Genomic DNA, 287,721 nt, shown 5'->3' on the forward strand with positions numbered 1-287,721 from the left:
GCCCCATTGCCTCCGTACCCCCTACCACCACCACCACCACCACCATGAAAATTAGGCTGAGTAAAACCCTCCCTCAAAGGCTCTTCTTTCAGACATTCCCATTAAAACTAAGATGTAAAAGTCCTAGGCGGAAGTGCTGCCATTTACAGCCATGGAGAGTGCACAAGCCAACAGTAACAACCTTTGCTGCTTATGAAAATCAGTTCTCTAATCCCTTATGAGCCCCTATAAGTGGGATGCCCATGTTTCACAGCCTTTCTGATATTAGGAATTAGAAGTCCTTATAAAAGCCAAACAGAGCAAATCTTTTTTTCTGGCAAGGGAGAAATACACCTGGGTCCAGGTGTATCTCGGGGGCACATCTCACTAATGCAGGGCTCCTTCTGGCTCCCCAGTCACGGGGGAGCTCATGGAACTCTGCTCTCTAGCTCACTTCTCTCACTGGCAATGACTCCGTACGCTCTCATTCCTGCCACAGGATCTGGCTCTGAAGGGGCCAGGTGGATTTAGGGAGAGGGCCTGGGCCTTCTTGGCCTCTTAAATAGCAAATCAAAGGTGTTGGTCTAGTGGTCTCTGTGGCACTGTCCCGCCCCTGTGTGTAGACTGAGTCTCCAATGCACAGACTTCTGCAGAGCAGAAGGGCCACAACTTCTGTCCTCTTAAGTGGGCCCTCCAGGAGGGCTCAGACCCCAGTCCTAGATCTTCAGGTCTATCTTCTTTTCTCAGCACTTTAGTACAAAGGATCTTACAATAGAGATGTTACATGAAGTGGCAAATGTCTCAAGATTATGTGGTGGGTACCTGGGTGTTTTCTAACTCCTCTCCATATATATGTGTGTTTGATGAATAAAAGCAGAGTTCAAACCTGTTGGAGATAGGCATAATATCTGCAGATTCACTAACAAAGCAGACTAGATATGCCCACAACATAAAATGTCCTCAGGGAGGCTTGAGAGGTCCAAGAAGCTTGGTACTTATAGCTCTGCAGAGGCCACCGAAAGGTCCCCAAGGCTGGCAAGGTTCACACTGAGCTCCAATAAGAATTGAGTCTATGGGTTGAGTGGGTCTCCAGAACCTGCTGCCTCTGGGAGTGAAGCTTGTGGTTTCCAGCACATTTCTCAGGCCATGAGGATTGGAGGGAAATGAATAGCAGTGGTTTGGCAGGTGGGTAGGAGCCTGCCCTATGGGGAGGGGACGCTCTTAAGGTCCTATCCAGTGTTTACACAGGTGCTTGCAGGTGTGGCCATGGGAGGCTTTCCTGGTAAGGTCCAGTGGCCCCTAGGGCTTTTAGCAGGAGCTAGAAGTTGGGCTTGTTTGGAGACTGCAAGACCAATGTTTGGCCCATTCCAAAGCCAGCCACTATCCCTGGCACCCTTTCCAGTCCACATAGGCAAAATGATGCCAGCACCCAGGGATGCTTCCTCCAACTCACACCCTTTTCTTGTAGCTTGGGTTCTACAGCCCATCACATCAGTTACTCTCAAGCCCCTCTGTATGTTATTCAGTCTCCAAATGAATCCTTACTCTACTTTTTCCCTATTTTTCTCTTAAGGCTGCTGTAGGAAAGAGGGTTCTACTCTGAATTAATGGTCATCAAATTGAAATAGATCCTTGGCTCTATCTGGAAATTCTGCCACATTTCTCCAGTTCACTCACCTTTCTGCTTTTGGACCTTTCTATTCTCCTCAATTCTTTTTTTTTTTTTTTTTTTTTTTTTAAAGATTTATTTATTTATTTAATTCCCCCCCCCCCCCCCGGTTGTCTGTTCTTGGTGTCTATTTGCTGCGTCTTGTTTCTTTGTCCACTTCTGTTGTCGTCAGCGGCACGGGAAGTGTGGGCAGTACCATTTCTGGGCAGGCTGCTCTTTCTTTTCACGCTGGGCGGCTTTCCTCACGGGCGCACTCCTTGCGCGTGGGGCTCCCCCACGCGGGGGACACCCCTGCGTGGCAGGGCACTCCTTGCGCGCATCAGCACTGCGCATGGCCAGCTCCACACGGATCAAGGAGGTCCGGGGTTTGAACCGCGGACCTCCCATATGGTAGACGGACGCCCTAACCACTGGGCCAAAGTCCGTTTCCCTCTCCTCAATTCTTTGTCCCCAAGTTCTCCTCACTTTTTGCTACAGTCTGACTGACATAAACCCAAACATTTAGGTCCCCCTGCCTCTGGACCTTTTAGAACCTCACAATATGAACCAGATCATCATCTCTCCTCTGTTTACTCAGTCACTTTCTCTCAACTAGGTTATCCTTGTTGACACTGAAATATGTTTGTCTCTTCCACCTTAAAATATCAACTACAAAAACAATAACAATCTTCTCTCAATCTACCTTCACCTCCAGCTACTGCCTGCAACTTCAGTTACCACCTAAGCCCAGGGAGACACATAACTGCATCTTCTGCACAAACCTCTTCTCTAAGCTCCAGACCCACATTCCCAACTGCCTAGTTGGTGCTTTCTTCTTGATGTCATGTTCACAATGGAACTCATGGCCTTCTTCCTATGCTCCACTCTCCTAGATTTGGTCCTCTTCAGGGATTTCCCACCATTGTATCACAACCACAAGGGCTCATCCTAGTCTCAGGAGAGACATGGTCATCACTGTCCCTAAATCCTCAAGACTGAGGAATGAACAAACATAAGGGGGGAATACAACTATGGACTAAAGTAGACATTATTATTGCAGCAATGGAAGAACTTGTCCCATTGATATAAAGGCAGTGATCACCAGAGGTTCTGAAGGGAGGGAGAGAGAAGAATAGGTGTAACATGGGGCATTTTGGGGACACCTGCATGACATTACGATGATGGATACAGGCTATTATACATTTTGTCAAAACCTATAAAATTGTGCAGTGCAAAGTGTAAACTGTAAAGTAAACCACAGGGAAGCGGATATAGCTCAACTGACAGAGTGTCTGTCTATCATATGGAGGGTCCCAGTTTCGGTCCCCAGGGCCTCCTGACCCGTGCGGTAAGCTGGTCCACATGCAGTGCTCTGCGCACAAAGAGTGCCTTGCCATGCAGGGGTGCTCCCGCGTAGGGATGCCCCACGTACAAGGAATGCACCCCATAAGGAGAGCTGCCCCGTGTGAGAAAAGCGCAGCCCACCCAGGAGTGGTGCCACACACATGGAGAGCTGACACAGCAAGATGACACAACAAAAAAGAGATGCAGTTTCCCAGTGCTACCAGATAATGCAAGCGGACGCAGAACACACAGGGAATGGACACAGAGAGCAGACAACGGGGCGAGGGGGGGGGCGGAACAGGGAGAGAAATAAATAAAATAAATCTTAAAACAAACAAATAAAATAAATAAACCACAGACCACAGTTAGTAACAAAGCTTCAAAATATGTCATCAATTGTAACAAATGGGGAAGCAGACGTGGTTCAACTGATAGAGTGTCTGCCTACCATATGGAGGGTCCAGGGTTTGATATCCAGGGCCTCCTGACCCATGTGGTGAGCTGACCCACGTGCAGTGCAGCCGCATGTAGGAGTGCTGTGCCACGCAGGGATCCCCCTGCATAGGGGAGCCCCACGCACAAGGAGTGTGCCCTGCAAGGAGAGTTGCCCCGCATAACAAAAAAGTGCAAGCCTGCCCAGGAGTGCTGCCACACACATGGAGTGCTGATGCATCAAGATGACACAACAACAACCACAAAAGAGATGCAGTTTCCCAGTGCCGCCTGACAATGCAAATGGATGCAGAAGAATGCACAGTGAATGGACACAGAGAACAGACAATGGGGAGGGGGTCGGGAAGGGGAGAGAAATAAAATAATCTTTAAAAAAAAATTGTAACAAATATGCCACATTAATGAAAGATATTAATGGGGAAAATGTGGGAGGGGGAGAGGTTGGGGTATATGGGAATCTATATATATTTGTTTTGTTTTGTTTTTTGGTCCTTATATATTTTTTTAAAGATTTATTTACGCCCCCACCTCATTGTTTGCTTGTCTTTTTTAAGAGGCACCAGGAGCTGAACCCAGAACCTCCCATGTGGGAGGGAGCACCCAATTGCTGCTCCCTGTTTGCTGTATCTCTCATTGCCTCCTTGTTGTGTGTCCTCATTGCACTATCTCATTGAGTCATCTTGTGTCAGATCGCCATGCCAGCCCATCCCTGTCTTCTTTAGGCGGCACCAGGAACCAAACCTGGGACTTCCCATGTGGTAGGTGGGTGCTCAACTGCTTGAGCAGTATCCGCTTCCCTGGCCCCTATATATTTATATTTTCCCAGTCATGTTTTTCTTTCCCCTCCCCCTCCCCCTCTCCCTCCTCCCTTCCCCCTTCCCCCTCCCCCCTACTGTTTTTGCTGTCTGTGTCATTCACTGTATGATCTTCTGCATCTATTTCTTTTTTTTAATTAATTAATTAATTTCTCTCCCCTTCCCCCCCACCCCAGTTGTCTGTTCTCTGTGCTGAGTCTTCTCTGTCCACTTCTGTTGTTGTGAGAGGCACGGGAATCTGTGTTTCTTTTTGTTGCGTCATCTTGTGTCAGTTCTCCGTGTGTGCGGGCGGCACCATTCCTCGGCAGGCTGCACTTTCTTTCGCACTGGGCGGCTCTGCTTACAGGGCACACCCCTTGCGTGTGGGGAGGGACACCCCTGCGTGGCAGGGCACTCCTTGCGCGCCTCAGCACTATACATGGGCCAGCTCCACACGGGTCAAGGAGGCCCGGGGTCTGAACCGCGGACCTCCCATGTGGTAGACGGACACCCTAACCACTAGGCCAAGTCTGCTGCCTATTTCTTTTTTTGTTCTCCTCTTTCTCCTCTAGGATTCACTGGGATTTGATCCTGGGGAACTCTGATGTGGAGAGAGGTTCCCTGTCAACTGCCCCACCTCAGTTCCTGGTCTCTGCTGCACTTCACCTTGACTCTCCCCTTCATCTCTCTTTTTGTTGCATTATCATCTTGCTATGTGACTCACTCGCGTGGAAACTGGCTCGTGTGGACACTCGACTTGCTGCAGGGCACTTGGCTTGCCATATGGACACTGGCTTGCCGCGCGGGCACTCACGCATACACTCGGCTCCCACATGGGCACCTACATAGGAGCTCAGCTCACTGTGCAGGCACTCGGCTCACCACACAGGCACTTGGCTCATTGCACAGGCACAGGCACAGGCATGTTTCTCCGCTTTTTCAGCAGGAGGCCCCAGGAATTGAACCCAGGTGCTTATCACTTGAGTCGTATCTGCTTCCCCGGTCCCTATATTTTTGATGTAACATTTGTGTAATCTAAAACTCATTAAAAAAATTTTTTTTAATTAAGAAGGAAGAATCTCTCCTCTTCCTGACTTGCATCCATTTTATTCCAATATTTTCTTCAAATTTGACCAATTTTCTCCATCCCCAATTGCCACTATTGTAGTCTGTCAGTTGGTTACAAAGTGGGGTTCACACACACAATAAGTAGTGTGAGAAGGCAATCCATTGGAATATGGGAAGAAAACATTAGAACTCCTATATATGACTATTTTTTTTAACTTTTAAAATTATTTTTTGCCTGTGTTTTATATTGTAAATATATTAGTATAATACATGTACATAATTTATAAGTAAAATGTGGTTGCTGTTTGCTCAAACTTTTTTTCTTATCGATGTTCATGAACAAAATATTTGGTGGTCCTCCAGGGTCCCCTTTTGCCTGGGCTATGACAGTAGCCTCCCAATTGATCTCAGCATTCACTCTTGCTTCCTCTTCCCAGTTCTTCTCCACACTGCAGCCCAAGTAATCCTTTAAGTTACCCTTTGCTGAAAACTCCTTAGTGTCCCAGTGCTCTCAAGGGACAGACACCAGACTTTTCACTACTCCGGTTGCTTGAACATAAAGCGTTTTAAAACAACTGCTCTTTCTTCTGCTACAATGTCCTTCCCTCCCTTCTTCTCCAAGTGTTGTTTTTCTTCCCTTTAGGATCTCAGCTTCTGATCACTTTCCTTCTGCAAGGTTAGGGGATTCTCTCCCTCCCTCTTCCACTTTCCTTTCCCACTACCACTTGTCACAATTGGCACTATATTATTACAGGGAGTTGTGACTTAATTTTGTCTCCATCACCAGAGAATACACCGTTCCTACAGTGCCTGTCAAAGTCTAGCATCTCGTAGGCGCTCAGTATTTCAGTATTCGATTTCCATGATAAATTCATAAAGAGGCAGCAGCCCCCTCCAGCTCAGAGGCCAAGTGGTAATGGAGAATCAGGGTAGCCCTGCGGGCTCTGGCCGCCTGTCCTACACTCCTGCCCTAGTTGTCCCACGTGGACGTTCCTCAGTATTCGGCGAAGGCGGCTCAGAGCCGACCCCCGCGGGGCTCGCTGGAGAGGAGGGTCTGCTGGGAGCCACAGATCCGCGGCCGCCCCGGCGTCCGCCTAGGGCGGGGGCGGGTCCGGCCCATGGACGTCACATCCGGTGTACACAGCCGGTCGGGGCGGTACGCAGGAGGCCGGGGCGCGACGCAGGTGAGGAGTGGGCGCGGGTCGGCGCGAGCCGGGTAGGTGGTGAGCAGTGGGCTGCGGCCAGAGCTGGCAACAGGACGAGCCCGTGGGGTGTGGTTTCCTTCGCGGCCTCGAGGCTGTGGGTTCTCGCCCCTTGCCCGGCCGCTGTGGAGGACGCCGGGCTCTGGGGGCGCTGGCCGGGCGGACGGAAGCCCAGAGGGACCTTCTGATGCGTACCCAAGACGAGGGTCGCTGTCGGGACCCTGCGGACGCCAGGCAGGCGGAGGGAGTTGGCACCCGTCAGCCGCTGGAGGGGGAAGCGCTCCCTCGGGCTGCCGCCGCCAGGGCCGCGGAGGTCGGGCAACCACCACGACCCACTCCCGGAAGCCCGCGGTGCAGCCCGCCGAGGGGCGGCGGCCTGTGGGCAGTGGGAGACTGAGGTGCACGGGCGCTGGCAGAGGACGCGGCCCTCACGCCGCCCCGCGGCTGACCGGCTGGCTGTGCGTACCTTCTGCCCCCCCCACACGCCGTGCCGGCTGCGGAGCAACGCGGTTTTTCTGGCCCTGCTGAGCCCGTGGGCGCAGTCCGGTGGGTTAGGGTCCGTGGGGGCTCAGGAGGCGGGACTGAGGATGGAGGACCCACGTCCGTGGGGCGAGCGCAAGTGTAGGGGTGTGTTTTCCTGCTCCGCGCCGTGCGAGTAAAGAAGCATGCCTGGTTGGCATGATAAGAATTTTGTTTATATCCCTTACAAAATTTGCCAGATAAAACTCAGCCTTTGGGGTGGGTGAGTGGCCTAATTTGAAAATAGTTTGCTTTTTTCTCCTCTGATTATAAAAGTAATTCATTCTGCTTGAAAACATCAGGCAACACAAATAATTTAAGGGGGAAATAAGAATCACTCTCCAACTACTGCTAATGTTTTCATGATATCAGTAAATGTAGAAATGTATATCACTTTTACTGATTTCATAATATACCATCATATACCATAATTTAACGAAGCCCAATTGATGAACATTTAAGGTTGTTTCCAGTTTATTACAATTATAAACAAATCTGTCAAAATGATTTGTCTGATTATTGTCTTAAGATAAATTTACAAATGGGGTCCAAGGTAAACTTTTTACATTTTTTAAAGTGTGTGTTTTTGTCTTTTTTTTTCCTGGACATGTTTGAAAAATTCTTCACCCAGTGTTACAAAAAAACAACTATATTTGCTTCTCATTATTTCATGGTTTTATTTTTTTACTTTTAGCTGTTTAATTGACTTACATTTTATTTTTCATTTAAGATATGAAATATTTTCTTAAAGGCTAGTCATTTGTCCCAATTTTATTGAATAACTATAACTGCCATTTAAACATATTTTAAACCTAAAGTTCTAAATATGTGTTTGTAAAGGGCTACTTAAAATTTTTATGTCTAGATTTTGCCTATATTAAAACGTTTTCAAGTTCCATTCATAGTATGGTATTTTTTTTAATGACTTTCCAAGTTCAGCAAATGTTTTTATGTTTGAGATTTATTTCCTTTTTCTCTCTAAAGGAAAAAGTTTAGATAGCTCTTTGCTCTTTCATTTGTTTTCTTGCTGACAAGATATACTCCATATGGAGAGTTCAGATTTGTTGTGGCAACTTTTCAGTTTGGTATTTGAGATTCTAATCTTCCTCTATTTTTGCACATGAATACGTAGGTTAGCATTGGAGACCAAGATAGAATAGTTCTCAGATTCCCTTGGCAAGCCTAGATTTTTCAATCTAAAATTATCTCTGGATTTTTGGAAGACTGCATGTTTTAAGCATCCTTTTTTTTTTTCCTCTTAAGCTAGTTGCACATGATTCCACAGAAAATATTACTAAAAGTTTATTCTGTTGAAAACCTGAAGCCTAATACACCTTGAACTTTATATCAAGCACATCTTCCAAATTTATAGGAAAATAATTGTATCTGAGAGCTGACAGGCTGTGATATTACCTGGGTTGTGTGTCCATTCTTTACTTTTCCTTCCTGTGACTTTGTCGAAAATGATGACCTTCCCAGGTGGAGAAAGAATATTGGTTTAAAAAACGAATTGATTTATCTTAGAGTTACAGAAAAAGCTGGATGCCATTTTCTCTTAGCGTAAGTTCACAGAGAGCCTGTTTTTCCCTTATTCAATCTGAAAGCTGAGTGTGTCGGGTAGTCCCTCAAATGTTTCTGTCTACTGAAACTATCCTCTTGAGTTGAGGGTTCTCTAATTGGTGGATGCAGTGGCCGTTGCTTATTCATTTCCCTTGATCTTGGCCATAAACATTTGTCATGATTAGCCATTCTTTCTTTTTTTAAAATTTTATTTAAAATTTTAAAAAATTTATTACCATCCCCCCTTGCCACCTGAGCTTGCTGTCTGCTCTCTGTGTCCATTCGCTCTGCGCTCTTCTGTGTCTGCTTGTCTACTCTTCAGGAGGCACCAGGAACTGGTCCTGGGAGAGAGGCAACCAATTGCCTGAGCCACCTCAGCTCCCTGGTTTTGTTGTGTCTCTCATTGTCTTTCCTCTGTGTCTCTTTGTTGTTGTTGTTGTTGTTACTGCGTCCTCTTGTGTCAACTTGTGGCACAGGCCAGCTCTCCATGGTGTGGGCTAGCTCACCTTCACCAGGAGGCCCCGGGAACCACACCAGGGACCTCCTCTGTGGTAGATGGAAGCCCAGGCACTTGAGTCACATCTGCTTCCCAGCCATTCTTTCTTGCTGTTGTGAATCTTCTCTCCCTCTGCCTTCTTGACATGGAGCTATTTTTGGCCATTTTCTTAACTTCGTAACTGTTTTTTTTCACTTGTTTTTGCTGACTTTTCATCTCACATCTGCCTGGGACCATTTTCTAAGGTCTAGTTGCATGTCCCTCCTCTTCCCCGGTATACCCTCCTTTTCGCTGATCTCATATGTGACTTTTAGGTAGAGTACCACTTCACCCGCCAGCCTTCACTCAGTGACCCCAATTCAGACTTTTCTGCAAGTCAGGTCTTTATATGATCCCTGGACATATACCTGAGGCAGTACTTTTTTCCTGGTGATGGAGCCTTCATCCTTTCCCAAACTGGCCTGTTCTTCTTGGCCCCATGTTTCTTGCCAGCTATTTCATTCGAATTCTTCCTCTGTTCAAGTTGTAATTGCCCTTTCTTTCTACCCGTGCACCTTGATTTAAACTTTGTACTGTGTACCTTTATTCTAAGAGATTTGAGACATAACCCAGTCTTACTCTGGATGAGAAAGATGAGACCCAGTGACTTTGGTCATGAATTTCATCAGTACACATTTATGTAGCACTTACAGTAAGTTACTGTACTAAATGCTAGAGATACAGAGCTGAAAGGCACAGCCTGTGGGGAAGAAAGCTAAATAAGCAATTGCCGTAAAGTCTTTTAAGTGCCTAGAAGGGGGAGACTCTAGATATACTCTGCCAGGTTTCAGAGATCTTGCTCATCTTCTTCACTGCTGTATCTCCAAGGCCAAGAACAAGTGTTCAATAAACAATTAAATATTTGTTGAATTAATGAGCAATCATCTGAGAATGAACTCAGAATAAAAGTTACACAAATTAGCAATCTGTAGAAAAGATAGAAGCTAAGAGACATTTTATAAATATGTTTTGAAGGATTTCAGGGAAAACTTTATATTCAACCAAATTGACCCAGCTTTAACCCCAGGAAGGCATGATTGGAATGTGTTTGTAGTCAGAAAGCTTAACCTAAATTTTATAACCTAAGAAGAAAGAACTGACTTTCTAAAAGGAAAGGAGTAGAATAGTTGGGGTGGATATTGTGGTAGGGAGTCCAAGAGAAGAATTGGTTGATATGTCTGTAGGACTGCTTGGGAGCTCCTGACTAGAGGAGCTGTGTGTGCAGCATGCTCTACCAAACAACTGGGTGTGTTTTTGTTGGTCCCTTTGATGTGAGGATCTTTCCCTTACACTTTGCTTCCCTGGTACACCTGATACTCTCTGTTGGGAATACGGATTCACATGCAGATTTCTTGTTAAGGAGAGAATGTGAGTGATTGAGGATCTACCTAGGTCAGATCCTGGTTTTGAGATGCTGGTTTAACCTCTCACTTTTTCCGTCTGTAGAATGGGGATAATAATAGCACCTTCCTCCTGGTGTTCCTGGGAGCGCATTTAGCACCTGCTTGCCATCTAGTAGTACTCAGCGTGTGTTAGCTCATCTTGTAATTTGTCAGTCCATCTTTGAGTTTAGATAGCCCAAATTAATCCCCCTGAACTTTCTTGCTCCCGGGTGCACTGCCAAAGCTGAGAACCAGATAGTGAGAAGTGATAGACAGGCTCTTCCCATACTGCTTCTTTAAGGACTACAGTTGGCAGGAAAGACTTCCTGGAGAAGTACTGTGAGAAAAAGTGAATGAGTCCAGCACCACAGTAAAGGGAGAGGACTTTTCAGGTATGGGTGTCACATGTACCAAGGTATACATGTCCAGTGTCCAGTTCTCTGCCTCTTCATTTAGCCTGCACACTGCTGCAAGGCTAACCATTGATGTCTTTCATATGTTCAAAGGCCTTTTATGACTGTTGTGTCCTGAAGTCCAAACTCTCTAAGATCCTTTGATTCCATGAAACTATCTTGGGTTAAAATGTTTAAAAAAAAAAAGTGCATCTTAGAATTGAATAAAAACAATATAGGTGCAGATATGGATCAAACTCCAAGAAATAGTTTTTGTTTTTTTAAAGATTTATTTTATTTCTCTCCACTTCCCCCCATTGTCTGCTCTCTGTGTCCATTTGCTATGTGTTCTTCTGCGTCTGCTTGCATTATCTGGTGGTGCTGGGAAACTCTCTCTTTTTCGTTGCGTCATCTTGCTACGTCAGCGGTACCACTCCTGGGCGGGCTGTGCTTTTTTCACACGGGGTGACTCTCCTTGCGGGACAACCCTGCATGGCACGGCACTCCTTGCGCACAGCAGCACTGCATGTGGGCCAGCTTACCACATGGGTCAAGAGGCCATGGGGATCAAACCCTGGGCCTTCCTTATGGTAGACAGATGCTCTATCAGTTGAGCCATGTCCGCTTCCCAAGAAATACTGTTCAATGAAAAAAACAAGTTGCAGAACAAGGTATATAATATGTGCCCATTTATGTTTTTAAAAAGAATGTAGATAAATATTACATAGGTTTATAAGTGTGGGGCAAAACTTGAAATGATAGAAAAGAAGCTGGTAGCTGTGGTTGCTTTATTTTCCTGCTAGATACATAACAATTTTTATTAAAGTATGTTAAGTTAAAAGGCATAGGGTATCTATAGCATATAATAAAATAAAAATACATATAAATATGATACATAGAAAGTTGTAGGAATGCTGGATTCAAACAAATCACTCTGAATATTTAGCAAATATTCAACATAATTTAACTATTAGTCATATGATATTAAACAATTATTATTGAACTTAATGTAATAAACTGTAAGTAAGTTTAAAAAAAAAAAAAAAAGGCAAAGAACAAAACAAAAAAATGCCCATGTTTAGCAGTGGTTGCTTTTGGAATGAAGCCCCAGAAATCCAGGCTGCTAGTCTTAGTTTTCTCTTGCATACTCTTTTTGTATGGTGTGATTATTTTTACCGTATATGAATATTATATTTTCAATAAAAATTTAATGAAACTAAGTTTTTAAATGATAAATGTTTGTTGTGTACATGGCATCATTGAGAGAGAGAATGTAGCATGGATATCAATAACAAGGGCTCTGGGGAGCGGACTTGGCCCAGTGGATAGAGTGTCCATCTACCACATGGGAGGTCCACGGTTCAAACCCCGGGCTTCCTTGACCCGTGTGGAGCTGGGCCATACGCAGTGCTGATGCACGCAAGGAGTGCCCTGCCACGCAGGGGTGCCCCCTGCGTAGGGGAGCCCCACGCACAAGGAGTGTGCCCGTAAGGAGAGCCGCCCAGTGCGAAAGAAAGTTCAGCCTGCCCAGGAATGGCACCGCACACAGGGAGAGTTGATGCAGCAAGATGATGCAACAAAAAGAAACATAGATTCGCGTGCCGCTGACAACAACAGAAGTGGACAAAAAGAAGAACACACACCAAATGGACACAGAGAACAGACAACTGGGGCAGTGGGGAGGGGAGAGAAATAAATAAAAAATAAATCTTAAAAGGAAAAAAATAACAAGGAAGGGTTCAATCCAAGTCTGCTTGGATTCAAATCCTGCCTCTACCGCTTATTAGCTCTGTGATCTTGGGTAAGTCATATAACCTCTCTTTATCTCAGCTAACCCTATCTGAATATAGGGAAGGTCATAGTTTCTACCTCATGGGGTCATAGTGAGGTTTAAATGAGTTAATATTTGTAAAGTGCATAGAACAGTTCCTGGCAAGTATGGTTTTTTTTTTAATTGTCAGTGTTATAACCTGTACTGTACACTTCAATAAGTGTCTGTCATGCTTCCAATTTACCTGGTAATGGAAGGTATACAAAGCTAGTGGCCAGCAGAGGCAGCCAAGGCTGCAGGAGCTCAGGAAAGGCTCCATGGGAACTAAAGAAGTCCCAGATGGTTTCATCAGAACAGTGGATCTTATATATGAGGAACTGAGAAAAAGTGAAAGGGGAGAAAAGAGCATAAAGGGACTTGTTCCAAGGACAGTGTTTGTTCCAGACAGATGAATGCAGAAGAATTAGAGACAGGAAAGAACCTTGAGGGGACCTGAAATTGGGATATGTTATGTTATGGCATGTTATCATTTACTTGGCAGTTTTTCTTAGCATGTATAAACTAATGATGTGGTTTATAAATCACGGCATCTTCGGAGATGTACTCACCAGATGCAGTGGATGTGACATGATGATGGGGGAGCGTGTTGCTGTGGGGGGGGGGGCGAATGGGGACCTCATATTTTTTTAATGTAATATCTTTTTAAAAAATGAATAAATTTTTAAAAAATGAAAAAATAAAATAAATCACGGCATCTTAGACTCAACAAAATGCGCTAGCAACTCTACCTAGATCTTTGAAATGTCTGTAAGGTGCTCCAGGGTAATTTATTTAATGAACCCCTTTTTGTAGGACATGTGGGTTACTTCCTGGTTGATGTTTGTAGACAGTGCTGTCAGTGAGTGTCTTTGATACAGACCCTACATTTACTGTGCGATTCTAGGATTCTTTTCTGATGTAGTATCTCTTTCTCTCTAACCATTTGACTATGGTCTTTGTGTCTGGGCCACTGTCAAGATATGTGCTTTTTAAAATTGGCAGTTGGAAAGAATCAATGTGAATTATTTGAGTGTGGAATTGAAAAAACCCAATTTTCTTATTGAAAATGATGCTGGGATTAGGTGCTATTAATATGGTAATTATGACCAGGGAACCCCTGGGAGAGAGACCCCTGTGGGTAAGTAATCTTGTAATGCACTTTGAAATGTGTAGTGTGCCCTTCCTCAGCAGTGCCCATTTCTATTCTTTCTTCCAACTTGGGGCTGAGAGAAGAGGGGGTGGTGGGCAGGGAAATGGGTAGGAGGCCTGACCTTCCCTTCTGGAAGATGCAGAATAGCACTCCTTTTAGTTTGTTACCTGGACTTTGGAAGTCGGGGCCAGAGCTGCAGGAAGGTAAGTTATGTTTTTGAAAGTTGGTGTACTATGGAGTAAATTGAAAAAAAAAAAATACCAAACACATTTGTTTTGACTAGTAATAGGCGACAATGAAGAATTTCAGTAGAAGATATTCTCTTGCCTCTTTCAGAGCAGCAGCTTCCATTCACTGAGATTCAGTGTTTGTCAAGCGCTGCATTTTATGGATTTAATCCTTACCACGGTATTGAATAAACAGGCACAAGAGATGCAGTAACTTGCCTGACGTCCTAGACTGTGTAAGTGCCATTTTTTTCCTGCTAACATTTACTGAGAGTAGGAATTCAAATCTAGGTTAGTCCAACTCCCAAACCCATGTCAGCTCCTGCTCTCTTTATATTGAAGGATCTTACCTGAAAGGTAAAGACATGAGCGTTTTCTCCTATTTCTCCCATATCTCCCATTAGACTGTAAAGCTCCTTGAGAGCAGGTGCTATGTCTGTCTCATTCACTTTTGTATCCTCAGCTCTTATAGCAATGCTTGGCACATAGTAGGTACTCAATAAATGTTTGAATATGTGGTGGCGTGGCTTAGGTAAGTAGCAGAACTCAGAAGCCAGCCTGGTGGTGAACCCCTGCAGGCCTGCTCTTAGGGGCCACCTCCCTGCCTACAGTGCAGACAGGAGACTCCTGTAATTTCCTCCTTTCTAAATGTCTGACATGCTGTAATGTTTCTGGGGAGAGAGTGGTTGCTCTGGCTGTGACTTTGACTTGATGGTCTTAAGGGATGGGAAGGCTTGCTGGATGTGCAAAATCCAGTGTCACTGTTCTTTCCCAGCTTGGAAAGGGAGAGCTGCTAAAATTATCCACTGATAAAAATTTTCATGGATGATTTAAATGTTCAGAAATGGTCCTGAATCTGAAATATATTTATCTAATATTTGTATAATTCTTCTCTAGCAAAAGAATAATTTCCCAATTACAGTTTGATTAACCCATTTGTATATATATAAGCTTGATAAATGCTTTTCCCCTTTTGAGGTTAATTTTAGATAGGTTCACCAAGTGTAAAGCTGTTTAGAATGAGTAGCAGTATAGAATTTTACGTTCACTTACATAACTTTCTAATGGATTCCTTAGTTTTCACTAGTCTGACTTGGTTTTACAAACCTCGAAACTTATTTTGGATAACTGAACTCAAGCTAGACTTCAACAGAGATGAATGGATCAGGCCTTTTCACACATTAACAAAAATAAAATGCAGGTTTTCAGTACGTGTAGAATATCAGAATTTTTTTTAAGAAATTGGGTTTAGAAAAATGATATCAATGATTTTTTAGTTTTAAAAAATAGTTTACTTAAAAGAAGTTATTCTCATTCCCTGATTTACCCTTGAATTCGTATCAACAGCACATTTTGTTGTTGCAATATTTTCATGGTGCTTGGGTGCAACTGATGTGAAAATTTTTAATGATACAAGACCATTTTAGTCTACCATAAAATTTTGCTTTACTTGAGCAAACTTTTTCAAAAGTCTGAGAGCTCACCCTTTGGTGATATGTAGTTAGGGTGTTTGTTGACAAAACCTTTCTTGGCAGGGCTTGCTTTTTTCCCCCTTCTTTTCAAAGTCTATTTAACAAGGAATTTTTTTGGAGGGGGCAAGGATGGGGGATGCTCTTTCAAAAGTTCTAACACAAGTTTTTTTTTCTCACTTTTTTTTATTGGAGCAATTGTAGGTTTACAGAAAAATCATGCATGAAGTAGAGTTCACATATAAAGTTTTCCATCTTACCAACATTTTGCTTTAGTGTGGTACGTTTGTTAGAATTGATGAAACATTACTTTTGTAAGTACATTATTGAATTTAGTCCATTGTTTACCTTAGGGTTAACTCTTGTGTTGTATAGTTCTATTATGGTAGCATATATATAGCCTAAAAATAATCATTTTTTCCACTTTCAGGTGTACAGCTCAGCTAACATTAATTTTTATTTGTGGTGGGTTTTTTTTTAACGTCAGTATGTTTTGAGAGTTAGTCTTTTGGCTTCATGAGAAGACTAAGTACCAGTCTTACAATACGTTAAATTAATTTATTATCAGAAAATCAGATAGTTAGCTAGATCTGTCCTCAGCAGGACCAAGTAATAGTGGATTTTTTTTCATAAACTATTCACTATATTCCTTTGTATGAAACTGAGTATGTGGTGATTACCATCCATTTATTTTTTCTACTTATTTATATACTGACTTTAAAAAAAAAAACAAAAAAACAAAAACCTTCAATTTAAGTAAATGTAAATCTGTGCTTCCAAGATTATTTGACATATTTATAAATTGTTTGATCTGTTTTTTTAAAAGTTGTGTTGTTTTGAAAGTAAATTTCAGCTCTTTTGACTTCCTGATTAGAAAATTTTTCATTAGCTTAAACAAAATTATCAGTTGTTTTCTAGATCCACTGATGATAACTTGCTTTGTTTGTATAGAGGAACCTCATATTTTGTGGTGATAAATTGTTAAAAGTATCATTGTGGGATGGCAATTTCTTCCCCATTAGACTGAAAACTCCTTGTGAGCAGATGTAGCTGCCTTGTTCACTGCTGTATCTCTTGAGCATGCGGGCATAGCTCACAGGGTTCACCTGTGTCAGTGAGGGAGATGCATCTTTATTTTAACTGTGAAAGAGTCTAGCATTGAGAAGAATTTTTAAATCTTTTTTTTTTTTTTTTTTGTCTAGTCAGTGTTGGATAACACAGGCTTCAGATTTTGTCAATCAGTTATTTAGTGATTTTTTTTTTTTTTAGGTACTGGGGCCAAGGATTGAACCCTGGACCTTGTATGTGGGAAGCCAATGCTCAACCAGGGATTGTTGTTTGTTTTTTTATTTTTGGAATGCACCAGGGACCGAACCCAGGACCTCCCATGTGGGAAGCAGGCTCTCAACCACTTGAGCCATATCTGCTCCCAGTAATGTTTTAACATTAGTTAACAGTAGTTTTCATTGCCACTTCGTGACTAGAGAAAAGTAGTTTAATCTTGACTTCCTTAAAACTCTTTGACCATTTTAATTCTGATAGGACTTTAATATTTTAGGAGTTTTTGCAGGAGTCTTCAAATTAACATTTGTTAGTGTTAATTCTTTGGGAGCATTTCTGTGTAACAGGCTATTGTTCAGTTTTGCACACGTATTTCTTTTGGGGCATTCTCCCAGACACAGAAATAATCTGGGTTTGCTGGACTCAGAATTGTCACTTCCTTTCCTCAGGCCTTGGCTCTACATGCGTGCCTTTCCATGTTGATGTTTTAAAGATATCCTGCTCAGTGATTTGTGTTCAGGAAACTAGGCTGTGATTACTTTTGTTTCTGCTTTGTGAACTTCCTCCCCCACTTCCTTTTTTTATGGAGCCACTACAGGAAATGAGGCGGTTCCTGGCTGGCTGCTGTTAGGCACTGATTTTGGGTGGCAGAGAGCAAGGTGTTAGGGCCTGAGCCATTTAAAGCATTTTCCCTTTTTGTCTTTTCACTACATTTTTCTTCTGTGAATCAGAGGAACATGATTTTCTGATTGGGTTGAGATGATGTCATACCTTTCTCAGCCTTGGGGTGGTGGGGTTGCTGCTCAACAAGATGGCTGCACTTTTGTGAAGGTGGTGAGGAGTTTTCTGGTGATAACAATAGAGGTGAAACATGGTGGCCCAGTGGCTCAGATGTGGTCAAAGATGAACAGCTTGGTATGAGCAAAGAGTGGATGAGGAGACCTGTCACAGGTAAGTCTGGAAAGGTAGATTCTGGTTACCTTCTAGAGAACCTTAATGAGCTTTGATGTGGACCTCAGCCTCTGGCTCTCTCCTTCTCTGAACTCAAGGCATTTGTTCTCTAAACCATTACCATCTCTTACCATCTCCTTTCCAGTGGTATCTCTTAATGTCTGTGGACCTGTTATGACTTAATTTGTGGGGCAATGTCTATATCATCTTCCCAGGAAGAAGTAACTTTTTACACATAGTAACTTGAATATGGAAAGTGCTTAAAGCTTTTTTTTGTCTGGGTTTCTCAACAGCAACCCTATTTACAATTTGTACTAGGTAATTATTTGTTGTTGGGAGCTGTCCTGTGCATTGTAGGATGTCTAGCAGCATCCTTGGACTCTACCTACTAGATATAACTAGCTTCCCCAGTTTTTTGTTTTTAAGATTTATTTATTTATTTCTCACCCCTTCTCTCCCCTCCCCCACCCCAGGTGTCTGTTCTCTGTGTCTGTTTGCTGCGTGTTCTTTGTCCGCTTCTGTTGTTGTCAGCGACATGGGAATCTGTTTCTTTTTGTTGTGTCATCTTGTTGTGTCAGCTCTCCGTGTGTGGTGCCATTCCTGGGCAGGCTGAACTTTTCTTTTGTGCTGGGCGGCTCTCCTTACGGGGCACACTCCTTGCGTGTGGGGCTCCCCTGCACGGGGACACCCCTGCGTGGCACGGCACTCCTTGGGCGCATCAGCACTGCCCGCGGGCCAGCTCCTCACAGGTCAAGGAGGCCCGGGGTTTGAACCGCTGACCTCCCATGTGGTAGACGGACGCCCTAACCACTGGGCCAAGTCTGCTTCCCAGCTTCCCCAGTTTTGACAAACAAAAATGTGTCCAGACCTTGACCTTGCTGGATATCGGAGGGAGTAGTGGGGGAAGAAGAGGCAAAATCCTTCCTGTCCCCACTTGTTGAAAACCATTGTGCTAAAGGATGAAATGAAGTGGATTGTTTAGTTCCTTGGGATTGGAGCCATTATTTAGTTTCAATTCCATTGTCTGATATTCTCATACATTCTTAGTTTTCCACTTAGATTTTGCTTTTCCCTATCAACCAGATTTGAGGTATATGTTTTGTATGCTCTCATGGAAAGATCTGGGACCCAAGTATCTGGCATTTGGGTTTCTGGTCCTCATGCTTGGTTTCAGAAGACTCTCTAGTTCCTCAGAGGCTGAATAGTGTTAGGATAGGGGTTGGAATGAAGAACATTTGGGATGTTACATAATGATAGCAAACAATTCTGGAAAGTTGCTTTAGTCCAGGCACTGTGGTAAACGAGATTGTTGGGATTGAATGTATAGGGTAAAAAGGTGAGGTAACAAGACAGGGACCATTTGGGATGCCACCTTAGGTTTAGGCTCAGTGCCTTTAACCAAGGCAGTAAATGCAGCAGGAGGAGCAGGGAATGGAAGGGTGACCATGTAAAATTTGAAGGGCCTGAGGAGATTTGCAGGGTCTGAACTGGAGAGTTGATCTTGGGGGTCATTACCAGTAAATATGGGTATGATCTCCTAAAGAGAGGTCTGTTCACGTTTCTTTTCATTGCTCTAGCTTAATTTCCTGTCCATTGAAAGCCTTCAGCTTTATCTTAAGAATGATAAACAGAATGTCATGATCTAGAGGTATTTGACAGAGGTTATATAGTGCAGTACTGGAAAGCTAGCCTCTGAAGGCAGACTACCAAACTACTTAGCTTTGTTGGTGGCTACACCTTAAGCACGTGACCTCAGAGAACTCACTTAACTTCCACTTTAGGTGGCTCACCTACCTCACAGGGTCATTGTGAGAATTCAGAGATGACACATGAATCGAGTGTAGCACAGTGTCTGCCACTTTGTGTTCAGTTAATGTCAGCTGTTTTTATTTTAGGACTGTAGTGAGGATTAAGTGAGATTATGTACGTACAGCTCCAGGGTTAATGCTTGGCATGTTGTATGCATTTAATGAATGGTCTTCTTTGTTGAGTATTTGTGTGAACATGGCATCTCATAAGCAGTCTTTTTTTTTAAACAGACCCTTGTTTTTAAGCACTTTGTCTCTGTGGATGGTAGGATTTGACTGGATGCTGTACAGAAAGAACTATTAAATAAGTACCAAGCATGAGCTAATCATTCAGCAAATAATTACTGAGTGAATACAATATGTTTAGTACTCTGGGAATATATTGAATGAGTTTAGTGATCTTGGGGTTTGGAGGTGGCAAGGAAGAGCAGACAAAACTGGTAGGCATTATATAGTATGTTACAATATTAAGGTTAATGCTAAGATAAGGCTAAAACCAGTATTTTCGTAGCACACGGAAACCCGTCTAGCTCACTCTTTATTGAGATGGCTTCCCAGAGGAGGTGATGTCTGGGTTAGACATCCAGGATGAGTACAAGGAAGCCAGGAGAGCTTTCCAGGCAGAGGGAACCAAATGTGTATTGGCATTGAGAAGGAAAATGGCACACCCAGGAATTGGGCAGTGTTGGGCAAAGGTGGAGGGTGGAAGAAAGTTGGGAGAGAATGGTGGCAAGTCATTAACACATTTTAAGCAAAAGAGTAGCATGATTACTTTGACCTTAAAACAAACACACAGCAGCCAGGAGGGGAGCAGCTCTGGTATCTGGAAGATCACTTACGAGCTCCTCTGTAATTCAGACAAAACATAAAGATGGTAAAAGCTTTGTATTGATAGAAGACTAAATGACTTATTGAATGGGTAGGAGAGTGAGGGGTAGAGGATTGTTCAAATAGGTGGCATTCACTAGTTCTGGGAAGGAACACTGAGACAATTGGGAGAGCTGGTGTTGTACATTTGATTTGGGGACTTGTCCAGTGGACAGTTGGACATTCGGGGTCTGGAGCAAATGAGAACGATCTGGGTGAGAGAGATGGATTTGGAAATCCTCCCAGGGAGAATATGTAGATCTATCTTATAAACAGAGAGGGCCCAGCATAGAGCTCTGAGGAACCACAGCACTTGTCAGAGAAGAAGTATCTCAAATAAGGCAGCAACAAATGGCCAAAGAGCTAGGATAACTAGCCTTTTTTTTCCCTCCCATTTCAGCACCTACAGAGTTGCTTCAGTCTTTTTTTTTTTTTTTTTTACTTTTTATTGTGGTAGCATATATACAACACAAGAATTTCCTATTGTAACCACTTTCATGTGTGTGTTTCAGTGATAACCAGTCACATTCACAGTTTTGTGTACCACTTTTCACCATCCAGTACCAAAACGTTTTCTTCATCTCAAACAGAAACTCTTGTGTTAAGCAATAATTCTCCATTCCTGCCCCCCCCCCATGCTTTTAAAAATATGTTACCATGTAAGGGATCCAAAAAAGTAGAGTTCTAGGGAGAGAACAAAGGACTGAATCTTTCAAGCATTTTCTCTTGCATGATAGGAATTTTAAATTCATGAATGTTGAGAATAAAATTCTTCAAAGCATTTTTGTGGACTGCATCTCTAAATATGGCTTGTGTCATTCTGAACTGACTAAAACCACAGAAATAGATGAGTTTTGAACTTCATAGACAATAACTTCACTAATCTGCCAAAAGAATTTCCTGTAACGTCTCTGCATGATCAAGGGTAGATTTACATTTTTATAGACTGGAGAGGAGAGAAAATTTTTGGTATTTTTTTTTTCTCCGAAGAGAGACTTGTTTGTGGACTGTTTCTTTCTCTATATTTTTAAAATTTTTATTGTGGTAACATGCATAACAAAATTTTAACTTTTTAACTACTTTCATGTACCATTCAGTGATACTAATTACTGTGATAAATATGATGCGCTGTCATCACCACCATCCATTACCAAAACATTTTTATCATCCCAAACAAACTCTGTACCCATTAAACAATAACTCTCCATCTCCCTTTATCCCATGCCTGCCCAGTCCCTGATAACATGTAATCTACTTTCTGTCTCTGTATTTATTTATTCTACGTATGTCATAGTGAAATTATACAATATTTGTCCTTTTGAGTCTGGCTTATTTCATTCAACATGATGTCTTTAATGTTCATTCATGCTGTTTCATTTTCAGAACTTCATTCCTTTTTAAGGCTGAATAATTTTCCATTCTGTGTATATACATTTTTTTAATCCGTTCATCTGCTTCCACTTTTTTGGCTATTGTAAATAATGCTGCTATAAACATCGGTGTAAATATACCTATTTGAGCCCCCATTTTCTACTCCTAGAATTGCTGGGTCATATGGTACTTCCCTGTGTAACTTTCTGAGAAATTGCCAAACTGTTCTACAACAGTTAGACTTAGTTTACATTCCCACCAGCAGTGTATGAGGATTTCATCTACATATTCTTTTATTGAAATATAATTTTCATACCACACAATTAACACATAAAATGTGCAATTCGGTGGTGTTTAGTATATTCTTAGAGTTGTGCGACCATCATTGCAATCAATTTTAGAGCATTTTCATCACCCTATAAAGAAACTTTGTACCCATTGGTAGTCATTCCTCATTCCCGCCATCGCTACCAGACCTAAGAAACTACTAGTCTACTTTCTGTTTCTATGGATTTTCCTCCTTTGGACATTTCATATCAATGGAATCATATACTATGTGGCCTTTTGTGTCTGACTTCTTTCATAATGTTTTCAAGCTTCTCCATGTTGTAGCATGTTTCAGTACTTTCCTTTTTATGACTGAATAATATTCTGTTATGTGGAAATACCATATTTTGTTTATATATTAGTCAGTTGATAGACATTTGGTTGCTTCAACTTTTTGGCTATTTTGATAATGTTTCTCTGAACATTTTTCACAGATGTTTTTTCTGTATAGGTTTTTGTGTGGACATATGCTTTCATTTCTCCTGGATATGTACCTAGGAATAGAATGTCTTAGTCAAATGGTAACTATATTTAACCTTTTGAGGAACTGCCAGACTGCTTTCCTAAGTGTTTGCTTCATTACATTTTACCACTAGTAGTATATTAGGGTTCCAGTTTCTCCTTATTATCACCAACACTTGGCTACATTTTGATTATAGCCTTCCTCGTGGTTGTGAAGTAATATCTTACTTGGTTTGGATCTGTATTTCTCTGATGGCTTATGATGTCATCATCTGTTCAAATGCTTACTGGCAATTTGTATATCTTCCTTGGAGAGTTCATCTATATTTGATCATTACTTGGACAAAGCCAAGTAGGTTGCAAAACCTGAGCCCATAAAGGCAAAGAGGAACATATTTGGCTACAGAAAAAAGGGAAAAAAAAGTCTGTGTCTATAGTGAAAGATTCCATAAACAGATGTAAAAGATAAAGGACTGGCTCCCCAGAGAAATAGCCAGCATTCTCTGCCCAGAGCAAGCCTGAGCTCATGAGGAAGGTGTTGATGGTCTTGTTACCTGGTTGTGACTTTGGAAGCAGATTCCAGTATTTCTACCTTCTCCCTCATAGCTCATTGTGACCACTTAAGGTCACAGACATTGCAACCACTGCCGGGTCATAGCAGATCAGTGGCCAGATGGGTGGAGGGATAGCTTGCCACAGGAGTCAGTTTCCTGGATTTGCAAATAGAGTAAAATAATCAATGGTTCTTGTATTTTGGATTTATGGAGGGTCTGCCGACACACTTGGCACCATTGTGCTGAAGCCAAGTGTGCTTGTTCAGTGCTATGAACAGGCAGTGAACAAGCCACTGCTGTTCTTAACAGTTTACATGCCAGTTGGTGTGATTTATACAAGCAAATAGAGGAAAATAATTGCTAGCTGTCATTCAGACAACACAACATTATAGGAGTGGAGTGACCCTAGTTTAGGCAGGCTAGTCAGGGAAGGCCTTTCTGAGGAGGTGACATTTATTCTGAGAGCTAAATGATAATAAGGAGCATTATACCTATGAGGAAGGGAAGAGCTTTCCAGATAGGAGGGAATAGCTGTGCAAAGAACTTGATGTGTTGGAAGAACTGAAGGATGTGCAGTATGGATGTCTAGTGCCACTTTTAATGATGTTAAAATTAATCAGTGGGTTCAGGTTTTTTCCAGCCTTTAGTATAAACTTCCCCATCAAGTTTTCCCCTAACTGTTTAACAACTTTTCACCTAATTGATAATCATTGGCTAGATCCATTATTTCATTAGGGTTGCAAAATGGTGGGTTGGTTTTTTAAAAGCATTTTTTCTGTATTTATTAGCTGGTATTCTTTAATAAAGAACTTTCTCAAATAAGGTATTCTAAAAAACAGTTTTTTAATCAGAAAAGGCAGGATAAAAGGCTTGATTTTTCCCCCTTATCAGTTTTCAGAATAATAGCTCAGTCCCTTAACATCTCTACTATAAACCCACAACTTCTCTAATGAAAAACAAAACAAAATAAAACAGAAAAAACATTGTTTTCAAGTTGACTCCTGGGTCCTTTTGATGTGAGCTTGGTAGTCTTATATTGGTTCCCTACTTTCTGCCATGCCAAGAAATCCTGGGCATATCCTATTCATTTCCTATTTCAGATTTGGAATCAAGCATGTCTTTAAGGAGCTTTGTTATTTTTGGTGGGAAATGATTTTAGGGATATTCATTATAACTGGTATGAGAAAAAAGATAAATCATGGTTTCATACTGATATTTACAATCAAATGAAGGATTAAAGGACTTTTTTTTTTTTTTTTTTTAATGTACCAGGGCTAGGAATTGAACCTGGGATCTCATATGTGGGAATCTAGTGCTCAACCCCTGAGCTACACCGCTCCCCTGAGTTGGTATTTTCATTTGTTTGTTTTTTTTGTTCATTTTAGTTTTTAGGAGGTACCAGAGACCTTGTATATGGGGTGTAGGTGCTTAATTACTTGAGCTACATCCATTTTCCTTGATTAAAGGACTTTTATTTGATGTATTTTATATTTGTGTCCCTTGTATGATGACAGTCTTGGTTCCTAATGATATTACCACAATTGCTTGTTTGCTTACTCTATAATACATAATAGTTTCAAAATAGTACCAGTATCACCACAAATATTAAGATTGTTGAATAAGTTTAAATTTTCCTCATCTTTCCTTTTCTCCTTGGGATTATATATACACCAGAGGGAGGTACATAGCATTGTTTTAAAAACACTTGAATTAATCCTTTCTGAGGGTTACGCACCAACTTGATAAATATTTAGGTTCCTTCTTTTGTTTTTTTTTTAGGACTTTTTTTAACATTTCATTTTGGTTTTTTAAATTATATAAAATACTTACGGTTCTAATGATAAAACCATAAAGCACAGTAGATCAAGTGAAGTTGAAGTCTGGCTTCCCTCCTTTCCTTTGTTCTTCCCCATATCTTAGAGGTAAACTTTTTGTTGTTGTTGATTTTTGGTTTATTCTTCCATTTTTTAAAAAATATAAGCAAATATATATGTTTGTCCCCCTACACCTTACACCATCCTTGTTTTATTTCTCCTCTTGTTTTTTATCTTGGAAATCATATTTCTTATTTCTAAGAATTTTTTCTTGATTCTGCTTTCATAATTGTTTCTTGCTTTTGTTTTAAGGATGCGTTGTCTGCTCTGCTTCTCACATCTCCCTGAGGATACCAGTTAGAATTTATTTTTAGTTGTTTTTCTGGGACTTATAATACAGTTTTCTTTGGGGTCTGATTGCTTTTTCACCTTAGTTCTTTTTGTCTTCTTGGTTTTCCTCCACTATCTGATGATCCTTAATGATTGGGGGCTGAGTTAGTTATATAGGTAATTGGCAGGAGGTTCTGCTGTTTTTCCAGCAGTCCTCTTACCTCAGTGGGAGTTGACTGATTCAGAGATCATGAGGGGGAAGTGTGGATGAGATCCAGTTGATTATCCTTTTTCCCCACTCCTCATCTCTGTACCAGCTGACTACCAGCTGTACATTTATCCAGCTCCTCCAGGCAAAAGGGCTCTGCCTCTGTGCCCTCCTTTGGTTCTGCCTGCTCTGGAAGTGGCTAACTCTGCTCTGATCTGTCTTGTAATACAGTTTCCTCTGTTATCTTTCCATCTTCTAGAAAGTGGCTGGCATTTAAATAAACTATGGCTATTCAGACCTTCTCTTACTATTTTGCTATAATTTCCTTGTGAATATCTTTATGTCATTGCGAAGGTGGAAAGGTTAGTGACTGTGGCTATTTAGTTAGCGTGGCATCTTGAAATGAAGCTCCTTTGTGTCATGTCATTGCTGATGAGGACTGCTTGCCATTCCGTTTTCTCCATTGGCTTAAAGATTGAAATCGATTAAATTTTTTTTCTGTTCACAAATCAAAGCTGTCAATATTTAGCGAAATGGAAAAGTTTAATGAATTCAAGGATAAAATTTCTCATTGTATCCGCTTGGTCCCTTTAAGTAGGAGCTAGGCATCACTAAATCATGTGATACCTCCCTACTTAGTTCAGGAATTCGGTGACTTTGCAAGACCTTTCTTGTCAATAACTCTTCCAGGGACAAGCAGAGAAAACAAGTTCTGCTTATTTCTGCTTGTTTTGTAAGAATGATAATAACATTATCACTTTATATAGTGCTTAATATGTGTCATATTATTCTAAGTGCTTTATTTTTATAAATTCATTTAACTCAATAACAGTAGTTGCTGTTATTATCCCTATTTTACAGATGATGAAACTGAGGCACAGAGAGGTTAAAGAACTTGCCCAAGGTCACATAGCTGGTAAGTGGCAGAGCCAGGATTGCACCCAGTCACTTGGCCCCCCAAGGCTGTTTTTTATGCCCTGCACTCCTGCCTCTAAAGGGAAGCACTTTAGGAGATTTTTTCAGATGGCCCCTTTTCTTATCTTACCAATTATGGGGATAAGAAAATCTTTTATACTTAACCTTGTCTAGTTTCAAGTATGTTTTGTGTTATTGTTTGAAATAGAAATTGCTGGTGGCTTTGATTGCAGAAAGGAATGTTTTAAATGATGTAATTAGGTCTGAGTTCAATTTTAATCCTTTGGGGACTTTTGCAAATTATTGTGGTGTTGAAATGATGAGATTTCCTTGCTAAAATGTCCTTTTCTGCTACATGTTTAGAATCTTAGCAGTATTAAAACTTGGGAATACATTATTTAGTCTTAAAAGTCTTTACTATAGCTAACTGCTGAAGTCTTTCACTATGTATTTAGCTCCATGCAGGACCAATATTGGATTTTTAAATGGTGACTATTTTATCAGTGAAAATTATTTTTAAGGAAAAAAAAAAATCCTTAACCGGACTGAGCATATTTTAGCTCTTCAGGTAAATAAATAGGACGGAAAAGCATATGAAAATTATTGGCAAGCATTGGGAAGGATTTTATATTTATACAAAATATGAGGTTATATCCAGGTGCTGTGTGCTCATGTATAGAGATTTTAAACTTTATATTATAGAAATGGTCAAGCATATTCAACAGTAGAGCAAGTAGTATGGTAAATCTCTGTGTCCTCATCACCTGACTTCCAACAGAATTTTGCCAGGGGACATTATGATCTGCTACAGAGGCGGCTTCTCAAATTGGTGTCATCATTTTCTTTGCATATTATTTCTTAGTGAAATCTCATTTGAGTTTTATAGAACTTGAATGGTTAGATCCATATTTCCTGGAATTCAATGCAGTCTCTAGTCAGTTGTGGTTTTTTTTGTAAGATTTATTTTTTATTTATTTCTCTCCCCTTCTCCCCCCGCCCAGTTGTCTGCTCTCTGCCCATTTGCTGTGTGTTCTTTATTCTTGTCAGCGGCACCAGGAATCTGTTTCTTTTTGTTGCGTCATCTTGCTGCGTCAGCTCTGTGTGTGTGTGGTGCCACTCCTGCGCAGGCTGCACTTTTTTCAGGCGGGGCGGCTCTCCTTACGGGGCACACTCCTTGTGCATGGGGCTCCCCTACATGGGGGTCACCCCTGTGTGGCACACGTGCAACAGCACTGCGCATGGGTCAGCTCATCACACGGGTCAGGAGGCCCTGGGTTTGAACCCTAGACCTCCCATGTGGTAGGCGGATATTCTATCTGTTGAGCCAAATCCATTTCCCTCTAGTTTTTGATGACAGCAAAATCAACAAAGGATCAAGTAAACAAGGATTTTACTTGTTAAAAATCAGTAAAAATTAATTTTCATCTTTTTAAGGGTCTTGTTTGTTATCTCTGCCTGGAGAAGAACCACGGGCTTGACTGCGGGACTTAAGTAGTCCTCTTAGAAGCACATATGATACAAATAGTTGTCTAACCCAACTTTTCGGTTCTTAGAAATAAAGCCACTTCTCAAATGGAATAGGGTGAGGGTGCCCCTTTTCTGGATTCTTGAATGAACAGGAGTATTAATGAGAATACCTGAATTTCATTAATTAGAACTTATATAATTAGCATCTTTGGGTATCCATGATCATGTCCTCATCCTTATGGCTTTCAGCAGGCAGCAATTTTCAAACACTCACCAGTTAGGCTCTCACATTATAGCATGTATCAGAATCACCTGGGGAGCTTGTTTAAAAACACATTCGAGGGGAGCAGAGGTTGCTCAAGTGGTTAAGTGCCTGCTTCCCATGTATGAGGGCCCAGGTTTGACCCCTAGTACCTTCTTTTTTTTTTTTTTTAAGATTTATTTTATTTATTTCTCTCCTCTTCCCCGCCACCCCCCCCCCCCCCCCCCCCCCGGTTGTCTGTTCTCTGTGTCCATTTGCTGTGTGTTCTTCTTTGTCCGCTTCTATTGTTGTCAGTGGCACGGGAATCAGTGTTTCTTTTTGTTGCGTCATCTTACTGCATCAGTTCTCCGTGTGTGCGGCGCCATTCCTGGGCAGGCTGAACTTTCTTTCGTGCTGGGCGGCTCTCCTTACGGGGTGCACTCCTTGTACATGGGGCTCCCCTACACAGGGGACACCCCTGCGTGGCACGGCACTCCTTGTGTGCATCAGCACTGCACGTGGGCCAGCTCCACACAGGTCAAGGAGGCCCGGCGTTTGAACCGCAGACCTCCCATGTGGTAGACGGACGCCCTCTCCATTGGGCCAAGTCCGCTTCCCCCTAGTACCTTCTAAAAACAAACAAAAAAACCAACTCTTGGAGAAGTAGATGTGGCTCAAGCAATTGGGCTCCCAGCTACCATATAGGAGGTCCAGGGTTTGATACCCAGAGCCTCCTGGTGAAAGCAAGCTGGCCCGTGTGGCTAGCTGGCCCATGCAGATTGATGTCCCGCACATGTGTGCTGCCCCGTGCGGGAGTGCTGGCCCATGCAGAGAGCTGATGTAGCAAGGTTTCGCAAAAAAAGAGACACGGAGGAGTGCAGGAGTGCTGCCCTGTGTGGGTGTGCTGGCCCACGCGGAGAGCTGATGCAGCAAGTTGTCACAAAAAAAGAGACACAGAGAAGAGATGATGAGAGATGCAGCAGGCCAGGGAGCTGAGGTGGCACAAGAGAATGATTGCCTCTCTCCCACTCTGGAAGGTCCCACGATTGGTACCCGGAACCACCTAATGAGAATACAAGCAGATACAGAAGAACACAGTGAATAGACACAATGAGCAGACAGTGGAGGGAGAGGGGAGAAATAAATAAATCTTTAGAAGAAAACAAAATTAACTCTCATTGAGGAACAGATGTAGGCTAGTGGTTGAGCACCTGCTTCCCATGTATGAGGTCCTGGGTTCAAACCCAGTACCTCCTAAAACAAAAAGACTAGGAGAGTAATAGTAAAGAACTAATAATCTATTTATTGCTTCGGCTAGGCATACATAGAATACATACACATTAGCCAAGTTAGAGTAGAGAGGGACCTTATCCTCTTAGAAACTCTGTGATTGGAGAAGTGGCCTTCTTAGAACTCAGTGATGAGTGTCAGCCTGTTCTTTCATTGAGCCTTCTCAGACCTGTTGAGCCAGTTGTGTGGGAAGCTGCCAAAAGAGGGAGGAAATGAGCCTCTAGGATCATCCAGATTTGTCTCTTCTGTTTCCTTTACAACAGTGCTAATGTTTTCAGACTGTTGTATATGTATTGGGAATAAAGCAAATGGGCATCTTGACATTGGGACTTGGAATTTTCACTATGGAAGAAAGGAGATGGATATGTCACATAGAAAAGGTCAGATAAATCCCCATGGTCCTGAATTTGAATTGGAAGCATCATTATGAACCCATGATGTGTTTTCCTTTTTTTGTAAGTGCTTCTTTACTCTGTTCACCATCCTAGTAGCATTGAGCACCTCTAGGGTCCATTTTGGGGTTTCTATATAAATACCATTTTCCATTTAAAGGAGCTAGAACTCATTGGAGAAATGCCTAGGTCTAGGTCTAGGGCAGAAAGAATATAAAATGAGCCCGGAACATCTGGTCATACCAGAATGCAAGAAACCTACCAGAGATTCTGGGGCCTATCAAGAGGATTTAGAGGGAAGCGGATATGGCTCAAGTATTAGGGCTTCCACCTACCATATGGGACCTCCTGGTGAAAAAGAAGAAGAGAAAGCCTGCCTGCACGGCAAGCCAGGGCCCATGTGGTGAGTCAGTGCCTATGTGGCTAGCTGAGTGCCCGTGTGGTGAAAGTATCCACGTGATGAGCTACTGCCCGCACAAGTAAGTCACACAGCAAGATGATGACCCAACAAAAGAGAAATGAAGGGGAGAGTCAAAGTGAAGTGCAGCAGAAACCAAGAACTGAAGTGGCACAGCTAACAGGGAAGCTCTCTGTACATTTGAGGTCCCCAGGATCGAATCCCGGTGAATGCTAGAGGAGAAAAATGAGACAAGAAGACCAAAAAAAAAAAAAAAAAAAAAGGGAAACGGACTTGGCCCAGTGGTTAGGGCGTCCGTCTACCACATGGGAGGTCTGCGGTTCAAACCCCGGGCCTCCTTAACCCGTGTGGAGCTGGCCCAGGCGCAGTGCCGATGCGCGCAAGGAGTGCCGTGTCACGCAGAGGTGTCCCCCGCATAGGGGAGCCCCACACGCAAGGAGTGCGCCCCGTAAGGAGAGCCGCCCAGCGCTAAAGAAAGTGCAGCCTGCCCAGGAATGGCACCGCCCACACTTCCTGTGCAGCTGATGACAACAGAAGCAGACAAAAGAAACAAGACGCAGCAAATAGACACAGAGAACAGACAACTGGGGGGGGGGGGGGGGATTAAATAAAATAAAATAAATCTTTAAAAAAAAAAAAAAGAAAGATTCTGAAGATCACACTGTGAATGGATACAGACATCAAAAACAGCAGAGTGGGGGGAGGTGGAAAATAAATCTTTAAAAAAACCACAAAACAAAAAAGAATCTAATGAGGAAAAAAAAGAGGACTTTGAAGCAACTGGCCAAATAGAATCATTGGAACATCTACAAGAATAATAACTGCAATGGAGTGAAATATGCCAAATGTGTTCATGATGATTTTCCAAAAGCAGACTTTTTCATTGGTCACTTTTGGAAAGTATTAAGTACTAATTTATTTTGAAAATTAGTTTTTAAAAAAAGGTAGCAGGAGAAGAATAAGACATTTCATTCAACTAGAATTGTACCTCCAGGGTAACTAAATAGTTGATGAAAGGACATTTCTCTTTATAGAAGAAAATATTGGGTCAAAGAATGGAAGATTAGAATATCACCTCTGGGGAATTGGACTTGGCCCAATGGATAAGGCATCCGCCTACCACATGGGAGGTCCATGGTTCAAACCCCGGGGCCTCCTTGACCCATGTGGAGCTGACCCACACTCAGTGCTGATGTGCACAAGTAGTGCCCTGCCTCGCAGGGGTGTCCCCCGCATAGGGGAGCCCCACGCACAAGGAGTGCGCCCTGTAAGGAGAGCCGCCTAGTGCGAAAGAAAGTGCAACCTGCCCAAGAATGGTGCCACACACACAGAGAGCTGACACAGCAAGATAACGCAACAAAAAGAAACACAGATTCCCAGAGCCGCTGATTAGGATAGAAGTGGTCACAGAAGAACACACAGTGAATAGACACAGAAAGCAGACAACTGGGGGCGGGGGAGAGAAATAAATCCTTAAAAAAAAAAAGAATATCACCTCTGAATTAATGAATATAGGCAGTGATTCTCAATGATTGCTAACATCACAAAAGAGACAAACAGATACTACCACCTATGGTCTATTAATGATATAAAAGAAAACTTGAACTGAACCTAATCAAGACTCTAAATGTAAGTACTGTTTTGCAGGGCACAGAAGAGCATATTAAATGATCCCACAGGGATGCAATTAGCAAAATCCATTTTGCGTGTGTATCTGTCAACACGATTTATCATTATTGCTTTGTGCAATTGTCTTAAATCAGAGAAAAAAGGAGTTACAAACAACATATTCATACTATCTTTTATATTTATTTAATGTTACCTCTGTTCTTTATTTCTTCCTATGGATTGGAGTTACTGTCTAGTGTCGTCGTTTCACTTTGAAGGACTCCCTTTAGAATTTCTTTCACAGCAGACTGCTAGCAACATGCTTTCTCACTTTCTGTTTTTGTAGAAATGTCTTAATTTTTCCTTAATTGTTTTCATTAAAATATAGTTTATTGACTTAAAAGCCACATAATATAAAATCAACTATTTTTTTAAAATTTTATTTTACCTTCAAAAAATAAAATAACAGACAAAAGTCAGCTTAACAAAATGTGGAAGCATTACTTTAAAAATCCTATACAGGGAAGCAGACTTGGCCCAATGGATAGGGCGTCCGCCTACCACATGGGAGGTCCCCGGTTCAAACCCTGGGCCTCCTTGACCCGTGTGGAGCTGGCCCATGCTCAGTGCTGATGCGAACAAGGAGTGCCATGCCACGCAGGGGTGTCCCCCACGTAGGGGAGCCCCACTCGCAAAGAATGCGCCCCGTAAGGAGAGCTGCCCAGCGCAAGAGAAAGTGTAACCTGCCCAAGAATGGCACCGCACACACGGAGAACTGACACAGCAAAATGATACAACAAAAAGAAACACAGATTCCCGGTGCCGCTGATAACAATAGAAGTGGTCACAGAAGAACACACAGCGAATGGACACAGAGAGCAGACAACTGGGGAGGCAGGGGGAAGGGGATAGAAAAAAAAAATCTTAAAAAAAAAATTCTATACAGGCACATTTGTCTTATTTCATCTTGAAAACAAACTCAATTGCTTGAAAGATGATTAAATGACACAGATTGGTTAAATGAATGACCAAGGTCTCCTTATTAATGAAGAAAATGGAAAAGAAAATGATTGATCATGTTCACATCTCATAAAACTAGATCCCATATTCGTTTTTTTTTACCTTTAGTATGCATTGATATAGTACTTTCTTTGCCTTTGCTACAAAAATAATACAATATTATTGTTGCCTGTAGTCTGTGTTACATTAGTTGTATTTTTCCCATGTATCAACATATTCTTAATGCAAATACATCCTTGTATTTGTATTAACCACAATCCTCATCTACCACCAAAATAACTATATTATTTAGTCCCTAGATTATCCTGTCTTTCAGTTAACATTAACCTCCCTAGACTACCTATTTATAAATCAGCAGTATTAGTTATACTCATTATAATGTGTTACCATCAATTCTATGCATTTCTGCATAATTATAGTCAACCTTTTTAAACATTCTATGTATATTTAGCATCAGCTCCCCTTCTCAATCCACAGTCTGTCTCCTTTTTTTTTCCCGGTATATTTTTAATTTATTTTTAAAAGATACTTAGATTACATAAAATGTTACACAAAAAAATATAAGGGATTCCCATATGCTCCACATCCACACTTCCCACTTTCCCCACATTAACAACTTCTTTCATTAGTGTGGTACTTTCTTTGCAGTTGATGAACACATTTGGAGCATTGCCACTAAGCATGGATTATGGTTTACATTGTAGTTTACACTCTCTCCCACTCAGTTCTGTAGGTTATAGGAGGGTATATAACGGCCTGTATCTGTCATTGCAGTGTCATTCAGGACAATTTCAAGTCCCGAAAATTCCCCCATATTACACCTCTTTTTTTCCCTTTCCCTGACTTCAGCACCTCCTGTGGCGACTGTCTCCACATCAATATTTCTTCCATTGCTAGAATCACAATAAGTCTAAAGTAGAATACCAGTAAGTCCACTCTAGTCCATATTTTATTCCCCAATCATTCTCTCTCCTTCTAATCTATGCTATAGTTTAACTCTATAAGTTTACTCATTATATTTAGTTCATATCAGTGCGATCATACCATATTTGTCCTTTTGTATCTGGCTTGTTTCACTCAACATAATATCTTTGGGGTTCGTTCATGTTGTCATATGCATCCCAAGTTCATTTCTTCTTACAGCTGAATAGTATTCTATTGTATATATATATACCACATTTTGTTTATCCATTCAATTTTTAATTTTAAAATTAAATTTTTTTTAAAGATTTATTTATTTCTCTCCCCTTTCCCCCTACCCCCGCCCGGGTTGTCTGTTCTCTGTGTCTATGCTGTGTCTTCTTTTCCGCTTCTGTTGTTGTCAGCGGCACGGGAATCTGTGTTTCTTTTTGTTGTGTCATCTTTGTTGATGTCAGCTTTCCGTGTGGGCAGTGCCATTCTTAGGCAGGCTGTACTTTCTTCCTTGCTGGGCGGCTCTCCTTATGGGGCTCACTCCTTGTGCGTGGGGCTCCCCTACGCGGGGGACACCCCTGAGTGGCACGGCACTCCTTGCGGGCATCAGCACTGCGCATGGGCCAGCTCCACACGGGTCAAGGAGGCCCATGTGGTAGACGGATGCCCTAACCACTGGGCCAAGTCCGCTTCCCTTAAAATTTAATTTTAAAGGTTTTAAAATCAACCATTTTAAAGTTTCAGTGGCATTTTTACGGTGTTGTACAACCACTACTTCTGTCTAGTTCTAAAACATTTCTGTCACTTCAAAGTAAAATCCCTTACCCATTTAGTAGTTTTTCCCCGGCCCCTGGCAGTCACAAAATCTGCATTCTCTTTATAGATTTATCTATTCTGGATATTTCTAATAAATGGAACCATGTAATAACATGACCTTTTGTGTTTGACTTTTCACCTAGCTTAATGTTTTGGAGGTTCATCCATGTTGCAGGCATTAGTACTGTTTTATGACGAGTAATATTCCTTTGTATACATAGCACCATTTGTTTATCCATTCATCTTTTAATGAACGTTTAATCTGTTTCTGCCTATTGGCTATTGTGAGTAGTGGTGCTATGAATCTCCTTCATTTTCGAAGGGTAGTTTTGCCTGGTCTTGAATTCTTGATTGACAGTTTTTTTCTTTGTGCACTTTATTTTATGTAAAAAATTTTTAAAGATATATTTTTTATTTATTTCTCCTCCCCATTCCCCGTTTCCCCCATTATCTGTTCTCTGTGTCTGTTCACTGTGTGTTCTTCTGTATCTGCTTATCTTCTCATTAGGCGGCTCCAGGAACTGATCTTGGGACCTTCTGGAGTGGGAGAGAGGTGCTTACTCTCTTGGGCCACCTCAGCTCCCCTTTCCTGCTATGTCTTCTTATTTTCTTTCCTCAGTGTCTTTTGTTGTGTCATCTTGCTGCACCAGCTCTCTGTGTTGCTTTACGTACTTTAAATATGTTATCCCACTGCCTTCTGGTCTCCGTGGTTTCTGATGGGAAACTGTCAACTTTATTGAGAGTCCTGTATACATGATAAATTGTTTCTCTCTTGCTGTTTTCAAGATTCTCCTTTGGCTTTTGACAGTTTTATTATATTGTATCTAAGTTTGGATGTCTTTCAGTTTATCCTACTTGAAATTTATTTAGCTTCTTGTATATGTAGATTTTTTTTTTTAATTTGGGAGTTTTGGGCCATTCTTATGATTATTTGAGGTACTGGGACCAGCAATTGAACCCAGGACCTCATATGTGCGAAACTGATACTCAACCCCTAAGCCACATTGACTCCTCTGACTTGGATTTTTCATTTCTTTGCTTGTTGTTTGTTTGTTGTTGTTTTTTTAGAAGGTACCAGGAAGTGAACCTGGGACCTCCCATGTGGGAAGCGGACACTCAACTGCTTGAGTCACATCCACCCATTATTTCTCAAAATATTCTTTCTGCTCCTTTCTCTCCCTCCTGTTCTGAGCCTCCCATCATATGTATATTGATATGCTTGATGGTGTCTCACAGGTTTATTAAACTATTTATTTTCCTTCCTGTCCCTCAGGCTGGACAGTCTCAATTGACTGGTCTTCAAGTTTACTGATTTTTTATCAGATCTATTGAGTACTATAGTAATTAAAAAAAAATATTGTGTAGCACATATATAACACAGAATTTCTGTTTTAACCACTTTTTATTGTGGTAACATATATACAACATAACATTTCTCATTTTAACCATTTTCAAGTATAAAATTCAGTGTTGTTAATTACATTCACAATGTTGTGCTCCCATCACCACCATCCATTACCAACATTTTTCTATCACCACAAGCAGAAACTCTGGACCCGTTAAGCAGGGACAATTCCCACCCCCCATTTCTCCCTCCTCCCAGCTCCTGGTAACCTCTAATCTACTTTCTGTCTCCATGAATTTGTTCATTCTAGATATTTCATATGGGTAGACTCATACAATATTTATTCTTTTGTGTGTAGCTTCTTAAACCTAGAATAATGTTTTAAAGGTTTATCCATTTTGTAGCATGCATCAGAACTTCATTCCTTTATATGGCTAAAAAGTATTCTGTTGCATGGATATAACACATTTTGTATATCCATTCGTCTGTCAATGGATACTTGGTTTGTTTCTACTTTTTGGCTATTGTGAATGATACTGATCTATGAACATTGGTGTACAAGCATCTGTTTGAGTCCCTGTTTTCAGTTATTTGAGAGTATATACTTAGAAGCCCTGAGTCATTTTTTTTTTAATGGAGTTTTTTTTTTCCCCTCTCCCCTTCCCCGCCCTCCCCCTCCCCAGTTGTCTGCTCTGTGTGTCCATTCGCTGTGTGTTCTTCTGTGTCCGCTTGTATTCTTGTCAGCGGCACCGGGAATCTGTGTCTCGTTTTGTTGCATCATCTTGCTGTGTCGGCTCTCTGTGTGTGCAGTGCCATTCCTGGGTAGGCTGCACTTTTTTTGCACTGGGCAGCTCTCCTTCCGTGGTTCACTCCTTGAGGTGGGACTCCCCTACTCAGGGGATACCCCCGCGTGGCACGGCGCTCCTTGCACACATCAGCACTGTGCGTGGACCAGCTCATCACACGGGTCAGGAGGCCCTGGCTTTGAACCTTGGACCTCCCACGTGGTAGGTGAACGCCCTATCTGTTGGACCAATCCACTTCCCCTGAGTCATTTTTTATGTCAGTTATTTTTCAACTCAAGAATTTCTATTTGGTTCTTTTAAAAAAATTCTGTCTTTTGTTATATTCTTTTCTTGGTGAGATATCTTTCTCACATTACTTATTTTGGCATGATTTCCTTTAGTTCTTTGAACATATAGTTGATTTAAAATCTTTGTCTAGTAAGACAAATGCCTGGGCTTCCTCAGGGACTATTTCTATTTCTTCTGTATGGGCCATACTTTTTTGTTTCTTTGTATGTATTAATTTTTAAAAACTGGACATTTTACTAATATACTGTAGCAGCTCTGGAAATCAGATTCTCCTCCTTTCCCAGGTAAACTCCTAGTCAAGTCAAATACAGAGTCTTGAGGTGAGGTCTTCCAGGGAACCATCAGACAGGTGATATAAAGATGATTTCCTGGGAATGAGGCTTTGAAAGAGCTTGAACCCAGTTTTGAACCCTTCAGTGGCTGCCAGACTGCTGATTTTCCTATGACTGCAGCTATTAATTTTCAAACCTACCATGGAGCTAGAGAAGGTGGAATGGGACTAGGTTAAGTTAAAACACTACCTAGTGAGGGGTTCTTTTTTAAAGATTTATTTTTTATTTATTTCTCTCATCCCCTCCGCCTGGTTGTCTGCTCTCTGTCCATTCACTGTGTTCTTCTGTGACCGTTTCTGTCCTTATCAGTGGCACCGGGAATCTGTGTTTCTTTTTGTTGCATCATCTTGTTGTGTCAGCTCTCCATGTGTGTGGTGCCATTCCTGGGCAGGCTGCACTTTCTTTTGCACTGGGCAGCTCTCCTTAGAGCGCACACTCCTTGTGCCTGGGGCTCCCCTACGCGGGGGACACCCTTGCGTGACAGGGCACTCCTTGCATGCATCAGCACTGCTCATAGGCCAGCTCCACACAGGTCAAGAGGCCCAGGGTTTGAACCGGGGACCTCCCATGTGGTAGGCGGACGCCCTATCCATTGGACCAAGTCCACTTCCCAGTGAGGGGTTCTTACACCTATTAAAACCTCTGTAATCAAGGCCTACTTCAGAATAACACTGTCTTTATAAAAACCTTCCAGATTTCTCTTACTCTTTGCCCATCTTTCCCTTTTCAGATACCCCCTTAAAGTTTTGTTAGTGTTCTATTTATCAACAGCCCTCACCATAATCTGAGTGCTCCTCCAGTCATCTGTGGGTTTGTGAGCCCTTTGAGGGGGAAGCAAGGGAATACTGAACACTCTTTAATCCAGACTGCGTTCCCTTGTCACTTGTTAGCTCTAGTTGTGAAGTGTTGGGTGTGGAATTAAACTTATTTTGTTGGGTTAATTTTGTTTTACAACAGTCATCATTTCGTAGTTCAGGTCTCTCTGTTGAAACTGCTTTTATAAAGTGATAATATAATTTCTTACTTCACTCAGTGTGGATAATAACTATTTGCTGTGTGGATGTTAGCATTGCAAGAGTTAACGTTCCAGAATTACTCATCGTCCTGTAACCTTACTGATTTTATCTTATGTTTTTTTTTCCCTGACAGGAAATGACTTAGAGGCCTTAGAAATACATCTGTGCATTCTTGCTTCAGACTTTACAATTAAGGGCCAACCCATTCTGGAAGCACCTCTTATTAATATTACAAGGAAACTGCTACCTCAGCCAACAAAAGGAAAAGAGGAGAAGACTTACAATAACAAACGCGAGTTTTTAAAAAGAGTTGTTTTCAGAAAATATTAGAGGAAATCTGGAAACTTTCAGCATTAAGAAGAAGCTTTACAGGGATATTTGGGTTTGGCAGGCAGGCTCTGTCAAAATTCTGCAGAGGTTTCATCTTCTTAAAGGGCTCAGTGTGAAGTAATTCTGTACTGCTTTTTAAATTGCTGTTGATCAGCATGTGGATTTTTGGGTTCTAACTTTTCTGGTATATTGAAGACACATGATATTACATATAATACCTTATATTACATTTTTAAAACTTAAGTTATTTTTCTGTCATTGTAAATAGAAGTATCAAGATATTCTTGCAAGCAATTATATGTAAACATTTTTCTCAGCAAGCATATCTTTTTATTAAGAGAGTGGAATGCTAAACAGTTCTTACACAGCATTTTGGATACACTTTTATTTTACGTCAAAGACCTTGCCAATACTGAAAAATTAACTATGTAAACCTGTTGTCTTTCTCAAACCTATGTTGAATCTCATGGTCACCTGCCTCATGGAAATGCCTTTTTTAAAATGTAGGTTTGTAGCACTCCACTATTTTTATAGCTAACCACAGTTTTTTGGGGAAAACAAAAAGCATCAGAACCCTGATCCACTCACGGCCTCTGTGACAACTTCCCTCCCGCATGCATTGCTGCAGTGCCCAGGACAATAAAATGGACTACAAGCGGCGCTTCCTGCTTGGCGGGTCCAAGCAGAAGGTGCAACAGCACCAGCAGTATCCAATGCCTGAGCTGGGCCGAGCATTGAGCACTCCCCTGGCATCTACAAGCACCACCGCCCCCCTGGGTAGTCTGACTGCTGCAGGCAGCTGCCACCATGCCATGTCCCACTCCACCCCCATTGCCGACATCCAGCAGGGCATCTCCAAGTACCTGGATGCCCTTAACGTCTTCTGCCGTGCCAGTACTTTCCTCACAGACCTCTTCAGCACTGTGTTCAGGAACTCTCATTACTCCAAGGCAGCCATGCAGCTCAAAGATGTGCAGGAGCATGTCATGGAAGCAGCCAGCCGCCTGACCTCGGCCATAAAGCCCGAGATCGCCAAGATGCTGATGGAACTTAGTGCTGGGGCTGCAAACTTTACTGATCAGAAGGAATTCAGTCTCCAGGACATTGAGGTAGAGTATCTTCTGTGTCTTACTTGGGTAGGAAAATATATTCCAGAGGTAAGTGAGAATGCTGTCTCAGTTTTCCCAACTCATTGTAATGGTGATTTTTTTTTTTTTAAAGATTTATTTTATTTATTTCCGCCCCCCCCCCCCGTTGTCTGTTCTCTGTGTCCATTCATGTGTGTTCTTCTGCATCCACTTGCATTATCTGGCAAGCAGGCTATATCTGGGAAACTGCGTCTTTTTTTGTTGTTGTTACTTCATCTAGCTGTGTCAGCTCTCCATGTGTGTGGCGCCACTCCTGGGCAGGCTCTCCTTGCGGGGCGCACTCCTTGCGTGTGGCAGCACTGCGCGTGGGCCAGCTTACTGCACAGGTCAGGAGGCTCCGGGGATTGAACCCTGGACCCTCCATATGGTAGACGGATGCTCTATCAGTTGAGCCATGTCCGCTTCCCTGTATTGGTGATCTTTGTCATGTTTCTGTTGATATTTCATCCTTGTGAAAAATTTGTGTGTACCAGGTTCTGAATTGCCTTAATTTTGAATTAAGTAGGTTAAAAGGTTATTAAATAGAAACAAACAAATCAGGCTTTGTTTTACTTGCTTTTTTTCCTTTTCTTTATTTTTCGAGATGTTTTAGATTACATAAATATTGTGTCGAAAATATAGGAGATTCCCATGTAACCTACCCACTTCCCCTCCCTATTTTACATTCTTTACTTTTTAATTTTCAGATTGGAACTTAATTTCCAGATGACATACTGTTAAAAGTGCATAGTGACTGTGGTTAACAGTATAAATATAAGAACTATAACAAATGAACTGTAACAAATGTGCAGTGTTAATACATGATGTTAATAATAGTGGGGTGTATGGAAAAAATATACCAAATATAAGCTATGGACCATAGTTAGTAGTAATTTTTTTTTTTAAAGATTTATTTATTTACTTCCCCCCTCTTGCCGCTTATGCTTGCTGTCTGTTCTCTGTGTCCATTTGCTGTGCGTTCTTCTGTGTCTGTTTGTCTTCTCTTCTCATCTTCTCTTTAGGAGGCACCGGGAACTGATCCTGGGACCTTCCAACACAGGAGAGAGGCACTCAATTGCCTGAGCCACATCAGCTCCCTGGTTTGTTGTGTCTTTCATTGTCTTTCCTCTGTGTCTCTTTTTTGTTGTTGTTGGGTCATCTCACTATGCGAGCCAGCTCACCTTCACCAGGGGACCTTAGGAGCCGAACCCGGAACCTCCCATATGGTAGACTGGAGCCCAATCTCTTAAGCCACATCTGCTTCCCATTAGTAATGTATTTTTCAAAGATTTATTTTTTATTTATTTATCTACCCCCCCCCCAGTTGTCTGCTCTCTGTGTCCATTCACTGTGTGTTCTTTCTGTGACCGCTTCTATCCTTATCAGCGGCACCGGGAATCTGTGTTTCCTTTTTTTGTTGTTGTTGTTGCGTCATCTTGTTGTGTCAGCTCTCCATGTGTGCGGTGCCATTCTTGGGCAGGCTGCACTGTCTTTTGCGCTGGGCGGCTCTCCTTACAGGGTGCACTCCGTGCATGTGGGGCTCCCCTACACAGGGACACCCGTGTGGCACGGCACTCTTTGTGCGCATCAGCACTGCTCATGGGCCAGTTCCACATGGGTCAAGGAGGTCCAGGGTTTGAACCATGGACCTTCCATGTGGTAGGCGGACGCCCTATTCATTGGGCCAAAGCCGCTTCCCCATTAGTAATATTTCGATGATGTTCTTCATGGTCTGTGGCAGGTGTTATACAGCAATGCAGAGTGTTGGTGGATGGAAGTACATAGTAGGTGCTGAGTTTTCCAAATATGATTAATAGCTTATTTGCAAATTATCATTATTTAGAATCATTGGTTAAATACAGAATTCTATGAATGTTTTCAGGATAAATTATTTTTTTTCCCAGAACATTTGCACGTTTACAGAAGCATTTGATTTTTATTCTACACATGTGTTAGGGATTTTTGATAGTCAAAATGAAATATTCTCCCTTTTTCAGAGCTCCAAATTAGAATGTAAGGTTAGAATACAAGTTTCATTCAGAATGAAGACGACCTCTTTCTTTGTCTTAATTTAGGGAATGGGTTGTTACACTGGGATCTGTTATACTCATTTGACTGATAAATATCTTTTATTAGTTTTTAGCTGCTCAGAGAATTAATCTTAGACTGATTTTTCCATTTTTCCATGTGTCTTTGTACATTTTACCAGCATGTAAGAGGTTAGGTTCCTGGACATGAGGTGCTAGTCAGGAGGGAGAATGTTCCTTTCCCCACACTGGGTCTGAATTTGATTTTAGGTAATCACCAGTATTTTGAGCCAAGTCTGATGGTTGTGGTGGCTGAAGAAGTCACCTTATTTTCCTGTAGATTAAAAAAAAAGAGGTAGGCTATTAAAAAATAAGACATTTTTATTGTGTCTAAATGTGATTTCATTTTTCCAAGAGAAATTTAGAGTTAGTTTTGAACAGACCCAGCATCATTAATGTAAATCAGGGATCAACAGAATTTTCCTGTAAATTTTTAGACTTCATGGGCCACATATGATCTCTATCACATAGTATTCTTTGGATTTTTTTTCTTTCAGTTCTTTAAAAATGTGAAAACCATCTTTACCTTGTGGGCCTGTTTATTGAGCTGTGTTTGACTGATGGGCCATAGTTTGCTGAACCTTGTGGTATAAACGTATGATAACCTCCTTGAATAATTCTAATTTGGACCTATATATTCAAATATAGTTTCTGATTATTTTTATGATCATATTTTATATTCAGGAAGATTATCGTTTAAAGCGTTTACAAAACGACTTGTCAGTTTAAAATATCTATTTTTAAAAATTTCAAACATAAAATGTGCATGTACTTCTCCAAAGAAATTTAAACTCCTAACCCTTTCCCATCCCATTCCTTTGCTCAGAAGTGACCACTGTTGGTTGGTGCATGCCATGCTAGACTACATATGTAGCTACATACCTTTGCATGCACAGATGTATAGCTCTGGTCTTTGTTTTACATAAAGAACCATGATGTTGGGCTGCCATTTTGCCTGGTTGCTGCTTTACAGAGAAATGTGACAAGAGAGCAGTTGGGAACACTTTGACCTTTCTCAAAGTATTGAACAATATTAGATCTGGACTGTTACAGCTACCAGCCCATAATGGCATAAGCACTTTTAACTTTTATTTAGGATCTCAGGTAAGAGTGGTTTGAAAAATAATGCCAAAGGCTTTCATTTTAGCCTGAATATTGTTGAGCTCTTCTTCAGGCTGTGCCTACAGGTTTGAGAGGAGGCAGAGCTAGACCTGTATGACTGCTGTCCAACCCTGAAGACAAGTGCCTTCTACCAGGTCAGAACAACTAGAGAACAGTGTATCACCCATGAGGAGCAAGGGCTTAATGGAAGCCACTGGACTGCAGTAGCACCACTTTGCCCTTTCCTAGAACCAGCATTGGAGCATTTGAGCTGAAAGGGGGAAATATTTCCTGGTGTCATGGTTTGGAATTTTGACTTGGCTTTCCCTACTGAAGCGCCACTTAGGATATTAGAAATACGGCTATGTTTTTGTACATAATAGGCTAAACAGCCTTACAAAGGCTAGTCTGGAAATGAAAGTGCTGTTGATACCTTTAGAATCTATAATTCAGTTCTAAGGTACAAACAACTGATTTGCAAGTGATTGCCAAGTATAGGCCTGCAAACTTAACATGTACCTTTTCTGCAGAGAAGTATTTATTGTTTTCGGGCTTTATTTATTGCCAGGGAGTTTAGCCACAGAGGTGTCTCTTCTGGGAATATTCACCAATTGAGATGAAGTGGCTAGGCATTTGGTCTTTTTTAGGGTTTAATCAGCAAGGTCTTTAAGAGGCTCTTTAACATTTATCTCTGAGGAAAGAGGTTTGTGGCCTGCCTGAACTTGACTGGCTAGGCAAGGACCTCCTCTCAGGAGCTCAGCCCAGAACAGTGGATGAGAAAAGCCCCAAATTCATGAGTATTCAAGTGCTTGACATTTTATTTTGTTTTGTTTTATTTATTTATTTTGTTTTACTTTACATTTTATTTTTTTATATTTTTAAAGATTTCTTTTATTTATTTCTCCCCACCTCCCTCATTGTTTGCATTTGCTGGGTTTGCTTGTATTGTGCTGGTCTTCTTTTTAGGAGGCACTGGGAACCGAACCCGGGACCTCTGATGTGAGAAGTACCTAATCACTTGTGCCAATTGCTTTGTTGTGTCACCCTCATTATGTTATCCTCGTGTCTCTTGTTGTGTCATCTTGTTGCATCAGCTCACTGTGCCTGCCTGTTGTGTCAAGTTTGCTGTCTTGCTCAACTTCTTTAGGAGACACCGGGAACCAAACCCTGGACCTCCCATGTGGTAGGTAGGAGCTCAAATGCTTGAGCCACACCTGCTTCCCTGCTTGACCATTTTAAACCTAGAACAAAGTTCTGATTTCCTGGTCCCATCCCTGAAGGTGGCCAGTGCATGCTTCTAATCCTCCCCAGGTGATCCTGACTTCTAGCCGTTTGGGATATGCTCAGAGTGACACCTATGTTCAGAAACCATGACTGCTGACCGTGTGCTCTACTACCCTGCTCTGGGACAGGCAAGGTTTGGGTGAATCCCAGCCTGTCTATACTCATTGATGACTCTGCCCCTTAACCTGGGTATCTTACCCTTACAGTCTTGCTGTTAGAGAAATGAGTTGTGATTGTGGTGTTTCTTCCTGCAATAATTTGTCTGGTACATCGGCCCAGGAAGTGAGTTGTTTGTGTGGCATGAAGTTAGAAGATGCCTCTACTGCCTTTATGGCTTTGAGCAAATCTTTGAACATCTCTGAGCTTCACTTTCCTCATATGTAAATGAAATTACCACCCACCTTCCAGAGTTGATGTGAAGATCAGAAGTGATTAGTGTATGTGAGGCAGTACCCCAGTTAGTTGTCATAGTCATTGTTTATTATTATTTTCTCTTGCATGGATTAAGAAGTACTGTTAGACCTCTGAAATGCAGAGCATAATTATGTACAAAACCAACATACATCAGAGAGAAATGTGCAGCAAGTTATTCTTCTAACAGGGACCCTTTTAAGTGGAAGAGGTTGCCAGCCCCAGGACGTTTGGCCCCACTTATTTCTCTCCTGTTTCCTGAAGTGGGTGCCTTCTTTTCCCCTTTGTTTTATCTTCTCCCTTGGGTATTATAAGGCAGCACCCAAGTTGGAACTGCCAGGACCTTTTCAGCATAAAAACCCAAGGGGGTATAGCTCAGTGTTTGAGCACCTGCTTCCCAAGTACAAGGTACCAGGTACCTCCCCGGTACCTCCTAAAAAAACACACACACACACACAAACAAAGGAACCTCCTCTACCGATAATCACTGCTCCATTTGCCTTGCATCTAGACCGGGGCAGAGGGGAGGCAGGGCAGGGGGAGGATGACTACTGAATATACCAGCATTAGCTAGCAACCTTTTGACAAGTGAGTTGGCAGTTGAGGTAGGATATTTTTTCCTCTGGATTTATAGATGATTTATAATTTTAAATTGAATATGAAATAGAATTTTGTCAAAAAAGAGAAGTATGATCCCAGTCAAAGGTTTAATGGGAATTTCTTTGTGTGGCTCAACTTTTTCCAGCCAAAATGTGAATTTAGGAAAAATATGGTTCCCCCATGTTGAATTTGCTTTGTATGAAGCTTTGACATTCCCACCCAGACATTTTCTTGAGATGGACTGCATGGCACCTGCTGTCTGCATTCTTCCTCTTTGTTTTTCGGAGCTTCTCCAGTGGTGGTTTTGTTGGTTGTGTTAACTCTGGTGTTCCTGTTATATGCCAGGCTGGCTGAATTAAGCTGGCTAAATTTCTCTTTGCTTTTATCTACCAGTTTCATTTGTCTTAGAAATCTCATCCTAACTAACGATCATTTGCAGTTAAAATGTGTAGTTGATATTAGGGAAGTGTATAGACAACCGATAACTTACATATTTATTATAAAGTCACAAATCTCCACCTCTTTTTACACACTTAGTGCAAATGTATGTAAATAAAAAAGTCAAATAGACTTGTGATTCATGTATTCATTCCATAAATATTTATTGCATGCCTTGTTTGTGCCAGGTGCTGTACGAGGCACTGGGTACAGTAGTGAACAAGACAGACAAAAATCTCTTTCTTTGCATAGCTAGAAGAGGGTTGCAATTTTAGAAGGAGTTAGAAAAGGCATCGTTGAGAGGTTGATATATGAGAAAAGACTTGAAGAAGATGAGGGAGCAAGCCCTGTGGATAATCAAGAGAAGAGGATTCCAGGCATAAGGAACAGCCAGTACAAAGGCCCTGAGGCAAGAGCGAACCTAGAATGTTTGAAAAGCAATGAGGAGCCTGTTGGGGCTGGAACATAGTGAGTGAAAGAGAGAATAGTAGGTTTGTAAAGTCAGGAAAATAAAGAAACTTTGGCTTTCAGGGTGGCCAAAGAGGAGATGCAGAGTGAGGTCAGTCTGAAAGGAAGGTGAAGGGAGGGCAGTGGGACCAGAATCTGCCATCCTGTACAGCGAGCAGCTATTCCACTTCTCTCCTTGCTTTCCTTACACTTTGACAGCTCTAAGGTGCTATTCCACAGTGGGACCTCAGTCTCGGGAAGGTTCTGTCATCTGGGCAGTTGCTCTGTGTAGGTAGTCCAGGAGCACAGAGCAACTACAGAGTCCTCAGGAGTTGTATGTCTTTCAGGGGAATTTATCTTATATCTTCTAGCATGTTTAGTGGCTTTCAAATAATTACTATCTTGTAAATTGGCAGGCATATGTTAAATCAAATCTTCATATAATTGAACCTTGGCTTTCAGTTTCGTGCACTGATATCTTTTGTATATACCGTGATCACCCATGAATCTGTTTGAAATAATTGATTTGTGAGTACTGACTCACCCTTAAAGACCTTTTTACAGGTGTATTAACATTTATTTTGGTTAGATATCTTCCAGAAGTCCTGTAGAGCAGTGGTAATGGAAAATATTAGAAGTTGGTTTCAGACTGTGATTTTTATTACCCTTAATAGAATTAAATTTGCATACTATTCTTTTTCTTTTTTCTTTTTTGCCTAAAGGTAAAATTAATTCAGTTATGGCTCTTGTTCAGATTATGGAGTAATTATTTCCTAACTGTATGTGCCAAATAAAAATCCAAATTGCTAGTGTTAGTCATTTTATAAAAACTTTGTATGAATCCAGTTTTCAGACTGTTGCTAATTTCTAGTCACTCTTTTTGACTTATTAATAAATTGCATTGTGAACAACAAAGTTGTCTGCCCAGCCTGTTCTTCCTTCTGCACAGATGGAAGTCACTGAGGTGGAAGGGCATCTGCCACTCTGGAGGGGCTGGGCCTTTTGACTTTGATTTGTTAAGACAGCTATGTGCAACCAACTCATTATTCTGAAAATTGCTAATTAACACTAGAAAAGTAAGGAATCAAGCAATTTTCCTGCTTTTATAGTATAGGCCATTTTTCAGGGTAACCAAATATTTCTCCTGTACAGATGGGGTGATAAAATTAGCATCATTTTGCAAACCATAATGAATTAACCAATACATAAGCACAAATTCTTCCATGAAATGAAATCATTTTATGGTACCCTGATAAATTACTCCTTTTATGCATTCATAAGTTTTTTTCTTTCCATTTTTAAACTTGGAAAATATCCAAACATACATAAAAGTAGAGTACAATGACTCCCCATACACCCATAAAAAAGGCTTTGATAGCCATCAACATTTTGCCATATATTTTTTTTATGTCTTTTCCCCCTTCCCTGCCTTTTTTTGCTAGAGTGTTTTGAAGCAAATCTCAATCATTTTACTTTAACCCTTAAATACTTTAGTATGCATTAAAAAGAGACCTGCAGGGACAGTTACCGGACATTGTATGTCCTCCCATGGCCCACTGGGCGGACTGTGGGAGAGTGTGGGTTATGATGTGGACCATTGACCATGTGATGCAGCGGTGCTCAGAGATGTATTCACCAAATGCAATGAATATCTCATGGTGATGGAGGAGGTTGTTGTTATGGGGGGAGAAGTGGGGTGAGGGATGGGGGGGTATATGGGGACCTCATTTTTTTTAATGTAACATTAAAAAAATAAAGACAAAAAAAAGAGACCTGCTCTTAAATAGTCACAATGTCATTATCATCCCTAAAAATATCAATGTATATTAATATATGTTGATAATCCTTAATATCAACCAAGACCTGTACATGTTCAGACTTCCCAAAGTTTCTTTAAAAATGTCTTTTCTGACAAAAAGTGGAGGACTATTAGATAGTTAAAAAACCCAAGAACACAGTGATGAAGTTGCTCTCTTTGCTCTCTTTATAAAAATGAAGAGAATGAAAGTGAATCAAGGGAAGAAGCAGGGAAGCGGACTTGGCCCAGTGGTTAGGGTGTCCATCTACCACATGGGAGGTCTGCAGTTCAAACCCCGGGCCTCCTTGACCCGTGTGGAGCTGGTCCATGCGCAGTGCTGATGCGCGCAGGGAGTGCCGTGCCACGCAGGGGTGTCCCCTGTGTGGGGGAGCCCCACACTCAAGGAGTGAGCCCTATAGGGGGAGCCGCCCAGTGGGAAAGAAAGTGCAGCCTGCCCAGGAATGGTGCCGCATACACGGAGAGCTGACACACAAGATGATGCAACAAAAAGAAACACAGATTCCCGTGCCACTGACAACAACAGAAGCAGATCAAAACAAGAACACGCAGCAAAATGGACACAGAGAACAGACACCTGGCCGGGGTGGGGAGGGGGGGAAGAGGAGAGAAATAAATAAAAAAATAAATCTTTAAAAATATATATATAAAAACTTGAATTGATATCATTATAAAATTTAAAAAAAAAAAAGGGAAGAAGCAGGTGTGGCTCAAGCAGTTGGGCATCCACCTACCACGTGGGAGGTCCTAGGTTTGGTTTCCGGTGCCTACTAAAGAAGATGAGCAGGGTAACAAGCTAATGCAACAGACTGGTATGGCGAGCTGACACAACAAGATGACAATGAACAGACACAATAAGAGACACAACAAGCAGGAAGTGGAGGTGGCTCAAGTGATTGGGCACTCGCCTACCACATGAGAGTTCCCAGGTTTGGTTCCCGGTGCCTCCTAAAAAGAAGATGAGTATGCGGTGAACAGACACAGAGCAGACAGTGAGTGCAAACAACAAGGGTAAGGGAATAAATAATGAAATCTTTTTTAAAAAAGTAAATCAAGGGAGAAAATGGAAACAGAATAGACTGCCTCTGAAGGCAGGTCCCCACCAAGAGGAGGGGTCAGGAAGGAATGGCTTGTTCCTAATTTTGGTAACTAGTGATTGAATGGCAATATTTCTTTTAAATGAATACAATTTAAAATTTCAGAGTTGCTAAAAAGGCATCAGTGAATGCAAGGGAACAGTTAGGCTTGATGGGTAAAAGAGTGGGAAACAAAGAAATAGAAGATTTCATGAAGTATAATTTTAGGTAGAACTAGCAGTTCTGAATTATTTTCTGAGTTTTCATGGTTGCAGGTAAGCTTGTGAAATTTCACAGGACTGGCTTATAGCCTCTTCTGGCAGCCTCCCTCATCTCTACAAATAAGGACTCAGAGTTTGCAAAAAGGCATTTGTCTAAAATCCTCCTGGGACTAACACATGCAGGGAGGGGCTGTGTGTCCTATACCTCTCCACTGCCTCAGGCCACAGAAGTCTGTGGTGGGCATATTTTTTATCTATCTTTCCATTAGACCTGGCTTGCTGAGACTCCAGCTAATGCTAAAATATCCCAGGCCAGAAAGTGGAAATAGTGTGATGTGGAGGAATCTCTATTGAGCCCTGGCAAACACAGGACTCTTTCTGAGGCCAGACCGCTCCTGGCCTGCTTTTCTCTTCATCTGTCACCTATCCACCCTCATCCATAATACACACGGACTGGCTGCAGGGGTGGCAAAGATGAGTGAAGACAATCAAAAGTGCTCCAGACCTGATGGGGGAGACAGATAAATAAGTAGACAGTGACACAACATGATGAGTGCTGCCCAATTGATGGAAACTAGCCTCAAGCCTGACTGTTGATGCTTTTCAGTTGTTCCTCCTCCCCCACTCCAGCTCACTGACACACCTCAGGCCCCATATCAGAACCACCTACTTAATTTAGAAGAATGTTGTAGTGGGGGAACAGGAAAGGGTAGAAAGTTGTATAGGCCCTCGTAGGTTTTATACAGAATGAGATGGGAAACTTTTGGGGAGATTCTGAAAAGGAGAGTAACATGATTTGATTTGTTAAAAAAAAAAAAAAATCACTGTGACTGCAAGTAACAGAATCCAAACTCAGAACAGCTTAAATAATAACAACAATAGGAACAAAAAAGGCTACTGCTTATACATTGCTTAAGATTTACATACATTGTTTCGAAATTCTGCACGTAGTAACTCATTGAATTCTAATGACCTTATGAGGTAGTACTATTCATATACCCATTTTATTTATGAGGAGATTGAGGTATTGACTTACCAAAAGTCTCGTGGCAGATCCAGAATTCAGACCAGGCAATCTGGTACTTGCTTGACCATAGTACCATACTGCCTCTCAAAAAAAAAGTCACACAACTTATTGACCTATGAAACCAAAAGAAGTAAGCTCTTTGGTCATGGTTATAGCTAGGGGTCATTCAGCCTTTGTCTGTCTCTTCTCTTTCCCTTTATTTCTAAGCAGACTCTCCATGCAGAGTTCCCTAAGAGCAAAGCAGAAAGTATCTCTGCTTTCCTAAGGTTCTGACAGAATTTACAGAATGAGGCCTGTTGGCTTGGCTTGAGTCACCTCGCTACATTTGGACCAATCCCTGTGGCCAGAATAGTTGAACTAACATGCCAGTGGCTAGACCCCTTCCTTTTCCTGAGGCTGTGGTGCAGGTAGAATCAACCTCACCAATAAGATACAGAAACTGAGAGTAAAGGAAGAATGGTTCCCTGAGGGGGTGCTTCCAGAGCAACGGGTTTGGATGTTGGGTAAGCCAGACTACAAACATTGGCCGTAAAGGGTTAGAGGATGTGAACATAGTTATATATAATATATGATTCTGGATACATGTTGCTAAATTGTTTTTCAGGATTTTAGCAATTTATTATGTCTTTCTATGTAAGTTTTCTGTTTTTCGTTAAAGCTCTATAGTTTCCTTTTTAACAGTTGTACGTATTTCTTCTTAGAATTCTTAAGTAATTTATATTTTAGTTGCTATAATGAATGGAATGGTATTTTTAAAATTTGGCCATAATATAAAAATATCAGTGATTTTTATATTTTTATCTGAACTCAATAATACAAATTTTTTTTCCAACGTAATTTTTAATTGTGGTATGTATATATAACATAAAATTTGCCATTTTAAGCATTTTTAAGTGAGACATTCAGTGGCATTAATTACATTTACAGGGAAGCAGATTTGGCCCAACAGAGAGGGCGTCTGCCTACCACATGGGAGGTCCAAGGTTCAAGCTCAGGGCCTCCTGACCCGTGTGATGAGTTGGCCCTCACGCAGTACTGATGTGCTCAAGGAGTGCCCTGCCACGCACGGGTGTCCCCCACGTAGGGGAGCCCCATGCGCAAGGAGCATGCCCTGTAAGGAGAGCTGCGCAGTGCAAAGAAAGTGCAGCCTACCCAGGAGTGGAGCGGGACACACGGAGAGCTGACACAGCAAGATGACTCAACCAAAAGAGACAGAGATTCCCGGTGCTGCTGATAAGAATACAAGTGGGAACAGAAGAACACACAGCAAATGAACAGAGAGAGCAGACAACTGGAGTGGGGAGGGGAGCGGGGAAGGGAAGAGGAATAAAAAATAAATCCTAAAAAATAAAATTACATTTACAAAATTATGCAACAGTCACTATCATTTACTACCAAAACTTTTTCATCACCTGAAGTAGAAACTCTTTACCCATTAAGTGATAATTCCCTATTTTTACTCCCTCTAACCCTTGGAAATCTCTAATCTTTCTTTTTTAAAAAAAAAAAAAAGATTCATTTTTATTTATTTCTCTCTCCTCCCTCCCCTCCCGTTGTCAGCTCTCTGTGTCCATTCACTGTGTGTTCTTCTGTGCCCACTTGCATTCTTGTCAGCGACATTGGGAATCTGTGTCTCTTTTTGTTGCGTCATCTTGCTGTGACATCTCTCTCTGTGTGCGGCACCACTCCTGGGCAGGCTGCATTTTTTTTGCGTGGGGCAGCTCCTTATGGGGCGCACTCCTTGAGTGTGGGACTCCCCTACACAGGGAACACCCCTGCATGGCATGGTACTCCTTGTGCATATCAGCACTGCACGTGGGCCAACTCAACACATGGGTCAGGAGGCCCTGGGTTTGAACCCTGGACTCCCATATGGTGCAAAGACGCTCTATCAATTGAGCCAAATCTGCTTCCCTAATCTATTTCTGTCTCTGAATTTGCTCGTTTTAGATATTTCATATGGGTAGAATTACTCAATATTTATCCTTTTATGTCTGGCTTCTTATAACTAGTGTAATCAGTCATCCGTGTTGTAACATGTATCAGAACTTCATTAATGACTGAAGAATATTCCGTTGTATGTATGTATCATTTTGTTTATTCATCTGTCTTTGGACACTTAGATTGTTTCCACCTTTGGCTACTGTGAATAATACCACTATGAACACTGGTGTACAAGTATCTGAGTTCCTTCTTTCAATTCTTTGTGATATATATCTAGGAGTGGAATTGTTGGATCATATGGTAATTTTATGTTTAACCTTTTGAATAACCACCAAACTGATTTCTACAACACCAGCAATGCACAAGGGTTCCAATTTCTCCACATCCTTGTCACCATTTTTTATTTTCCATTTTTGTTGTTTTTTGTTTGTTTTTAAGTAATAGCCAATATAGTGGGTATGAAGTGATATTTTGTGGTTTTCCTTTGAATTTCCCCACTGGCTGATGACGTTGAGCATCTTTTCATGAGCTTATTAGCTACTTATATATCTTGTTTGAGAAATATCTATTCAAGTCGTTTCCCTGTTTAATTGGGTTGTCTTTTTTGTTGTAGGAATCTTTGCACATTCTGAATATTAACCCTTATCAGAGATATGATTTGCAATTATTCCCCCCTATTCTGTAGATTATCTTTTCACTTTTTTGATAATGTTCCTCACTGTACAAGTTTTTAATTTTGATGAAGTCCATATTATCTATTTTTCCTTTTTTGCTTGTGCTTTTAATGTCATATTAAAGAATACATTGTCAGATCTAAAGTTGTGAAAATTTTCCCTCATGTCTTCTAAGAGTTTTATGGTTGTAGCTCTTATATTTAGGTTGTGGATCCATTCTGAGTTAATTTTTGTATATGGAATGAGGTATAAGTCCAATTTCACTCTTCTGCATGTGAATATGCAGTTTTCTCAGCACCATTTATTGAAGAGACTATTCTTTCCTTATTGAGTGGACTTGACATCCTTGTTGAAAATCAATTAGCTGTAGATGTGTGCGTTTATTTCTGCACTCTTGATTCTATGCCATTGGTCTGTATGTCTATCCTTATGCCAGTAGTACACTGTTTTGATTACTGTAGTTTTATAGTTAGCTTGATTCACAAATCAAGATGTGCAAGTCCTTCAACTTTATTCTTTTTCTTCAAGATCGTTTTGGTGGTTCTGGGCCCCTTGTGATTCTATATAAATTTGAAGAGTAGCTTTTCCATTTCTGCCAAAAAAAAAGGCTGCTGGGATTTCTGTAGGGATTCTGTTGAATCTGTAGATCATTTTGTTCAATTTTGATATCTTAACAACATTGTCTTCAAATCCATGAACATGGTATGTCTTTCTGTTTATTTAGGTCTTTTTAAAATTTCTTTCAACAATGTTTTATAGTTTTCAGTGTACAAATCTTTCCCACCTTGGTTGAATTTATTCCTAGATATTTGATTATTTTACATGCTATTATAAATGGAATTGTTTTCTTAATTTCCTTTTCGGATTGTTCATTGCTGATGCATAGAAGCAGAACTGCTTTTGCGTGTTAATCTTGTACTCTGCAGCTTTGTTGAATTTGTTTATTAGCTCTAGTAGCTTTCCTGTGAATTCTTTGGAATGTTCTCTATTTACAACTAATAGTTTTTTGGTAGGTTTATTCAGATTTTTTTTTGGTATATGTGGTCATGTCATCTGCATTTGGTGATATTTTTGTCCCTTCTTTCCAGCAGGTATTAGAATATGAAACATTTAGCTCTTAGAATGAGCATCCTTGTTTTGGTCCTCGTTTTAATGGGAATGCCTTAGCTATATGACTATTGATTACTAATTTATATTAGTTTTTATTGTATATGTGATGCATGCTTATGGTAAGAAAATTCAAACATTTCTGAATTGCCAAGTCCCCTTTTTCCAAAGTAATGTTTTTCCCTCCCAATTTCATCCCATTCCCCAGATGCAACCACTATTAATTGTCTTGTCTGTCTATGCAGATAACATCAAATATGTATGTGTGTATTCATATATGTAAAATATACCTTTACACGAATGGAATCATATCTTTTTTTTTTTTTAACTTGATCGTGTACCCATTAATTATAATATTGGTTCTTGGTTTGAAAGAATAAGTGTACATTTTCAAGGCCTAGCAAATTATATAACTGGCTCTTCATTCAAGGATGGGTGAGCCACTTGCAGGAATGCCTTACATTGTTTACGGGCTTCCTCTTTCCAGAAGTGTCATGGGCCCCCATGTCTGTTAAAAGTAAACTGAAGTCATTCACCTGGTCTCTGTAGGCTGGTTTGTGTCTAGCTGGCAGATAAGCTGTCCAGGAAAAGAAAGCTCCCCTGCACTGCCTGCCTCTGGATTTATTTTACCTGGAAAAGAAAGAAACATCACTTTTATTTAAATTAAATGATGTGTTTTTTTCTTCTTCTTCTGATATATGTAGATGAATCTCATCCCAATTGAGTGGAAGCAGTCTCTAATCCTAGGTAAGAGACTGTTACAGTAATCTAAGCAGGAGATGATAGTGGCTTGGGATGGAATGGTAACGGAGGAGGTGACTAGAAGTAGTTTTATTTTGAATGTAGCACTGACAGGATTTGCTGGCAGATTGGCTCTGGAGAAAGAGAGAGAGATTGTGTATGTGTGTGTGTGTTGTCAGTGAGAGTGGTAAGAAGGGTCAAGGATAACTAAGGTTTATGACATGAGCAGCTGGGTCACTGGAAAAGCTATCTGTTAAAATGGGTAGCAGTGGGGGAGAAGTAGGCTAGAATATTAATTGTAATGCCTCAGACATGTAAGGGGTGATGTTGAATAGAAATAGTTGACTATAACTTATCTGGAGTTTAGGACTGTGGACCAGCCAGGTCCAGCCTAGAGATGTAAATTTGGGAACCATCAGAGAGTAATGGTATTTAGAGTTATAAACTGTATGAGATCATACAGGGATGAGTGAGCCTTACAGCGCACCAATATTTAAAGGTCAGGACTTGAATAGGAAGAAGCAAAGGATCTTAAAAAAGCAGCAGCTACAGAGTTAGGAAGAAAATGAAGCAAGTGCAATGTTCTGGAATCCCAGAGAAGCAAGGAGGAGAAATAGGTCCACTTTTTCAGATGGGTTTTTTTGTTGTTGTTTTTTTTAGTTTCTTATTTTTATTTTTTATAAGGGAAGTTATATGTTTACAGAAAACATGTTTTTGATACAAGTTGTGAGGCCCTCCTCTCTACCTCATCCCAAGATTTGCCACAATTATTGCTAGCTGGAATACCATGTGAATAAAACTGGCTGGAAGTTTACCATCTATCACATGTTGATGCTGATTCCTCTCAAGGAGGTGAAACAGGAGGCATCTGGTATAATGTCCCCTCACATGCAGAGGGCCCCTCTCCTAAGTGATATGTCAGTGTGATGATAATTTTGTGGAATTGAATTTCCACTTGCAAATTCCCTGTTTGCTTTTTTTTTTGAAGTACCGGGGATTGAACCCAGGACCTCATACATGGGAGACAGGTACGCAAACACTGAACTTCATCTGGTTTCATGCTTTTTTAATCAGTTTATCAATCAGGATATTTGAGTATTTTCTTTTTGATTCACGTAACAACTTGTAACAAAAAATACATTTGCACCAATGCATCAACAAGAATTTCCTGAACTCTAGTAGATCATACGGTGCCTCAGCGACTTAAGTATATCTTTGTCTCTGCCCTATGGAAACCTACAATATTAATTTGTTTCTTTAGGGAGAAAACTTGTGTTTTGGATTGGAAAAGTTTACTTTAGGAGTGGAGTCCTTTGTTTGCAGTAATCAGTAATCAAACAACCTAGTGAACCAAACAACCTAGAGTAGCCATTTATTTTTTCATGCCCTAAATAATATTTTACAATTATCCTTATTGGTTATGTTAAAACGTATGGCAATGTGACTGAAAAATAAAACTGCCTGTGTGTATTGGCATGATAATACATGTTTTTTTTAGGAGGTACTGGGGATTGAACCTAGGACCTCGTACATGGGAAGTAGGCACTCAACCACTTGAGCTACATCCATTCTCGATAATACATTTTTTATATATTTGATTTGGAAAGCAAGCAATAGGACTTAAAACATGATCTCTTTTTTTTTTTTTTCAATAAATGTCTTTAGGACAAATGTAGGCTATATGGAAAACATGCAATCAGTGATTATATCTAGTAATATGTTGGTGCTATTTATTTATTTTAACCTTTTGGGTTTTTTTTTTGTAATTTATTTGCAGTGAACATGTATGTATTGTTTGTTGGGTCTACTGCTGCCGTTACAAAGTACCACAAACTGGGTGGCTTAAAATAGCAGCAATATTCTGGAGGCTAGAAGTTCAAAATCAAGGTGTCAGTAAGGTTGGTTTCTTCAGGAGGCTCTGAGGAAAAATCTTTTCCATGCCCCTTCCTAGCTTTTGGTGGAGGCCAGCCATCCTTGCTGGTGGTCCTTGACTTGTAGACACTCGTCTTATCACCTTAACTTACATTTAATTACATCTACAAATCCCTATTTCCAAATGAGGTCCCACTCACAAGTACCAGAGGATAGGACTTCAGCATATATTGGGGGGAAGGGGCACAATTCAATTCAGAACAAAGTACTACTGATAGAAAAGCTTTTGTGTACCACAATGTTTAGCCCATGAAGTGGGCCCTCAGAAACCGTCTCTCTGATACTTTCCTCATCAGTAAAGCAGCATGTCCAGGGGCAGAATGCAATCTCCTTGGAATTATTAGCATTTCGCCTTGGCTCAGTGACTCTTGGGCATGCCTTAGCTTTCTCTCTGTTTGCCTTTTCTTCCCTAGTTCTTTATCCTATACATAGCATGGCAGCTTTTCTACCCTACGGGTTGAGTTAATGCTGACCCGACTACAAAGAGGTTTTTTTGTTATTGTTGTTGTTTTTAATATTTAGGCACTGTAATTGGTGTTTAGGTCAGGCTGTACATGTTAGCTTCAGTAAGTTTGTTTTTTACATTTTTATACTGTAATCTAATCTCCAGAAAGCACTTTCCCAGGTCCGGGCATGGTGTACTGCATTCTCTATTTCTCTGGAGCCACATTTAGGTCTTTGTATGACATTCTAGCCTACTGGCTCGATCATTATGTAACTACTCTGGAATTGTCTTAAGAACACAAGCGCCTCATTAAAAACAAGATTGAGAAGTTGGGTTCTACTCTCTCCCCTGCTATAGCAGCCCCTGAATAAAGTCATCCTTGCCTGTTTAAAAAGCGAAAAACAAGATTGAGCACACTTGGAGCCAAATGTAATGTTTAAGATATAAATAAGTATTGAAGAAAAAAATGACTGAATGACTTTGGAATTTCTAATAAAAGTAGTCCAGATCTACTTGATTTTTATTCACTCTAGACATTTAAACTGTTCAGAAATAAATACTAGAACCCTGAAAATATTTGATAACATGATATATGCGACAGTTTTACTTGTTTGTCAGTCTGCAGGTATCTAAGAAAGATGAACTGTTGAGTAAAGGTAAGCACAACAGTGAGCTTAAGAATTATTGTATCCATGTGAAAATCACAGGTGTGTCAGAAGATGGGGTTGTCTTGGGCAACTCCATAATTCCCATCACACGCAGGTGTTGAAGGCTGGCTTGCACCCGGGCTGGGTGGTAGAAGAGGAATTAACTAAAACCAATTCCAAATTGTGACATATTTCTAGGAATGTAAAGTTGAGTTGTAGGCTGATCCTCCACAATCATAATGTTGTAGGAAGGGTGGTCTTTAGGGTGCTCAAAATAAGATGGCCTTAAATTAAATAGTTTTACAATCTGTATAACATGTAAAAGTCATCCAGAGGAAAATGTATTCTGGCTATATCCATGAACACAACACCCTTAGCAGTGGATGTTGTAGGTACACGGGAATGGGAAGGTGAAAATATGCCCATTTCCTCTACCGTCAGGGATTCCCAAAAAACAGCCTTTTGTTTCAGGTCTCTGGTGGCCTAACACTCAGGCATTAGGAGGCAGAAGTCCATGGCCACTGATTGTATTCAGCAGTTGGGTCTTTAAAAGGAATGTAAACCACAGAAAGGTTTCTCTTTATGCACAAGTCTCTCCAATCTTATCTGATTATATTAGGCCTCTCATTGCCTGAAATTCCATCAAATTTGGGATGCATTTGGGACGAGTAGACTTTTTTTTCTTTTTTTGTAAATACTGAGGGAGGATTATTTCAGATTGCTCTTTTCTTAACTGTTAAATGAGATCTAATGTATTGAAGGACTAAACAGCATTGTGTTTGAGTATGGAAGTCCTCTTGAAAGGTAGAAAAGCTGCTCTTTCCCTCAAGCCCTCTGTGCCACCTCCCTGTTTAAAAGCACTGCTCCCAGCCAATTTTGGCTGTTGCTCTCTACTGTGGAGGTCACATTCTGAGATTCATGCCCCACAGGAGTGCCTCAGGCCACACTTCTCATTTCTTTCATCCCACTGCCTTCCCCTGCTGCCAGAAGGTGGAGCCCTGGCTCTCAGTCTCCATTTCCACACCAAGGCCTGATGCTGTATGGGAGGTGGGAGCGTGTAGTAGCTGAGGTCTTATTCTCATCATTTTTTATTTATAGGGAAAAAATTCAGAGCAGTTAAATGACTTGTCCAAATTCAAATGTGTGATAAATAAGGGAACTACATATTGGACATCTGCCTTTTAAAACCTTCTGGCATCCCTTCGCCCGCTTATTCCCGTAGCAGTATCCTCTCCCTTCCGCCATTCTGCTCCACAGCAAGAGATCTCCTGTGTCCAGAAGTGGACATGTGGCCCAGACAGACATTGTCAGAAGAATCCTATTCTGGACCTGGGGGACCTGTATTAGGCCTGGAATTTTCGCTTTTAGAACCAGGAAGAGCACCGCTTTCTATCCCTTCGGTCCTTTCCTCAGAGAGCCTTTTCCTTACCACCTGTCCCTTAGTGTGTATTCTCCCAGCAGCACGTGACCTTATGTAACTGTTTATTGGTTTGTTTTCTTCCCAGCCCCACCCCATTAGAATATAATTGACATGATGGCAGGGACTTGTTCATCATCTTTCTTAAGTATCCTCTAGCTTTCTTGTACTTTGTACATATTAGGCATTTATATATTACATATTTGTTGAAAGAATGACTCAGTTCTATCAGTCAGAAGCTGTGAGAATGTAACCCCAGAGCTAGTGGTATATGGCCTGTCTGCTTTAGCTCCCTTCCCTGTAGCCTGTCAGATTGCTGAGGAAGGAGAGGGGAAGGAAGAGTTTGTGTCCCTGATCCCAGCTCTAGGCTTCCTCTCTATGTTTGCATTGTGTAAAGCTTCAGGACACCCTCATTCTGGCCTCAGCCAGTTAAATTTGAGTTTCTGTGATGTGCTTGGTCTCCGTGCTGCCAGCCCAGAGCTGTTTCCAGCTATCTAGAATCTGTTGAAGGCAGTGGGGCACACTAGCTAAGGGCAAAGACGCACGAGTCAAGTGGCCACTCTGCCACTTGACTGCCACTTCCAGTTTCTGTCCTGTTGGCAAAGTTTCATAATCTTCCTCTGCCTCAGTCTTATATATAAAGTGGGGATGACTGGATAGAGTTGTTCCTAGGATTAAATGAAATAATTCATGTGAGATCCTTAGCACAGAATCAATTACATGCTGAGCGCTTAAAGCTGGCCACTGTTATGTACAATGGTAAAATAATTGCTATTTCTTCTATTCATGCCACATCTCCAACTAGGTTCCAAGGGCTGCTATCCCATTGATGGGGAGGAGCTATGAGGAAGAAGTGAGTGGAAACCCAGGAGGTTTGTGGGACGGTTCAGCTTGTGATTCTGGTTGCTCACTGTGGAGAAAGGGTACTTCTGTGGGAGATTTGTGCAAATGTTTTTGTTTTAGTTTTGTCCTGGTGATTTCCACAGAGGTTAAAACATTCAGAGGAAATAAGTGTCTCCATCAGGAACTGACCTGCCCCTATTTCTCCAGGAAGCAGGGCTCTGACCAGTAGGGATGGAAAGGGTACACAGTGAAGGACAACTTCTAGCATGTATGCTGAGAGGTGGGAGTCAGAAGTTGAGCCTGATTTGGGACTGTTCCAAGATATAGGACTGGACACTGGAGTTGGATTCTAGTTCTTTGTGGCAATCAAAAACAGTTCCCCAGCCTTCACTACTTCCCAAGGCAATGTACTGAATGCTGTCAGCAAATGGGCCTCTCAGTTGTGCACCTATCAGTTGGATATATTGCAAAGACAATAAAGTAATTTTTTGAGTAAGATACCTACTATGAAAGACAATGAAATATGAAATATTTTCCATAGAAAAAAAGAATTTGTATTTATGGAACATGAAAAAAAATGCTGAAAGTTTTTTTATTGCTTTTGTTATTGTCAAATTGGTGTGGGAAAAACGATGATAAAAGATTAGGAAAAAAGTCAATAATCTGGAAGGTCTCTGCTCAAATTGCTTTGCAAGTGACAGGGTCCTACTTCAAAGAAAGGGAAATAAGAAATCATAGAAAACACTCACTCTAGCTGTGATTAATGCAAGAAAGAAGACAGAACAAATAATGTCAGAGAAGAGCTTTAGCCAATACCAGAAGGTTGGTAGCCAGTGCCAATAAGTTGACAGCTGAATGCACATTTGTATCTTAAGTTGAAATAAAAAAGAATTGCCTAATGAAGTTCTGATGCATGCGACAATATGGATGAACCTTGAGGATATTATGTTGACTGAAATAAGTCAGACACAAAAGGACAAAGAGTGTATAATTTTACTAATACGTAGTAAATATAATGAGCAAAGTCATGGAGTTAGCATCTAGAATATAGGTTATCAGGAGATAGAGTGATGGTAGAGAATAGGGAGCCAATAATTTGTGCAGAATTTTTAGTAAGGTTCATTGAAATTGTTTGGAAATGGATGGAGGTGAGGAGAGCTCATTATCATGAGTTCAGTTAACAGTGGTGAATTGTGTATGTGGTTGTGGTTGAAAGGGGAAGTTTGGGGTTGTGTATGTCACTAGAAGGAAAGCTAGAAGATGAAACATGGGACTATGTAATATAGTGAAGCTTGTTGTGGACAGTAAATGTGGTTATTAATACAAATATAAGAATGTCCTTACATGAACTAGAACAAATGTATGTCGCTATTACAAGGTGTTAATAACAGAGTGGATTACAGGAAAAAATATACCTAATGCTAACTGTAGAATGTAGTTAACAGTAGTATTTTAATATTCTTTAATCAGTTTTTAACAAAGGTGCCTCATCAATGCTAAGCAGCAATGATGGGGGACAGAACGGGTATGGAGTTTTTCTTTTTGGAGCAATGAAAATGTTCTAAAATTGATTGGGGTGATGAATGCACAACTCTGATTTAAAAAATAATAAATTACCTACTTTAATGGACTATTCCATCAACCAACCACTAATATGTTCTGGTGAATGAGTTTCTGCTATACTGACAATTAGACTTGTCTAGTATGTTGATAATTTTAAAATGGTTCACACCTCCCTGAAAGAATTTTGACTCCTAAAAGACTGGTCTGAGGAAGTGGACTTGGCCCAATGGATAGGGCGTCCACCTACCACATGGGAGGTCCCTGGTTCAAATCCTGGGCCTCCTTGACCCGTGTGGAGCTGGCCGATGTATAGTACTGATGAGTACAAGGAGTGCTGTGCCATGCAGGGATGTCCCCCGCATAGGGGAGCCCCATACGCAAGGAGTGTACCCTGTAAGGAGAGCCTCCCAGCGTGAAAGAAAATGCAGCTGGCCCAAGAATGGCACAGCACACACGGAGAGCTAACACAACAAGATGACGCAGTGGGGAGAGACATAGATTCCCGGTGCCGCTGATAAGGATAAAAGTGGTCACAGAAGAGCACACAGTGAATGAACACACAGAGCAGACAGCTGGGGGATGGGGGGGAGAAGGAGGGAGAAATAAATAAAAAAGTAAACCTTTAAAAAAAAAAGACTGGTCTGTCAGCTCTGTTTTGTAAGACTAGAATATGACATATAAGTATATTAATAGCACTCCTTCTGAAACTTGTAAATTTGGATTCCATTTCCAATGAAATGTCTTCTTATAGTCAAACTGACCTTTCAGATTTTTGGTCACAAGGCTTTTACTGTACCCTCTGAATATTTTGTGGACATAATCAGAATTGTGGATTATTCTTTTCAACAGAAATTCAAAGACAACCGGTACAGGTGTGAGCCAGAGTTCAGAGGAGGGAAGTGGAGAACAGGAGTGGAGGGGGCTTGGTAGGAAGTTGGAAACCCATTTGAACCTTGAGGCTTGCTATTTGGTTGAAGTATTTTGACTTCTAGTCATCAGACACTCAGACCCAAACATGAGAATCAAGGCAGATCCTTCTAAACCTGGTAGCTTTTTACTTTGCATGATTTTGGATTTCCACTTAATTGCTGCTTTCTACTCAGATTGGTAGTTGAGGATTTATTTTACTAATCCAGTAGCAACCTAAAAACCCCTGGCTCTCTTGTTTTCACAGGTGTTGGGACGGTGTTTCTTGACAGTGGTGCAGGTCCATTTCCAGTTTTTGACCCAGGCATTACAGAAGGTCCAGCCGGTGGCCCACTCTTGCTTTGCTGAGGTTGTTGTGCCAGAAAAAAAGAACAGCAGCAGCAGTGGCAGTGGCTTATCTGGCATGAACCATACACCTGAACTGGAGGAAGCTGTGCGATCCTGGCGGGGGGCTGCTGAGGTAACTCTGGCTTTGGGGAAATTAGTTCCCTGTGTTCAAATAGGAGAGACTCTGGAATGCCTTTGTGTGTTCTCAAAAGAGCAGGGTATTTCAACTTTAAGTTTTAAACTATTACTGTCAGCGGGTTCATTCATTTAACAGTGATTTGGCCCTCTTTGTACCAGACGTGTCAGACACTGGAGTGATAGCTTTACCCACAAGCTACTGGGAGAAAGAAATTTTAGAAGCAGGGCTAAGGGGCCTGTGTTGGAAGGTTGCTAGAGCCCTAAGGAAGGACCCCTGTTCTAAGTGGGAATAGTACCTCAAAGCTTCCAGGAAGAGAGGGATCAGGAAGAAAAGGCTAGAGCCTAAGTCAGGAAAGACAGGGTGGTGTGGGCTGGGGTGGGTAAGGTCAGCCAGGCAGCTAGGTAGTGATAGGTGAGCAGGAGTGTGCTTGTAGACTAACGAAATGGCAGTCCTCCGAGCCACAGTCGCACAAGGGAAAAACTCAGTGAGACAATGAGTTTTGTTTGGTTTTTAATGGCCAGATCATTCTCTTTAGAAAGGCTTTCCGTTTTTGTTGCTTTTGTCTTCTTTAAGATCCTTAACCTGACTAACCCTGCCTAAATCTTCATTTGTCAGTTGCTTTGTGTGTGATTTGAGAAGTCTTTTAGTATTACTTTATTTGACTTTCATGAAACTTTTATCTTTTGAAAGATTGACTCTTCTCCCAAATAGCAGATATGTTTATAAAATCCAGCCATTAGCAACATTTCAAATGAGAGGTCTACTCCACTAGTGGATGGACTTAGTATTCATGTAGGATGATATTGCCTGGAGATCAGAGATGGGGTCGGGCATTGTACATGTTCATCAGTGAAACCTCTCCTCCCAGGGCAACATCTGCTTTCCCACACAATCTCATAACCAAGAGGACCCACCACCATGGAGGGCCACACGTACCCCTTGACACGCCCCACACCCCAAATGGAAGTCTAGCGTGCTGTGGTAGTCTCTGTTCCTTTGCTAGTCACTCCAGTGCAGGATTCCTTTCTGCAGTCAAATTCAAATTTAAATATGAGCTAATCAAAAATGCTTCTTAAGGGGAGTGTATGTGACTTAAGCAGCTGAGCTCCCACCTCCCACATGGGAGATCCTGGGTTCCGTTTCCAGTGCCTCCTAAAGAAAAAAGAGACAACAACAAAAAAAAAACAAGCAGTGAGCAAAAAAAAATGAGCAAAAGCAATTAGCAAACAGACAAGGGGGAGCCCTCATTGGGTGAGGGAAATGCTTCTTAAAAAAAAAAGTCTCTTCATGAGACTTCTCTAGAAATGACAACACATTTCTTGCAAGCACGTTAATATTCCTTTGTCTCCTCTAAGGAGGGGGGAAGCCAAGTTGAGACTAACTAGGACTTATTCTTACATCTTAGAGAATAAAAGATAATTTATAATTGAGTAGTATGTTGATTTATTATATAATGTCTACTTTGAATTCTGTAATTAAACTGGCAAACTGTTTCATTTTATGCTTTAGAAATCTCCTTTAATCAAATTTTATTAAAAATTACTTTTTGCATTTTAACATTGTACACTCTCTAATTTTCTTAATTTTTTCAATTTCGTGTGTTTGCTGCACTGTTGTCGTTTCCTCTGAATTTTCTTATCCTATTTGTTTTAGTCCCTCTTTCACTTTGGAAGCTTTCTTTGGACTTTCTCACTATTTATTAGAGAAACCCTGAGATGCTAATTGGAGGTCTTTGGTTGGGGGAGCATTTTTAGTCAGCTCATATTTAAATTTTAATTCTAACTGTAGAAAGGAATCCTACAGTCAGGGGAGGGGGTGAGATCTGTTAACTTCATTGCAGGTGACTAGGCAGTGGGATCCTGACGTTTATTCCTGTCAATTGGCTTGACAGCCTTCTGTGTCCTTCTGGGTGCAGTATTCCAACCTCCTGATATTCAGTTCATTCAGGAGATCTTACTACCTAGCTCATGGTCTTCCTCTCTGTTCCACCTGCTGTCATCATCCACCTTGGGAAACTACCAGCTAGGAGCCCTTGCAGTGGTCCCTTGACTTCTTCACCTTGATTTTTTCCTCCATCCAAATCAGACTGTTCTATCCCTTCTGTCCTCTCACTACACTGAGAAAATACAATCCACCTGACAGCAGCTCCTCCTTCTTCATATTGCTAAAGCAACAGTCCCTCTCTGTTCAGACCCATCTTCTCTTCCTTCCCCCTCTTTACAGCAGAGGAGGTACCCCCTTCACCTGTCTGGGCCATCCCCTACCCCCATCTGTGCCCATTCTCAAGGACCTGGTTCTGTTGTGTGACCTGATTAAAAACACAAAAATCCTCCCTGCTCTGCCCTCTTTTTCTGCTTTTTCACAACCAATTTCTTGGGAAAGTTGTCTACTTTTTTCTCACTTTTCATTCATTCTATAAAAATTATTATGAAAGACGTCAAAAATATAACACATACCCATTTACCTTCCCTTTAGCTTTGTCAAACGAACCTTAACGTTTTTTCATTTGTTTGGTCTTTTTTTTTCTATTTTTTTAATGATATATTAAAAAAAATATGAGGTCCTCATATACCCCCCACTCCCCTCCCCCCACTCCTCCCCTCATAACAACCTCCTCCATCATCATGAGACATTCATTGCATTTGGTGAATACATCTCTGAGCACTGCTGCACCTCATGGTCAATGGTACACACCATAGCCCACACTCTCCCACAGTCCACCCAATGGACCATGGGAGGACATACAATGTCTGGTAACTGTCCCTGCAGCACCACCCAGGACAACTCCAACTCCTGAAAATGCCCCCACATCACATCTCTTCCTCCCACTCCCTACCCCCAGCAGCCACCATGGCCACTTTCTCCACACCAATGCCACATTTTCTTTGATTACTAATCACAATAGTTCATGAATAGAATATCAGTAAGTCCACTCTAATCCATTCTCTATTCCTCCATCCTGTGGACCCTAGAATGGCCGTGTCCACTCCACATCTATATCAAGAGGGGGCTTAGATTCCACATGGATGCTGGATGCAATTCTCCTGCTTTCAGTTGTAGGCACTCTTGGCTCCCTGGTGGTGGTTGACCTTCTTCACCTCCATGTTTGCTGAGTGGGGTAAGTCCATTAAACCAGAGTGTTGGAACTGCAAGTCTGTTGAGGCCCAGGGCCTGGCTATCACATGGTCAGTCCAGAGATTCAGGTCCCCTGGGTGTACATTAAACCCCAGCACCAACTGAGACAGTTCCGGTAAAAGTAACAGAACCTTAACATTTTGCCCCATTTGCTTCGGCCTTTTATTTATTTATTTATTTTTTTAGGAAGTACTGGGAATTGAACCCAGAACCTCGTACATGGGAAACAGGTGCTCAACCACTAAGTTATATGCACTTTCCAATGAGTTGGGTTTTTTTGTTGTGTTTTGTTTGTTTTTAGGAGGTACCTCGAACATGGGAAGCAGGTTCTCAACCCCTCGAGCTACATCTCCCTCAGGCCTTTTACTTGTAAGAGAAAAAAAAAGTAATTACAAATACAGTTGGGTCTTCTTTGTATCTTTCCACTATCTTAACTGCGTCCTTTCCTCTCTAGAAATAACCTCTTCCTTGAATATGGAGTTTGTGGCTTCTGTGCATATTTTTACATATTTACTGTAGATGTACATATCCATAAATAATACAAAGTATTATTTTGCATGATTTCAAATTTTATATAAATGGCATTTACTCAGCTCATTGAAATCTGGCCTCCACTCCTACACAGAATATGACTCTTCTTGTCAAAGTCACTGGTACCTTCCATGTTGCCAAATCCAAGGAAACCCCTTCGACTCCATTCAGCAACTCACAGCAGTATGGTCTACTCTTTCCCTTGGAAATGCTCTGTTCTTGTGGCATCCATTATACCAGGCTTGCTTAATTTCCCTCTGAAGCCATCCTTTCCTCATTTACCTTGCTAGCTTCCCCTTCTCAGTTCAACGTGAGTTTCTCAAGGTTCAGTTCTAGGTACTTTTCTAGTCTTGGGGCTTTCGAAAGTTCTGTTTTTCCTTTAATTTTCCAGTGCATCTTTTTTCCTGTTCTGTGTGTGTCTGGCGTTTCAGTTTTGTTTTTAGGAGTACCAAACCATGTACATTCTTTATTTTTTTGACCTCTGGAAACCTCAAGTGCCAATATTCTAAGTTATTTGTTTTTTTAAAGCAGGGAAATTAAGAATATATGAGTAGTTATATATATACGTGTGTGTATGTGTAAATAAATAAGTCCCTTTTCAAGAGTTTCTCTTGCTTTGTCTTCAGCATGGTTAAGTTTGGCTTTCAAAATGTCTGGCTGCTCACTTAATAATACAGATAACCCAGAACCCCTGGTTTATATCTCATTTTTAGGTGGTTTTAATTTTTTTTTTTTTTAACTTTTCTAGTAACTGTAGCATCCTCTTTCACCTACCCATCACTATTTATATTGCAGGCGACTTCTAGACTTAGAGAAAGAGGCTGTGATGGCCGCCTGGCAGGAATTGAAGTTCAACAGCTTTTCTGTTCTCAAAGTGCAGCAATTCCTGAGCACCAGCTTAAAGAACTGAACATTAAGATTGATAGTGCTTTGCAAGTAAGTTATTCAGGACAGTGGTATTGATACCCAAGGGATGGAAAAGAGGGAAGGAGTTAAAGTTGTGATGTTTAACCAGTTTTCAAGAGTAATAAAATGGTAACTGCCTTGGAGTTTTTTACTAACTATTGAAACAGTAAGTTTCTATTTTCAATGAACTTTGTCATATTATAATCTGTTGTATAATCTTGATCCTTGAAAATAATTTCTTTGTAGGCATATAAGATAGCTCTGGAAAGCTTAGGCCACTGTGAATATGCAATGAAAGCTGGTTTCCACCTGAATCCAAAGGCAATTGAAGCAAGTTTGCAGGTAACTTTTTATTTCTGGAAGCCCTCTGGAGCTGTGGAATGGCATTCTCATGTGAACCAAGTGTTTTGATAGATAAGCTGGGAGTAACCTCTCCTTTCCTATTCAAACCTTTTCCAGGGCTGCTGCAGTGAGGTGGAAGCCCAGCAGACAGGGAGAAGACAGACACCTCCACAGCCCATGCAGTGCGAGCTCCCCACCGTTCCTGTGCAGATAGGATCGCACTTCTTGAAGGGTGTTTCCTTTAACGAGTCAGCTGCCGACAATCTGAAACTTAAGACGGTAGCTTTCCTTTGGGTTCCAACAACCCAAGTGAACTATGAAAATAGACTTCTTCAGGGAAATAGTGGGGTTATCTAAGAATATAGATGAAAAAACACATAACCCAGTACATAAAATGTGGTATATACACTCAGTGGAATATTACTCAGCTATAAAAAGGAAAGAGTTCTGATGGCATACTGCAACATGGCTAAATCTTGAAGACTTCATGTTGAGTGAAATAAACCAGATAGAAAGACAACTATGGTATGATCTTGCTTATATGAAATACCTAGATTAAGCAAATTCAAAGAGACAGATTGTAGATTACAGATTTCCAGGGGTGGGGGAATGGGAAGATTTTGCTTAATGGGTTCAGAGTTTCTTTTTGAGGTCAAGAAAAAGTTGAGGTTATAAATGTTGATGATGGCAGTACAATATTGTGAGTGTAATCAATTCCACTGAATTATACTTTTAAAAATGGTTAAAATGGGGAATTTTTAGTTGTGTATCTTTTACTACAGTAAAAGTTACAGAAAAAAACAAGGTCAAGGCAGGAGTCATTGAACTTTCCTATTAATTTGGTGTCTAGATGAGGAGTAATTTTTTTAAAAAATTGAGGTAAAATTCACATCACAGGAAATTAGCCACTTCAACGTGTACAATTTGGTGGCATTTAGTACATTCCAAAATGTTCCATAACAGTTACCTCTATCTAGTTCCAAAACATTTTTTAATCTGAAAAGGAAACCCCATATCCATTAAGTGACCTCTGATCACTCCCCATTCCCCCCTGCCTCCAGCCTCTGGCAACCACTAATCTGTTTTCTGTCTCTATGGATTTACCTGTTTTGGGTATTTCATGTAAATGGAATCATACCTTTTGTGTTTGGATTCTTTCACTTAGCACACTGTTTGGAAGGATCATCCATGTTGTAGCATATATCAGAACCATATTTCTTTTTGTGGCTGCATAATATTTCCTTGCATGGATATATTACATTTTGTTTATTCATTCATTTGTCTATGGATATTTGGGTTCTTTCCACCATTTGTCTATTGTAAATAGTGTTGATATGAATATTGATGTACAAGATTTGTTTCAATACTTGTTTTCCAATTCTTTTGCTTACACACCTACTAGTGAAACTATGGGCCATTTGGTAATTCTATATTTAACTTTTTGAGGAACCATCAAACTATTTTCTACAGCAGCTCTGCGATTTTACATTCCCAGCAGCAGTTTGTAGCGTTCCAGTTTCTCCACATCCTCACCAACACTTGTTATCAATCCATCTGTCTGTTAGTCTATTTTCTGAACACTTGAGTGTAGGTTATATATATCATGCTCCTTGAACATTTACTACTGCATGTACATTTCCCAAGAACAAGGATATTCATTTATATAATCACATTAAGTGCAGTTATCAAGTTCAAGAAATTTAACATTGATAGTAAGCTTACAGTTTATATAACTTTTTTCATATATCCTATACTGTCCTTTTGAGCCTTTTCTCCTCTCTTGCTACGTTACATCAAGGATCATGTATTGCACTTAGTTGTAATTGTCTCTTTAGTTCTTTTTTCATTTCTTTGTTTAGATTGGGGGAATGTATATACAATACAGACTTTTCCATTTCATTTATTCCCAGGCATGTCACTCAATGGCATTAATATTGTGGTACCTCACCACCTTCCATTACTAAAACTTACACATCTTCCCAAACAGAAATCCTACACCCATTATTCATTAACTTCTCATTCCTCCTGCCCCTCACTCTTGGCAGCCTATACTCTAATTTCTGTCTCTATGAGCTTGTGTATTCTGATACTTTTTTAATAGCTACTATGGAGCCTAAATATAACATCCTAAATCTATAACAATCTCATTTGTTTTGATACCAACTTACTTCAATAATATACGCATGCTGTGTTCCTATACTCTTATTGCCCCACCTCTATGTAGTTTTTGTCACAAAATTCATGTTTATATATTTTGTATCCAAAACCACTCATATATCATTACATTTTTTTAAAAGATTTATTTTATTTATTTCTCTCCCCTTTCCCCCCACCCCAGTTGGCTCTTCTCTGTGTCTATTTGCTGCATGTTCTTCTTTTTTTTTTGTCCGCTTCTGTTGTTGTCAGCGGCATGCGAATCTGTGTTTCTTTTTGTTGCGTCATTTTGCTGCGTCAGCTCTCCGTGTGTGCGGCGCCATTCCTGGGCAGACTGCACTTTCTTTCGCGCTGGGCGGTTCTTCTTACAGGGTGTACTCCTTGCATGTGGGGCTCCCCTATGCAGGGGCACCCCTGCATGGCACAGCACTCCTTGCACACATCAGTACTGCGTGTGGGCCAGCTCCACACGGGTCAAGGAGGCCCCAGGTTTGAACCATGGACCTCCCATGCGGTAGATGGACGCCCTATCCACTGGGCCAAGTCTGCTTCCTTATCATTACATTTTATGCATTTGCCTTTTAGATCCTGTAGGAACTAAAAAGTAGAGTTACAAACCCAAAATACAATAGTTCTGGCATGTCTATTTATTCATGTCATTGCCCTCACCTGAGATCTTTATTTCTTTATGCAGCTTCAATATATTGTCTATTGTCCTTTCTTTTCATCTTGTAGAACTCTTTTTAGCATCCTTTTAGGTCTAGTCTAGTGGTGACAAACTCCCTCAGTTTCTGTTTATCTGCAAAGTCTTAATTTCTCCCTCATTTTTGAAAGACAGTTTTCTCAGATAATAGTTGTTGGTTGGTAGTTTTTACTTTCAGCACTTATGTCATCCCACTGCCTTCTTGTTGCTGTGGTTTCCAGTGAGAAATTGGTAGTTAATCTTATTGAGGCTTCCTCATACTTAACATGTTGTTTCTCTCTTGCAGCTTTCAGAATTCTCTCTTTATCTTTGGCATTTGGCAGTTTGATTTTAATATGTCATGGTGGGTTTATTTGGGTTTATCCTCTTTGGAGTTTGTTTAGCATCTTGAATATGTGTATTTATATGTTTTTCTTTTTTCCCATTAAATTTAGGGAGCTTTCAGCCATGACTTCTTTGAATATTCTCTCACCCCTTTCCTCTCTTTTTTCTCCTTCTGGGACTCCCACAATAAGTAGTTTGGTATGTTGATGGTATTCCACAGGTTCTTCAGGCTCTTCACTTTTCTTCATTCTTTCTTCTTTCTGCTCCTCAGACTGAATGATTCCAGTTGTCTCTGCTGTTGAACCTCTCTAGAGATTTTTATTTCTGTTACCATGTTCTTCAGCTCTTTTGAGTTCCTTTTCGTAATTTCTATCTTTCCATTGTTATTCTCGTTTTGATTATTTTTTTCCTTATTTTTTTCAGAAATGTTCGCTTATTTCTATTTATTTTTTTATTTTTTAAAGATACTTAGATTATACAAATGTCACATAAAAAATATAGGGGATTCCCATATGCCCTGCTCCCCACACCTCCCACATTTTCCCACATTAATGACATCCTTCATTAGTGAGGTACATTTGTTGCAATTGATGAACACATTTTGGAACATTGCCACTAAGCGTAGATTAAAGTTTGCATTGTAGTTTACACTCTGTCCCACCCAATTCTGTAGGTTGTGACAAGATATATAATGGCCTGTATCTGTCATTGCAGTGTCATTCAGGACAATTCCCGAGTCCCAAAAATGCCTCCATATTACACCTGTTTTTCCCTCTCCTCGCCTCAGAACCTCCAGTAACCACTGCCTCCACGTCAGTGATTTAATTTCTTCCATTGCTAGAATCACAATAAGTCTATAGTACAGTACCAATAAGTCTACTTTAGTCCATAGTTCATTCCCCAATCCTGAGAATTCTGGCATGGTAATGTCCACTCCACCTCTAATTGAGAGGGGGCTGCGATCCCATAGGGCCGATGGATGGGACTCTCTTGCTTGCAATTGTCGACTTCCTCGGTTCCTTGATATGATGGTTGTCCATCATCAGCTCCTTGTTAGTTGTCCTGGCTGAGACCAATGAACTAGAGAGTAGGTGTTGCAACTCCTTTGAGATTTAGGGCCCAGCTGGCACACAGACAGCCCAAAGATATAAATCTCTTCAATGTACACCTACCAGCTCTAGTAGTAATTATAGGTTCAAATAGAAGGATAGAAGAGCCATGTGTAGGGAAACTACAACTGAGTCCAACTCTCTCACACTGGGAGCATAAATTCCAAAGTAGGGCTCGCTGGCAAGGCACCAAACTCATGAGCTATCTGCCCTGACTACAGTGTCTGGATGTCTCCAGAGCCCTCAGGAGCCCTGCTATTTGGGATAGTATCTACTTGGGCAGTCAATGAAATCCTGCTGAGATGTGCATATGTGTAACCTCTGGAATGACCTCCCATCTCTCTTTGAAGTCTCTTAGCCATATAAACCCATTTGTATTTACATTTTCCCCCTTTTGGTTGAGGTCTTTTTCCGGTTTCATTGCTGGTTTGTGCTTGGTAGTAATCCCTCAGTGCCAAGGAGGCTCATCCTTGGGAGTCATGTGCCATGCTGGGGGGAAGGTAATGTATTTATATCCTTATAGAGTTCAGCTTAGAGGCCACATTTGAGCAACAAGGAGGCTCCCAGGAGGCAACTTTTAGGCACCCTATAATACTAGGCTAAGTTTCAGTTTCAAAAGTAAAGGTTCAGGGAAGTGGATGTCACTCAAGCGATTGGGCTTCTACCTACCACCTGGGAGGTCCCGGGTTTGGTTTTGGTGGCTCCTGGAGAGGGTGAGCTGACATGGCAGGCAGGCATGGCAAACTGATGCAACAAGATGACACAACAAAAGAGACACAAAGAGGAAAGACAATGAGAGACACAACAAACAAGGGAGCTGAGGTGGCTCAGGTGACTGAGCACCTCTCTTCCATGTGGGAGGTCCTGGGTTCGGTTTCTGATACCTCCTAAGGAGAAGATGAGCAGACATAGAGGAGCACACAGTAAATGGGCACAAAGAGCAGACAGCGACCACAAACAATGAAGGGTGGATATAAATAAACAAAACAATTCTTAAAAAAAAAAGTAAAGGTTCATACGCACAGTCATCAAAATTAAGGGCCGGTCAAGGCCCATTCTCCTTCACTAGTCATTGCCCCTGTACTTGAGGGATTCTTGCTGACCCATTGGAGAATGTGGCAGAGCTCCCCAAGATGGGAATTTGATATTCCTTTGGTTATTGTGTGAATCTCCACCCACTGCGACCATGCTCCATGAACATTTGAACACATTTATATGTCTTATATGTATGCCCAGGTAAGCTTCCTCCCATGTATCCCCCATCACTGACACCCTGCACAAATGGTCTTCCCTTGCCACAGTTATAACACTTCTGTGATCCAAAATTTATTAAAACATGAAGTAAAGGAAGCGAATGTGGCTCAAGCAATTTGGCTCCCATAGAGGAAGTCCAGGATTCGATTTCCGGGGCCTCCTGGTGAAGGCAAGCTGGACCATGCAGTGAACTGGCCCACGCAAGAGTGCTGGCTTGTGCAGGAGTGTTGTCCTACACTGAGTTCTGCCCTGCACGAAGAGCTGGCACAGCAAGATAACACAACATAAAGAGACACAGAAGAGAGACAATAAGAGATGCAGCAGATTAGGGAGCTGAGGTGGCACAAGAGATAGAGCTTCTCTCTCCCACTCTGGGAGATCCCGGATCGTTTCTTGGTACTGCCAAAAGAGAAGACAAGCAGACACAGAAGAACACCACAGTGAATGGACACAGAGAGCAGATAGCAAGCACAAAACAACAGGGGTGGGGAGATAAATAAATCTTTAAAAAAGCTAATAAAATAGTCAAATATAATGAATAAGAAAATGAAATAATGATAGATTTAAAAATAGGTAAAATATAAAATGTTTTTTAAAAATTAAAAATTTGGGGTAATGAAAAATAATGAAAAAATATTTTAATTTTTTTTTGACATTTTGCCTTTTATCACTGTAAGATCTGTTGTCCTGTATATACAGTGACATTTTCTTCATTTATTCCCCAGTGACTTACTTTTTCATTTTGTCCTTTAAGAAGTTTTATAGTAGAATAACAGTAGAAAAGTCATGTACCGAATACAGGGGACTCCCATATATACCCAACATCTTCCCTGTTTTCCCCTTCCCTTATTAATAACATTTTATATGTGGATAGTACATTTGTTACCACTCGTGTGCGAATATTGAAACATTGCTACCAACCATGGTCATTGGTTTACATTATGGTTTACATTTTGGATCATACACTTTTATAAAATTTGATGCAATTTAACCTGACCTGTATCCATCATAGCAAGGTCATGTAGACCACTTCCATTGCCCCCAAAATGGCCCCTGTTCCATCTATTCTATTCCTCTCCCCCTCGCCTTGGGAACCATGGCAACCACCAGGTTTAATTCCTTGAAGGACAAGATTCCTAGTTATTTACAACACTGAGGACTTGACACACTGGTCTGTCCTCCGTTAGGCACTGCCCATTCTTTCAGGAGACTCCCGCCCCTCTATTTGAGAACATTGCAGGCCTCCCCAGGATGGGAGTCCACCACCTTGCCACTCATTATGTGGGTCTCCATCCACTGATACAGCATTGTGTCAAGAGGAACACTCACTCCCTAGAAGCTTGCCACAGGTGTGCCCTGTTCTGAACGCCCCCTGGCATCCAATATCCCTGAACCAGAAACCCTCATTTGCCATATTGCCAAAAGAGAATTCCCAGCATCGTAGTTTCAACCATGTACCTGCCAATTCCCAGTGTTCTTGCTCTCGCCCCAATCCTCCCCCCAGTTCCATGGACAGTCCAACCCACCCTCCCCACCCCACCCTCCTGACAAACCAGCACCACCTAATGCAGCAGTATCATTACACTGTCATGCCCCTCCACTGTACAACTACCACTTCTACTTTACCATAGATTTTTACCCAGATGGGTGTTGGCTCCAACAATCTTCTTCTGCCTGTCTATTTCCTGTAAACCTATCTGTGGTTATATATTGTTTCCCTGATTTCCTTTAGCTCTTTGCCCATGTTTCTCTTTAGCTTTTTGAGCATATTTAAGACCATTTTGGGAGGGGGGGGCTTTTCTGTGTGTGTACTTTATTTTTTTATATACTTTTTAATTTTTTTAAAAAGATACTTAGATTACATAAACGTTACATAAAAAATATAGGGGATTCCCATATGCTCCACTCCCTACCCCTCTCACATTTTGCCACATTAACAACATCCTTCATTAGAGAGGTACATTTGTTGCAATTGATGAATACATTTTGGAGCATTGCCACTAAGCATGGATTATAGTTTACACTGTAGTTTACACTCTCTCCCATTCATTTTGTAAGTTATGACAAGATAGTTAATGACCTGTATCTGTCATTGCACTGTCATTCAGGATAATTCCGAAGTCCCAAAAATGCCCCCGTATTACACCTATTTTTCCATCTCCCTCCCCTCAGAACCTCCAGTGGCCACTGCCTCCACGTCAGTGGTAAAAGTTCTTCCTGAGAAGTGGATATGGTTCAAGTGATAAGGCCTCTGCCTACCATATGGGAGGATCCAGGTTTGACCCCTGGGACCTCCTGGTGAAAAAGAAGAAGAAAAAGCATGCCTGCATGGTGAACCAGTGCCCACGTGGTGAGCCAAGTGCACAGAGAGTGCGTGGGGAACCAATGCCCACGTGGTGAGCCAAGTGCACAGAGAGTGCCGGCGTGGTGAACCAGGTGCCCACATGAGTGCCCACGTGGTGAGCCAGTGCCCATGCAACTGACTCATGCAGCAAGATGATGATGCAACAAATGAGAGACAAGGGGAGAGTCAAAGTGAAGCACAGCAGAGACCAGGAACTGAGGTGGAGCAATTGACAGGGAACCTCTCTCCACATCAAAGTCCCTAGGGTTGAATCCCTCCTAATCCTAGAGAGGAAAGATGAGAGGAAAAGACAAAAAGAGAAATAGATACAGAAGATCACACAGTGAATGGACACAGACAGTAAAAACAGCAGGGCGGGGGCAGGGGAAGGGAAAAAAATAAATCTTTAAAAAAGAAAAGTTCTTCCATTGCTAGAATAATAATAAGTCTATAGTAGAATAGCAGTAAGTCAACTCTAGTCCACTGTTCATTCACCAATCCTGAGGATTCTGGGATGGTGATATCCATTCCACCTCTAACTGAGAGGGGTCTTAGATCCAATGGGGCAGATGGATGGGATTATCTTGCAGTTGCAGACTCTCTCTGTTCCTTGAGATGGTCATCATCCATCATCTCCTTGTTAGTTGTAGGACCATTTTTAAAAAGTCTCTGGTATGTCCCAGGTGTGTGGTCCTCATCACTGATGGTTTCTAAATGCTTTAATCCTTGGTCTGGGCCATCACTTCCTATTTCTTTGTCTGCTTTGTAGACTTTTGTTGAAACCTGAACATTTTGATATTTTAATGTGTTACTGCTGTAACTTAGATTCTGAGAAGACTGCTCCTAGCTAGTCTTGGGACAGAGCCAGGAGCAAACAAACAAAGATGGAATAAAAGAAAACACCTTTCCTAGTCTTTGCAGATTGATCTTTGCTAACACTCTGTTTCAGGGTTTATCCATACAGTGAGTTTAGAGAGTAGCTCCAAGCCAAAGCATTGGGGCCTCCTTGATTGTTTCTGGGGTGTGTCTTTTCTTGGGAATATACTTATGGCTCTAGGAATGCCCCTGTTTACAAGTTCCTGAACTAATTTGTATGTAATGTGTGTCAGGGTGTATAATGATTTTTAAAATGAAATATTTGCCAGCGTTAGTTTTAGTCATAATTTTATTCAAATGTTTAACATAGTTTTGAAAGTACACTACAAAATATTATTTATGATGTTTCTCAGTGGACTTCTATGAATTAAGTATCTTGTCATGATACTGCAGTAATTACAAATGTTTATGGAGCATCATGTTTGCCAGGCATTGTGCCAAGTGCTTCTCAGTCATTGTCTCATTTAATGCTTATCTGTGAGGTGGGAACTGCCCTTTTCTCCATTTGACAGAGAGAACTGATACCCAAGATCATACAGCTATAGAGTAGTAAAGCTGGAGTTTACACTTGTTTCCAGAGTCCATTACCTGACCTCTCTAGATCATCCAGAATAAAGTTGAGGTTTTTATTGGCATTTACTTTTATTTTTTTAAGGAGGTACCAGGGATTGAACCTGGGACCTTATACACAGGAAGCAGATGCTCAAACCACTGAGTTACACATCTTTCTCTGGCATTTACTTTTTTTTTCCTTTTAATTTCTCTCCCCTTGCCCCCTCCCCAGTTGTCTGTTCTCTCTGTCCATTGGCTGCATGTTCTTTTTGTCCACTTCTGTTGTCAGCGGCACGGGAATCTGTGTTTCCTTCTGCCGCGTCTTTTTTTTTTTTTAAAGATTTATTTATTTCTCTCCCCTCCACCCTCCCCTCCCCAGCCGGTTGTCTGTTCTCTGTGTCTATTTGCTGTGTCTTCTTTGTCCGCTTCTGTTGTTGTCAGTGGCATGGGAATCTGTGTTTCTTTTTGTTGCATCATCTTGTGTCAGCTCTCCATGTGTGCGGCGCCATTCCTGGACAGGCTGCACTTTCTTTCATGCTGGGCCGCTATCCTTACGGGGCGCCCTCCTTGTGCGTGGGGCTCCCCTATGCGGGGGATACCCATGTGTGGCACAGCACTCCTTGCTCACATCAGCACTGCACATGGGCCAGCTCAACACAGGTCAAGGACACCCAGGGTTTGAACCGTGGACCTCCCATGTGGTAGATGGACGCTCTAACCACTGGGCCAAGTCCACTGCCCTGTTGCATCATCTTGTTGTGTCAGTTCTCCGTGTGGGTGGCGTCATTCTTAGGCAGGCTGCACTTTCTTTAACGCTGGGTGGCTCTCCTTATGGGGCGCACTCCTTGCGCGTGGGGCTCCCCTACACAGGGGACACCTGTGCGTGGCACGGCACTTCTCGTGCATATCAGCACTGCGCATGGGCCAGCTCCACACGGGTCAAGGAGGCCCGGGGTTTGAACCGTGGACCTCCCATGTGGTAGACGGACGCCCTATCCACTGGGCCAAGTCCACTTCCCCTCTAGCATTTACTTTTACCAGATGATTTTGTTTTTTTATCCAGAGGAATTAAGAATTTAAAAATTCCTCGACCACTTTGCTTTAATAAATTGTTAAGTAATGCTATATTTTATGTTAGTATAGAAACTAAATGTAAATCGTAATGCACATGTATCCATATATAACTTGTCATTCTACAGGTTTGAGAAAATACCTGAAGGCTATAGATGACAATTCCTTAAAAAATTAAAATGACATGACTTGGGTGCTTTTCCATTGGAATGATTTTGTGGCCATAGCATGGCTTTATTTTGTGCTGTGATGAATTCTGTTCTTGTCAATCTACAGCATACGATGTTACAGCTGATCAAAGAAGCAGGCTGCTATAATGGAATCACAACCAGGGACGATTTTCCCGTGACTGAAGTACTGAACCAGGTTTGCCCATCCACATGGCGAAGTGCCTGCAAGACTGCTGTGCAACTACTGTTTGGCCAGGCTGGGCTGGTGAGTAAATGTGTATGATAGATGACAGAATAGAGAGAGACTCTTCAAGCCTACAAGGATGTGCGTGCATGCACATAGGTGAAAATGTTGAATAATTAGAAAAGTTCTGTGCTACAGAATTTAGACAAGATAGAAATGATAAAGGAAAAGCAGCATTAAAAAGCCATTTTATTGCTACTATAGATTGATAACATGTTTTTGCTGGGGTTCTATTTGGAAAAAGATGTTATAGATTTTCCTTGTTTTAAGGAAAATGGTTATATTGGTGATGGCACGATGTGGCCTGTGTGACCTGGCCTCAATACTCTATGGCTCCCATGGACATCTTTCTATTCCTGACATGCCAACCTTGTTCCTGTCTCAGGTCTTTGCATTTAGTGCTCCTTCTACCTGGGAACACTCTTCTCTCTCATCTTGTGGCTCCTTCCTTCTCATTTTTCTCATACCAGTTCAGATAGCCTCTCCTCAGAGATGCCTCCTTGACCATGCTGGAATAAGCAGTGCCCATGCATAGTCACTTTGCATCTCAGCTCTCAGCCTAACTCCTTCTTAGCAATAAAATAACCTCAATACAAAAAGAATAGTTCGGGGTTTTTTTCACTGTTCACAGATAACGAAAGACTTTTTCAGAAGTCATATGGGGTCAGGAGATCAGCATATGAAACCATCATTTAGTTTTTTGTTTGCTACCTTTGACCTGTATAACCTTATGTCCTTGAGCCAACTTTTTAGAATTAAACGCCTCATTTCAGAGTGATGGCATTTAGTAAAAAGGTTAGAAAAAGCTAATTAGAGATCAAGAGAATTAAAAGACTGTTTCTTGTACTTTTTTTTTTTTAATATTTTTTTTTTAATATTTTTTTTTTCCTAATTTTTATTTATTTAATTCCCCTCCCCTCCCCCGGTTGTCTGTTTTCTGTGTCTTTTTGCTGCTTCTTGTTTCTTTGTTTGTTTCTTTGTCCTCTTCTGTTGTCGTCAGCGGCACGGGAAGTGTGGACGGCGCCATTCCGTCGGCAGGCTGCTTCCTCCTTCGCGCTGGGCGGCTCTCCTTATGGATGCACTCCTTGCGCGTGGGGCTCCCCTACGCGGGGGACACCCCTGTGTAGCACGGCACTCCTTGCGCGCATCAGCACTGTGCACGGGCCAGCTCCACACGGGTCAAGGAGGCCCGGGGCTTGAACCGCGGACCTCCCATGTGGTAGACGGACGCCCTAACCACTGGGCCAAAGTCCGTTTCCCTGTTTCTTGTACTTTTTAAAATTTCCTTTTCAAACTCTTTTGCTACAGTCCTATGGAAGAAAACATTAGATGCTCCAGCAAAATATTAACAGAACACTGTCACTCTGGCAGATATTTAGTTGTGACTGTTAACATTGCACAGATTCTACCACTTGTCTTTTTTTTTTTTTTTAACCCCCCCTCACCCCCAAGATGGCTCCCTTTTCTGTCTGCTCATTGTCTGTTTGTCTTCTTTAGGAGGCACCGGGAATCAGACCCTGGACCTCCCATGTGGGACAAAAGTGCCCAACCACTTGAACCATTTTCACTCCCTGCTGGTTTGATTGTCTGCTCATTGTGTGCTCTGCTTGTCGTCGTCTTCTTTTTTTTTTTTAAGATTTATTTTATTTATTTATCCACCCCCCTCATTGTTTGTGCTTACTTTCTACTCTCTGTGTCTCTTTGTTATGTACTCTCTGTGTCTGCTCATCTTCTTCAGGGGACACCGGGACCTCCTATGTGGAGGTGGGTATTCAATTGCTTGAGTCAGTCACATCCACTACCTCTTTTATTTTTAAAAAAAGCTATTTTGTGTTTCACTTGTAAGGAAATGCGGTCATGGTTGTAGCATCATCTTAGGAGAGCTTTCCAAAGTTTGTTTCCCCCAAACTGCTTCCTGTGGTCTTGTAGGTATTAAAACAAGGGAAGCAGGAAAAGCAAAATGAGTGTGACTATTCTAGCTGTACTGACTAGCTGTCACTGGTTTGGCCTAAACAGACCAGGCAATAAATTTCAAAAAGGATTTGGAATTTTCTCTCTTCCTGACCCTTCTCTTTAAGGGTAAAATATTAGAATGGAAAGAGGAATTAACATAATCTAATGTATGCAAGGTTAAAGGGAAAAAAAAACACCCTAATGAAAATATTGGGGAAAAGCTTGTACTGGGTTTTGTTCACTTCATCCTTCCTGTCTGTGTTATGTTGATGGAGATGGTTTTTTCATTCTTTAATTACTGTTCTGTTTTCTCCTTTGTGCCTGAAATACCTTTAATTTATTTAATATCCATTGTTCAAGCTCTGCAATTTCTGGACTACTTGTTAGTTATTAGTATTTATGTATATCAGGAGTGTGCACTCAATGTTTAGTATGTTTTATTTGCAGTAAACTGATCTCCAAAGATTTCCTTTTGAAACCCCCCCTTTATTTTTATACTCTTTACTGTTTTACTAAATATTAAGTGTTCTTTGACAATTCTGGTGCTCGTGTGTTTGAGGGGACAAAAGTAAAATGAATCTGTCATTATGTCAGAAAGTTTTTTTAGAATTCACAGATCAAATGTGCCTTAATGAATTTTTTTTTCCATTTAGAATTCAAACTGGTAGGATTAACATTTTTAATATACATCATTGGAGATCTGCTTATTTGTAAATAGCCTATTACTCGTTTGGAAAAATAAACTAGTGAATAATATTTTTCTGTTTTACTTTTCAGTCAAAAAAAATATATATATATATATATAAAGAACTGTTTCTTAATGTGATTTCTCCTTTATTCATGAAAAGAACTGTTAGGATACTGTCCTGTCATTTCATGTGGTCAGGGCTTAGGTGGTCCACCTCAGGGTAGCATTACTATGTAGAGGTCCAGTTGAGGACCTGTGTACAGTGGTGAGTTATTATGTAGGATCTGTTTCTGGTTATGGAAAACCCTAAAGAGAAGGGGTAACCAGGCACTCCCACTGAAGTATGGAAGAGCCCATTACTTTTAAATTAAACTGTATTTTAGATCAATCCACATTTCCAGAGACTGTTTAGCTGAAACTAGGAGAACCATGGTCATGAGTTCTCTAGAAAGGAATGAGCAAAATAAGTAGAAGAAAATAAAATAAGGTAGAAGGGCACAGGCTGTTTTGAGTATGCGTTGTGGGTTTTTTTGTTTTGTTAAGTTTAATGTTATTCAGGGAGCAGAAAGTCCTTCCTATTAATAGTTCCCTACCCCTCCCATTGCAGGGCACCTTTGTGTGTATCTGACGAAGCCTTTAGATTGTGAGTCTGGGGATGGGAGGAGAGAGGAAACACCTGCCTGGTCCAACAATGGTTATTCCTTGGACAGGAAGCCTTTTCTGAAGGACGTTGCAGGCTAGCTATGGAAACTCTGTGTTTATCACAGTAGAAATCTGCTCCATTAGAGGCTGAATTTGGAATCCAGTTAAACAACTCTACACAGTTCTGCCACTTCTGAAATATTACACATTTGATCTTAAGGTGTTTATGATTATATTCTTAAATTTATTTTAGTTATTTGAAAATATATTCATCACTTTGTCAAACTCTTTAGATTATATAGTATACTATACATAGTCAGGTGAAAACCATGGACCCCTTCTCAGTGTAGCAGCAGATAGTTTTTTTTTTTAAATTTATTTTAAGATTTATTTTATTTATTTATTCCCATCCCCGCCTTGCCACTTGTGTTTGCTGTCTGTTCTCTGTTGTCCATTCACTGTGCATTCTTCTGTGTCTGCTTGTCTTCTCTTCTCATCTTTTCTTTAGGAGGTACCAGGAACTGATCCTGGGACCTTCCAATGTGGGAGAGAGGCACTTAATTGCTTGAGCCACCTCAGCTCCCTGGTTCATTGTGTCTCTCATTGTCTTTTAAGGAGATAGGTGTATGACACTTATATTGAAGGTTAGAGAAAATAAAGATAATAAGTTGATCTTTTTTCAGTTTAAGTTCACAGACCCCCTGAAATCTTTCCACAGACCCCCAAGGTTAAGAACTTCTAATCTAGGTAGTATTGAAGACTCTCCTCCAAATAAGAGGAAATCATTGAAAGATTGCTTGCTTCTTCATCTATCCTGAAATAGTTCTATTTTTATTGATGGTTGAGGATGGGCTCTTCTCACAGTGTTTTAAATTTTAAAAATTTGTTTTTAGTAACATTTTTACTTTTTTCACGTAAATAAAGTAAAAATTACTAAGATAAAGGAAACAAAGTAATTCCTACTTAACATATTTATAGTTTGGGAGAAGTGCTAAGTGTTTGGAAAGTTCCATAAATCTCACATCTAGGATTTTTTAAAAAATTTATTGAAATATTATTATAGTTGGTCATCTTTCTTACTTACAGCCATTGTCTTCAGTGGGACTCATGACTGGACCCTGCATGACTGCGTTGCCAAGAGAAGAGTGTGTGTTGGTCATTCAGCATCCCCAAGTTCATGAATTGTATTTGTGATCCATTTTCCTCTCTGAAAGCTGGTTTTTGTCTTTTGTTTCTCTCTTAGGTGGTGGTTGACACAGCACAGATTGAAAATAAAGAAGCCTATGCCCCCCAAATCAGTTTAGAAGGCTCCAGAATTGTGGTTCAGGTTCCATCTACATGGTAATATGACTCTTACATTAATACGAAGCCTGAACTCTGATTGACATTTGCCTATTTTTGGAATGATTGCTTTGTTTCTAACAATCCCTGCTAACTGATGTGACAGGCCAAGCTTCATTTCTGGGTCTGTCTGTAGGAGTGGTGTCCTCATGACATGTGTTGTAGTTATTGGTACAAGATGAGGAAGGAAGCCAGGATGTCTGAAAAATAGTCTCATGGACTAATAATGTAACTAAATGTTAAATACTTTTGGATCAAAATGAACAATATTTTCTTTGCTAGTGAGTCCACAATTATTAAACATAGTATATAATTTTCTCTAATTCACTCAGTGTTTCTCTAAAGCTGAGTACAAATCATAGAATTTCTTTTCTCCTTTGTTTTTACTTCAGCCCTGATGATATTTTTTTTTTCTTTTTTTAAAGATTTATTTTATTTATTTCTCTCTCCTTCCCCCCCCCCCCCCGCCCATTGTCTGCTCTCCATGTCCATTTGCTGTGTGTTCTTCTGTGTCTGCTTGCATTGTCAGGCGGCACCAGGAAACTGTGTCTCTTTTTTGTTGCATCATCTTGCTGCATCAGCTCTCCGTTAGTGTGGTGCCACTCCTGGGTGAGCTGTGCATTTTTCACTCTGGGCAGCTCTCCTTGATGGGCGCACTCCTTGCTCATGAGGCACCCCTATGTGGGGGTGCCCCTGCGTGGCACAGCACTCCTTATGGGCAGTAGCACTGCACGTGAGCCAGCTCGTCACCTGGGTCAGGAGGCCCTGGGTATCAAACCCTGGACTCTCCATATGGTAGGCAGATGCTCTATCAGTTGAGCCATGTCCACTTCCCAGCCCTGATAATCTTGAGCTCATGACATCTCAAATCTGGGAACAGATGATCCATTTTTAATTATTTAATTTTATTTGTAATATTCATAACAGATAAAAGATTACTCTTACTTCTTTAGGAAAAAAGCTCCTACAAATTAGTAAGAAAATGGGCAAGGGACATAAAACCAGATAAGTGAGAAAAGGAGAAATATGGTAAAAAATACATGAAATTGTTTAATCTCACCTGATTAACATGTAGAGGCCAAGTAAAGAAATGATATGATGCCATTTTGCCCAGCATGTTGTTAACTTGTTTTAAAATAATAATACCAGGTTTGGACTAGACTGTACAGAAACAGTCACAGAAGTTGCTGAATGGAGAGTAAGTCACACAACCTTTCTAGAGGCCGTTTTTATACATTAGAAGTCTAAAATAAGGGATATGACCCCAGAAATCTCACAAGTCCACCTCTTAGGATTTATCCTAAGGAAATAATCTTGCAATGTGCCTATAAATTCGACTATAAGGATTGACATCATAGCTTTATTAATGAACACAAAAACTAAGCATATATTGGAAAACTATTTTGCTATTAAAAGTGTAAACTGGATAAACATTTAAATAAATATAGAAAATATTTAGTATATCATTTAGGTAGAAAGAGAGATAATACCTATGTGGACTAAAATGGTAGCTATGTAATGTATGTGAGTTGTATTTAAGCCTTTAAATGTGAGGAAACAGTGGTAAATTCTGCCAAAATTGTTGCTGGTATAGTTGGCTCACTTTGTGTCCTAAAACCTCCTGTCTCTGGTTTCTCCTCCCACAACTCCCCGAAAGTTGGAAGTTAATTGTTGAGATGATATACTGCTTCCTGAAATGGATGGTATAACATGATTCCTATCAGCCAATAAATTTAAAACTCTGTGTGTTTTTTGTGTTCCTGAATTCTTAATTTGTTTTTCCAATACAAGTTCTTTTTTAAAAAATATTGAACTTTACCAGGATTCTCATTTTGAGAAACAGTTTGAACTTGTAAATAATTGGGTGAATATAAACAGCTAATACTAAAAGGTTAAATTTCAGTTTACTATCAGTCTCTCCCTGTGTGATTGATTTCCTTTGTAATTCATTGCCCATCTCTGTAAGACTTGTAGAATGTGAGTCTTTAGAGAGGTTCCCTCTGCTGGTAGCTTTTGGTAAAGATTCAAAGTTTTAGTATTTTTGTTTGAAATTTAAAAAACAATATATACTTATTGAGAATAACTCAAACAGAAATGGTTGCTTTAATCCACCTTCAGAAAAATTAAATTGTTGGCAAAACAATTCTAAATTTATCAGCTGCCTTGCTTTTAGTAAAATTAAATTCTCAGCTGCCAAATAGTTTTTCTAAAATAATACCTTATTTGAATTAAAAAAAATTTTTTACAGAAATTTTATTATGGTAAAATATATATAACAAAATTTTAACCATTTTTACTTGACAGTTTTAAACCAGTACATTTAAACCCATCCATTCATTCTCTCTTTCAATATTTACTGGTTATCTTTTATGTACCAGACACTGTGTTGGGCTCTGGGAATTTGTTAATTGAGAACAAGAACAATCCCTCATAGAACTGATTTTGTAATGGGGAGGCAGAGGAGCCATCTAGTAAACATAAGAGAGAAGCTCAAACACTGACAGGTGCTATGAAGCAAGTAAGAGTAAGATGATATCATAGGATAGTGAGTCATCAGGGTAGAGATAGGAGAGGGGTGGCTGTTTTAGATGGGGAGGTCAGTCAGGAAGAGTCTCTTTGAGGATGTAATGTTTGATTTGAAAGAAGATAACCATGCCTAGAGCAGATGAGGGGAGCATTCCAAGCAGAAGGAAGAGCAAATGCAAAGGCCTGGGGTGACCAGCATGACCAGAGATGTGCTAGGTAGTGATGAAGAAGGGGATTCACAGGAGCCAGGACATGCAAGGCCCTAGAGGCCCTTCAGTTTAGATTAAGAACAGGTGGAGGGTTTTAAGCAATTCTTAGTGATTTGTCAATAGGATGGGTTTAGCCTCATAAGGGCATTTTGTTGATAGGCTTTCAAGACTGATGAATAAAATAAAACTGCCAGTTTATTGATTTTCAGAAAGAGAAATTATTAGCACCAGAAAGTGTAATACTCCTTTCTGTATGACTAGCAAATGCAGTCCTAGTGGGCAAGCCAAATCATAACCGGCCTGCTTGGGAGCAGAGTTATAATCAATAACTCCAGGCTAGGGGTTCTTAACCTTTTTTGTTCCATGGACCCCTTTACCAGTCAGGTGAAAACCATGGACCTTTTACTAAGTCCACCCCATACTGTGTATTATTTAATGAATTTATCACACCCACACCAACACATCCCCTCAAGATTTTATTATTATTTTTATTTCTCTTCTCTTCCCCCCCACCCCCTTCCCCCAGTTGTCTGCTCTCTATATCCATTCTCTTTGTGTTCTTCTGGGACCGCGTCTATCCTTATCAGCAGCACCAGCAATCTGTGTTTCTTTTTGTTGTGTCATCTTGTTGTGTCAGCTTTCTGTGTGTGCAACGCCATTCTTGGGCAGGCTGCACTTTCTTTCATGCTGGGCGGCTCTCCTTACAGGGTGCACTCCCTGTGCGTGGGGCTCCCCTACGCGGGGGACACCCCTGCATGGCACGTCACTCCTTGCGCACATCAGCACTGTGCATGGGCCAGCTCCACACAGGTCAAGGAGGACCGGGGTTTGAACCATGGACCTCCCATGTGGTAGGCAGATGCCCTATCCATTGAGCCAAGTCCGCTTCCCATATCCCACAAGAATAATGTTTTTTTGAATTTCAATTCAAGCTCATGGACTCCTTGTTAAGGACCACTGCTCCAAGCTGAGAGAAGAGGGTGTACAGCAGGGTGGTTAGGGCACTGAGACCAGAACAGTGCTGGGTTCAGCATCCAGGACTCTTAATTCAGGGTGTGGTTGGGCACTATCAGAACTTGCCTTCTTACTCACCTTTCCTTTTGCTGCTGAGGCTGGCCAGGTCCCACTCTCAACAGTATATTCCTCCTCAAGCCAGAGTCATGTTGGTTGTTATTTGCCTCATTGAGGTGGCTTTGTGCTGATTTCTCCATTTAACTCCAGAGGACCTAGGAACTAACAGATAGTATCTTCCTGGGAGACAATGCTGCTCAGACAGTTTTTGTTCTGGGACAAAAGGCCTGCTCTGACTCTCTATTTTCTTGGTTTTTTTCTTTCTCTTTGTCATACATTTAACCTTGGTTATTCTTACTTTCTTTTTGGACTGCTTCTTCTATCCATTTTTTCATTTCTAACTCATTATAACATAATTTAGAGAGATATTCTGTGGATTTTGTTTTTTACCGCCAGCTTTTAGGTCAGCCTCATGTTTCATGCCTATGGCTATGGCTGGTGAGAACCTACAACAGGCTCCCACAACCTGGCTCCCAGTCTCCAGGGCAGCTCAGGCCTATGGGACTATGGGCCCAGTTGATTGCCCTGTTCCTAGAACATAGTAATTTTCTGCCAGGCAGTACATCAGCCATGAATATGCAGCAGTGGGAAGAGAAAGACCTTCCTTTCTAAGAGCTAAGATAGTATAGGAGCAAGAGATTTTGGTAAGAACTAAGTTGTTTGGTAAAAGCTATTTTAGTGGAGTTAGGGAGATGAAAACCTGGTCAGAGTAGGCTAAAAGGAGAATACAAGGTAAGGAGTTGGAGTAGACAGTATGTTTTGCTAAAATGGGGAGGAGAGAAATGGGGCAGTATCTGGAGGGGAACATGGGGTTCCCCAATCAGAGTGTGATCGCTGAAATTCTTAGTTTGCCAAAGGGAATATCACAGGGAGGAAGGGTTGATTATATGAGTGAGACCCCTGGGAAGGACATGGTGGTCATTGCTTCTGGTAGAGGGTCAGCCTGTGGAAAGAGCAGAGCTCATCTTCTCTGACAGTAGGAGGGCAGGGGCAGGGTGTGTGGATGCAGATGTGGGAAACCTGGTGGGCTTAGTGGTAGAGGACATGAAGTAGATCTCCTTTGCTTCATGTTTTCTTAATTGAATGAGCGTTGAGCTAGAGAGAATGGAGGAGTGACAGATGTCAGAGCTTTGAGGAGCAAAAGCTCCTTATCTTGTGGATGAAATATGGTGGTGAAATGTTCATCTTGGAAAGTGGACAGATTAATTTATGTGAAGGCCATGTTGGTTGTTTTCTAAAGCTGGCGAATTCTTGTGGCAGACTCGTAAGGTTTTTTTGTTTTGTTTTGTTTTTAACCTCCATCAGTTTCTCAAATACAGATGTGAAACGATGTAGAAGTAAGGGTCAATAGAGTTATGGAAAGGAGTTTGCACAGGAGTAGATATTGTGCCAGATCTAGGAGTCTCAGCAAAGCAAGGAGGAAAATCAGGTCCTCAGCAGGTACCAGAGAGGAAGATAGCATTGTGGCCCCTGGAAGACAGCCCTTCCACTGAATCCTCCTCTTCCTTAAATAGACTCTCAATAGTTAGAAGTCTATGGGCACTCCAGATCGGGTTGCTTCTCTTTCTCTCCTTCCTTCTTTTGCAGAGCAGCAGGTTCCAGTGATAGTCCTGTCATTTTCTAAATTATCTTTTTTTTTTTTTTTAATTTTTATTTCTCTTCCCTCCCCCCTGCCCCTAGTTGTCTGCTCTCTGTGTCCATTTGCTGTGTGATCTTCTGTGTCCACTTGTATTCTTGTCAGTGGCACCCAGAATCTGTGTCTCATTTTGTTGCATCATCTTGCTGCATCAGCTCTCCATGTGTGCATCGCCACTCCTGGGCAGCCTGCACTTTTTTTGTGCTGGGCGGCTCTCCTTACGGGGCACACTCCATGCGCATGGGGCTCCTCTACGCGGGGGACACCCCCGCGTGGCATGGCACTCATTGCATGCATCAGCACTGCGCGTGGGCCAGCTCATCACATGGATCAGGAGGCCCTGGGTTTGAACCTTGGTCCTCCCATGTGGTAGGTGGACGCCCTATCCGTTGGGCCAAATCAGCTTCCCTAAATGATCTTATTACTACTGAATTTTTATTGGGTGCTCAAAGTACATAAAAGTTATACTCTTTTCTCTAAGGCCTGCTTGAAACACCTTTGTGGAGAAGTGCAGCCACACTTAATGTAGCCTCGTTTGTGATTAGGTGCCTTAAAGAAGACCCTGCTACCATGTCCCTGCTGCAGAGAAGCCTTGACCCCGAGAAGACCCTGGGTTTGGTGGATGTGCTGTACACAGCCGTGTTGGATGTGAACCGCTGGAGGTCAGGGAGGTTGGTGTCCACACCAGTCTGGATGAGCTGAATGAGCTGTGCAAGTGGTTTGCATTCAGGTCCACACATGGGGCAATGGAACCATATTCCATTTCATGTGTAATCAAGTCTCTAGTAGTATGTGGGTAAATAAGGCATGAAAGAGAATATTTTATATTGGAATAATTTCAAATTTAGAAAAAGTTATAAGAGTAGTACAAAGGATTGCTGTTTGTCCTTTACCTAGGTTCTTCAATTTGTTAACATTTTTGTCTTTATTTGCTTTATTGTTTGAGAGTAAATTGCAGACATGATGCCCCTTTACCTGGCAAGAATACTTTTAACCTAACTCATATTCTCCTTATAACTAAGGACAGAGAAAGGTGTAGAAAATTTATTTATTTCCTGCATTGCATAAAATTTATTTATATCTGAAAATAACTGATAGTTGCAAGTTTATCTCTTAGCAAATTGTCAATCTTTAGAACCTTAGACATCTAGCCATGCCCCTCCACCTTTCTTTACTCAAGAACATGCAGAGGCCCAGAATGGTGAACTGTTTCAGCCAGGGTCATCCCAGCCATCACCTGCCTTAGCTCGCATACCATGCCCTCTGCATGTCTTTCTATATCAGAAAAAAAATGATCAGAAAACTTTGGAATTAACAACCATCTCTTTTTGGCAGCATTTGTAAATTACTTCTATGAATGATCGTACTATGCAGAGTGTCCCTGAGTTGTCCCCACCCACCCTTCTCTGCTTTGTGGATTTATCCATCGTCCCTTTGCTGGGACGGCCTGACTCTCAGTCCCTCTTCTCCAGGCACAAAGCTGACCTCTGTCAGTTGCATTCCCCACTCTAGCCATGCTTTGCTCTCTTGTTCTGTGATAAGAGAGTTTTACTCAAACTCTTCCAGGGAGTCAGAATCCTAATGTAGTTTTCCTAGGCTTGTTTTAGATGCTGTAGATTTTTTTATACTAGAAGATATGGATAGTATTTAAAATAGGTACATTTAAAACCCCTGGGTGTTCATTTATTTATCTGTAGAACAGGACGTCTTTCTTATTTTTAAAGTCTTTCTTATATACAAAAAAGTCCATTTCATTGCCCAATTTTTGTTTTATTCTCTTTTTTTACAAAATAAATTTCTGTTTCAATAGGGAACAAGCTTTACCCTGTATTCAGATCCAGCTTCAAAGAGAGATCTGTGACTTTGGGAATCAAACTGACCTGCCATCTGGAAATGGAAATAAATCTTCAGGTGGCCTGCAGAAGACATTCTCCAAACTGACATCCCGGTTCACCAAGAAAGCTTCTTGCACCAGCTCTAGCAGCAGCACAAATTATTCCATCCCAAACACTCCTTCCAAAAGTATCTTCATAGCTGGTTGTTCAGAAGAGAAGGCCAAAGTGCCGGGTAATATTGACACAAGGTTACAAAGCATTTTGAACATTGGTAATTTCCCTAGGACTACAGACCCTTCACAGTCAGCCCAGAACTCCAGTAATCAAATAGTGAATGGTTTTCTCATGGAGAGGCGGGAGAACTGCCTGCATGGGGATGATGGCAAGGATGAGAAGGGTATGAACCTACCCACCGATCAGGAAATGCAGGAGGTGATAGATTTTCTTTCAGGCTTTAACATGGGCCAGTCCCACCAGGGCTCCCCATTGGTGACAAGGCGTAATTCTGCTGCCACAGCCATGGTGACCGAACAAAAGGGAGGAGCCATGCAGCCAACACTACCAGTGCCGCCTCCACCGCGCACCCCCCATGCTGGAGTCCAAACACCTCTGACACCCCAGCCAGGGCTGGCACCTCAGCAGCAGTCCCCAAAGCAGCAGCAACCCCAGGTCCAATACTACCAACACGTACTCCAAACCATTGGGCCTCAGCAGCCCCCGCCCCAGCCTCGAGCACCTGGGAAGTGGGCACCTGGCTCATCCCAACAGCCAGCACAGCCCATTGGAGTGGGTCTGTCACCTCTTGGCCAGTGGCCTGGCATATCTGATCTCAGTTCTGACTTGTACAGCTTGGGTCTGGTGAGCAGCTATATGGATAATGTGATGTCAGAGGTTTTGGGCCAGAAACCACAGGGACCTAGAAATAACACCTGGCCAAACCGTGACCAAAGCGATGGAGTCTTTGGGATGTTGGGAGAGATTCTGCCTTTTGATCCTGCAGGTATGTTTGACCTTCTGGAGTTTTAACATAAAATGTAATCATGGAAGGCTTCCTGGTGCCTGTCTACCACAGCCTTTACTTTTGGGGTAAAATGAATGACTAAACCCAACTTTAGAGACTCTTTCTCACTATTTGGGGACATGTGCAGGGAAGCCCTAGCAAGGTGGAAAGCAATGGTGACAGTCTGAGAGGACAGAATTGAGGCTTAGAGAGCTTGCTTCTACGGCTCGCGGTCCCAAGTGGGCTCCAGCCTAGACGCTCCCTTTCCTGAAAGCCAAGGCACCTGGCCCTGTGTGGGTAACATTTTTCCTGATTATAAAACCTATTCTTGTGATTCTTTTTTGCCTAAACTCTTAGACCCTGCAGAACTATGTAGCTTTCATAGAATACAGCTTCTGGCCCAAACAGTATTAAAATAGCACCAGAGTCATCTTAAGAAATTAGAGAAAGAACTTGGAAACAAAACAAAAATAAACCAGAAAGAGGGAAAATTAAGGATAAAAGGCTGACATTAATTAAATTAAAACTACAGTATAAATCATAAATTTCTAAAAGTAGGTCTTTGGAAGACTAACAAAATAGATAAGCCAATTTAATGTGAACCTGATTAAGAGACAACATACGAAGGTGTTAATACAGGGGTGTATATGGGAGCTTGGTATTTTCTGCATGGTTTTTCTGTAAAGCTACAACTTCTGTAATTTTAAAAAAGAGAAAACAAAACAAGATTAGGAAAGAGAAAAGAGACATAACTACAGATATAGGAAAGATAAAAAGAATTTTTAGTTTAAAAACCAAGATTATTGATACATATTAATAAAGCATACAGTTCATCCAAAATGTACAATTAATGGTATTTGGTATAATCACATTGTTGTGCATTCATCACCTCAGTCATCGTTAGAACATTTTTATTATTTAATAATAATAATGATGAAGAACAAACAAACAGGAAAATTCTTCACCCCTCAATCTCTCTATGCTTCAGCTCTATGCTTCTGCTGTTCTTATTTGTGAATATTCTGTTGGAGAATTTTTGTACCTATGTTCATTAGAGAGATTGTATTTAATTTTCTTGTAGTGTCCTTATCTGGCTTTTGTATTAGGGTGATGTTCTCTTCATATAATGTGTTGGGTAATTTTTCCTCCTCTTCAATTTTTTGGAAGTGTAAAGAGGATTGGTGTTAATTCTTCTTGAAATTTTTTAGTAGACTGTGAAGCCATCCAGTCTTGGACTTTTCTACTGTGGGAGATTTTTGATGACCGATTCAATCTCTTTAAATGTGATTGGTTTGTTAAGTCCTTGTATTTCTTATAGTGTCAATGTAGGTTGTTGGTGCATGTCTAGGAATTTGTCCATTTTATTTAGGTTGTCTAATTTGTTAGCATACAGTTTCTCCTAATCCTGTTATGATCCTTTTTATTTCTGTGGGGTCAGTCATAACTTCCCCCTCTTTAATTTCTGATTTTGTTTGCATCTTCTCTCTTTTTCTCTTTGTTAGTCTAACAAGGGGTTTGTCAATTTTATTGATCTTCTCAAAGAACCAACTTTTGGTTTTGTTGATTTTCTCTATTTTTTTTTTTTTTGTTCTCAATTTCACTTATTTCTGCTCTAATCTTTATTATTTTTTTCTTTCTGCTTGCTTTGGGAGTAGTTTGCTGTTCTTTTCCTGTTTTCTCCAGTTCATGTAGATCTTTGATTTTAGGTCTTCCTTGTTTTTTAATATAGGCATTTAGGGCTATAAATTTCCCTCTCAAAATTGCCTTTGGTGTATCCCATAAGTTCACTTACAATATTTTCTTTGACCCACTGATGATTTAGGAGTGTGTTGTTTAACCTTTCCACATTTGCGAATTTACCTCTTTCCTGTCTATTATTGATTTCTAGTTTCATTCCATTATGCTCTGAGAAGGTACTTTGTATAATTTCAGTCTTTTTTATATTTATTGAGACCTGCATTGTGGCCTAACGTGTGGTCTATCCCAGAGACATATCCATGAGCACTCAAGACGACTATATATAACCTACTGAGTTTGGGTGCAATGTTCTGTATAGGTCTTTTACGTCTAACTCATTAATCATATTGTTCAAGTTCCCTTTTTCCTTCTTTATCTTCTGCCTAGTTCTATCTAATGATGTGAGTGGTGTGTTGAAGTTGGAGACTTGTGATTGTGGAGAAGTCTATTTCTCCTTTCAGTTTTGTCGGAGTTTGCCTCATGTATTTTTGGGCACCCTGGTTAGGTACATAGATGTGACTGTTATTTCTTCCTGGTGGATTTTCCCTTTTATTAATATATAATGGCCTTCTGTATCTCTTAAAACTTCTTTTGCATTGAAACTCTGTTTTGTCCCATATTAGTACAGCTATTCCTGCTCTTTTTTGGTCACTGTTTGGTGGGGTATCTTTTCTAGTCTTTCCCTTTCAACCAGTTTATATCTCTGGGGCTCTTGTAGGCTGCATATGGGTGGCTCATATTTTTATATCCATTCAGTCTTTTTTTTTTTTTTTAAAGATTTATTTATACCCCCTCCCGCCCCCCTGTCTATTCTCCGTGTCCATTTGCTTTATGTTCTTCTGTGTCTACTTGTCTTCTCTTTAGGCAATCCTGGAATCTTCTGGAGTGGGAGAGAGGTGTTCAGTCTCTTGCACCACCTCAGCTTCCTGGTCTGAGTCTGTTATTGTCTCTTCTCTCTATCTCTTTTTGTTGCATTATCTTGATGCACCAGCTCTCTGCGTAGGTCATCTTGCCACCTGGGCCAGCACTCCTGTGCAGACAGCTCTTTGTTTGGGCTAGCTTGCTGCGTGGGCCAGTTTGCCTTCACTAGAAGGCCCCAGGAATTGAACCCTGGACCTCCTGTATAGTAGACGGGAGCCCAGTCACTTGAGTCACATCTGCTTCCCATCCTATATCTTTTGATTGGGTAATCCGTTCACATTCAATGCTATTATTGTAAATGCATTATTTACTTACACCATTTTATTCTTTGGCTTTCATTTGTCATATCTTATTTTTGTCTTTTTACTCTTTTGGTTATCCTTTCTGCTATTCTTTCTTCTATATTCTACTCCAAGCCTCTCCTGCCTTTTCCTTCAGATTCTAAGGCTTCATTTAATAGTTCCTGCAAAGGTTGATTCTTTTTTACAAACTCTCTGTTTCTGTTTGTGAATATTTTAAACTCATTTTGTATTTTAAAGACAATTTTTTATTGACAAGATAAAGAATTCTTGGCTGGCAGTTTTGCTTTCAGTATCCTAATTGTATCATACCACTGTCTTCTCACCTCCATGGTTTCTGCTGAGAAACCCACACTATGTCTTACTGGGCATCCCTTGTATGTGATGGTTTGCTCCATCCTTGCACCTCTCAGAATTTTCTCTTTATGTTTGGCATTTGACATTCTGAGTAATATGAGTCTTGGAGTAGGTCCATTCAGATTTATTCTGATGGGGGTACCCTGTGCTTCTTGGACATATAAGTTATTACTTCCATGAGAGTTGGGAAATTTTCAACCATTATTTCCTCAAATACTCTTTTTGTCCCTTTTCCCTTCTTTTCTCATTCTGGAACTCCCATGACATGTATGTTGTTTGAGTTTTGTGTTATCATTCAACTCCCTGAGCCCCTGCTCAATTTTTCCATTCTTTTCTCTCTCATCTTTTCTCTTTAATTTCATTTGTTCTGTCTTCAGTATCACATGTGCCTCTAATGTGTTCCCCTCTGCCCCTAAGATGGCTCCCTCATCTTTTTGCTTGTTGTTTGAGTTCATTGTCTGCTCATTGCTTTGTTGGTGGTGGTGCTTGTTTTCTACTCACTGTTTTGGTGTTATTGGGTTTTTGTTGTTTTTTTCATCCTTGTTTCTTTGTCGTCTTAGGAGGCACCAGGAACTGAACCCCAGGACCTTCCGTGTGGGAGGCGGGTGCTCAACTGCCTGAGCCACATCTGCTCCCCTCTAATGTGTGGTGTTTTTTTTTAAGATTTATGTATTTCTCCCCCCTCCCCCCTGTTCCTTCTGTTGTCTGCTCTCTTATGTCCACTCACTGTATGTTCTGTGTCTGATTGTATTCTCATTAGGTGGCTCTGGGAACTGAACCTGGGACCTTCCAGAGTGGGAGAGAGGTGATTACTCTCTTGCGCCACCTCAGCTCCCTGTTCTGCTACGTCTTCTTATTTTCTTTCCTCTGTGTCTCTTGTTTTGTCATCTTGCTACACCAGCTCTCTGCGTTCACCAGCACTCCTGTGTGGGATGGCTTTCCTGCACTGCGTGGCATTCCCACCCAGGGCGGCACTCCTGCACGGGGCGGCATTCCCATGTGGGCCAGCACTCTGCATGGGCCAGCTCACCGTGTGGGACACCTTGCTCTCACCAGGAGGCCCTGGACATTGAACTCTGGACCTTCTATATGGTGACAGGAACCCACTTGGTTGAGCCACATCCATTTCCTGCTAATGTGGCTTTTTTTTTTTAAAGGTAGGGAAACATCTTTTTTTTAAAGATTTATTTATTTCTCTCCCCTTTCCCCCTGTTTTCTGCTGTGTCCATTCTCTGTGTGTTCTTCTGTGTCTGCTTGCATTCTTGTCAGGCAGCACCGGGAATCTGTGTCTCTTTTTGTTGTCATCTTGCTGCATCAGCTCTCCGTGTGTATGGCGCCGCTTCTGGGCAGGCTGCGCTTTTTTTGCACGGGGCAGCTCTCCTTGCGGGGCACACTCCTTGCACGTGGGGCTCTCCTGCACAGGGTCACCCTTGCATGGCAGGCACCGCATTCCTTGCGTGCAGTAGCACTGCGTGTGGGCCAGCTCACATGTGCCAGGAGGCCCTGGGTATCGAACCCTGGACCTTCCATAGGGTAGGCAAATACTCTGTCAGTTGAGCCACATCTGCTTCCCTCTAATGTGGTTTTTTTAAAAATTTCTCTCCCCTTCTTGCCCCCCCCTCCAGTTGGCTACTCTCTGTGTTCACTGTGTGTTCTTCTGTGACCGCTTCTATCCTTATCGGTGGCACCAGGAATCTGTGTTACTTTTTGTTGCATCATCTTGTTGTGTCTGCTCTCCGTGTGTGCAGCACCATTCTTGGGCAGGCTGCACTTTCTTTCATGCTGGGCAGCTCTCCTTACGGGGCGCACTCCTTGCACATCAATGATAAAAGTTCTTCCATTGCTAGAATAACAAATGTCTATAGTAGAATAATAGTAAGTCTACTTTAGTTCATTGTTCATTCCCTGATCTTGAGGATTTGGAGATTTATTTATTTATCTTTTTTTTTTTTTTTGGCCTTTTTTAAAGATACATAGATCACAAAAAATGTTACATTAAAAAATATAAGAGGTTCCCATATACCCCACACCCCACTCCTGCCACATCAACATCCTCTTTCATCATTGTGGCACATTCATAGCATTTGGTGAATACATTTTGGAGCAGTGCTGCACCACATGGATTATAGTTTACATTGTAGTTTACACTCTCCCCAGTCCATTCAGTGGGTTATGGCAGGATATATAATGTCCAGCATCTGTCTCTGCAGCATCATTCAGGACAACTCCAAGTCCTGAAAATGCCCCCACATCACATCTCTTCTGCCCTCTTCCTGTCCTCAGCAACTGCCGTGGCCACTTTTTCTACATCAATGCTACAATTCCTTCCATTGCTAGTCACAGTAGTTCTATAGTAGAATACCAGTAAGTCTACTCTAATCCTTATTTTATTCCTCCATCCTGTGGACCCTGGGATGGTGATGTCCACTCCACCTCTATATAGAGAGGGGGTTTAGACTCCACACGGATGATGGATGCAATTCTCCTGCTTGCAGTTGTAGGCGCTCTTGGTTCTCTGGTGTGGTGGTTGACCTTCTTCACCTCCCTGTTAGCTGGCCTGGGTAAGTCCAGTGAACCAGAGGGTAGAAGGGCTCAGCTGGCACATGGACAGTCCAGAGATTCAAGTTTCCTGAGTATACACCAACCCCAGTGCCAACCACAGGTTCAGTAAAAATGACAGAAGAGGTATGTGTAGAAAGGTCACATCTGAGTCCAACTCCATCACAATCAGGAACACAAATTCCAAATAGGGCCCACTGACAAGGCACTCAACTCCAGAGCCATCTGCCATGACTATAGAACCTGTGTGTCTCTGTAGCCCTCAGGAGCACCAGTACCTGGGGTTGTATCTATTTTGACTGTCTCTGGGATCCTGCTGAGATGTGCAGGACCCTCTGATGACCTCCCAACTCTTTTTTGAAGACTCTTAGCCATATAAACTCATTTGTCTTTACCATTTCCCCCTTTTATTCAAGGTCTTTTTCTAGTTGCATCATCAGCTGGTGATTGGTAGTAATCCCTCGACACCAGGGAGGTTCATCCCCTGAAGTCATGTCCCACACTGGGGGGAAGGTAATGCATGTACATGCTGAGTTTGACTTAGAGAGTGGCCACATTTGAGCAACATGGAGGCTCTCAGGAGGTAACTCTTAGGCAACCTGTAGCTCTAGGCCTAGTTGAAATTTCAGGCACACAGGCTCATAAGCGTAGTCATCAGTATCAAGGGCTCATCATCACATGGGAGATACTTATTTAATTTTTTAAAAATTTTATTTCTCTCCCCCCACCCCCGCCATTTGTCTGCTCTCTGTGTCCATTCGCTGTGTGTTCTTTTATGTCTGCTTGCATTCTTGTCAGCGCATCTGTCAGCACAAAAAGAGAATCTGTTTCTCTTTTTGTTGCATCATATTGCTGTGTCAGCTTTCCGTGTGTGCGGCGCCACTCCTGGGCAGGCTGCACTTCTTTCTCATGGGGTGGCTCTCCTTACAAAATGCACTCCTTGCGCATGGGGCTCCCCTATGCGGGGGACACCCCTGCATGGCAGGGCACTCCTTGCTCGCATCAGCACTGAGTGTGGGCCAGCTCACCCCACGGGTCAGGAGGCTCTAAGTTTGAATGCTGGACTTCCCATGTGGTAGGTGGACGCTCTATCAGTTGAGCCAAATCCACTTCCCTAATTTACTTTTAAAGTAGAAGTTATTATTTAATTTCTTCATATGTACTTCCTAGTTCTGCCAGTAGATGGTGGTCTTTGACCACCCTCCCAGTTCAATGCCTAGTCAGAGTGTGTTTGCTGCAGCAAGGACTAGAGCAGTGTGATAGAGGCTCCTGCCTGGAGGCTAAGAAACTCATATTTCACAATTTCTCAGAGGCCGTTCTCCAGCCTCTGCTGGCAGCCCTCTCCCTTTTCTACTTCCCTTTGTATCCTCAGCAATAAATCCTGGTCTATAGAGAAGGAGAGTGAGAAAGTCAGATCTTATTAGTCCCAGATCTTTTTCGTCCAGAGCAGCCTCCAAAAGCAAATAATGGCACAGCCCCACCAAGCCTGGAAGGGGTCATGGGTCTCAGCAACTGTATTTGTCAGTCAAAAGCTGAGTCAGCAGCTGAGTCAGCTTTGGTCTGTATCCCTCTCACTCCCCTTTCCTGGGAAAGTGGATCCCTGCGGCCCCCTTGTAGTCACTGGTTCCTGAGGCCTGAGAATTCAAAAGTGTCTGTAGTGTGGGGGAGGTTGAAGGTGGTAGCAGCTGTGGCTTTCAACTCAGTTTTGCTGTCATGATTCTTTTCCTTTGTCCCTCTCTCTTTTAGTTAGTGTCCAGCCTTTGCCTAATGTCCCAAACCCTAGAAGATATTTTTCCAGCCTATTTCTGCCTGTCCTCTAGCTGTTTTTCTGGGAGAGAAGAGAGCCCCCTGCCTTTCTGGTCTGCCATCTTTAAGAATTTTAGGATATTACTATATACAACTTGATGGCAACAGATTTGAAAACTGAATGTAAAATGAATTTCCTAGTGAAATATACATTAACAAAGCTGCACCAAACAGTGGAAAGCCTTTCTAGCTCTAGTTCAGTAGAAGAGATTGGAAAGGTGATTGACAGTCTACCAGTGAAAAATGGACCAGGGCCACTTGGATTCATAGGTGTTTTAGTTTCCCAAAGGGCGATGATTAAATGTGCCAGAAATGGGTTGGCTTTTATAAAGGGGATTTATTTGTGATAAAAGTTTATAGTTCCAAGGCTGTGAAAAAGTCCAGCTCAAGGCACTTTCATAAAAGGTACTTTCTCACCAAAGTCAGCTGCCATGTAGAGAAGCAAGATGGCCACTGATCTCTGCTGAGGTCTCTGCCTTTCTGCAGCTGTAGGCAAATCTGGGAAGAGCTTGTTTTTTACCGTGCCTCTCTTCTCAGTCTTGGCGGGTCTGCTTTTTTCCAGAGTTCAGCTGTAAACTGTCAGGCTTATGGCTCATTTCTTCATGGGCCTCAGCTCTTTGAGCCCTTGGGGGGCTTCTTTCCTTGCAACTCAGCTGTGGGCAAAATTGTCCTTTCTTTCTTGTGGCAGGATCAAACATTGTGGCTTCTTTTTTCTGTGTCTGTGTCTGTGTCTTTCTGCGCCTCTGTTTATATCAGGCCCAGCCAGAGGGTAGAGATCCAAGCCGGCTCATGCCTCACTGACATAGTTCAATCCAGAGCCCTACATCAATCTTATCAAGTAACATAATCAAAGGATCCTCACCAAATTTAATGCAAAGGTATCATACTGACAGGAATAGATAACTTCAAAAATGTAATCTTTCTCTTTAAGTTATTTAAACTATTTTGGGCGTGAAAAATTATAATTCCCCAGTTCATTTTCTATGAAGCCAGAATAACTTTGCCATAAAAACATTAGAAGGATACTATTAATAAAAGCAAACTATAGGGCATCTCACTTATGAATATGTTTAGTGTATCGGTTAGCCAAAGGGGTGCTGATGCAAAATACCAGAAATTGGTTGGTTTTTATAAAGGGTATTTATTGTAGGAACTTACAGATACCAGGCCACAAAGTATAAGTTACTTCCCTCACCAAAGTCTATTTTCACATGTTGTAGCAAGATGACTGCCAACATCTGCGGGTTCAGGCTTCCTGGGTTCCTCTGGGCTCAGTTCCTCTGGTTTCTCCACAAGGTCAGCTGTAGACCATGAGCCTCTCTAGACTTTGCCTCTCTTCACAAGGCCAGCTATAGAGTATCATGTGATTAGCTCTGTCTCCCTGGAGTTTCCTCCTGTGTCTGAGGAGCTGTCTCTGTTCCTCTGTGTTCTTCTGGCTCAGGTCCTCCCTTCCTGAGGCTTGCTTCTCTTTCCTCTGTGAGCTTACTTCCTGGGGCTCCAGCTTAAGACTTCAGCATCAAACTCCAACATCAAAACTCCAGTATCAAAAAACCTTCAACTCTGTTCTTTGCCATGCCTTTTATCTGTGAGTCCCCGCCCACCAAGGGGTGGGGACTCAATGCCCTAATGATGTGGCCCAATCAAAGCCCTAATCATAATTCAGTCATGCCCAGTAATAGACCAGATTACAACATAATCCAATATCTATTTTTGGAATTCATAACTATATCAAACTGCTACATATAGCTATAAAATAACCTGGCAGGGTAGCAAGAAAATAATACACTGTTACAGTTTGTGACTCATAGATACTTATTTTCCTGCAATATTGTTTTGATTGACTTTTTCTCTAAATGCCATCTATGCTGCTTTTCCTCCCACTTTTACTGCCCTAAACATGCTTATCCAGCTCTGTTCATTGTGTTCTTTATGCAATCAGAAATTTCATCTTGTTTTAAGCTGCCAAACATTCTTTGGCACTCTTTTTATTCTCAGAATGAATGAGCCTGTCCATTATTCAATATCCAGGAAAATACTGGATTAATGTTTGGCCAAGTGAGAACAGCTTATATTCTTTACCTGGCTGACCCTGATGCTTTGATAACCCCTTTCAGGGTACCAGTTTGATTTTCTGAGTTGTTAAGTAATGAATCTAAGCACAGAGCACAAAACATTGGAAAATTTTAAAACAGCTAATATTTGTCTTTAATTTTTATCATGGATAAATCAAACCTTTTTCTTTTCTCTTTTTGTCTTTCATTCATGTTCAGCCTGTCCCTGTTCTAGGCACAACCCCTTCCACAGTCTCCACACACAACATACCCTAACCTCAGACCTATTTGCTTAAAGCCCCATTTCACCATAGCAGAATCTGGACATATCCTGGAACCAGCTCTGTGTGGCACAGGCTTGGCAGCCCCAACCATTTTTCATTGTGTGATCAGCATATCTCTGAGGGTAGGGAAGGAACCAAGAGGCCAATTTGACTCTAAACCCTGCTTATCCCTTTGTCTCAACACAGTGGGCTCCGACCCAGAGTTTGCACGCTATGTGGCAGGAGTGAGCCAGGCAATGCAGCAGAAGCGGCATGCCCACCATGGTCGCCGCCTAGGCAATCCCCGGGGTCACTGGCCACCTATGGATGATGCCCATCGGACCTGGCCTTTCCCAGAGTTCTTCACAGAAGGGTGAGTGCTGGGCACTGCAGGAAGGCTGAGTTTGGGGAATGGGTATCCTTCATAGGACCTATGGAAGGAAGCTCCTTATCCTTTGTGTGCTCTTGTCAGGCACAATTCAATTCCAAGCCCCCAGGTAAGAGAATGACACATAGTTAAACCCCAGAGATTTTTTGGCTGACCCTGTGATATGGCCCCATGAACACACCGTTGGTGTGTTGAAGACAGACTCTTCAGCCCTGGACAAGGATCTCTTTGGATGGTGTTTGTGAAGCAACTGCCTATTTAATGCAATCTTTATGTGGAATGAGTATGGCTATGAAACCCATGTGATTGATTTATTGATTGATTGAATGCTATCATTGGGACCTACGAAAAACAAAAGTGGGGGAGTGGGTGTAGCTCAGTGGTTGAGCACCACCTTCCCATGTACAAGGTCCCAAATTCAATCCTGGTACCTCCTTAAAAAAAAAAAAGAGCAAAGGTGAATGGTATAGAGTCCAGTGTGTGAAGACAATTGCCATGTTCTTCATAGAGGCAACTGGAGGTTGCTTTTTCCACATCCCTTACTGCTACCTGGGTAATAAATCTAGATAGCTAGAAGTCTCATCTTTTTGTTTTCTTATAAATCAATTTCATATACAAACCACAGGCTTCCGAGAGAAATAAAGGGAAGTGATGGATGTGTAACACTGCAATAAGGGAAAGGAAGAAAACTTCAGATTTTTAGGAGAGAGACAAGAGATCACCATTTGGTTAAGATTGCTCTTTTAAGGTTTGGGTGGAGGGAGGGGACTGGCCTCAGGGCTGTCCAGCCAGTGTTCAGTCTGGCTGCAAGATGCATGGGACCAGCTTCTGTCTTTGGCTTTCAGGGATGGCTTGCACGGCGGCTGGTCAGGTACTCAGGGAGACTCGGCCAGCTCGAGTGATGAGACATCCTCTGCCAACGGAGACAGCTTGTTCTCCATGTTCTCAGGGCCTGACCTCGTTGCTGCTGTCAAGCAGAGAAGGTATGAAGAGAAGACTTCTAAACCAAAGACAGGATTGAAGGGTGTATGAATTTTGTGGAGTTGGGGGGTGGAGGGTGGGCATTGCATATGAATTTGACCCACAGCTTATTTCTCTGGAAAGGTCAGGAGCCTAGTGTGAGAGAAGCAAAGGGGTCTTGGTCCCTGCGCTGACTGCAGGCCTCTAAAAAGCACCTTCAAGAGGTAGTTTCCACAAAGAATAGCTGGCCCTGGCTTGCTGAGGCCTCTGTGGGGTCACCATACAGACCTGTATCCCAGATGACTTACATTGGGTTGAGGTTTTGTTGGCAGAACAGTCTCATGCAGTGATAGCCAAGAATACAAATAAGATGGGCAAGAGAGAATTCGGAAGATAGTCTGATGCTGCCAGTCTGTGCCTTATAGAAGGCAGGCTTTTTTGTCAGAGGAATAAGGCTGGGACAGCCAAGTTCTAATCAGGACTCACTAGTGGTCTGTGCAACTGCAGATGAGGGACTGGCCCTCTCTGACTCTTGGTTTCTTTTTGGATAAAATGAGCTTTAAGTGACTTTTTTCATAGTAGAAAAAAGTAGTTCTAAGAAGTATTCAGGGGGAAGTGGCCATGGCTCAATCAGTTGGGCTCCTGTCTACCATTTGGAAGAACCTGGGTTCGCGTCCCAGGGCCTCCTTGTGAGGGCAGGCGCCGCAGAGTGCCACCTGGCCCACAAGTGCCACAGAGAGCCGACTCAGCAAGGTGATGCAACAAAAAGGGAGACAAGTGAAAACGCAGAAAGAGTGAGCAGTGAATGAACACGAGAGCAGACAGCAAGCAAGCTGCAAGGGAAGGGTAATTAAAAAAAAAAGGTATGCAAAAGGAGTCACAATACTTAAAATGGGCTCTGTAATAAGAGAATTTGGACAGAAAGGAGAGAGAGTGTTGTGAGTTTGAGGAAGCAGGCCCTGAGGTGGCAGGCTCAGAGAAGTTAAATTCATTCTTTCATTCATTTGCACCTGTTATGTACCAGGCAAGTGTGAAAGGACTTCCTTCACAGAACTTAGACACAAAGTCCCTTCCCTCATGGAACTTACATTCTAGTGGGTAGAAACAGATAAAAACAAACAAAGATGTCAGGTTAGGTGCTATGAAGAAAATGAAAGCTGAGTACAAAGAGAGAATGCAGGGGGTAGGTGGATTTTCTCTTTTCAGAAGGGCAGTCAGGGAAGCCTCTCTGATAAGGAGAGAGCTAAATAAAGGGGGCAGTGACTGGTGAGGGGTTGACCATGGGACATGTGTGAGGGAAGAATCGAGTATGACACATAATGTTTTGACTGGAGCATTTGTATAAAAAGGGTTGTTGTGAACCAAGAGGGGATATGGCAGGAGGGGTGGGTTTGAGCCAGGGGTTGGGACTAAGACTTCTGATCAAGACATATTCAATTCAAGAGACCATTCAGACATCTAAGAAGAAGAAATAAGTCACTTTTAGCACCACCTGCAGAGTCTGCTATCTGCATGCAGGAGCACTGACAGAGCTTGAATGCCCCTGCCTGTGATCCAGCTATTACCTGTCTTTTTCACTCAACGTTATAACACAAATTCATATTTATTATAACACAAATTTAAATTCATATTATTAGAAAAACTAATGGCTTTTTGTTTTTTAAGTCATATATCCTCAGTGCATGGTCAACACTCAATCAATGTCTACTGAATAAATTAATAAAAAGTCAAAGCTGTTGGACCTTGAGAATGCAGCTGGGAAAAGCCAGCAGCTGCTCTCACACCTGCCACATCCATCCCCGCCCCACCTGCCTGGGACGGCTCTGCAGAAATGCACCATTCAAGTGTTGGCTTCTTTATCCCCCTGAATGCAATGGACCCAAGTCCTCCCCACCATCTAGAACCAGTGCTGGGAGATGCGGAGCCCACGTGGCAAGGGTGTTCCTTGGAGGTAAGTGAGGCAAGAAGCCTGGTGATGACTGCACTGAGCTCTTGGTTCTTGCAGGAAACACAGCAGTGGAGAGCAGGAGACCAGCATGCTGCCCTCGCCACCTCTTCTTACTACAGTGGAGGATGTGAACCAGGTATTACCGACCCTTCTTTGGCCAAGAGGGGCTGGGCTCTGGAGTACAGACTGTGAGCATGGTTCCAAAGCTTAAGTTTTAAGGGGGCCTCAGAGTAAGGAATCCTTTTTTTTTTAAGTGGGCCTTCTTGATTTGTAGTGAATAACTTTTTGCTTAACTTCCCTCTCCACACACAAAGTTGTCTAACTGAGGAGCCATCTCTGCTGACCCAGAGCCACATGGAGAGGAAGCTATAGGGCAGGGGTTCTTAATCTTTTTTGTTCCATGGACCCTTTTCCAGTCAGGAGAAAACCACAGACCCCTTACAAAGTCCACACTATACTGTGTATTATTTAATAAATATATCACACCCACACCAAGAAGTCCCCCACAAGAATGTTTTTTTTGAATTTCAGTTTAAGCTTATGGACCCCTTGGTGAGAACCCCTGCTCTAGGGCCATGCTATCCAATATGATAGCCACTAGCCATGTGTGGCCAATTAAAATAAAATTAGGATGACTAAAAATGCAGTTCCTCTGTCACACTAGCAGCCACATGTGACTAATGGTGACTGTATTGAACAGTGCAGATATGGAACATTTTTATCATTGCAGAAAGTTCTGTTGGACAGCACTGTTCCAGAGGGGGCTTTCACCCTGCCTTCTAGGTGGGATAAGGGCTGGAGATTTGGGGAGGTGGGAAAACAAGAGAAATTGCTACAAATGCCACTGACTAGAACCCTCTTCTGTCTCTCAGGATAACAAAACCAAAACGTGGCCACCAAAAGCACCCTGGCAACACCCTTCCCCACTGCCCAGCACATTGCCCAGTCCAAGCGCACCCCTCTATGCAGTGGCCAGCCCCAGCAGCCAGTGGAATGACACCATGCAGATGCTGCAGTCTCCGGTGTGGGCTGCAACCAGTGACTGCAGCACCACGTCCTTCACCTATGTGCAGACCCCGCCACAGCCCCCACCCCCACCAGCACACAAGGCAGTGCCCAAGGGCTTCAAGGCCTTCCCTGGGAAGGCTGAGCGCAGGCCAGCCTACTTGCCACAGTACTGATCCTGGGCTTTGCCTGCCCACCTGCCCAGAGTTGTTGAGGCTAGTGGCCTTACCCCAGGGCTAACTAGCTGACATCAGCTCCCCCAGAGGACCAGTGCACCCCTGTTCCAGGCAGGGATCCTTGGGGACAGGGGTGGTTGGCAGCTCCAAGCCTTTAAAGCCTAGCTTCTCAAACTTTGGAGGCATCAAACCCCTGGAAATCCAACTGAAAATGGAGGTTTCTGACCTTCAGGGGGATGCTTGGGATCTGTCTGCTTAGTAAACATGTCAGGTGGTTCTGATGCAGGTGGGCCACAGACCAAGCTTTGAGAAGCATAGCTTTAAAGTTTTTAGTCCCACTGTGTGTGTTGGTAAAGGCATCAGGCTTGAAGGCTGAGCGAAACTGACCATTCTTCTGAAATCCCCTCATTGATGTGTTATGACCACACCAATCACTGAATTTTATAGCCATTTTTTTCATGTAGGTTTTAGTTAAAACATTTCCTGCCTAAAATGCATTGAATATTTTAAGGTAACAGATACAGTGGCTGGAGGTTTGTTCAACACTCCCTTTATTTAAAAGATTATACAAAATAGGCAAATTAAAAAATATTTGTGGTCAGAAGCGCAATCACCTGGGTTTTCTGAGGAGAGCAGCCCCTCACCACCCCGGCAGTACTCGAATTTACAAAAGCAGCATCGTAAAGCTCACGTCAGAGGCATATTCCTGATGGTGAATGGAGAGAAGCCTGCCGGCTGCTGTCTGCATGCAGGGCAGAGCTGCTCCTGCTGCCACAGATACTTGCACACACGGCCAGATGCGTTGTCATAGCCCTCAGAGTGTGGGGTGTGGTCAAGGGCCGCACAGAGACACCTGCACTTGAAATTGCAGTAATACTTGTGAGCTGGCTCAGAAGACAACCCAATTAAGATGTTGATAGGAATTAATTGAAAGTCTTTTCCTTAAAAAAAAAAACAAAATCCACCTCATTTTCAGTTAACATGTGCCATTAAATAGTTAACATCCTGTGGATTTAGGGATATTTTCCAGTCAGAATGGATCCAGAATTGAATGGTGCTTAAATTGAGAAATAATAATAAATATATCTATATAGAATAGACATATCCCACTGTATATTAATTGAGGCTACAGAAAGTTCTTTATATGAAACTTATTTAAATTTTTCATATTTCATCTTTGAAAAAGTCTAATTGAGAAAAATCCTTAATATTTTCTGGTATGAAAGCTTGACAGTATTAATATTTTTTTTATATTTTCTTAAATCATTAAACCATTTTAATATATGTTAACTACTAATAAATGGTTTATTCTTTCTAACTCCATATACGCTTTTTCAGCAAAGATTGTAATAACACATTTATGTTCTCATTTTTCTACAGATATAAGTAAATTTATATTTAAAAATACCAAAAAGAAAAAATATATATGTATACACACACACACACACACTAATTATAGAGGACCCTTAGGGTGTCTGAGCCCAGCCACCTATTTTTAGTCCTGTGTCACCAGGCTGTCTCCAGCCCTTGGAAACTGTCCTTTGTGCTGTGTGGGGAAGCCATTGCTGCCTGTATGTAGGATACTGTCACCGTGGATTCCGAATATTCACCTCACCTGTTTACAGAGAACTGTTTTGTACATAGACTTTTTCAGGCACGCGCTTAGAGCGCACACACTCCCCGCGTGGCTCGTCTGTGTTAGCCGTCAGTGTGCACACATATCTCTGTTGGAGTTGTGGCTGTTTTACTTGTAAGATAGTTTTTTCTTTCCTTCAGTAATGTGTCCACTGTACCCTGTATTTCAAGTTCTATTACACTGAAGTACTCTTGTTTTAATAGTGCCTCCCCAAAGACCTTATCCTGGACAGAGGTCAATCCTTGATGCCCCAGCAGAGGTGACATCCTTGTCACTTTTCAGTTTGTTTTTCCCTATTAAGGAAAACATTTTGTAATTGCATCTCCTTGGGCTGTGAGATTGTGTGAGGCTGTTTGTGTGGTCTCCATGTAGGTGCTGTGTTCTCAGCACCACCTTGCTCTGAACACTGGTAATTCCAGGTGCTGCGCTCGGCAGAGGTGTCTCGCCAAAGCGCATATGTGTGCGTGTGTGCGTGTGTGGGTCCTTTGCTTGGCCGGGCGTGGCTGCCTTGCTCGGGCATCAGCAGGACGTCGTGTGAATAGTTGAACGCTTCCAAACTGGAACTCCACATTTTGTATCTTACTTTTACTTTTAAAGCTCCTATAAGTAAAATAACTATTGGCTTTATTAAAAATATACATTTAATAATACTTTGTATCTTTGTTTAAAATGACCAGCAGCCGACACCACTTCAGAAGCCTTGTCTGATTCTTTACTTTGAGAAGCCCGGTCATGTACCTGGCTTGGTTTTTAGGTCAGCGTGTCCTCTGATTCTGAGACCGAGCAAGGGGGTGACCACTTGAGATATTAGGATGAGCTAGAGTGGGCAGGAAGTAGAATAACCTCCTACACCTCTCCTGTTGGCTTCCTTAAGGCCACAGCTGGGAGAGGCCTCTGTATAGGTGGAGCCAAGGTCCTGAAGAAGTCTGTCTCCTGAAAGGATGCAAGCTCCCTCTTGAACTGTGATTTACCAACACGCATATCCCAGCATGGGTGTTGTGAGCTGCCAGACAGCCTTTCTGAGGAGGAGACCTAGGGATGAGCATTTACTCCACGCCTCCCTCCACCAGAGGTTCAATCTGTGGTAGAGAGACCTTGCCTCCCAGGGATAAGGAGGACCCATCTCACTATCCGATGCCATCCTACTAAAAAGAAGGAAAGATATGATGCAACCACAAATGGAGGGTGAGTTACAGGGGTACTTCAACTCATTCACATAGAATGACAGCACTTCAATGAAACTCTTTAAAATTCTTGATGAACTTAGGAAAATGGCGTAGTGTGGGCATTAAATAAATAACTTACCAGTGTGTCACTTGTGCTTCTTTTGGCTGAGGTGCCCCAACGTTGATTGTGGAGCTCAAATACAAGAACCTTCCAAGCACACCTCAGGACAAAGTCGCTTAATAAGAGCAGTGTCATTTGAGTATGGTAAGGAATTAACTGAAAGTTCATAGTAAAATTCTATTAGGAAAAAGCACATTTTATTCAGTTGTGTTTAACACAGGCCTCCAATGCTGTTCATTTGACTTCTGATGCACTGCAGTGGTAAGGACAGGAGTCCCATAACCCCACCTGCATGGGATGAAAGCAGAACAGATACTTAACCTGAGCTCCAAGAGGGTCCTTGGAAGCCCTGGCATGGGGAGTGGATGGAATCCTGAAGAGGTTTTTCTACCTTCTTTTCCCATCTGTGGGTTCCTTGCAGGGAAGGGCTTCCTGCTCCAGGGGTGTCACTAAAATACCATACCCACCATGGAATGTGAGGGACTGGCCATTTCTGCACTGCATGGCCATTGCTGTGGCCTGCCTCCTCTAGAGACAGAGGACCTAAACCCTTGCATGTGGATAGCGTGACTGGTTGCCTCCCAACCACAAGTGCCAAGAGTCTGAGGAACCTCCAGAGGCAAGCTCCTGGGAGTAATCCAGGCAGCTGGCCATAATGATTCCACAGGGGTGGCTGGCTGGGGTCCAGGGCTCTGTGTGCCTATGAAGGAACTGGATGTAACTAGTGTTGGAAGTGAGTGGGGAATAGGGCCTAAGAGCAGAGGAAGGATGGTTTCAAGAGTCATGTTCATTTTAACATTTACTGATGCCACACAGGGGCCGGGACTTTGCTAGGAGCCAGGGCATCAAAGGAGATTGCAGTCCCTGCCCTTAAAATTCAGGCTTTTGGGGAAGACAAATATACAGAATATCAATGTAATAGATAGTTTTTCTTTCACAGTTTCTCCTCAACCCTCAACATACCCTTCTTCACCCTCAGGTGAGGACATGCACACATACTACTTTTTCGGGTGAAAAGGATATCAGATGCTCACAGTCAAGTGCCCACCAACATTGCCTCCCTTTGCTCTGGATCCATCCCTTATCCACAGGGCCTTCATTCCTGCAGTCTACCCTCTCTCCCCAATCATCCATTTTTGTTTGACTCCTGCTTATTCTCATCCTACAAATATACCTTGGGATCGCGAGCCTTAAATTGTTTTAAATCTCCCTTGACCCCATCTCAAGCTACATTTTATGCTTTTCTTTGCATCAAATCTCTAAACCAGTCTGCCCAAAAGAAATATAATGCAAGGCACACATGCAATTTTTAATTTCCTAAAGTCACATTAAAAAAGCTTAAAAAAGAAAAAGGGAAATGAATTTTAATAATGTAGTTAGCCCAATCCAAAGTATTAATTCAACATGTGTTTAAAAAATAATACTGATTTTGTTAAATCTGAAGATTGCTTCTTTGAGATGGCTGGCCACTTTTTCCTATGGGTTCTTATGAAGCCACACTCCCCTGATCACCTGTCATTTCTTTTTGGGTTCTTTTACTCCCGATCTCCAAATCTGGGAAAGACCTGGGGTCAGCCCTTGGCCATCATCTGCAGTCACTCAGTGATCTCATGTACTCAGAGTTTCAAATAGCTGGGATTATACCAATTGCAGGCTCCTCACTCCCCAGACTTAGGTCCACTTCTGCTCAACAACATCCCTACTTAATTCTTTCAAAAATCAAGCACTTAGGTTTTCAACACTCCACATGTCTGTTTCAGCCCTATCTTTACCATCCCTACTAAGAGGCACCACCATCCACCCAGTTGTTCACGTAGAAATCCTGTAAGACACTCTCGATTACCCTTTACTACCTTAATTCAATCAGCAAGTCATGTAACTCTCCCCACACACATTTGAATTACACCATGTTCTTCAGTCTCCACTGTCATCAACGCGGTCCTCACCTGGCTCCTGCTTCTCTCAGGGCAGTTTTGCCTTAGGGTTTCCAGCCTCTGTCTTGCTCCCAAGGATGCTCCCTGCTCAAGCCTCCCCAGCAGTTGCCTACGGCCGGGTCCTCTTCTCTACCCGGTTTTGTTTTTCATGACAGCTTTTTGCACTCCCTGGAATCTTGTATGTTTGAACCTCCTCCCATGAGAAAGAAGGCCCCATAAGAGCAAGGACAGCACCTGGCACCGCCGAGCCACGTGTGCAGAAAACTGAAGGAACTCAAGTTCGATGAAACGGGGGGGCTGAGGGTGGGGTTGAGAAGCAGAATGCTAATATAGAGCAAGAAGTAGAGCTAGACTTAAGGGTTTAGTTGAAAAAATATAAATCGACTTTCATGTTGAACGAAAAGAACTATACATCATGACCCGAGTTTGTACCAGGACTGAAAAGAGGAATTAACATTAGGAGCTACGTAATCCCTTAATAAGTACAGAGTTTTCTGTTCTCTTGGAAACCCATGTCTACGGGCATACCGAAACGACAGAACTTGCTGAGAGACGCCTAGTGATTAAAATCAAACAGAGGGACAAGCTCGGCGTTTCCTCTACGATGCGGAAAGTGGTTGCCTCGACTATCTGCTACTCCGCGCGTGCGCGCGCACCCTTCACCCGGAGCATGCGCACATGTGAGCAGTAAGTCCATCCCGGACGTGCGGACACAAACGTTTTCCTTAGTCTCCAACTCGGTCCCAGCAATGGGGCCTGATCGGAGACCTGCGCAGGCGCGCTCGCCCCGCCCTCCCCAGACGTGCGGGCCCGCACGCAGACGCTTGCGCATGGCTCTCCCAACCCATCGCTGTCTGCGCACTCCCGCTTTCGCCGCGCGCGCACACGTGTGCACCCGCCCGCCTCGGGAGTGTGCGTCCATGCGCCAGGAGCGCTCCGGGAGGCCCAGCGAGGCGCGGTCCCTTCCCTCTCGCCGGATCACCGTGACTCAGCATCCTCAATGGGTGCGCCTCACCTAAACAGCTCGCGTAAATCCGTCGGCGTGGCTGTGGCGCGTCCTGGAGGCGACCTCCCGCGGGGCGTGATCAACTTTAGCCCCAGAGTAACCCCGTGCCTCTTGAATCCGCCCCTACGCGGAGTCCTCCCCTCTTCAGTCACTGCCCCCGCCCCCCATGACCCACTGACCTCCAGGTCCTGCCCGACCCCTGTCCTGCAGCCAGGACTAAGGCCTGATTTAAATGGCCCTGCCTCAGTTTCTCCGTCTGTGGAATAGGGCCTCTTGTTAGGAACTGTGCCTGCCACAGGCAAAGTGCTAGTTTCACGAATATTTATCTGGAGACCACTTTTTCTAGGGCTGCGAAAAAGCTTGTCCTCAAAAACTAGGACTGGGACTTCCTAACTGGCTTCTGCTCTACAGTCCACTCCTCTCTCCGGGGCCAGACCATTTTGCTGAGGGGCACTTGAAGGTCTCCGGCGCTGAAGCAGGGTCTTCTGAACTTTGAGCCAGGTTATCTTTCTATTCCAGTCAGTCCTTGATCAGGGCATGACCCCTCTGATCCTCTTTGCCCTTAAGGTCTCAGAGACTCTGGACCCTATACCTGGCATAAATAGTGTAACAGTTGTCATGATGGTGGTAAGAAACAGTAAGGTTTAACCTCTCCCCCTGCCCCTTCTTCCATACTCAAAGTTGCTCCTATGGACTATGGATGGATGGGAGAAGACATTGGAGCATACACTGAGGCAGTAGGCAGCTCTTGACCCATAAATTCTTTGGAGACTTATGAGTTTAAATGACAGATGCTGTACTCAAAATGGTGCAAACTCTTAGAGGAGTTACTGGTTCTGATCCGAGCCACAAGCAAAGCAGAGAAGTCTGGCCCTGGATCTTGGGATCTGTGAGGTTCACTCAGATAGCTCTCTGGGGATCATTCTCTCCATTGCTCTCCTTCAGACCAGGGACTGAGCCTCAGTTCTGTGCTTGCAGATAGGCAGCATAATCCTACAGAGAGCACAGAGCGTCTGCTGCATCCCAGATGCAATCAGGGAGGAAGGATGAAAAGTAGAGGTTTTAGCATGGACAAGAGATGCCCCTCCACAGTCACCAGAAAGAGCCTACCAGGAAAAGGCAGTCACTGGCTACTGTTGGGCTTCAGTCATCTGAAAAGTCAGTGGGTGGGAAGCAGATGTGGCTCAAACAATTGGGCTCCCGTCTACCATATAGGAGGTCCAGGGTTCAATGCTGAGGGCCTCCTGGTGAAGGACACTGGCCCATGTGGTGAGCTGGCCCACATGGAGTGCTGCCAGATGCAGAAGTGCTGCCCCACACAGGAGTGATGTCCTGCACAGGAGTGCTAGCCCATGTGGACAGCTGGTGCAGCAAGATGACACAATGAAAAGAGACATAGACAAGAGAGAATAAGAGATGCAGCAGATCAGGGAACTGAGGTGGCGCAAGAGAATGATCACCTCTCTCCCACTCTGGAAGGTCCCAGGATCAGTTCTCAGAGCTGCCTAATGAGAATACAAAGCAGACACAGAAGAACACACAGCGAATGGACACAGAGAACAGACAATGGAGGGAGGGGGGTGAAATAAATAAATAAATCTTAAAAAAAAAAAAGGGAGCAAGGGTAGCAGTGGTTACTGAGACTGGCTTTCCAGCTGGATGAGATTCTGCTCTGAAAGAAACACAGGCTTTAGGTGTTGGAAAGCTGTACTGTGCAGACAGGTCACTGACTTGGATGGGAAGCACCGTTTGGAGCTTTGCTCAAGAACTCCAGTAGAACAGATTCTTTTCAGCTCTGTCAGGGTTGTTCTGGGGTATGGAAGCTCAGCTAAATCTGAGAGTTGACATTTAAACCCAAAACTCCTCTGGGTGAGGCAGGGCCAAGTGGACAGGGCTGTCCTCTGTAAAGTCCTGTGTTAACTCATTTCTACAGGCCCATCCCTATCTTCCTCTTCATCTTTTGGACCCCAAGTTGGGAAGCTTCATTCTGAACAGGGAGAGAAAAGCCAGTTGCTGGAGCTGGGAGGTGGACTCCGGGAGGAGGTAACATTATCTGGTCGACTGGCCTTACTGGAGGAACTGGGCAAGGAAGAGCCTCCACTGAAGAGTGCCTAGTTCTTGGACTACTTCTCTCTTTCTCATTCCAACTCCTATTCAGGTCATGGCTTCAAATGCTGTCTCTTCACTAGTAGTTCCCAACTTTCTCCTCCAGCTGCGATCTTCTCTCCCTTGTACTCCAGGCAAGAATATCCAACTCAACACTTGCACTTGCAACTTAATTTGGGTAATGTTTGTCCAAAAACAAGAGCATGATCTTCTCCCTGAAAACTTGCCCTTCTGAAGTGTTCCTCATTTCAGCCGATGACCATTCTATTTTTTCAAGGAACTCAAGTCAAAAATTGGATTTCATCCTTGACTATTTTTTCTCTCTTGTGAGGAATTTGTCAATTCTTCATTTGCAATATATCCAGATCACCACACCAACCCCTGCCACATTGACCCAAACCACCTTCATCTCTTGCCTGTAGTAGCTTCCTAACTGTAATCTTTACTTTGGCTCCTCCTGCCTTTTTGGTGTGATCCAACATGTCAAGTGATTTCCCTCCTCTGCTCAGAGCCCTCCAGTGCTTTCCATCTCTCTGGCATCTCTTCAGGAGTCATGCCCTCCATGGTGCTCCTTGAGACCAGGGATTGGACCATCTCTAAAAAACTATAATGACTTAAACGATCTTGATCTTGTAGTCTTCCCTTCCCTTGGTGACCTCACCTCCCACACTCTCCTCACTCCACTCCAGCCACCGTGGCTTCCTTGCCATTTCTATCAGTTGAGCCAAATCCACTTCCCCTTGCTTTTTCTAGAACATATAAGCATGCTCTTAGATTTTGCAGTTGCTGTTTCCTCTGCTTGGAACATTTCCCAGGATTTCCAATTGGCTTGCTCTCTCACCCTCTTCAGGTTTTAGCTCAAATGTCACCTTCTCAGTAAGGTTTTCCTTGACCATGGTATTTAAAACTGCACGCCCTATTCCCAGCCCTCTTTTCAGCTTTCTTTTTCTCAGTAGCATTTTCCAGCATTTGACATACCGTATGTTTTACTTAGTTGCCACTTATGTTTCCACAGTTCCTGGAACACTATCTTTAACATGGAAAGTGTTTGGGACAGTTTTTAATGAAATTCAAACTTGAAGCAGACCAGGTTATGGGGCGCTCGGCCTCTGCCCCAGGCCACTTCCGGGCGAGAGGTCCCCAGGTGTGGGGAGAACCGAGCTGAGGCGCGAGGCAAGGTCGTGCAGCGGGCGCCAAGCCTCGGGGCCGGGCTCCGGGCGGGCACCCGGCGGGGCGGGGCGGGGCCGGGCGCCTGCGCCATAAAGGCCGCCGCGCGCCCCGCGCCCCCGCTCGCCGCGCGCCGCCGCCGCTCCTTCTTCCTCTTCCACGCACGTCCGAGTCAGGGCTCCCAACTGGCCATGGCTGCGCTCACCCAGGACCCGCAGTTCCAGAAGCTGCAGCAGTGGCACCGCGAGCACGGTTCCGAGCTCAACCTGCGCCTCCTTTTCGACTCGGACAAGGAGCGCTTCAGCCGCTTCAGGTGCGCGCGCGGGGCCGAGGCCGGCGTGGTGGGGCTGGGGGCCGCGGCTCGCGGACCCGGGATCTGGGCGCGCCGCGTCGGAGCGCGCGGGAGCAGTAGCTGGACGCGGAGGTGCGGGCCGAAGCGCGGGGGCCTCGAGGTGTGCGGGCCTCGGGGTGTGCACGGCCGGGGCTGGGCGGCCGGGGCGGCGAGCCCGAGGGTCGTCGTCTACCGGGCTGGGTCCAGACCGCACTTCGTCCTTGACGTCTCCTTGACGCGGGTTCCGGGGGGGAGGAGGGTTCGCCGGAGTTTTGGGGTCCGGGTCTGCTTAGTCAGGAGGAGGAACGAGCTCCTCCTCGGCTTCCCCTCCACCTGCAAACTCTGTCCCCCACCCCCACCGGCCCTTTGAGACGGGACTTATTCCCCCGCGATTATGAGGAGGCGGCGGGAAAGGGCTGCTGCCTCCTTCCGCTCCTGGCCGTGAACGGGCTGTGGACCGTGTGCAGGCTGCTGGCCCTGGTGGTAGGGTGGCGGTATTGGGGCGTGTTTGCCGCAGAAGAGGTTGAGGTGCGGGGACTTAAGAACGAGGGAGATGGGAAGGAGTTGGAGGCAATTTGGGGGGGAGGGGGGCAGAAATGGGGCTCAGCGGTTCTCTGGTCACTGCTGCTCGTGCGTGGGGGCTCTTGGCTCCGCACTGGAAGTCTCCAGTGGCCAGCCCTGTCATCCGGGTAAGTGCCTGATGAAATGTCTCTAAGTGGAAGCTCTGGGAGGGGGAGCTCACTCTCTGGGTGAGAAGGGAGAGCTGCAATCTCTGCTGTCTCCCCATCCAGGGGGCCCAATTTTAGTAGAGAAATGGCTCTTCACCCAGGGTCCAAATGTTGGTGGTCCAATGAGGATGACTTCTTTCACTGTGCTGCTGCTGTAGGACAGCCTGGTGAACGGGGAGGTGACAGCTGAAGCCCATGTGGGATGTGGCCCAGAGGAAGCCGTTCTCGAAGCAGCTTCTGCTGCTCTGGTGGGGGGTGGGGGAGCTGGGGAGACCTGCAGAAGCCTCACCCCTGTCTTTTCTCCACAGCTTGACTCTCAACACCAATCATGGGCAGGTTCTGGTGGATTACTCCAAGAACCTGGTGACAGAGGATGTGATGGAGATGCTGGTGAAGCTGGTAACATTCTACTTTGGGAGGCTTGATCTGTGACCCATGGTGGATTGGGCGAGCTGGGTTCCTGGGAGCCTGGGTCCTTGAGCATTTGTAGTTCCTTTAGACCTCAGTAACTGCCTTTGTGTTTATACAGGGCTCTGGGCATCTGCCCCTGGCCCAAGTTTTGTGCAGAGTCCAAGGGGGCCCTGGTGCCTGATATCTGATCAGACCCTCTCAGAATGTGGGGAGGGGAGCCAGGCTGCAGCCATTGGATGTAGCACTGAGCCTTGGGCCTGGGGACCGTGGTGACTCTGGTGGGTGGGGCCAAGTCTCAGTGTCTTCTTTTTCCAGGCCAAGTCCAGGGGTGTGGAGGCTGCCCGGGAACGCATGTTCAAAGGCGAAAAGATCAACTTCACTGAGGTGAGCAGGCCAGATGGACCCTGGGTCTTGCCAGGGCCTCTTCCTTCATTTGAGATTCACCTGACTGTTAGCAGCATCACCCTGTGGCTTCCTCCTTTCTCTTAGGCAAGGCTTTTGCTTAATGAGAGGCCTGCAGGCCTATTTCCTCAGGCTGGTTGCACAGCCTTAGGGTGGGGCTGCCTGGACGCTGGCAGTCTGGGTCTGGTGAGGTTCTTGAAATGGATCCAGGTGTCTGCCCAGGGAGGAGCACATCTCAGACCTGGAGGATGAGGGCAGCTCAAGGTTGGCTCGGACACTTCCCTAGAGAACTTGGTTCTGCTGATGGATTCTTCCTGTGAGTTTTATTAGTGAAAAGAGAATAGGAGGTCAGAATAACCCAACCTTCTCGGCACAAGGAGCCAATAAGAAGCAGTAAGTTCATGCCTTGGAGGTTCTGTTTCCTGACTTGCTATGGAATCCGTGGAAGCATGCTAAGGTCTCACAGTAACCCAGAGAGGCAGGCCATGTTAGGGTCCTTCTCTTGCATAGAGGAATCCTAGGCTCAAAGGTGAAGTCACTTATCTAAGGTGTTGTAGCTAAAAGTGGTAGAGCTGGAATTCAAACTCAACCTGGCTTGCACTATTAGGCAAGACTGAGCGAGGCTGCCTTTCTGGAAGGGAGCTGGGCTGGCATAAAGCTTTCACATTCATGAGCCTCTCGCTGGGTTGGTGTCCCAGGACCATCCCGTTCTCACTCACCTGAAGTCTTTAGATCTGCTTTCCTCAAGGACTCTTGTCCTGGCTTCAGCTTGACGGGGATGTTTCAGTCACATGACCAGGCCTGCTGCCCAGCACCTGTCACAGACTTGGGGTCCAATTTGGTTTCTGGCAGTTGGAAGTGATGGGGCTGCATGGTAAGGGCAGCTTGAGTTTCCTGCCTTGCTCTACAGGCCAGCGGCCATGGTTACTTTTTTTTTTAGTTACCTTTTTTTTTATTGTCCTTTTTTTTGTTTTTTTGTTTTTGAGATAAATAGATCACATAAAATGTTACGTTAAAAAAGTAAGAGGTTCCCATAAAGGTCACTTTTTGAAAGGTGCCTGCATGGTGGGCCTGGAGGGGAGCTCATTGGGAAGATGAGTTTACTTTAAGCTGAGTGAACCCTGGGTTCTCTGAAGGCTTTTTTTTCCTTCTTCTTCTTGTTTCTGACCTATGTCATTACCACTCACTGTGTGTGTGTTGTTTTCATTCTGTCCTCCTCTCTCTGACTGTTCATGCCATGAGCACCTTTGGGCCTTTGGGACTTGCCCTCAGCATATTCCCTTGGCAGCACCTGCCCTGCCTTGCTCAGGGTCCTGGAGTAGCCTCTAATGCCGGAAGCGTGTGATAGGTTCTCAGTAGGCGACCGTGGCACTGAGACCTCAGGGTCTGCATGTCCAGTGGACAGAGGCCAGAGGTGACTCAGGGCCATACTGCTGTGCTCAGTTGGGGGCATGGCTGTCCTGGGAGTGGGAATCATCACACTCTGACTCTTGTCCCCAGAACCGGGCAGTGCTGCACATTGCCTTGCGGAACCGGTCAAACACGCCTATTCTGGTGAACGGCAAGGACGTGATGCCGGAGGTCAACAGGGTCCTGGAAAAGATGAAGTCTTTCTGCCAGGTAAGCGGCTACTGGGCTGAATATTCCTCAATTGTGTGTATACTCACAAATCGGAGGGTTGGGGTGGGGGCTCCTCTGTTCTTGGAAGCAGAACTGCAGGCCTCATAGCAGCCTGAGATGGGGACATCTATGATTGCTGACCCTGGGCCATGCTGCCCCCATCCCACAATGTTGGGCATGACTCTGGAGTCTCTGCTGAGGTCTGACTTTACCCTGCCCCTGCTCTAGGGAGCCCCCAATGACAGCAGCAGGACAGCCTTTTAATGGAATTATGAACATCTGTGGGCTCATGGCAACAAGCTGGCCGGTGGCAGAGGCCTGAAATGGAAAAGAGGCCCCTGGGTGGTGGGGTCGTGGGAGACTGTTTTTTTCTTCTCTGGCCTCTTTGTTTTGTGGCTTTATTGCCAAGTCTACAAGATACAATGAATGTTGTACAAGTTCCTTGACCCCAGCCAACTCTCCAGAGGCAGCCTTTGTAAAGTTTCCTGTAAAATCTTTCAGAAACTGCATATGCATGTTCTGCACATACGTATCTGTTCTCTGAAATGCACACACACATGCACAGGGTTTCTTTTTTTGTTTTTTTAAAGGTTTATTTTATTTGTTTATTTTCCCCCCACCTCATTGTTTGTGCTCGCTGTCTTCTCTCTGTGTCAGTTTCTTATGTGCCCATCTTCTTTTTAGGAGGCAGTGGGAACTGAAACCGGGAACCTAGGACCTCCCATGTGGGAGGGAGGCACCCAGTAGCTTGAGCCACCTCTACTCCCTGCTTATTGTGTCTCTTCGTTGTGTCATCTTGTTGCATCAGCTTGCTGTGCCAGCCTGTCGAATCAGCTTGCCATCTTGCTTTTCTTCTTTAGGAGGCACTGGGAACCTAACCTGGGACCTTCTGTTTGGTAGGCGGGCATTCAACTGCTTAAGCCACATCCACTTCCCCAGGGTTTCATTTTATACCTATCTTGAGCACTCGTCTGTTTAGAAGCAGTATCTCTGTGTCAGCATCAGTGCATATAACTCTGCCTCTTCCTTTTTTCGCATGTGCATGTGTGTGTGTGTAAGGGGTTACTCCAAACCAGACAGATTTCCCCACATCAGCTGCTGCTAAACTCACTATTGATCCCCGAGGTGATTCTGCAATGGCAGGCCAGACATTGCTCAAGCCTGAAATACAAGAATGGTCTCTGGTGGTGTGTTGCATCTTGTGTGTATGGACATGTTCTGAGTGTGATCATCCGGGCTCTGGTAGACTGTGACCATTCACTACTCATCCTTGACAGTAGTGGCCCTCAGTGTGGCTGGTTATAGTCTGGCTGCCTTGGCCAAGAGCCGTCTTCAGCCCTGGGTGGGAGGTGGCAATCTTGGCATGGACCCTACACGCCCGGCAGCCATGTGAGTGGGACTTGATGTGATGAGGAGAGTGTGGAATCCCAATAGCTATCCCTTGTGGCAGTCAGTCTGTGTCATGGGCTTTGGGTGTGGGTGGGGCATTTCCAGCCTTGGAAGCCTGGTGCTCTGGTTAGCCTTTGTGGGCTCAGGCAGGCAGGTGGAGGGTATGGCACTGGCCATTTGGGGTTCTGCTCACAGGAAAGCCCTCCCTTACAGCTGGAGTGCCTGACTCAGACCTTTGGGGTATTTATAGTTCAACAAAAACTGCTGATGCAAAAGAATTGAAAATGAGTTCAGACAGATGCATTGTATACCAGTGTTTATATTAGCACCGTTCACAATAGCCAAAAAGTGGAAATCACCTAAGTGTACATTGACAGATGAGTAAATAAAATGTTTTATAGATATGCAATGGGAATACTATTCAACCATGAAAAGGAATGAAATTCTGTTACGTGATAAAATATGGATAAACCTTGAACACATTAAAGTGAAATAAGCTGGACACAAAAGGACAAATATTGGGTGATTCCTCTTATATGAAATATCTAGAATAAGAAAATTCATGGAAACAGGAAGTAGGTGGGGGTGGGGAGTTATTGCTTAATGGGTACAGAGTTTGGGGTGAATGAAAAAGTTTTGATAATGGTCATGTTAGCACAATTGTAAATGTAATTAATTGCATTTGTATACTTAAAAATGGTTATTATTTATGTTACCACATTGGAATCGAAAAAATAAAGAATAAAAAGCAGCTGAATGGTGGCAGTCCCACTATGAGCAATATTCCCCATGGCTGTGCTCTCTAAAATTTGCCAAGATAGGATGTTCACTGCGACCTTGACTGTAGAGGCACAAACCCAAAACAACCAAGATCATTTATCAGGGGACGGATCTGTAAGTCAGAGTATGCTCATGGTGCAGTCCTGTGCAGTGGTAGCGGTGAAGGAGCTGCAGTGGACCAACCTGCTGTACTGCTCAAGGTATACTGTGAAGTTGAAAAGGAAGTTACACAAACTGCCAGTGTCATAAAGCCTCATCTGGTCAAATAAAAGGTGTGTGTCATATTAAGAATATACACGTTTTTTTCCCTTCTGGGATATTTTATAACAAACCTTTGGCAATGAGACTGAGGCTTGGGAAGCAGAGAGGCGTATTTTATCTTTTGGTATTGATGGAAATTTTGCCAGGGCAGTTGATAACTAAGGAAAAATAAAAGTTGATAGGTTTTTGTGGTTTGGGGAAAGCCATGTGTATTAGTCAGCCAAAGGGGGGTGCTGATGCGAAGTATCAGAAATCTGTTGGCTTTTAAAAGGGTATTTATTTGGGGTAGAAGCTTACAGTTACCAGTCCATAGAGCATAAGTTACTTCCCTCAACAAAGTCTGTTGCCACATGTTGTAGCAAGATAGCTGCTGACTTTCTGTAAGGGTTCAGGCTTCCTCTTCCTCTTAAGTCTCCTTGGTCCCAGCTTCTTCCAGTATAAGTTGTAGGCTGAGATAAGTCTTGTCTCTCTCCTGGGGCTTATTTCTCTCTGGACTTAGCTGCTCAGCTCCCTCCACAAGGTCAGCTGTAGACAAATAGGCTCTTCATCTTCCTGGGGCCTCTCCTGTGTCAATGGAGCCATCTCTATTCCTCTGTGTTCTTCTTCTGTGTATTTACCTCCTGGGGCTCCAGCATCAGAAAAAGAACTCTTGACTGTCTCCTCTGCCATGTTATTTTCTCTGTGAGTCCCTGCACACCAAGGGGGCGGAGAGACTCAACGTCCTACTGACATGGCCCAAACTTTGCCATGGAGCCTTTTAGCATCAATTGTTGTCTGGAGAGCTGGGAATTTTCAAACCCAACAGTTACTGGGTCCTTTTGTTTAAAAGTTCTTCCTTTACCTATTTTCTCTTGCATTTTATTCTAAGTACCAAGAAACAAGGCACATCTTTCCATACAACCTGAAATTCTCCTTAGCTAAATCATACAGATCATAACAGATAAGTCTTTTACTTTCCAGACTAATGCAGGTGGCAGTGTTGTTAAACTTTCTACCACTACATAAGAGGACCTGCATTTCTCCATTTTCCTTTAAATGATGTTTTCTTTAAACATTTGCTTTAAATCAACACCAGCAGCCACTTTGAGGACCATCAGGATTCTGCTAACAATCCCTTCCAGTGTTTTTTAGACTTTTACTAACTCCCTAAAGTCCTGGCTTTCGGCCATCTATTTTATTTTATCATGGCAGTCCCTTACTTCTGGTACTAAGATCTGTATTAGTTATCTATTGTATAACAAATTACACCAAATCTGGCTTAAAATAGCAGTAAGCTTTATTATCTTACCCAGTTACTTTGGGCCAGAAATTTGGGAGTGGTTTATCTGGGTGGTCTGTCTTCAGGTTGTAGTGACGATGTTGACCAGTAGTGTTATCTGAAAGTTTGCTTGGTTCTAAAGAATCCCCTTCTAATTTGGTTCACACGTGCAGATGGTAAGTCAGTGCTGGTTGTTGGAAGGAAACCTCAGCCCCTTGCCAAATGGGCCTCTTCCTGGAGCTTTCCAAGTATCCTCATAACATGGCAGCTGGTTTCCCCTAAAGTGAGTGGTCCAAGAGAGCTAGGCGGGAACTACAAGATCTTTCATGATCTGGCCTTGGGAGTCCACTCCATCATTTCCCCATATCCTAATGGTTGTGCAGGTCAGCCCTGTTCAGTGTGGAGAAGGTGTACAGGGGTGTGATCACCAGGAGGTGCGGATCCATTTGGAGTTGGCTGCAAGTCTTATATTCCTGTCCTTGGCACAGACGAGTCACAGTGGCGTCACATCTCTCAGTCTCCAACATAAATCAAGTTGGGCTGAGACTCCACCCTTGTTTTGCAAATTCTAACAATGGTACTGTGCAGTTGGGGATGTCTGCCCGCTTGAGATCTCCCACCCTGGTCCCTGCCAGGGCCTGGAAGTTGGGACTGAACCAGCAAGAACACACAAGTCATGACCTTGTTGAGCAGCAGCTCGCCCGCAGGGGTTGGGCTGATGGTGTCTCTGCTCTATCCCAGCGGGTCCGAAGCGGTGACTGGAAGGGGTACACGGGCAAGACCATTACAGACGTAGTCAACATTGGCATCGGCGGCTCTGACCTGGTGAGGAGGGGCTACCTTGGGATGGGCTGAGGGGCTGGTCCTGGGCTGTCTCCTGCCCTGCCTCTTGTGGACCCTGAGATCTTGTTCTGTGATGCTGTGTCTCCCCACAGGGTCCCCTCATGGTGACTGAAGCCCTCAAGCCGTACTCTTCAGGAGGTCCCCGGGTCTGGTTTGTCTCCAACATTGATGGCACCCACATTGCCAAAACCCTGGCCTCCCTGAACCCCGAGTCCACTCTATTCATCATTGCCTCCAAGGTACGGGGCCCGACACAGCCTGCCTCCCCATCCGTGTGAGGGGGTGGGGTGGGGAGTGGATGTTTTGCCCCTGCCCTGGGCATTGGACCCTCCAGACTGGTTCTGAGTGAGTTGTGCTTTGTGGATCTGGTCAACACAGCTGCCTTGTCTGGCAGCAAATACTGCTGAGTTCATCCTTTCCCTATTTCTCGCTGATGAAAGCCCAGATTAGTCGATTTGAACCTTTGCTTTAATGCCACACCCACTCACTTGGAAGTTTTGTGCTCAACCTGAAGTTGTCTTCATGTTTTGACTGGCCCTGCTGGTTGCCCCTTCCCGATTTCCTATCAGAGCCATGCCCTGATAATACTGGAATTTCGTGGTTTTTTTGTCATTTTTCCCTATTTTCTAAATAAAATATTAAAAATTACATCTGAATATACTGAGATACAGCTTAGCCTGGGCTGAAGGGAGCACCAGGTGTGGCTGCAATCCCTTTCTGGAGGTGCCCTCCTGACCTTTGACTTGTGGAGAAGGCATGGGGGTTGGAGGTATATGGCTCTTACTAGGGTTCCCTTTCCTGTGGTTGTAACATCCTGAATCAGGATGATGCTGCTGCTTCCAGGCCCCTGCCCCCAGCACAACTACTCTTTGTGACTTTCTGGACACTTGGGTTGGAGGTGCGACAACCCTGATATAGAGTACCCGCTGTTGACCCACGTGCATGCTCCCTGTGAAATGGCCCCGGGGCTTCAGCTGCCAAGCCCTGGCTCCAGGCTGTGCACACCTGTGTGGGGCTAACTGCTATGCCCTCTTGCCTGCAGACCTTCACCACCCAGGAGACCATCACGAATGCAGAGACAGCCAAGGAGTGGCTCCTCATGTCGGCCAAGGACGTGAGTGTGTAGATGGGCGTCTGGCGCAGGAGATTGGCAGGCAGTGGGCAGCATGTGGGCTTGGTAGAGTGGGGTGGGCAAGGATGGCCCTGAGGCTGGAAGCAGAAGGCAGCCTTTCTGGTGCCTGCCTTTCCTTCACCTGTCCCCAGACACACCAAATGTGACAGAACCTGCTCTGGCTGGCTAAGGACTATTTTTCAGGAACCAAACTTGAAGGCCCCTTGACCCTGCAGGATCCTCTCCACACCCTTCAGGAGCAGGACTTCTGGCCTGGCACAGGGTAGTGGCGTGGCCAGGCTGACTTCTGGTCCTCGGCCTCCTGGACCTTGACTTAGGCTTGTCTCTCAGCCTAAAAACCTAGGACAGGGGAACAGTCAGCCCCGTGAGGGGCCTTGCTTTCTCCAGTGAAGGGAGGAATCACTTCCTTGGCTGGCTTCTCTGGGCTGGGTCTGGCGTAACTCGGCTCTGTCTCTTTTAGCCTTCTGCAGTTGCGAAGCACTTTGTTGCCCTGTCTACCAACACGGTAAGTGCCCATGTAACTACCTCCGTGGATCATGGCCTTTTCGGAATACATGAGCCAAGATACGGTTTGCGGCTTTGGGGGATCTTGACTTGACTGACAGGACAGAGGGTTGGTTGCCTAAGAGGGGCAGAAACTGCAAACTGTCTTTCCTTTTTCTATGTCCACCCATAAAACTTCTGCAGCCCTGATGAGGGGCTTGTCGCCAGTGGGATCATGTTAATCCCATCTCATACCAGATGATGTCCAGAGCTCTCCACATTCCTGACCTCTCTGGGCCTCTGCCACTGACCCTTCCCCAGATCAGATAAGCTGGGTATGGGAGGGGGTGCATCCTATTTTTTTCTTTTAAAAAAATTAGAGAAGTTGTAAGTTATAGAAAAACTGTAAAAAGTACAGCATTCCCATATACCCACCTGTGGCTAACACATGGCATTAGTGTGGTACCTTTGTTATAATTGATGAAAACATATTAAAATTGTGCTATTGGCTATAGTTTATAATTTACATTAGAATGTATTTTTCCTCATGTACCATCTTTCTGTTAACATCTTGCATTAATGTGGTACATTTGTTATAATTCATGAAAGAATGTTGCTGTTGTACTATTAACTGTAGCCTGTTGTTTACAACAGGGTTTGCTCTGTTGCCATATTTTGCATATGGACATTAAGCCAAACAAGGGGATGTGGTGTCTTGCCCTGGAGAATGATTGCACAAGTTAATGATGTCAGGATTAGAACTGGGGTCACCTGTCTGTGAGCTCTCACGGTCTGCTCTGGCTGCGAGGCTGTGCAAGGCAAGGTGGGTCAGCAGGCAAACCACGGATGCTCCGGGAACAGCAGCACCAGTAAACCTCGCTGAGCACTTGCGATGCGTTGGGAGCTGTGCCAAGCTGTATCGGAGCTGGGAACCACGCCCAGGTCTTCCTCTCCACCCTGACCCCTGCCTCCAGTGCTGACCTGCCATGGGTACACTGGAGGACATTTTGAGACTGGCTCATCATAACCTCACTGTCTGCCTTCTGTAGGTAGATCTCAGACTGGTCAATAGGGTTTCTCCTTCTATGGGGAAGAGGGGATGGGCTGCTGGGGCACCTGAAGACCAGTGCCAGGTGTTCCTAGAGGCAGTAACCATCCAAGATATGGGAATGGCTGGGCAAGTGTCCTGCGAGATGCCCATGGCCCTTTCTCAGGTTCCAGCCCAGGTTCAGGATCCCACATGTCCTGGGAGGTTATTGTCTGGTATCCCTGATGAGCCCAGGAAGTGGCTCTTGTAGACCAAATTGTGTGGGGCAGGTCCTTATTCCGGTTGTCCAGCCCCCTCAGCCAGAGGGCTTCACAGGCTCAGGGTGGCTAGCATGCTGCAGGTGAGTAGATCTGTGTCCGACCTTGGGGACAGGCAGATCCTCATCCCCACCCTTGACTCAGAGGCTGCTCCAGCTCATAGAGCTGGTATGGCATGGATCCTTGTATCCTGGGGCTGCTGTTCTTGTCCACCTGTGGCCATCGAGCTAACAGATTCATTTCTCCTTTTCCTTTGTTCTTTTTAGGTCAAAGTGAAGGAGTTTGGAATTGATCCTCAAAATATGTTCGAGTTCTGGGATGTAAGTAAAAGGCACTTCCTATGGTGGGTGAATTATGTGTCCTTTGCCAACTCACTACCCTTGAGGCACAGATGAGGACCCGTGAGGTCAGCTCAGTTTTTATGGGGTACCTGCTGCAGACTGGCTTTGGGAGAGGCAGAAAGGCCCCTATAGAGATTGTGGGGCAAGAGCAGCCCAGCCAGGATGAGGGCTCAACTTCCACCCAAGGGCGGAGCAGACCTTGCAGAGCCAGGTTAACATTCCCTGGGGCGGGGTACCTGCCAGCAGCCCCCACTGTGGGGTAACTGGAGCCACCCCTAACCCCTCAGGGTAACTGGAGCCACCCCTAACCCCTCACTGAGCTGAGGATGTGAGTTATTCTTAGTGATGACCTTTCTCTGAGTTGCAGCCCCAGTCTGTAAAGGTCAAGGAGCAGGGCGAGGCAGGAGGTGTGCCTGGGTGGACCTGGGAAGTTGAGAGGAGGAGTGGGGCCCTGTCTGGGACTGGGTGGGGCTTTGCCCAGGCAGTTTGCAGAGCCAACTTTGCCTCACGTGGCAGAGCTGCTGGCCCCTCTGTAGTGACAGGCAATCACATGAACTCAGCTAGTGCTGAGCAATTAACAGGAGCTTTCCTTGCAGGCTTGCCTGAGTACCTGTTGGCATGAACTTTTGGGCTCTGGCTGTGGATTGCAGGAAGACTTGGGGTGCAGGGTGTGGTGTGGGTGCTGTGAGTGTGGCAAGCGTGGCTGGGTGTGTGGGTGCAGTGCTCTAACCATGCCCAGCAGGTGCACCACAGAGAGCATTGTGGGATTTTTCCCTTTTGGAGCTGTTCCTGGCCTTTGGGCTGGAGGCTCTCATTTTTATTTTTTTGTGGCAGCATCCACAGATGTGAATTCCTTATGTTGAAAGCTTTCAATTCCTTTTATTCTTGTGATCTGGTAAAAAGTTAAATCTCATTCTCCAGGGTATCCGTTGTGTGTAATCAGTTAACTTCTTTCTAGAACAGGACTAGTTATGTACCATCTTTAGAAGAATTGAGAAGAGTCACTCAAATCTCTTTCCTCGTCCTGTGCCACAGATGAGGAATCCAGTGTAGAGAGACTGTGCAGCTTCTAACTAATGATGCACGCCTGATAAAGGAAGAAGGGGCTTTGAGCAGGTGATGCTGAGGAATGCGGGGTGCTCCTGCCAGCCAAGGAGCCCAGCCAAGCAGGGTTGTGTCCCAGGTCTGGGTTGTCATCGTCTGTGGCTGCCCAGCATGGAGGCATGAGTTGAGGTGTGTCTTAGGGTGAGGGGCAGATCTCCCAGGTAAGGACGAGGAATGACAGTTGGGCTCAGGGCTGTGGCTTCCTAGCGAGCCTGCAAGATCAGGGAGGAGGGCAGTGCGGCGGCCTCCTGGGCAATTTCATTCATGCCTCAGCAGCTGGAGGAGGGACTTTTCTGAGCCTCGAGGCTGTTTATATATTGCTGAATCCAGAAGATGAAGTCTGAGAAGCCAAGGTCAGGTACAGGTGACATTTCTGGAGCTGGGGTCTCTGGCGAGATAGAGGATTTAGGTCAGGCATAGGTCTACAGTGCTGGCTCTAAAGGGAGATCGGAGGAGTCCAACTTGGCAGAGATATGTATAAGTGGTGAGGCTGGGTGTGCTGGCATCAGTCAGGGGCAACCTTGTGTGTCAGGATCAGGTAGCAGTGAGGTAGTGAATTTTGGGGTCTGTTGGGGTCAGCCAGAGTGAGTCAGCACGCATTGGAGAGCTGATTCTGCCTACTGAAGTCCAAGGAGGAGCCAGGATACATCCAGGGGAGGTCCAAGGAGGAGCCAGAACTAAGTATATTTGAGGTTCAAGGAGGAGCCAAGACAAATTCAGGTGAGTTAAGAGGAGGGGTGGGACAGGTAAAGGTCTGAATTCTAGAGGAGACACAGGTTTTTAGAGACAGTTCTGTTAAGTAAAGGTTGAGAAATGAAAATCATTTACAGGTATTTAAACCTGTTTCTGTGTGATGAGGGATTTAGATCTGTGGCTTGGGACAGGTATATGCACTGGATTTTCTCTGACCAGTTCTGAAAAGCCAGAACTATGTAGTGGGTGGCCGGTTGCTCAAATCAGATGATTAGGGCTCAGGATTAGGCAGGGACAGTCCTTCAGTCAAGGTCAGCCCCTGGTTCTTGGCATCCTGACCAAGTGTGATGTGCAGAGCTCAAGAGTGTCCCAGAGGCCTGGAGACCCTGCCAGTCCACGGCGTGGTCTGTGGCATTAGGGGCTGACTGGGATGAGGTCTGAGGAGCCTAGATGAGGAAAAGGTAGGATTGTACTTGGTTATAAAAGGTGAGAACTGGGGAGCTGGGGCAGGCAGAGCACAGATGAGTGAACTGACTGAGGAGCTATTTCTGTGATGTGCGGTCTGAGAGGCTCATGGTAGGTAAAGGTTTGGAGACCCATGTCCCCATGGTGAAGTATCACAGGCCCAGGTCACTCAAACACTGGCACCATTTGGCTTTTCCCGGCTTCCCTTAGGTGAGGTAAGTAGCTAGAAATCTGTCACTTCTGAAGGACAGCGTCTGTTCAAAGTAGGTATGTATAATGAAATTTGTCAAGTAAGGTCTATAATGCTACATTTCTCTGAAGTCTCGAGAGCTGGTGTCAATATTGTATGTAACTGGATTTCTTAGGTGAGATCGGAGGAGCCAGGGTTGGGCAGATGTATGTAGTACTGGATTAGTCATGTAAGGACATTGGAGCCAAAGATTGATGGAGATAGGTAGAGCTGGGTCTGACAAGTGAGGACTAAAACATCCACGATTGGGCCCAGGTCAGAACTATGTGTTTGGGAGATGTCTGAGTCTGAATGGCTGTGGTGATGCACGAGTCAGGTGAAGGAACGGAGAACTGTATCTATCCAGGTTTATGAATCCTTGGTCTGGCACAAGTAGGTTGAGGTGGCCTGCCAGGTTCAGTTTGAAGAGCCAGGTCTATCAGGTGAGATTTTAAGGAATTGAGGAGAGACATTGGTTTGTACTTTTGGATCTCACAGATAGCTCTGAGCTACTGAGGTCAGGCCCTGGTTTGTTTTCTGAGTCTGTAGAGCTGGGATCAAGCACAGGTAGATAGAACTGAGCATCAGGTAACATCTGTGAAACCAAGAGCAAGTAGAGATAGGTTGAACTGAAAAGCCATGATCCTTCAATTGAGGCCAGGCACAGGTAAATGAGCAGATCTGTCAGATGAGGCCTGAGGAGCAGAGTTGGGCTCATCTGGAAAGAGCTGGATTTCTCAGACGATTTTTAAGGATGTGAGGTAAAGACAGGTGAACAGAGCTGGGTCTTCCAGGTTGAGGTCTGAGGACCTGGGATGGGCATATGGGAGAAGATTTGGATCTCTCAGGTGAGGTCAAGAGAGATAGGTAGAACTCCATTTTTCAGGTGAGGTCTGAGCAGTTGTGGTCAGGCACAATTATGTGGAACCGAGTCTCTGAGGTAAGATGTGTGACATCTGTATATATCACAGGTTGGTATCCTTTAATCCGTTAAGTGGGAAGAACATGAATTAGGCATAGAGTAGGGTTTGCCAGGTAAGGTCCATGGATCCAGGATCTGGGCAGGTTCATAAAACTGGTTCTGTCTAATGAGATCTAAAAGGGCAAAGACAAGCCCAGGTAAGAAGGACCAATGTCTTGGATGAGCAACTAAAGTAAGGTACAGGTATGTAGAGTTGGCCCTCATGGTGTGGTGTGAAGAGCCATGGTCAAGCACAGGTAGGTAGAGTTAGCTTTCCAGGTGTGGTCTGAGGAGCCAGTGTCTGGCATGGGTAAACAGAGTTGTCCAGTCAAGAGTTGTCTAAGGAGCCAAGGGTGAAGCACAGGTAGGTAAAGTTGGACTTTCAGATGTGGTCTGAGGAGCTGTAGTCAGGCACAGGCAGGTAGATTTGATTTTTCCAGGAGTGGTCTAAAGAGCCAGAGTCTGGCACAGGTAGACAGAGCTGTCCAGTCAGGAGTGGTCTAAGAAGCCAAGGGTCAAGCACGGGTAGGTAGAGTTGGCCTTACCAGATGTCATCTGAGGAGCTACAATCAGGCACAAGTAGGTAGAGTTGGCCAGTTAAGTATAGTCTGAGGAGTCAGAAACAAACATAGGTAGGCAGAGCTGGCCAGCCTGCCTGGTGCAGTCTAGGAGCCAAGAATCAAGCAGAAGTAGGTAGAATTGTCCATCTGGGTATGGTTTGAGGAGCCAGGGTCAGACAAAGGTAGGTAGAATTGGCCAGCCTGGTGCAGTCTGAGGAGCCAGGATCCCGCACAGGTAGGCAGAGCTGGCCGCCAGGAGCATCTGAGGCACTAGAGTCAAGCTCAGATAGATAGAATTGACTTCCAGGTGTGGTCTGAGGAGCCAGGGTCAGGCACAGGTAGGTAGGATTAACTTTCCAGGTGTGGTCTGAGGAGCCATAGGCAAGCACAGGTAGGTAGAGTTGGCCAGCCAGGTGTGGTCCGAGGAGTGAAGGGTCAAGCACAGGTAGGTAGAGTTGGCCTTCCAGGAGTGGTCTGAGGAGCCAGGATCAAGCACAGGTAGGGAGAACTAGCCTGCTAAGTATGGTCTGAGGAGCCAGGGTACCACAGATGGGAAGAGCTGACCAGCCAGGTATGGTTTGAGGAACCAGGAACAAGCACAGGTAGGCAAAGCTGGCCAACCAGGTGCAGTCTGAGGAGCCAGGGTCAGGCACAGGTAGACAGTGCTGGCCGGTTAGGTAGTCTGAGAAGCCAGGGTCAGACATAGGTAAGTAGAGTTGGTCTTGTGTGGTCTGAGGAGCAGGATCAAAATGGTGGGTGGGAGTGGGAGGTGGGGGATATTTGGGAACCTCATATTTTTTCATGTAACATTTTTTGTGATGTATATATCTTTAAAAAAATACAATTAAAAAATTTAAAAAAAAAAAACACAAAAAACAGGTAGGTAGAGCTGGCCTGTCGGGTGTAGTCTGAGGAGCCAGGGTCAAGCACAGGTAGGTAGAGTTGGCCAGGTGTGGTCAAAGGAGCCAGGGTCAGGCAGAAGTAGGTAGAGCTGACCCCTAGCTGCCTTCTCCTGGGGAGACCTGAGCCATAAGGTGGTTGGCCCTTTTAGGAGTTGGATTCAGGCAAAGATATGTGCTCCTTGGTCTATGTGGCAAGGCCTGAAGAACCAGGGATAAGCCTACGTGGGTAGAGCGGCCTCTCAGGTCAGGACTGTGACCCTGGGCTACAGGTAGGCAGAACGCTGTGAGTCTGTCATAGAGGCCTGTGGGCCCAAGTCTGACAAGGGTAAGTAGACATGGCTTTCTCAAGCAAGAGCTTTGGAGCTAGAAGTACATACAACTGGCATCTTGCAGGTGAAGGCCTTGGAGCACATAGTTCTGGCTGAGGCATATAGACCTGGGTCTTGGAGGTAAGGCCTGGGGAGCATGGGTTACTCTCAGGTACATTGAAATGTATCTCAGGTGAGGTCTCTGGAGCACAGGTATGCAGAGATGTTCCTGTCTGATGAGGTCCAAGGATCCTCAGTGAGTTTGTTGGTGCCAAGGTTAAGTAGAGGTAGGTGTTGGTATATCTGTCTGTGAAACATGAAAAGCCAAGTCAGATAAAAGATATAGCCTGGAGCTATGGTCAGTCCTACGTGAACAGGCCTGCATCTTTCAGGAAGGTGTGAGGAATCTGAGCTCTGCATAGGGAGGTAGACTTGGGTCTGTCAGTTGAGGTGTGAAGAGTTGGGTTAGGCACAGACAGGTATGTGAAGCCTGGTCCATCCCCTGAGATGTCTGGAGAGGGTCTCTGACAGGCATTGGAATCAGACACAGGTAGGCAAAGCCGGTTTCCCCTGTTAAGAACTTTGCCTTGTGTCCAGTACTGGTATGTTTATCTGGCTGTTAGCAAGGTCTGTGTATCCAGGGACCATGGGGCAGATGTGTATGACCTTGGTCTTAGGTGGGTTCTTGGCAGCCAGGCTCAGGCACAAGTTGGTATATGTGGGTTTTGGTTAGGTGATGCGGGTGGAACAGGGTCTAGCCCAGGAATGAGTAATTGATGTGGTTGGCGAGGCTGGAGGAGGTGGGTCAGACCCACGTGGGATCTTCAGTGGTACGAGCGAGTACATCAGGTGGGTAGTGTGGGCCCTCACCAAGGGAAAGCCAGAGTCATTACATGTCTGTGTACCTGGGTCTGCCTGGTGGGGTGTGGGGAGCCTTTCAGGATCCGGTAGGACAGCCACCTGGTTTCTCAGCACCCTAGTCAGATGTGTTCAAAGCTCAGGGTGTTGCCGAGGCTTGGGGATCCATACATAACCTGTCCAAGGGTCAGCCTGTGGCATTTGGGGCTGGTTGGCTTGGGGTCTGAGTTGCCCAAGTGAAGAGAAAGGTAGGACTATACCTGCTTAGAGAAGATGAGGTCTGGGGTGCTGGGGCACATGAGGAACAGACAGCTGAACCGACAGAGGAGTCTGTAAGTTCCAAGAGGCCTGTTGTGGGTAATGGTGAGATCTAGAGGCCCAGGTCTGCGGGTTGAGGTTTCTGAGTCCCAAGTTAAACACTGACATTGCTGGGCTCTCAGAAAAGCGAGGTCTGTGGGCCTGGCCTCAGGCCAAGGTGAGCAGCTTGGAGTCTGTCGGTCTGAGGGGTGGTGTTCTGCTCAGGTCAGATTAGAACTGAGTCTGTCGGTGCATCTGAGAGCCCATGTTGGGTGTGGTTTGGTCTGTGGAACTGTGCTTGTAAGGTAGGCTCCCCCAAACCCAGGCCCCTTCCAGGTGAAGGGTCTCACCGTCTGTTTCATTGCCCAAGCCAGAAGCCCCTAGGCCACACTTGATTCTCTTGTTCTTCTCATCCATCCCATTTGGTGGAACCTTTCTAAAGCCAGCCCCCTTCTGTATCTCCTCCCCACTTCTCCTTCCAGGTGGCATCAGTCTCTGGAAGACCACCAGGGCCTCCTAAGCTGTTTTCCTTCTTCCACTCTTACCTAAACCACAGACTCTTCTTGGTCCTCCAGCCTTGGCTCTTAACTTCTACCCCCTGGTCCTTATTCCTCTTCTAGACCGTGTGATGCTTCCCAGTGCTTATGCATCCTCCCTCTCAGTAGGCTTCCTGGAGAGAATTAAGGAATCGTGCCCTGAGGCAGCCATTGTGTATAATGAATCTTTTCTTCTAATCCTGAAAGGTAATAGCCTTGGACTGTCCTTGGACAAATTGAAACCTTAACTCACTCAGATCATTTTCCATTAATTCTCCACTATTGAGAATGGCCGCTCTTGCCACTGTACCTTTGCATATGCTGTTCTGGTCACAGGAGTGCTACTCTTCTCTGTTTCCCTGTACTCAGTTTTGGTATAGTACTCTCTTCCACGCACTTGTATCTCAGTGTCACATTTTTTGGCATGGTTTCTTAAATCTTTCTCCACCGCTGGGTTGTTTCCTTTGCCTATGCAGGGCATGTGGTACTCCATAAATATTTGTTAGGAAATTGAGAGTAGAGTTCTAAAGATTCTGATGAGATCTTTGTATAAAGTTGAGTCTACAAGTATAGCAGGAGGAGGCACAGAACGAGTGGTGGGCCTAGGTGTGTCTCTGGGCTGAGGTTGAGGAGATGGGTCAAACTCAGGTATGAGGCAGGTGTGCCAGTGTCTCAGGTGGCCAGGCCCTGGTACAAGGCTTCGGATCTGTCAGTGCAGCCTGAGGAGGTGGGATTGGGCCCAGGTAGGAAGCTCTGGGTCTATCACTATCCAAGGCAGGGTGGGTTGGGCCCAGTTTGAGACTTTGGATCAGTGTCAGTGTCTAAGGAGGTAAGCTGGATGCAGGTAAGAAATATTGGGACTGTCATAATCCAAGGAAGTAGGCCCAGGTATACATATGAGGCTTGAATCTGTCATTGTTTGAGGAGGCTGGGCCAGACACAGGTATGAGTCTGAGTCTGTTAGAGTCTGAGGTGGTGGTCCTGGCACATGTATGAAGCTCTGGGTTTGTCACTGTCTGAGGAGGCGGGACCATGGCCAGAAAAGAAGGGTGAGTCTGTTGGTCTGAGGAGATGGAGCTGGGCCAGGGAGGACATGGTGAGTCTCTCAGTGTCTGAGGAGGCCAGGCCAGGCACAGGAGGTGCTGGGTGTGTTTGTGCAGACCGAAGAGGTGTGGCTCAGCACAGGTATGTCTCTATCAGTGTCTGAAGCTGGGCACAGGTAAGGAGACTGTATCTGTCAGTATCTGAGAAGAGGGAGCAGGGCACAAGTAGGAGATTCCATGTCTGCCACTGTCTGAGGAGGGAGCAGGGCACAAGTAGGAGACCCCGTGTCTGTCAGTGTCTGAGGAGGCTGTTGACCAGGCCCAGGTAGGAGACGTGTAGCCTGTCAGTATCCACGGAGGTGGTCCTTAGCACAGGTAGGAAGCTCTGAGTCTATCAGTGTCTGAGGAGAAAAGGCCAGGGCCAGGTGAGAGGTGCTGGAACTGTTGGTCTCAGGAGGCTGGACCAGGCACAGGTAGATGGCATTTGGTCTGTCAGTGTCCGAGGAGGCAGAGCCAGACTCAGGTATGAGGCTCTGGGTCTGTCACCGTCCATGGGCGTGGGCCAGGTAGGAGACCTGGATCTGTGCAGCCTGAGGAGACGGGGCCAGCCATAGCAAGGTCTCCATTGAGCCTGTGGCTCTGAGAGTTCTGCATGGAGTCCACTCTGTGGTGCAGCCCAAGGACTTGCCTGCGCCTGGCTTGCTGTCTTGCTTCTCAGAGGTGGGTCAGGCTCAGGTCCTCGGAGTTGTCCCTGTGGGTGAGCAGAGCTCCCAGGGGTCAAGTTCCGTGGCAGGAGGGGGGCGGGCGGGGTGTGCCGACCCCTCCTCAGCACATTCCCTTGTCTCTCCTAGTGGGTCGGAGGACGGTACTCGCTGTGGTCAGCCATTGGACTCTCCATTGCCCTGCACGTGGGTGAGTGTGTTTCTATTTCTTACAACCCCTGCCTGAGGTGCACAGTGTTGCAGTTTAAGGTCAGGAGTGGGAGTGTTTTGTGTCCCCAAACACCTTTCCCATCAGGCCAGCTGGCCCTTCTGCCCTTAGCTAAAACATTTCTTGAAGGTCAGAAGGGAAGGCCCAGGTTTTCTTTTGACTTGCAGGCTGGCCTTTCTGTCTGCTCCTTAGGCCTGCAGTCCTCTTCGTTTCTCTTCTAGGTGTAGTTAGATCTGCCCTTAGGCTCAGGGCCCATTCTGGTTAGAAAGGCTTTCTTCTGCAGGCCTCGGCCTTTCCCTGTTTCCAGAAGAAGCTGTGCCTGCTGCCAGGAGGGTGCAGCGCCCAGCCCTTTCTGTTGATGCTGCTTTTGTGTCGCAGGTTTTGACAACTTCGAGCAGCTGCTCTCGGGGGCTCACTGGATGGTGAGTGCTGAGGCTTGTGTTTCCTGCCAGAGACGTGTGTGTTGGTCCCGCTGCCTCCCTCACTGCCTCCTGGGCAGCTGCTCAGCTCCCCCCAACCCTGCTCTTGTCTCAGGACCAGCACTTCTGCACAGCGCCCCTGGCGAAGAATGTCCCTGTCTTGCTGGCTCTGCTGGGCATCTGGTACATCAACTGCTTTGGGTGTGAGACGCAGGCCATGCTGCCCTATGACCAGTACCTACATCGTTTTGCTGCCTATTTCCAGCAGGTACCAGCTGTCAAGCCAGGCCTTACTGTCAGCAGGGCCTGGGGAGGGGGTCCCACCATCCCAGGCTCCTGCTTCTCCAGGGACCCTTTTCCCAAGTCCTTGGACATGGCCAGTGCCTATCTTTGCTCTCCATCTCATGGTGAGCCCTATTGGTGGTCTGTTGTGTCTCTTTGAGCCGAATTTGACCACTTGTGAGGGGCATGACTGACTGGCTGTCTCTGTGCTCTGGCCAGGTGGATCCTGGCTTGGCTCAGGACATGTGTCTTCTTTCTTGAACTTGATTCTGCATGCCTGCCATAGGGTGGGATGGGACCCCTATGGCCTGCCTGGCCCTGGAACCTCCAGGAAAACATTTTACACACCTGTGGCACCTCTTTGGGCCACTCAGAGCCCTCTGCCCCATCCCTGGTCAGGCTTTTGTTGGCACAAACCCATTCCCTGCCCTGTAGGCTCTGGGTTCCTATAGTAGGCACAGCAGAGTTCTCCAACAGCTAAAGGAGAGATCAAGTCTTTCCTAGTCTTAGCTGCCTTGGTGAGGGTTGTCATGACCAGGTCCAGGTGGCTTTGCAAGGCCCAGTGTGTCCAGTTGAGATGACAGCCCACAACGGTGATGCATTCTGGGCCCCTGTCTGCCCTTCCCTCACAAAGTCAGTTAAAAGAGCAAATGAAAAAAAGAAAAGTAAAAAAAAAAGAAGTCAGGTAAAGATTTCGTGACCTTTAAGAGGTCCTTCCTGGCCTCCAAACCACCATTTACCCAGTGTAGAGTAGTTTAAGCCAGAAAGCTTGTGATTCTGTGCACACACACGTGCATGTCCATCTCATGGGGCTAAGGCAGGGTGGGTGTGCCTGGTGCATCTGGGCTTGGGAGCAGCACATGGAGGGGCAGACTTGGAGGTAAATGGTTGGATTCCCCTCCCATTCCAGGGTGACATGGAGTCCAATGGGAAGTACATCACCAAGTCTGGCACCCGTGTGGACCACCCGACAGGCCCCATTGTATGGGGGGAGCCAGGGACCAACGGCCAGCATGCCTTCTACCAGCTCATCCACCAAGGTAGGGCCCATACGGTTTGGGCAGTGTGGTGCAGGGGAGGGAGGCCGTCAGCAGAGACGTCTCGCTTAGGTCACTACTCTCCTGTAGACTGTGTGGATAGCTCCCATGAGCCAGGGTGAGTGCCTAGGTGACCAGAATGTTCTTCACAGGCACCAGGATAATCCCCTGTGACTTCCTTATCCCGGTCCAGACCCAGCACCCAATACGGAAGGGCTTGCATCACAAGGTAAGAGTCTTTATCCTCATACTTTCTCAGGTTCACATCATGCCCAAATCTCTTAAGACCTGATGCATTGATTGGCAGCTGAGTTAGTTTTCTACTGATGACCTAACAATCTAACAACAAACTGAGTGGCTTAAAACCATATCTGTTGGGAGCAGATGTGGCTCAAGCTCTCGAGCACCTACTTTCCACACTGGAGGTCCTGGGTTTGGTTCCCGTTGCCTCCTAAAAACAAAACAAACAAGCAAAACACATGAGAAACCAACTTGGGAGCCAGTGTGGCTCAGTGGTTGAGTGCTTCCCACATACGAGGTTCTGTGTTTAATCCCCAGCCCTTTACCTCAAAAAACAAAAAACACATACCAGTTTATTATCTCATAGGTTCCAGAGGTTAGAAGATGAGCAGGTCTGAGGGGATCTCTGCTTAGCATCTCATAGGACTGTGTTCCTTTGTAAAGGCTCTGGGGGAGGATCTGTTTCCTTGCTTCTTCAGGTTGTTGATAGGGTTCATTGCCATGGAGTTTCAGGCCCAGATCCAGTTTGGTTTCCTTGCTGGCTGTTGGCTGGAGGTTGTGCTTAGCTTCTATAGGTCATCCACATTCCCTTGTTCATAGCCTCCTTCATCTCAGAACCAACAAGAGCAGACCAAGTCCTTCTCAAGCTTAGATTCTCTCCTGCCTCCTCTGCTGTTGCATCTCTCTGATTTACGCTTTCACCGTCATCTTCCACTTTCAAGGGTCCATGTGGTTAGATTGGTCCATCTTGAATAATCCAGGATAATCTCCCTGTTTTTAAGGTCAGTAATCTCATAACCCACTTGTAAAGTCCTTTTGCTACGTAATAGGCATAGCAGAGGTGAAAGTCATGGGGTCCAAATCTTACCTGTTACAGTCTGCCTTCTGTTCCCCATGATTCATGTTCATCCCACAAGTAAAACGTATTCACCCAATCCCAAGATCCCTGAAAGTCTTGACCCATTACAGCATTAGCTCAGAGACCCAAATCTCATTAACTGACAAGTCCAAAATCTTATCTAGATTATCTAAATCAGGTATGGGTGACGTTCTGTGCTACTGAAGAAATAGGTTATCTGCTCATCAAATTCAATACAATGGTGGCATAAGCTTAGAATAACAAGTTATAGACATTCTGGTTCAAAAGGGAGAAAATTGAAAGAAAAAAGGTGCATTGGCCCCAAGGAATTTCAAAATCTAGTGGGCAAAACGCCATTAGATTTCAAAGCCTGGCAGTAATCCCTGCAGTTTACAGCTCTGCCCTGTAGGCTCCCACTTCCATCCTCTGGGTCAGTCTCCCCTTTTCCTGAAGAGTAGCACATGTTTGCAGCTGAGTACTTTTGTCAGCCTGTTTTTTGGTTATAGAATTTTGGGGATCTGACAGCCTGCTTTCATTTTATACTCTGTCCCTTTCGGTTCCATCTGGCATTACTACTGCTGCTATAAAATTCCCAAGAACTTTGTGAGTCTCCTGTGCATGTCCCAGGAATTCACTCCATTAGACAAGAGACTTGTCCAAAGACCTTTCCTAGATTATCCTGCCTCATTATGGATTTTGCTTAGCTGACTGAGGCTGCTCCCCTGGTTAGTTTGAGGTCATACCTTAACCCCTTCAGGAGCCTTTCTGTGCCTGAATACTGGGACCCTTGATCTTTCTGAGGTATTGGCTAAAGGTTACACAGCCACACCTTCAGTTTTTCTCTAGAACCCACTTTCCTGACAGTGTATTTCATTTCTTTTTTCGGTTGGTTTCTTTAGGAGGTACGGGGAATTGAACCCATCACCTCCTACATGGGAAGCAGGCACTCAACCATTGAGCTTCACCTACTCCCCTGAATCTCTTGATTTTAGCATCTTTTACTGTCTAGATAGGCTGAAAATTTCTCAAGTTATCAAGTCTTGGTTTCTTTTTTTTTTTTTTGAGCTATATTTCACATAAAATTAACCATTTTAATTTTTTTTTTTGAGGTATATTTCACATAAAATTAACCATTTTAATTTTTTTTTTTTTTGAGGTACTGGAGCTGGGGATTAAACCCTGGACCTCGTATGTGGGAAGCCAGCACTCAACCACTGGCCCACATCGTCTCCCCCTGGTTTCTTTTTGTTTGAATATGTTCTCCCCTCAATTTATTTCTCTCCTCTTAAAGCAGGAAGAATCCAGGCCACACCTTCAACATTTTGTCTGAAAATCACCTCAGCTAATGTCAGTTTCATCATTTACAAGTTCTGCTTTTTATGTAACTGCAGAACATAATTCCACTAAGTTTTTGCCATTGTGTAACGAGGATCCCCTTTCTTTCAGTGTCCATAACATGTTGCCCCTCTGAGCCCTCCCTGGCAGTGTCCTCCCAAGTTCAGTCTTGCTGAGGCTATCTAGGCTTTATATGTCGTGCTCTTCAGCGTTTTTCCATCCTCCACCTACTGTCCAATTCCCAAGGCACTTCTATGTTTTTAGGTATTTTTTTGTTTGTTTTTTTGTTTTTAGGTATTTGTTTATAGCAGAACCCACCCACAGGCCTTGACTTGTAGCTGCCTTCATCTCAGAACCAGCAATGGCAGATGAGTCCCTCTCAAGCTTTGATTCTCTCCTCCCTGTTTTCCACTGCATCTCTCGACAATTCTGCCTTTGATTCTCTCCTCCCTTTTTTCCACTGTATCTCTCGACAATTCTACCTTTCTCCTCCCCTGTTAGGGGTCCACGTGATTATGTGGGGCCCACCTGAATAATCCAGGATAATCTCCCTCTTTTAAGGCTCATGACCTTAGTGTCAATTGTAAAGTTCCTTTTGCCAAGTAACACATGCAGGTGTAACAGCAAGGGACAAAGTTCATGGGGCAAGGTCCTGCCTACTACAGCAGCAAGTGGGAAAACTGTCCAATTCACAATCTAACAAAGTCCTTGAAAATCATTTATTGGGCCTCATTTTTGGGGTACAGAGTAGCATAGAGTTATATGTTCTGGAGTTACAAGACCTGGGTTTGAATTCCTATTCTCTGCTACTCTGTGACCAAGCATGATTGATTTGAGGAAATCCACATAGAAAAGAAAGATGATAACCCTCCCCCTTAGGATCTTAAAAGATGAATGTTGGTAAAGTTCTTAGTGAGACCCTTGGCAAGTAGTGTGTATTAAAGGGTTGTTCTCACTGTTAACGGCTTTCTGGTATCATCAGGTGTGCCCTTGTGTCCCAGTCACCCCCAGGAAGGCACACAGGGAGGGCAGGTGACCTGGCCCAGGCTGGCATCAGCTCTAATGGACAGTGCCAGACAGTCTTGTCTCCTCCGCCTGAGGCTCAGACAGTGCTTTTGAGTGTAACTGGATGTCTCTCTTGTCAGATCCTCCTGGCCAACTTCTTGGCCCAGACTGAGGCCCTCATGAAGGGCAAAACAACTGATGAGGCCCGGAAGGAGCTCCAGGATGCAGGAAAGAGTGTGGAGGACATTGAGAGGCTGTTGCCGCACAAGGTCAGCACTCTTGAAGTGGGCTTTGGGGGAGGCATGCTACAGTTAGGGAGGTGAGGTTATCAAAGGGTCAGGGCAGGGGCTCATGGCATACCTGGCTTGTCCTACACTGTAGGAAGGTCTGTCTCAAGACCTGCATATGCCAGTCTCTGGGGCAGGGTATGTTCCTCATTCTGGGTTTTTGGGAGTCAGAACTAACTGGGAGACATTCTTTGGTGTTTTCTGAAGGTCTTTGAAGGAAATCGCCCAACCAACTCCATTGTGTTTACCAAGCTCACGCCATTCATTCTTGGAACCTTGATTGGTGAGTGAGGAGGGAAAGGTACCAGGCCAGGGTAGGTTGGACTGGGCTGGCAGAACCCTCACGTGTACTGTCTTCCCCCTCTGCAGCCATGTATGAGCACAAGATCTTTGTTCAGGGCGTCATCTGGGACATCAACAGCTTTGACCAGTGGGGGTGAGTTGCCGACCCGAGGGACACATGGGGAATGCTTTGGGTTGGCCCCTGGATTTCACTAGCAATGCTGGAACCTTGTTATACCATTCTTTTTCCCTTTCTGGCAGAGTGGAGCTGGGGAAGCAGCTGGCTAAGAAAATTGAGCCTGAGCTTGATGGCAGTAGCCCAGTGACTACTCATGATTCTTCCACCAATGGGTTGATCAACTTCATCAAGCAGCAGCATGTGTGAGGCCTGAAGTCAATAAACTCGTGCTCAGTGGCCGCCCCTGTTGTGACTGCTCCTTCTCGTCCCTCCTCACCAGTCTGCACTGCATGGTCCTACCCCCTCCTGCCCAGAGTGCCCTCGGGTTGCAGGCTTGGACCATAAGCCCCTTGAGGGGAGCTAGGCTGGAATCACATTTCCCTTTCCATGTCCCCCTCCCTCTGTTTTGCAATTGGCTGAAGGGTTTCACTGCAGCCGCTTTTCCCACCCTTGTTCATATTGTTCATCTCACAGGTGAACAATAAATAAAGATGCCACAGAGGAGGTGGTGGGCTCAGCTTCTTGTTTCCGGAGAATGGTGCTTTGTGGTAGGAATGCTTGTCTTGGGTCAAGGCTTTGACTGTAAGTGGTGAGTGGGTCTAGAATGGAAGATGCTGAGGCGGTCCTTTGAGAAGAGAGTGGGTATAAATAAAAACTGGGAGGGCAACTTGGCCTCTGTATTCAAATACTTTCTCCCCTTCCTTTCACTCCTCACCTCTGTGACTTAGGAGGAATCAAATGTTTGTTCACTCGTAAAATGGATAAATTTTAAAACCACAGTGAGATATCTGTTTTGGGTCCTGGCTAGATTGAGGGTAACTGGCATCTCTTGGTTCCTTTTACAAGGTAGACATTGGACAAAATAAAAACTACCTTTTTATTTTTTACTCACTAGTTTTATTTCTGGCCAATTAAGCAGGAAAGGAATTCCATTTAAAGAGTATAGGTGGGTATCTCGCACAATCAATGGGTCGGTTAGAGGCTGAGCCTCCAGAATCTATGCCGCAGACCATGATGTAGAACAGTCTCTCTGGAGAAACTGCTGCCCCTGACATGAGGCAGTAGATGCCACGGCCGGCCCCACCTCCTTTGACCCTGCCATCAGGGCTTTCTTTGCCCCATCCTCGTTAGGTCACCACTTCTAGCTGTAACCTGGCTTGGTCTCATGCCTTCTTTAGGGAAAGGAAATCCTCGCTTAATCATGATCTGTTCCTATAAGGAGAAAGCAAACTGCACCCACAAGGCTCAAAGTAAGGAATACTCTATTGAAAGTGACCGTACAGTTCAAATGTCCACTAAAAATAATACTCAAAAATTGCCAGTACTTCTTATCTCTATTAAAGTGTTTATTTATTAATCTTGTTCCAAAAGTAAATGCCCCCTACTCTCCTCTTGTTTGTGTGGGAGATAGAAAGTTCTTTGACAGTCAAGCTCTGTTAAGACCCCTGCTGACTCACCTCCTTTCTTACTGCAGCTAATAGAAAATGAAGTCCTTTTCCCAACAGAGGCATTTTGCAGCAGAGGAGCAAGCACGAAAAAGTTTGTAGGCCAAGAGGAAGATCCACAGTTACAGACTCTCTCAGGCTAACCTGGCTTGACATGAAGGATCTCTTAGCAGGGACTGCTGTGTTCTCCCACGACAAACTTACAAGTCCCCTGTTTTCCCTTATGCAGGAGGAACTGGCACAAGTCAATTAGCCCCATTGCCCTTGATCCTGTCTTGTTCTCCCCCCTTTGTTATTGCTACTATTATCAACTTGCAACTTCTCTTGTCCAGTGGCTGCCAGTGTTTGAAAGTCATTAGATATTATATGCAAGTCATTGTATTCCTCAGTAGATCTTGAGTGTGCAATCAAAGCAGCATCTTCATTCTGTGCTTCCTCAAGTACAAATTGTATCACAACTTGCTGATTTGTGTTTGTTGAGAGATCCAAACCCTATAAAATAGTTAATTCAGATACTGTAAACCTTACACATTAAAGTTGTCGTTAGTTTGAAATTTAACTACAGTAATGTCAGAGGCAAGCTGTATGTTAAATTGCCTCCAGAAATCGAGTCATTTTGTTTTGTCACCATGGCCAAAGCAATTAACATCTCAAAATTTCACCTTAAATAGCCTTTGTGTTGCGGATCATACTTTGATCAAGAGACTATAATAGTGTAATGCAAACAGCTGACTATTGAAGAGAGCTCTGTAACTGTTGGAGGATATCTTGCAGGGTTATCAAGAATAATGTTAAAATAATTTTTAAACATTGTAAACAAATTAGTAAATATATTGCCAAGACATCCATCCTCTCTGACGAATGTCACTACTAGCCTGGAAGTGACCACCAATGGCAGCACAGCACTTTTTAAAGCTATCATTTTGGCAGGGTGATTAACCAGCAGTAAACTCCAGGTCTTGGCAAATGCTGGAGCCAAGCACCCCAGGCATGTGCTTTCTTCTTTGAGGTGTACTTACTGAAATAGTGCTTCTGCAACATGCATTTTTTCAAATAACTGGTTTATTGAGATGTAGTTTACATAAACTAAAATCCGCCCCTCTTTTGTACATTTCTGTGAGTTTTGACAAATGTATGCAGTTTTGTCACCACTGCAGTTGAGACACACAGCATTTTCATCCCCCCAGCATATTCATGGCATTCTTGTGGTCAAGTCCCTACTCCCCAAACCCAACTCTGGCAACCATTGACCAGATTTCTGTACCTAAAGTTTTGTCTTTTGTCTGGCTGCTTTCGCTTGGTGTGATTTTGTGATTCATCCATGTTGTGCTACAGGTATTTTTAAAATGTTTACTATGGAAAATTTCAAACATAAACGTCGCATAGAATAATGCCTTTTACCCAACTTCAACAATTACAAACTCATGAACAGTTTTATTTCATCTATCCCTCTCTCCAATTATGTAATAAATCCTAGATATATCTTTCCATCTATAAAAATTTCGTTGTTTCTCTAATAAAAGATTTTGTTAATCTACGGTCAATAGAATTAATCCACCTAAAACTTTTCAATTTTAGGTATAATTTCTCTGGCAAGACCACTTTATTGTAGATGGTGTGTACTTCCTATCGCAGCATTATAGGAAGCACATAATATCGTAGGTGGCTGACTTTGAGCCTCCGCCGGGAGAGGTTACTTTTGTGGTTCCCGAACAAGCGCGCAAGCGCTTTCAGGCTTTGCCTGGGCAACCTCGACCCCATTCTCAGGGGGCGGGGCTGTCTCGCAGGGGTCGGTTGCGCGCGTGCGCAGAGAAATGCACCCTCTCGGCTGCCGTAGTCCGCCTTTTCACGTGGGTGCCCTACAGTCATGGCAGCTGTTCGGAAGCCGGTTCTCCTCGGGCTCCGGGACGTGGCAGTACAAGGCCGCCCCAAGGGGCCGGGTGCCTGGACCGCCAGCAAGCTGGGTGGCGTCCCGGTGAGGGACCCGGGTTGGCGGGTGCTGGTGAGGGTTCAGTATGAGGCAGTGGACAAGGTCCTGGGGCGGGGGGGCGGTGTCTGAGCGCCTTGGCCCCTGCCCTCAGGACGCCCTTCCGGCCGTGTCAGTGCCGACGCCGGTGTGTGGACGCTGTGGGCAGCTGCTCGCCCTGGTCGTCCAAGTTTACTGCCCTCTGGAAGGTTCCCCGTTTCATCGGTTGCTGCATGTGTTCGCCTGTGTACACCCTAGTTGCGGCAGCGGCGGAGCGCGCAGGTAGGTGGGGAAGTTCTGGAGGTACTTGGGGGTAGTTGTTCCGGGTGGACGGGAGCCTAGAGGCGTGCCCGGAAGGGGCAGGCTGGGGGGCTGCGGGTGGCGGGTGGGGTCCTTACGGCCACCTGTTCCCCCGAAGCTGGAAGGTGTTTCGCTCCCAGTGCCTGCAGATGCGAGAGGAGACGCAGGACGCTCAGGTAAAGCAGTTGTTTTGTTGTAATTTGAAAATATTTTCGGGAATAGTGCTTAAGATTTAAACCTTGTTAGAAGGAGGTTGGAATGTTTTTTGCTGACTGGAATAAAGTATGGGTATGCATGTATACGTGGTTTATATACATATATGTAACGCTTAATAAGACTAACATCTAAATTTATTGAGGCAAGTTGGTAGCTGCTGAACAAAATTTGATCTCCTTTTCCTGTAAATGTCTCTTGATACTTGAAATGTCACTGACTTTTTATATTTGCCAATCATTATACTAGCATTACCAAGGATAAAAAGATGAAGATGGTGGTGTCTGGTTGTATCTGCCAGGATTCAATTGCAGATTATAGAAAAACACTTTGGTTTTTTTAAGCTGAGAGGAGTTTAACACAAGGAGTTAGGTTTTTACTAATATTGTGAGTAGGCTGGAGGAGGCAACAAGAATGACCTCCAGAACCACACTGCAAAACGGGCCTCTTAAGGAGCAATTATGCTGCAGTTAGGAAATTTAGGTGTGGTGGGTGAACTGGAAGCCATCCTTGTCAGAACTGTGGGCTCCAGAGCTTTGCTAAGTCTACACCTACAAACTCGGTGCCTTTTGTTTCACTGCTTCTCTCCCAGATTTAAGTCTCTTTTCTAGTAGACTTAATTGGCATATTCCTCATTTATCTGGAACCTTTGCTCATTAGGAGTCAGGGAAATGTAGTTCTTTCCTTCCAGTCTCTGCAATACAGGAAGCCCATCAGAAAGTGTTTGAAACAAATGGTTGAAGAAACTGCTACCTCTGCCACACTGACCCTGAAAGACAAAGACAGGTTTTTAAGTCACTTCCCACATGCTCTGAGGAGATGGGGTTGAGGAGGGTGGATCAGAGTGTGTGCCCGAGGAGAAGGGGCTGGTGAAAGAATGGGTAGCTGAAACCAAGGGAATAGATGAGATCATCCACGTGTGCTTGGGCCTCATTCACTGGATGTTCTGGCAGAAGCAGGAAAATGGCCTTGCAGCAGAGGACTGGTGTGAAGGTGCAGACGACTGGGGAAGTGACAGTGAGGAGATACCTTCACCACAGATTCCTTTGGATTTTGAAAATGATTCCAAAAGTGCCAAAGATGTAGACTGCATGGCCCGGCTCCAAGACCTCAACCTGCACGACACTATCTTGGGTGCTGCTCATCCCACACCTCCTGGGCAAGGGCTAGCCTTGCCCACTCTGGGACCACAGTTCCTGCCCTACTATATTTGTGTTGTGGATGAGGATGATTACAGAGACTTTGTCAACCTAGATCATGCCCACAGCCTTCTGAGGGAGTATCAACAGAGAGAAGGGATCGACGTGGAACAGTTGATTTCTCAAAGGTGAGAATGTGTGCTGCTGAGGTTAAGAGGTGATGTGGGCAGGGTGCTGCCACAATCAGTGCCCTTTGGTTTTACTCTGGTACCTCTTCAGGGTGGACTTGTGTGTGCAGGTCCTTTCTGCTTCTCTCTTGAATGAGGAAGGGAGGCAGAGACAAGGGAGTTTTCTTGTCAACCTCCCTTGAGTTAGCTTGAAAACATTTTGCTCAGTGTATTAATGCTCTCAAGAAAAGAAAGAAAGGTGAACAAATACAGTTAGGGATGCCAAGTATTTATAGAAGATGTGTTGACTGTCTTCTTAACTTTCATTTTTAATAAACGTATAGCGGAGACTGGTAAATAACAAAAACACCGTTGGTTTATTGACTCTTGGCCACCACTCAGGAATTGGCTTAGGACCTGAAGTCCAGGCCTGAGGTCATTTTACCTTTACCCTCCCAGAGCCTCATCCTCACCTGTAAAATGGGAGTAGTAATGGTATTTCTGTTGTGTGCCACATCACGTGGTTTTGAGAGTCAAATGAAAGAGTAGATCTTGAGAGACTTTGTCAATCAAAGCACTATAAAGAAGTAAGCGTGGTCATTTTTGCTATTATAAGAGTAGAGTTACTGACAGGATATTTGGATAGATTGTATGGTTTTTACCAGACCTATTTATATTTGCAGGTTTTGTCAGAATAATGTTAAATTGGAGTGCAAGAAGACATGTTGTTATTGAAAAGAATCTAAAGTGGAGGGAAAAAGCCCATTTGGCATAATGAGTTTTTAAATTGCAAATAATTACCCCAGAATCGAAAATGGCTGGGGAGCAGAGCAGGGTGGGGAAGGGCTACTGCTTTCCATTATAAGCTCTTCTTTTAATGTTTAAATTGTGTGCTTATATTACTTTGATAAAACTTTTTTTAAAAGAAAATTATCTTGCTTACTCTTCTATATACTGTAATTCTCTGGGTGTAGACACTCAAAATTGTTTCCTGCTTCTCAGTCTTTATAGTGATGGTGATGAAAAATATGAGAAGACCATAGTTAAAACTGGAGATATGGTATTTTATAAATTCATGAAGAGAATTGCAGCTTGTCAGGAGCAGATTCTGAGGTAATGGAGATTCTGAGGTAATGGTTTTCCTTATTATAAAAGTAATACACGTTAGTTTGAAAAACATAGGAAAGTATAATGAGAAAATTGAAACCCACAACATTCCCACAATCAAGAGAGAGAACCACTGCTAAGATTTTAGTATATTAACTTCACATATTTTTTAGGCATTTGTGTGCATTTATGTATGTAGGTATATGAAATTTTTTGGTTTTGTTTTTTAATGTATGTATTAGAAAACTTGTGAACTTACAGAAAGGTATATATATATTTTTAAAAACAATTGGGATCATAAAATATTCATAATTTTTCTGCGTTCTAGTAAACATTCTTGAATATTGTCCCATATTATTAAAAATTATTTTTTTAAACTAAACTTTAAATAGGTAATAAATTCATTAGCCTCACAACATAAAAATATATACATGTGTTTTTGCATGTATGTGTACTACAATGAAATAATTCTCAACTATCTTCAGCCTGCTTGGGCAATCATTGATGTTAGTTTATGTGTCCTTCCACAGTTTCTCTATGCATGTACAAGCAAGTATGATTAAACGTTACTTTTCTCTTTTTTTTCTACACAAAAGGAAGCATTCCAGACATACTCCATCTTGTTTTTTTAACTCGCCATTATATCTTGCCATCCTGTATCTTTTCAGTACATTGAGAGCTTTATTAAAAACAGAAACTTTTTATAATACTACAGGACACACAATATATTTAACCACTTTCTCTGGTGATGGACATTCAAGATTGTTTCCAAACTCTCTATTACAAATAATGCTAACTTAAACTACAAATTTTAAAACTTTTTAATTTGAAATAATTTCTAACTTACAGGGCAGTTGCAAAAATAATACAAATCTTATATGGAGAATTCCAACATACCCTCTACCCAGATACTCAAATCCACCTATTTTAATATTTGCCGTATTTGTCATACCATTCTGTTTACCTAGTATTTATCTCACTGTCCAGTTTTTTTTTTTAAATCCCCTCCCCCCTGTTTGCACTTGCTGTCTGTTTTCTGTGTTTTCATTGTGTGTGCTTGTCCTCTTTTTTTTTTTTTTTCTAGGAGGCACTGGGAACTGAACCTAGGACCTCCCATGTGGGAGGGAGGCGCCCAGTGGCTTGTGCCACCTCCACTCCCAGTGTATTGTGTGTCTCGTTGTGTTTTCTTGCTGTATCTCTTCATTGCATCATCTTGTTGCTTCAGCTCACCACACTGGCCCATCATTTCAGTTAGCTCTCTTGCTCATCTTCTTTAGGAGGCCCTGGGAACCGAATTGAGGACCCCCCATGTGGTAGGTAGGTGTTCAACTGCTTGAGCCACATCTGCTTCCCTCTGTTGTTGTTGTTGTTTTTTTTTTTAAGATTTATTTTATTTATTCCCCCCAATCCCTCCATTGTCTGCTCTGTGTCCATTTGCTGTGTGTTCTTCTGTGTCTGCTTGTACTCTCATTAGGTGGCTCTGAGAACCGATCCGGGACCTTCTGGAGTGGTAGAGGGGTGATTACTCTGTTGCGCCACCTCAACTCCCTGTTCTGCTATGTCTTCTTATTTTTTCTCCTCTATGTCTCCTGTTGCATCATCTTGCTGCACATCTCTCTGTGTCGGCCTGCACTCCTACGCAGGGCAGCTTTCCTGCGCTGGGCAGCACACCTGCGCAGGGCGGCATTCCCATGTGGGCCAGCACTCTGGGTGGGCAAGCTCACTGTGTGGGTTAGCTTGCCCTCACCAGGAGGCCCTGGACCTCCTGCATGGTAGACGGGAGCCCAATTGGTTGAGCCATGGCTGTTTCCCTGTTTAGTTTTTAAACATTTGGGAGTAGGTTGTTTACACCTTGCTCCTTGAACACTTAATAATTTCAAGTATATTTTTTAAGAACAAGGATATTCACTTATATAACCATCCTAAGTGTATTATCAAGTTTAAGAAATTTAACATTAGTATAAAACTTACAGTCTAAATTCCAGTTTTTTCATATGTTCTAATAATGTCCTTCAAAATACCTTTAGGTGTTTTCTCCTGTGTTATTAGATCCAGTCCAGACTCATGTAATGTCATTTTCTTTTATCACTCTTTTAAAAAATTTATATATATATATATATATAGTTAATTGCAGTAGATTGATAAATGAACATACATAAATAATATATAGTAAAAGTTGTGAACTTACAAAATAAACATGCATAACATACTTGGGTCCCTTACATCACCCCTCCACCAACACCTTGCATTATTGTGAAATATTTGTTAAAAACTATGCAAGAGCATTGTCAAAATATTACTATTAACCATAGTCCTTATCTTACATTTGGTGTATTTTCCCCCAACCCAACTATTAATTTTTAAAATATATTTTTATTACATAGGTTGTGAACTTAAAAAAGAATCATGCACATATGTAGAATTACCATACAGCACTCCTTCACCAACACACCACACTGTGGTGGAATATTTGTTACAGATTATAAGATAATATCATCAGACTTAACCGCCAACTGTGGTCCATTGTGTACATTTGGCACACTTTTTCCATACCTCTCGTTATCAATTATCAATTATCAATGCATCTTTGGCATTGATGCAAGAATGTTACAGTATTACTATTAACTGCAGTCCGTAGGACACTCCAGTTGTGTTTTTCCCATGCTTCTCCACATTCCCACCACCCTGCAAATAGTGATAAACATCTGCTCTAGCTCACAGAAGGACTCTCTTCCATCTACCATCAACCACAATTCTCATCCACCTCTGGGACTCTCTTTTTATTTTGTTTGTATTGTAGTAACATATACAACACAGAATTTCCCATTTTAACCACTTTCAAATATACAGTTTGGTGGCTTTAATTACATTCACAGAGTTTGCTAGCGTCAACACCTATTCATTACCAAAACTTTTTCATCATGAACAATAGAAACTCTGTACCCATTAAGCATTCCCCATTTGTCACCCCATCCCTGCCTCTGGTACCCTATAATCTTTCTATCTCTATGACTTTGCATGTTCTAGTTACCTCGTATAAGTGAAATCTTACAATATTAGTCCCTTTGTATCTGACTCACTCAATGTGTGATATCCTCACTGTTCTTCCTTGTAGCATGTATCAGGACTTGATTCGTTTTTATGGCCGAATAATATTTCATTGTACTTATATACCACATTTTGTTTATCCATTCATCTACTAATGGACACTTGGGTTGCTTCTACCTTTTGACTGTTGTGAATAATGCTGCTATGAACATTGGTTGGTATATAGATATCTGTTCGAGTCCTTGCTTTCTGTTATTTTGGGACATATACCTAGAATTGGGATTGCCAGGTCATGTGGTTAATTCTGTATTCAAACTATTTTCCATAGTGGCTGCACCATTTTATATTCCCACAAACAATGATTGAGTGTTCTTATTTTTCTGCTTCCTTGTCAGCATGTTATTTACCACTTTTTAAATAATAGCTATTCTAGTGGGTGTGAGGTGGTCTCTCATTTTCGTTTTAATTTATATTTCCCTAATGGCTAATAATGTTAAGTGCTTTTTCATTTACTTATTGACCATTTGTATATCTTTGGAGGAATGTGTATTCAAGATCTTGGCCCATTTTTTAATTGGTTTGTCTTTTTGTTGTTGAGATGTATCAGTTATTTATATATTCAGGATGTTAAACCCTTATCAGATATCAGATGTATGGTTTCCAAATATTTTCTCCCATTCTGTTCATTGTTTTTTTTTTTTTTTAAAGATTTATTTATTTATTTAATTTCCCCCCCTCCCCTGGTTGTCTGTTCTTGGTGTCTATTTGCTGCATCTTGTTTCTTTGTCCGCTTCTGTTGTCGTCAGCGGCACGGGAAGTGTGGGCGGCGCCATTCCTGGGCAGGCTGCTCTTTCTTTGGCTTTCCTCACGGGCGCACACCTTGCGCGTGGGGCTCCCCCACGCGGGGGACACCCTTGCGTGGCACGGCACTCCTTGCGCGCATCAGCACTGCGCATGGCCAGCTCCACACGGGTCAAGGAGGCCCGGGGTTTGAACCGCGGACCTCCCATATGGTAGACAGACGCCCTAACCACTGGGCCAAAGTCCGTTTCCCTGTTCATTGTTTTTTAGTTTCTTGATGTCCTTTGCTGAACAAGTTCATTTTGATGAAGTGCAGGTTATTTATTTTTTTCTTCTGTTGCTCCTGCTTTTGGTGTAAAATGAACCTACATTTTTACATGTATGCAAGTATATCTATAGAATACTTTCTCTGAGGTGGCATAGTTAGCCTAAAGCAGGGATTCTTAACATTTTTTGTTCCATGGACTCCTATACCAATCAGATGAAACCATAAACCCCTTACTAAGTTCACACTATACTCAATAAATATATCACACCTGCACCAACATGTCCCCACAAGAATAATGTTTTTTTGAATTTCAGTTTAAGCTCATGGACCCCTTGTTAAGAACCCCTGGCCTTAAAGGGTATATGCAGTTCTAATTGTGATTGATGGCAACAAATTGACCTCCATAGGGATTCTATCAACTTTAATTGCTAATTCCTACAGGTGATGTATATAAGCGCCTATGTTTCTATAGCCTGACTAACAGTGTTAGTTTCATACTTTTGCATTTTTGTAAATCCAAGGTCAAAAATAGCATCTTAGTATAATTTTACTTTGCTGCTTCTTTATTATGAGCATCTTTCCTACATTTAAGAACCATCTTTATTTGTTTATTCTTGGTATCTGTAAAACCAACTTTTGCATAAATTCTTAGTCCTTTTTTTTTTTTTTCATTTGAAGCATCAGGAATTGAACCTGGGACCTTGTACATGGGAAGCAGACATTCAAACCAATGAGCTACACCTGCTCCCCAGTCTTTTTTTTTTTTCAATTTCTAGGAACTCTGTCTCTTACAAAGATTAACCTTTTATTGCATTTAATTTTCTTGATTTGTTTTCTTTTTTTTTTTTTTAAGATTTATTATTTATTTATTTAATTCCCCCCCTCCCCCGGTTGTCTGTTCTCTGTGTCTATCTGCTGCGTCTTGTTTCTTTGTCCGCTTCTGTTGTCGTCAGCAGCACGGGTAGTGTGGGCGGCGCCATTCCTGGGCAGGCTGCACTTTCTTTCGCGCTGGGCGGCTCTCCTTACGGGGCGCACTCCTTGCGTGTGGGGCTCCCCTGCGCGGGGGACACCCCTGCGTGGCAGGGCACTCCTTGCGCGCATCAGCACTGCGCATGGGCCAGCTCCACACTGGTCAAGGAGGCCCGGGGTTTGAACCGCGGACCTCCCATGTTGTAGATGGACACCCTAACCACTGGGCCAAGTCCGTTTCCCTTGATTTGTTTTCTTGACTTTGCTTATAAGTGTATCATTGAATATTTAAATTGCTCCCTTCTAGTTTGTTACAGTTTTGCACAGTTTTAATGCTGTATTATATATCCCTCTCCATAATTCTTGAATTTATTATTATTATTACCATTTATGATTTTCCAGTGAGCTAGTTTTAGAAGTGAAATTCTGGATCAAAGTTCTGAAGCTTAAAGGTTTTTCTTTTTTTTAAATTTTATTTTGGTAATATATACAACACAAAATTTTCCATTTTAACCACGTTTTTGTGTACAACTCAGTGATAGTAATTACATTCACAATATTGTACTATCATCATCTCCATCCACTAACCCCGTTCAGAAACTCTGTTCATTAGCAATAACTCTTCATTCCCCACCCATCCCTCCCCTCTGGGAACTTGTAATATCCTTTCCTTCTCTGTGACTCTGCATATTCTAGGTATCTTCTATAAATGGAATCATACAATTAAAGATTCTCGATATATATTGTCTGTAATTTGTTTTTACTGTCACCCTGATTCCTGCATCCTAGTTTATTGGTGAAAATCCAATTTATTTTGTTTACCTTGGGTTTTTTTTTTTTTAGGAGACCCTAGGGGTTAAACCCAGGTCCTCGTACATGTAAAGCAGGCTCTCAATCACTGACCTATATTGGCTCCCTTCCCCTTGATTTAAATAGATGTGGCAACTAGAGATCTCTTAACACATATCCAAATCATGATGCCTTCTGTAGAATTTTCAGGTTGAACAAACATTTCTATCACCATTTCCACCTGCAGATGACTCCCTCTTCTGTTTGCTCATTGTTTTAGCTTGTTTACACTCTTTGTCTCCTTGTGTTTTGCTAGTTGTCTGCTCATTGTCTGTTGTTTTTTTCTTTAGGAGGCACCAGGAACCAAACCTGGGACCTCCCATGTGGGAGGTGGGCACTCAGCTGCTTGAGCCACATTTCTCCTGAACAAACTTTGTTAAGCATGTGGCACCTTGAAGGTAGTGATTCTTAGCTGGAGACCACCCCCTAGGATGGGACCTTTTCACCAGTAATGCTCACCGCTCACAGAGAGCTACTGCTATTAAAGGGCTGCACAGCTGTGTGCTGGGGTGGGAGGAGTAGCAATAACCGCTGTCCCTGGTACTTGCCAAAGAAATGCACAGCCAGGTCACAGAGGCAGAGAGCACTAAGTAATTGACAGGTGTGCTGCCATGTAATGGGCAAGTTTGCAGGGAGCTCAGAGGAGGGGTCATCTCTGCTTTGGTGAAGCAGAGAAGATAATGTGCAATAAGGATTAAAGGGCAGGGGAGCCACAGAAAGATTGCTGCTGAAGATGAAGATACCCAACGTCTGAGGATGACATATCCAGGTGCATGGTGTGCAGGGAGTTCGGTGAGCTGGGTGTCACAGTATTTGTTGGGAGAGTGGTTTAATTGAAAGGTTCTTTGCCTTCTCCCACAGTCCCACTCTCTGACCTCCCTTAGGACACTTGCCTTCATCTTTCTGCCCCTGCCAGATCAGGTGCTCCCCATACTTAGTGTCAGTACTGGGGCTGGCATGGGTCATTTAGCTCAACTGGCGTGCTCTCTGTCCATTTATTACTGAAGAATTTGTCCTTTATACTGTTACCAGTGGGTGCAAGAATTTTGCAGGGGAGAAGTGGGCATTCGGAACGTAGAGAAAAGGAATGTAGGTGAGGGATGATAAAAGTGTTTGGATTGAGGCAGAAGATATGGAAAGGAGGGAATAAATTGGGAAGATGTTCATATAATGGCAGGCCTTGGTGACCATTGGATGTGGGAGTGAAAGAACAGAAGGCAACAAAGGTGATGTTGATGTTCTGGCTTGGGAAATTGGGTGGATATAGAAGCCATTCTGGAGATGGGGGCTTAGGAGGCTGTTATTTGGAGGGCAGGAGTCTTGATTTTTCTTGGACTGCAGAGTATGTCCTTGTCAGTTTGGTCGACATCTTTATAATTAAATATTTGTTACTTACAAGATAATTGTGATTTTATTCCCCCAGAACATTCTACCTTAGGAGTTTTGTACATCAAAGACAATACTTTTGTAGTAACAAGTATTCACAGGATATTGAATCCCAAACTTTTGAATGTAAGGCCTAGCCCTTCCATTTCTTGCTGTGAGTCCTTGTGCAAGTCACTTAAACTTTTTTTCCTAAAGGTTTGTATCTCCTTACCCTCTTGTTTTTCACTTGCTGTGTCTGTTTTCCTGGTTTCTTTAGGAGGCACCGGGAACTAAACCCCAGACTTTTGACATGGGAGGGAGGTGCCTAATCACTTGAGCCACCTCCACTCACTGCTTTGTTATGGCTATCATTCTAGTTTTCCTCCCCATGTCTCTTTGTGCATCATCTTGTTGTGTTAGCTCTCCGCAACTGCCTGTCACGTCAGCTTGCTGTCTTTAGGAGGCACTGGGAACCTCTGCTCCCTGGTTTGTTGTGTCTCTCAATTTGTTTTATCTTCCTGTGTCTCTTGTTATGTCGGCCACATCTGCCCATTGTGCCAGCTTGCTGTCTTTAGGAGGCACCAGGATCCAAACCAGTGATCTTCCATGTGGTGGGCGGGAGCCCAGTAGCCTGAGTCACATTCGCTTCCCTACTTAACCTTTCTTATCTTTAATACCTCATCTCTAAAAGAAGGATGATGGTAGGATTTCTATGAGAATTAAATGAGGTGATGAGTGAAAATTCTCTCTAAAACATATATGAGTACTAGCTGTTGTATGAAGTCCATCCACCAGGCTGCATTTTGGGGAAGCAGGGATCTGTAGGATCTCTTATGGGTATTTTTTTTTTTTAAGATTTAGTTTTTATTTATTTCTCTCTGCCCCCCCCATTGTCTGCTGTGTCCATTCTCTGTGTGTTCTTTGTGCACTTGCATTCTTGTCAGTGACACTGGGAATCTGTGACTCTTTTTTGTTGTGTCATCTTGCTGCGTCAGCTCTCCGTGTGTGCGGCGCCACTCCTGGGTGGGCTGTGCTTTTTTCACGCAGGGTGGCTCTCCTTGAGGGTCGCACTCCTTGCATGTGGGGCTCCCCTATGCAGGGGACACCCCTGCTTGGCACTGTACTCCTTAGGCGCATCAGCTCTGCATGGGCCACTTCACCACACGGGTCAGAATGCCCTGGGTTTGAACCCTGGACCTCCCATGTGGTAGGCAGATGCTCTTATCAGTTGAGCCAAATCCGCTTCCTCTTATTGGTGTTCGAATGTTGGTGAATTCTCAGTGATTTCAGGACAAGGGTCTACTGAATTACCTGATTTCTATAAATTCCTTGTGTGCAAAGCACAGTGGTTTGTTCATAGTGAACACATAATCTTTGGTGGTGCCAAAGAACCTTGGTCTTGGCATTAGAATACCTGTCCTTGGGCAGAGAATTTTGCCTTCATTTTCTCTTCTGTAAAATGGTTCTAATACCTACTTAATGGGAAGGTTGGGAGGATTCAGTGAGATAAAGTATGTTATTATCCAAAAATATTTATTGAATCAATTCTTTACTATTATAGGTGTTCAGGATATAGCAGGGAGTGACACAGATAAACTCTGTGTTCTCAGATTTTACCTTCTAGTGGGGGAGATTAAAAATAGACATGTATAGTTTCTGGAAATGATAAGTGCAATAAGAAAAATAATGACAAATATTAGAAATCCAGAAGTATACTGTAATAATTATTACCTAATCTATTATTTTCTTAGTCCTTTTACAGCATTGTTTCCACCATTTCCTTTGTGGTGTTATTGAGAAATATATTAAACATACTACATTTCTATAGGTTATAGGCTTAACAGTACATGATATACAATTGCTTTTTTTTAAACAAATCCATTTTATTAATACTCTTTTTAAAAATCAGTTTTATTGATATTAATAAAGTATACAATTTATCCAAAGTGTACAATCAGTGGTATTTAGTATAATTACATAGTTGTACATTCATCACTTCAGTCATTATTAGGGCATGTTCATTATTCCAATAATAAAAAAAAAAACAAAAACAGACAAACTCATCACCTCTCCATCTCTATACTTGCCCTGCCATATATACCTTCTATTGTTTCCATCTCTCTAGTTTATTTATACTTATATTGTATAAAAATAATCTTATATATGCAATATTACCCTTATTTATATTTCACATGAGGTTTCACTATGTTATACAGTCTCATGTTAAATATTTAATTTTCCTTCTAGCACTATACATGTCCTTGGACATTCCCTTTCAACCATTGTCATATAATAGCACTACTAGTTACAAATACTGTAATGTACTTTCACCATTTCTGTTCATTTCCAAAGATTTACCAACACCCTTTTTACCAACTGTGCACAGATTAGCCCTAAGCTTTCCATTCTCTAACCTTCTGTTTCCTGATGACCTATATTCTAATTATTAACTCCATGAGATTGCCCAATATAGTTAGTTTATAATAGCACAGTCATGCACTATTTGTCTTTTTGTGACTGGCTTGCTTCACTCAACATAACGTCCTCCAGGTTCATGCATGTTGTCATATGTGTCACATCTTTATTTCTTCTTACAGCTGCATAATAATCCATTGTGTATATGTACCACAGTTATCCATTCATCAGTTGATGGACACATGGGTTGTTTCCATCTTTTGGTAATGGTGAATAATGCCACTGTGATCATCAATGTGTAGATGTCTGTTCAAGATACTGCTCTCAGTTTTTCTGGGTTTATATCTAGTATTGTTACTGCTATCTTACATGGCAAATCTGTATTCAATTTAGGAACTGCCACACAATCCTCCACAGTGGCTGTAACATTCTACATTTCCACAAACAGTGAATAAGTGTTCCTTTCTCAACATCCTCTCTAACACTGTAGTTTTCCAATTTTTTAATAGTGGCCCTTCTAATAGGTGTGAAATTATATATCGTTGTTTTGATTTGCATTTCCCTAATTGCTAAGGTAGTGAACATTTTTTCATGTGTTTTTTTGCCATTTGTATTTCTTTGGACAATTGTCTATTAAGTGGTTTGCTTGGCTAATGAAAACACAACAGTATTTACCTTGTTTTCTCATCTGGGTTGGGAGATTGTTGGTGGTGGCAGATTTTCCTCTGAGAGTTTTGAGAATATTTTGCATTATATAACTATAGATCCAGACAATGGGTTTTGATCTGGTTGCTTTGGTTTTTTTTTTAAGGTGCTACTGGGGATTGAACCTGGGACCTTATACATGGGGAGCAAGTGCTCAAACAACTGAGCTATACCCGATCCCTAAATTATCTGTATTACTTACATTGTCCAATTAATTACTGAATCAACTATTTGATTTGAAGATGCCATTTTTATTTTGAATGTTTTTTTGGTAAATGTTAAAATAATAAATGAAAATTACATATGTATTTATACACACACACACACACACACGCAAATAAACAGAAAATCTCCAAAATGGTCCTTGGGCATATATGGGTTAAACACAAGTTCTAATTCAGTAATGATTGGAAAATTTTTCCCACATTTATAAAAGCTGTTCTCTAACGCAGAGGAAATAATATACCATGGTAGCAAACATTCTTTTCTGATAAATGAAGCAACTACAGAAAGCTTTCATTTGTGCAGAATAACCAGTGATATTGATGTAAAGACACCGAAAAAACCACACAACAAAAACCAAAGCCCCCTAAAAACCTTAACTCCCCCAATACTTCTACTTCAAAATAAACATATCAAACTTGATTTCCATTAGAATGTAGTTATTCTTCACACTAATAAGTCAAAAAACCAAGACCTAGATTTTATATATATATAAATATATATTTAAAAAGTAACTGCAGACAATTATTGAGCTTCATCTTTTGGACAAGAATGCCAAGTTAGTCTCTTTTCATAAAAAGCAATTACAATCTGAGGACACTTCATGTTTGCCTCTTTTGCCAACACCAAGTCTACCTCATCTGAATCTTTCCATTTTATAAGAAGCATGAGCTCTCCACTGCTGTCTGTGGCACCAGTTATGCGTTCAGGATCAAGACCTCCAGGCAAAGCCTCTTGGTGTCTCAGCGGCATCTCTTTTCTTTGATTTGCTGTCATCAGATTCACTGTCTGATAAAGATTTTCTTTTTGTACAATCTTTTACCAGGTTTTTGAGAATTAAGAAATGCTTCAGTTAACTCTAGGCACTAATTTAAATTTTCTCCCAAGTATTGTCAGCATGTGTAAATCCCTTCCACTTCAGGAAATACTCCACTTTCTTATTCACTACACATTGATCCAGTACTTTTTCTACCACAAATTCTTTAGGCTCTGCCTCTTCAACTTTTTTATTCTTTGCATTCTGCTTCTTTCCCATTTTTTTGCAATGTGGTTTTATTGGAGGCCATTTTTTAGTGCAGACCTGAAGAGCTTTTATTCCCCGCCTCCATGCTGCTCCACCAACTGGGTTTGCAGGTGCCTTCAGCGGGAGCCACATCCGAGGGGAGGGGGCTGGGGAGGTGCGCCCCGGGCTGCCCACACCCGGCCGCGAAGGGCGCCACTCTTTCTTTTTAATGTAAGCATTGAGGGCTATAAATTTCCCTCTCATCACTACCTTTGTTCTGTTCCATAGGTTTTTGATATTTTGTGTTCTCATTTTCATTAGTCTCGAGGTATTTACTGAAGTCTCTTCATACTTCTTTGACCCAGTGCTTAAGAGTGTGCTGTTTAATCTCCATATATTTATAAATTTCCATTTTTGCTCTCCATTATTGATTTCTAGCATCATACCATTATGATCAGAGAAAGTGTCTTATATAACTTCAGTCTTTTATAATTTATTGAGACCTGTCTTGTGACCCAACGTATGGTCCATTTTGGAGAAAGATCCACAAGCTCTTGAATGTATATCCCGCTGTTTTGTGGTATAATGCTTTATAAATGTCTGTTAGGGCTAGTTCATTTATCATATTATTCAAGCTCTCTGTTTCCTTATTTATCCTTTGTTCAGATGTTATGTCCTATACTGAGAGTGGTATATTGAAGTCTCTGTTATTGTAGAGACATCTGTTTCTCCCTTCAGTTTTGCTAATGTGTGCATCATGTATCTTAGGGCACCCAAGTTAGGTGCATAAATACTTATTATAGTTATTTCTTCTTGGTGAATTGCCCCTTTTACTAATCTTTAATGACCTTCCTCATCACTTATAACATTTTTGCATTTAAAATCTATTTTGCCTAATATCAGTATAGCAACGCCAGCTCTTTTTTTGGTTACTGTTTGTGTTACTGTATCACTTTCAACCTAATTGTCTCATGTCTGAGGTGAGCCTCCTGTAGACAACATATAGATGGCTCATACTTTTTATCCATTCTGTCAGTCTGCGTCTTTTGATTTTAAGCCATTAACCATTAACATACAGTGTTATTACTGGAAAGGCATTACTTTGTCCATTTTGTTCTTTGGCATTTTGTTGTCATGTCTTACTATTGTGTGTCTGTTTACCCTTTAATTTACCCTTCCTAATAATCTTCGTTCCTACACTCTTCTCTAAGTCTTTTTTTTTTTCTTTTCAGGCTGCAGCACTCACTTTAGTATCTTTTCTTTTTTTTATGAATCAATATTATTATTATTTTTTAAACATTTTTTGTCTCTTGATTTTTCTGTCTTTTTTTTTTTTTAAGTATTTATTTATTTCTCTCCCCTTCACCCCCACCCCAGTTGTTTGTTCTCTATGTCTGTTTGCTGCGTCGTCTTTGTCCGCTTCTGTTATCAGTGGCACAGGAATCTGTGTTTCTTTTTGTTGCGTCATCTTGTTGTGTCAGCTCTCCGTGTGTGTGGCACCATTCCTGGGCAGGTTGCACTTTCTCTCGCACTGGGCGGCTCTCCTTATGGGGCACACTCCTTGCGCATTGGGCTCCCCTACACGGGGGACACCCCTGTGTGGCAGGGCACTCCTTGCGCGCATCAGCACTATGCATGGGCCAGCTCCACACAGGTCAAGGAGGCCCGGGGTTTGAACCGCGGACCTCCCATGTGGTAGACGGACACCCTAACGACTGGGCCAAGTCCACCACTGAATCAATATTATTGATACATACTAATAAAGCATACAGTTCATTCAAAGTATACAATCGATGGTATTTGCTATAATCACATAGTTGTACATTCATCGCTTCAAACAGTATTAGAGCATTTTCATTATTTCTGTAATAATTATAAGCAGAAACAAACAAGAAAATACAAAAATATCTTGTAATTCTGGTCTTTTGGTAACTTAGTTTTTGTTTGTCTGTGAAGACTTTAAACTCACCCTCATTTTTGAAGGACAGTTTTTCTGGATACAGAATTCTTGACTGGCAGTTTTTCTCTTTCAGTACCTTAAATACATCATACCACTTTCTCCTTGCTTCCATAGTTTCTGATGAGAGGTTGGCATCTAATCTTTCATTTTTGAGGTACTGGAGGCTAAGGATTGAACCCAGGACTGCATATGTAGGAAGCCAGCACTCAATCACTGAGCCACATCAACTCTCCTGCATTGTGTGTTTTTTTGTTTTTTTTTGGTTTTGCTTGTTGTTTTTTGTTTGTCTCAGAATTCACTGGGAACTGAACCCTGGACTTCTCATGTGGAAGCAGGTGCTCAACTGCTTGAGCCACATCTGCTTTCCTCTTTATTTTTAAAGGAGCTTTAAATTACATATATGTTACATTGAAAATATAAGGGAATTCTCATATACCCCACCTTCGCCCCCTTCCCATTAACAACATCTTTTGTTATTTTGGTACCTTTGTTACAGTTAATGAACACATATTGAAGCAGTCCTACTAAGTATATTCTATAGTTTACATTATGGTTTACACTTTGCTTCACACGGTTTTATAGGTTTTGACAAAATGTGTAATGGTTTGTATCCATCATTGACTATCATGCAGAACAATTCCAGTGTCTCAAAAATGCCCCTTGAGGCTTGTGTGCAAGTAGGGGAGAAAAATTTTGGTATGTGCTCTTTTCTCAAAACAAGATATGCTTGGGGTGGGCAGTGCTCAAGGTTATAGCAGCCAAAGCTTGGTGTGCTTCCAGGGAGTTATGGGTATGTATAGGTGAGGAGAGGGAACAGGGGGTACCAGTCCTTCATCAGGTAGGAAGTGCTATACACATTATATAGTATTTCAGTATGTATTTCTAAAAGATAAATAAAAATCCTATTTTAAAATAAACTAAGGTCATGTAAAAAAAATACGCTTTATTCTTTGATATCATTAAAAAAAGAAAGCCCCTTGTTACACCTACCTGTTCTTTTCTCCCCCTTCCCTCAGAACCTATGGTGACCACTGTCTTTCTATCAGTGATACAAGTTCTTCCACCACTAGAATAATAATAATAAGTCTACTTTAGTCCATAGTTGCATTTCCCCTTTATGTTTGTTCATTCCTCTATCTTGAGGATTTGGGGCACTTGATCTTATTGAGGTTCCCTTGTATGTGCTGCTTTGCTTTTCTCTTGCTGCTTTCAGAATCCTCTTTGTCTGATATTTGTCATTCTGATTAGTAGGTGTTTCAGAGTAGGTTTATACAGATTTATTCTGTGTGGGGTGTATTGTCCTTCTTGGATATTAATATCTTTCATAAGGGTTGGGAAATTTTTGGTTATTATTTCCTTAAATATTCTTTCCCTTTTTCATTCTCTTCCCCTTCTGGGACACTGATAACGCTTATGTTTGTTTGTTTCACGTTGTCATTCAGTTCCATGAGTCCCTATTTCATTTTTTCTATTCTTTTCTCCTTCCGTTTTTCTGTCTTTTCCAGTTTGAATTTCTGTCCTCAGAATTACTATTCTGTCTTTGAGCAGTTCAAATATGCTGTTACATGCCTTTAATTTATTTTATAAAAAAGACTGGGTAGTGGATGTGGCTCAAGTGACAGGCCTCCACCTACCATATAGGAGGATCTGGGTTCGATCCATGGGGCCTCCTGGTGAAAAAGAAGATAAAATGTGCCTGTGCAGCAAGCCGAGTGCCCATGGGGTGATCCAGTACCCATGCAAGTGAGTCAGGCAGCAAGGTAGAGATGCAACAAAAAGAGAGACAAAGGGGAGTCAAGGTGAAGCGCAAGAGACCAGGAACTGAGGTGGCGCGATTTACCCGGAACCTCTCTGCACATCAGAGGTCCCCAAGATCGAATCCTGGTGAATCCTAGAGGAGAAAGACGAGAAGAGAAGACAAAAAGAGAAACGGGATACCGAAGACTATACAGCCAGTGGACACACACAACAAAAACAGCAGGGCAGGGGAGGGGGAAGGGAAGAGAAAAGATTTGTTTTTATTTATCCCCTCCCCATTGTTTTCTTTTTTTTTTTCTTGTATTTTATTTTTATTTTTATTTTTTTTAATTAAAATTATTTATTTTTACGAATTACATTCAAAAAACACGAGGTCCCAATCAACCCCACCGCCCCCACCCCCCACTCGCCCCACAGCAACACTCTCTCCCATCATCGTGAGACATCCGTTGCACCCAGTAAGTACATCTCTGAACATCACTGCACCCCGTAGTCAGTGGTCCACATCATAGCCCACACTCTCCCCCGTTCCATCCAGTGGGCCCTGGGGGGGTCTACAATGTTCTGTAATTGTCCGTGAAGCACCACCCAGGACAACTCCACGTCCCGAAAACGCCTCCACATCTCATCTCTTCCTCCCATTCCCCAAACCCAGTAGCCACCATGGCTACCCTTCCCACACCCATTCCACATTTTCTCTGTGGACATTGGATTGGTTGTGTCCATTGCACATCTATGTCAAGTGGGGGCTTAGATTCCACATGGATACTGGATGCACTCCTCCTGCTTTCAGTTGTAGACACTCTAGGCTCCATGGTGTGGTGGTTGACCTTCTTCAACTCCATGTTAGCTGAGTGGGGTCAGTCCAATAAATCAAAGTGTAGGAGCTGAAGTCTGTTGAGGCTCTGGGCCTGGGTGTCTTATTATCAGTCCAGAGATTCAAATCCCCTAAATATATCTTAAACCCCAGCACCAACTACAATTCCAATAAAGTAGCATGCAAGTCTTGTGGGAAGAGATCCCCTCCGAGTTCAGTTCCATCATGTAGAAATACCAGCTCCAAAGAAGGGCCATCTGCCATGGCAGTGAACCCCATCTGCCATGACCATAGAACCCGTGGGTCTCTTTATCCCTCAGAAGAACCACTGAGCAGAGTCTAAGAGACAGATAAAGTAGATACAGCCCCATTGTTTTCTACCTGCTGTCAGCTCTGTGTCTGTTTGTTGTGTGCTCATCTTCCTTTTTTAGGCACCAGGAACCAAACCTGTGACCTCCCATGTGGGAGGGAGGGACCCAGTCACTTAAACCACCTCTTCTCCCTTACTGTTGTGTCTCTCATCATGTTTTCTCATTGACTCTTCGTCATGGTACTTTGTTGTGTTAGCTTGCCACACCAGCCCATCACGTCAGCTCTCTGTCTTGCTTGCCTTCTTTTAGGAGGCACAGGAAACTGAATCTGGGACTTCTCATGTGGTAGGTGGGTGCCCAACTGCTTGAGCCACATCTTCTTCCCTCTAATGTACCTTTTTGGTTTTTTTTTAAGATTTATTTTTATTTAATTCTATCCCCCGCTTGTTTTTTTGCACTTGCTGTCTGCTCTCTGTTTCTGTACATCTTTTTTTTATGAGACACCAGGAACTGAACCCAGGGCTTCCCATGTGGGAGGGTGGCACCCAATCACACGAGCCACCTCCATTTCCCCCCCCTCCATGTACTTTATTTATTTATTCATTCATTTTTTTGAGGTACCAGGGCTAGAGATTGAACCAAGGACCTTGTATAGTGGGAAGCTGGCACTCAACCTCTGAGCCACAACGGTGCCCTCTAATGTATGTTGTTGTTTTTATTAAATATTTATTTTATTTCTCTCTCCTTCCCCCCATTGTCTGCTCTCTGTGTCCATTCACTGTGTGTTACTCTGTGTCCGCTTGCATTATCCGGTAGCACTGGGAAACTGCGTCTCTTCTTTGTTGCATCATCTTGCTGTGTCAGCTCTCTGTGTGTATGGTGCCACTCCCAGGTGGGCTGTGCTGTGTTTTTTTTAAAGATTTATTTATTTATTTCTCTCCCCCCCCACCCCCACCCCAGTTGTCTGTTCTCTGTGTCTATTTGCTACATCGTCTTTGTCCACTTCTGTTTTTGTCAGTGGCACGGGAATCTGTGTTTCTTTTTGTTGCGTCATCTTGTTGCATCAGCTCTCCATGTGTGCGGCACCATTCCTGGGCAGGCTGCACTTTCTTTTGCGCTGGGCGGGTTTCCTTATGGGGCACACTCCTTGCGCGTGGGGCTTCCCTATGTGGGGGACACCCCTGTGTGGCATGGTACTCCTTGCGCACATTAGCACTGCACATGGGCCAGCTGTGCACAGGTCAAGGAGGCCTGGGGTTTGAACCGCGGACCTCCCATGTGGTAGATGGACACCCTAACCAGTGGGCCAAGTCCACCACCATGGGCTGTGCTTTTTTTCACGCCAGGCGGCTCTCCTTGCGGGACACACTCCTTGCACATGGGGCACTCCTACGTGGGGGAGCCCCTGCGTGGCACGGCACTCCTTGCGTGCAGCAGCACTGTGCGTGGGTCAGCTCATCACACGGGTCAGGAGGCCCTGGGGATCAAACCCTGGACTGTCCATATGTTAGATGGACGCTCTATCATTTGAGCCATATCCGCCTCCCTGTTGTTTTTTAAAGAATTTTTATTATTTTATCCTCCCCCTGTTATTTTTGTGCTTGCTGTCTGCTCTCTGTGTCATTAGCTCTGTGTTCTGTGTCTGCTTGTCTTTTTCTTGTCTTTCTCTTTAGGAGGCACCGGGAACTGATCCTAGGACCTCCAGTGTGGGACAGAGTCACTCAGTTGCTTGCACCACTTCATCTCCCTGGTCTCCTGCATCTCTCACTCTCTGTCCTCTGTGTGTCCCTTTGTTGAGTTGTCTTGCTGTGCCCAGTTCCCTGCTGTGGGCCATCAGCTCTCCACACCACAGGCCAACTTGCCTTCACCAGGACACCCTGGAAATCGAATCAGAGTCCTTTCATATGGTATATGGGAGCCCAATCACTTGAGCCACATCCACTTCCCTCCCTCTAATGTACTTTTAATCTCATCCATCATGACTTTCATTCCCATAAGCTCTTTCTTTTCTTTCCCGTAAGCAGGCTTTCAAATTGTTCTTTGTGCTCACCCAATGTCATTTTAATATCTTTTATCTCTTTAGTCATATTTCCCTTCAATTATTTAAATTGACTTAGGAGATTTGTGTGATAATCACTGAATAGTTGTATTAAATCTTGGTCTCTCCTTAGGATATTTGGTTCATTCCTTTTGACTGGGCCCACTCTTCCTGTTTCTTTGTATGGCTTGTAGTTTTTTGCTGATGTCTAGGCATCTGAATATGTTAATGAATTTACTCTGATGGTCTTTTTGTCTCTTTTGCTGTAGCAGTTTGGTATTATTGATTAATTCCAAAAAGAAACTTTGGATTATGTTTGTAAACAGATCTCCTCTGGGAGTATTAGATTATATTGGATTTATAGGTTTACTTGACTAAGGCATTGCAAAGGACAGCATTGAGGGTTCTTAATGTTGGAGTTGGATGTTGGAGTTGGATGCTGAAGCTGGAGCCCTGGGAAGAGAGGAACCCTGAGTCTGGAAAGAAGCAAGCCCTGGAAAGAGAGGAACCTAGGAAGCCTGAACCCTGTCAGACGTTGGCAGCCATCTTGCTCCAACACGTGGAAATAGACTTTGGTGAGGGAAGTAACTTATGCTTTATGGCCTCATATCTGTAGATTCCTACCCCAAATAAATACCCTTTGGAAAAACCAACCGATTTCTGGTTTTGTGTCAGTACCCTTTTGGCTAACTAATACAGAATTTGGTACCAAGGAGTGGGGAAGTGTTTTTGCAATTACTGAAATTCTGGAATGGTTTTATAAATGATAAGGAATATTTTTTGGAAGAACTGTGAGATGCTTGATATGTTAGCCCATCATTGCTTCTGGCCTCTAGTGTTTCTGCTGAGAATTCCGGTTTGTTTGGGTTTTTTTTAGTGATTCACCCCCCCCCCCCCCAATATGGCTCCCTGGTCTGTTTGCTCATTGTTTTTGTGCTTTGTTTTGTGCTCATTGTCTTCTGTTGTACTTGCTTGCTGTTTTGCTGTTGTCTGCTTGTTGTTTTTTAGTCATTGTTATCTGCTTGTCTATTTTTGTTTTCTCTTCTTTAGGAGGCCCTGAGAACCAAACCTGGGACCTCCTATGTGGGAGACTGGCACTCAACTCCTTGAGCCACATGTACTTCCCAGAATTCCCTTTTAAGTGGCACATCATTTTTCTCTTATTTCATTCAAGGTTTTCTGCTTATGTTGGACTTTCAGCATATTTATTTCAATGTGCCCTACGCAGGGGCGCCCCTGTATGGCATGGTGCTCCTTGCAGACATCAGCATTGCCCATGGGCCAGCTCCACACAGGTCAAGGAGGCCCTGGGTTTGAACCATGGACCTCCCATGTGGTAGGCGGACTCTCTATCCGTTGAGCCAAGTCTGCTTCCTGGCAATTGCTATTTTGGTTTCTATCACCATAGATTAGTTGTGGCTGTTCTTGAACTGAAGAGAAATAAAGTTAGTCTGTACTCTTTGGTATCTGGCTGCTCTTGCACAAAATAATATCCTTAATCATTATTTTGTTGTATGTATCAATAGTTCATTTTTTTATTGCTGCATAATATTCCATCTGTGATTCTAGTAATGGAAGAACTTTCATCACTGATGTGGAAGCAGTGGCCACTGGAGGTTAAGATTTTGTTTTGCTCCTCTTGCTCCGGCCCTCCACCATGAGAAAGCATTCATCAGGTAGTGGCTACTCCTTGAGCCTGGGTTCCTTGGTTTCTATGAATACCAGTATCTTGATTGAAGCGGTCCTGTCCTCCATAACCTCCCTGCGTGTGAACTGCGGTGGTGTGGGTAGTGGAGGTGGCGAGCGGGCAGCTGGCTTAGTTCGCCAGCTTCAAGGCTGTGAGTCCCCCTGGGATCCGCTGGTACAAATTGCAGCAGTATTCGGTGCTGCTGCCAGGCCCTTCTGCAGCTCGGCTCAAGGCAGCCACCATCGCTGCCGCAGTGGCAGCAAATATCATCTGATTATCTGTTATTTGTTTTAACGCCAGCTTTCCCATTCCCTGATTCTCTCGTAACTTAGTTCGCTCCTATAGGCTGGCCAGCCTAGAGTCTAGGCTGTATCTTCATTAGATCCACAAATCCGTCTCAGTTCCCACAGCCTCCTCTGTTTGGGTTTTTTATTGTTGTTGTTGTTAAGATTTATTTTATTCATTCCTCTCTCCCTTGCCGCCTGCGCTAGCTGTCTGTTCTCAATGTCCATTTGCTATGCATTCTTCTGTGTCTGGTTGTCTTCTCTTCTCTTTAGGAGGTACTGGGAACTGATCCTGGGGTCTCTGACATCAGAGAGAGGCACTCAGTCGCTTAAGCCACCTCAGCTCCCTGGTCTGTTGCTTCTCTCACTGTCTCTCCTCCGCGTCTCCCTTTGTTGTGTCATCTTGCTGTAGCAGCTCTCTGCAACTCAGGCCATCAGTTCTCTTCTGTGGGGACAGTCAGCTCTCCATGGCATGGGCCATCTTGCCTTCACCTGGAGGCCCCAGAAACCAAACCCAGGGCCTCCCCTATGGTAGAAGGAGCCCAGTCACTTGAGCCACATTTGCCTCCCTCCTCTGTTTTTCAAAGCACTCTTAAAGTACTCTCTGTGCTGTGTTGTAGGTGAAGTAATTTCCTTTGGGAATACATTGGGAACTACAGCCTGCTTCTCCCTCCAGACAAAATTTCTGAGCCAGGGCTCTAAAACTGGAAGTAGGTAAAATGGCAAGCTTAGAGTTCACTGTGTAGTGTACTTCCACGGATTGAAAAAAAATTGTTACCATATACATAATCTAACATTTTCCTTTTCAGTAACATTCAGATACATATTTCAATGCTGTTAATTATGTTCACAATGTTTTGCTGCCTCGTGGGTTTTTTGTGTGTTTTAAAAATTAATTTATCCTCCACACCCCCCACCCCCCCCACGGCTTGTTCCTTTCTTTGCTCTCTCTTCTCTTTGTGTCCATTCTCTGCGCGTTTTTTTTTTCTTCTGTTATTTGCTTGTCTCCCTTTGTTGCATCATCTTGCTGCACCAGCTCTCCCCGGCTCATGGACCGCCAGCTCTCCGTGGCGCACGGGCCAGCTTGCCTTCACAAGGAGGCCCTGGGACGCAAACCCAGGGCCTCTCATTGTAGACAGGAGCCCAGCTGATCAAGCCACAGCCGCTTCCCTGCCTCATGGGTTTTTGTGCTGTTTTAAGATGTATGCATATTTATCTGATGAATTTATTCTTTTATAATTAAAACATTTTGCAATTTATTTCTGCTGATAATCTTTCCTTGGAATTTTGTCTTGTCAGACATTAATATAGTCACACTTTCTTAAGCATTTATGTGATTTTCCCTTTTTCACTCTTACTTCCAATCTGTGACTTAATACAAAGTATATTTCTTAAACAGCTTATGTAATTGGATCTTGCCTTTTTTATCCAGGCTGACAGTGTTTCCTCTTATATGGAGTATTTTGCCCATTTTGTATTTTTTTGTAAGATTTATTTTATTACCCCCACCCCCCTCGTTGCACTCACTGTGTCTGTTCATTGTGTGCTTGTCTTACTTTTAGGAGGCACCAGGAACCAAACCAGGAACCTCCAATGTGGGATGGAGGTGCCTAATCACTTGAGCCACCTCCGCTCCCTGGTTGTTTGTGTCTGTCATTAGGTTTTCCATCTTGTACCTTGTGTTGCGTCATCTCGTTGTGTCAGCTCACTGTGCCATCCTGTCACATCAGCTCGCTATCCTCTTGCTCATCTTCTTTAGGAGGCACTGGGAACCAAACCTAGGACTTCCCATATGGTAGGTGGGAGCTCAATTGCTTGAAGTACATCTGCTTCCCTTGTCCACTTTTAAAAAATATAATTATTGATGTTGAGTTTATTCTATCATTCTGTTGCTTTTTTAAAAAAATTTTTTTTCATTATTGTCATTCTGTTGCTTTAAAGTTCTTGTCTGATAATTGCATCATTTTGTCCAGAGATCTTGTTTTGACTTTTTTTAAATGGGCAGTTTTTCTTCTTTGAATATGTTGTGGGATTTTTTGTTTCATTTTTAAGGAGGTACTGGTGATTGAACCTGGGCCCTCATACATATGAAGCAGGTGCTTAATCTCTGAACTACACCCACTCCACTTGACATAAATATTAACCCCCCACAGAGATACTCCCCTTTATCTGTAAGTCTGTTAATATGGGATTCTGAGTTGATTTAATCTGTAGTTGAGCTGAGTCTAGGCTTTGTTGCAATTTTAGTTAGAATCAGTTCAACATTGACTTTAGTCCCTTTTTTCAGACTTTCAAGCAAGTATTGAGAAGACTTTGGATATCTTGCTGTGCTTTACAGCCTTGCTGTTAATTTTTCGGGCCCCCAGGGAGTTTTCTCTGCTTTTTGTTTTGTTTCTGGTCCTCCAATGGAAAGAAACAAAATTTGCAGAGCATGACCTTAAATTTTAAAAGTGATTGGTATGTGGTTCTGATTTAGGTGTCTTTGTTTTTTGCCTTAGGTATTCTTGGAGCGGAGAGCCACTCTTTTTGACCTATCCTTCATCAGAGGTCAGTGAGCTCCCAGCCTGCAGCCACTGTGGAAGCCAAAGGACATTTGAGTTTCAGCTTATGCCAGCACTTGTTAGTGTGCTCAAAAGTACTAATTTAGGTAACAGATCCCATGTTAATTTAAGTGTGTGGATTTCTGACATTATTTTGAATTATTTTAAAATGGAAGACTTTTTTTTACTTATAAAATATAAGCAATTATAGAAAACTTGGGAAATTAATATTATTTTAAGAGAATTTATAATCTACCCAATCTTACCTAAACACCATTACCATTTTGGTTTAAGGATAAGTTTTTTCTATTCATAAAATATTTTTCATCACATTATTATACACAGTATTCTATTAAAAGCAGCATTTAAAATGATGGTAACTTTTTATTTCATCATTATATAGTCTTTAATTTTAGAATTTTTATTTTTCTAAATAAATCAATTTTATTAATACCTATTAATAAACATACAATCCATCCAAAGTGTGCAATCAGTGGTATTTGGTATAATCACATAGTTGTGCATTCATTAATTCAGTCATTATTAGAGCATTTTCATTATTCAATAAGAATAACAATAAAAAACAGACAAGAACAAAAATTCACCCCCCCCCCAGTTGTCTGCTCTCTGTGTCCATTTGCTGTGTGTTCTGTGTCCGCTTCTATTCTTGTCAGCGGCACTGGGAATCTGTCTCTTTTTGTTGCATCATCTTGCTGCATCAGCTCTCTCTATGTGTGGCGCCACTCCTGGGCAGGCTTTTTTTGTGCTGGGCGGCTCTCCTAACGGAGTGCACTCCTTGCGCGTGGGGCTCCCCTATGCAGGTGACACCCCTGCGTGGCATGGCATTCCTTGTGTGCATCAGCACTGTGCGTGGGCCAGCTCATCAGACGGGTCAGGAGGCCCTGGGTTTGAACCCTGGACCTCCCATGTGGTAGGCAGACTCTCTATCCATTGAGCCAAATCCACTTCTCTCTTCTATTGTTAATAGCAGCTATCTGACTATTCTTGCACATTTTTTTAAAAAGCAGTTTCATTGAGATATATTCACATGCCATACAGTCTATCCGAAGTATATAATTAATGGCTTTTAGTATAATCACAATGTTGTGTATTTATCACCACAAAAAATTTTAGAACAGTTTCATTACTCCAGAAAGAAACACTCCACACAACTTAGCAGTCACCTCTCATTCCCTCTCTCCTTCCTCAGCCCTACATAACCACTAATCTAGTTTCATCTTTAAAAACTGATTATTTACATTTTATATAAATGGAACCATGCAATATATAGTACTGTGTGTCTAGTTTCTTTCACTTAGCATAATGGGTTTTTTTTTTGGTATGATATTAACATCTTATAACATTAACACACATTTGTTCCGTTTCAAAGAAAAAACAGTCATATATGCAATATTATCCATACTTATCTTTCACATGAGGTTTTACTATGCTATATAGTCCTATGTTATAGTTTTTAGCTTTCCTTTTAGTGATATACAGAACCTTACACTTTTCCTTTGAACCACTATCATACCCCTATAATAGCACTGCTAGTTACAAACATTGTATTGTGCTTACCTTTTCATTCATTTGCAAAGATTAACACTCATCCTTTTACCAGTTCTGCACAAGTTAACTCTCAGCTTTCTATTCTCTAATCTCATTCTATTTTCTGGTGACCCATATACAAGTTACTACCTCCATGAGATTACACAATATATTTAGTTCGTAATAGTGCAGTCATGCAGTATTTGTCCTTTTGTGTCTGACTTGCGTCACTCAACATAATGTCCTCTAGGTTCATCCATGTTGTTATATGCTCCACAACTTCATTTCTTCTTGCAGCTGCATAATATTCCATTGTGTGTATACACCACAGTCTGTTTATCCATTCATCGGTTGACAGACACCTGGGTTTTCATCTTTTGGCAATCATGAATAATGGTGCTGTAGACATCCTGTCCACATTTTAAAAAATAATTTATCTCCTTTGCTGCCCCAAATCAGTTGCCCAAATCATTGTTGATTCCTGTTTCCTGTATAATGAAATCAACTGAAGTTCTTGTTGCTCATGTTTTCTTGGTGTTATTCTTTATAACCCCAACCACTGATAAAACTTATATAAACTCTGAGTATTCCTTTTATATTTTTTGCCTGAATCCTTTTTGGAGGTAGTGTTTTTTTGTTGCTTGACATATTTTAACATGGGTTTTCAGTGTTAGGTAATCTAAACAATTGGAATGAAGAAAACTTGTTGAGACTTGTTTATTATTGCAGTATATTTCTCTGTTACTTTTTGTTAAATCTGCCTTTTGATCTCAGTGTTTACTTATTGTAGGAAAGACCATGTCTGAAAGTCAGCACTATTTTTGCTGTACCTAAGTATTTTTTCACCTTGTAAGGGAAATTACTCCCTGTAGGTATACCAGTTATCCTGATGTTGAGCCATCTTTCTTCTCCATATTTGTTATCTTGTAATTGCTTACTCTCTTTATTTCACAGTGAGCAGTAAGATGTGCCAGGCTCTGTTCTAAACCTATTACATGAATTAATTTATTTAATCTTCCTTATGACAGTCTTATATAGATCCTGCCATTACTACAGAGAGCCTAGTACCTTGCTCAGAGTGGTAGAGTTGGGGTTTGAACCCAGACAGTTTTTTCCTGATGCACTTTATTCACAAAACAAACTTTGAAGATTGAGTATAAGAATTTTCTCTTTGTTGGAATACTAAATATGTTGTATTTTTCAGATCTTTCTGTGGAATTTGGAACAATTCTAATTTACACATGTGAGGAGAGTTGCTGGCCTCAAAATCATCAGACTCCTCTGGAAGAATTTTGTATTATACAAGAAGACCCAGATGAATTATTATTTAAGTAGAACATTTCCTTTTATTTACATAAATTAAAATGGCATGAATGTAGCTCGAAGACCCAGATGAATTATTATTTAAGTAGAACATTTCCTTTTATTTACATAAATTAAAATGGCATGAATGTAGCTCAAGTGGTTGAATGCCTGCTTCCCATGTTCGAGGTCCCAGGTTTGATCCCTGGTAGCTCCTAAAAACAAAAACAAACAAAAAAAACCAACTCTCATTGGGGAGCAGATGTAGCTCAGTGGTTGAGTGCCTGCTTCTCATGTATGAGGTTCTGGGTTCAATCCCCAGTACCTCCTTATAAAAAAAATTTAAAATGTAATGATTTGTGGTGTTTTCTACCTCATTTTAACACAGTTTATTAGCTTAGAACCTCCTAGCTCTCGGCTGGTCTATCCTTCCAGGGTCAGTAGCCTGTTCTCACAGAAGCAGTTCAGAAAGTGTCTCCTTTGTAGCCCAGAGAGCATCTGTTTTCTGTATAGGCAGCCTGGCAGGCATTCCAGGAGGAAGGGAGAGCAGCTGAAAGAGCCAAGAACAGCCAGTCAGCCTCTTATTCCCCTCCTGCTTCTGTTGTACTTTGCTGCTGTCTCCTCTGGATGCTGACAGATCAAACCACTCGAACTGTTCCAGCTGTTTACAGCTAAGGCCCTGTGACAGTAAGTGCCTTCCACCTCTGCCAGCCTCTCCCACCTGCCTCTTACAGCATGACCTTTACTCTGTTCTGGACATTGTCACTCCATCCAACTGTCCACCTTCCACTCTCCCCTTTGTCCACTCAATGTTTTCCACCTCTTCTCTGCTGCCTCTGGAAGCAGTTTGTAAATGCTCCCTCCATCCATGTACAGACCTGCTTTTTGCCTGTGTAAATGAGAACATGGTATTAAACAAATTGTTTTGCCACTCTGATAAATAATACCTTAGGCCCAGATTGGCAGAGTTGGGATTTCCCAAGCATCGTTTGACTGGTGAGAACTGCACCAGATCCCACCTCCTGGACACTTGAGGGAAAGAAGCTCTGCATGTAAAATCTGAGCATGATGGCCAGTGAGGTTTCAGGCACCCTAGAGTTTGCAAGGCCAAAGCTGAGCATAGACCTGTCAAGAGGTTACAATTCCTTCTTTCCCTGCCATGCTGGAGAAGTGATCCCACTTTCCTCGTAGCCTTCTGTCTGCTGTGGGCAGAGACTGCCAGAGCACCCCCCCCCAACTGGAACAAAATCAGACCACTCAGATACACAAATACGTTACTTTGGACTTTTTAAAGTCATCACGGGGAAGCGGACTTGGCCCAGTGGTTAGCGTGTCCATCTACTATATGGGAGGTCCACGGTTCAAACCCCGGGCTTCCTTGACCCATGTGGAGCTGGCCCACGTGCAGTACTGATGCACGCAAGGAGTGCCCTGCCACGCAGGGGTGTCCCTCATGTAGGGGAGCCCCACGTGCAAGGAGTGCACCCCATAAGGAGAGTCACCCAAAGCGAAAGAAAGTGCAGCCTGCCTAAGAATGGCGCCGCGCACACTAAGCTTACACAACAAGATGACGCAACCAAAAGAAACACAGATTCCTGTGCCGCTGACAACAACAGAAGTGGACAAAGAAGACAATGCAGCAAATAGACACACAGACAACTGGGGCGGGAGGGTGGGGGGAAGGGGAGAGAAATAAATAAATCTTAAAAAAAGTAACGTCATCACAGGGAACAGGTGTGGCTCAAGACATTGGGCTTCCATCATACCATATGGGAGGTCCAGGGTTTGATTTCTGGAGCCTACTGGTAAAGGCAAGCTGGCCCACACGGTGTGCTGGCCCATGCAGAGAGCTGCCCCATGCCAAGTGTTGGCCCGCACAGGAGTACTGGCACAGCAAGATGACACAAAAAAAAGGGACACAGAGGAGAGACAATGAGATGCAGCAGACCAGGGAGCTGAGGTGGCACTAGAGATTGAGTGCCTCTTACACTCTGGAAGGTTGCAGGATCAGTTCTGGTACTGCCTAAAGAGACGAGAAGAGAAGACAAGTAGACACAAAAACACAGCGAATGGACACACAGCAGAGAGCAAGCTCAAACTATGACTGGGGCGGGGCGGGGGGGGAATAAATAAAAATTTAAAAATCATCAGGGAGTGCCCTGCTTTTATGAGAAGATGGGGAAGAATTGTTGCATAAGAGTGTATTTTTAGAAGTTAGTTCAGGAAGACATTTTCAGATACATGAGTAAGGTGTCATGTATCTGACTTTTAGATGGAGACAGCTTGTACTTATGATCAAACACATTGCTGAATCTAGTTAATACATGTTTTGTACCCAGTTTTATCTATAATAGACTACAGGCTAGTAGGGGCATCCCCACGATCCAGTAGAAATATATAATATATAAATATTTTGAAAGGAAGATATATGGAAATAAGTCCAGTTTGAACTCACTTAAAAATAAAGTCCTAGGTCTGGAAGGACATCCACCCAGCAAAGGCCCTGAGAGGTAGGATTATGTGTAGGGTAGGCTGGACTTTCAGCTTTTACTTTTGCACTTCTGTCATATTTGAATTTGTCAGGGTGAGCAAGCATTTTACACTTTATACTGTCGTTCCCCGCCCCCCCTCGCCAAAAAAAAGCCACAAAGGAAAGCAAATGACCTCTGGTTTAGGTGCAAGTGTCCAGGGCAAGGGCAAAGTGAAGGATGGCAGGAGAGGAACCTAGGAAGATGGCTCCCATTCACTCAGTCCCTGGAGAGAGAAGGGAAGTGAGCATGCATTGTATGGAGGCCATCTGTTAGGTTCAGCTGCCAGGGTGGGACCTTCTTGGGCGTCATTAGCCCACAAGGCAGAACATCCACCTGGTTGAGCATCTGGCTCTACAGCAGTCTGAGCATCCCTCTCAGAGCAGCCTGGTGTGGGGTTGGTCAACCAAGCAGGAGTCAAATGAGTATTTTCTTCTCTGTTTCCAGTCTTAAAAAAAAAATTTTTTTTCTTATTTTATAAATATTTTATATGGGGAGCAAGAACATCTGGAAAACAAAGCTTAAAGAAATAAAAATTACAATTCCATCACAGATTTTTAAAATTGCTTATTTCCTTCCTAATGTATTTTTAAATTTTGGGCGAGCAAAATTGTAATCATGTTGTATAAATGGTTTTGTATCTTTTTATTTTGACCTTTCATTGTGAGAATTTTCCCCATTTTTCCCGCTGCAAAGCATATTCTTAAAATAGGCATGTAAAATACACAGCTCTTGGCTGTTTATGGTTTTTATTCTTGTGACGAACATCACTAGTTAAATCTTTTTAAAATAAAATCTATGATAACCGTCAGGACAAATTCTTAGAATCATTCATTCAAAAGCTATGCAGTTTTCCGAATTTTGCCCTCTGGGGAAGTTTTGCCAATTTAGAATCCTCGCCTGCAGTATGTGGGAAGGCTTGTTTACCTATGCCTTTACAATCGTGTATTATCCATATAGCCGATTTAATACGTGAAAAAGACCTTAATGCAATTTTACTTTGCTTATCTTTGGTAATATGCTTATTTACCTTACTGTGGTTTTTGCGTCCACATCCTTTGCCTATATATTTTAAGTGCTATAAGCGCTTTACTTAAAGGAACGTCTGCTTTCTAACTTAGTTAAGTCTTGGCTGAGAGCTCAAATCCCGGAGTAAAAGGTGAACCTTAGACTTCTTAGGCCATTGAGTACTTCTACGTTAGCTCTTAGTAAAACACGTCCAAATGCAAACACAACCAAAGCTCTCACGGGTCTTTACCTAGGAACCTGGCCTTGGCGTGGGTAGTGTCCAGGGCGCCGCGGTGCGCATGAGCGGAAGCCGGGCCGCCCCTCCCCCACTCTTTCCGGCTGCCGCTTAGTTCTCCCGCCTCCGCCTCCACCTCTGCCGCCGCTCGTGGTCGTCCTGCTATGGCACTGTCGCGGGGGCTTCCCCGGGAGCTGGCCGATGCCGTGGCCGGGGGTCGAGTGTTGGTTGTCGGCGCGGGCGGCATCGGCTGCGAACTCCTCAAGAACCTCGTGCTCACCGGCTTCTCTCACATCGACCTGGTGAGGCCCGGGGTGCGCGCGGGCTGAATGGCGGGCTGTGGGGCCGCGTTTGGGGGGCCCTGAGGTCGGGGAGTAGGGGGTTGGCCCACAGGCCCGGGGGTCGGTGCTACCAGCGTGGAGGGAGCCTGTCCGCGGGGCGGGCTCCACAGCATGCCGCGGCCGGCTCGGGACACCGTGGAGGCCGCGCGTCCGGGTTTTCCGGGCGCCGTGCGCAGGGGCCGCCCCCTGCCTCCTGGACCGCTCCAATGGGTGGCGATTCTGGGAAATGGAAATGTCTTTTCGTTTCAGAGCAGTTTACCAGCTTTAGCAGGAGGCGGGAGGTGATTGAGTACTTCGAGGATAGTGTGACTGTTAATTCGGAAGTCCCTCCAACTCAGAAATTATGGTTTAGAGCAGATGGCAGTGATAGCAACCAACACATACTGAGCGCTGGTTCCCAGCAGTTTACACGCATCAATGCATTTAATCTTTGCCACCACCCGATGGGTGCAAACGCTATTTTCATCCCTTTTTATTTTTAACAGATGAAGTGAGTAAGATGCACTTGAGTTTAGTAACTTGCCCTGGGTCACGAAGCAAGTCTAGAACTCTTTTGGGGTTCGCGCTCTTCTCAGCTTGGGTACAGTTCCTCTGAGTGACTGTCATTGTTAATGTCATCAGAGATATCTCTTATTATTGTATTAAAAATGTTCGTTAGGATTTCATGTGTCTCAGTTCACTCAACCGATATGTTTGTGGCCTGTGACTTCTGCCCAGCATGGAAAAGTTCTTCGCTTTAAATAAACAAACCCAGACGTTCTTTATTGAGATGATCTGGTTCTCCCACTTTTGAAGGAAATTTTGATCGAATTGAAGTTATTACATAATCGTGTACTTTAAAATATTGTGTATCTTAAGTAAAATGAGTATCTCTGAAGTCTCTGCAAAGGGTTTGCAGTTTGAATACTCTAAGAACTTGAATGTGCATTTCAAATGCCTTACAGGGTAGGGGAAACATGAAATGAAAAGAAAGTATAGGTGGCAAAATTAACTAATCTGTCGTTGGGGAATAGAAAGAATTTATACATTTTTCCTTTGACTTTTGTAGGGTTAGTCTTCACATGCAATTCCATATTACAAATCCAAGTATGGTTGTGCTTTAGATAACTGCTGATAATTGTATCAAAGGACAACTTAAAAATAGACAAGGCAGTGAATTTGGACACCTAAAAAAAATAATGCTAGTTCCTTTTTTTCTTCGGTTTAATTTTTATAAAGTTTAGAAAGTACAAGTAAAAACTGTTTAGGTAGTTATATATTGGTGATTTTCACAAATTATAACCAAAACCATGAGGGAGTTTCACATTTAGAACATTAGATTACTTTTTATGAAATGAAAATGGTTTTAACCATTTTCTTCTGTTATATTTACCCTTTTTTAGAAGATAATTTGAGTATTCTTTTTATTAAAGCAGTTTTATTCACACACCATACAATCCATGCAGAGTGTGCAGTCAGTGGCTCTCAGTATAATCAGAGTTGTCTGTAAATTTATTTACTTTTCTTTTTAAGATTTATTTATTTTATTTCTCTCCCCTTCCCTGCACTCCACCCCAGTTGTCTGTTCTCTGTGTCTATTTGCTGCATTGTCTTCTTTGTCCGCTTCTGTCGTTGTCGACAGCACAGGAATCTGTGTTTCTTTTTGTTGCGTCATCTTGTTGTGTCAGCTCTCCGTGTGTGCGGCGCCATTCCTGGGCAGGCTGCACTTTCTTACGCGCTGGGTGGCTCTCCTTACGGGGCGCACTCCTTGCGCGTGGGACTCCCCTACGCGGAGGGCACCCCTGTGTGGCACTGCACTCCTTGTGCGCATCAGCACTGCGCATGGGCCAGCTCCACACGGGTCAAGGAGGCCCGGGGTTTGAACCGCGGACCTCCCATGTGGTAGACGGATACCCTAACCACTGGGCCAAGTCCATTTCCCAAATTTATTTACTTTTAAGCAGCATTTATTTAAGACTTAATACATGACATTTTTTTTTAAAACCATATGTAAAAATCTCCCTTCGCAGTCCTCAGGTAATAATTGTAAATGAAATTAGGTATAGGATGAAAACTGAATATGGAAGGCAGCAAAAATCCAATAAATCTATTTGCCAAGTACCGTTTATTTGTTTATTTATTTTAAAAGATTTATTATTTATTTATTTCTCTCCCCTTCCCCCTTACTCCAGTTGTCTGTGTCCATTCACTACCTGTTCTTCTGTGTCCGCTTGTATTCTTGTCAGTGGCACCGGCAATTTGTGTTTCTTTTTGTTGTGTCATCTTGCTGCGTCAGCTCTCCATGTGTGCGGCACCACTTCTTGGCAGGCTGGGCTTTTTTCACACTGGGCGGCTCTCCTTATGGGGTGCACTCCTTCCGCGTGGGGCTCCCCTACGTGAGGGACACCCTGCGTGGCATGGCACTCCTTGCGTGCATCAGCACAGTGCATGGGCCAACTCACCACATGGGTCAGGATGCCCTGGGTTTGAACCCTGGACTTCCATGTGGTAGGCGGACACTCGATCCATTGAGCCAAATCTGCTTCCCCCAAGTATCATTTAAAGAGAGACTTGGGTGCAATTTAATATATTGAACTTAAAAGTGTAATTAATTAGGGAAGCAGATGTGGCTCAAGCACTTGGCCTTCTTTCCTCATAAGAGGTCCCAGGTTCAATCCCTGGGTACCTCAAAAAAAAAAGTGTAATTAATTGGATTGATAAATGAGTTATATAATTTTCAGTAATTATGCATATGTTTTTATGCCATCTAAGGAATTTCTTGAAATATTTGACAGACTGATTAAACAAAAACATGCCCTTAAAATATTTTTAAGAAAGTTCTCTCTGGAATTAAATCTTCGTTCTTTTTATGTGTGTTGGAAGAAATTATTTTGACCAATGAACAATTTTGTTATGTCCTAAAAGCATGTTCTCTGCTAATATAGTATTAATAAATATCAGTCCTGGGTTATGGATGGTATGGATAGTGATAATGCTGAAACATAACAAAATTTGTGATTTATATGGGTTTTATGCATTTGTAGATTGATTTGGATACTATTGATGTCAGCAATCTCAACAGGCAGTTTTTGTTTCAAAAGAAACATGTTGGAAGATCGAAAGCACAGGTAACTATAGTTCTCTGTAACTCTTTGATGTATCTTCTATTTGTGGTATCAGGTTAATTAATCAATAGGAGGGAGAAAATGAGTGAAGCTATCTCTTTCGCTGAGGGATCTTAGAGAATAAAATTACGTAAAGGACTAAAGATTAAACCCTCCTTGTCTGGTCTAAGAGGAAATAGAGTGCTCTCTCTAATGCTGTAAATGGTGCCCCCTTTCATATTTAAACTGGTTGTTTTACTCGGGCGGAGCCTTTATTTCCTTGGCCCTGTTCCCCTAGAGTTTGGGACAACAGAAGCTAAGCGTTTGCTGCTATCCTCATTAAAAGAAGGCAGCCTCACTGACCTTATCTTTAGAACCTTGAATGTTCCTTGAACATTCTTTAAAAGTCTTTAAACTTTCCCTTCATCTCTTTCCCTTCCTCTCCTCCATCCCTTTTGACACACTTCCACTTGTTTTTCCTTTTCCTTTTCATATTTTGGCTCCCTTCTCCAGGGATACTTGGTCTAAACCCCCTACAGTTAAGTTGGATCTTCCTTTCATAACAAACTCTACTTTTCCTATATGTGACTTATAATAGATGGTAGTTACATTTATCTAGATGGCTATTTGAATTATTGTCTCTTTTGTACACCATTGATCCTGATACATAGAAGATTCTCAGTAAATGAATGAATGAATGATACTTTATTGCATTTTATGTATTTGCTGAAACTTGCCATCATGTACAAGTATATATGAAGAGAGCTCTTATTATTTTATGTGTGTAGCTTAATCTTTCTTACCTTTTTAAGCAATTTAGTTTTAGAAATTCTTTCCTAGTTATGTTTTATACTAGTAACTGAAGTTTCATGGCAATCAGAATAAAATACATATATTTAAAATGAATTAAATAGTGGTTATCATATAAGGTAGCATTTTCCATGGTTCACTTTCATTTGATTTTAGAAAAAAAAAAATAAGTAAAATTTAACAGACTCCCCAAAACAATTAAAATAAGAATTTACAGATTTTGTCTGACAAAAATTTACTCTAAAATGGTTGGAAAGGAGTCATTACTGGTAAATGAAATTTTCAATCATATTTTGTTTCTTTAGTTTTTAATATGAGGAAGATATCATTAAGTAGGTGACACCAGAAGTTCTGTATAGTTGTGTTTTTTTTTCTTAAAAAACAATATTTGCCAGAAGTAGATTTCAAATATACTATTAGTAATTTAGAATTGTTTGTTTTTCCAGGTTGCCAAAGAAAGTGTACTGCAGTTTTATCCGAAAGCTAATATCATAGCCTACCATGACAGCATCATGAAGTATGTTCTGATTATTCTGTTGTAAAATTGTTTGCCATGATATTTTGAGTTAAATTTTTAAAAGATAAGGATTTTTATTAACCAAGTATATGAGCTTGAAATAATTCTACTTTTTAAAAAGTCCAGTACACTTGTAGAATGATTAAAATATGGTAGTTTATGCTCACATACATGGCATTCTTTACCAGTTTATGTGTATAGTTTGAATGGTTTAGATAAGAACTGAGGTATTTTAATACTTTTAATAAATAAGTTAGTTGGAAACTTATAAAAGAATCTTCTATTCTTGTTTTAAACCATGACATATCCTTATATGTGATGATTCAGACTTCTCTAAATGTATTTCTCTCATTCTGATTGATTTTAGGTGTAACCCCTTTTCTGTTAAAAGGGTCTTTGTCGCCCCCCCCCCTTATTCTGTTTATTAGAAGTCTGACTTCAGTAATATAACTCTGGGAATTGTGATGGGGTGGTAGCTTTGAAGGTACTTAAATACACTGATCTCAGTAAAGCTACAGATATTAAATATGTCATTTAGAGGTGTTAGGGCAAAGGAACTCTGGACCTAAATTATCTCTTATCTACAGTTGTTCAGCTCATAGGTAAATGGTATTTAAAATACCTTGTTAGGAGTATTGAAATTAGCAGAAGTCATACTTTTTCAGGGAATTTGTATCTCTAGTTTATTTTATTCTCTTGATGTTTGCTCCACAAGCTTACTATAGCCCTACAGCTCTTACCCTGTGTTGCTTTCCCAGTACTGCAAAAAGCATGGACTCTAGGGACCTGAACCTTGCCTGATCTTGACCACGTGAGGTGAAGCCAGAGGCCAAGCAGATCCTGGGAATGTGCTTTGTGTGTGTTCCCAGGCATTTGCTGCTTGGAGAAGTCCTGGTGGGACTAGTGAAATTATGCCATCTTTCTTCCAGTTTAAGATCCCGTTCTTGTGCTGTAGGTAGCTGGACAAAAAGGAAGCGCAGTCACTTGTAGGAATTTGGGGGAAATAATTTCTTTAATTACCGTATATAGTAGATGTCCATAATGTCTCTTATTTTTGCACTAATATCACTTTTATTATGCTTTTTTAGACCCTGTTATTCCTTTTTGGTGACCTTCTTTTGTTTTGTTTTGTAGCCCTGACTATAATGTGGAATTTTTTCGACAGTTTATATTGGTTATGAATGCTTTAGATAACAGAGGTGAGATTATTTTCATATTTTCTAAGTATATCATCTTCGCCAACATCAAGGCTCTTTACAAATATAGGATTAATTAACATATTGGAATTGACAGGCCAAAACAGAAGGTTTAAAAATTGCCGGTTAATTACAATTTTACCTCAGTTTTCCCAGGCAGGAATTTAGCTACCAGCTACTGTGCTCACTACCAAAAGCTGTGAATACAGGGGAGCATGACACATTGTGACTTCATTTACATGGGACCTAAGAAATAGCAATGCCTTCATCTCACTCAGGACCATTTAAATCAGACTGAATGGGTCCTGAATATCTTTTTTTTTTTTTTTTCTCCAAAACTCCCCAGTTCATTGTACAGTGCAGTCAGGGCTGAAAACCACAGTTTTGGAAATAAGATTCTGAGGTTAGTATGATGAGCCATAGCTCAGATTATCTCAGATGGATCTCGTGCCATAAGTGGCAATTGGAGTCTATTAGATTTACATAATTTAGATATATTTGGATATGTGTTATGTGGTATTTCATATAATCAGGTATTGTTTGATCAGTCTTTGTTAACAAATCTGTATTTCTGGATTTTCTGGAAAAAAATAATACTCTTTGCCTGTAATTCCATCCACATGTAAAAGTACATCTGGCAAGTGAATTAGGTTGGATGTTTAGAAGGATTTATCAGTAAGTTGCAGTAAATGCATTTGGGTTTTTATTTCTTTGGAAAATTTTTGGCTTAGGCAACTAAATCTCTTTAAAGAATGTGAAACTTGACTTTGAAAGGAAAATCATCAGTAGTTATGTTCTTATAAACAAATTTGGGGCAGAAATAAAAACTATTAAGAATCAAACTCATTTATATCCCCCTATACTTAAAGTGACTGAATAGTTTCAAGGTGATATTCCACATTTTTCATTCACGTCCATGTGTTTCTCATAATTATGTAGAATAATAGCAAGTTAAGGATTTTGAATACATTGAGACAATATTCAAGGTTAATACAGTAGGCACAGGCCAAGAAGAGTAAGGTGGCACTTTAGAATTTAAAATTTAAATTAATGTGATGTTTTTCCTATAGTAAATTTGTGAGATGTTGTATTTAAAATTGTACTGAATGTTTATAAATTAACAGTAATAAAAAATTACATATAAAGTGAAAACAATTTGGGTAAACATTATAATTAAAAGTAACTAATTTCTGGTAGGGCTTTTTGTTTGTTTTTCCAAAAACTCTTGATAACTAGTATTTTTCTTCCAGCTGCCCGTAACCATGTAAATAGGATGTGTCTAGCAGCTGATGTCCCTCTTATTGAGAGCGGAACTGCTGGTTATCTTGGACAAGTAACTATTATTAAAAAGGTAAAGAAAAGTTTTCTTTGTTTTTATTACTTTCAGAATATGTATTTGGGGAAGCAGATGTGGCACAAGCAACTAGGCTGTGAGGTCCCTGGTTTGGATCCTGGTGCCTCCTAAAAAAGACAGCGAGCTGGCCTGTGACGGGCAGGTGTAGCAAGCTGACACAACAAGAGATAACAAGAAGAAAAAACATAATGAGAGACAAAAGAAGCAGGGAGCAGAGGTTCCCCATGCCTCCTAAAGAGGATGGCAAGCTGATTGCAATGGGTAGGTGTGGGGAGTTCACGTAGCAGGATGATGCAAGAGACACTGGGAGGAAAGGCATGATGAAAGACACAACAAATCAGGGAGCAGAGGTGGTTCAAGTGATTAGGTGCCTCCCTCTTTCATCTCCCTCTCACATCTCTGGGTTCGGCTTCTGGTGCCTCCTAAGAAACAAGGAAGGCCAACAGACACAGCAAGTGCAAACAACAAGGGGATGGAGAGAAATATATAAATAAATAAATATTTTTAAAAAACAATTTATTTGGAACATTAGGACAAGAAAAAGTAAACTTTGAATTTGTATGAGATGAACAGTCAGCATCCAAGACAGGGATTTTTGTGTGCATATAAAATTTAGTATGCTATGAAGGTGCTCAAAGAGCAAGCAAAGAGGCTTTCAACTCTGTCGCTTCAATTAGCTTGTATACTCAAGTCTTTAGTAAACATATAATACAGTTGCCTTAAAAAAATTTTTTTTGTTATGAGACTGCTTATCATGTTACCTATTGATCATGAGACAGACTACCTGTTGATATTTGGTAAATCAGACTTATAAAAGGTTACTTTTCTAAAGGAGTCTGGATTCATAGAATTGAAGAGAACCTTGAAAACTTTTTTGGTGTATTTGTAAAACATTTAGATAAAATTAGAGAATAATAAAATGAATTCCTCTGTACCCATAACCCAGTTCTGTAAGATATCAACATTGTGACTCATTTGTTTTTAGATCTTTTTTATCTCTTTTAAGAAATTAAACACTACAGGTGTATTTGAAGAATCATTTTGCATGTTTCAAAATTATTAAAAAGGGAATTACACTTAAGATTTGTTGCAGTATTTGTCTGATATTTTTTGGCAATGGTCCATGTTGAAAATTATGGGTCTACTTCATTTATTTTAACTGTTTTAAGTGTTACTTTTGGGAGCTTATTTAGTATCATTCTACCAAGATTTTTTACACTACAATGTATATTAAATTTAGTTAAAACAATGAAGGCCTGCAGGTTCTGTTGAACAGGCCAAGGCAGTACTTTTTTACCACTGTGATATGAGGTTTGGTTGCTTGCGATATGGCTACCACAAGAAAGCATATTGGAGGGCCTGGAGTGTGAGAAATAGTACAATGGAGAAAGCCCTGAATCTTATTTGATGTACACTAAAACAATATTTTCAGGTTTTTGGTCTTCAAGCCTTATTAGAAAGATAGCTTTTTATACACCTCATTAGTCTGATCCTGAGACACCACTTTGTATTGTATTAAATCTGAGAATGAGAATTTACTGAAGTGAAAGGGATTGGTTGATGGATTTGAAAAATTGTCTCACATGGTGGTTTAGTTTTCCAGGTGCTTAAATAAATACATAAAATGGATTGGTTTAAACAACAGAAATTTATCAACTCAATTTTGAGTTTAAGGATAAGTCCAAAAACTAGGTGTCAACAAGGTGATGCTTTCTCCTCAAAGACTGGTGTTTCAGGGCTGGCTGCCAGTGATCCATAGTCCTTAGCTTTTCTGTCACATTTTCAGTTCACATGGCAGTGTCTTTCCTCTCTTCCAGTTCCCATAACTTCTAGCTTCTTTCTCTCCCCTTGGCTTCTGTCTGACTCTGCTTATAAGACTCCAGTAATCCTATTAAAGTCCCACCTGGTTCAGTTGGGCTACATCTTAATTGAAGTTGCATCTTGAAGAGATCTTATTTAGGAATTGTTCCACACCCACCGGAATGTAGACCCAAGACCATGTTTAAATGGAGTACACAATTCATTCCATGTCAGGTACCATAGACTTCTTCCAGGGCTTAGGTTCCTTACTGTGCAACTTTAAATTTGATTATAGGGAAGCAGTCTTGGCCCAATGGATAGGGCGTCTGTCTACCGCATGGGAGGTCCATGGTACAAACCCCGGGCCTCCTTGACCTGTGTGGAGCTGGCCCATGCGCAGTGCTGATGCGCACAAGGAGTGCCCTGCCATGCAGGGGTGTCCCCCCGCTTAGGGGAGCCCCATGCACAAGAAGTGCGCCCCGTAAGGAGAGCTGCCCACGGCGAAAGATAGTGCAGCCTGCCCAGGCATGGCGCTGCAAACACGGAGAGCTGACACAACAAGAAACAAAATAAACACAATAAACACAATAAAAAGAAACACAGATTCCTGTGCCGCTGACAACAACAGAAGCAGACAAAAAGAACACTCAGCAAATGGACACAGAGAACAGACAACTGGGGTGGGGGGAAGGGGAGAGAAATAAATAAATCTTTAAAAAAATAATAACTTGATTATATGTCACCAGTATGAAGTGTATTTCGTTTGATAATACCTATAATTTTTCTATATATGTATTGAGAAATTAATAACTACTTTTAGTTCACTTAAATTTTAGATTAGGATAACATGGCTATAATTAATAGTTAAATGAATTTCACAACTTTGAAATATTATTTGTTGGGAAAGCTGTTTGTCTTTCTAGTATTTTGTTTTTTCTTGTTTTTTATGATCAAGATAAGCTTTTCGTATTTGACATTTAGGGACAGTAATTTTTATTTGGCTTGGTGCAGGTAAAGTCCACTGGGCCAGGAGTCCAGAGGAATCCTGGCTCAGCCTTAGCTGTGGGACTCTGGTTGATTCAGTTAGCTCTTATTTGCTTGTTTATAAAATAAGGATTTTGGAATCTAGAAATACTTTTAAATTTCCTTGATGATATAAAATCCATTTGGAATGTAGATGAATGAATGGAATGCCTATGGTTATGTTACCACCATTATGGAACTTTTTATTTTTCTCATTTCCTGAATTTGCAGGGTGTGACGGAGTGCTATGAATGTCATCCTAAACCAACCCAGAGAACTTTTCCTGGCTGTACAATTCGTAACACACCTTCAGAACCAATTCATTGCATTGTTTGGGCAAAGTATTTGTTCAAGTAAGAGTATATATTTCTGATCATGCTCTTGAGTACTGATAATGGAAAACGGGGTCATTTTTATTTAAATATCTTAGAAAAATTGTACTTAGAAATGAATTATTTTTAAATATAAGGAAGGAATGCTTTGGTAGCTTTCTTTTGTTATTTCTTGGTTTAAATTAAATTCAACATTCATTACGTGCCATGGGCCATTTAGGAAGCTTTGTGTGACATTGGAGGTGGGTGTATAACTAAATGGATCCAAATTTTTATATTTGGAAATTTTAAAATACAAAATTCATTTGCTAAAAACAATCATAAAGTTAAAAATACCTTGGAATGATAGCTGAAATTACTACCAATGGTACTTGGATGCATTAAATGTGGTAGTTAGAAGGAAATTTATAGGCTTAAATTCAAGAATTAAAATAGAAAATCTGAACATTAATGAGCTAAGGATCCAACTTAAGTTAGTAAAAGAACCACAGAATAAACTCAGAAAAATTAGAAGGGTAGATATGAGCAAGATAAGATTAAAAAATAAAGCTAGGAAGTTTGAAAGAGAAGGGATAAAACTAAACATCATCTCAGATACAGTATATATAAAAATGCTTTAAAAATACTAATAGAAGATCACACCATTATCTTTAACTTTTTAATGAACTAAGTTCATTAAACAAAAAAAGCTTACAAAAGTGACTTAGAACTGGAGAGCCTAAATAGTACTGTCACTGTCTCTTGAAGAATACATCAAGTCTAAACTTGCCAAGGAATAGATCATTCTAATCTTATGGACATTTGGCATAAGAAAGGGCAATTACAAGCCAGTCACACTCATAGTTGTAAAAATCCTTTTCAAAGTAATGGTTTAAATGTAATGTCATATAAAACAAAAGGTATATCATGATTGAGTTGTATCCTGGGGATTAATTGGGTGGCTGAATATTAGAAAATCTATAAATGTCGTTTACTTCATTAAGAAATTAAAGAGAAATACAAGATCTGCATAGATGTAGAAAAAAGTAATTGATAAAATTGAGCAGCAGTTACCTTTTCATGGCAGGAATGCTTAGTGAAATATGAGTAGAAAACTTCCTCAACCTTATAAAAGGTATTATCCAAAAACCTGCATCATTGTAGTCCTTTAGTTTTTGTTTTATTTTTTTATATCAGTGTTACAAGTTATTCAGTTAACATAAAAATAGTAACTACCACAGCAATAAATCTGCTTTAATCAGTGGTTACACTCCCCTTATTTTTGTTCATTCCTCAGTTGAGGGATTTGGGACAATGTCCACTCTGACTGCCTTAGGCTAAGAAGGGACATAGATATTATGGGGCAAAGGAGTGGAATTATTTTGCTTGCAGTTAAAGATACTCCTTGTTTTGGGGGTGGGGCTGGTCTGTCATTACAGCAGGCCTGGAGAACTGGAGAGTAGGAGTTGGCTGTGTATCTGTCTGCTGAGTTTCAGGGACCAGCCAGCTTCAGGTCTCTAAGAAATATACTTAACAGGTAAATTGAAAAATATAGGTTCGAATTTTTAAAAATGATCATTAGGGGATTTATACATGAGTATAACTATGTTATGTTGGGGAAATAGCTTTTTATATATTCCCAGATAGAGCCATCCAAGGTGGGTGTTTATTTCAAGAGGCCATGTGGCTTGCCTTTGGTGTCTGGATGTCACCAAAGGGCCTTCAGGAGCACTTTTCATTTGAGGCTTTGTTTACTGTGCAGTTTTTGAAGTCTGACTGAGACCTGCATAAGTGTAACCTCTGGAATGACCTTCTGATTTGCTTTGAAATCTCTTTGTCACAAAGCATAAAAAAACACGTAAAAATTATTTAGTATTTCCCCTTTTGATCAAGGACCTTGTCCAAATGGTTAATTCTTAGTAATTATCTCTCAGTGCCAGGGAGGCTCATCCCTGGAGTCATGACCCATGCTGGAGGGAAGGTAGTGAGGTTTTTTGCAGAATTCGGCATAGAGAGGCTAAACTTTGAGTGACAAGTAGGGTTTTCAGGAGGTGACTCTTGGGCATTAATTATATTTAGGCTTAGTTTCATTATTACAGGAATGAGGTTTGTAAGTGTAAGCATTAAAATTAAGGGCTTGGCTTATTAGTCTGATTTCTTTTATTAGGCAAGACTAATATATCCCATAACTTTTGTCTATCTTATTTGAGAAAGTAGCAGGACTTCTCTAGGAAGGAAGTTTAATATTTTATTAGCTACTATGAGAGCCTCTGTCTATCCAGAAAACATGCCTATGGCAGCAAGGACACATTTATATCCCATAGAAGTATGTAGCTATATAATATTTAAGATGTTCAAAAGGCCCTGCTTATTGAGACAGGTGACCACATCCCACCTTCACTTTCTTACCAGGATTATGTTAATTGAAGGTAGAACGTAATTTATATATTTGCCTTGTTTCTTGTGTAAAGTTTTTTTTCCCTGAAGATGAAGCTTTGACCTGCAGCTGGCTGCATGTATTTTCAGAGAAGCCTCAGAGTAAAACAGTATAACTGAGAAAGAAATTAGGTTGTTTCTGTTATATATAGCATTTTTCCAAGAATTAAAAATGCAGCATTCCCATAACTCCCCCCCCCCCCATTGTTGACCCTTAACATTGGTTTAGTACCTTTGTTACAATTGATTCAAGAATGTTAAAATATTACTGTTACCCCCTCTTGATGTAGAGGGGGACTGGACATAGCCATCCCAGGTCCACAAGATGGAGGAATAGAGTATGAATTAAAGTGGACTTACTGATGTTCTGCTGGGGAACTATTGTGATTAGTTAGGGAAGAAATTGTAGTAGTGATGTGGAGAGGGTGGCCACGGTGACTGCTGGTGCTTGGGAGAGGGAGGAAGAGATATGGTGTGGGGGCATTTTCAGGATTTGGAGTTGTCATACGTGGTACTGCAGGTACGGATGCTAGACGTTGTGTGTCCTTTCGTGGCCCACTCGGTGGCCTGGGGGTGAGTGTGGACTACCATGTGGACCACTGTCCATGTGCTGCTGTGGTTCTCCAGAACGTGTTTGCCGGGTGCAGTGGATGTGCCACAATGATGGAAGAATTTGTTGGTGGGGGAGGTGTGGTATGGGTGGGGTGGGGGTATATGGAGACCTCTTTTTTTTTTTTTTTTTTTTTTTAAGATGTATTTATTTATTACTCCCCCCCCCCCCCCCCCCCCCCCCCGTTGTCTGTTCTCTGTGTCTGTTTGCTGCAGCTTCTTCTTTGTCCGCTTCTGTTGTTGTCAGTGGCACAGGAATCTGTGTTTCTTTTTGTTGTGTCATCTTGTTGGGTCAGCTCTCCATGTGTGCGGCACCATTCCTGGGCAGGCTGCACTTTCTCTCGCGCTGGGCGGCTCTCCTTATGGGGCTCACTCCTTGCGCATGGGGCTCCCCTTCGTGGGGGACACCTCTGCGTGGCACAGCACTCCTTGCGCGCATCAGCACAGCATATGGGCCAGCTTCACACGGGTCAAGGAGGCCTGGGGTTTGAACCACAGACCTCTCATGTGGTAGACGGACACCCTAGCCACTGGGCCAAGTCCGCCGCCCTGATGGGTTATTGAAGGAAGACCACAAAGATAAAATACCATTTTCATTACACGAAATCAAGGGTATATATTTTTTTAATTTTTAAAAATTTTGTACATTTAATAATTGAAAAATATAAACAACTAAAAACTAAAAAAGCATAGTTGAATAAAAAGGTACATTTCTCAGTTAAATGTACTGGATACCTATACATTTTTCCTTGAATCAAACAATATGTTACACAATGTATTTGGTTCATAGTAATGCCGTCATACAGTATTTGTCTTTTTGTGTCTTTCTTCACTGAACATAATGTCCTCCAGTTTCATCCATGTTTTCATATGCTTTACAACTTCATTTCTTCTTACAGTTGCATAATATTCCATTGTGTGAGTAGACCACAGTTTGTTTATCCATTCATTGTTTGATGGACACCTGGATTGTTTCCGGCTTTTGGCAATCATGAACAATGTCTCTATGAAGATGAGTGTGCAGATATCTGTCTGTGACACTACTCTAAGTTCTTCTGGGTATATACCCAGTAGTGGTATTGCAGGTTCATGTGGCAAGTCATATTCAACTTCTTTATGAACTGCCAAACAGTCCTCCACAGCGGCTGTACCATTCTGCATTCCCACCAACAGGGAATAAGTGTTCTTATCTCTCCACATCCTCTCCAACACTTGTAATTTTCTGTCTTAATAGTGGCCATTCTGATAGGTGTGAAATGAGATCTCATTGTGGTTTTGATTTGCATTTCTCCATTAATAATTTGAGCATTTCTTTTTTTTTTTTTTAAAGAATCAACTGCTTTCCTCTTTATTTTCATTTTTATTTTTTATTTTTTTAAAGATTTATTTATTTAATTCCCCCCCCTCCCCTGGTTGTCTGTTCTTGGTGTCTATTTGTTGTGTCTTGTTTCTTTGTCTGCTTTTGTTTCTTTGTCCGCTTCTGTTGTCGTCAGCGGCACAGGAAGTGTGGGCGGCGCCATTCCTGGGCAGGCTGCACTTTCTTTTCACGCTGGGCGGCTTTCCTCACGGGCGCACTCCTTGCGCGTGGGGCTCCCCCACGCGGGGGACACCCTTGCGTGGCACGGCACTCCTTGCGCGCATCAGCACTGCGCATGGCCACCTCCACACGGGTCGAGGAGGCCCAGGGTTTGAACCGCGGACCTCCCATATGGTAGACGGACGCCCTAACCACTGGGCCAAAGTCCGTTTCCCAATTTGAGCATTTCTGCATGTGTTTTTTTGCCATTTGTATTTCTTTGGACAAATGTCCATTCAAATCTTTTGCTCATTTTTTAATTGGGTCATTTGTCTTTTGTTGTTGAGTTGTAACATGTCTTTGTATATCCTGAATGTTAAACCCTTATCAGATAAGTGATTTCCAAATATTTTCTCCCATTGAGTTGGCTGCCTTTATCACTCTTTTGAAAAAGTTCTGTGAGGTGCAAAATATTAATTTTATCTATTTTTTCTTTTGTTGTGTGCGCTTTGGGTGTAAGGTCCAAGAAACCACCACCTGCTAAAAGGTCTTGAAGATGTTTCCCTACATTTTCTTCTAGTAGCTTTTTGGTCCTGGCTTTTATATTTAGGTCTTTGATCCATTTTGAGTTGATTCTTGTATAGGGAGTGAGATAGGGGTCCTCTTTTATTCTTTGGTTATAGATATCTAGTTTTCTCAGCACCATTTGTTGAAGAGACTTTTGTCCTGTTAATATTAACTTGGTAGGTTTGTCAAAAACAGTTGACTTTATAGGTGATGGTTTATTTCTGGGTTTTCAGTTCTATTCAACTGATCATTGTGTCTGTCTTTATGCCAGTACCATCCTGTTTTGACCACTGTAGCTTTGTCAAAAGGGTTTTCTGTCAGCATGATTTATGACTGTTGATGTCAGCTTTGTCCACCTGGCTGAGGTTGTGTTGGTCAGGTTTCTCTACTATAAAATCTTTTTTCTTTCCTTTCCATACTGTACACTTTGGAAGAAAGTCAATATGTACAGCCTACATCTACAGAGTAGGGACTTATGCTCCTCCTCCTTCATGATGGGAGTAGGTACATCAGTTTTTTTGTTTTTGTTTTTGTTTTTTAATTTTTCTGCTTGGGGGAGTTGTCTCTTTCTCCTATTTATTTATTCGGTATGGTCTTATATTCGGTATGGACCATACCTTTATATTGGTATGGTCTTATGGATACCAATTTTATACTGAGTTATATTCTAGTGCTACTTAATTTTGTTCAGGATTGTTCCTTTTTTGTCTGTTGGGAACTTTTTCAGTTGACTCCTGTGTTCCTTTGGCATACCCCATCAATGTCTTTGATTTTATTTTTTTGGTTTTGTTTTTAGTACTTCCTTACTTTATAGCACAGCAAATTGCTCCAAGTTCATTTTGTATATTTCCTGCCCCAATGTTAGGATTGGCCTTTCCTCCAAGGACTCTGGAGAATGGTATTAGAAGCCAAGATGTGTGCTAGGTATGCTCATTGCTGCTGGGGTATGCTCATTGCTGCTTGTGTTATTTCTTTTAGGCCCTCTCAGCTGACAAAAAAATAGATGTGCTTGTATTAACCCTTGTATATGCACAGGTCTCTCTCTCTCTCTCTCTTTCTCTTTCTCTCTCTCTCTCTCTTTCTCTCTCTCTCTCTCTATATATATATTTTTTAAGGAGGTTCTAGGGATTGAACCCAGGGCCTAGTACATGGAAGCAGGCACTCAACCGCTGAGCTACATCTGCTCCAAATGAGAGTTGGGGTTCTCATTCGTTTGTTTGTTTTTAGGAGGTACCGGGGATTGAATGTGGGACCTTATACATGGGAAGCAGGTGCCCACCCACTTCAGCTACATTCGTTCCCCTATAATTATTTTTATATGTAGTCATCTGTATCTATATCAAGCTAAAACATGAGTTCATTCTTATGCCTCCAAGTCCTTAATAGATTACTACACAGATCATTTTAACTTCCTTACCTTACTGTAATCTTCCACTCCTACTATCTGACATCCATTTACTTAATGCAGTCATTGTTCTTAATGGTAAAAATTTTAAAGAATCCCCTGTGAAATCAACAATACTAGGATACCCGTTACTGCACCTTTTATTTGCTCTTGTAATGAAGTTCCTAACCAGCACGGTTAAGACAAGAGAAAATCTATGAATAAGAATTGAGAAAGGAAGGAAAATAATTTGCATATTAGATGGGTTACCTACGTAGAAAATTCCAAACAATCTAAAGAATAATGACAATGTTGCAACATGGTCATCCAAAAGATAATTAGTTTTAAAATTGAATTTCTCTACAGAATATCTCAGGCAGTTAGAAAATAAAATTTAGAAAAGATAACTAAGTATAAAAGCATCATAAAGTACCTGAGATTAAATCTTAAAATACATAAGACCAGTGTAGAAAATTAATGCAACTGTTGGAACATAAGAAGTACCAAATAAAAGGAGAGAGTGTGTTTGAGGATAGGAAGTCCCAGTGTTGTCCCTGTGTCATTTCTCTCCAAAGTCATCTATATATTCAGGGCAATTCCACCTAAGATCTCATCAGAGGCTTTTATTGGATCTTGAGCATGTGTTTCTAAAAATTTTTTAGAGTAAGGCCTAAGAGGAGCCAAACACTCCAGGAAAAGAAGGTGAGGTAACTTGTGCTAAAAGATATCATGATGTTATATAAGCTGAAAATAACGTAGTTGTTGCTGCTGGAGAGATGGAAAAATAGACCATTGGGATAAAGTATAGAGCTCAGAAGTAAAGCCTCATATGTAAAGAAAATTCATAATTGATTGAGGTTACATTGTAAATCACAGATAAAAGAAGGGATTAAATGAAAGATGAATTTGCTCTCTATTTCACACAGTATACAAAAATTAAGTCCAGATTGACTAAGTATTTAAAAGTGAAAGGCAGGGAAGCGGACTAGACCCGATGGATAGGGTGTCCACCTACCACATGGAAGGTTCGCGGTTCAAACTCCGGGCCTCCTTAACCGATGTAGAGCTGGCCCATGCGCAGTGCTGATAATGCACAAGGAGTGCTGAGCCACGCAGGGGTGTCCCCTGCGTAGGGGAGCCCCACGCACAAGGAGTGTGCCCCGTAAGGAGAGCCACCTAGCACAAAAGAAAGTGTAGCCTGCCCAAGAATGGTGCTGCACACACGGAGAGCTGACACAACAAAAAGAAACACCGATTCCTGTGCCACTGACAAAAACAGAAGCGGACAAAGAAGATGCAGCAAATAGACACAGAGAACAGACAACTGGGGTGGAGGGGAAGGGGAGAGAAATAAAATAAATCTTTAAAAAAAAAAAGAATTCAAGTGCTGTTTAAGTAAAACATCTTATGATAGAAAATATTTGTAATACATAATCAAATAGATTGTGATCCACAATATATTCCTATTGTAAGAAAAAGACAAAAATTTATGAACAGGCATTTCATTTAAAGGGAAACTGGAATAGGCAATAAACAAATGAAGATATGTTTAATCTTACAACCAGATAAGTTTGTACAACCACTTTAAGAAACAGCTGGGCATTTTCTTCTCAAATGTATCGGGAGCTACTGGGATTGTAGTGGGGTTTTTTTGTTTAAATGTACAAAGGATTCCCTTAATAAAAATTTCTTACAAGTTATGCTTGAGGAAAGATTGGAGGAATTTTTGCTCTTACATGTTACTAAGCAGATTTCTTAAGATAATTAGATTACCAAAAGGATCCTAGCTTAAAGCCTTTATATTTCTTCTTAAGACTTTTCAGTAGTAAAAATTTATACTCCATGAAAAAAGTGTGACTTATTCACTCCTGCATTTCCTGTACCTGAACTGTGCTCTGCATACAGTACTGTTGGATACTTTATTTGATCAACAACTACTGTAGTTGTAATTCACAAATACTATTCTGGCCTTAGAATATTATCCAAGTTGAAATGTAAAAGCAGTTCACCAGTTTCTTGATTAAAGATTTTAACACAGGAATTTGCAGAGTCTAGCTGATAGAAGTGGATATAAAGGTCTCCTAAATTAAGTCTTGTGTGTTGTGGTTGAAATTAGGGTACAAACAGTCTGAACAGATGGCTTTAATACTTTTTAAGTTTACAGAGTATGATTTATCTTTCAATTTTTCCCTCTTCGTTCCTGCTTAAACTTTTGATATTTTATTATTTTGAATTAAGTGTTTGTAATGAAGATGGGGGAAAAACACATTTGTTTAGAATATTTTGTTCTACATAAATATTTACTACTCTTAAATTATAGCCAGTTGTTTGGGGAAGAGGATGCTGATCAAGAAGTATCTCCTGACAGAGCTGACCCTGAAGCTGCCTGTGAGTAAAGTACTTGGGATGTGATTTTGGTGACTATTACCTTTCTCTTGCTAGTTTAATATCAGTAGCTTAAGAGAAAAAAAAGTGTTATTGTTATGTGCTAGTTAATATTTTACATGCTTAACATGTGCTTAATTTATAAAACAGTATTTTAGAAACTGGTGAGAAAAATCAAAGTACGGCAAGTGGTGATTTCCCTAACACTCATCTAGTAAATGGTAGAGTCGCAAGTTTTTCCCAGATCTGACTGCAGGTCTTGCTTTAAACTGCTGTCCATATGGTCTTCAGAAAGTGAGATAGAGAAAGACGCTAATAAGTCTGTTATTTTCCTTTCTTCTGGAACTCAGAATGTGTCCCATCCAAGTGACTTCTCTGAGTTACTGTCTACTACCCACAATACACTACCCATAATACACAAAGGTGGGTAAGAATTCAGTTCCATATTTTTCACAGTTGAAAATAAAAGGATGTTTGTTTTGTAGGGGAACCAATGGAAGCTGAAGCCAGAGCTAGAGCATCTAATGAAGATGGTGACATTAAACGTATTTCCACTAAGGAGTGGGCTAAATCAACTGGCTATGATCCAGTTAAACTTTTTACCAAGGTTAGATTTATTTTCTTTATAATTTTGTCTAGATTACACTGTTTTAAAATAGTATGTGAAATTGAATTTAGCTTATTTTTTTAATGTATATACCTGCCTTAATAAATAGGTTAATATCGCCAGGATAAGCCGATTTTGAAATTTTAGAACCTATACTAAGTGTAGCATCGTTATGGGAGATAAATACAGAGGCTTGCTTATGTACCCTTTTTTCTTGATTATCTTTCCCTCCCTCACTTTGACTGAAGTTCATGGTTTTCCTCGTAACTGTCCACTGATTTCTGCTTCTCTTTTTGTTTTCACTTTTATCTTTTTCCAGCTCATGTCTTTTCTATTGGCAGTTTGATTTACATGTTCTAAATTGCCCTTGAGTCCATAGGCCTCTTGTTCTTTTCTTGTGTATATTACTGGCCTGCTGAATAATTTCTAGAGAAATTTACAAGATTATTTTAACTGGGTCCACAGATCTGTGTTTTAAGTCTTACTGTTCTCCCTTGACTCCCTAGAAAAGTTTTATCAGTTGGCCCTTATGACTTTCTCAGCTCTCCTTAAACTGCCTAATCTACTCTTGATTAGTTTGAGTAAAGCATCCTCTGGCTATATTAACAGGTTTGAAGCCATTGAACATAATTTGTCAGTAGTGAGAAATGTTTCCCTTCACTGCAAAATCTTTTCCCTTCTCTTGAGAGAAATTGCTATAAAGGTTAACTCTCTCACCTGGTATTTTTCCATCCCCTTATACTTTATTTTTCCAGTAGTATTTTCTGTGAGTTTTTTCTTTTTTCCTAATTCCTCCTGTCTGCTTTTAGACATACACAGGTCTCTGTCCTCAGCAAATGGTCTCCTGTTCTCCCCAACTTATACTTCGTGGTAACAGATGTCACCAGTTGACTTTTTTTTTTATTCTTCCCCTTCCCTGCCCAGGTGTTTTTGCTGTCTCTATCCATTTGCTGTGTGATTTTCTGTATCTATTTCTCTGTTTTCTCATCATCTCTCCTCTGGAATTCACCAAGATTTGATCCTGGGGACCTCTGATGTGGAGAGAGTTTCCCTGTCAGTTGTGCCACCTCAGTTACTGGTTTCTGCTGCACTTCACCTTGACTCTCCCCTTTGTCTCTCTTTTGTTGCGTCATCATCTTGCTGTATGACTTGCTTGCGCAGGCACTTGACTTGCTGCACGGGCTCTGCTCACCACGTGGGCACTCATGTGGGCACTTGGCTACTCATGTGGGCACTTGGCTCACCACGGAGGTAGCTGCACAGGCATTTGGCTTGCCGTGTGGGCACCCACATAGGCACTCAGCTCGCCACATGGGCATTGGTTCTCCAAGCAGGCACGCTCTCTCCTTTTTCACCAGGAGGCCCCAGGGATTGAACCTGGGTCCTCCCATATGGTAGGCGGAGGCCTTATCACTTGAGCCACATCCACTTTCCGTTTGACTCTTGCTTCTTTCTCTCTTTTTTTTTTTAGGAGGAACCAGGAATCAAACCTGGGACCTTGTATGTGGGAAGCAGGCACTCAAACCACTGAGCTACACCCACTCCCCTCTCATTTGATTCTTAAAAGTACTTCATTGAGCACCTTCTTTTAACAAGTGTATGCTTAATTGGCATGTACCCATGAAGTTGGAGATATTAACACCTAGTTGGTATCTCTAGGTTCAGTGATTGTATTTAATTCTTGTGGAGTTGATATTTATTTATTAATCCTAAATTTGTATGATTTTTGTTCAGACTCATTGATCTTTGGAGTTCTAGGACTACCGGGAGAGCAGAGACAGTCATGCCAGTTCAGAGTTCCCTTACCCTGCTTTCCCAAGAACACCTCTGCTTTTAACTGTTTTAAATATAGGGACTCTGTAAATTTTCCCTTTGGAGAAGGTTTATACATTTTTCTTTGCTTTTGAAAATTCCTGGAAATCTGGCCTATGATGTGTCTTTAAATTAGAAGATATCACAGTGTGTTTATAAGTCAGCACTGAAATTTTTTTTATATTTGGTCAACAAAGGATCAGTAGGATTCATGGGATTTATCTTTGCTCCTTTTAAGCTTTTTAAAGATGATATCAGGTATTTGTTGACAATGGACAAACTTTGGCGGAAAAGGAAACCTCCAGTTCCGTTGGATTGGGCTGAAGTGCAAAGTCAAGGTAAAGAGTACAGTCCTTAGGAATTTAAACTAGATTCCCTTATATGATGTCTTTTGCCCTATTGTTTGTTTTTTATTTATTTTTTTCTTTCTATCTTCACTTTCCCTTTTGTTTCTTAAAAATGGTTTATGTTCATGGTAAAAGAGTCTAATGATTTGGGGAAGTGTATAAGTCAGCCAGCGGGGTGCTAATGCAAAATAACAGAAATTGGTTGGTTTTATAAAGGGTATTTATTTGGGGTAGGAGCTTACAGATACCAGGCCATAAATCATAAGTTACTTCCCTCACCAGAGTCTGTTTTCATGTGTTGGAACAAGATGGCTGCCAACATCTGCCAGGGTTCAGGCTTCCTGGGTTCCTCTGAGCTCAGCTCCTCTGTTTTCTTGTTTGTTTGTTTGTTTGTTTGTTTGTTTGTTTTGGGGTCTTTTTGTTTGTTTTAGCTCTTCTGTTTTCTCCACAAGGTCAGGTGTGGACTATCAGGGGAACAGCTCTGTCTCTCTCCATGGAGCTCCAGCTTCAGCATCAAACTCCCAACATCAAAACTCCAACCTTAAAAACCCTCCAACTCTGTCCTTTGCCATGCCTTTTACCTGTGAGTCCCTGCCCACCAAAGGTGGGGTCTCAATGCCCTACTGGCACAAGAGGTTTACTTGACTTACCTAATAAAGTAAACCTCTGAATCCAATATAATCTAATATGTCCAGAGGAAAAGATAAGTTTACAAACATAATCCAGTATTTCTTTTTGGAATCCATCAATAATATCAAACTGCGAGAGGAAGTATGAAGGAGAAAAATGATTGAAAGTTCATTCATCTAGAGAAATAGCCCCTATTAACGTAGTTAGACACAGACAGTCATGTATACACTTTACATAAATGGGTTCATACTATTTATTACTGCCAACTTATTTTCTTCAATCAGTATTATTTCAGTCCCTAATTGATTAACATTTAGTTTGAAATTTTCTCTGAAATAGTGCTGTGATATGTGTTTATGTGCATACATCTTTTTACCCTTATGTGATTATTCTCTTTAAGCTTACTTGAGAAACACATTTATAATTTTAAGTATTAGAAGAACTATTATAATAGTTTCTATTTCCCTACCTCACTCCTCTTCAACACATCTTTCTCTCCTGAACTGTATTTCACTTAAGTCATACACAGTATTGCATAGCATGATCTCTGTCCTGGAACTTAACGGGGCTTATCATGGCGTAGTTCTAAACAATATGGAGCACTTAACTTTATGGGCCAGTTCACTTAAGGCTCTAATAGCTTCCACTTACTGAGTGTAAACTGTGCTGGGCAAAACGCTTATCTTATACAATATATGCTTGAATCCCATGAAATGCCCTGAGATGATCGTATATTTCCCCCACCTCAATTTTAGAAGTTTTCTGTACAGATAGTTGTGCTGTAGTGATATTTATTAAAATGGAACTCTTCATATTCTTTTATTTTCTTACTGGTTAGGCATTGAATTTGTTGAATAGAACACAGTAAAAGAATGATGTTTTAATAGTGATGTTTCTAATATTTTTTCCTTAGGTGAAGAAACCAATGCATCAGACCAACAAAATGAACCCCAGTTAGGTCTGAAAGACCAGCAGGTTTTAGATGTAAAGAGCTATGCAAGTCTTTTTTCAAAAAGCATTGAGACCTTGAGAGTTCATTTAGCAGAAAAAGGGGATGGCGCTGAGCTCATATGGGATAAGGTTCGTTTTGGAAGTGTGTGACAATTTGTTATATATTAAATGCATTCTTTGTTTTTGAACTGTAAAAGACGCTAGTAATTTCTCAATATCATTTATTCTACCAGATAGCGAGGGAATATATTGGATTTAGTTTGGATGTTTTCCTCTCCAGTTAGTGACTTGAACTGTGAATTTTCTATACATGAATTAAAGTTACGTTGCAAAATCGTAAGTCAGAAAATCCTTTCGTAGACAACAGTTCATTGGTCTAATTTGACTTTTTTTTTTAATTTGACTTTGAAAGTAATAAAATTGCCTTTCTAGGGTTCATTATATAGAGAGACTGTAATATAAAAACAATGCCATAATATTTTATAGTATTTTATAGTTAGATATATTTTGAAATTTGTTATTAACGAGTCATTCTTAATTATAAGTCAGTATTTTCTTTATAGTGATTTATCTGTCAAAGTTTCTATGTTCCTACAATAATAATGGCTTTCCATGTGTTTTAAAGTAAGGGAAAAGTTTGGCCAGTTTTGGAAACCTAAGTTAACAATTCTGTGTATACAAATTTTGGAATTCGTTGAATCAGACACCTAAAGTGAAGCTACTAAATTTAGATTTTTAGGGTTTCTTATAAACATTAGTTTTGAGTTCAGGTGATATGAACAGTAACTATTTAAAATATTTTCATTGTTATTGTTATATTAGTGGTTTGGAAAGTTACCAGTTGCCAGGAGCTAAATAAAGGACCCTCAGATCTGGAAATTATTTTCTGTGAGTAAAGTCTAGACCTTATAGATAGGATTAACCACCTACCTAGGGATGTACCTAATGAACACTGTGTTGGGTACTTTTATATATTCTTACTAAATCCTCACCACAACCTTAGGAGATGTGGATATAATTTTCCCTACTTAACAGATAAAGGAATTTTGGCTCAGGGAGGTTGTGACTTGCCTGAGGTTACACAGCCAGCCCAATTAAATACACTTTAATGACAAGGCTTTCTCAAAACAGCCTTTCTCCTTGTTTGGATTGTGTGCTTGTCAAGCTTCTCAGTACTAAGTAGTGGACCCAGGAAAGGGTTGTCATTTTCAGTGAATAGGATTGGTGTTCTGGTCAGTACACTTAGTCTCCAGTACATTCCATTAAGCAGGAGTGAATTCCTGGAAACCTGCTGGCTCTTGGTGCTCTTGTCAGACTATATTTCATGGACCAAAGAGGCCAGTGATGAGACCCTGCCCTCTTCTCATACTATTTACTGTAAGGCCCTACCTGACGGGCCTCTCCTTTGAGCTTGTGTCTTGTTCTGATACTATCTGCAGTGTTCTAAACAAGCAAAAGTATTGTTTTGAAAGTAATGTTTTATCAGACTACTAACTATATGGGGAAACTTGTTAAATTTTTTAAATTATTGGCAGGATGACCCATCTGCAATGGATTTTGTCACCTCTGCTGCAAACCTCAGGATGCATATTTTCAGTATGAATATGAAGAGCAGATTTGATATAAAGTGTAAGTTATTTCATACTTGTATCAATTAAACCTCAAAGTTGTTTTTTTTTTTTTTTTAATGTTAAATATTCATCTTTTTTCTCCTCCCCCCAGCAATGGCAGGAAATATTATTCCTGCTATTGCTACTACTAATGCAGTGATTGCTGGGTTGATAGTATTGGAAGGATTGAAGATACTATCAGGAAAAATAGATGAGTGTAGAACAGTGAGTATTTCTGTTTACGTTTTTTATTCATTTTCTTTTTTAAAGTCTTTTATCGAAAGCATGTAACAGACAAGTAAAAATTTTTAAACAATAAAATTGGTTTAAAACCTTGAATAATTGTTCCAGTTATCTTGTGAGTGCATGTTGAAGTAAGGTCTAAGCCTCCTGGAAATTTTACAACAAAAGGAAAGTATGCTTCTCTAATTTTTGTCTGGTAAGGTAAATTGATGCAAAAACTACTTTGTGGGAACAGATGTGACTCCAGGAGTTGAGTGTCCTTCTCCCACCTGGGAGGTCCCAAGTTCGGTTCCCAGTACCTCCTGAAAAAAACAAAAACAAACAACAAGCAAAACAAATGAAAAAGACCAACTCAGGGAGGCTGATGTGTCTCAGTGGTTGAGGGTGTCCCACATATGAGGTCCAGCCTCCAGTACCTCAAAAAAAAAAAACCTAATTCTAACATTGCCAGTTTTGATGAATTTTGGGGGGAATTTATGTGGATTTTTAAATTAGGTTGTTTTTTTTATTGTTTTTCATTTCTAAAATTTCTTGTTTAGTCTTTTTATAGTCTAGTTCATTAGTCCTATTTTCAGTCTCCTTAGATAATTTATATTCTTTTGTAATGGTAATGTATGAAATATTTATGGGATGAGTGTACTGTCTTTTCTGTCTGATCTCTCATGGTGCCTTGTTTGCTTATGTGGTTTATGATTTGCTTTTTAAAGTAAGGTTAAAACTGTTACCTGTGGTAATTCTTCAAGTATCCGTTGAAGGTGTGTTTCCTCAAGGAGTATTTATGGGGTTTTTTTGTTTTGTTTTTTTTCTCTCCCTTCCCCCGACCCCCGCCAGTTGTCTGTTCTCTGTGTCCATTCACTGTGTGTTCTTCTATGTCCATTTGTATTCTTGTCAGTGGCATTGGGAAACTGTGTCTTCTTTTTCGTTGTGTCATCTTGCTGCATCAGCTCTCCGTGTGTGCTTCGCCATTCCTGGGCAGGCTGCACTTTTTTCGCGCGGGGCAGCTCTCCTTACGGGGCGCACTCCTGCATGTGGGGCTCCCCTACGCAGGGGACACCCCTATGTGGCACAGCACTCCTTGCGCGCATCAGCACTGCACGTGGGCCACCTCCACACGGGTCAGGGGGCCCTGGGTTTGTACCCTGAACCTCCCATGTGGTAGGCGGATGCTTTATCAGGTGAGCCAAATCCGCTTCCCTGTGTTGTTTTTTTTTTCACTCTGGTTTTTGGCGTTTGGGTACTGCCAATCTGGGACCACTTTTAACTTTTCATCTTTAGGTTCTTCAATCCACAGTATATTCAATACAGCAACTCTGCATGAGAGCTATGTTATTGTAATTAATTCTAGGGTCAGATATTTCCCCCTCTGCTAAGCACCAAGGTCAAGACAATTTTCCTTGCTCTTTATTTCTGTAGGGAAGATATTTTCTCCTTCTTCTTTATTCCTTCTCCTTTTCCATGTCCTTTATGGCAAGGGTCTCCTGTTATTAGAGTTCCTGTATTATTGGGGGTGGGGGTAGGTTTTGTCTCATAAGACTAAAGCCATTTTGGGTGTACTCTTTGGATTCATTTTGTGTCTGATTGGTTTCATGTTTTTTAATGATTAAAAAGAAACTTTGTAAAGTATTTTGTAGTCAAATATCTAAAAATATATATTTTAGCTGTTTCAGCAGGGGTCTAAGTTTCTCCTTTTTACTGTAATGTTAGAATTAAAAGGACCCATTTACTTTCAGGAATTTCTTTTTTATTTTTTTAAAGATTTTTCTCTCCCCTTTGCCCTCCCGCCCCCGTCTGCTCTCTTCTGTCCATTCGCTCTGTGTTGTTCTGTGACCGCTTCTATCCTTATTCAGCAGCACCAGGAATCTTTGTTTCTTTTTGTTGCATCATCTTGTTGCGTCAGCTCTCCGTGTGTGCGGCGTCATTCCTGGGCAGGCTGCACTTTTTTCGTGCTGGGCAGCTCTCCTTACGGGGTGCACTCCTTGCACGTGGGGTTCCCCTACGCGGGGGACACCCTTGCACGGCACAGCACTCCTTGCGCGCATCAGCACTGCGCATGGGCCAGCTCCACACAGGTCAAGGAGGCCTGGGGTTTGAACCCCGGAACTCCCATGTGGTAGGCAGATGCCCTATCCATTGGGCCAAGTCCGCTTCCCAGGAATTTCTTAAAGTAGGTGTGTCGTGGCACTCTTAGTTTTGCAGTGCTATTATTGATGTATTGTCTTAAAACATCTTACTGCCTTCATGAAATTTCAGGCTGAAAGGCTATAGAAAGAATTTCATTTTTTTTACTGTCTTTATAGCATCAGAACTTATCCTATCACTATAGTTTACCTTTGAGTTCACAATCAATATTAATTATCAAACTTATTAAAGTATCTACCATTTTCTGTAACATCCTTCAGGTTTCTTTGTCTGCTCAGCTCATTCTTTCTCTTGGGCTATTAATTTTCTTACATGTGTGAATTTCATTTGTTCATATTTACAAATGCATGTTAGGGTAGATAATAGTGTTAATTGGATATTTATAGTGTTAGCAGTTGTTTCCAATACTGTTGATATTCTGCAGCACATTTGTCTTCCCAGTGAAGCCCGAGATCATACAAATCTTTCTGTATTCCCTTCCCTCATTGTATCTTTTTTTTTTTCATTAAAAAAAATTTTTTTTTTTCATTAAAAAAAATTTTTTTTTATTAAAGTATAAGTATACAGTAAAAGTTGTGAACTTGAAAAACATACATAACATCATACTTAAACTGTGTGGTATGAATTTGGGTGTCTTTCTTAATTTCAGTGTAATTGAATATTTTCTTATGGTGGTGAATTTTTGCTCTGATATTATGAAAATGGTAAATAGGCATTTAACTGCTGGAAATGCATTCTTTTTTTCCTAATTATATAAATGTTATCATCATAGTCATCATAGAAAACTTAAAAAGAAAAGGCAGTCACATTGGTTCCAGACATCTGTGAAACCATTATCATTAATTGGAGAAAAGAGCATATTGGTCTTGTCAAGAGATTGACTTAGAATTGTCCTTTTATAAAGGACACCTAGAAGCTGATGTACTCTGATGATACCAGCGACCAATATGGCTAGGCCCTTATTCTTTCTAAATTAGGTTACAAAAGAAGTCTAGAAACGTCAGTGTGAGAGGACTTCTTTTCAGTAAATCTAGTCTTTTAAACAGCAGCTGACTTGAAAGTTGGAAGAACAGGCTTTTAAGGTTTTTCTTCATCCTTCCTTCCATCAAAAGGGAATATTCAAGTCATTTGTTATTGGATGTACAGTAAACAGGATTTTAGATGTATGGTTTATAAAAGTATAACTCAGATTTCTAATTTATGCTTATGTTTTTTCTTCTCCAAAGATTTTTTTGAATAAACAACCAAACCCAAGAAAGAAGCTCCTTGTGCCTTGTACACTGGATCCTCCCAACCCCAATTGTTATGTATGTGCCAGCAAGCCAGAGGTGACTGTACGGCTGAACGTCCATAAAGTGACTGTTCTCACGTTACAAGATAAGGTGACTGCAGGGCCTGGCCTGGTTCTTTGCTACAATGTTGTCCATTTCCTTCTAAAAATATTCTAAGTTCCTTTTTGCCTTTTAATGTGTCGTGATAACTAAAAGCCAGATAATTATTCTGTAAGGCTCTGACTACTGAAGTGTTGGTAAATTCCTGGGTTGCTTTGCCATCTGGGTTCCTGATGACCTTTCTATATGTGGTTCCAGAGTATGTGTCTCATACTTCAGAAAGGAATAGGTATATTTAGCTGGAATCTATCACAGATGGTACAGAAGTGGCACAGTATGGTGGCAAACAGAAGAACTCTATTTCCCAGACATTGGGTAAATTTTGTATTTTTTTTGGCAGACATGAGGTATTCTTGAATGGTCTGGAGATGGTGCTGGCTATGGCAGTGAGCAGACAAGTTTTGCATGCAGTATGAATACTTAAGATGGTGAGGTTTTGCATTTCCAGCAGAGCAAAATCCCAATTACTAGCTTTGTATTAAAGGGCTTGGGTTTGGGGTGCTCTGGATTATAGGCAACTCCTACCCACCACTAAATTAGGGGGATCTTGTTAATATTTCTGAGGTCTAAGTTGAGGCTAGTAACAGTATGCACCTTTTCCAATATGATCTAGTTTACTCCTGAGGAGTTAAGGTATTTGCCTATTTATAGTCACCTAAATAGCTGAAGTGAGGAAAAAATAGAGGTTTAGAGTATGGATGGTTGATTACTCCTTCCTCCTAAGTTGGCTACATACTCATTCATTCATAGGCAAGATTTTAAAAATGACCCAAATGGGGGACGCTTCAGTTGGTTGGTCCATCATGGTGTTACATATTTACACACTTCTTGGGATTGGGGGATTAAACCTTTTTGACCCCTAAAATCTGCTTGATAATGAATAGCTTTTTACCCAAAAGTAATTATACAAGACAGGCTGCTATATTTCAGGCGAGTAAGCAGCACAACTTGGTGTCCTGGCTAGGAGAGATGGTGGTTGCCCATCCTTCTTTCCTAGCAAATAATTTCAGTTGGTGTCTACTGATTCTTGCACTAAAGGTACTGCCTCTATTTGTTTGGTATTTTGGACCCATAGAGAAGTCACTGGTGTTTTTTAGGAGTAGGTAAGATTTGATAGAAAATAATCACTCTAACACATCTGGAAATTTAGAGAGAAATGAACTCAGGAAGTGGACTCAAGTTAAGAAATTTTTCCATCTCTGAAACACCTGTCATTACAGGGTTGTTACATGGACTGTGTAAGATAAATATGTTGTGTCTAGTCTAGCTCAGTAAAAAGACAGAATACCAAGAGATAGTCCAAAAGTCCTCAGTACCCATTTGAAGGAGGTTTAATATTATTTGCATCAGTAGTCAATCATGGAGATAGACTATGGGCCTAACATAGGGTAAATGCCCACTGCTTTTCCTGCTTACCCCAACGTATCTTAAGAATATGATGTGGCCCCTTTCCAATGGAAGGAAAAATAAGACCTTTATAGGAAAAAAATTTTTCTAAGTTTTTTATGAAAAGTTATATTAATGTTTTGAATCTTTTTTCTTATAGATAGTGAAAGAAAAGTTTGCTATGGTAGCACCAGATGTCCAAATCGAAGATGGGAAAGGAACAATCCTAATATCTTCAGAAGAGGGAGAGACAGAAGGTATAATATGCTGTATTATTCACTCTCCTCTTTTGGGTAGAGATCGTCTAAAGCAGGGCGTGCACATTATCTCTTTACTGTACGTTACTCAGTATCTCAGCTGTGGAATAGATTCTGAGGCAATTGGAAGGGGAGATGGTTGTTCACAGGGGGCGCTATCCCAAGGTGGAATTGCCTGAGTAGGGCTACTACAATTCCAGTTTTGGCAAGTTGTGCCCCAAATTGGTTATGTTTTTGGAGATTATTTCTTGGTACTCCAGTGCACAAGTTACTGACCATTGATAATGACCACAATGTTCTTGTCCACTTTCAAGGAACTTCCTTGTCTGTTTCATGGGTCCTGGGAGCTAAATTAGTGATGAGAAGACCCTGTGGGGAGGGTGTTTCGTCCAGGAGTGGAGAAGCCATGTTAACTTGTGCCTGCTGTGTAGCAGAAAGCACTGTTGAAAATCAGTGCCCAGTTTTGGCTTTCCAGGCTTTCCCTTTCAGAAGTTCAGGCAGGTCATTCCTTTTGTTAATGCATTTTCTACAAGGTACGATACATTTGGTTCTGTTGAAATTTTCTTAGAATCACATTGAGGGTATTCTGCCTTCCTACTGTACTAGTACCATGATTGGACTTGGAAGTTCCTGCACCTCCTCTGTCACATTTGCACTCATTTCTTCGGTTGTTACCACGTAGCTGGTTTCTCCGTATCCCAATTTTGCCCCTTTATAATCACTTACAAGAGCTGGGGCACTGTTTTCCCTATATATTGATTTATTCATTCACCTATTTGTTTGGTGGTCATATATTCAGTGTACGGTTGCAGATCCTGGTTGTAATTTTTCTTGGTTATAGTTGCTTGTTGAGAAATTATTTGAGATAGTGTGTCATGTGTAACTGGAGGCCACGTTTTGTCCAGGTAGTAATGTATATTAGGAGTCTAGTTTTAATATTCACGTGCCATTCTAGCCATCTGTCTTCACCAAAAAAAAAAAACAACTTGTCCATGACCCTATTCTTCCCTTAGTTCTAAGCCACTTGTTCAAATGCTGGACAATTAGAATTGGAAATTGTTTAAGAATCTCAATGGCTTAAATATAGCCCCTTTCCATGTGAAATAACATGTGCCACTGAGGGCGAAGCAGCATTTATTCAACAAATATGTGTGGAATCCTTCTATATTATAAACGTGGTATAGGTACTTATAATTCAAAATTGAACGAGACAGTGGTCCCTGGCTTCAAGTACTTTATAGTCTGGAAAGAGAAGAGAAACTGTCAGTCAGTAGATTTGGTACAGTCTTGAGTACTGTAGAAAGAGTGCGTTCAAGGTATGAATTGAAGGAAAAGTTTATTTAGCTTTGTGGAGGGAGAAATTCTGGAGGAGTGGAGTTATGGGGACAGTGGCAGTTACTGAAGAACAAAGACCCTCTTGGCAGAGAAAGCATCAGCATTTGAGGAGAATAAGCATCTACAAAGGCAATTTGTAAAACAACATAAAAGGCTTTGAGAGTGCCCAGTTTTTTTGTTTGTTTGTTTTATTTTGTTTGACTGGAAGACTGGTGCTTCGGGTTGGCAGTGGTAGTGAGACAGGAGGACTTTCTGTGTCATAATGTGATAAGTTGTTGTCTTCTCCCTCCTCTGTACCACCAATCCTACGAGGGTTCAAGCAGGGAGTAATGGGGCTATATTTAGTCTGCAGAGGGTGAATTGAAAAGGAGCATGAGAGTAAAGACAGGAAACCAGTCAGAGAGCAAAAGAATGAGGGGGTGAGAGATTTTTACTGAGAGACAGGTAGCAGATTAGAGATTCTCAAAGTCAGAATTTAGAGGTGAGGATGGAGTGCCAGTAGGCCTGTACAGGGCTGTTGTCAGAGATGCTGATTCACCAAGATAAGAAAACCATATTAACTTACTCCCTTTTAAATGTGTTGGGTCTAAGGGGTTTGTGATGAGTGGGAATGTGTGAGAGTATTTAGGAGTGGACCTGGGTATAAAAGTCTGGGTAGGAATATTTTCCAAAGATATTCCAGATAGATTTAAAGGTTAAAGTAAGAAAAATCTGTAAAAGAACTAAAACTCATTGTTTTTTGGATTTTAACATTAAAATAGAGAAGGGCTTTCTAAGTATTCTTTTTCTTTTTTTTAAGTATTTTCTTTATTAGCAATGAAAGAAATGATAAATACTAAAAATGAAAAATACTTTGATTATGTGGAAAATTACATACTTTAAATATATGTTAGGTACTTAATATATACTGGGCACTATGGATGCAGATCAACAGGTTATACACTGTCTTTGCCTTCCCAGAGCAGATAGTCTAGTAGTTACAATAATAAAGTGGACTGAGTATTGTGAGGAAGAAGTGTAAATTGGGAACAAGATGAGGAGCAATATTGTAACTGAGACTTGAATGCTTGTACAGGCCAGGAAAGAGAAGAGGTAATTAAGAATTAAGGCAGGGAAGCAGATGTGTCTCAACTGATAAGAGCATCCACCTACCATATGAAGGGTCCAGGGTTTGATACCCAGGGCCTCCTGACCGGTGTGGTGAGCTGGCTCACGTGCAGTGGTGCCGTGCGCAAGGAAATGCTGTGCCATGCAGGGGTACCTTTGGTAGGAGTGCCCCACGTGCAAGGACTGCACCCCGTAAGGAGAGACTGCACCCCGTAAGGAGAGCCGCCCTGCATGAAAACAGTGCAGCCTGCCCAGGAGTGGTGCCGCACACACAGAGCTGACACAGCAAGATGATGCAACAAAAAGAGACACAGATTCCCAGTGCCACTGACAAGAATGCAAGCAGACACAGAAGAACACAACACAACAAATGGACACAGAGCAGACAAGGGGGGGGTGGAGAAATAAAATCTTAAAAAAAAAAAAAATAAGAAGGCAGAAAGTAAGGTCCAGGTGGAGTGTGTGTGTGTGTGTGTGTGTGTGTGTGTGTGTGTGTATGTGTATGTAGTCCATCATCAGAGTATTTGTAAGTCATGTAGCAAAGACTAAGTGCTGGTGGGTTTCAAGCACTGAATACTTGAGCCGGGGATACTGGGATGCAGCAGAAGTAACACATGGAGTATAGAACTAGCTTATGGTGATTATTTTTGGAGACCTCACTGGCTCTTCTGTCTTTTGTTGAAAAATCTATTAAAATAAAATTTTTTCACCTCTGACTTGTAGTTTATTGTGGTTGTCACTGGTAACCCCTTGAAAGTAGAATGTATTTTGAACATCTCTGAAAGTTGCCTCTGATTCCTCACATACTCTGGAATTAATTTGGTTTGAATGCGATGAGGTTCTTAGCACTAATCCCAATTTGGTCATCTTGATGTAGTTTTTCAGGGCTGAGTTCCTAAGTGTTGGTTATGTGCCAGCACTGCTGGACCCTGGGCTATGATAGATTAAGAAGGTCCTGTGTGGGAAGCATATGTGGCTTGAGCAGTTGGGCACCCGCTTACCACATGGGAGACCCTGGGTTTGGTTCCCAGTGCCTCCTAAAGAAGACAGACAAGACAGTGCGCTGACATAACGAGAGGTAACAAGCAGGGCACAGATGTGGCTCAAGTGATTGGGGTCCTCCCTCCCACATGGGAGGTCCCGAGTTTGGGTCCTAGTGCCTCCTAAAAAAGAAGACCAACAGACACAGAGGGTGAACACAAACAGTGGGGGGAGATGAATCCTTTTTTTTTTTTTTTTTTTTTTTTTTAAGAGAGTGAGTTAGAGCCTTGCTTTGGATTAGGCTTTGAAACTTTGAAGAAGGAAAAAAAGGCCCTGTGTTCATGGAGCTTAGATAATATTTTAGTTTCTTTTAAGTGGGGTTTGGCTTAAAACTGACCTGACTGCTCCATAAAGATGTAATTACAGTATCTAAATTCCTTCCACATTTTCTAGCTAATAATCATAAGAAGTTGTCAGAATTTGGAATTAGAAATGGCAGCCGGCTTCAAGCAGATGACTTTCTTCAGGACTACACATTGTTGATCAACATTCTTCATAGGTAGGAACTGTCAGTATTTTAGGTGTAAAAAATTATTTGAACATAGAAAATACAGATAAAATAGGGGGAAATTTTTTTCCTGCCCTAAACCCTGTTGTTCACTTGAAGCTACACAATATATTTACTTCAGTTGGCCAAATTTAGTCTATAGGAAATTTTGAGAATTCAGGAATAAAAGGATAAGCAGAAAATATAAATATATTATTATATTTCATATATTATTAAAAGTAACTCTCATCAGTTATAGCTAGTCAGAAAGACCTAGTTTCATAAATGTACACAATTGAGTCAGATCGATATTTATAGGCTGTCATTTCTAGCCTCAGTTGGACATAAATTAGATATAAATGGCCTGATTGTGTCCGCTTGTCAAAGAAGAGACCATGAAAGGACATGTTTAATAAAATGGAAATATATCAGGTGGTGTCTAAAAAGAGGAGGCATAATTAGAGGTGTGTTTTTTATTTTTTTAATCATATATTTTTTTTCGCTCTCTGGGAACAGAACCCCTCTTAACATGTAAGTCTTTTGTTTGACTTCCATGCTTTGAACTTTCATACATGTTTTTGGGGATTCATGTACAAAAGTAAGGGGCTACCTATAAAGATTGGGGGGGCAGAGGCAACCCAGAAACTCTATAGCCCTACCCCTAAAACGAATTACAAATTACTGTAATTGAGATCAAGATTATGAGTATAGAATCCTTTGGCCTAGCAGCTGAAGAAATTAGTGCTAAGAGTTACTGTGGGTCACAGAGGTTTTAGTTTTCTGTTTTAGCAATAAAAGTTACTTAGCCTTTTTTCTAAAAAAAAAAACAGCTTTTCCCTGTCTTTGAAGGTACAGTGGTTTTGACCATTTGAATTTCAACAGGAATCTGTTCTGTACAAGTCTTATTTTTTATTATAATTTTAGCTCTTTGAAAATTAGAATCCATATATTTGATGTATGCATAGTATATACCTTGAGCTTTCAGTAACAGTATCTCTCCGGTGCTCCTTTGCTTTGTAAATTGTCATAGCAGTGGTCCTATTTTATAGTGTGTTGTTCTCTTACAGTGAAGACCTAGGAAAGGATGTTGAATTTGAAGTTGTTGGTGATGCCCCAGAAAAAGTGGGACCCAAACAAGCAGAAGGTGCTGCCAAAAGTATAACAAACGGTAGTGATGATGGAGCTCAGCCTTCCACATCCACAGGTGAGTCATAGCCCCAACCAGCAGGTTGTTAATTACCCACCAAGCAGTAGTATATACAAACAGTTTATGATTGTTTTTATGAACATTGGCCATAAAGTAAAAATCCATAAAGCTTCTTAGAGGTATGTGTTGGTTTATTGTTGATTTAATGGAACTTTGAATTCATGAATCATGAAGTTAAAAGTCTGAGGGAAATTTACATACAGAACAAATACTTTATTGGTTTTTTATGGGTTTTTACTACCGGAAAATGTCAACCAGTTTACTAGAGAGTAAAGACTGTTCATTCTCCGTAGTAGTTTAGGTCCGTAGTAGTTTAGGATTTTGTAGACCTGTTTTATTTAGGGTCAACAAATCAGTGCGTCTGACTATTTTGAGTGAACAAATGCTTGATAGGTGCAAATTTAAGCTTTTTTTTTTTTCTTCCTCTCCCCACCTCCAGCCCCACCCCGGTTGTCTGTTCTCTGTGTCTGTTTACTGCGTTTTCTTTGTCTGCTTGTGTTGTTGTCAGCGGCACGGGAATCTGTGTCTCGTTTGTTACGTCATCTTGCTGTGTCAGCTCTCCGTGTGTGCGGCGCCATTCCTGGGCAGGCTGCACTTTCTCTCGTGCTGGGCGGCTCTCCTTACGGGTGCACTCCTTGCGCGTGGGGCTCCCCTACGCGGGGACACCCCTGCGTGGCAGGGCACTCCTTGTGCGCATCAGCACTGCGCGTGGGCCAGCTGCACATGGGTCAAGGAGGCCCGGGGTTTGAACCGTGGACCTCCCATGTGGTAGACGGACGCCCTAACCACTGGGCCAAGTCCGCCGCCCAAATTTAAGCATTTCTGAGCTTTGTCGGAACCAGTATGCCTTCAATAAGATGCAATTGAGGCATCTTTTCTCTGGGTGTTCAATGCTGGTATTTGGTACTTTTCCAATACCTGACTCTTCTGTCCTCTTTGAATTTTTACTGCCCCTCCACCTCACACATTTCTTCATTCTTTAGTCAGGAATCTAAAAGTTACTGAGTTTTCACTTTTATTTTTCTATATTTTTGACCTTTGGCCATTGGTGTTCTTTGGAATGTGGTTGCTCTTGGTTGTAGTGTTCTTTCAGAACTTTGAAGGTAGACTTTGGAGTGACTCACTTGTGGGCTCTGGGTGTCTGGTTTTTTTTTTTTTTTTTTTTTTTTTTGACTGAAAATAGAACTCCTCCTCCTTTGAAGAGGCAGCGGTTATAGCTTTTCAAAAATCATAATTTGAAACTTAAGTTTATTGACCCCTATTCTGGGTAGGTGTTGGTATCCTGCCTTTAATATCGGTGAAGGAAAGAGACAAAACCAATTTTAGTGTAAGGTTAAGATGAACTTTGGCACCCCACTGCACAGTGTTTGAATCCTGGCCTCATCCTCTGCTGCTGTGTGACCCTGAGCAAGTCAGTCTCTGTACCTCAGTTTCTCTTTCTGAAAAACATAAGAATGTTTTCTTTTTCAGAGGATTATTGTGGTGACTGAGTTGTTCTATTTAAAGTGCTCAGAACAATTCCTGGCACATTGTAAGTGCTATGTATATGTTATTGTTAATACCACCACCGCCATTATTAGCATATGCACCCTCCTGCTTCCTGTTGAGAAGGTAAAGAGAGAAACAAGGAACTTTGATGATTCCTTTGAGTTATATAATGCTTGCTAGGTTTTTTGTTTTGTTTAGAAAAGAAATAGGTGCTAGTTATATATAATACTTCTTTAAAATAATAGAAAATACTGTAACATGGTTAAGTTTCCCTTACGGTAGCCATTCTTAACTTTGGTATATATTAGGAGAGATATCTTTCAAGTAGAAAATATTGCTGCTCCCACACTGTTAACCATTTTTGTTATGTTCTTTCTGAAACAAGCACAAGAACAAGATGACGTGCTTATGGTTGATTCAGATGAAGAAGGCCCTTCAAATAATGCTGATATCAGTGAAGAAGAGAGAAGTCGCAAGAGGAAATTAGATGAGAAAGAGAATATTAGTACAAAGAAGTCACGTACAGAACAGACCGAAGAGCTTGATGATGTGATAGCATTAGATTGAAAAGAAATGCCTATGAACAGAACCTTCTGATTGCATTAGGTCATCTGGGCAGAACCAGATTATTTGTTACGTCCTTTGTTCCAAAGGGAAAAAAAATGTATACCAATGACTTGAAAATGATTCTGCTCCCTTTGAAAGCATTCATTTTGCTAGATTTTTAGAAGCATTGCAGTATGCTGTATTGAAAGTTAGGAATATAGTTTTAAAACCCTTTGAACAAAGTGTGTGCATAAACAGTGATGAGATGAAACAACACCTGCATGTTGCCTTTTAATGTAAATATCCTTAGGTATCATTTAATAGTTTTAAAATATTGTGGTTTAGTAAAGTTGATACCTGGTTATAAATATTATGCCTTTATTTTTGGTTAGAAGAAGAATTATTTTTAGCCTAGATCTAACCATTTTCATACTCTTTAACTGACTGAAACAGATTCAGAAAAGTATCAAGTGCTATGCATTGAGACTTGTTTTTAAACATTAACTGGCACTATGTATATTACTGTAAAACAATGTTAATTTACTCAAGTTTTCAGCTTGTACTGCCTGGTATGTCTGTGTAAGAAGCCAATTTTTGTGTATTGTTACAGTTTCAGGTTATTTATATTTGATGTTTTGTAAAACTCAAATACAACTATACTGTACTTACGGACCAAATAAATGGCATCTATGTACTTGTTACACATGCCTGCACAGTTCATGTTTCTGCTGCCTTACTGGGTTATACACTATACGTACGGCAGGCATGCTGAATTATTACCATTTTAAAATTCCTTGGATGCGAAGTTTAAAAAATCTCCACTGTTTGCCATATATGAGTACTTTCTAAATAAAGCTTTTTATGGCAATGTTGCATTTTTAATTTCGATTGTCAACAAGTGACCTTTTGTTGAGAACATTTAAATGATCTTTGGCCAGCCTCAGTGACTTTAGAACCTTGGGTTTGATATGTCACAGGAGAGAGTATTTTCTCCATTCTAGCAGTTCTTCCCAGTTTACCAGAATCTCTTGTTGCGTGGAATATTTATGACCCATCGCCAGCCTGAGAAGATGGCCAGAATAGCATTGGATTGAATAGCACTCATGTCTCCCATCTCGCACCTCAGAAGGCCTCGGTCTTTAGGGTGCTCTTACCACACAGGGATTTCAGAGAACAGAAATCCATTAAGTTGTTTTCCTCACTCCATACCTGTGTTCTTGGTGTTTGGGTCACAGTCCTTTTATATTACTGGAAAATTTTCAAATTGGTAATTCAATATGTTCTTATTCCTTTTTATTTTTTTTATTTTTTAAAGATTTATTTTATTTATTTCTCTTCCCTTCCCCCCCACCCCGGTTGTCTGTTCTCTGTCTATTTGCTGTGTCGTCTTTGTCCGCTTCTGTTGTTACCAGTGGCATGGAGATCTGTTTCTTTGTGTTGTGTCATCTTGTGTCGTCGTGTCAGCTCTCCGTGTGTGCGGCACCATTCCTGGGCAGGCTGCGCTTTGACGCTGGGCAGCTCTCCTTACAGGGTGCACTCCTTGTGTGTGGGGTTCCCCTACACGGGGGACACCCCTGTGTGGCAGGGCACTCCTTGCACGCATCAGCACTGCGCATGGGCCAGCTCCACACGGGTCAAGGAGGCCTGGGGTTTGAACTGCGGACCTCCCATGTGGTAGGTGGATCCCCTAACCACTGGGCTAAGTCCGCCACCCCCTATTCCTTTTTATTTATACCATTTGTAAATTCAGCATATAATCCAAGCCTTCAGACAGATCATATTCAACAGGACTCAGCCTTCAGGAGTATGCTGCTCAGTGCCTCCGGAAGGACTACAACCTTCCAACAAAGCAACTGCTAGCAAGCTGGACCCCCATGCACAAGCCTCTGAGGTTTGCCCTGCCCTTAGAGTTTTAGGTAGTGTTTTATTTTCCTTCAGAAAAAGAGAAGAGTTTTATTATTTTTTAAGATTTATTTCTTTCCCCTTCTCCTCCCCGCCCCCCAATTGTCTGCTCTCTGTGTCCATTTGCTGTGTTCTTTTGTGTCCGTTTGCATTCTTGTCAGCGGCACTGGGAATCTCTGTCTCTCTTTGTTGTGTCATCTTGCTGCATCAACTCTTCATGTGTGCAGTGCCACTCCTGGGCAGGCTGTGCTTTTTTCGTGCGAGGTGGCTCACCTTACGGGGTGCACTCCTTGCGCGTGGGGCTTCCTATGCGGGGGATACTCCTGCGTGGCACAGCACTTCTTGTGCCACATGAGCACTGCGTGTAGGCCAGCTCACCACATGGGTCAGGAGGCCCTGGGTTTGAACCATGGACCTCCCACATGGTAGGTGGACACTCTTTATCACTTGAGCCAAATCTGCTTCCCAAGATAGAAATTTCAGAACCTTATTGTTTTTTGTGTGTGTGTTTTTTTTTTTTGGGTGAAAAAACTATCTTCAAAAACGGAGGTCTAGATATGTCCCACAGGCCATAGTTTGCTCGACCAGTGTTATAGAACGAGAATGAACAATCTAGAATTACATGCACCAGTCTGTGTGAATCTCACAATATCAAGTGAACGAAGCCAGATCCAAGAGGACACACTGCATAATTACATTTACTTAAGGTGCAGAAACAGGCAGAACTAATATCCAGGGTGTTGGAAGTCAGGGTAGTGGCCCTCCCTTGCCCAGGGAATGTCTGAAAGGAGCAGAAGGGGGTTTCAGGGATGCTGGTAATTTTAAACCTTTTAACTGATAAAAAGAACAGTCTTGGATTACTGCTACTCAGAAATAACCTTTGATTAACTGGTTGGTGAGTTTGGTAGTCATTTGCAATTTTGAATTTTGAACACCTCCCCAGAATTTTGGCACTCTTTTTCTTTAAACATCATCAACGCTGTTTCCAATGCTTGTGTACGATCTTTTATTCTTTCCCATTTGAATGTGCATAGCAATAAGTCCCAATTAGATGTGTAGATGTGCGTCTCTTTTGACAGGTCAGTGGTTCTCATCTTTGCATTATCTCTGTTACCGCCTTCCCCAACAGTTTTCATTTCCTCTTATTTTTATAAAATCAGGGTCTTCATTGAGACAGGTTGTCTGCTGGGTGCAAGGGGACTTGGCTCAGACTGTGAATCAGGCAGATCCAAGCTGCCCCCACATCTCTGGAGTGTGTAGTATTGAGAACCCCTGTCATAGTTTTCCTGTGAGAGTTGAGTCTCCTCAGTTGGCACCTGGTCTAGGTGTCATTGAGGCTGTTTTCCCAGCACTTCCATAGCCAGCTTGGAATATGGTGTTGACAAACCATTATCCATCCTCATTGGGAGCAGTTTGGTTACTCAGGTTTATCTAGAGAGTCCAGTGTCCCAAAGAATAAACTGCATACTCAGCACATACCACAGTGGGAGTCAGCATTCTTGAAATAGAGTCTGAACTCTTAATGAAATAATGGGTCAGGCAAAGATCATCAATGGTGCCAAAACCTTTGGTAAAAGGCTGTTGAACAGAATCATCACATGGTGCTCAAATGTTGCTGCACAACCATAAATCAAGTATGATGAAACTAAAAACACCAATAGGACAACCTGATGTTAACATGCTTCTTAAATTCCTTTTCACGAGGAATATCTTATTCAAGTCTTTTACTTTGTCTTTTTGTGTCCCTGCATGTAAGGTGAGTCTCCTGTAGACAGTATATAGATGACTTTTTTTAATCCATTCTGCCAGTCTGTGTCTTTTGACTGGGGAGTTCAATCCATTAACATTCAACATTATTACTGGAAAGGCGTTACTTTGTTAATAACTTTTGGCTTTCCATTGACCTTTCATACTATTATATGTCTTTTTACCCTTTTTGTTACCCATACTAATCTTCATTTCTACACTCTTCTCCAGACCTTTATCTTCTGTCTTTTCCTTTCAGGTTGTAGCACTTCTTTTAGTATCGCTTGTAAATCTGGTCTCTTGGTGATGTACTCTTATTTTTTGTTTATCTGTGAAGACTTAAAACTCAACCTCAGCTTTGAAGAGCTGTTTTGCCAGATAAAGAATTCTTGACTGTCAGTTTTTCTCAGAATCTTTAATATACCACTGCCTTTTCTTGCCCATGGTTTCTGGTAAGAAATTGGTATTTAGTCTTATTGAGCATCCCCTGTATGTGATGAATTGTTTTTCCCTTGCTGCTTTCAGAATTCTCTCTGGTTTTTGACATTCTGAATAGTAGGTATCTTAGAGTAGGTCTATTCGGATTTATTCTATTTGGAGTGCATTGTTCTTTGTTATTGGTATTTATGTCTTTCATAAAGATTGGGAAATTTTCAGTCATTATTTCCTCAAATATTTTTTCTGCCCCTTTTTCATTCTCTTCTCCTTCTGGGATACCTATAAACACTTATGTTTGCGCTTTTCATGTTGTTATTCAGGTCCCTAAGACCCTGTTCCATTTTTTCCATTTCCTTCCCTTTCTATTCTCTAGTCTTTTCAAATTCAGATGATCTGTCTTCCAACTCACTTATTCTGTCCTCAATCAATTCAAATTTCCTATTATAGGCCTCCAGTGTATTTTTAATCTCATCCTTTGTGTCTTTCATCCCCATAAGATGTTACATTTCTTTGCAAACTTTCAAACTCTTCTTTGTGTTCAAAAGTGTTTTCTTAATAACCTTAATCTTTTTAACCATCTCATTGAATTAAGACTTGTTTGGATATCTGTGATTAGTTGTCTTGAATCCTGTGTTTTGTCTAAAGGTTTAATTTGTTCCTTTGCATGGGCCATATCTTCCCATTTCTTAGTATGGCTTGTACCTTTTTACTGGTGTCTTGGCATCTGATTTTTTTATGTGTTTATTCTGTGCTCAGTTTCTTTAGCCCATTGCTTTCTTATTGGTTGGCTTTTTGCTAAAGCTTCCCCTGTTAATCCTCTGTGAATGTTAGTCTGTTTCCTTTTTTTTTAAAGATTTATTTTATTTATCCCCCCCACCCCTTGCTGCTTATACTCATTGTCTGCTCTCTGTGTTAATTTGCTGCACGTTTTTCTGTGCCTCTTGTCTTCTCGTCTTCTCTTTAGGAGGCACTGGGAACTGATCTTGATACCTTTCGACGTGCAAGAGAGGCACTCAATTGCTTGAGCCACATCAGCTCCCTGGTTTGTTGTGTCTTTCATTGTCTTTTCCTCTGTGTTTCTTTTTTGTTGTGTCATCTTATTGAGCCAGCTCGCCTTCACCAGGAGGCCCTGGAAACCGAACCCAGGACCTCCCATATGGTAGACAGGAGCCCAAGTGCTTGAGCCAAATCCACTTCCCTGTTTGTTTCTTATTTGCCTCTGTGTGTGTGAGTGTGTATCTATATCTATAAAAAAAATTTTAAGGAGGTACCAGGGATCAACCTCTGAGCTACATCTGCTCCCCTTACCATTGTATATTTTTAATACTACTTTTGCCTTCTCTCACTGCATTTAATTTCCTGGAGGGCTAATTTTGTAGAAGTATCCCCCTGGAGACAACCTCCCAATTCTGGTTTCCCAGTCAAAACAGGATCAGGGAACCTATGAAGGAAGTATAGATTGAGTCTGTGTATTCTGGAGAAGAGACTCTAAAGACTGCCAATCTTCTCTTTGATGTGTCTCCCAATCTAGGCTTTCCTAGGTTACCCAGCACATAGCACTCTTTATCCAGTCATTCTCTGCTGCCCTACAATTATTCTTTGCCTTAGCTACTAGTGGGTGCATGATTGAGGCTGAGGTTGCCAGCCTACCCCAGATGAAACTGCTGGACATCTCCCAGCTGCTGAGATCTGATTTCTCTGATGAACTGCCATCCCCTGTGCTGGCTCCCTTCCCCTGGCGGGTGGGCAGAGTGACTGCCTGAGCTGTCTTGAGAGAGAGTGATGAGACTACTCTTGGTTCCTCTCCTCTCTGGGGCACCTTGGGGATGAGAGTGCAGCAGCTGTTAAAGGTGGGCAGGTGTGCAGCAGCCCTTTTAAGGTGGATTGGGTGAATCTGCCCTGCTCACAAGAGAGTGCATGCTCTCCTTTCTTCCAGGGGGCGCTGGGGCCCAGTGTGAATCTGCCTGCTCTGCCCTGAGAAAGTGTTCAAACTGCATCCAATCTCCACTCCTGGGTATGGAGTCCTAAGCAGTGGCTTTCTAAACTGGGCTGAATCTAAAACCCCGGGGGACCAGTATGTTTTTCAATCACCCCTGATTCCACTCCTGCTGGGGATGGAAACAGCACAAATGCTGCTGGCTTCTTTGTGACTTGGACAGAGTTAAAACCAGCTGTGCTCAAGAATGGAATCCAACTTGCCGAATTTGCCAGTCAATGGCTGTAGTTGGTGCCAGGCCACTTCCCCTCCCCTGCTTTTGGAAAGAGACTTCTGCTTCCAACCAGCGTGTGGGTCTTGAGGTGGCCAGCCTAGCCAGTGGGGGGTGGGCAACCACTTCTGCAATACGGAGGAATTTACTCAGGAACCTTCACTGCAGATGGTCAGTCTCCTCTTCCTCTTCTTCCCTGGATGGTGCCCTGTGTTCTTCTGGTGTCTGGAGTCCCCCTAAGAGTTGATCCAGACAGATCGTGGCTGGTGATTGTTGCTCTGTGGGACGAGCTGATTGTTAGAGCATCCTACTCTGTCGCCATCTTGGGTCTTCTCCATTATGTGCTTCTTGATGAGATAAAAAGGAGAACACGAGCACCCTGCCACCCGCCCCCCAAAAAAATTAACCCAAGTTCAATCAGGCCTCAACTTCAGGTTGGCAGGTAACAGAGGACTAGAGGAACAAGTTAAAGAGCATTAAGTGGAAACAAAGTACTGAATGTGGGATATTCCTTAGCTAACTTTTTTTTAAGAGGAAGGCTTTTCTAGAGTAAAAGAAATTAGACTTTCTGCCTCTGCTGCCACCATGGCACCTGTGAAAAAGTTTGTGGCAAAGGAGGTATAGCAATTTGATACTGTTTATGAATTCTGAAAATAGATACTGGATTATGTTTGTGAACTGGTCTTTTCCTCTGGCCATGTTAGATTGGATTGGATTCAAAGGTTTTACTTTTACTTGATTAAATCATGATTAAGGCTTTGATTGGGCCACATCAGTAGGACATTGAGTCCCTGCTCCCTTGGTGGGTGGCAACTTACAGAGAAAATGATATGACAGAAGAGAAAATTGGAATTTTGAGCTGGAGCCCTGGGAAGTAAACATGCCGTAGAAGAACACAGAGAAGCAGATATGTGAGGAAGCAGAGAAGTCTCCATTAGATACAACAGGGGTTCAGGGAAGACAGACGAGCCATTTGCCTGATAGTTTGCAGCTGCAGAGACCAGAGCCCTGGGCAGCTGAGTCTGGAGAGACTAGACCTCCCAGCTTACAGCTGATATTGGAAGAAGCTGGGACCACAGAACCTTCAGAGGAAGAGGAAGCCTGAACCTTTGCAGATGTCAGCAGTCATCTTGCACCAACACATGGCAACAGACTTTGGTGAGGAAAGTAATTTATGCTTTATGGCCTGGTAACTGTAAGCTTCTACTCCAAATAAACACCCATTATAAAAGCCAACAGATTTCTGGTATTTTGCATCAGCACCCCTTTGGCTGACTAATATGGGGGAAAAAAAAGTAGATTCTGAAGTCACTCTTGACTGCACCTATGCTGTAGAAGATGGAATCATGGATATGGCCAATTTTGAGCAATTTCTACAAGAATGAATAAAAATTAATGGAAAAGCTGGTAATCTCGGTGAAGGGGTGGTAACCATCAAAGGGAACAAGAGCAAGAACAAGATTACTGTAACCTCACAGGTGCCCTTTTACAAAGGGTATTTGAAATGCAAAAAAATATTTGAAGAAGAATAATGTACGTGCTTGGTTGCACATAGTTGCTAATAGCAAAGAAAGCTATGAATTACATTATTTCCAGATTAACCAGGATGAAGAAGAGGAGGAAGGTAAGGATTAAAACTCACTTATATCCTGGATTGTTTTATATGAATTCTTGAGTAAAAGTCCGGGAAGAGACTTGGCCCAACAGATAGAGCGTCCGCCTACCACATGGGAGGTCCAAGGTTCAAACCCAGGGCCTCCTTGACCCGTGTGGAGCTGGCCCACGGGCAATGCTGATGTCCGCAAGGAGTGCCGTGCCATGCAGGGGAGTCCCCTGTGTAGGGGAGCCCCACACACAAGGAGTGCACCCTGAAAGGAGAGCTGCCCAGTGTGAAAGAAACTTCAGCCCTCCCAGGAGTGGCGGCCACACACATAGAGAGCTGATGCAGCAAGATGATGCAACAAAAAGAGACACAGATTCCTGGTGTTGCTGACAGTAGAAGCAGATACCAAAGAAAACACAGGGAATAGACACAGACAACAGACAACTGGGGCTGGGAGGGGAGATTAATTAATTATTTAATTTTTAAAAATCTTGGGAACCCAGGGGAGTGGATATGGCTCAAGCGGTTGAGCACCTGCTTCCCACATGGAAAGTCCCAGTTTTGGTCCCCAGTGCGTCCTAAAAACAAAAACAAGCAAAGAAATGAGAAACCTAACTCAGGGGACCTGATGTAGCTCAGTGCTGAGTGCCTGCTTCCTGTATACAAGGTCCCAGGTTCGATCCCTGGCCCTGGCACCTCAAAAAAGAAAAAAACTTGGGAACCTCCCCAAAAATATTTAGGCATAATATGTGAATCTTTTTTGTGTCCTGGTTCAACAAAATAATGACTTGCAGTTCTTGTGACAATTGGGAAAATTTGAAAATGGAATAGATAATATTAGATGGTATAAGATGGTTGTTTTCTTAGATACAATAGTGTAGTCATGTAGACCAATGCCCTTATTCTTGGGATATTTGGAATGAAGCTCCACCTACAACTTTTAAATGACTTAGCAAAATATAGGGGCAAAAAGATAAAATGTTAACATTTGTTGGAGCCAGGTGGACTTACACCATTCATCCCATCTTTTCAACATTTCTCTGAAAACTTTCGGAGGGGAGGGAAGTGGATGTGGCTCCAGCAATTGGACTCCCATTTACCATATGGAAGGCCCTGGGTTCGATTCCCAGGGCCTCCTGGTGAAGGCAAGCTGGCTCACACACACAGAGCTGGCGGCCCATGCCACAGAGAGCTGAAGCAGCAAGATGATACAACGAAGGGAGACACAGAAGAGAGACAGTGAGAGAGACAGCAGACCAGGGAGCTGAGGTGGCTCAAGCAGTTGAGTGCCTCTCCCCACACCGGAGGACCCAGGATCAGTTCCTGGTACCTCCTAAAAGAGAAAGATGAGAAGAAAAGACAAGCAGACACAGAAAGAGCACACAGGGAATGGACACAGCAGACAGCGAGGGCAAACAACAAGAGTGGGGAAGGGAAAAGAAAAGTAAAAACAAGATTGTTAAATTAAAAAAAAGTGGAGGGGAATGGATGTGGCTCAAGTAGTTGAGTGCCCACTTCCCACATGGGAGGTCCCAGGTTTAGTTCCTGGTGCCTCCTAAAGAAGACAAACAAGCAGACAATGAGCAGACATCAAGGGGGAAAAAAACCACTGAGCAGACAATGAGAAAAAAATAGCAAGCAAGCTTCGGGCAAAAAAAAAAGCAGATGACGGAGCCATGGGAGTGTGGGGGAATGGATAAAAAATAGATATATGTGGTCTGTATTTCCTTTTTGTGACCTTTCCAAGTTTTGTATCTGAGCATTATCTGGTGGTTGAAATCAGAAAGGCAATAAAGTTTATTAAAAATATTAAGTTGGGACAACAAAATGTTAACGTTATTCCTAAGTCCAACATTGGTGAAGTTGGCTTCACCTATCCTCCACTTTATCAGGCTGTGACTTAGGAAGGATTCTCTTCCCTTTGAGCCTCCAGGGAACTAAAGAGGGGAGAGCCAAGTTGTTTCCAATAGACTTATGATCCGTTCAGTAGCTGCCCAGAAAATATTTGCTTTATAATAGCTGTTCCTGTTCATGAAAATTGCCTAAGAGTGGCACACATATCTTAAGTACATTTGCCCTATGGTCAAGGAACATGGCAAATTTAAGCTTATCTAGTCTTATATACAGAAAACAAAAACTATTAAAAGTAAGTAAAAACAAAGCCCTAAGAAAGAAAATGTCAGCAGATGTTTCTAATCATTGGAACTTGTAGAGGCGGGGAGGGCTTCCCGTTTATTTCTCTATTTCTCTCCATTGTAAAGCCGTATTCTTAAGGTCTGGACTCTCCACTTACCATTTTGAGGAAGGATATATTTAGAGAAGTACTTTTATAGACACTCTCATACTGGGAATACATTATTTGCATTCTGCACACAAAAGGAATGATTTTTTCTGTGTCTAATTTAAAACAAATTTCAGCCAAAAGTTAATTTGAGAGATTTTTTAACTGCTCTAGCTAAAAACAAAACAAACAACTGAGTTGAATTATAGGGCTGTTTTTTTAAAAGTGTAACTTAATTTTCCATTTTAAGCATTTTAAGTGTAAAATTCAGTGGCATTAATTACATTCACAGTGTAGTGCCAACTCTAGTTCCAAAACATTTTTATCATCCACTCCAAAAGGAAACCCAGTGTCCATTAAGCAGTCACATATCTTTCCCTGCCCCTAGTCCCTGGCAACCACTAATCTTTCTCTGGACTTACCTATTGTAAGTATTTTATATAAATACAATCATACAATATATGGCCTTTGGTATTTGGATTCTCATTTAGCATGTTTTCGAGGTTCATCCAGGTTGTAGCCTTATTTTTTATGGATGATTCAATACATGTAATACCACATTTTGTTTACCCGTTTGTCTATTGATGGACTCTTGAGTTGTTTCCATCTTTTGGCTCTTACAAATAATGCTATTATACACATTGGGATTCAAATAACTGTTTAAGTACCTGTTTTCAGTTTTGTATATATACGTAGAAGTGAATTGCCCATAATTTACATTACGGTTCACTCTATGTTGTACAGTTCTATGTGGGTTTTTTTTCCTGGTCTTGAACTTTTTGATGAACTGTCAAGCTTTTCCATAGCAGCTACACAACGTTACATCCCCTCTAGCAATATACAAGGGTTTCAATTTCTTTACATCTTCTTCAACACATTTCTGTTTTTTTTTTTTAATCATAGCCATCAAAGTGGTGTGAAGTGATATCTTTTGATTTGTGTTTCCTAAATGACTAATGATTTTGAGCATCTGTTCATATGCTGGTTGATTATTTATTTATCTTCTTCAAAGAAATGTCTATTCAAGTCCTTTGCCCATTTTTAAAAATATTATTATTTTTATTAAAGTTAATAGATCACAAATAATGTTACATTAAAAAACATAAGAGGTTCCCATATAATGCACTCCCCACCTGCCCCCACCCCCATCATTTTTGTAAATTGTGCTTATTTGATGATATATACATCTTAAAAAATGTTCCATTAAAAAACATAAGAGGTTCCCGTATACCCCCCACCTTCCCACCCCTCCCCTCCCACATCAATAACCTCCCCCATCATTGTGGCACACTCACTGCACTCAGTGAACACATTTTGGAGCACTGCTGTACCACATGGATAATAGTTTACCCTGTAGTTCACACTCTTCCCGAGTACATTCAGTGGGTTATGGCAGGATATATAAAGTCAAACATCTGACCCTACAATATCATTTAGGACAACTCAAAGTCCCAAAAACGTCCCCTCATCACATCTCTACTTCCCTCTCTCTGCCCTCAGCAACTATTGTGGCCATTTTCTCCGCCTCAATACTAAAATTTCTTCTATTACTAGTCACAATAGTTTTATAGTAGAATATCAGTAAATCCACTCTAATCCATATTTTATACCTCCATTCTGTGGACCCTGGGATGGTGATGTCCACTCCACATCTATATCAAGAAGGGACTTAGATTCCACATGGATGATGGATGCAATTCTTCTGCTTGCAGTTGTAGGCACTCTTGATTCCCTGGTGTGGTGGTTGACCTTCTTCACCTCCCTGTTAACTGACTTGGGTAAGTCCAACGAACCAAAGACTAGGAGTTGCAACTCTGCTGAGGCTCAGGGCCCAGCTGGCACACGGGCAGTTCAGAGATTCAAGTCTCCTGAGTATATACCTTCCCTAGTGCCAATCACAGTTTCAGTAAAAGTGACAGAAGAGGCATGTGTCGAAAGGTCACATCTGAGTCAAGCTCCATCACACACAGGAGCACACTTTCCAAAGTAGGGGCCTCTGACATGGCACAGAACTCCAAATCCATCTGCCATGACAATATACTCTGTGGGTCTCTGTAGCCTTCAGGAGAACCAATACCTAGAATTGTATCTACTTTTGCTTTTTCTGGGGTGCTGCTGAGGCGTGCATAAGTGTGACCTCTCTGATGACCTCCCAACTCTTTTATGAAAACTCTTAGCCACATAAACTCATTTGTCTTTGCCATTTCCCCCTTTTATTCAAGGTCAAAAAAGCCGTTTTTAACACGTGATCATACATGTAGGCTGAGATATTCGGCTGGTCTGAGTTGGCCCTTTTATTCAAGGTCTCTTTCTAGTTGCATCACCAGCTAATGTGGTAGTAATCCCTCAGCACCAGGGAGGTTCATCCCTGGGAATCATGTCCCACGCTGGGGGGAAGGTAATGCATTTACATGCTGAGTTTGGCTTAGAGAGTGGCCACATTGGAGCAACATGGAGGCTCTCAGGAGGTAATTCTTAGGCACTCTGCAGCTCTAGGTCTAGTGCATATTTCAGGCATACAGGCTCATAAGCATAGTCATCAGTATGAAGGGTTCATTACTGGACCATTCTTCCTTGTTGGTCTTTGCCGTTGCACTTGGGAGATTATTCCTTTGCCCACTTTTAATTGCACTGTCTTTGTTGCTGAGTTGTAGGATTTCTTTTTATATTCTGGATATTAAACTATTATCATAAGTGAACTGGATGTGGCTCAAGCGATTGAGCTCCCACCTACTATGTGGGAGGTCCTAGGTGCCTCTTAAAGAAGAAAGACAGCATGCTGAGGCGATGGGCAGAAGCAGATGTGGCTCAAGTGATTGAGTTCCCGCCGACCATGTGGGAGGTCCTGGTGCCTCCTAAAGAAGAAAGAGAGCATGCTGAGGTGATGGGCATGTGCAGTAAGCTGATGCAACAAGGTGACTTAAGGAAAACATAACGAGAGACGCAACCAAGCAGGGAGCGAAGGTGGCTCAAGCAATTAGGTACCTCCCTCCCACATCGGAGGTCCCAGGTTTGGCTCCTCCTGCCACCTAAAAAGAAGACCAGCACATAGCAAATGCAAACCATGAGGGGATAGGGGAAAATACATTTTAAAATCTTAAAAAAAAAAAAACCTTTTATTAGATATATGATTCGCAAATATTTTCTCTCAGCCTGTGGGTTGCCTTTTCACTCTTGATAATGTTCTTCAATGTGCAAAAGTTTTTAATTTTGAGGAAGTCCAATTTTTTCCTTTGCCTGTGCTTTTGTCATAGTTAAGAAACCATGGCCATATCCAAAGTCATGAAGATTTTTCCCGTTGTTGATCCTTTTCAGGTTAATTTTTTAAATGGTGCAAGGTAAGGGTCCAACTTAATTCTTTTGTATGTGGTTATCCATCTTTCCTAGCACTTTTCAACCTTTGTTGAAGACACTTCCCCTCCTTGAATGGTATGAGCACTCTTGTGAAAAACTGGCTTGAATGCTTTGTTGGTGGGAAGGTAAAATAGTCCAGCCTCTGTGGAAAACAGTTTGGTGGTTCCTCAGGGAAAAATAAAAAGAATGATAAGTATAAAACTACCATTTGACCCAGCAAATCCCACTTCTAGAAATGGAAGCAGGGACTTGGATAAATATCTGTACACCATTGGTCATAACAGCATTATTCACAGTAGCCTAAAGGTGGAAGCAACCCAAATGTCCCTCGATGGATGAATGGATAAACAAAATGTAGTATATACATATAATAGAATATTTTACAGCTGTGAAAAGGAATGTTCTGCTATATGCTACAACATGGATGAACTTTGAAGACATATTGAGTGAAATGAGCCAGATACAAAAGGGCAAATATTGTATGACCTCACTTACATGAAATAAATAGAATATTCAAATTCATAAAGAGACTGTAGATTACAGGATACCAGGGGTGGGGGTGCGGAATAGGGAGTTAATGGGTACAGAGTGTTTGTTTGGGGTGATGAAAAAGTATTAGTAATGGATGGTGGGGATGGTAGGACAACACAGTGAATGTATTTGTGTTTGATACCATGGAATGATATACTTGAACAAAGTGGTTAAAATGGGAAATGCTATGTTGTTATATATGTTACCACAATTAAACGTTTTTTTAAAAAAATTGGTTTGGTTATACTTTAAGATAATTATCTCTTGGTAAAGTAACATATTAGGTATTTTACTAAATGTCTCTGATTCATACCTGTTTTAAAATTTTTTATTTTATTTTAATTTACTTTTTTTTCACCCCTCCTAGCCTCCCTGAGGTTGAGAAAACATGGAAAAGACCAGCTCCAAACACCAGATAAATGAGCATGGCTATCTTAGGCCGTCCTGTCAGAGTTCAGCTGCCAGATGCCTCTAGCTATCAAATGACCTCAGGCAAGAACTGCCCAGACTGAAAGCATCTAAAATGGCTGTTTTAAGCCATCTTTTGACTCAATTGAAAACTGATACTATGTATATATGTATGTATATACATATGAACTGAAAAAGATCTGGGAGATACACAAGAACGGGTTAATGGTCATTATATTTGTCAGCCAAAGGGGTACTGATGCAAAATACCAGAAATTGGTTGGTTTTTTAAAGGTTATTTATTTGGGGTAGGAGCTTACAGATACCAGGCCATAAAGGACAAGTTACTTCCCTCACCAAAGTCTATTTTCACATGATGGAGCAAGATGGCTGCTGACGTCTGTAAGGTTTCAGGCTTCCTGGGTTGCTCTGGGCTCAGCTCCTCTTTTCTCCACAAGGTTAGCTGTACACTATCAGGCAAACTTCTCTGTCTCCCTGGGGCTCTAGCTTCAGCATCAAACTCCAACATCAAAACACCAACATTAAAAGCCCTTCAATTTTGTTCTTGGCCATGCCTTTTATCTGAGAGTCCCCACCCACCAAGTGTGGGTGCTCAATGCCCTACCGGCACAAGAGGTTTATATGATTACTTAATCAAGTAAACCTCTGAATTCAATATAATCTAATATGCCCAGAGAAGACCAGTTCTTACATAATCCAATATTTCCTTTTGGAGTTCATCAATAATATCAAACTGCTACTCTCCACCCTCTGAATTACAAAAAGGCATTACAATATTTTTAAAAAAATTAAATCAGTTACAATGCAAGTACTAAATCATTACACAATCAATGTAAAGAAATACAGTTTGTGCTGGGGTGAAGTCCTATCTGCTATAGACCTCTGAAACTTACAAAACAATTTATCTACTTCCAATACATGAATGGACAGATAAAGGATAAACATTTTCATTATAGTAAGGAGAAACTGAGAGGGAAACATGAGTCACAGTTTCTCTAAAGTTCAGTAGACCTGCAGGGAATCCTCATTGATTTCAAAGTCTGGGAGTAATTCTTAAGAAGATGGTTTCTTCTCCTTGGAGCCATATGGGGACCCACTGTTTCCACTGGCTTGCCCAAAAGCCATTTTCTTGGTTCCACCCTCATCAAGCATCTGGGTATTGACCAAGCTCCAGATCCCTCCTTCCAAGAGTATTGGGGTGATTGCCACACCTTACCCAATCTTTGGGTTAGAATTTTAATCCGCCTAGTACAGTGATGTGAAGACAACATTCCCCCTAACCTTTGGCATACAGGCTCAACCCTCTCAGAGCAACGAGTTGACCACCTGGCCTGCCTTAACCTTCGGAGAACAGATCCACCCCTCTCAGACCTGTGGGGTGCTAACCTTAACTGCCCTAGTCCTTGGGGAATGTGCTTCACCCTCTCTGTACCCTGGGGCAGCAAAACTCTCCCAGAACATCTGGCAGGAACATCCACTCTCTTCACCTGCTGGTGCAAACTCACCCTCTCTGTACACATGGGAGGGGTTTCTCTCTTGGTACAAGGTGAAGTCTTAATTCCAGATCTCATCTTCTATGGTTTTCTTCTTAAAGCTGTTTCTCCTTCAATCTCTCCTTTCCATGTCCTTTTTATTCCAGGCTGACAGGAGTTTTGTTTATACAGCTCTCTCAAAAAGTCTGTTGGTTTAGCATGCAGGAAGCAGGGGTCCAAGCCATTAGAAAGTAAAACTTTCCACAAGTCTTTCTGACATAATTGCATATTCCATCCTGATTTACATGTTCCAAGTTTAGTTAAGTCCTCCAAAGGGGCACTTTCATCTGGGAGCCTGATTTCCAGAGGTTTGGAATTTCCAGAATCAGTTTCTGTTTTCTTTGTGCCCAACAATTCAGTTCTCAGCTTATCTTGCTCATTTAGCATTTTGCCATGAGCTGAAAGGAGAAGCCAAGTTCTTCAGCTAAAGTTCTTCAGCTAAAGGCCCAGGCTTGCCATTTTCAAATTCTTCCTTCAATAAAACACCAGGAGTTAATCTTGCTACGTTCTCAGCAACCTTAAAACATGGATTGCCTTTCCTCCAGTTTCCAATATTAGTTTCATCATTTACTTCCAAGGCATCATAAAAAGTCTCTTTATAGATACAATCCCAGGTATTGGTTCTTCTGAGGGCTACAGAGACCCACAGGTTCTATGGTCATGGCAGATGGAGTTCAGTGCCATGTCAGTTGGCCCTACTTTGGAGTTTATGTTTCTGTGTGATGGAGCTGGACTCAGATGTGATCTTTGTCCACAAGCCTCTCCTGTTACTTTTACCGGATCTGTAGTTGGTGCTGAGGTTTAGTGTATACCCAGGGGACCTGAATCTCTGGACTGACCAGGTGATAGCCAGGCCCTGAGCCTCAACAGACTTGCAACTCCTACACTCTGGTTTATTGGACTTACCCCACTCAGCTAACATGCAGGTGAAGAAGATCAACCACCACACCAGGGAGCCAAGAGCGCCTACAACTGAAAGCAGGAGAATTACATCCAGCATCCATGTGGAATCTAGCCTCCTCTTGATATAGATGTGGAGTGGACACAACCATTCTAAGGTCCACAGGATGGAGGAATATAGAGTATGGATTAGAGTGGACTTACTGATATTCTATTCACGAACTATTGTGATTAGTAATCAAAGAAAATGTGGCATTGGTGTGGAGAAAGTGGCCATGGTGGCTGCTGGGGGTAGGGAGTGGGAGGAAGAGATGGAATGTGGGGGCATTTTTGGGGGTTGGAGTTGTCCTGGGTGGTGCTGCAGGGACAGTTACTGGACATCGTATGTCCTCCCATGGTCCACTGGGTGGACTGTGGGAGAGTGTGGGCTATGGTGTGGACCATTGACCATGAGGTCCAGTGGTGCGCAGAGATGTATTCACCAAGTGCAATGAATGTCTCATGATGATGGAGAGGTTGTTGTTATGGGGAGAGGAGTGAGGTGAGGGGGTGGGGGGTATATGGAGACTTCATATTTTTTTAATGTAACATTAAAAAAAAAATAAAGAAAAAAAGAGTCTCTTTAGCATCCATTTTGCTACCAACAGTCTCTTCAAAGCAATCTAGGGTTTTTCCATCAAGCATCTCATAATTCCTTCAAAAAACCCTTACCCATTTATAAAACTGTTCCAGCATTTTGGTAATTGCAAAAGCACTACCCCATTCCTGGTACCAAATTCTGTATTAGTCAGCCAAAGTGGAATGATGCAAAATACCAGGAATTGGTTGGTTTTTCTAAAGGGTATTTATTTTGGGTAGGAGCTTACAGATACCAAGCCATAAAGCATAAATTACTTCCCTCACCAAAGTCTATTTTCACATGTTGGAGCAAGATGGCTGCTGACATCTGTGAAGGTCGAGGTTGCCTGGGTTCCTCTGGGCTTGGCTCCTCTGTTTTCTCCACAAGGTCAGCTGTAGACTATGAGGCTAAGGGCTCTGTCTCTCCCTGGGGCTTCAGTTTCAGCATCAAACTCCTATATCAAAACTCCAACATTAAAAGCCCTTCAACTCTGTCCTTTGCCATGCCTTTTATCTGTGAGTTCCCACCCACCAAGGGGGACTGCTGGCACAATACCCTACTGGCACAAGAGGTTTACCTGATTACTTAATCAGGTAAAGCTCTGAATCCAATATAATCTAATATGCCCCCAGAGGAAAAGATCAGTTTACAAACATAATCCAATATTCTTCTTGGAATTCATCAATAATATCAAACTGCTACAATCATCTCTAAAAATCTCTTTATTTTCTTGTAATTTATCTTTATGGTCTTTCTAAAAGGCACATATTGCTTTTATAATAAAAGATTATTTTTTAAGAAGATTGCAAAAAATTATGTAAAATATCCCATTTTTGTTTTTTTTATTATTAATATTATTGAAATAATGAAAATGCTCTAGTAATGATTGAAGTGATGAATACACAACTATGTGATTAAATACCATTGATGGTACACTTTGGGTGAATTGTATGCTTTATTAATATGCATCAATAAAATTGATTTAACAAAAAAGAAAAAAATTTTAATCTGGTAACAAGTGATGACTCATTAGGGAAAGACCCTGAGCAAAGTTCTTACTAGAATATACAAAGGTCCAAGAAGGTTCTCAGGTCTTGTACTTTAGAAATCTCCCAACAGTTGATTTTGATTTTCAGAAGATCAGTCCATCTCAGAGTATTCGGTATTGTGCATGCCGTGGCATTCACTCGTTCTCTATACTCTCTGTCCCTGCTCTGAACTATGCTGCACTCAGTGGAAAACTTGGCCAATGTGGTCAGCCTAGGTGGAAACTTTTGAAAGCAGACAGACACCAGGATTTGTGTGCACAGAAATCCAACTTCCTCATCTTGTCAGTGGCAGCAACAGGTGATAGGGCTCTGAGGACACACGTCCTATGTGCCACCAAGCTGAGGAGCAGGCTGCCAGGAGTTTCCCAGTTGGTCCCTGCAGCAGCTTCTGGCCTCACTGAAAGTAAGAAACACCAACCTAATGCTCAAAAGTGTGATACTGAAGGCTGCAGGAACCTGGGCATCTCCAAATAGCTCCCCTCATTGAGCTGTGAATTGGCTGGGGTCTCTGCTGTGGTACAAAGTTGGAGCAGAAATTCCCACCTCCGAGTCCAGGGGTAAGATTTCAAGGAAATAAAGGGAAGGCCCTTTTAAGGTGGCCACTGTGATCCCTGATGGAGGAAGCAAGCTGCAAGTAGCAGGTTCTAATTCTTGGTCTGTGCCTTCAGCTGTCTATGCTCTGAATCTTCCATGCCCCCAGAAAAGGCCTAGGGGAAACACCAGAACCAGAAGTTGAGGGTGGTTTAGTTTGATTGTTCAATCTGATTGAAAGAGGGAGGGCTCAGAGAAGAGGGGATAGGAAAAAAAGCCCCTTTGGAACACCTAAAAAATTGTTTGTATCAGGTAACATGCACAGTGGACCTGGCACTGAGTGGTGCATGGGAGGACAGATCTTCAGGAGCTGAGCTGGGAGAGTTACAAGCGTGCTTCAGGTGAAAGGTTTCTGCACTGTCCATACAAGAAATTCTTCCATAAGGTTTGCAGGCTAAGGGGAGAGAAATGAGTGAGTCTCAGGACTGCTGCATGTGAAGTATAGCTGCACGCCATGCCCCTTCCTTCATAACCCAAATTCTGCAGCCACATCTGATTGACTTGGACTCCAAGACTCCATAATTGGGGTCCAGACACTACAGACAGATGACAGGCTCAGATACAAGCAGGATCACAAGGAGAAACAATAGGGTAAGGGAGGTCCCTAAAAATAAATCACCATTAGTGTAGACAGTTCAGGCAGGATCAGCCCCTGTGGCCTGAGAAGAAGGAGATGGTGGCTCAGGATGTGCTATGAGACAAGATTAAAACTGCTCTCTTCCAGACCCCTGAGCTTTGCCATTTGCCTAGACAAGGGGAAGACTGGTCAACTTGAGAGGGTGATGTAATTATTAGTAACTAGAGGCACAAGCAATTCTGTTGTGAAACTCTTCCTTTCTCCAAAAGAAGCCACACTGGCTTCAGAGAGCTGACTGTACCCATGTCCTCCCAACTCCTTTCAGTGACACCATGTTGGAAGTTTGAAATCAGCCTTAGTGGAGTATTTACGCCATGGAAATTGGCAAATGCTAAAAGTCAGGGACTTGTTCCCCCACCCCATTCTCTGCCACCCCAAAAGTTGGTTGTTAACATTTACCAGCAAACCAGCACACCACTGGACCCTGGTAGGAAACAGCTAGCGAGGGAGGTGAACACAGAGAACATCCCCACATCAGTGGAGGATAGAGAAGGCATCAGCAGAGGCTGAGGATTAAGTCCACTGACCACGCTTCAAATCCCTGAGTCAGCCTCTGTCCCTTTCCTTCTCCCCCACGGTGCTTCCCCAAATAGAAAGAGCCAGCAAACTGAGACGAAACACTCAACATACCAATAAGATACAAAAGAAGATGGTGTCTGGGGGACATTCAGGTAATGTATAATTGAGACCACACAGTTTTGAATATTGTTTCCTCTTAACATTATAATGGTACGATTCCTATTGTAATGCTTTGAGTATCATTAAATCTTTGAGTGTATTTATAAATAAATGTGTAATGCATTTCCCATTTCGTGGATGTACTTTAACTATTCTAGTGTTGAACACTGAACATTTAGGTTGCTTTTCTTTTTCTTCTTTCTTCCTCCCTTCTTCCTGTTCTTCCTTTCCCATCTCCCTCGCTCTTTCTTTTTTTACTATTAGACTAAGTAATGGGTTTTAGCTGATCCTGGACCCCAATATATTGTTTAAACCTTGAAAGCTTTAAGTTGGCAGATGGGGCAGAACAGTTAATTAAGAATTGCTTTTTAGGCAGAAGCGGATTTGGCTCAACCGACAGTGTCCGCCTACCGTATGGGAGGTCCAGGGTTCAAACCTAGGGCCTCCTGACCCTTGTGGTGAGCTGGCCCACACGCAATGCTGATGTGCACGAGTGTCATGCCACGCAGGGGTGTTCCCCATGTAGGGGAACCCCACGCGTAAGGAGTGTGCCCCTCAAGGAGAGCTACCCTGTGCAATAAAAGTGCAGCCCGCCCAGGAGTGGTACCGCACACATGAAGAGCTGATGCAGCAAGATGACACAACAAAAAAGAGACACAGATTCTCAGTGCTGCTGACAAGAATGCAAGCGGACAAAGAATACACAGCAAATGGACACGGAGAACAGACAAGGGGGCAGGGCGGGGGGAGGGGAGAGGAGAGAAATCTAAAAAAAAAAAAAAGAACTGCTTTTTAGGGCAGAAGGTTCCCCCCGAGCTTTTCTGAAAGCGGGAGATCCCAGGGTTAGAGGATTTTATCTAGGTTCCTGGCTATGCTATAGAAATGAATTTCTAGAGCACGCCAGCTGAGCTAGGCCAGTAATTTATTCAGGTAGGGAGGGAAGAGAAATGGGAGAAAAGAACAGAGCAGGGGCCCCAGGTAGAGAGGAGGGGGGTGAAAAGGGATAAAGAGGGCGGATTTACAGACTACAATTCCCCATTATAGGTTATAAGGGCCCAGGTTCCTGGCAGAGGAAAAATGGTGAGTGGTGCGCAGAGGGCAGGAACAGGTCCAGAGGCAAGAGAGCAGGTGCCTTGCTGTTTGCTTTATAAACTGTTAATTATTCCACCCCTTTGCTAATGGCAGGGGAGGGGTTCCAGCTGTTGGCTGTTCTGATTGATCATCCCACCCATCAATCCCCCAATGAGGACCCAATGATAAAGTCCTTGGGGAATATCTGGGACTTTTCCTTGCTCCAGAGGAAGTCTTTGTTAGGGATAACAGAATCTTGGGGGTGGGGCTCTTCCAGCAGCCATCCTGGGGGTTACTGATATCCTTGTGGACTCTCTGCCAGGTTCCAGATCCCTCTGTTGATTCCCTATCTTACTAGCCTGCTTCACCAGGACTGTGCGGGTTACATAAAAAGAGTTGTGATAAACACTTTTGTGCTTAAGTCATTTTTGTCTCATTTTGGATTACTTCCCTAAAGGAGATTCTTAGAAGGAGTATTACTGTTTATGAATGTGTTTGTTTTAGTTAGGATGATTTCACCGAATTGCCCTTCCTGAAAGAATGTGTCAATTTACCAGTAGAACGCGTGTGCCTGTTTCACTTGCCAATATTTCCTTTTTAAATGGTAGATTATTTGGCCAGTGAAATGGGACAGCTCATGGTTGATTTAATTTGCGTTTCCTTTATCATTAGAGAAGTGGACCATTTTTCAAGAGGTGGCTTCCTTGGGCATTTGCTCCCCCAAACGCCTGCGCCCAGGCCTTTGCCCATCGCTCCAGGAGGTGCTGGGGCAAAGTTTCCTGAGTGTCCCACACTAAGCTCCCGGGGCAGCGAAGAGACCAAACCACTCTGGTCGGTCTCGGTAGGAGCAATTACGTGTCCAGCCTCCCTGACCCCTGACACACTGTAGGACTTTCATCCAATTCTCTCAGGACCGACAGCCTGCAGTATAGAGACCTCTTCACTTGAGGTGTTTTTCCTGGATCCACCAGGTCCTGACAAGTAATGGTTTGGTTTTCTTCCCTAGAGCCGTTTGAAATATATGATAAGGGGACAAAACCCTAGTCACCTCTTCTCCATATAGTTTCCACAGCTGCCCAGGTCCTGGCGGCTCTCAAGAGCATCCCGTGGCCGCATATCTAGGACCCTGAGGGAGGGTGCTGGAAAAGGGAGGGGTCGTCACATCTCCAAGTGACTGCGGGTGGTGGGGGCACAGCTGAGGCTCACCCCGCCCACTCTGAGCCCAAGGCCCGGTTTCGGCCTGGTCTGGCCTGGCCTTCGGGGCTCGCGCACAGCGACCCGGCGGGAGGACCAGTGCCCTCCCCAGCCTGGCTCCTAGCACTAGGCGCTTTTGCCACCAGCCAGACGGAGGCTTCAGGTCTCAGTGCGCTGCCGCAGGGCCCCGGGCCAGACTGGGAGTTCTGGAGTCACGCGAGGTCCGAGGGGCGCCGCTGCCCGAGATGCAGTCTTCTCAGGGGCCCCAAAGCGGGCGCGGCGCTGTCTGCTCCAGGCAGAGTTTGCCCGGCTCCAGAGCCTCAGACTGAGAGGCGCAGGGAAGTAGATGGGGGAGGATGTGGGGACGTCTGTCAATTGCTCCTTTTCCCCAGGCCGGGACTCGCGTGGGGGCGGGGGAGGAGCCTCCAGCCTGAGCCCAGGGGAACCCAGCATCTTTCCTGGAGCCCGGCGGCTGGCGCGCTCCGACGGCCGCTTCACCCCTGAGGGCCCACTCGGGCTCCGCGCCCCGGCGGCCCGGCCCGGCCCGGGCGCGCTCCTCCTCGCTCCCGGCCTCCGCGCCCCTCCGGCTCCGCCGCCGCCACTCCCCCACATTCCAGAGCCGCAGCGCCGTCTCCTTCCTCGCATTCCTGCCCCCGCAAAGGAGTCCCTCCGCCCCCGGCGCGGTCGCGGGGAGGGGGCGCGGCTCGGCGCCTCGGAGCGCACATTCCTCCGCCGCGCGCGCGCCACCGAGTGGGGCGCCGCGTCCCCCTGACCGCGCGGTCCGGCGCGGCGACCCCGGCCCGGCCCCGCCCCGCGCCCAGGGGTCCCGGGGCGGGCTCCGGGCTTCGGGCGGACGATGCGGCGGCGCGGCCGGAGCGGCGGCGGGAAGCGGAGACGGAGGTGACGCGCTAGGGCCGGCGGGCCGGGCCATGCAGCGCTCCCGGGCGGCCGCGGACGAGGCGGCCCTGCTCCTGGCCGGGCTAGCCCTGCGGGAGCCGGAGCCGGCCGGCGACTCCCTGGGTCGGGGTCGGCGGGGACCGCGGCCGGGGCCGGGCGACGAGGCGGCGCAGGCGCTGGGCCGCAGAGGGAAGGGCGGCGGCGGCGGTCCCGAGGCCGGGACAGACGGACTGAGCCGTGGGGAGAGGGGCCCGCGGCGCGCGGCGGCCCCGGAGCCCGGCGTGCAGCCGGCGGGCAGCCCGCGGGCCAGCCTGGCGGGCTCCGACGGCGGCGGCGGCAGCGCTCGCTCCAGCGGGATCAGCCTGGGCTACGACCAACGCCACGGCAGCCCGCGCTCTGGCCGCTCGGACCCGCGCCCCGGGCCCGGGCCGCCGTCGGGGGGCAGCGCCCGCTCCAGCGTGTCCAGTCTCGGCTCCCGCGGCTCGGCCAGCGCCTACGCCGACCTGCTGCTGCCCGTCGCCTGCTCCGCGCCGGCCCGCTCCCCGGAGCCCGCCGGGCCGGCCTCCTTCGCTCTGCCCGCGTTCCAGCTGCCCGCGGGCCGCGAGGGCGGCCCGAGCGCGGCCGAGCGGCGCCTGGAAGCGCTTACTCGGGACCTGGAGCGGGCGCTGGAGGCGCGCACGGCGCGGGACTACTTCGGTGAGCGAGCCCCCGCCGTTTCCTCGTCGAGGTCGGCCCCCGAGTAGGCGGCCGGCTCAGCGGAGAACTCAGGGTGGACCCGGGGCTGGTCGGGACGGGCTGGGATGAGCGAGGCGCATCTCCAGGGCCCTGAGGAGCCGGCGGCGTGTCCTTAGCAGAGAGTGTGGGAACGGGAACCGTAGGGTCTGGGCTTCATTTAAAACTGCTTTCGCCGCTAGGTCTCAGGGCCGCAGACGCGGTTCTGGAGAAGCAAGTGGATGCTCTGTTTCTAACTTCGAGAAAAAGTCAGGGTAACTGGCAGGAGAAGCCATTTCTGGTCATCTTTTCTCAACTCTTGGCACTTGCCTCGGATGATTTGTGGTCGGCTGAGCAGGGACCCTCGCCTTCCCGGCGCTCTCCTGCCCGGGTAGTACAGGGCGTGGACAGGTGCAGGAAGGAGAGGGCCCAGGCGAGGCTTTGGTGATGGTGGTAGAGAGTGTGTGAGGGAGGTGATGCCCGCTCTGCGGTGGGGGATCTGGAGGGATCAAGTGGGTCGCACTGGGCTGCCCTCTCGCAGTACTGTGTATAGGGGATATTTCCCTCTGACAGTCTCCATTGCCCAGTCTTGCCTTGCCCGCTGCCCGCGGATAAGCCGAAGCTGAATACCTGGCTTTGGAGGGGTGGGTGGTTACCCTGCCTGGGACAGAGTTGTTCGTAGGATTTGTAGCTTGCAGGCGCTCATTAGTGCTAGTGGCTCAGGGCTGGCCTGAACTGGATCTGGATCCCCGAGGCTGCATATTCGGGGCCACATGGGGGCATTCCAGGTAGACGAAAGAATGTGGGCAAAAGGAGGGAAGTAAGGATGTGCGGTTGTTCTGCCAGACCCCCAGGGGTTGCAGCCCAGGAGAGTCCAGGTGCTTAAGGTGTGTGGGAGCCAAAGGGGCTGTCCTGTCCTTGGGATGAGGAACATGGAACGGTTTCCAGCCCATCTGGGAGATCAAGGTGAGGAGTTGTGGTTCGGCAGTTCTCGAGCTGCTGCTGGATGGCCTGGGAGCAGGAAGAAGAGTTAGGAAGCCGAGGTCTCTCGTGCCAGGCGGGTGCCAGGAGCAGAAGGTTGGCTGTCTTCTGGAGAGCACACTTCCCAGTGCTCTCTTCAGGGAAGGCTGCTCCTCCCCCCCTACTCCGGGCACTGCAGGGCCTGGCCAGGGGTGGGGTGTACCTTCTGTGGCCTCCAGAGTTGCAGGTGAATGTTTTTGTGATGCAGGGGAGGCCACAGACCCAGGCAGGGTAAAGTGAGAACGATGGGGCCGATGGTTAAAGACTGGATGGGTGGGGGTGGGGGGTGGCTGTCTTTTCTAGAGAGGAGCATCTGCCCAGCTCCAGCCCAGAGTAGCCACGTGGGAGCGGGAGGTGAGTGATGAACACCTTTGGTTTTTTCAAGAGAGAAGCCAGAAATCCAGAATTAGGTGATAGTAGCCTGATTTTTTAAAAATATGGGCAACCATTTACTTGCATTTAATGCTACTGCCCATATTTGGCTTTTTTTGAGCTACAAAAATGGTACTTCTATACAGTTCAGCCTTTAGAATACAAAATTTTTTTTTAAAAAAGTAAGTCTGCAGGTCACATGAGTCCAAGTGATCTCTGGTAAACCATCATCAGAGTGTGTTTCTTCTCTCTGAGCCATCTTTTCCTATCCTCAGCTCTGGCATCAGTTGACCTTCTAGTCCCTTTCTGCCATTCATTGACATCTTTGGAACTTTCCGTCTCTCCTTTCCAAGTTCCGCTGCCATCAGCCAGCACACAGCCTCAGGCTTCCGGAACTTCTTTAAATTTGGTGACCTTGCCCCTTCTCTTCAACCACTCAGTCACATCAGCCACTCCTTCCAAGGGCCATACCCCATTTTGTGTCCCTCCAGCAGTCTTCATCTCTGACCCTAGCCTGCTTGTGGTGGTAGCTCCGTTTCCTCTACTTGCTCTCTGCCCAGGAGATGCTCATGCCTATTCAGAGCTGCAGAAACCCCGCCACACCCCTGTTTGCTGCTGCTGTACCAGGTGGTGAGGGGCTGCTGAGGAAGCCCCTGGGCCTAAGGTACATTTATGGTTTCTGTCCCCCCTGCTCTTCTTGGTACTACCCATCACTCTTCCCCTTAGCTCTTTCTTTTTCCCTCAACAGCCTTCCTCTCTCCTCCAGCCCCTTGCTGTCTCCTACTTTGCTGAGAACTTCGAGACCAGCATTGCCGTCTGCCTGCTTGGGCTTCCTGCCCCTCACCCCGCTTGCTCCCTCAAGCCCATGTCCAGCCCTTCCCCTCCATCTGCAGCTTTCCTATTTCCATTGATTCTTTTTTTCTGTTAGAAATACGTACAGGGCTCTTTCATTAAAAAGAGAGAGAGAGAGAAAGGCAAGGTCTCTCCCAAGCCTATAGATTAAAGAGATCTAAGAGAGCCAGGGATGCACACTTGGGTAATAAAAATATGAAGAAAAGTTAACCGTCCATGATTAGACCTCAGTTCACCCCTTCCAAAAACAAAAACAAAAACAACAAAAAAAGAAAAGCAGGGAAGCTGTTAACGTCAGTCACAAGAAGGGTTAAGGGACTATTGGGGGAGGTGCAGAGGGAGTCTGGAAGAGGCCCATGGAAGACTTCTGGGGTGCCTGGCTGGTTCCAGGTCCTTTAATGACTGATGGTTTCAAGGGTATTCAATTTAAGGTAAATCATTTTCTTTTTTTAAAAAAGATGAATCTTTAAGCTCTAAATAAATGACCAAACATCCAGTCAACAAGATTCCCAACCCCTTCAGCCTACACGACCACAAAGTCCCCTCCAGTGTCCTGCTAAGAAGTCTTTGCCTCCTCACCTTCGATCTCTCCTCTGCTGTCTGTCAGGACACAGGTGACTTCCCAGCCCCAGCTCCAGGGGACCTTTTCCAGGTCTTATTGCCCGGACCTTGTGGTTGCAACTGACAGTACTGGGTCAGCTGCACTTAATGTTCTACTTCCTTAATTTCTGGGGTGTCTCATACGCCTGGTTCTTCTTCTTCAGTGTATTTTTAGTAAAGTGATACCAGCACATATGTAGAAAAATCAAGCAGCTAAAAAAACTCATCACAGAAGTAAAGCCTCCACCCTTGCCCACCTTCCCATCCTGCTTCCCAGAGGCATCTGAATTGGCACTCCCCGGGGGGAGAGTGCGGCAAGGGAGGCTCAGGACAGGACTGGGGAATCCTCAACAGATCTGAGAAGGAAGAAGAATCAGAAAGCCAGGACAGGTGGTATCCAGGAAACCAAAGGGGAGAAGAAGTCCCACACTCCAGCAGGGTCAGAGCTGCAGGCCCACAGATCTGGACAGTTAGGACTTAACCACGGGTGGACACATCTTTCTTTCTTGACTGAGGAAAAGTGAGAAATGGAGTGGCTGATGGAGGAGGGAGGAGTTTTTCAAGGTAGGAGGGGCTTGAGCACGGTTGTATGTTAGGGAAGCAGGAAGGCGAGCGCACCTTGATTGAGCATCCAGAGGGCAGGGGAAGCCCATTCTCCCCTGTGGGGGACTCTAGCTCACTCTGAAGGGGACTCAGGATGCCTGGGCTGCCTGCCCACTCCTGGGGCTCCAGGAGGCCTAGTGCCTAGGGCTAGAACTGGGGTTCACTCTGGCATTGCTGGGCTCCACTCCCTTTCTGCCTTACACCTCACTTGCTGAGTGCCCTACCCTGTGCTGCCAAGAATGGCCCCCGATTCTGTCCAATAATCCCAGATGCTCCTTTCTTTCTTTTAGGCTTTTGCTGAAATACCACCTCATCAGTGAGCCTTCCCTGGCCGCTCTCTTTAAACCACACACCAGGCATGCTCTTAATCAGCATTCTTTTTCTCCACAGCACTGACTCAACAACGTTGTCTCTCTCCCTCCACTGGAATGCAGGTTCCTTGAGGGTAGGGACTTCGGTGCACTGCCGAATTTCCAGCACCTAAACTGTACCAGCCCATGGCAGGCCACCAGTGTGTCTGTGTGCCGAATGAGCAGGAGACAGAATGACCTTTTGGTCCAGATGAGGACTGTGTGGCTGGAAAAGGCTGGTGACTCTGCCCAGGGTGTGCCTGTGTGGTCGTCATTCTTTGCGTCTGAGTCAGGAACTATGTCAGTTTATTTTGAAGAATAGGATTTGGTTCCTAGACAGCAGAAAGGATCTTTCCTCAGCCCAAGAGCAGGCCTTGTAGGCACAGCTGGAGAGTCCTGGTGAGGATGCTGAGGACTGCTTTGCTCGGCTCCGACCGTGCCGGGTGCTCTAAGCTCTGAATCCTAAAACCACAACAGCGACAGACCCTAAGTAGGGGGTGCCCTTGTTGCCCCCAGGTTAGTTGTTTGTAACTGAGCGATGGCCTAGGGAAATTAACCTACCCGCAGTCAGGTGGTGGTCAGCATCAGGCCTGGGAGTCCAGGTGCTAACCACGGTGCTTCCCTGCTTCTCCCATAGGCATTTGCATCAAGTGTGGGCTTGGCATCTACGGAGCCAGGCAGGCGTGCCAGGCCATGGGGAGCCTGTATCACACGGACTGCTTCACCTGTGACTCCTGTGGTAGGTGACCTCTCCCCCTGTGCCCTGTGTACCTGGGATAGAGACCTAAGCCTTAGGCAGAGGAGCCACCTGGCACGGGCCCAGGCTGGTATGGGGGAGGCTGGGCAGAGCTTTCCCATGCAGATGGGCTGTGGCCTCTTCCCTCTGGGTCTGGCCTGTTTTCAAGGACTGGGCCCTAGGGGAGATCTGCTGGGCCCTGGAACTGGGGTGTGGAGCCAGGGAGGAGGCTTTGGTGGCTGTTGGGAAAGGCTGTGTCTTGGCCCTCAGCTTTGGAGCCCCCCTTCTGTGCAGCTGCCTGGGAGGGGACGTGGATCCAGGGAGGGGCCTTCTTCCCACCTGGATTTGAGATTCCTCTTTCCTTTTCCTGCATTTCATCTTCAGTTTATTTTCTCTCCCAAGTATAAATGATCCGTAATTTACCCTAGACAAAATATAAAAAGAAAAAAGTGAATATAATCCGACCATCCTACTGAATCTACACTCTTGATTTTCCTGGTGTTCTTTTGGACCTTGCTGCTCAGTTGACATCTTTTATTTATTTACAGTTAATGTTTTAATATTTTATTTTATAAAAGCATAAGCCATACACAATGTTAAATTCAAATAGTATTGAAACACTTATTACGAAAACACTTAATCTTTCCATTCCCAGTCCCATTTCCCACTGGTAGCCACTTATTAATTTTTTTTAGTAGTTTCTTCTAGTAGACACTTCTATACCTCTAATAAGCATAGACTACTGTTTCTTGGTGTATCAGTTTGAGACATGATATACTTATTTTCACTGATAAGTGAATAGATTTTTTTTCCCCAAAGATTCATTTGTTTTTATTTTATTTCTCTCCCCTTCCCCGCCTCCCCCCTCTCCTCCCCCCATTTGTCTGCTTTCTGTGTCCGCTTGGATTCCTGTCAGTAGCACCAGGAATCTTGAGTCTTTTTTGTTGTGTCATCTTGCTGCATCAGAACTTCGTGTGTGCATCGCCACTCCTGGGCGGGCTGAACTTTTTTCTCGCTGGGTAGCTCTCCTTATGGGGTGCACTCCTTGCACGTGGGGCTCCTCTATGCGGGGGCACCCCTGTGTGGCATGGCACTCCTTGTGTGCATCAGCACTGTGCATGGGCCAGCTCATCACACGGGTCAGGAGGTCCTGGGTTTGAACCCTGGACCTCCTATGTCATACACGGACACTCTATCCATTGAGCCAAATCCACTTCCTGGTGAATAGATTTTTAAAAACATTTTATTTTGAAATAAATTCAAGCCTACAGAATAGTTACAAAAATGATACAGACTCCATACAGAGAACCCCAACATATCTCTCTCCCCCAGACACCCAGATCCATCAATTTCAACATCTTTTCACTCCTGCTGCATCATTCCATCCATCCATCATCTATCAATCCATCTATCCATCCATCCGTTTTCTGAACACATCACACTCCTCGAACATACAATATTGCCATGTATACCTCCCACAAACAAGAATATTCACCCATGCGTTCACCTTAAGTACAATATCAAGTTCAAGAAATTTCACATTGGTATAAAGTTTACTTTCTATATTCCATTTTTCCCCATTTTTTTCCTTCCACTCCTAAATCTCATAGTGTCATGCACACATTCAGTTGTCGTCCTTTCTCTCATTTCTCCCTCTTCTGCCCCTTTTTTTAATGGTGGAAACACATATATTAATGTATTGTAAATCTTCCCATCCCAAGCACTTCATCCATTGGTACTGATCCCGTTCACAGTGTTGCAGTGCCTTCACCACTGTCCCCCACTGGAACTTTCCCTTCACCCCACACTCATTTGCATCAACTCCCCACTGCCCTTGCCCCCACCCCTGGTAACCTGTACTCCACGAGCCTGTATATTTACTGAAACTTGCCCTGTGACCACAATGGGGCTTAAATGTAACATCCTAAATCTAGGCAAATCTCGTTTTCTCTGATAACTTCAATAGTTAATAGCTAATAACTGTATTCCTATACCCTTCTGTTCCCTCACCTTTATATAGTTCTTGCCACAAACTACATATTTATATATGAGTGTAAAACCATTGAATTATCATTACATTTTATGAATTTTCCTTTTAGATGCTGTAGGAAGTAAAAAGTAGAGTAACAAATCAAAAATACGCTAGTACTCGTATGTATCTTTACCCATGGACATCTTGGTTTCTTTATGTGACTTCAGTCAGTAGGTCCCTTCCCTTCACCCTGCAGGGCTCCCTTTAGCATTTCTTGTTAGCTGGTCTAGTGGTGATGAAGACCTTCAACTTTCGTTTATCTGGGAGTGTCTTAATCCCTCCCTCATTTTTGAAAGACAGTTTTGCCAGATATAGAATTCTTGGTTGGCAGCTTTTCCTGACAGCACTTTAAATATGTCATCACACTGCCTTCTTCCTCTGTAGCTTCTGATGAGAAATCGGTACTTAATCTCTTGTACTATGTGACAGTTCCTTTCTCTTCTGGCCTTCGTGATTCTCTCGGTCTTTGGCATTTGACAGTTTGATTACGTATTAGTCAGCCAAAGAGGTAGTGATGCAAAATACCTGAAATTGGTTGTTTTTATTAAGGGTATTTATTTGGGGTAGGAGTTTACAGACCAGGCCATAAAGCGTAAGTTATTTCCCTCACCAAAGTCTATTTGGAGCAAGATGGCTGCCGACATCTGCGAGGGTTCAGGCTTCCTGGGTTCCTATGTTCCTGGGGCTTGCTTTTCTCTGGGTTCAAGGTTCCTTTCTTCCTGGGGCTGGCTTCTCTTTCTTGTGGGAGCTTATTTCCCAGGGCCCCAGCTTAAGTTTTCAGCATCAAACTCCAACATCAGAAACCCTCAACTCTGTTCTTTGCCATGCCTTTTATCTGCGAGTCACCACCCACTAAGGGGTGGGGACTCAACACCCCAGTTACAACTCAATCATGCCCAGGTACAGATCAGATTGCAAACATAATCCAATATTTCTTTTTGGAGTTCATCAATAATATTAAATTGCTACAGATTATAACATGGTGTGGTGTGGGTCTTTGGGTTTATCCTGTGTGGGGTTCATTGAGTATCTTGGATGTGTATATTCATGTCTTGCATTAAATTAGGGAAGTTTTCAGCCATTAATTCTTTGAAATTCTGTCACTTTCATGCAATCTTCTTCTGGGACTCCCACAATGCATATATTGGTTTGCTTGATGGTGTCCCACAAGCTCCTCAGGGTTTGTTCACTTGTCTTCATTCCTTTTCCTGCTCTTTAGAGTGGATGATTGCAGTTGTTTTATCTTCAAGTTCACAGATTCTTTCTTCTGCCAGCTCCAGTCTGGGAATTTTAAAATTTCAATTTCTGTAGTCTTTAGCTCAGCTTGGTTCCTTTTTCATAATTTCCATATCTCTATTGGTATTCTCTTTGTGCCTATCTGTCATTTTGCTCATTTCCTTTAGTTCTTTGTCCATGTTTTCCTTTAGCTCTTTGAACATATGTAGGATTATTTTTAAAAAGTCTTTCTTATACCCCAGATCTGGTCCCTGTTATTGATGGTTTCTAATGCTTCAATCTAATACCATTACTTCCTATTTTTTAGTATGTTTTGTAATCTTTTGTTGCTACCTGGACGTTTTGTTATTTTATTGTATTATTGTTGGAGTTTAGACTCTGAGGCATATATTTCTTAAACTTGTAATCAGCTAGTATGATGACCAAGCTTTCCTTGAATGCCAGGAGGTAGGGAAAAAACAAAAACAATGACAACAACAACAACAAAAAGAAAACAGGAAACACCTTCCAAGTCTTTGCAGATTGATCTGTGTTTGTGCCCTCTTTCAAGGCATGTCTATCCAATGAGGTTAGAAAATAGTTCCATTCACCAAATGCAATGAATATCTCACGATGATGGAGGAGAATGTTGCTATGGGGGGAGTAGTGGGGTGAGGGGGGTGGGGGGTATATGGGGACCTCATATTTTTTGAATGTAATATTAAAAAAAATGAATAAAGACAAAAAAAAAAAGTAAAAAGAGAAAAAAAGAAAATAGTTCCATGTGAAGCATAGAGGCCTCCCTGTGCTTTGCACATGGATCATTGTCTTGGGCTTAAATGTTTGGCCCTTGGAATTCTCTGGCTTAACAGATACAACTGTCCCTCCTCTAAGAAACAGTTTCCTCACAGTCCCGGGCACTGCTCTGTATGTCCTACAGCCAGTAACCCCATCCCCCAGGCAGCATGCCCTGACTGCTTTCCCACGCATTCTGTAGAGAGCTCTTTTACACACAGAGCAAGTTCTAGTACATTGAGTTCCTCAAGCCACCATCAGACAGATTGGGTCAGGCATACGTACTCCCAGTATGTGCATGAGGGTCACTGGTCCCTCTGGATCCAGGACCAGGGATCTGTACCAGAAGCACAGCCAGCTCTGCAAGCCAGTGAGGGACCAGCTAGGGTGCCAGAAGACCCTGCCACTTTTGAATAGCCTTTTACTTGATTCGATGCTCACCCTGTAACTGAAGTTCTTTAACTATTTTCTGAAGCTCTGAGAAAGATGTTTTTGCCAGTTCTTGCTGGTTATTCAAAACTTCTGGGGGTGGGGGTGGGGGTGGGGGAGGGAGCCCAGAAGCATCTCACTCTGCCATATTGTTTGGGGCAGGGCCAAGGAATAGGTTTTCATATTGCCTGTTTCCCCTTCTCTCATCTTCCCAATATAGTCACAACACTAATTTTGGTTAAGTCAATAAACCGGGTTTACATTACCATGACTTTATAAATATTATTCACTGCAGAGCCAAGAGAAATGTTGTGATCACATTCCCTTCTGTAGTCTTACTTTCCTGGAGGTTTAAAAAAAAATCTTTTCTTTTTCCTGTATTATCTTACTTTATCATTTCCAGGTTTTTTTTGTTTCGTTTTGTTTTGCTTTTTTCCCTCCCCAAATGCTCCATTATATCAGGCATTTTCCTGAGTCCCCACTGGGAACCCCTCTCAAGTCTGAGCCAGTTGCCCTCCAGACCCTTGGGGAGCTTCATTCCATGCCTTCCCTGTTTACTTTCTGTGTTAGAGCCTCTATTTCCTGGAAGCTTTCAGCTGTAGATAATAGAGAATGTGCTGAGAAGGCTTAAAAAGAGTGTTTCTTGGCTCAATCAGTAAGACTGGCTTCAGGCTGGGCTTGATCCAGTGGCGCAGGACCTGTGACTCTCTTGGGCAGATTTCCCTTGGGTTTGGCATTATCCTTAGAACAGCGTCTCTAATGGTTCCATGGGGACACTGGTCTGAAGGAAGGTGGGGATCTCTGTGGTCACTCTTTTGGAGAGGGGAAACATGTTTCCCAGAAATCCCCTAGCAAAGCTCTCCTTGTATCTCATTGGCCCAGATCATGTTACATGTCTGTTTCTGAACCAATCCCTGTGGCTGGGGATCATGCCATGATTTGATTGACTGACTTGCCTAGTTCCCAAACAAATGCGATCAGAGAAGAAGAATTATCTCTATATTAATCAGGCTGTGTAAGGGAAGGTTGGATACTGAATAAAACAGGGAGAAGAAGAGTGGAGTCAGTGCTCTGAAGCAACTGGAACTGTCTCTAACACTGACTTCCTGATTTTGCTATAGCTAATTAAGAAAGGGTATGTGAGAGGTAATTTTTCTTAATCCTGGTATAACTAAAATGTTTATAGTCTATCCTCACACTTGATTGATAGTTTGGCTGTAAATAGAATTCCAAGTTAGGAATAATCTTCACTAAGAATTTTGAAGTCATAATTTTATACTCTTCTAGCAACAGTGTTGCTGTTCAATTCTGATGCCTTTCTCATTCTCATTTTTGTGTGTGTCATCTATTTTTTCTTTTTGAGTACTCTCAGTAAGAAGACTGTCATGTTGCACAAATTTGGTCACAATTTACATTATAGCTTCTGTGAGTGGTTGTGTACTGTGCAATTCTGGGGGCACCATTTATGTACATACAGTGAAAATGGTGCCTCTTTTAGTTTCCTAGGCTGCTTAAAGCAGATACCATGAATTGGATTAGCTTAAACAATGGGAATTTATTATAGTTTACAGTTCAAATCAAGGCGATTCTTTCTTCCTGAAGACTACCTGCTGCAACCCTTGGTTCCTCTGTCATATGGCAAGGCAAAATGGTCTCTCCCTTCCCTTCTCTTCTAGGTTCAGCTTCTTGTTTCCCTTGCTTTCTCTCCCTGTATCTGAATTTCATTGTCTTATAAAGGGCTCCAGTAAGAGGATTAAGACCCATTCAGATTGAGGTGGGTCACACCTTAATTGAAGTAGCCTCATCAAAAGGTTCTACCATGGATTAACTTTAAGAGCATGCTTTCCTGGGGTACCTACAGTTTCACACCACCATAGTGCCCTTGAAGTTGTAAAGCAGCAGCCTAGCTTAGGATATTCTGTTTATATGTGGTGTAGACTTTTTGTCATGGAGAGCCCTTTGGAACTGGAAACATGCCCCTTGGTTCTGAGTTCTTTTTATAACCTTTATTTTATTTCTGCCCTTCTTTTTTTTCCTCTGAAATTGAATTTAACAGTGTTTAATCAAGATACTATATTATGACCAAGATAAGTTTATCTGAAGAATGCTAGGACAGATAAAGTAGATACAACCCTGGGTATTGGTTCTTCTGAGGGCTACAGAGACCCACAGGTTCTATGGTCTTGGCAGATGGAGTTCAGTGCCATGTCAGCTGGCCCTTCTTTGGAGTTTGTGTTTCTGTGTGGTAGAGCTGGACTCAGATATGATCTTTTTTCACAAGCCTCTCCTTTTACTTTTACAAGGACTGTAGTTGGTGTTGGGGTTTAATATATACCCAGGGGATCTGAATCTCTGGACTGACCATATGATAGCCAGGCCCTGAGCCTCAACAATCTTCAGCTCCTACACTCTGGTTTATTGGACTTACCCCACTCAGCTAACATAGAGTTGAAAAAGGTCAGCCACCACACCATGGAGCCAAGAGTGCCTACAACTGAAAGCGGGAGGATTGCCTCCAGCATCCATGTGGAATCTAAGCCCCCTCTTGGTATAGATGTGGAGTGGACACAACCATTCTAAGGTTCACAGGATGGAGGAATAGAGTATGGCTTAGAGTGGACTTACTGATAATCTATTCATGAACTATTGTGATTAGTAATAGAAGAAAATGTGGCATTGGTGTGGAGAAAGTGGCCATGGTGGCTGCTGGGTGTGGGGAATGAGAGGAAGAGATGAGATGTGGAGGCATTTTCGGGACTTGGAGTTGTCCTGGGTGATGCTGCAGGGAGAGTTACCGGACATTGTATGTCCTCCCATGGCCCACTGGGTAGACTGTGGGAGAGTGTGGGCTATGATGTGGACCACTGACCACGAGGTGCAGCAGTGCTCAGAGATGTATTCACCAAATGCAATGAATGTCTCATGATGATGGAAAAAAAAAAAAAGAATACTAGGGTGGGAAATAATATTAGAAAATTCATTAGTGTAATTCATCTCATGAACAGATTAAAGAAGATAACTCATAGCAAACTAGTAATAGAAGGGAACTTTCTAAACTTAGTAGAGGTTCGTTATGAAAGATATTTGGTATTAGATATTAGGGAAATGCAAATCAAAATGACAATGAAATGCCACTTCATACCCACTAGGATGGCTGTTATTGAAAAATGGAAAATAATAAGTGTTGGCAAGAATGTGGAGAATTTGGAACTCTTGCACATTGTTGACAGGGTTGTAAAATGATGCAGCCACTCTGAAAAACAGTTTGGCAGTTCCTCAAAAAGTTAAGTATAGAATTATATGACCTGGCACTTTCACTTTTAGGTATATACCCAAAAGAATTGAAAACAGGGACTACAATAGTTACTTATACACCAGTGTTCATAGCAGCATTTTCCACAGTAGCCAAAAGGTAGAAGCCATCCAAATGTGTCAAAAGATGACTAGGTAAGCCAAATGTAGTATATACATACAATAGACTTATCTTTCCGTTATAAAAAGTAATAAAGTACTGATTCGTGTTACAACATGGTGAATCTCGTAAGTCATTATGTTGAGTGAAATAAGCCAAACACAGAAATATATGATCCTGCTTAAATGAAATATCTAGAATAAGTAAATTCACAGAGACAGAAAGATTTGTAGGATATGTATAGTTATTGCTGATTGGTACAAAGTATCTATATGGGGTGATGAAAATATCTGGGTAATGGATGGTGGTGATGGTAGCACAAATTGTTAATATAATTAATACCACTGAACTGTACACTTAAAAATGATTAAAATGGCAAATTTTGGGTTATATATGTATTAAGACAAACCATAGTCTGTCATACCTATAACTGCCAAAGACCATTTTTCAGAATATCTGAAGTACTCTCAAATATCAATTAGAAAGAAATATAGATAATATAAAAGTTTCTTTTCTTTGTATATACAGGTGTGGATTTCTTATTATTTGCTCAATTTAGAATTCATTCTGATTCCTGGATCTGAAGATTTGAGTCTTTTATCAGTTTGAGGAAAATATCAATTATTTTATCTTTAAAAATTGCTTCTCAAGTGGCTACAGCAAGATGTTTCATGGCTCTGTCCCCCCACAGAAACTTTGAACAACCAGCAAGAACTGGCAGAAACATCTCTCCAAAGTTCCAGAAAACAGTTATAGGACTGCAGTAACCAAGTAGCATTGAATCAAGAAAAAGGCTACTTAAAATTAGGATCTGTGGAGCAGATGTAGCTCATCGGTTGAGCGCATGCTATGTTTTGTATATGTATCGTCCCAGGTTCAATCCCTGTACCTCCTAAAAAAAATTTAGTAGGATTTGGTGGCTTCTTGGATGGCCCCTTTCCTCTCCCCTCCCTGACTTGGTGTAGAGCTGGCCCACACTCCCAATGTGGGTTCCTGGTCCTAGTTCCACATGGAGCAGAGTAACCCTCAGGCACACACTGGGAGTGTGTATGTCTGGCCCAATTTGTCTGGTGGTGGCCAGAGGAACTCACTGTACCAGAACTTGTCCTGTGAGTAGGAGGCTCAAGGAGCTCTCCTGCAGAATGCTATGGGAGAGCACTCAAGTCATGCTGCCTGCGACAAGGGATTGCTGGCTGTAGGGGCAGTGCCCAGACTCTGAGGAAACTTCCCTAGGGAAGAGGGGACATTCATATCATGTAAAGGGGAAATTCCTAGGGCTACATTTGCATGCTCAAAACAAGATGCAGGTACTGAGAGAATTTGGTAGGCCTCTAATCTTTGACCTGGAGCTATTCTCTAACCTCACTGTGTGGATAAACTCTGAAGGAGAGCACTCACACAGGTCATTCTGCAAAGACTTCTTTTTCCTCTACCTTCTGCTTCTCCTTCATTTTTTCTTTTTATTAGCTCATGGCAATCAAGGAAATTTCTGTTACAATTCTAGCTGGATGTGTCAGGAACAGGTGTCTCAGAATCCAAGTTCCATGGATAACACATTAAAATTTGAAAATGTCCAGATATCAACAAAAGATCACAAAACATGCAGAGGAACAGGATGCAGTGGCCCAGGCAAAGGAGAAGATAAAAGCATTAGAAACCATCAGTGATGAGTCTGAGACCTGGGACATACCAGGCAAAGAGTTAAAAAGTGGTCCTAAATATGCTCAAAGAACTTAAGGAAAACATGGACAAAAAACTAAAGGAAATAAGGAAAATTCTAGATGAACACAGAATATCAATAGAGAGAAATTATGAAAAGGAACCAAACAGCTGAAGACAGCAGTAAGAAATTAAAAATTTCCTAGAGAGGTTCAACATCAGAGTAGAGCTGGCAGAAGAAAGTTTAGAGAACTTGAAGATAAGACAATTGAAATCATTACATCTGAGAAGAAAAAAGAAAGAATGAAGAAAGGTGGCCAGAACCTGAGGAGCTTGTGGGACCTCATCAAGCATAACAATCTATGCATTGAGGGAGTCCCAGAAAGAGAAGAAAGGGGCAGAGAGATTTTTCAAAGAAACAATGGCTTAAATTTTCTTAAATTTAATGCAAGATACGGAGGTACACATCCAAGATGCTCAATGAACTCCAAACAGGATAAATCCAAATAGACCCACACTATACCATGTTAGAGTCATACTCTCTTGCCACAGATGAAAAAGAACTCTGAAAGCTGGAAGAAAGAAGCAACATGTCACATAGAAGGGAGCCTCAATATGATTAAGTGCTAGTTCTCATTGGAAATCATGGAGACAAGGCAGTGGCATGACATATTTAAAGTGCTGACAGCAAAAGTTGCCAACCAGGAATTCTATATCTAGCAAAACTGTCTTTTAAAAATGAGGCAGGGGTTAAGACATTCCCAAATAAACAAAAGCTGAAGGAGTTCATCACCACTAGACTTAAACTGGCCCTACAAGAAATGCTAAAAGGAGTTCTGCAGGTTGTAAGGAAGGACACTAGCCAATTGACTGAAGCCACAAGAAGATTGAACCTGCGACTTCATACATGGAAAGCAGGTGCTCAACCACTGAGCTACACCTGCTCCCCACTCATGGACTTTTATTTGTGCAATGTATTACACTATAGTTACTATTCTCTTTGGTGCACAAATTGCCCCAGATATGGCCAGATGAAATCCCTCCAATCTAGGTCCTGGGCTCTGTGCCCTCTGCCCTTTGGACATGTCACCATTACTCTTTGAGTATCTTTACTTCTGGCACAAGATATTCCAGGTCTATATTTTGTTTTGTTTTTAAAGTTGAGTATAATTTCCATGCAGTACAGCAAACAGACCTTAAGTGTACAGGTCAAAGAGTTGGGACAAGTATATGCATCCATATTACTCACATCCTTGACAAGGTATAGAAAATTTTAAACACTTCAGAAATTTCCGTCTTGCCCTTTCTCAAGTTGATCTCCATCACACCTGTCCAACAGCAACCACCATTCTGATTTCTGCTACCTTAGAGTAGGTTTGTCTGTTCTAGGACTTAATGTAAATGCAGTCATATATGAATTTCTTTTCCTGAGCATTATTTTCCTTGAATTTATCTATTTTCTTGCCTGTATTAGTAGTTCACTCCTTTTTATTGCTGAGGAGCGTTCCATTGTATGAACATACCGCAGTTTGTTGATCCATTTAATTGTTGATGTATACTAAGTTGTGCTGTGAGCATTCTTTTACTGGTCATTTTATGGACATATGTTTTCATTTCTCTTGGGTAAATTCTAAGGAGTAGAATTCCTGGGTCATAGGGTGAGTGTATGTTTAACTTAGAAGAAACTGCCAAACTCTTTTCTAAAGGGTTTGTTCCATTTTATACTCCCGCTGGTAATGTAAGAGAGTTTGTTTGCTCCACACATTTGCCTAAAATTGGTATTCTAGTCTTTTTAATTTTAGCCATGCCAATGTGCGTGACGTGTTATATCATGGCTTTAATTGGCGTTCCTCTAATAGCTAATGATATTAAGCATCTTTTTGTCTGCTTCTTGACCATTAATATATCTTCTTTTGTGAAGTCTGTTCTATCTAGTCTTTTAAAAATGCCCATTTGTTACCGGTCGTTACGTTTGTATTTTTATTATTGAGCTATAGAAATATATTTCTGCCCCTGGGTACAATGACATATGTATGTTTTGTAAATATTTTCCCCTAATATGATTTTTAAAGATTTTCTTAATGATGTCTTTCGATTTGAGAAATTTTAAATTTGATCAAGTCCCATGTCAGTTTTTATTTATTTAACGGTTACTGATTTCTGTTACTTAAAAAATTGTGAAGGGTCTGATTGTACCTTACTTGCAAGCTGACAGGTTAACCTATGACAGTTTCATGGATGCTGGCAGAAGACACACGATTCCTAGGTCAGACTCCAGCACTGCATGCAGCGTGAACTGCTTGTTTGCATCAGTTCTGCCTCCCTCGAGTCTCACAGGGATGACACGGAGCAGCTTAGAGGGACACTGCATACGCAGTGGGCGGATGGCACGGTGGAGGAGCTCTGTGCTCAGGGAACTCTGGCTTTTATCCTGGCTGCAGCAAACCTGTCTGACCCTTCTCCTGGAGGCTGACATATTAAACCACACAGCAGACAAACCTGCCCCCCTCCTGCAGGAGGAGACCCTGTCTCTTTCTTTTGAAGCAGTTTGCTGTAGACACATCCTGGAAAAGAGAGTCGGGAACACAAGCTGCAAGTCCTCGCGTTAGCAAGACTGCAGAAATGGGAGGAACGTGGAGAACTGTCTCCCAACGCTGTTGTTCTTTAGTTTCTTAGTGAAGTTTGGGAGTTTTCAGTGTAAGGTCTTGCATGTCTTTCATTAAATTTATCCTGAAGAGCTTATAGTTTTTTTGTGTTTTTTTTGATGCTAGTATAAATGCAGCGGTAAAAATTATGAGCTCATTTTCCAGTTGTTTGTTGAGGAAGTTCTCTCTTCTCCCTCCAACCATACTTGGGTGTGGTTATCTTTCTCCTGACTCTAATGGAATGCCTCTGCCAGGCCCGGGTGGCTGTTGTTTAGACAGGGACGCCTCTTTCGCATTGAGCGCCTCTATTCGATGAATCGTACTTTTAACGTTCATGGATTAGGACAATTTGTTCTGGAAAATCTGTCGTGAATCCAGGTGAACTGAAGCAAATATGTATTTTCAAAATCAAAACATCAATTTACCTTTGAGAAACGTTCTTCCATACATTAGCTTTGACGGCCTCTTACCGTAGTTCTGTTAGCAACATGTTCTGTTTATTTTTTTCTGCACTGTTCATGATTATAACCCTAATAACATAGGGAAATTGAACAGCTCACCCGTCACCCGACGGCCCAGCTGCTGGAGGAGCGTGCCGTCTCTGGTCTCCAGCACTCAGGGACCTCCATCTCGACCCCGTCCTTGCAGGGAGACGACTTCGGGGCAAGGCGTTCTACAATGTGGGCGAGAAAGTGTACTGCCAGGAGGACTTCCTGGTGAGTCACAGCTGCGCCCCTGGCTCGTGCCATGGCTGGGGGCGGGGTGGGGGGCCCTCCTTCTGACTCACCTGGAGACCTGAGGCCAGGAGGCAAGTGCCCGCTGGGCTACCAGTGCCCCTTTGCCATGTAACATCCTGGATCCTGTCCCCCCGCCCCGACCCTGCCAGTACTCCGGGTTCCAGCAAACGGCTGACAAGTGTAGCGTGTGCGGACACCTCATCATGGAGATGGTGAGAACCCTCCCCAGCCATTGGAGCCCCACCCCTGGGACCCGGGCACAGTCGGAGGACCCCACCCTTCACCTCTTCCAGACCTGCCAGGGGCTCGGGGCCAGAGCCTCTTCTGGAGGTCGTGCTGAGCTTTCTCCCACACTGACCTCCAGATCCTCCAGGCCCTCGGGAAGTCCTACCACCCAGGCTGTTTTCGGTGCTCCGTGTGCAATGAGTGCTTGGATGGGGTGCCTTTCACTGTGGACGCGAAGAACAACATCTACTGCGTCAGGGACTACCACACGTGAGTGGCCTGTGCCATGGGCAGGTGTGACTGGCGCTGCCTCCCAGCAAAGCGTTTTCCTGGCCTGCCTTCCCGTGCTTGGCCTCTTCACAGACAGCACAACCTGAGGTGCTTGGGGCAGGGCACGGAGGGGGGCCGGGCGCTCAGCCACCAGCTGTCTCTTTCTGCTCCCCTCCCCGCCTCTCCTTGCATGCTTTCCCCCTCCTCCTGCTGGGGGCTCTTGTGGCTGCCCTGCCCCACATCCATCCCTCTGCTTCCAGGGCCAGGCCAGGCCTTTTCCACCTGGGGTGGGGGCTTGGGGTCTCTGCAGAACCTTTCTCTTGCCTGGCCGGTACCCAGGTAGGCAGCCAGTCTGCTCCCCTTTGCTGTGGCTTCAGGCTCAGCCCTTGGAGTTCTGTCCTGTCCTGCTGCCTTGCAGGGAGTTGGTTTTGGGCCTAGGTCCCTGGTACTCAGGGTGGAGCCAGGTTTGCGGGGGTCACAGCTAGGGGGTGGCTCAAACCTGGATGTTACAGGGCAGGAAACTCACAGGAAGTGTATAGGAGAGGGTAGGCAGAGCTGATGCCTCCCTGGAGGAGGTGAGGGGGTGGAGGTGAATTGAGGACACAGCTCAAAGGCCAGTACCAAGAAGGCATGACAGAAGCTGCTCCCACCCCAAGGTGTCCAACCAGGGAAGAAGGCCTGATGCTCGGGCCAGGTCATGGGGCTCCCCTGGGTGGATGGCCTTGTACCCTTGGCCTCTGGTCACTCAGCCGGTCACTTCTGGTTTCCTTTACTTCTCCAGGGTTTTTGCACCAAAATGTGCCTCCTGTGCCCGTCCTATCCTCCCTGCACAGGTAGGAACCACTCAGCTGGATTGCTCAGGTGCCTGCCCAGTCTGGCTCCTGCCCAGTCTGCCCCAGGTCTTGGGCCACAGTGGGAGGGGAGGGATAAGCAGGTGTTCCTGCTCCATATCTTTCAGGGCCAAGGGACGGGTTTGCCCAGGTGCCCCAGGTGGTGGGTGTCCCCTGCCACTAGTGAGAGGGAAGTCGTGGCCCCTGCTGCTTGGCTGCCCCATGGCCACCTCAGCTCCATTCTGCACTGATATAAGGGCTGCTCTCTGGGTCTCTTCAGCTCTGCAGGCTGAGACTGAGATGGTTGGGGGAGCAGACGAGAGAGGACCTGGTTTGTGCAGGGGAGATCCTGGGCAGTCCATCTCTCTCTCAGGAACTGGGGCTTCCCATATACCTTCCTTCCATTCCTGGCTGGTGCCTGGGGAAGTAGGACTGGCCGTGATCTTTCCTGATTCCACAGAAATAAAAGTGATCCGTCCATACACATTTCACCCACATTCCCACTCACCTGGCAGCTCCGTTCCCACGTGTGCAGCTGTGTGGTGGATGCCACAGGCATAGCACATCCATCACCTTGTACCCACGGAGGCCCATTCCATCCCCAGGGTACCGCCGATATCAGTACTCAGGATGAAGCACATCCACTAAGACATAGTGGTGGAGGTGTGTGCAGTTTGCCCCCAGCCCCAGCACGTGCATCCCGTGCAAACCCCGTCTTTTCCCCCAGGGCTGTGAGACAACCATCCGGGTGGTTTCCATGGACAGAGACTACCACGTGGAATGCTATCACTGTGAGGTGAGCTTGGGCCCCCCGGAAGGCCAGTGGCTATGGCAGCCCCCTCCCCACACAGGTCTTCTCCCTAGGTATTCAGTGTCTCTTGTATGGCTTCTACCCGATTCTACTGTCCTTCCCCGGTGAGCCTTTTCCTTCTTTTAAGATAGGTTCTTTTCTACCCTCATGAGAGAGGAATGTTCAGATGTCACACTCACGGAGGTCAGGGCTATTGAAGGCTGCTGTTGGCAAGAGGAGGCCTTTGAAAACCAGGGAAGCCTTTCTGGAGATGTCCAAGCTAAGATTTGAAGGATGAATAAGAGTTAGCCAGCGAGGGAGGGAGGGGGGCCATTCCAGGCAGTGGGAGCAAAATGTGCTCACATGCAAAGCTGAGTATGTGGTTCCGTGTTGCCAGAGAAGTGGCTCTGTTGGGGTTCCTGCTCCTTGCTCTGCAGCTGGGAAATCTCTCCAGGCAGTATGTGGGGGTCCTCGTCAGGCGCGCCTCGCTTGTTTCCCTCCTCAGCCTTCACCCACCTGCCTTGCGTGTTGTCCAGTGTCCACGGTCATTGTTTCAGTTTTTCAGGGATCTAAGGTGGGAGGGTCAGTCTAGCCCTGTCTCTCTGCCTGGACTGGAAGCAGGAGTCCCATCGTGGGTGTGTAGATGGCAGCGAAGCCAGGGCAGGGCTTCCCAGGAGACTGGAGGAGGTAGGAGCAGCGGGTGGCCGAGGACAGCGCTTGGGGATTCCCCGCTTTGAAGGGATGAACCCAGGCCACGGGAGGTTGAGGAGGAGTGAACAGAGAGGTAGGAAACCCAGGAGAGTTGTTGGTTGCTGGGCACTGGATGCCTAGGGTCGAGGAGCGCGTCCCGGCTGCTGTGGCCCACGGAGCGAGACCGCCTCCTTGAGGGCTTCCGGGACTGACTTCTGAACCCATGTGAGTGAGAACTGCGGGGCTGCCCCATGCGGCCCGCTTGTCCCCCAGGAGGCAGTTGGAGGGGAACTAGTCCCCAGGCGCCCGCTGCCCTCCTCTGTGGCGCGCAGTGCTGGGGTGGGGTGCTGGGGCCAGGAGGGGACTGCTCGGGGCGCGGGGCGGGCGGGGTGCGGGGCTGCGGGAGGGAGGCCTCGTGGAGGCGGGGAGGGCGGAGCAGGGCACCGAGCGAAGGCTTCCAGCTTCCAGCGCCGGGGTGTGCCGGGGTGGCTCCAAGGCTGCTTTCTGTGCTGCACTTCACACTTCCTGCCAGTTATCTACAAAGGTCAAATAAGGATAAAATGACTTATTAAACAGAGAAAAGTAGCTAATAAAATAGCCTCCCGTGGTAAAGTGGTGAGATAGGGAGGCTTGGCTCTCTCTTCTTATCCCCACTTCCTGGGAGATGAAATCTGTGCCTTTGTTTTTAAAAAACCATCAGTGTGCTGATACCCACATTAATTCTCCGGCCACAGTTGCTCCCTCTCTCTGGGGTGGTCAACCCTGGGCTCCTCATCCCCCTGCCTTTCCCGTCACTCCCCCCCACCTCCCCCAAATAAAGGAGTGAAAGCCCGGGCCTTTCACTCCCCAGGTGCCCCACTAAGCTTACCTGGATCTGTGTTCTTCCCCAGGACTGCGGGCTGCAGCTGAGTGGGGAGGACGGACGCCGCTGCTACCCACTGGAGGGCCACCTGCTGTGCCGCCGCTGCCATCTGCGGCGCCTCCGGCCGGGCCCACTGCCCTCGCCCGCCGTGCATGTCACGGAGCTCTGAGCAGGGGCTGGAGCCCATCCAGGGCTGTGTGTGTGTGTGTGTGTGTATGTGTGTGGCAGGGGGCGGGGTGGGTGGCCCCAGGGTGGCATCGGAACGGGTGTCAGAGCCCCCTCCCACCGTTCCTTCCCACTGAGCTGCTGGCCGCAGGGCCGGCCCCGCGGCATCCTCTACTTCTATTTATTCACCGGCTGTGCCTCCTCTGGTCTCTGCCCACCTCCCTCCCACCCCACTGTGGCCTTGGGGGTCTGTTCCTGGTTCCGAAGGAGCCTGTGGCCCTCTCCCAGGGTGCTCCCCAGGCTGGGGCATGGCTGACGGGCACTGTGGCTGTGTTCTAACCGCCTTGCCCACTGCAGATGGGAAAGGGCCTGGTTTGGGTGGGTCCCGGGAGGACATAGGAATGGTGCCCCTGGGGAGCTGGGCAGAGCTGTGGCCTTGCCTTGGGCCATGGTGGCCACTGTGGGGTTTGGCCATGGGGACTCTGATGGATGTTTTCAGCTACAATTTGTGCCCTCGTCCCCTCATCCCTGGCTCCTGGCTGGGAACTGCTCCCTCCCACCATCCTTCAGCCAGGGGGAAAGAACCTATCAGCACAAAATCCCAACCAGAGGCAGGCAAAGCCCCTCTGTGCGCCTTGTGTATCTGCTCCACAACAAAAGGATATAATTTGACTTAAATTAAGTTTCTTTTGAGAATATTTTCATTTTCTTTAAAAGAATATACTTTTCTTCTAAGATTTTGGGCTGAGGTGGTTATTTCTTAAAAAAAAAACAATAGAGGAAACTCACAAATGTCCAGTTTGTATATCATGTAGCTAGTTTTCTGGTGGCAAAACATTGTAGTTTAACTATTTTTGTATAAATTTCTCTAAAATCTTAAAATGTGTGTCTGCTTTTCAGACTTTAGAATAGCGTGGGGTTTTGTTTGTGTCAGCGTCTGAAGAAGGGTGACCGAATGAAGTGCTGTTTGGGGAAATGTGAATCTGCTTTGAAAGCTTGGATTTGTCACCGACGGGTTATGTTGGGTTTGCATTTGTGGGTGGTCTCATGTCATGATAAACTGAAGTGTTGGTGGAGTATTTTGACTTAAGCCCATTTGTTCTTGTGGGAACCTGATCCACCTCCTCTTGGCTCCTGCTCTTGCCTTTCCTTTCTCCCATGTATTAGATGTGGGGTTTTCTCGCTTATACATTCACCCAGCAGAGGGAGAGGGAAGAGTGACTCCAGGGGTTGTCCAAGAGTATCCCACTGCAGGGGAGGTGGCAGCCAGTGGGGCCCAGCTGGGCTGAGGGCTGAAGCTGGGAGGCCCCCTGCTGGACAGTGGAGGCAAATACAGGGGAGGAAATTGGCTGATATTACCAGGGTGGTGAGTGCTGGGTGGGACGCTGTGTGTATCTCTGGAGAAGGAGCTTTAGCAGGATCAGGGTGGCTTCTTGGAGGAAGTGATCTCGATGAAGCCAGAGAGCACATTCCAGGAATGAGGCTCAGTTCCTGCCTTTCCTTCACCTTGAGCTGGATGACTAGATTTCCAACCAATTATTGCAAAGCTTTTTCTGGTTCCCTTTTTGTTGCTCTCTGTGTAATTCCTTCCCTTGACCTGGGTTCCTCCTTCTTACAAACTTGACCCTTTTCTTCTGTCCGCTGTGGAGGCACCCCTAATCTTCCGTGGGGGTTACCATCATTCTCAACATCTGCCCCATCTTGATGGTTACCATGCTCCCCCCACCCAGCCGAGGTGACTCATCACATCATGGAGCTCCCCGTGGGCCCACATGACACACTTTGTCAAAGATGGGGACCAAAGGAGTACATGACCTTGTGGGAGAATGACCTCATTTCAGACTCCATTCTGCCCTTTCCCTCTGGCTCCCCGGACCCACATTGCCTGCTGTCAGGACTGGTGGGCCCTATTCTCTCTCCTACCACCGGACCTTTGTACATGCAGTTCTCACTGCCTTGAGCCACTCCCATGCAATGCTTTAATTCCTGGCTAAATCCTCAAGACCTCAGCTACATGAATCAATCAGGCTTCTAGTTGTTATATTTCATTGACCGCCCAGAATGTTTGGTCCCTGCTCCCCAAGCTCATTTTCAAATAGTGACATCTTTCTGTCCATTTCAGGGTTACATTGACCTGATGGTTGATGAGACTGAGGAAGCAGTATGAGAGCCAGACCCAGCCGGGCAAACTGCCCATGATCCTCCAATATCAATGCCAAACCCACCAGCTGCTAGGATACCTCCTTTTGATGTCAGCACCTGGAGATACCTCCAAGTGCTCATTCTCACCTGGCTTTGGCCATTGATATACTTTTCATGTGTCTGAGTAATTATTCTCTTGACATCCATCTCCCTGCTAGATGTTGAGCTCCCCAGGGCAAGGCCTGTCCAGGTCATTGACTGTTGACTCCATGCAGTTGGTAATTTGCATATAATATCTTTGCCACAATTGGTAAAACGTTATTTTTATAATAACTATAGTTCACTGGTTATGTTAGGGTTCACTATGTTGTACAGTCCTGTTCTAGTTTGTTAGGCTTTCGAAATGCAGGTATTCTGAAATGGGTTGGGTTTTAACAATGGGAACTTATTAATTTACAAGCTTACAGTTTTGAGGCTGAGAAGAATGTCCAAGTCAAGGTATCATCTGGTGATGTTTTCTTCCCAATGCCTTTCTGCCAGCAATCCAGGACTCCTCTATCACATGGCAAGGCACATGTCAGCATTTGCTAGTCTTTCCCTTCTCTTTCGGGATTCACTGCATTCAGCTTCTTGCTTCCATGGCTTTCTCTTTATCTGAATTTCATTATCTTATAAAGGATTCCAGTAAGAAGATAAAAGATTAAGACCCACTGAGGTGGGTTATATCTTTTTTTTTAAGGTATCTGTGACTGAACCTAGTACCTTGTACGTGGAAAGCAGGTGCTCAACCACTTGAGCTACATCCGCTCCCCATGGGTTACGTCTTTTTTTTTTTTTTACAGATTTATTTTTTTATTCCCCCCCCCCCAGTTGTCTGCTCTCTTTGTCCATTTGCTGTGTCTTCTGTGACAGCTTCTATCCTTATCAGCAGCACTGGAATCTGTGTTTCTTTTTGTTGCATCATCTTGTTGTGTCAGCTCTCCGTGTGTGTGACGCCATTCTTGGGCAGGCTGCACTTTGTTTCGCGCTGGGCGGCTCTTCTTTCAGGGCGCACTCCTTGCGTGTGGGGCTCCCTTACATGGGGGACACCCCTTGCGTGGCATGGCACTCCTTGTGTGCATCAGCACTGTGCATGGGCCAGCTGCACACGGGTCAAGGAGGCCTGGGGTTTGAACCATGAACCTCCCATGTGGTAGGCAGATGCCCTATCCATTGGGCCAAGTCTGCTTACCCCCATGGGTTACATCTTAACCTACTCACCAAAAAATCTTTCTTAACACTGGATCCACACCCGCAGGAATGGAGTAACTTTAAGAAAATACTTTTCTGGAGGCACATACAGCTTCAAAATTTTATTCTGGTAACACATATACCACTTAAAATTTATCATTTTAGCCGCTGTCACGTATACAAGTCAATGGTGTTAAATAAATTCACAATGTGCTACTGTCACCACTATCCATTACCAAAATGTCCCCATCATCCCAAATAGAAACTCAGTACCAATTAAACATTAACTCTCCATTCCCCCCACTAATCCTTCTCTCTGAACTGTATTCTAGTTTCTGACTCTATGAGTTTGCATATTCTAATAGTTTTGTATCAGTGAGATCATGTAATTTTTGTCATTTTAAGTCTGGCTTATTTCACTGAATGTGATGTCTTCAAGGTTCATACATGTCATATGTATCAGGTCTTTATTTTTATGGTTGAATAATATCCCATTGTATGTACGTACCATATTTTATTTATGTGATGGGTTAATTTTATGTCAACCTGGCTAAGTTATGATGTCTGTTTGGTCAATCATTGGCCTAGATGTTGCTGTGGAGAAATTTTGTAGATGAAATTAGCTTCTACAACCAGTTGACTTTAAGTAAAGATTATTCTGGATAATTTGGGTGAGCCTCATCCAATCAGTTGGGAGACCTTAAATGTAAAGTACTGGTGGCTTCTGGGAAGAAGGAATTCTTCCTCGACTACACCCTCAACTGCTCCATGAGTTTTCAGCCTGAGAAATTTGGACTCAAGGATTGAACATCATCTTACTAGAATTTCCAGCTTCTAGATTGACCTATGGAATTCAGATGTGTGAGCCCCCTGTGCACCAATTTCTTATAAGAAATCTCTTTATATAATACGGATGCACACACATATACATATATCCTGTTTTGTTTCTCTGGAGAACCATAATTAATGCAAATTTTGCTAACAGTGGTTCTAGAGAAACAATCTTAAGGATGAGTTTTCTGAACTGGGGTTTTTGGAACTGGTCCTTTAATATGATTAGATTTCAAGTCACAAATGACTTTTTCCAATGGCAAGGAAGTCCATGGTGTGATGTGGCAGTAGAGCTACACAAAATATAGGATATTCCTCATCAAACACTTAGCAGAAGGAAGGTTATGGGTGACTGTGTATTTGATGCTTTAGACATGCTAATGAGTATAGTGAGATTGTCTGATAGTTCCCAAATGCACTGGAGGAGGAGGAAGAAAAGGATGAACTCAGGTTTTCAGATTCCCAGATCAACCCCAATGTAAGTGAAATGAAAGTTCCTACTTGTGTCTTGAAAGAGATCCCTGTCTCCTGTAGTCCACAGTTGAGATTTCTGAAAACCAAATCCAGAGTCTCATAGTATGGGTTACTGAGTTACCATGCAAATTGAGTTCTCTTCATTACAGGGTGTCTGCTATTAGTGAGGGTATTGATTGGGGAGGAATGGGGTTTCGAAAATGGGATTAGGGACAAATGGGCATATTGAGATGAAGCTGGGGACATCGAACCCCTAAATTCTGTGTCATTTTTTACAGTAGAAGCAGCCCTTCTATCTCTGTCTGAGGAGATTAAACCTGCATTGCTAAACGGACCTGTAATTTCCTGATGTAGATGACCAGCAAGACACTGCTAGTTCTCAAGGCATCCCTCTTTGCCTATAGACCTATATAGCTTGACTGAAGTCATAACAGGTCCTGAAAGGTGTATGACCCATGAGGAGGTACATCACACTCTGAAAGTCCTGCATGGATTTACCAGTTTATCTAGATAGAAATTTGGGGGGAATATGTGTAGGAATGGATTTTAAGAGGGTGGGGTAATGGTGGAAGAACATAATTTTGGATTAGGCTGTACTTATTAATATGTACCTACTAAGCAGAGACTCTGGGCTCAATGTTGTAGCCCAAGGGATTGGAAGAGCTCTAAAAGTTTCTTTGGTTGATTAGCTAAAACATGGACCAAAATGTGGCCTACACTAAATGAAGTTGAAATGCCAGAACTAGCTTGGTATAATGTAAGGTATTTAGAAGGCTTAGGGAGATTAGAATATTGAGTGTAACACATGCTTACCCACCCCAGGAGTTACCAGGGGACATACCTTTCACCAGGTCTGTGAGGACTAAATTTGCGAGGAAAGCGCCAGCATCCTTGAAGAGCTCTGTGGTTGCTCTTCTCTGTAGGTCAGACATTACTGTGGAAACTGCTGCCATTGAACTGTGATCCTTAAGTGTAGTGGAGCTAATTGGATTCTGGGGTGGCAGGGGCCAAGTGATAGCCTTTAATTACTGTAGATAAGGTGAGCATAGTTAACCTTAACGGACAGCAGAGTCAAAGCAGTAATAAGAATAGACTGACTCTATTATATAGAAGAGACCTGTGGCATTGACTAGTTGATTAGGGGGTACCTAGAAGCAAAATGGATGGGGAGTCTGCTAAATTCTTACTTGATCTGTGTAGCTGGAAGAGCTATAGGTCAAGTGAACAGAAGTCTAACCTGAATCACAGAAATAGAGTCATGGCCCTTCAGTTAATTGCCAGACATGAGACAGTTTACAGACATAGAACCCCCTGAATGAAGGGGGAGCCAGGCCCCCTTAAGGAAAGACCTCGCTACCCTGACAATCTAGTCATTCTAGCTTTCCCCAAAGAGATCTGTGGCTTTTTATCAGGGTGACTGTACTGAGGAAAAAAAATCAGGCTTTTTGGGGATTAGTAGAGACTTCTTCTAAAATTATACCATTTCCAGGAGATCCAAAACACATCGCTGTGGTCCACCAGTTAGAGTAGGGGCTTCTGGAGGTCAGGTAACCAATTTTTCTTCTTGAAACAGCATCATTAATTTTATCCCAATAGTGGACACCACCTAATATCCATTAAGTATAGAATGGATAACTAGGTGTAGTATTCTTTTTTTAATTATTTTTTCTTTTTTTAAAAAATTTTATTCATTTTTAAAAAATATTACATTCAAAAAATATGAGGTCTCATTCAACCCCACCGCCCCCACCCCACCACTCCCCCCACAGCAACACTCTCTCCCATCATCATGATATCCATTGCATTTGGTAAGTATATCTCTGGGCATCGCTGCACCTCATGGTCACTGGTCCACATCATAGCCCATACTCTCCCACGTTCCATCCAGTGGGCCCTGGGAGGATCTACAATGTCCGGTAATTGTCCCTGAAGCACTACCCAGGACAACTCCAAGTCCCGAAAACGCCTCCACATCTCATCTCTTCCATTCCCCGCACCCAGCAGCCACCATGGCCACTTTTCCCGCACCAATGCCACATTTTCTCTGTGGACATTGGATTGGTTGTGTCCATTGCACATCTATGTCAAGAGGAGGCTAGATTCCACATGGATACTGGATGCAATCCTCCTGCTTTCAGTTGTAGGCACTCTAGGCTCCATGGTGTGGTTGACATTCTTCAACCCCATGTTAGCTGAGTGGGGTAAGTCCAATAAATCAGAGTGTAGGAGTTGAAGTCTGTTGAGGCTCAGGGCCTGGCTATCATATTGTCAGTCCAGAGATTCAGAGCCCCTAGATATATCTTAAACCCCAGCACCAACTACAATTCCAGTAAAGTAGCATGAAAGTCTTGTGAAAAGAGATCCCATCTGTGCGCAGCTCCATCACGCAGAAACACCAGCTCCAAGTATTCTTTTTTTTTAAAAAAATTGTTTATTATAGAAGTTATGAACTTACAAAACAATCATGCACATTTGCAGAATTCCCATGTAACAACCCTTTGCCAATACACCACATGGTTGTGGAACATTTGTCACAGATTATGAGATAGTATCATCAGACTATTAGTACCACTACCTATGGTCCATAGCATACATTTGGCATGTTTTTTCCATACCCCCCCTTTTTTTTTTAAGATTTATTTATTTCTCTCCCCTTCTCCCCCCTGCCCCAGTTGTCTGTGCTCTGTGTCTATTTGCTGCGTCTTCTTTGCCTGCTTCTGTTGTTATCAGCAGCACAGGAATCTGTGTTTCTTTTTGTTGCATCATCTTGTTGTGTCAGCTCTCTGTGTGTGCGGTGCCATTCCTGGCAGGCTGCACTTTCTTTCGTGCTGGGCTGCTCTCCTTACGGGGTGCACTCCTTGCGCGTGGGGCTCCCATACGCGGGGACACCCCTGCGTGGCAGGGCACTCCTTGCGCACATCAGCACTGCGCGTGGGCCAGCTCCACACAGGTCAAGGAGGCCCGGGGTTTGAACTGCGGACCTCCCATGTGGTAGATGGACGCCCCCATACCCCCTCTTATTAACAGTTTGTCTTTGGCATTGAAAGAATATTGCAGTATTGCTGTTAACTATAGTCCATGGGTTACCTTAATTGTATTTTTCCCCATGCTTCTCCACATTCTCACCACCCTGCAATGATGACTTACATCTATTCTAGTTCACAGGAGGACATTCTTGAATTTGTTCTGTGAACCACAATTCTCATCAACCTCTGGGTTTGCTGTGTTATTCAGTCCCTAGATTATTCTCTAGCTTTCTTTCAATTGACATTTACATCCCTAGACTATCCTTTTTTTTTTTTTAAAGATTTATTTCTGTCCCTCCCCCCTCCTTTGTCTGCTCTCTGTGTCCATTTGCTGTGTTTTCTGTGTCTGCTGGCATTCTCATCAGGTAGCACTGGGAATATGTGTGTCTTTTTTATTGCGTTATCTTGCTGTGTCAGCTCTCTGTGTGTGCAGCACCACTCCTGGGTGCACTGCGCTTTTGTGCAGGGTGGCTCTTCTTGCACAGGGGGTGCTCCTTGCATGTGGGCACCCCTGCGTGGGACGGCACTCCTTGCATGGCAGCACTGCATGGGCCAGCTCACCACATAGGCCAGGAGGCCCTGGGTATCAAACCCTGGACCTCCTGTATGGTAGGAGGAAGCTCTATCAGTTGAACCACATCTGCTTCCCCTTAGACTACCCTTTACAGCCACAATCTTCTTTATAAACAAGCTGTTACTCATATAATGTGTTACCATCAACTATTTCCACATTTTTACAGTCAAGTTAATTAAAACTTCTACATACATTAAGCATCAGTATTCCTTCACAGCCCTCTTATTTCCTAATAATCTGTACTCTAGGTTTTAATTCCATGGGTTTAGTCTTCATATTTAGTTCATAATAGTGAGACTGCAATATTTGTCTGTTTGTGTCTGGTTCATTTCACTTAGTGTAATGTCTTCAAGATTCACCCATGTTACCATACGTGTCCCAATTTCATTTCTCCTTACTGAAGCATAGAATTCCATCATATGTATATACCACATTTTATTTATCCATTCATTGGTTGATGGATACTTGGGTTGTTTACATATTTCAGCAAATGTGAATAATGCCACTATGAACATTGGTGTGCAACTGTCTATTCATGTCACAGTTTTCAGTTCTGGATATATTCCTAGTAGAAGAATTGCTGGGTCATATGGCAGTTCTATATTTAGCTTCCTGAGGAACTGCTAAACTGTTTGCCACCAACAATGGAGTGTTCCTATTTCTCCACATCCTCTCCAGCACTTCCTGTTTCCTTCCTTCCTTCCTTCCTTCCTTCCTTCCTTCCTTCCTTCCTTCCTTCCTTCCTTCCTTCCTTCCTTCCTTCCTTCCTTCCTTCCTTCCTTCCTTCCTTCCTTCCTTCCTTCCTTCCCTCCCTCCCTCCCTCCCTCCCTCCCTCCCTCCCTCCCTCCCTCCCTTCCTTCCTTTTTTCAATAATGGCTATTCTATGTGGTGTAAGAGGATTTCTCATTGTCATTTTGATTTGCATTTCCCTAATAGCTAGTGCTGTTAAACTTCGTTTTCATGTGCTTTTTGGCCACATGTGTTTCTTGGAGAAATGTCTAAGTCTTTTGCCCATTTAAAAATTGGATTCCTTATTTGTTATACTGTTGAGTTGTGTGATTTCTTTATAAAGAATGGAAGTCAAACCCTTATCAGATATGTGGTTTCCAAATATTTTCACCATAAGTGGGCTGAATTTTCACTTTGATGAAGTCCTTTAAAGCACAAAAGTATTTTAAATTTGAGGAGGTCCATCTATCTATGTTTTCTTTCATTGCTTGTGCTTTCAGTGTAAGATTTAAGAATGTACCACCTACCAACAGGTCTTGGAGATGTTTTCCTACATATTCTTTTTGGAGCTTTATGGTTCTAGCTTTTATATTTAGGTCTTTAATGCATTTTGAGTTAATTTTTGTATGAGGTGTGAGATAGGGGTTCTCTTTGTTTCTTTTGGCTATGGATATCCAGTTCTCCCAGCACCATTTGTTGAATAGGCTGTTCTGAACCCAGCTGGGTGAGTTTGACAGATTTGTCAAAAATCACATTACCATAGATGTGAAGGTCTATTTCTCATCCATCAGTTTGGTTCTGTTGGTCTATGCGTCTATCTTCATGCCAGTTCCATGCTGTTTTTGCCAGTGAAGTTAAGATAATTTAAAGTTTGGAGGTGAAAGTCCTCTAACTTCGCTTTTCCTTTTTGTGATGTTTCTGTCTATTTGGAGCCCCTTACCTTTACATATAAATTTGATAATTGTATTTTTTTGCATTTGGTTAAAAAATGCTGGTGGAATTTTTATTGGGATTTCATTGAATCTGTTTATCAATTTGCGTAGAATTGGTACCTTAATGATATTTAGTCTTCCAATCCATAAGCTTGGACTATTCTAATTATTTAGGTCTTTTAAAAATCTCTTTTAGCAATGCATTGTAGTTTTCTGAATACAGTTGCTTTATACCCTTGGTTAAGTTTATTCCTAGATATTTGATTATTTTAGTCACTATTGTAAATAGGATTTTTTCCTGACTTCCTCTTCAGATTGTGCATTACTAATATATAGAAACACCACTGATTTTTTGCATATAGATCTTGTGTCCTGGCACTCTACTGAAATCATTTATTAACTCTAGCAGCATTGCTTTAGATTTTTTAGTGCTTACTTGTTATAGGATCATTTCATCTGTGAACAGTGAAAGTTTTACTTTTTCCTTTCCTATTAAGATGCCTTTTATTTCTTTTTCTTGCCTGATTGCTCTAGCTAGAACCTTTAGCATTATATTGAACAACAGTGTTGACAGTGGGCATCCTTGTCTTGTTCCTGATCTCAATGGGGAAGCTTTCAGTCTTTTGCCATTGAGTACAAAGTTAGCTGCAGGTTTTTTCATATATGGTCTAATTATGTTGAGAAAGTTTCCTTCAATTCATATTTCTGTAGTATTTTTACCAAGAAAGGATGCTATATTTTGTCACATGCCTTTTCTGCATCAATTGATAGGATCAGGTTATTTTTCTTCTTTGATTTATTAATGTGGTGTATTAATCTTATTGATTTCTTTGTGTTGAACCACCCTTCCATGCCTGGTATAAAACCCACTTTATCATGATTAATAATTCTTTTAATGTGTTGTTGGATTCAATTAGGAAGTATTTTGTTGAGGATTTTTGCATCCATCTTCGTTAGAGAAATGGATCTGTAATTTTCTTTTTTCAGAATATCTTTACTTGGCTTTGGTATTAGGGTAATATTGTTTCATAGAATGAGTTTGCTGGCATTTCCTTCTTGTTCAATGCTTTGGAAGAGCTTGAGAAAGATTGGTATTAAATCTTCTTTGAATGCTTGGTAGAACTCACCTGTGAAACCATCTGGTCCTGGGCTCGCTCCTCTTTTGGGGGAGTTGTTTGATAACTGTTTCAATCTCTTTACTGGTGATTGGTTTGTTGAGGTCTTCTATTCTAGGGTCAGTGTAGATTGTTTGTACATTCCTAGGAATTTTTCCATTTCAACTGCATTGTCTAGTTTGTTCGTGTACAGTTGTTCACAGTATCCTCTTATGATCTCTTATTTCTGTGGGGTCAGTAGTAATGTTTACATTTTCATTTTAAAATTTTAATTATTTGCAACTTCTCTCTTTTTTTCTTTGTCAGTCTAGCGAAGGTTTGTCAATTTTGTTAATCTTCTCAAAGAACCAACTTTTGGTTTGTTAATTCTATTTTTTTTTTTTCTTCACTTCTGCTCAGATCTTTGTTATTTCATTCCTTCTACTTGCTTTGGGAATAGTTTGTTCTTTTTCTACTTCCTCCAGCTGTGTATTTATTTAGGTCATTGATTTTAGCTCTTTCTTCTTTTTAAATGTAAGCATTGAGGGCTATAAATTTCCCTCTCAGCACTGCCTTCACTGCACCCCGTATGTCCTGATATGTAGTGTTCTCATTTTCATTTGTCTCAAGATATTTATTGATTTCTCTCACATTTGTTCTTTGACCCACTGATTATTTAAGAGTGTGATATTTAATCTCCATATATTTGTGACTTTTCACTTTTACTACATCTTGTTGATTTCCAACTTTATTCCATTATGATCAAAGATGGTGCTTTCTATAATTTTGATCTTGTTGAATTTATTGAGATCTGATTTGTGACCCAATGTGTGGTCTATCCTGGTGTGAGATCCATGAGTACTTAAGAAGAATGTATATCCTGTGTTTTGGGGTGCAGTGTTCTGTATATGTCTATTAGGTTTAGTCTTTATCATATTATTCAAGCTTGCTGTTTCTTAATGGATCCTGTGTCCAGATGTTCTACCTAATGCTTAGAGTGGTGTACTGAAGTCTTCAACTAGTATTGTAGAGATATCTATTTCTCTCTTAAGTTTTGCCACTGTTTGCCTTGTATATCTTAGGGCATCCTGGTTAGTGCATATACATTTATGATTGTTATCTCTTCCTGAATTGGCCCTTTTATTAATATATAATGTCTTTCCTTGTCTTTAAAAATAATTTTGCTTTTACAGTCTATTTTGTCCAATGTAAGTATAGTTATCCCAGCTTTTCTTTTTGTTACTGAATGCATGGAATATCTTTTTCTAGCCTTTCATTGTCAGTCTGTTGGTGTCCTTTGGTCTAAGCTGAGTCTCTTTTTTTTATTATTTATTTTTAAATTTCTCTCCCCTTCCCCGGGCCCCCCCCTCCTCTCCCCCCCGTTGTCTGCTCTCTGTGTCCATTTGCTGTGTGTTCTTCTGTGACCGCTTCTATCCTTATCAGTGGCACCGGGAATCTGTGTTTCTTTTTTTTTTTTTTAAAGATTTATTTATTTATTTAATTCTCTCCCCCTCCCCCGGTTGTCTGTTCTCTGTGTCTATTTGCTGCGTCTTGTTTCTTTGTCCACTTCTGTTGTTGTCAGTGGCACGGGAAATGTGGGCGGTGCCATTCCTGGGCAGGCTGCACCTTCTTTTGTGCTGGGCGGCTCTCCTTATGGGGCGCACTCCTTGTGTGTGGGGCTCCCCTACGTGGGGACACCCCTGCGTGGCAGGGCACTCCTTGTGCACATCAGCACTGCACATGGGCCAGCTCCACACAGGTCAAGGAGGCCCGGGGTTTGAATTGCGGACCTCCCATGTGGTAGACAGACGCCTTAACCACTGGGCAAGTCCGTTTCCCTGTGTTTCTTTTTGTTGCATTATCTTGTTGTGTCAGCTCTCCGTGTGTGTAGTGTCATTGTTGGGCAGGCTGCACTTTCTTTCGCTCTGGGTGGCTCTCCTTATGGGGTGCATTCCTTGTGCGTGGGGCTCCCCTATGCAGGGGATAACTCTCTATGGCAGGGCACTCCTTGCGTGCATCAGCACTGTGCATGGGCCAGCTCCACATGGGTCAAGGAGGCCTGGGGTTTGAACTGCGGGCCTCACATGTGGTAGACGTATGTCCTATCCATTGGGCCAAGTCCGCTTCTCTAAGCTGAGTCTCTTGTAGACAAAATATAGATGGTTCATGTTTTCTTTTTTTTTTTTTTTTTAATGTTTTCTTATCCATTCTGCCTTCTGTATCTTTTGATTGGGGAGTTTAATTCATTAACATTCAACCTTATTATTGTAAAACAGTTCTTATTTCACCCATTTTGTTCTTTGGGTTTTATCTATCATATTTTATTTCCACCACTCTTTTCACACTTTGTTATTTTTTTTTTTAAAGATTTATTTTATTTATTTCTCTCCCCTTCTCCCCCCGCCCCAGTTGTCTGTTCTCGGTGTCTGTTTGCTGTGTTTTCTTTGTCCGCTTCTGTTGTCAGCGGCATAGGAATCTGTGTTTCTTTTTGTTGCGTCATCTTGTTGTGTCAGCTCTCCATGTGTGTGGCGCCATTTCTGGGCAGGCTGCATTTTCTTCGTGCTGGGCGGCTCTCCTTACGGGGCGCACTCCTTGCGTGTGGGGCTCCCCAGTGTGGGGACACCCCTGCGTGGCACAGCACTCCTTGCATGCATCAGCACTGCACGTGGGCCAGCTGCACATGGGTCAAGGAGGCCCGGGGTTTGAACTGCGGACCTCCCATGTGGTAGACGGACACCCTAACTACTGGACCAAGCCCATTTCCCACACTTTGTTATTTTTACTGATATAGTCTTCATTTCTAGACTCTCTTCCAAGCCTTTCTGTCCTGTCTTTTCTATTCAGACTATAGCACACCCTTTAGTATTTCCTGCAAATCTGGTCTCTTGGTTTCAAACTCTCTTAGTTTCTGTTTATCTGTGAACATTCTAAATTTGCCCCATTTTTGAAAGACAATCTTGCCAGATATAAGATTCTTGGCTGGTAGTTTTTCTCTTGCATATCTTACATTTATCATACCACTGCTTTCTTGCTTCCATTCTTTCTGATGAAACCATTTTATTTGGTATCCCTTATATGGTATGCATCATTTTTCTCTTACTGCTCTCAGAATTCTTTCTTTGTCTTTGGCATTTGACATTTTGATTAGTATGTGTCTTGGAGTTGGTCTATTTGATTTATTTGGATGGGAGTACATTGTACTTCATGGAGATGATATCTATGTCCTTCGGTAGGGTTGGGGAATTTTCTACCATTATTTCTTCAGATATTCCTTCTGCCCCTTTTCCCTTCTCTTCTTCTCCTGGTACACCCATGACACATATGTTTGCATGTCTCTTGCTGTCATTTAGTTTTCTGAGACCCTGTTCGATTTTTTCCATTCTTCATCTGTTCTTTTATATATTTGCTTTCAAAGGCCATTTCTTCAAGCTCACCAATCCGTTCTTCTGCCACCTCAAATCTACTGTTATATACCTCCAGTATATATATTTTAAAAGATTTAATTTATATCTTTCTCCCCCTTTTTGTTTGTGCTCACTGTCTGCTCATTGTGTACTCTCAGTGTATGCTCGTCTTCTTTTTCGGAGGCACTGGGAACCGAACCCAGGACCTCCCATGTGGGAGGGAGGCACCCAGTTGCTTGAGCCACACTGACTCCAAGCTTGTTGTGTCTCTATTGTTTCCTCATCATGTTTCCTCTTTGTGTTTCCTCATTGTATCATCTTGCTGTGTCAGCTCACCATGCCAGCCTGTTGTGTCAGCTTGCTATCTTGTATTCTTTAGGTGGCACTGGGAATTTAACCTGGGACCTCCTGTGTAGTAGGCATGTGCCCAGCTGCTTGACCCACATCCACTTCCCCTCCAATGCATTTTTAAAAAAACTTTATTTTGTACATTTAACAACTGAAAATAGAAACAATTAAAAAAATTTTAAAAAGGGTTGAATGAAAGTATACTTTTCTCAATTCAATGTCCTGGTTACACATAAATTTTTTTTTGAATCATACAATATGTTACACAATATATTTGATTCATGGTAATACCATCATACAGTATTTGTCCTTTTGTGTCTGGCTGGCTTCGCTCAACATAATGTCCTCCAGGTTCATCCATGTTTTCATATGCTTTACGACTTCATTTCTTCTTACAGTTGCATAATATTTCATTGTGTGAATAGACCACAGTTTGTTTATCCAGTCATTGTTTGATGGACACCTGGATTGTTTCCAGCTTTTGGCATTCATGAACAATGTCTCTTTGAACATGGGTGTGCAGATGTCTGTCTGTGACGCTGCTCTAAATTCTTCTGGGTATATACCCAGTAGTGGTATTGCAGGTTCATGTGGCAAGTCTATATTCAACTTCTTTAGGAACTGCCAAACAGTCCTGCACAGTGGCTGTACCATTCTGCATTCCCACCAACAGCGAATAAGTGTTCTTATCTCTCCACATCCTCTCCAACACTTGTATTTCTCTGTCTTTTTAATAGTGGCCATTCTGATAGGTATGAAATGATCTCATTGTCATTTTGATTTGCATTTCTCCATTAGTAATTTGAGCATTTTTGCATGTTTTTTTTTTTTTTTTTGCCATTTGTATTTCTTCTTTGGACAAATGTTTATTCAAGTCTTTTGCCTGGTTTTTAATTGGGTCATTCATCTTTTTATTGTTGAGTTGTAACATCTCTTTATATATCCTGAATATTAAGCCCTCATCAGACATGTGATTTCCAAATATTTTCTCCCATTGAGTCTCTGCCTTTTCACTATTTTGACAAAGTCCTGTGAGGTGCAAAAGTATTAATTTTGAGATGGTGCCGTTTATCTATTTTTCTTTTGTTGTGTGTGCTTTGGGTGTCAGGTCTAAGAAACCACCATCTATTACAAGGTCCTAAAGCTGTTTCCCTACATTTTCTTCTAATAGTTTTATGGTCCTGGCTTTTATATTTAGGCCTTTAATCCATTTTGATTTGATTCTTGTATGGGTAGTGAGATGGGGTCCTATTTTATTCTTTTGGTTATAGATATTCAGTTCTCCCAGCACTGTATTTGGAGACTGTTTTGTTCTGTTATCATGGACTTGGTAAGTTTGTCAAAAACCAGTTGACCATATAGGTGAGGGTTATTTCTGGACTCTGTATTCTATTTCACTGATCAATGTGTCTATCTTTATGTCAGTACCATGCTGTTTTTTAAAATTTTGATTTTGTAAAGATTTATTTATCCCCATTGTCTCATTGTTTCTGTTCACTGTCTACTCCTCTTTTCTTTAGGAGGCACTGGGAACCCAACCTGGGACCTCTTACGTGGGGGAGAGAGGTGCTCAATTGCTTGAGCCATCTCAGCTCCCTGGTTTGTTGTGTCTTTTATTGTCTTTCCTTTTTGTGTCTCTTCGTTGAGTCATCTTGTTTTGTCAGCTCACTGCACCTGCCCGTCGTGCTAGTCGCCTTCTCCAGGAGGTCCTGGGAACTGAACCTGGGACCTCCCATGTGGTAGGCAGGAGCTCAATTGCTCGAGCCACATCTGCGCTTCCCTACCATGATGTTTTGAACACTGTACCTTTGTAATATGTTTCAAGGTCACTCAGTGAAATTCCTCCCATGTCACTCTTCTTTTTTAGAATGCCTTTGGCTATTTGAGTGCACTTGCCCTTCCAAAAACAATTTGTTAATTACCTTTTCTAGTTGGAATTTTGATTGGTGTTGCCTTGAATCTATAAATTAATTTGGGTAAGATTGACTTTTTCACGATATTTGTTCTTCCATTCCATGAACACGGAATGTCTTTCCATTTATTTAGGTCTTTTTAAAATTTCTTTTAGCCTTAAGTGTATTTTAAATTTCATTTATTGCATCTTTCATTCCCATAAGATCTGCTATTTTTCCACATATGCTTTCAAATTCTTCGTGCTCACCCAGTGTTTTCCTTTGACTGGGCCATATCTTCCTGTTTCTTGGTATGGATTGTAATTTTTTGTTGGTGTCTTGGCATCTGGCTTACTAGATGTATTTTTCTGGGTGCAGTTTCTCTTTTAGTTTAGGATTTTTTGCCCTTTCTCCCTTGCTGGTTTTGTAGTAGGAGCTGAGACTATAGTTGGTACTGTAAGCTTTGGATGCTGAAGCTGCCTGTGTTGCCCCAGGGAGCAATGAAGCTTCTCCCACCTTTCTCCTCTGACAGGGCTAGGAACAGAGCCACAGCCATTTGTAATAATCCAAGTCGTGCAGGCCAAGACTGTAGTTGCTCAGAGAGACTGATGAAGCTTCACACCCCTTCCTACCCTGCCTGGGGTAGGGATGGAGCTGCAGGTATGGTCAACAATCTATTCCAAATGACCACAGTTACCCAGGTAGACTGACATAGCACTGGCCCCCCTTCTCTTCTGCCAGGGGAGGGGATCACCCTTTGGCGTTTCCAACAATGTAATCCATGCTGGCCAAATGAGCCTTCAGTTGCTCTGAGAGCCTGAAGGAGTACTGTCCCTTCTGCCCTTAGGGGATGGGAGTGGATCTACAAGTACCCAACAGTTCAGTACCTGTAGGCTGAAAATACCTGCTGTTACCCAGAAAGGCTGAGGAAACACATCTTCCCTCCTATCCTAATTGGGGGTGGGGTTGGAGCTACAGGTGTCTATTCAGTCTGTGTGGGCCAAAAACACCTGCAGTTACCCAGAGAGCCTGGGAAATACCATCCTCCTCTTGCCCTTACAGGGGTGGGTGTGGAGCCACAGGTGCTCAACAGTCGAGTTTGTGCAGGCCAAAAGTGCCTGCAGTTGCCCAGATAGGCTGAGGAAACACCAGTCCCTTCCTATCCTATGGGAGGAGGGCGGGGGTGGAGATGGAATTGAAGGCACTTAGCAAGCCAGTTTGCCTAAGCCAAAAGCACCTGCAGTTGCCCAGAGAAGCTGAGGAAACACAGCTCCCCTCTTATCCTATTGGGGGCAGGGATGGAGCTATAGGTATCTGAGTATCCAGTCTGTGGGCTGAAAGCACTGGCAGTTGGCCAGAGAGACTGAAGAAACACCAGCGGCCAGAGAGACTGAAGAAACACCAGCCCCCTCCTATCCTATGGGGGTGAAGGGATGGAGATGGAATCACAGGTGTTCAGCAGAGCAGTTTGTGCAGACCCAAAGCACCTACAGTTGCTCAGAGAGGCCGAGGAAACAGCTCCTCTCCTATCCTATTGGGTGCGGTGATAGAGCCCCAGGTGTCCAACTATTTAGTCTGTGCCAGCTGAAAATGCCTACCATTGCCTGGAGAGGCTGATGCAGGTCCTGTCAGCTTCCTCCCTGCTGGAGGAGGGGCTGCAGTCCAATCTGGGTGGAAAGAAGCCAGTCCCTACTGTTAGCTGTGATTTTTCAGTCAGCTCTGCTTTTCTTCATGCTGGGGGCAGAGTTAAAATGGCAGCTACCAGCCTCTTTCTGACTTGGACACATTCAAATTAGCTGTTTTTAGGATTATTCTTTGGCCAGCTGAATTTACTAGTCAGTAGCTGAAATCAGTGGCCAGCTATCTCTTCCTCCCCCACCCTGGGAAATGGAGCCTTCAACTCCAGGCCATAGAATAACTCCCAGGGTGGCACAACCTCCAGTGGAGAATGGGCACCAGCCTCTTCAGTGTGGAAAGCTCTACTCATGCAACTTCACTGCAGATGGGCAATTTCCTATTCTTTCAAGGATATTGCAGGATGCTCTTCTTGTCTCCTGGGTTCCCCAAATAGGTGCTTTAGATAGCTCTGGGTGGTTACTAACTGCCTTGTAGGATGAGATGGCTCCTGGAGCTCACCACTCAGCTGCCATCCTGCCTCTCAGCAATCAATGGAGTTTTAGCTCACAGTGGGTTGATTGGGCCCCTCATAAGTGGGTCACTTGGGCCCCTGAATGCATTTGGTGGTTATTTCTTCAGTGCCAGCATAATTGGTATAGAAATACTCAGCAACTGACAGAACCCCACATTGGATCCATGACTTGATTGAGAGCTATTATGGGAGGTAAAGCCAAATGGAAGCCACTACAACTGCTTCAACTTAGGAAAATAGTAAACTAAAAGCAGTACCATATTCCTGGAGGAGTTTCAGAGATGAGTGCCCCATTTGAAGGATGCAGGCCTGGTGATTCCCACCACATCGACATTCAGCTCTTCTTCTTGGTCTTTGTAGAAAACAGATGGATCTTAGCAGATAACAGTGGATCTCCATTGACTTAACCAGGTGGTGTTCCAGTTGCAGCTGCTGTTCCAGATGTGACATCATTGTTTGAGCCCTGGTACTTGGTATGCAGTTATTGATTCAACAAATGGTTTTTCTTAATACCTGTTAGTAAATACCACCAGAAGCAGTGTGCTTTCAGCTGGCAAGGCCAGCAGTATACCTTCACTCTCCTACCTCAGCCGTATATCAACTTTCCAGCTCTATGCCACAATCTAGTCCACAGGGACCTTGATCACCTTTGCCTTCCACAAGACATCACATTGGTCCATTGTATTGATGGCACTATGCTGACCAGACCTAGTGGAAAAGAAGTATCAACTACTCTAGACTTGTAAGACATTTGTGTCTCAAGGGATGGGAAACAAATTCAACAAAAATTCAGGAGACTTTAACTTCAAAATTTTAGGCATCCAGTGGTGTGGGCATGTCTAGATTCCCTTCTAAGGTGAAAGCTAAGCTTTTGCATCTGGCCCTTCCTACAAACAAAACCAAAACGAAAAACACAATGTCTAAGTGGCCTCTTCAGGTTTTAGAGGCAACACATTCCTCATTTGGGTGTGGTACATTGGCCCATTTACCAAATGTACTGAAATGCTGCTAGTTTTGAATAGGTACAGAATAAGAGAAGGCTCATCAAAAGGACCAGGCTGCTGTACAAGCTACTTTGCCACGTGAGCCATATCATCCAGATCCAATGGTGCTCCAAGTGTCAGTGGCAGAGATGCAGTTTGGAACCTTTGCAGGCTTATATATGTGAACTATAGCACAGACTCCTAGGAATTTTAAGCAAAGCCCTGCTTGAGAAACAGTCTTTTGCTTATTACTGGACCTTAGTAGAAACTGAATTATTAACCATGGTCCATCAAGTTACCATGCAACCTGAGCTGTCCATATGAACTCGGTGTTGTCTGACCCAACAAGTGATAATGTTGGGTGTGCACAGCTTTACTCTGTCAGTAAATGGAGGTGGTATATAGGAGACCAGGCTTCAGCAGGCCTAAAGATGCAAGTAAATTACATAAAGAAGTGGCTCTGGGAGCATATGTAGCTCAGTGGTTGAGCACCTGCTTCCCATGTGCAAGGTCCTTGGTTCAACCCCTGGTAACCCCTAAACAAAAAAAAAAAAGAAAAAAATGTGGCCCAAATGGTCACAGCTCCCACTTTCACATAACTTTGTTCTCCCAGCCTGCACCTCTTGCAGAGTTCTCTATGATCAGTTGACTGAGGGAGAGAAAACTCAGGCCTGGTTCACAGATTGTTCTGCATGACATGCAGGCACCACCCAAAGTGGACAGTTACAGCATTACAGCCCCTTTCTGGAATGTCTTTGAAGGACCATGGTCAAGGGAAATACTCCCAGGGGACAGAACCTCAAGCAATGCACCTGATTGTTCATTTTGCTTGTTTGCTTGGAAGGAGAAATGGCTAGATGTACAGTTCAATACTAGTTCATGGATTGTGGCCAATCATTTGGCTAGGTTGTTGGGACTTGGAAGGAATGTGACTAAAAAACTGGTGACAAGACTGGAAGAGAGGTATGTGGACAGACCTTTCTGAATAGGTGAAAAAACAAAGATATTTGTGTGTTTTTGTGTCCCATATGAATGCTCACCAGAGGGTGACTTCAGCAGAGGAGGATTTTAATAATCGCGTAGATAAGATGACCCATTCTGTGGATACTAATTGCCTCCCCAGCCACTCTTGTCATTGCCCATCGGGCTCATGAATAAAGTGGCCATGGTGGTAGGGATGGAGGTTATGCATGGGCTCAGCAACATGGACTTCCACTCACCAAGGCTGACCTGGCTATAGCCACTGCTGAGTGTCCAATCTGCCAGAAGCAGAGACCCACACTTAGTCCCCAATATGGTGTCATTCCTCAAGGTGATCAATCTGATTCCTGGTCATCTGGTTGATTGCATTGGACCACTTCCATCAGGAAAGGGGCAGCATTTTTTTCTTACTGGAGTAGACACATACAGCAGATATGGATTTGCCTGCTATGCATGCAATGATCTAATGCTTCTGCCACAACTACCATGGACTTACAGAATGCCTTATCCACCATCACAGTGTTTGACACAGCATTGCTTCTGATCAAGGAGCCAAATTCCTATAATAAATCTCATACATTTACACTAATATTTATGTATGTATATATCACCTGTCAGTTCTGTTTCCCTGAGAACCCTGATTGTTTTAGGTTGTCAAAAGCTTCAAGGATGATGGGAGAGAGTGTTGCTGTGGGGGGAGAGGGGGGTGGGGGCGGTGGGATTGAATGGGACCTCATATTTTTTTAATGTAATTTTTAAAAATAAATAAATAATTAAAAAAAAAAAAAGCTTCAAGGAGCAATATATTAGGAATCAGTTTACTTTTTATAGTGGGAATTTATTAGGTTAAAAGCTTATCAGGGAAGTGGATTTGCCTCAACTGATAGAGCATCCACCTACCACACAGGAGGTCCAGGGTTCAAACCCAAGGTTCAAACCCACACGCAGTACTGATATACACAAGGAGTGCTGTGCCACACAGGTGTCCCCCACATAGGGGAGCCCCATGTGCAAGGAGTGCACCCTACATGGAGAGCTGCCCTGCACGAAAAAAGCGTAGCCCTCCCAGGAGTGGCACTGCACACATGGAAAGCTGATGCAGCAAGATGACGCAACAAAAAGAGACACAGATTCCCAGTGTTGCTGACAAGAATGCAAGCAGACACAGAACAACACACAGCAAAGGACACAGAGAGCAGACAATGGTGGGGGGGGGGGGAAGGGGAGAGAAATAAATAAAATCTTAAAAAAAAAAAAGCTTACCATTCTGAGGCTGGGGAAAATGTCCAAATTAAGGTATCAGCAAAACTCTTTCCCCAAAGTTTGGCTGCTGGCAATCCTGGACTCCTTCCAAGTGGCAGAGCATGAAGGGGTCCCTGCTGGTCCCTGCCTTCTCCTCCAGGCTGCATTGCTTTCAATTTCTTGCTCTCATGGCATTCTCTCTCCTGGGTTCCTCTCTGGGCTTCTAGGTTCCTTCTCTCCATTTCTGCAGCTTTTTTTCTGTGTCTGTATGTTTCTCCCCCTTATAAAGGATTCCAGTAAAAGAATTAAGACCCACCCTGGGTCATGCCCAATTGAAGAGATCTAATCAAAAGGAAGTTCCCTTAACTGAGTCTAATCAAAAGGTCCTATCTACAACAGGTTTACACATACAGAAATGGATTAGTTCTAAGTAACATGATCTTCTGGGGTCCACCCAGCTTCAAACTGTCACACTGACTAATACAGATTGGTATCTGAAGAGATAACTCTGGAAAAAATCTTTAGTAAGGTGTTCCTAAATTTATTATGTATGAAAATTTTCCTATCTTTTTGAAACATATTAAAAAATGACTTCCACATTAAAATTTTCTAATTGCAAAGTAACACATGTTCATTGTGGAATATTTGAAAATTTAAAATAATTTAATACTTGCAGAATTACCCTATTTTTTTTTTGAAAAAAAAACGCCTTGTTATATTGTAAAAATATTTTCAATGTTCATAAATATTGCTCTACAAGAGTGATTTTCAAACAGTTTTTGTATCAGTAACATTTATTTATTTTTAAAAAACTTATCCCCCCACCTGTGCAACTTGCTTGTTGTCTGCTCTCTGTGTCTGTTTGCTGCGTGCTCTTCTCTGTTTTTACTTGTCTCCTTTTTTTTGGATCACCTTGCTGAGTTGGCTCTCCACAGCACTTGTGGACTGGCAGCTTTCTGCAGCGTGCGGGAGAGCCTGCCTTCACAAAGAGGCCCCGGGAACTGAACCCAGGGCCTCCTGTATGGTAGGTGGGACCCCAACTGATTGAGCCACTGCCACTTCCCTGTATCAGTAACATTTTATATTCTTAAAACTTGAGGACCCTGAGAGCTTTTGTCTATATATCTTTCAATATTTTACTGTATTAAAAATTAATACTGATTTGAATATTTACTTAAAGATTTATTTATTTTTTATTTATTTCTCTCCCCTTCTCCTCCACCCCACTTGTCTGTTCTCTTGTTTATTTGGTGCATGTTCTTCTTTGTCCGCTTCTGTTGTTGTCAGTGGCATGGGAATCTGTGTTTCTTTTTGTTGCATCATCTTGTTGTGTCAGCTCTCCGTGTGTGTGGCACCATTCCTGGGCAGGCTGCACTTTCTTTCACACTGGATGGCTCTCCTTACAGGGCGCACTCCTTGTGCATGGGGCTCTCCACACGGGGACACCCCTGCGTGGCATGGCGCTCCTTGCGCGCATCAGCACTCTGCATGGGCCAGCTGCACACGGGTCAAGGAGGCCCGGGGTTTGAACCGCGGGCCTCCCATGTGGTAGACGGATGCCCTAAGCACTGGGCCAAGTCTGCTTCCCCAAATATTTATTAATTATTTAAAAAGTAACTGTAGGGAGGCGGCCGTGGCTATTGGGCTCCTGTCTACCATATGGAAGGCCCTGGGTTCATGTCCTGGGGCCTCCTTGTGAAGGCAGGCTCATCCGCATGCTGCAAGAACTGCCCAACCTGCAAGTGCCATGGAGTGCCACCGGGCCCACAAGTGCTGCAGAGAGCTGACTCAGCAAGGTGACAACAAAAAAGGGAGACAAGCAAAAACAGAAGCGCGTGCAGCAAATGGATGCAGAGAGCAGACAGCATACACACACACAAAAGCCACAAAGGAGGGGGATAAAAAAAGTAACAATAAATTCATTGCATGTTTACAAAATAACATGTTCTTGTGAAAAATTACTACCTTTTACAAAACTTAAAATTTGATGAGAAGAGTGGCATTGTTTTACATTTTTAAATTATTTTAAATTTTGAGTTAATAAAAGACAGTTGAATTGTCATATTTGCTCTACATTTAGTCTGTTGCAATATGTTGTTTTGGTTAAAGTACATGAAAAAAAATGAACTTATCCAGAAATGTAGCCTTTTCTGATAATTGTGGATATTCCTTGAATGCCATGCCAAAACCTCAACACCAAGTAATTGGTTAAATATTAGTTGCCAAGTGGAACCTAAAATTACACCAGTCGATATCTTGTAGTCTATAAATATTCATTCTGAATGGATCTTCTACTCAGGTATGTTTTTTTTTTTTTAAATTAAATAAGGGAATATTTTATTCTGAGCATCTTCCATCTGTAGGAAGCAAATGTTAATCAGACATTAACGATACCAAGAAAAATAATTTCAGTATCCAAATAGCTACTTTGAATAATTAGTTATTTTCTATTTAATAAATGCTAAATGAGACAAGACTGGAGAAAAAGTACTTTGAGTGTATCACAACAGGTTAGCATTGACAAGAGCCTACAGCTCCAATGAAATGTCTGAAAGTTTAATCAGGTTCTTGTAGCACTAAAAGAGCCCCACATCAGAGCTTGAAGCAAATAAAATTTATCTGGCTAATAAGGGAGAAAGAGGATAGGACAGCTCCTTCACAATCAGCAATGAATGGATTCAAACTGTGGCAGGAGCAATGAAGGAGCAATGAATGGTTTCAAACTGTGGCAACCACATATTGGGTGTGAAAGGCAAGCCTCACTTAGATTGGTTAATTTATGTAGTGTTGCCTTACTCTTTGGACCCTGACATTTACTTGGGCTTCACTTCATGAAATTTCAAATAAAATGAAGCAAAACAGGAGAGCAACAGTTTAACCTGAGGCTTAAAACACAGAATGGGCTGGAATGTTGGGAAACATAATCACATTGATTATGCCACATTTCTATGCCAAGACCTCCTGGAGGTGAAGATTGCCCCAAGGGTGAAGAGTTTTGCAGTCAGTAATCTCTCCAAAGAATTCAATGAGTACTCCCCTCCCTCTTTTTTTTTTTAAATTTCCGAACCTTTGCAATTAACCTAAATAGAAATTCTGTACAAATTGAGCATCAGCTCCCTATTCTCTACCACAACCACTCCCCTGGCAACCTATATTCTAGATTCTAACTCTATGAGTTTGCTTATTATATTTGTTTCATATCAGTGAGATATACAATATTTGTCCTTTTGTGTTTGACTTATTTCACTCAGCATAATGTCCTCAAAGTTCATCCATTTTTTCACATGTGTCAGGACTTCATTCCTTTTTACTGCTAAATAATATACTATATTTTGTTTATCTGTTCATTAGTTGATGGACACTGGGGCTGCTTCCATCTTTTGACAATTGTGAATAGTGCCACTACAAGCATAAGTATGCAAATATTGGTTGGAATCCCTGTTTTCAATTTTTCTGGGTGTATACCTAGTAGTAGAATTGCTGTGTCAGGTGGTAGTTCTATACTTAGCTCTCTGAGGAACTGCCAAACTTTCTACAGTGGCTGCACCATTTTATATTCCCACTGGCAATAAATGAGTGTTACAATTTCTCCACATCATGTTCAACACTTGTAATTTTCTTTCTTTCTTTTTTAAAAATAGTAGTCTTTCTAGTGGGTGTGAAATGATATCTCATTGTAGTTTAAAAAAAAATGTTTTCCCCCTCTCCTCCCTCACCATGCTGTTTTTTAAAAAAATTTATTATTTATTACATTCAGAAAATATGAGTTCCCCATATACCCCCCACCCACCTCACCCCACTCCTCCCCCCATAGCAACAATCTCCTCCATCATTATGAGACATTCATTGCATTTGGTGAATACATCTCTGAGCACCACTGCACCTTGTGGTCAGTGGTCCACATCATAGCCCACACTCTCTCACGTTCCATCCAGTAGGGCATGAGAGGACATACAGTGTCCAGTAATTGTCCCTGCAGCACCACTCAGGACAACTCCAAGTCCCAAGAATGCCTCCACATCTCATCTCTTCCTCCCATTCCCCACACCCAGCAGCCACCATGGCCACTTTTTCCACACCAATGCCACATTTTCTTCGATTACTAATCATAATAGTTCATGAATAGAATATCAGTAAGTCCACTCTAATCCATATTCCATTCCTCCATCCTGTGGACCTTGGATTGGTTATGTCCATTCTACATCTATATCAAGAGGGGGCTTAGATTCCACCTGAATGCTGGATGCAATCCTCCTGCTTTCAGTTGTAGCCACTCTTGTCTCCATGGTGTGGTGGTTGACTTTCTTCAACTCCATGTTGGCTGAGTGGGGTAAGTCCAATAAACCAGAGTGTAGGAGCTGAAGTCTGTTGAGGCTCATGGTCAGTCCAGAGATTCAGATCCCCTGGGTATAGAAACACTACTAATTTTTGGATATAGTTCTTGTATCCAGCTCCTTTGTTGAATTCATTTATTTGTGCTAGTAGTTTTGTTGTTGATTTTTCAGGCCTTGTATATAGGATCGTCATCTGCAAATAGTAAAGTTTTACTTCTTCCTTTCCAATTTGGATGTCTTTTATTTCCTTTTATTGCCTAACTGCTCTGGCTAGAACTTCAAGTACAATGTTGAAAAACAGTGGTGACAGTGGACATCCTTGTCTTGTTCAAGATCTTAGAGGGAAAGCTTTCATTCTGTCACCATTGAGTATGATGTTTGCTGTGGGTTTTTCATATATGCCCTTTAGCATGTTGAGGAAGTTT

At 42.9% G+C, this 287,721-nt stretch overlaps 5 protein-coding genes, 1 long non-coding RNA gene and 1 pseudogene across 29 annotated transcripts; 5 read left to right on the forward strand and 2 right to left on the reverse strand.

Annotated features, from left to right (window-relative positions):
* The first annotated feature begins 6,382 nt into the window (after window positions 1-6,382).
* On the forward strand, window positions 6,383-109,079 carry GARRE1 (granule associated Rac and RHOG effector 1). 19 transcript variants are annotated; one of them, XM_058280140.2, is made up of 15 exons: window positions 6,411-6,470; window positions 26,367-26,421; window positions 38,505-39,810; window positions 62,824-63,036; window positions 67,504-67,644; window positions 67,861-67,956; window positions 68,074-68,235; window positions 78,620-78,778; window positions 83,284-83,381; window positions 89,369-89,494; window positions 90,634-91,658; window positions 101,859-102,024; window positions 102,885-103,022; window positions 105,005-105,083; window positions 108,639-109,079. In XM_058280140.2, exons 3-15 carry the CDS (start codon window positions 39,316-39,318, stop codon window positions 108,699-108,701), a joined length of 2,961 nt encoding a protein of 986 aa, XP_058136123.1. In that variant the 5' UTR covers window positions 6,411-6,470; window positions 26,367-26,421; window positions 38,505-39,315; the 3' UTR covers window positions 108,702-109,079. The 19 variants fall into 19 exon arrangements, with proteins under 19 accessions (XP_058136125.1, XP_058136111.1, XP_058136131.1 ...); XM_058280143.2 differs by having other exon boundaries at window positions 89,369-89,485; XM_058280132.2 differs by lacking the exon at window positions 108,639-109,079 and adding an exon at window positions 105,820-108,414.
* Window positions 109,080-115,330: 6,251 nt separating this feature from the next.
* On the forward strand, window positions 115,331-142,245 carry GPI (glucose-6-phosphate isomerase). The gene is made up of 18 exons (XM_058280149.2): window positions 115,331-115,577; window positions 116,632-116,722; window positions 117,050-117,118; window positions 118,637-118,756; window positions 123,186-123,269; window positions 123,380-123,526; window positions 124,330-124,401; window positions 124,880-124,924; window positions 126,474-126,527; window positions 135,356-135,416; window positions 135,813-135,856; window positions 135,969-136,121; window positions 137,046-137,175; window positions 137,325-137,401; window positions 140,752-140,880; window positions 141,106-141,181; window positions 141,268-141,334; window positions 141,442-142,245. The coding sequence occupies exons 1-18, from the start codon at window positions 115,456-115,458 to the stop codon at window positions 141,563-141,565; spliced, it is 1,665 nt and encodes a 554-aa protein (XP_058136132.1). The 5' UTR covers window positions 115,331-115,455; the 3' UTR covers window positions 141,566-142,245.
* Window positions 142,246-144,642: 2,397 nt separating this feature from the next.
* PDCD2L (programmed cell death 2 like) lies at window positions 144,643-173,738 on the forward strand. Of its 4 annotated transcripts, none has more exons than XM_012522096.4 (7): window positions 144,643-144,778; window positions 144,885-145,051; window positions 145,188-145,245; window positions 146,236-146,609; window positions 147,591-147,701; window positions 170,694-170,742; window positions 173,488-173,738. In XM_012522096.4, the coding sequence occupies exons 1-7, from the start codon at window positions 144,671-144,673 to the stop codon at window positions 173,515-173,517; spliced, it is 897 nt and encodes a 298-aa protein (XP_012377550.2). In that variant the 5' UTR covers window positions 144,643-144,670; the 3' UTR covers window positions 173,518-173,738. The 4 variants fall into 4 exon arrangements, with proteins under 4 accessions (XP_012377550.2, XP_004450339.2, XP_004450340.2 ...); XM_004450282.5 differs by having other exon boundaries at window positions 170,694-170,842; window positions 173,488-173,661; XM_004450283.5 differs by having other exon boundaries at window positions 146,239-146,609; window positions 170,694-170,842; window positions 173,488-173,661.
* On the reverse strand, window positions 158,861-159,455 carry LOC101444647 (chromobox protein homolog 3 pseudogene; annotated as a pseudogene).
* On the reverse strand, window positions 171,100-177,858 carry LOC131274342 (uncharacterized). The gene is made up of 2 exons (XR_009181577.1): window positions 177,372-177,858; window positions 171,100-174,474 (listed from the first exon to the last, which is right to left on the reverse strand). It is a non-coding gene; the product is annotated as an uncharacterized lncRNA (long non-coding RNA).
* Window positions 173,955-216,154, forward strand: UBA2 (ubiquitin like modifier activating enzyme 2). Of its 2 annotated transcripts, none has more exons than XM_023586479.3 (17): window positions 173,955-174,272; window positions 180,721-180,804; window positions 182,037-182,107; window positions 183,242-183,306; window positions 184,554-184,654; window positions 187,712-187,833; window positions 196,624-196,691; window positions 197,174-197,295; window positions 199,346-199,445; window positions 200,998-201,164; window positions 202,571-202,664; window positions 202,758-202,870; window positions 206,254-206,409; window positions 207,965-208,061; window positions 211,938-212,043; window positions 213,099-213,235; window positions 215,112-216,154. In XM_023586479.3, the coding sequence occupies exons 3-17, from the start codon at window positions 182,103-182,105 to the stop codon at window positions 215,291-215,293; spliced, it is 1,635 nt and encodes a 544-aa protein (XP_023442247.1). In that variant the 5' UTR covers window positions 173,955-174,272; window positions 180,721-180,804; window positions 182,037-182,102; the 3' UTR covers window positions 215,294-216,154. The 2 variants fall into 2 exon arrangements, with proteins under 2 accessions (XP_023442247.1, XP_004450343.1); XM_004450286.4 differs by lacking the exon at window positions 173,955-174,272 and adding an exon at window positions 177,456-177,658.
* Window positions 216,155-238,579: 22,425 nt separating this feature from the next.
* WTIP (WT1 interacting protein) lies at window positions 238,580-262,010 on the forward strand. Of its 2 annotated transcripts, XM_004450288.4 has the most exons (8): window positions 238,595-239,627; window positions 244,077-244,178; window positions 257,011-257,078; window positions 257,249-257,311; window positions 257,464-257,594; window positions 258,376-258,427; window positions 259,152-259,220; window positions 260,795-262,010. In XM_004450288.4, the coding sequence occupies exons 1-8, from the start codon at window positions 238,964-238,966 to the stop codon at window positions 260,933-260,935; spliced, it is 1,290 nt and encodes a 429-aa protein (XP_004450345.2). In that variant the 5' UTR covers window positions 238,595-238,963; the 3' UTR covers window positions 260,936-262,010. The 2 variants fall into 2 exon arrangements, with proteins under 2 accessions (XP_023442248.2, XP_004450345.2); XM_023586480.2 differs by lacking the exon at window positions 257,249-257,311 and having other exon boundaries at window positions 238,580-239,627.
* The last annotated feature ends 25,711 nt before the right edge of the window (window positions 262,011-287,721 follow it).

This window comes from Dasypus novemcinctus, chromosome 18, assembly GCF_030445035.2.
Source record: "Dasypus novemcinctus isolate mDasNov1 chromosome 18, mDasNov1.1.hap2, whole genome shotgun sequence".
Lineage (NCBI taxonomy): Eukaryota > Metazoa > Chordata > Mammalia > Cingulata > Dasypodidae > Dasypus > Dasypus novemcinctus.

Excerpts from the sequence above, each read along its gene's own strand:
- GARRE1 (XM_058280128.2), top strand. The coding sequence starts at position 39,316 with ATGCATTGCTGCAGTGCCCAGGACAATAAAATGGACTACAAGCGGCGC. Across the intron at positions 39,811-62,823 it reads TCAGTCTCCAGGACATTGAG|GTGTTGGGACGGTGTTTCTT; the intron begins GTAGAGTATCTT and ends TTGTTTTCACAG. Across the intron at positions 78,779-83,283 it reads TGTTTGGCCAGGCTGGGCTG|GTGGTGGTTGACACAGCACA; the intron begins GTGAGTAAATGT and ends TTTCTCTCTTAG.
- GPI (XM_058280149.2), top strand. The coding sequence starts at position 115,456 with ATGGCTGCGCTCACCCAGGACCCGCAGTTCCAGAAGCTGCAGCAGTGG. Across the intron at positions 117,119-118,636 it reads AAAAGATCAACTTCACTGAG|AACCGGGCAGTGCTGCACAT; the intron begins GTGAGCAGGCCA and ends TCTTGTCCCCAG. Across the intron at positions 123,527-124,329 it reads TATTCATCATTGCCTCCAAG|ACCTTCACCACCCAGGAGAC; the intron begins GTACGGGGCCCG and ends TCTTGCCTGCAG.
- PDCD2L (XM_004450282.5), top strand. The coding sequence starts at position 144,671 with ATGGCAGCTGTTCGGAAGCCGGTTCTCCTCGGGCTCCGGGACGTGGCA. Across the intron at positions 145,052-145,187 it reads GGCAGCGGCGGAGCGCGCAG|CTGGAAGGTGTTTCGCTCCC; the intron begins GTAGGTGGGGAA and ends GTTCCCCCGAAG. Across the intron at positions 145,246-146,235 it reads AGGAGACGCAGGACGCTCAG|AAGCAGGAAAATGGCCTTGC; the intron begins GTAAAGCAGTTG and ends ATGTTCTGGCAG.
- UBA2 (XM_004450286.4), top strand. The coding sequence starts at position 177,521 with ATGGCACTGTCGCGGGGGCTTCCCCGGGAGCTGGCCGATGCCGTGGCC. Across the intron at positions 201,165-202,570 it reads CTGAGCTCATATGGGATAAG|GATGACCCATCTGCAATGGA; the intron begins GTTCGTTTTGGA and ends AATTATTGGCAG. Across the intron at positions 212,044-213,098 it reads TTGATCAACATTCTTCATAG|TGAAGACCTAGGAAAGGATG; the intron begins GTAGGAACTGTC and ends GTTCTCTTACAG.
- WTIP (XM_004450288.4), top strand. The coding sequence starts at position 238,964 with ATGCAGCGCTCCCGGGCGGCCGCGGACGAGGCGGCCCTGCTCCTGGCC. Across the intron at positions 239,628-244,076 it reads CACGGCGCGGGACTACTTCG|GCATTTGCATCAAGTGTGGG; the intron begins GTGAGCGAGCCC and ends CTTCTCCCATAG. Across the intron at positions 257,312-257,463 it reads GACACCTCATCATGGAGATG|ATCCTCCAGGCCCTCGGGAA; the intron begins GTGAGAACCCTC and ends ACTGACCTCCAG.